This window comes from Pinus tabuliformis, chromosome Q (genome assembly GCF_031772625.1).
Source record: "Pinus tabuliformis cultivar Carrire ecotype Pingquan chromosome Q, CPIR1, whole genome shotgun sequence".
In the NCBI taxonomy this organism is placed as follows: Eukaryota; Viridiplantae; Streptophyta; class Pinopsida; order Pinales; family Pinaceae; genus Pinus; species Pinus tabuliformis.
Genome location: NC_142296.1, coordinates 414,957,857 through 415,246,214, shown reverse-complemented (window position 1 = coordinate 415,246,214; position 288,358 = coordinate 414,957,857). Strand labels below are relative to the sequence as shown.

At 39.0% G+C, this 288,358-nt stretch overlaps 1 protein-coding gene and 1 pseudogene across 2 annotated transcripts; one reads left to right on the top strand and one right to left on the bottom strand.

Annotated features, from left to right (window-relative positions):
• Nucleotides 1–48,390: 48,390 nt before the first annotated feature.
• Nucleotides 48,391–280,772, top strand: LOC149219956 (phosphatidylinositol-glycan biosynthesis class X-like protein). Of its 2 annotated transcripts, none has more exons than XM_089384582.1 (6): nucleotides 48,391–48,578; nucleotides 176,612–176,863; nucleotides 177,143–177,643; nucleotides 211,694–212,066; nucleotides 278,926–279,098; nucleotides 279,933–280,772. In XM_089384582.1, the coding sequence occupies exons 1-6, from the start codon at nucleotides 48,501–48,503 to the stop codon at nucleotides 280,236–280,238; spliced, it is 1,683 nt and encodes a 560-aa protein (XP_089240708.1). In that variant the 5' UTR covers nucleotides 48,391–48,500; the 3' UTR covers nucleotides 280,239–280,772. The 2 variants fall into 2 exon arrangements, with proteins under 2 accessions (XP_089240708.1, XP_089240709.1); XM_089384583.1 differs by lacking the exon at nucleotides 48,391–48,578 and adding an exon at nucleotides 82,642–84,031.
• LOC149219957 (uncharacterized) lies at nucleotides 171,818–172,930 on the bottom strand (annotated as a pseudogene).
• Nucleotides 280,773–288,358: the final 7,586 nt, after the last annotated feature.

Sequence of the window (288,358 nt, the reverse complement as noted above, 5' to 3'; positions counted from 1 at the left end):
GGAGAATCCACTCTATTTCATTTGGAGGATTAATATTTTAACGTTTTGTGGCTCAAAAATCTACTTGCCAATTTTTCTACAAGGCTCCAAGCAAATTTTTCCTCCTAGAGCTTGGCCACAAAGGTTTTAAGGTCATAGTTCTTCGTTTTGACTAAAAAATCCACTAACACTTGTGTTGCAAAAAAATACGAGCATCTTTGAGAGGGTTTTGAACCCATTTTTTGGGCCACCAAAAGTTTTTTTTTTCAAAGGGAAATTTATTGTAAAATTTTTGGCTTTTTTATTTTCAAAATTTTGTTGGTGTCTTGGTTTCCATCCGCTAGGGTTGGGGTTTAAATTTGTGTTCTAAAAAATTATTTTGAGACCCTCTGTGTAAGAATGCAGGCATTTAGGCTTCTACTAGCTCTCTTGAAGGTTCCGATCTACTCTTTTGAGGTCTCCCAATTCTTCAAATAAAATTTTAAAGAAGCACAAAGGTTTGAGAGACTTTTTTCACTTCATAAAATTTTACAAGGATGTGAACTTTAATTTTTTTGTATTGATTCTCCAATTCATATCTTGACTTGGGTTTGATTTGCAGGCTCATAGATAAGTTTTGTGGCTCAGATTAAAGTTAGCCACATGCTTATTAGGACTATTAATTTTATCTTTGATCTTTTACGCTAACCCTCCTTGGTTTTGTAAGGGATCTAGACCGCTTTTGCCATATCAATTTTTTGAAGAAATTGTCATTTGTTCTCTGGTTTATATGTAGCGTTTTGAGCATTGTTGCATAAATTTGAAGGGTTTTATTTCACTAGGGCCGCAAACTTGAGGCCTAGGTTTTCCTTGCATAAATTATTAACTGACTTATGATGTTTTCTGTTATGGTTTTGCGAATTTTTGTAAGGGTTTATTAATCCTTTAGGCATAGAGTTATTGTGTTAATCCTTGTCTCTTTTACAGGGTTGAAAGTACCTCCTTAGACAACCTTTTCCATTCTGGATTTGGGCTTGAAGTCTGGTCCTCTTGCCTGGCCATTTGCATAATTGTAAAGGCTATAAGCCTTGGAAACTAATTGAAATCTCGTTGAAATTTAATTAACATTTAACTCAAGACTAAATGATAATTTTGGGATCTAGCCATGAGGATTTTAGGGTTGTTTCTCCTATGTCCTTGATTGGTTTTAGGGTTGTTTCTCCTATGTCCTTGATTAGTTTTCAGTGTTGTAATCTCATTATCTTACAGGGATAAACTCCTAACACTTGTGTGCAGGACCTTCTGCCACTGGATTTCAAGCCTCTCTTATAGCAAAGACCTTACATACTTATCACATGTTTTATTGAAAGGAAATTGGAGTTTTAGTCATCTTATTTGGAAGAGTCTCCTCCAAGTTATCACCTTGCTATTATTTGTTGGAGGACCAAAACCTTTGAAGACTAAGATGTGAATCTATCTCAAGTTAGTTTGTTTATTTCATAAGGAACCCATTGGTTTAGTAAGGCTATCACCTTATGTAGCAAGGTTGCTTGAAGAAAAACCCTCCTCCTTTATCTAGGCCGCATCTTCCATTGTAATATCACTAATAAAATCAACTCTTCTTATTGGAGAGCTTGGAACCTTGTTCCTTGGTATCCTCCTTCTCCTTATTTAAAAGGGAGACATTTGTTTTCTTGATAACTTAGATTTAACTATTTGCATTACATCTTAATAACATCTAATAGCTTGCATTTTCTAGTTTGTTATTTGGCTTAATTGCATTTAAATACTTAATGTCTTATCTCATTTGCATTTTATGATCTAAGGAATCTTTCTAATCATTGTTAAAAATCTCATCTACCATCTAATAAGTATGAAATTTTACTTGTTTTCATTGTCTAAATAAGTAAAGAACGAGAATACATCTGGAGGCATATTGGGATCTTGTTCTAATGCTCTGATCTAATTGTCTTTTTTGTTTCATTGAGCTATTATTGTTTCATTGATCATTGTACAACCTAATCATTTCTCTAAGTGATCACTAATGTATTGTGAATTAGCTATCTATCTTATTGAAGCATCTTGGTTAAATTGTATCTCATTGAAGCAATATAATTGAGTCTGGCGTTTTCATCATCATTCTAGAGTTAGTTTTTCATTCTTTAAATTTACCTCCAAGCATAATTTTGGTTGATCAAGAGATAGGGCCACCTTCTTCACACCAATTTGAGAGGTTTGACCCTTTCTTAATGGTTAAAACAAGTGACCCTGCAGTTCTTATGTGGGCAATCCCTTGTAAGAACGAAGGCACTTGGGTCGTTAGAACTCCAGGGTAGGTATCGTTAATGAGGCCTTAGCCTCCTTCCCCTGGACTTATTTTTACAACCTTGTGTAATTGTTGAATTTAGGCTTCTGTGATCCATATCAAGTTTTATGAGAAGATTCTACGGCGTAAATCAAATTGGGATGCTTTTGTCGACGCGTTTCGAACCAACTTGTCTTGACAATGAACCACACTCGTTGGTTCGAAACGCGTCGACAAAAGCATCCCAATGTGATTTATGCTGAAGAATCTTCTCATAAACCTTGTGTAATACTTGTTTCAAAATAATTGAGGAGAGGGTTTCACCTAGAGTAGGCATATAACTAAAATAAAACAAGATTTTGCATTTCACCTAGTTTAGGTTTGCATTTCATTTCTCTAACTTTATTTTGTGGCATATTGATAATTGTGGGCATTTCATTTTCCTTGCAGTATTACATTGTAATCCTTGTACTTATTGTAGGTTTTAACCCCGTACAGAAATTACCTGTATATGAATTCTAAAACACAGAAAATAAACAATGCAAGAGCATAACACATAAAACACATATACACTGAGATTTTCCCCTGGATCCCAAAACTGGGACTACCAGCTTGATTTTTCATTATTTTCCTTTCAATGTTATATTACATATTTATACATGCTGAAGCATCCAATACCATGGACCAAAAACCATTGCGTCCAATACCATGGACCGAAAACCATCGCATCCAAAAAACATGTGCGGAAATCATCCACAAAACCATAAGTGGGTCCGCCCAACCTAACATAGGGTCCAAAACCAAAATTTTACCCCTCAAACCCCCTGTGACCTCCCCTCCTCCTAACCCTCGGTTAACTACATGGGCTAGCCGTGGAAAGAATATAACACAACCCAACATTCTCCCACTTGTTGTTTTCTTTCCACAAGGGGCCACAAGAGAGCTTAGTCATTTATCTAGCCCTGCAACACCCATTGTTTCTCTACACCAAGAGAACTTCTCAGAGCTCACAGATTTTGTCAATGCATCTGCAATATTCTTCAAAGTGTCCACCTTTACTAGCAACACCTTTTTTTCTTCTATCATATCCCTCACAAAGTGATACTGAACATCAATGTGCTTTGTCTTTGAATGATATGCAGGGTTCTTTGCCAAGAAAATTGCACTTTGGCTATCACAGTCTATCCTTATAGCTCCCTGTACTAACCCCATACTTGAACACAATCTCTGCAACCAAACTACTGCCTTGCTTGCATGGGTGGCTGCCATGTATTATGCCTTTGTAGTTGATTGTGCCACTACAGATTGTTTCTTACTAATCCAACTGACTGCACCTCCAAATAGGTTAAACACATACCCACTTGTAGATCTTCTCTAATCCAGATCTCCAGCCCAGTCTGCATCAACAAAGCAACGAATATCCAACATTCTGTCCAATTTTGGTCTTCCTTGGTAGCACAAACCATAATCACTAGTGCCACGCAAATACCTAAAAACCGGCTTCACTATTATCCAATGCTCCTTTCCTAGTTTTGACATAAACCTACTCAATACTCCCACTGCATGTGCAATGTCTGGTCTAGTACAAACCATTGCATACATCAGGCTACCAACTGCACTTGCATACAGAACACGGGACATGTCCTCTTCCTATTCTTGTGCCTTGGGACACTATTTAGCAGATAACCTCACACCTACAGGAATAGGAACCTTCACCGATTTACTATCCTGCATATTAAACCTCTACAATATTGTCTCGACATACTTCCTCTAGTTTAACCAGAGCTTCCTCTTTGCCTGGTCTCTTTTAATTTCCATGCCCAAAATATAGTTTGCAACACCAAGATCTTTCATGTCGAATTTGGAGGACAATTGGGTCTTCAAATCCTGGATAATTTTTTGTCATTTCCAACCAGCAACGTATCATCCACATACAAGACCAGATAAATAACATGGTCACCAATTAATTTAAAATACACAGTGATCTGCTTTGCTTCTAGTGAAGCCAAGTCCCTGTATAAATGTATCAAATTTATGATACCACATCCTTGGTGTCTGTTTTAACCCATAAAGAGAATTCTTTAACTTGCATACCAGTTCCTTCTTACCCTTCACCGCAAAGCCTTCAGGTTGCTTCATGTATATTTTCTCTTCCAGATCCCCATGAAGAAATGTTGTCTTCACATCCATCTGTTCTACCTCAAAATCAAAAGCAGCAGCAACAGATAAAAGTAATCTAATAGAAGTTACCTTGGCAACAGGAGAAAAAATATCACCAAAATCAATTCCTGGCACCTGGGAATAACCTTTTGCTACCAACCGAGCTTTGTATTTCTCCACCTTTCGTTCTGCATTTGTCTTCTTCTTGAACACCCATTTGCTACCAATGGGTTTCCTTCCAGCCGACAACTCCACCAGATCCCAAGCCTCATTTTTGTGCAAAGATGTCATTTCATCAACCATGGCCTCTTTCCAGAGTTTGCCATCCTCTGAATCTACTACTTCCTTCACAGTTCTGGGATCATCATCATTAATAGATAAAGAAAAATTTGAACAGAAAGTAGATGGACTATACCTTTCTGTCTACCTTCTTTCTCGAACTGATCTTCTCATAGCCGGAGTTTGTGGCTCTTCTTCTTCTGATTCCTCCACTGTTATGGAGTCTGATTCTTCCTCCTTTAGCTCAAACTCTATCTTCTCAGGTTCCTTTGGTTGGACTTCATGTTTAATAACATCTTTCACCTCTCTGAACACCACATCTCGGCTGTACACAACCTTCCTTGTTACTGGGTTCCAAAGCTTATAACCCTTTAAACCATCCTTATACCCAATAAAGATGCACCTTTTAGATTTAATATCCAACTTGGTTTGCTTCTCCTTTGGAACATGTACATATGCATCACATCCAAATACCCTTAGATGTGAAAGAGAGGGTTTCTTACCAGTCCATACCTCTTGTGGAGTCTTATCCTCCAACGTCGATGAAGGTGACCTGTTGACCAGGTAACATGTAGTATCCACCGCCTCTACCCAGAATTCTTGTCCTAACCTGGCACCACTGAGCATGCTTCTTGCCCTTTCCATCAATGTCTTGTTCATTCTTTCTACAACTCCATTTTGCTGAGGTGTATATGGAGTAGTCTTCTGCCGTGATATACCACACTTCTTACGGAATTCTTCAAATTCCTTACTGCAAAACTCTCCAGCATTATCTGTCTTCAGCACCTTTATCTTCTTCTTTGTCTGATTTTCCACGAAAGCCTTAAATTCTTTAAACATGTCAAAGACTTCAGATTTCTTCTTAAGGAAATATATCCATGTATTCCTTGAGAAGTCATCTATAAATGATACATAGTACACAGACTTACCCAGTGATGGAACCTTCACAGGTCCAAACACATCACTATGCACAAGTTCTAATATTTGTTTTTGTTGGGTGTGGAGCCTGATTATCTTCTGTATTCAAAGGTTTCAGCCAGATATATACCCCAGGAAGACTGTACACCCCTCCACACTGGGGGGGTGCGGGGGGGACTTGTCCCCCCTGCGGGGGTAAATCCCCCCCGGCTTGGGGTCCGAGGGCTAGCAGTCCCCCGGCGGGGGTTCGGGGGCAGCGCCCCTAAAACTAAAAATAGATGTAAAATTGCCTTGTAAAAGTCTAGTAATTTCTAGTCAATCTGGGCCGTTCATTAGGCAGATGATCTGACGGTAGAATTTATGTTTAATTTAGGATTTTTTGCCCTAGAAGGCAACCCCTCACTATATATGAGGGAATTGTATTGCATCTATGTGTATCTATATTATGAGTGAGGAAGAGAGAGGAGATTGAGAGCGAAGAGGGTGTTACAACGGATCTGTTGTAGGTTGTATCTCTTCAGTTTGCTGGATAATATAATAAAAGAAGGACTGGCTGTTTCTCCGTGGATGTAGCCCAAACTGGGTGAACCACGTATATCTATGTCTCTCTTGTTTTATGCATTTTATGTGTTTATATTTCTGCAATATTTTATGTGTTTCATTGCTCCGTAATATATAATTTTTCTAACAACTGGTATCACAGCAGAAGGTCTATTTGGCTGATAAAATAGCAAGAGAGAAGGGTTCCTGGTTCGAGTGGGAGCAATGGCGGAAATGGTAGGTTTAGGGTCGAAAAATTCAACGGCCAACACTGCCAGCTCTGGAAGATGCAGATGGAGGATTATCTATATCAGAGATATCTGTACCTACCATTGAGCGGAAAGACAAAGAAGCCGACGAGTATGACAAACACAGAATGGGATATTCTCGACATAAAGGCACTTGGAACAATACGGCTGTGCCTAGCGGCGTCGATAGCGTTTAATATTTCAAAGGAAAAGACAACACAGGGTTTAATGTCGGCATTGGCCAAACTATATGAAAAAACCTCGGCCTCAAATAAGGTATTTCTTATGAAGCGTTTATTTAATATGAATATGTCAGAAGGTGGATCTGTTGCAATCATTTAAATGATTTTAATACAGTTACAAGTCAATTAAGTTCTATAGGGTTAAATTTTGATGATGAAGTTAGGGCTCTATTATTTCTGTGCTCATTGCCACAAAGTTGGAATGACTTAGTTATGGCCGTTAGTAACTCTATCTCTGGATCTAGTACTTTAAATTTTGATGATGTTGTCGGTGCAATCCTTAGCGAGGAAATGTGATGGAAAAGCTCTGGTGAGACATTAGGTAATGCTTTGACAGCAAAGACTAGGGGAAGAAAAATGGAAAGAGGAAAGAGCTCTGGATATCGCAGTAAGTCAAGAAAAGGCAGATCCAAGTCCAGATCGGGATAGTGTGCTGGAAATGCGGGAAGAAAGGACACCTGAAGAAAGACTGCAAGTCTCAGAAGGGAAAAGAAGGAGACTAGCAAGAAAACAATCATGAAGCGAATGTAACAGGTGGTGTGTTGCAAGATGCTTTGATTCTTTCATCAGAAAATAATATTGATGCCTGGGTGGTAGATTCAGGGGCCCTATTCCATGCCACACCTGATAGGAAACATTTACATGACTATGTTCAAGGAGATTTTGGACAAGTCCATTTGGGTGATGATAAACCCTGTAAAATCGTTGGAATGGGTACAGTTTTCATAAAACAGCAAAATGGAAATCAGTGGCTATTATAGGAGGTAAGGCATGTTCCAGATCTGAAGAAAAATCTAATTTCAACAGGGTAGTTGGGAGGTGAAAGTTGCATAACTACTTTCACAGATAAAACCTGGAAGGTCACCAAAGGAGCCCTGGTAATAGCAAAAGGCAAAAAGATTGGTACATTGTATTTATGCAATGGTATTTCTAATTTTGTTAATGCTTTAACCTATACAGGAGAAGATACAGCATTGTGGCATCATAGGCTCAGGCACATGAGTGAGAAGGGGATGCAAATTCTTCACTCAAGAAATTTGTTGCCAGGTTTGAAGCATGTTGATTTAAAATTATGTGAAAATTGTGTTTATGGAAAACATAAGAGAGTCGGATTCCTTAAAGTTGGGAAAGAAAAGAAGAGCGAAAAATTAGAGCTTGTGCATACAAATGTATGGGGACCTGCTCAGGTATCATCTCTTGGTGACTCTTGTTATTATGTTACTTTTATTGATGATGCAACTAGGAAAACCTGGATTTATTATATTCGAAATAAATCTGATGTATTTGATATTTTCAAGAAATGGAAAGCTTTGGTTGAAAATGAGACAGGGAAAAGGTTGAAGTGTCTCAGATCAGATAATGGAGGTGAATATTGCTGCAAAGAGTTTGATAGGTACTGTTCAGAGAAGGGAATTCGTAGAGAGAAAACAGTTCCAGGAACACCACAAGAAAATGATGTGTCAGAAAGGATGAACAGGACAATCATGGAGCGTGCAAGGTGCATGAGATTGCATGTAGGATTGCTTTTACAATTTTGAGCAGATGTTGTAAACAGAGGGCCTTCAAGTTCCTTGGATCGTGGTATTCCAGAGGAGGCATGGACAGGTAAAAAGGTAAACTACTCATTTTTAAAGACTTTTGGTTGTGAAGCCTTTGTCCACATTAATAAAGAAAATAAAACAAAGCTTGAGGCAAAATCAAAGAAATGTACCTTTATTGGATATGGTGTTAATGATTTTGGTTATCGCTTATATGGTTATGAAAATCACAAAATCATTGGGAGCAGAGATGTAATATTCAATGAAAAGGTTTTGTATAAGAATCAATTGCAGGAAAAGAAACAAGAAAAAGAAAACAGAGAATACACAGTGCTTGACGATATCACAGGAAAAGTGATGGTGCCTGAAAATCATAATGATCAACAGCCAGAACAACAACCACAACAGCAACAAGCACTTCAAACACCTGAAAGTGGTGTTAGAAGATCTACTAGGATAAGTAGACCCCCTGAACGATACTCTCCTTCATTATATTATGTATTGTTGACTGATTCTGGTGAACCGGAATGTTATGAAGAAGCAGTGCAGGGAGAAACCAGGAAGAAGTGGGAGCAAGCCATGAAAGAAGAGATGGACTCCTTAGCACATAACCAGACTTGGGACTTAGTCAGGTTGCCTGCAGGTAAAACAACATTGCAGAATAAATGGGTTTACAAGCTGAAGGAAGAAGATGGATGAAAACAGAGGTACAAAGCTAGACTTGTGGTGAAAGGGTTTGCACAGAAGAAAGGTATTGATTTTGATGAAATATTTTCTCCTGTTGTTAAAATGACTTCAATCAGAACTATTTTAAGTCTAGTGGCAGTTGAAGATTTGCATCTTGAGCAGTTAGATGTAAAGACAGCCTTTCTCCATGGGGATTTGGAGGAAGAGATATATATGCAGCAGCCACAAGGATATGAGGTAAAAGGGAAGGAGAAACTAGTGTGCAGGTTGAATAAGAGCTTGTATGGCTTAAAATAGGCTCCAAGGCAGCGGTATCTAAAATTTGACAGGTTTATGTCTGAACAAGGTTATACTAGATGTCACTCTGATCATTGTGTTTATCTCAAAAGGCAAAATGATGGCAACTATATTATATTGTTATTGTATGTAGATGATATGCTTGTTGTAGGTTCTAACATGCAGGAACTAAATGTGCTCAAAAGAAAATTGGCAAACTCATTTGCAATGAAGGAATTGGGTGCTGCAAAACAAATCCTTGGTATGAGAATAACTAGAGATAGGAAGAATCACAAATTAACATTGTCTCAAAGTGAGTACATAGAAAAGGTGTTGAAAAGGTTTAATATGCAGAATGCAAAACCAGTTGGTATACCTTTGGCTAGCCATTTCAAATTAAGTAAGGAGGTGTGTCCCAAGACTCAGGAAGAAATGGCTCGTATGTCTAAAGTTCCACATGCATCAGCAGTTGGAAGCTTAATGTATGCAATGGTTTGCACAAGGCCTGATATTGCACATGCAGTGGGAGTTGTAAGCAGGTACATGAACAATCCAAGAAAAGAACATTGGATGGCAATGAAGTGGATTCTCAGGTATTTGAGAGGTACCACAAATCAAGCATTATGCTTTGGTGGTTCAAACATTTCTTTACAGGGATATGTTGATGCAGATATGGCAGGTGACGGAGATAACAGGAGGAGCATTACAGGATATGTATTTACTGTAGGTGGAACAGCTATCAGTTGGGTTTCAAAAATCCAAAGTGTTGTTGCACTTTCAACAACAGAAGCAGAGTATGTTGTTGCTACAGAGGCTAGTAAAGAAATGATTTGGTTGCAAAGGATTCTGGATGAATTGGGTAAGAAGCAAGAGTTGGGCAGGTTATACAATGACAGCCAAAGTGCCATAGATCTTGTAAAGAACTCTGCATTTCATTCCAAGACTAAACATATACAGCTCAAGTACCATTTCATACGGTCAGCATTGAAAGATGGACAGTTGAAGCTAGAAAAGATACACACTAGCCAGAATCCTGCAGATATGCTAACAAAAGTTGTAACCAGGGAGAAACTGAGAATCTGCTCAGTTTCAATTGGTCTTCAAGTATGATGAAGAAGATGAGAAACAGCTAGGTCCAAAGTGGAGTCATTGTCTAGCAAATGAAGCAGCGGTGGAGTTGCTATAATCAGTCTCCAAGTGGGAGATTGTTGGGTTTGGAGCCTGATTATCTTCTGTATTCAAAGGTTTCAGTCGGATGTATACCCGAGGAAGACTGTACACCCCTCCACGCGGGGGGGTGAGGGGGGGACTTGTCCCCCCCACGGGGGTCCGGGGGCCAGCAATTCCCCGACGGGGGTTCGGGGGCAACGCCACCGAAGCTAAAAATAGATGTAAAATTGCCTTGTAAAAGTATAGTAATTTCTAGTCAATCTGGGCCGTTCATTAGGCAGATGATCTGACGGTAGAAGTTATGTTTGATTTAGGGTTTTTTGCCCTAGAAGGCAACCCCTCACTATATATGAGGGAATTGTATTGCATCTATGTGTATATTCTGAGTGAGGAAAAGAGAGGAGATTGAGAGTGAAGAGGGTGTTACAACAAATCTGTTGTAGGTTGTATCTCTTCAGTTTGCTGGATAATATAATAAAAGAAGGACTGGCTGTTTCTCCGTGGATGTAGCCCAAACTGGGTGAACCACGTATATCTGTGTCTCTCTTGTTTTATGTGTTTTCTGTGTTTATATTTCTGCAATATTTTATGTGTTCCATTGCTCCGTAATATATAATTTTTCTAATAGTTTCGCCCTCTTACCACCAGAGGGGAAACTCACCCGATTTTGCTTCCCATATACACAATTTTCACAGAAATCAAAATCCAGAGAGCTATTACTCATACCTTCTACCATACCTTTACAGTGAAGTATTCGAAGGCCCTTCTCTCCAATATGTCCAAGCCTTTGATGCCACAACATGGTCTTCTCTCCAGAGACCTCTACATTTTCTGCTCCACTTTCAGCAACCACAGAATTGTTGCACCCATCAATAACAGTGCTACCTTGCAGCTTGTACAGAGTTCCAATTCGAACTCCCCGCATCAATACCAGTGCTCCCCAAACCATCTTGCAGGTATCCTTCTCGAACACTATTTTTACACCTGCATCATCTAGCTTGCTTACAGAAATCAGATTTCTGGCCAATGTAGGAATATGCAAAACACCTAGAAGTGTTCTAACCCTTCCACCTTGTAACTTCAACTTTACTTTTCCGCTACCAATGATTCTAGTCTTCCTCTCATCCCCTAAGAAGACATCACCACCATCGTATTTCTCATACTAGCAGAACCACTCTCTATGGGGAATGAAGTGAAAGGATGCACCTGAGTCAATCAACCATTTCTCATGATCTACATGTGTACTTGAAGAAGCCAAGTACACATCCCCACCTTCATCTGAGGTGGTTTTCGCCTCTGCAGAAGGAGTATCATCATATCCCTTTCCTTTATCAGGAGCTTTAGATTTATAGCCCCTTTTGTAGTGCCCTTCCTTTCCGCATTTCCAGCACACGACCTTTATAGGTTTTCCTGGAGATTTAGATCTCCCACTCGAAGACTTATTTTTGTTTCTGTTCTGGGACCGTCCTCGTACAGACAAGGCATCACCATTCTGGCTCTCCATATTTTTCCGTCTCATCTCCTCCGTCAGCAAGGATGAGACTATTTCATCAAACTACAAGGCAGTTGCATTGCTACCTATTGCAATAACTAGACTATCCCACGAATCTGGTAGAGAACACAACAAATTGATGCACTTATATTCATCTGAAATTTTAATATCAACATATGCTAATTGACTTACCACAGTATTAAATGCGTTCAAATGCTCTGTCACCAAGTCTCCATCTTTCATCCTTAGGTTATATAGCTTTTTCCGCAGGAATAGTTTATTCACCAGAGACTTAGATTGGTACAAAGTCCCTAATTTTTCCCACAAAGCCTTCGTCATAGCTTCCCCTGATACATTCAGCAATACTGAATCTAAGACACATAATCGTATTGTGCTCTTTGCCTTCCGATCCAACTTCTTCCATTCTTCATCAAGCACTCCCGTTGGTTTAGTTCCCGGATCTACCGTGATCCACTGATCTTTATCCACCAACAAATCCTCCATCTTGAGTTTCCACAACTCAAAACTCTAACCATTAAATTTCTTGATCTCTATCTTTCCACTGCTCACCATCTTCTTTCACCAACAGAATCGATCTCGCAAATCTCCCACTGAACAGGGTCTACCACAGGCCCGAGCGAAACCCCTCAACAACAAAGGCATCCCCTTGAAGCCAAAATAGCTCTGATACCAAATGTAGGTTTTAACCCCGTACAGAAATTACCTGCATACGAATTCTAAAACACAGAAAATAAACAATGTGAGAGCATAACACATAAAACACATATACATAGAGATTTTCCCCTGGATCCCAAAACCGGGACTACCAGCTTGATTTTTCATTATTTTCCTTTCAATGTTATAATACATATTTCTACATGCCGAAGCATCCAATACCATGGACTGAAAATGATCGCGTCCAATACCATGGACCGAAAACCATCGCGTCCAAAAAACATGTGCGAAAATCATGCACAAAACCATAGGTGGGTCCGCCCAACCTAACATAGGGTCCAAAACCAAAATTTTAAGTGGGGTTACGGGTACCCCTCAAACCCCCTATGACTTCCCCCCCTCCTAACCCTCAATTAACTACGTGGGCTAGCCGTGGAAAGAATATAACACAACCCAACACTTATCTTTGATTATCTTGCTCATTGTGTATCTACGTTGTCATATTTTACTTGAGCATTTACTTTGAAGTACAAGTTTCTTTCATTTTTGCAAGCTATATCTTCTGCTCATCTTTTAATATTGTGTCATTTCTTGTACTAACACTTGTCTTGCAACAATATTTATCTTGTGACTTGAAATATTATTCTATCTTGCAAGTGTTGAATCTCTATTAAGTATTGTTATAAGGCACTTGTTTATCATTATTAATTTAGTCATTGTCTTTGCTCTTTTAATAATCAAACTTGATAAATAACCTTTAATCAAGTTACCTAGATAAATAATTGCCTTGCCCTTAGTCTTCTAGAACTTGTTGTTTCTAGTAAGTTTTCCTTTCTTCATCATCCTCAGGGACTCCCCCCCTTAGCTTGCCTAGTAGAGAGCTAGAACAGAGTGAGTAGGGAATAGGTGACAACCCCTACTTTGAGGGTTTCTCCATAAAGATTATATCTTGTGGGGTTAGAAACTTTTCCCGCACTTAGGTGTACATATTAGGAGACAACATTGTGGAACATCCATATATCAGAAGAACCATATCTTTCAAAGATTGATTCATAAATTGCTTAGTTGAATAGAACAATCAAGAAGGTGCAAAATGAAATAATAAGATTAAGAAGAGGAAATGAGTAGAGGCCTCAACCTCAATAGAATGTTGGAGGACCAACACATGGTTTCAAAGAAAAAATTAATCAAGTTTAGAATGTTAATGTACCTCCAAGGGAACATAGGCCTCGAAGATTTCAAAATGTGCTCTGGTAATGGAAGAAGAAGAAGGCATAGATTCACCTCAAATTATTACATATGATAATTTAACCACCTAAGAATCCATAGAAATTGTAGATGTCCAACTATTCTCATTAGAAGAAGAGCTTATACAAGAAAGGCAAGAGTTCATTGAACTAGAGAATATTATTCAAACAAGAGCTCAATTGAGTAAAACAAAAGTGAAGAGTCCAACTCAACACAACAATACAAGAAATCAAGGAGAAAACTTAACACAAAGAAATACATAACAAGAGAAATCTCAAGCTATCCGAATTCAAGGCTAATAATTCATTCAATCCAACTAAAATGTCTCATGACATCATGGATGACTTGCACAAACTCCATATCACTATACCATTTTCTTAGGTGATAAAGATTCTTCAACGAATAGAGAATCTTCTCAAAGCTCTTACAAATGAGGATCCATACAGTATAAGAGTAGAGGTAGTTGTTATATATCATCTGTTAAAGAATCCTGCCCCTCCTGTCAAGAATCAAGGTAAAGTGTCTCATTTTTATATATCATTGGAAACTTTAGAGTTTATATTGTATAATTGTTTGGTATATAATGGCACAATTATTAATGCCATGCCACTCTACATTATGAAAGCAATATGTTTAGATTGCACTAAGTATTACAAGACTAAATAAAGTATTTGTAAATTTGATTCAAGAAGAGTACCACCTTATGGTGAAATTAAATATTTATGTGCTTCCATAAGTTCGACAACAAATATTACAATTATCTTCACCATGATAGTGGTGGACCTGCTTGTTATGGACTAGCCTTAGGAAGAGAATGGAGTTTTCCTCCAGGAGGATGCAAGATGAATGATGGAATTTGTATGATGCTTCCAAATAAAGATGGTCGCATGACAATGATACCAAGAGAATTGAGGAATCTAGTCTTTTTCAAGAAAATGGAAATTTATGGGACAATTAGTTATAACGATAATGGTCATGGCAATTATGCCATATTAAATTATGTAAATATTGTAGATAAGGGTAGTGTAAATGTATCTCAAAGTAAATGGAATGTGTTCTTTGATGGGGCTTCTTCAAATATGGGATCAAGAGTTGGTGTAATATTTAAAAGCCCAGATGGAGAGTGGTTTCCATATTCTTTTCATTTATAGTTTACATGTGCAAATAACGCAGCAGAATATGAGGCATCAGTTCAAGGTTTGCTTCTTTCACATCAAAAAGGGATCAAAAACATTATTGTTTTTGGAAACTCAGAACTAATAGTCAATCAAGTCAACAAGAAATACAATATCAAGAAAAACAAATTGAAAGCTTACGGAGAGAGAATTTGGGAGTTCCTATAAAATTTCAATTCCTTCGAAATATTTTTTGTTCCAAGGGAATGGAATAAAAGAAATGATTCTTTAGCAATAGCGGCTTCTATATTCAACTTTGGATCAACTAATAATTCATATCAAGTTGAGACCTTGTTTCTCCCATACAATCCTGATAAACAAGAAAATTGGCAAGTTTTTGATAATGAAGAACATATCATAGAATTTCTTGTTTAGAAAGACAACGAGAATGAGGAAATGTCTGGAAAAGTTGAAGTAACAATGTCGATTGAATCAATGTTTAATTGGAATCTCAAATGAAAATGTTCCAGTTATCATAAAATTATCTATTAAGGAAATTCAAGAAGTCAAAAAGGTTAATATTGGAAATATTGAAGCATCAAAATGGTTGAATATCAAAACAACATGTTCTCAACATGAAATTGATCAATACATCACCTTGTTCAAAAGATTCCAAAAAAAAATTGCATGGAAATACCAGGATCTAAAAGAACACAATAAGAAGATCATCTAACATGTCATTCCTTTGAAGGAAGGAGCATAACTAGTTAGACAAAAGTCATGGATTATCAATCCTAAATTGTGTTGATTTTTCATGATCTTCTAGTCAGATAATTACTTTCCAATGATTTCTTAATTAATCCTTCTTGTGTCACATTCATCATTAAGCAATTATACATAGAAAACCTCAACAATAAAATAATAATGACAATAAGATCATGAAGAGACATCCAAACATAAGAGATATAATTTTTTACCTTGAGAAAACACTAACTAGAGAAAAACCCAATAATATTTTCTTAGGATAACTATTCAATCCATCAAAAGTACTATCTGATTTTCCCAATAAAAAATTTCCAGATTGACCAAAAATCCAATAAGTCAAACCTAGTCAAACATATCACTTGTTCGACCCCTGCAACTCCTCTGAAGTTTGGTCAATCTGGTCAACAGGGCCAAAATTCAACCTCCTACAACTGCCTTAGAAATTTAATCAACCTGGTCAACATGGCCAAATTTCAGCCTCCTGTAACTCCTCTGAAATTCGGTCAACCTGGTAAAAAGGGCTAAATTTTGGCCTTCTTCAATTGCCTAAAAAACCCTTAGAGTCAACTAGGGTCAAACTACCCAGAAACAAGTTTGGTCCACTGCCTAGAATGTTGCTTAAATAGAACATAAATAGTCTTGGTCAATGCAAGTCAAACTTGTATCTTCTTCTCCTCTCTCTCATTTGCACATGTCAACAAAGAACATATGGTTTTGGTGAGATCTGAATTTTTTCTAGTGGAGGAAGTTGAGTGACTCATGTATAGTGATCTAAGGTGCCCCAAGGGGCACGTCCTTAGTGTTGGGATGACTTAAACAATTGGATACAACCTTACATTTTAGAGGCAAAAATTAAATTTCAATTTTTTCTTTTTCATTTTTCTTTACGATTGACTTGTAGTGAAAAATATCAACCACAACTACCAAAATTCAATAAATTGAAACCTTTGGTCAAATTGGAAATTAAAAAGATGGAAAAGGCTCGAATCATTTTTCAATTAGGCATTCTCAATTGATTGTAAATCTAGTTGTTGTTATAAAGAAAAATGGTGAAATAAGGTTGTGTATTGACTTCCATGATATCAATAAAGCTTCAGTCGAAGACAATTGTCCTCTTCCAGATATGGAGAAAATAGTGCAAACTGGAGTAGCAGTGATATCAATGTTAGATGGATTCTCTGGATATATTCAGATATTGGTGGTAGAGGAGGATAGACATAATATTGCATTTACCAGTCCATGGGGAACCTATGCTTATGCTCTAATTCCATTTGGACTCAAAATGATGGGGCAACATTTCAAAGAGCCATGGATTACATGTTCAAAGAAATGATTGGTAAAGTCGTCACTAATTGATGGCTTAATTGTGTATTTCAAGTTTAGAACATCTTACTGGGCTCACCTACAATAAGTTTTTGAAAGGTGCATCTAGTGCGAAGTATCCCTTAAGCCTAAGAAATGTGTATTTGTGGTGTTAGAGGGAAGATTTCTTGGTCATATAGTGAGCCAAAAGGGAAATTATATAGACCCAAAAAAGTCAAAGCAATAAGTGAATTAAAGCCTCCAACTACAAGAATTATGTAAATTAATTGGAGGGGTTGAAGTAGTAGACATTGAGTCTTGTAATAAAGAATGTCAAGATGATCTTCTAGAAACGTCTAATTGATATAAGGATGTTGTAGTTACTTGAGATTAGGACAATAAAGAAAGATGAGGCCCCAAGATGAAATCAAACTCTTATGTATTGATATCCATAATCTTATTCAAAATTAATCATGATGGAGTATTGTTAAGATGTCTCCCTTAGATAAAAACCTTGGAGGTTATTAGAGAAATGCATGAAGGTGTATGTGGAGGGAATTTATTCTATTGTAAAAAATCATAAAATTCTTAGAGATGGATTTTATGGGCTTGCAATTTTTAGAGACATGCATACTTACGTAAGGAAGTGTCTTTCGTGTCGAAATTTCTCAAGATAACAAAGGAAGACTCATATGTTTCAAAAGACTATTTCTATATGTGCGCCTTTTACTTAATGTGGATTGGATGTTATTGGTCCAATTAATCCTATATCATGTGTTGGACATGCTTATATCATAACATCAACATATTGCTTTATTAAATGGCTAGAAGTGGTAACTTTGAAGCAAGAGAAAATTGAACATCTTATGCAATTCCTACAAGAAAGAATTTTTGCAAGATTTGGTGTTCCCAATAAATTTATCATAGACAATGGATCTACAACCATTGGATCCAAATTTATAGAATTTTGTGGAAGATATAGGATACTTATAGGACTATCTTCTAATTATTATCCACAAGGTAATGGCCTTGTTGAACCAACAAAGAATACTTTGGTTAAAGTCTTAAAGAAAATAGTGGCAGAGAATTAGAAAAATTGGCATAAGAAGTTATTGAATGCTTTATGGGCTTGCAAAGTCACTCCAAAAGTAAGCACTGACAAAACACAATTTATTCTAGTTTATGGGAAGGATGCAAGGTTATTTATACATTCAGAAATTAATGCACTCACTATAGCGGAAAAAAACACAAAATGAAGACAAAAACACACCTATGCAAATTAAAATTCATTGAGTAATTCAACTAGAAGAACAAAGAGAACAAGATTTTAAAAGGATTCAAAGGAGACACTATGTCATAACCAAAAGTTTCAATAAGTGAGTGACTTTTTTCAAGAGGCCAATTAGCATTATTATGGAATAAAACTAAAAAGAAGCCTTCAATGCTCAAGAAGTTCGATGCTTTATGGATTGGACCATATATCGTAGGGAAAATCAATGGTTGCAATTGATATATTTTGAAAGGAATGGATGATCATGTATTGAGCTTGCTTGTTAATAGGAAACATCTAAAGCATTTGTATTCCTAGAAAACCATGAATACCTCTCTATATATAAGTGCATAACCTTGTACTTATCCAAGTTGTATCTTGTTTCGTCCACTTGTATAGTTTGACTCCATAGCATATGGAAAAGGCAATTTGTTGAGTTATGGTGTTCTTAGCAAACCATAGGGGGTTATTATCCCACAGGAGGAGTCGAATGTTAATTTATTTGGGTACTTCTATTTGTTTTCCAGCCTGCAAAATTTTCCTTTACTTGGTTATTTTTCAAGAGAAATATGCGGACACACTTTTCACTCTGCACATCTCCACACTCCACATCAAGCTTTTGGAATTCCCAACACTTAGCCATTTTTCTCTATGTGTAGATAAATCCATCCATTATTTCCCTACACATCCATCCTCCATACACACCGTGTCCCACTCATTGTTCCTTCTGCACAACCATATCTCTATACGTACATCCTCTTGTGAAAATACATTTGCGCATAATGTGACATAACTTACGTCTTTTCTTATATCCCACACTTAGTGAAAATATTAGTCGTTTTCTCCTTTCAAGGCTAAATATCAGTCCAATCATCAAGGTGGATATAGGTTCTTGATATTATATTACATTAACCATAGTCATATCTACCTTGATATTGTTTTACGTGAATTTTCTACTTGTCATGTCTTATCCTTGCATTATGCGGATTACTTAACTCACTTCCTTGACATTGTAATATGTGGATTACCTTCTATGACACCGCTTTAAGATTGGTCGAAAGTTATTAATTTCCACTATTACTCTCACATGGCCCAATGAAGGTGGTACGTGAATAGGCTATACTCTATTAAAAATTACCATAACTCAAGGATCTAATGACTAAGACTTCCACTAAGGCATTATTGATTGTCATACATATCCAATATACATTAATCCAATGAGAAATATGTCAACTAGAGGAAGGAAGGAGGAAATTTTTGGAGACAACCAACTCACTAGCCAGACAAGAGTAGAGTTTCCATTGGTTTGTTGTGTATTAATGATACTTAAGTTTGGCCCCATAGGAGAGATAGAGAAATAACATTTGGAATACAAGGTTGGAAAATGCCGCATGCATTTTGGAAGTCTTTGACTTCAAGGAAATAGTGCAGCGATGTGAAAGGAAGTTTGATTCAAACACTATAACTATTTGACTTAATTCATAAAAGAATCCAGTATTTCTCACTCCCTAAGCCTTTATTAGAATTTTGAAGTTTCCTGAGCCAAATAGGAGGCTCAAGCTTGTTGAAGTTGATTCTTTCCTACACTCGCACGATGATGAAATGAATATTTTGCAAGAATTTATATTCCCTTATGCACCCATCCCATCTAATCTTACTTCTCTAGATATATTTATTTCTGTCAAGCCATATAGATATTTCTTATGGTTGTTTTCCCATGTTATGGGGTGTGAATCAATTGAAATTCTACACAAGTTAAAACTATATATATTTTATTTTTCCTTTCAAAATAGACACTCTTTTTTATTTGAGGGAAGTGATCTCCAACAAGATTTCATATTAGTTGGTAAATTTCCCTAAGACCCACAAATTATATATGACAACCCACTTGATAATGGTAATAGTTTCATGTAATATCCTCCACTGACTGCCTTGTAAAACAATATGAACCCAAATATGGAACCAACTCAACTCTGGTATCCTATTATGTGGAAACATAAGGCCCCACTACATTTTTATTAGGTTCAAGGTAATTTTGTTTGTGAATTTAATCATATATTAATAAGGGAAGAGCCATAGGTGATGTATGATGAATTAGAGCTTCTAAAATGAAGAGGGCAGTACGAGGAGTAAGAGGACAATACCCTCAACGAAATATATGGGTTTTAAGGCAAATCCTTATTTCTCTCAAAGTTTGTCTTGGATAGATACTTTATTGAGAGAAAATTGAAAAGGCAATTCATTACCTTATCTTTTACTATGGGAGAAATTATTGTGACGAATTTTGACAATTTCACAAAATTTACTAAATTATTAAAACCTTTTAATTTGAATGGAGTTAAATCCATACAAGGTTTTGACCTTGATGGTATGTTTTCCAATCATTTGCCAATTTGTTTGCAAGGATTTCAAAAGTGTAACAACCTTGGTTAAAAATCCATGTAAAAATATATAATACCACAGTCATGGGACACATATTCCAAGCTGAATGGTGGGAAAAACATCTTGGTGGGCGTTCATTTTGGTTATTATGGCTAAAGGAAAATGGTAAAGGCAATGGCAAAGGCTTTGGAAAGGCATGAGGCATCTTTTGGCATTTTATTTGTGAAAATAATGGAAATTAGGAGAAAAGGAAGGTGAAAGGTCACAAGTTGCATGTGAGGAGGAAAATGAAGGAAAATAATGGAAAATGAAGAAAATAGAGGCCTCATTAATAAAAGGGCTTATGAGGATTAGTGGGTAAGCTTGGCCAGTTCAGTTTTGGAGCTCTCTCTATTCTCTCTCTCTCTCATACTCTTGGACACAAAGTTTTCTTGGAGCACTCTTGGAGGAGTTTGGCATATTTGGATTTTTGGAGCAAGAAGGCAATGGAAGGGAAGGAAAGCAAAAGAGGACATCGGGATCAATAACTACATCAGGTTTTGCTTGCAGATAACGAGTTGCATGTATGTTTTCCTCACTAATTTCGGCATGCATGGCACATGCATGTGGTTTCTTATTCATGATATGTCTTTAGCATGGAGGATTGTCTGCATTGACAGTGGAATTGCCTAGCCTTTCCATTTCCTGGATAGCCATGGTGTTGAGGGTTCATTTCTTTGTGTTTTTTGTTGGCTCTCATGTTTCATTTAGCTTGGATTAAGTTACCAGTTCCTGGAAGCCCTGGTTGGACAAACACTCTAGAAGCCCTATAATAGCTTGGGTTGAGTTACTAGTATTGGAATCCTTAGTTGGACAAATGCTCTATAAGCCCTTGGTGGGTTGAATTACTAGTCCTGGAAGCCCTGGTTGGACAAATTCTTTGGAAGCCCAACGAAAACTGTAGGTTAAGTTACTATTCTTGGAAGCCTTGGTTGGAACAAATGCTCTGGAGCCCTGGAAGTCTTGGGTAGAGGCCAATCTGATGATGGTTTTGTGATGTCTGACGGTGATGTGGAATCATTGTTTGATGGGTTGAGGTGGCTTGGCCTCTGGAAGCCCTGGATGGTTTTGATTGATGTGTTTTATGATATCCCACATTCATGCTTGGAATATGGCACGGGGGTGATTGGATGAAGAGAGATCTGCCTCAGCCAATCTACGGTCAGGTGGAACGTGGTAGTCCCATACCAGGTTGGCTTTTACATCATTAAGATGAAGTTATTTCTCCTTGTTATTTCATGAGTATTATAGTGGTTTATATATGGATTCTATGGCTAATGTATCCTTGATATTTTTGTTGTTAGTATGCTAGTTATAAGCATGTATTATGACAGTGATGATTTATGGATCTCATCATGTTTTAACTTGTAAATGAATGGACAATGTATCTATGACCTAATGGATGAAACTGCAGCTAATGTGTTGAGGCATCAATGCTTCTTAGCTATTCTCAGATGAGTATGAGAACCCTATGCTCAGATCTGTGGTTCACACATGTAGATTACATATTTGTGATATGTTTGATGAAATGCTTATCATGGCTAGTAGGGATCCAGTCAAGGGCTTGTTCAAGTAATTTCACTTGTGTCATCATTCCCTGATTGTCTTTCAGTTCTGAAGGTTTCATTCAATTCTGGGCAGTGACTTAGGCTCTGGGCCTGAAAAAGTGGCTCAAATCCCAGGGACATTGGCATAACACTGAGCAAAATAGTCCTAGGATGCTAGCATGCCTTGTCATGAGAGCGTCCAGAGCCTCCTAAATGTTGTCAGGCCCATATCATGGGAGTGTCCAGGGGTTAAGTGGTCTAAAATCTCAGTGGGACCCAGGGGCTAGTTACCAGAAAGGTTGGGATGGTTCTTATGAGTCTTGTCCCTGATGTTGAAGGTCTGTATGGTGTGTTTCCGCCAGTTCCACTTCCTTCACCTGACTTAGAAGGTCGAATCATATCATAGTAACTTCTCGTCACATGTTTACCCCATTTGGCCGATTACTTGGGTAGATTTGGGAGGAGGGTGTTACAAAATTTTATCAGAACGAGTTCCACTCTCTTTGGGTCATATCTGATACCACAGAGTGGTATCAGAGCATGGTTCACCCCTCATACTGTATGGGTGGTGTGTTGGTCATGCATTCATGTCGGTTGCATATGTGTTTCTTATGCTTGTAGTCCATGTGCTTGTTGCATTTGCATTGTGTTGATCATAATTGTAGTGATGTCACCATGTGAAGGTTGATGGTGTTGTCGTGGGATGTGCCATCATGAGTGTATGGTTGTATATGCATGTCATTGTCCATATGTTATTATGCATGCACTGTCATGGTTATAGTTATGCATGCATAGTAGGTCAAACATGCATTGTAAGGTCATTGTATGCATTTTAGGTCATCATGATGTTGTTGGTTGTTATGATGCTGATGTGTTGGCTGAGATAGAGCAGGAGATGTAGATCACCAAAGCAAGATTGCAAACCATCAAAGTGAAGTTGCAACATTGGACCTCGAGGCAAGAGAATGTTGTCATACAAGTTTGTATGTTGAGCATGCAGGTATGTAGGTTAAGGATTGTTATAGGCACTATGGTTATGTGTATGCCTTTTGTTATATTCATGTTATGGTTGCATACATGATAGATGCTAGTTGATTAGTGTAGTCGTATGCTCATGTATTGGATAATCATGAAGGATATTAACATGTGGTGGTATGCATTGCTCTTGTTGTTATAGGTTAGATAATTTGATGATTTATGTTGTATGTTGTTGATGAGCATGATATATAACTTATTGTTGTTATATGCTAGTGACTTGATGATTAGGGTTATTACATTAAGATCTTGATGTTATATGTATGATACTAAGTTAGATTGGTCTATGCAAATGGTTAGGGTTATTATGAGTTAATATGATATGATATTATGTCGTACTAATCTACATTGATCGTACATATGTGATTGCTATGCATAAATGGCAAATGTTTACGAGTTTATGATGTGAACATGTTAGCTAGTGATTATTATGGATATCATGATATTATTTGTGTTTGAGCTTATGTGTTGTGAAATTATATCGTGCTAACTAGATTGATTTTGTAGACAAGATAGTCTCCCCTGAGATATATTAAGGTATGAGCTTGCTTATGTCGTCTACTTGGTGCTTGATTGTTTGATTATGTCGTTTAGTTAATTAATTTAACATGGTATGTTTACAAGTTGGTTGGATGTTTGATGAATTGCATAATAAAAGTATGTGTTCAAACGATCTTGTTTTAAGATGATTGTACTAACACATATGTGTTGAGATAGCTGACATGTACTTGAGTGCAATAGGTGACAATTGTAGTATTATGTCTAATGACTATGAGTACACTATAAATTATGACATTATTGCCGGTATTGGTAAGGGGTGATTTCAAATTGATAGATATGATTGTCTTGATATTTGGAACATGTGTTTGACATGTGTAAACAATGCAGGAAACATGCTTGGTATTAGCATGACAAGGTAATAGTTGATGTGTTTATATAACTAACAGTTGGGTGATGTGACAATGCATAGTAACACTCAATTGTAGCAAGGAAAAGGTCAAAGAAAGGAATTGGGCAAGAATTCTTTTGGCTATGTTTGGAAACCCTAATTCCAAATGAATGAGTGCTTTGCATACAAGAAGTCTTCTTAACCTTAATCTTGTCTGACATTATGTGGATATGTGCTAGATTCATGAACTTGTATTTGACAGGTATATTAGCTAGTCTCTAGTTACAAGTGGATTTGTCAAGGGAATTGGAGTCCCTTGAGAGATGGCATGGATGTGTTCAGTTGCAAGAAACGTGCTTGGCACAACAAGGTAAGGTAACCAATGTATTGTTATGTTTATTTAAGCACTGACAATTATGTGTTGATGGCAATATGATGCAAGGGATTGCATGGAAAAGAAATTGCCATGGAATCTTGAAGAAGGCTCAGGTTGAGCTTTCCCTTGGAAGCATTGGGAACCATGGGGATTGAATCATGGTGTCTGTTGTTAGTCTTGTGATTTTGGTATTTTGGTGATTTGTTTTTCCTGCTTGCGGTTTTGTTTTTGTCTTGTGCATGGTGATGCCAATTTGTGTGTGGTGTCATATTGTTGTTGGTTTTCCATGATTTTCTTCTTGTTTGCTTCTTGATATTGCCTTTATTGTTTTGAGAGTCTTGGGAATCGGTTGACAAAAGGAGGAATTTAATGGAGCTCGGGGAGAGCTATGTGGTACCCGACAAGTAAGGTAAGACCTGGATGAAGCTCAGTGCATGTATAAGGGAAGTTGAAGGCAAGAGTATGAAAGCCAGTTGAACTGGTTCGGTCCATTGGTGTAAATGGATGGTGGCAGAACAATCATGAGGAAGTTAACAGGAAAGTTAAATGGTTGTGAGGCATCTGATTCATTGGCTATGTTGGGAACAATTGTTCTCAATGTTGTGCATGTTATGCATGGATAAAAGGAGTTTTATTAACCTTGACCTTATGGTATCTGGTATTTATGTTGTGATCATGATTGTGTTGATTGTTACACAGTAATTTGTCACCATTTGTCACCGTCCCTGTTACCCCTCTCCCGCACTTTGGAGGACTCATTCCGGGACCTGTGAGAAGTTACATAACTTGAAAACACTTGCATTATGTTCCCCTAAGTATGGACTTCATATGCTCTGAAGACATCTCCTGCAGAATATCCTTAAAAATTTCCCTTTTTCCATTAGCGCGGATCCACAGTGTATTACCCGCGCCAATGGGGGAAATCCTCCAAAGAGGGCGCGCCAGTTGGTGCTCTGTCTCAGATCTATACCCGTGCCAACCGAGTTTGGGAAAGATTTTTAACAAACGCACGCGCGAAAGTTTTTTCCTTTCGACTCATGAAGCTTTTTAAGGATAATGCCAATCTCATGGATGTCGAGATTCATCGTATCTCCCTTTCCTCTATCCATAATAGCTTTTTGAGGATAAACCCAATCCCATGGATGTCCTGATTCATCGTATCTCCCTCTCCTCCATCTATAAAAGCTTGTTCCATTGCCTTTGACAAGCTAGTTCGAGCATAGGGAGAATTATACTTTCAGAAGCCTAAGAGATTGTTGTAAGAGTCTTCTTTGCATTCATAATCAAAGAGAGAGAGGCTTGTTCCCAATCCCGACAAGCTTTGCAAGGCATATGTAGCTGATCACCCAGCCAAAGGAGGATTTGACGTCAGAACTATGGTTGTATTCTTCTTTGTTGTTTATCAATAATAGATGACTATCATTATGGTTCCACTCTTGTTGTTCATTGTAATGATGTTTGAGTTATATCTTTTCTGACCGATATATAATTGCATCTATTGGATTTTATGCTTGTATTTGTGTCGTTCTTTGCATGTGCAGGTGTCCATTCACGGAGATCGTGAGGATCGTGACCGGCCGGAGAAAAGGAACGGGAGTGTCGACTCTTCTACAACACTAGCGTTGGAATCCAAGTAGGTTCTCATCATTTACCTTTAATTTGTAATTAGGAACCTACATGTTAGCATTGTTTGATTGTTGCTAGACCCATTCTGGGCTAGTGGGGATCGCCTCTGTCCGCAGAGGGGATTTACCTCTCCAACATTGATGTTTATACATGTATATATGAATGTGTGTCATGTCTGACAGGGTCATCATGGATCATGATTATTTTATGCTAATGTTTATATATATATGTATCTATGTATCTATGTCACTGTTTGACAGGGTTGCCCGGGATCATTCTTATGGAGGAATGATTTCTTATGTAGGTGAATGACATGAAGAGGTTCCTTGTTTATGAGGAATCAAGTGGGAAGAGTAGTCCTTACAAATCTATGAGGTCAGTATCATGTGGATATGAATTGATATTATGTTATTATAGTATGTCTATGTTATGGGCAGACTATACCGAGGGATACGTCAATGAAATGAAAGCAGTGTGGTTTGCGGCATGCTGGTACAAGCATGGATAAGACACTGGAAGCAAGGTTGCTTGGTAGAGACAATGTGGAACCACTGTTGTGCATATGTTGTATATATTGTACATGTTGCATCTGTGATGTTGTACACATGTAGTGTTGTGAATATATAGTGTGTGTGCATGTTGTTTATGCAATGCTATGTACAGGGTGGTACAAATAGTGTTGTGTGAATATTGCATATGCAATGTTGGGTAGAAATGGTGATATATACATTATGGAAATGCAATGCTATTTACATATTATATTGTGCACATGATGGATATGCGATGTTGTGTGTGTTGGAAATACTGAGAGGGGGGTGAATCAATATTTCTTTTCAATTGTTACTTTTACCAGTTAGATCACTTATATGTAGAACACAAAATGAACAATAGAAATAAATGCTTTTATTAATATAATATTTACAATGAATCAAGTACAATGTAGGTAGGGCTCCAACCCTTGAGGAAGACACCAGGGCTCCAAACTGGGATGTGCCAAGCACTTACTTGGACTTTAGTGAGGCTCTGACCTCTAGGGCTTCGAACATATCTTATCCAAGGCACCAACCTTGAGTTTAGGAGCACCAACTTCAAGGACACCAATCCTATAGCTTCATTTTGTCAAGATATGTTTGGTTTCACGGCTCCCAAATTCTTCTTCACGAGCCCTGTCAATCTTCAGTTATCCCTTCACTTAGTCGTCACATCACATCATCAATGACAACCTTGTCATATAGAAAGTGTCACCATTGTTCTTCATAATACCCAATCAATCTCTTCAACTTACCTCATCATGACATCAACATTGCATTATGATCTTCAATACAACACTTCAATGTGTCTTCAATGAACTGCACCAAGTTCTGCACCAGCTCTAATAATAGTTTTGCACCTTCTTCAAATCTGGTCCAAGGTTAGTCCCAAAGATTACTTCAAGTTACCTCCAAAGGTTTGCACCAAAGTTTGCACCATGACTTCTGCACTGCACCAATATTTCAACACCAGATTATCTCAAGACTACTGGATCACTGCTGCACCAAGACTTCAGCACTAGATTGTGACAATTCTTCTTTACAAATGTCCTTGCACCACACTGCACCAGACCACTATTCAAACTATTCCAATACTTCACTTTACCAATCTACCTTATTCTGCACCATCACCCTTCTTCATAAACACTTTACTGTAGCATCAAAATTCTTGCACCATGTTAACTGTATTAAGATGTTCACACCATACTGCACCAACTGTCCAAAGAAGATCACACTGCACTAGGACTTTTCCCTACTCCACACACCAAATCAACTGTTGCACTAAGACTGTCACAGGTCCAAAGTTCTCTCTAGTACTTCAAGGGATATCTTGTCACTGATCTGGGGTTAATTCATCACAGATTGAACCATAGAAGCCTGCCACAGCACCAAGGGAATTTTGACACCAAACAAGGTTTGTCACAACACCAAGAGAGTGGTCTGTCACACCACAAAAAAATAACTCTGCCACAGCTTGATAGGAGCTTTCACACAATCCGAGCTTGAAAGAAGCTTCCCAAAAGACTGCCTTTCCTAAGGTTCGAGCCTTCCACAGTAAGCCTTCACCGATCAATACAATACCCACAATTATGGGCTCCACCGAGATCACAATGCCCACTGTTATGTTTTTCAGGCACAATATCATGAGGTTACTTCATTAGATCATCATCTCCACTCAATCACTGAACTGTACAATGTCTTCACTGCATTGTCTACAATGTAAGAGATGCACAATACTTTTGTCTACATGTAGGTAGAGGCACTGCTGCTCAGACCACCATACGAACTTTCTCCCAAGATAATACCTCTGTCTACAGTCAAGTATATAACAGACTTATAAATACATCGCAATAAAAAAGGTTAAGACTTCAATTCACAATAGATGTACCAGTCCGAGGGTTAATTACTTAGCTTGCAGTTAAGTTTGGGGACCCTTTCCGCAGCTTGGAGATGAGGACTGGAATAGTCCGCAAAACAATCTTCAACCACCCTAAAACAGTCTGCAATCCACCATAAAAACAATGTGCAATTCACCATAAAACATTCTGCAATCTATGCTTTAAGGTGGTTGGTTATGTTCTTTAGTTCACGAGATGTGAACTATATGTTTCTTATTTTCTCCATTAAATCACTTAATCCAAAAATGACACTGTATCCTATATATATATATATACCTTTTTGTGTGTGAACAATGAAGAGATGTGTCTCCTGGCTAAGCCGACATGAGTTTGACTATGTAAGCTCAACTCATTCGTAGATTCATGACTCAAATCTGTAAAATCTCGTTCTCTCTCGTTATTTGGAATTTCGGGACACATAATAGCTTATTAGAAAGATAAAATTATGCTCTTTAAGATTGTCCAGGTCTTATTACAAGATTCTTCTTCTAATATGGAGAAAAATAGTATTTAAAGTCACTGATCATTTATTTGTGCAGAAACGGAGGCAGGGCAGAGTGTTGGGCTCCTTCATCATTTGGTTTCTTCAACATAGGGTCACCATCATCATGTCCTTGATGTCCTTGCCTTCTTCATTACCATGTCCCAATCTTCTTCATCACCATCTTCATGTCCTTGCCTTCTTCATTACCATGTCCCAACCTTCTTCATCACCATCTTCATGTCCTTGCCTTCTTCAATATATTGACATCAATGACAACTAGATTAACAATCTCCCCCTTTGTCATTGGATGGCAATATTTTTCTTTCCTCCCCCTTTGACATCAATGGAAAAGGAGTGCACAAGGGCTTCCCCTATCAAGCTGATTCTTTTAGTCACATATAGTAGATCTTCATGGGTATGTTACTCTCCCTGTCATGGTGCTCTTCTTTTTAGCAATGTGGTCCATGATAGATGTGCTTAAATTCCTTCATGGGATGAACCAATTCCCCCTGTCTGCACGACCTCATCTAGCTCATGAAAGACTACATGCTTAGTGATCAAGTGGAAGAGATCTTCAATAGTAGTTCATGGATGAATAAGGGATCATGTTCTTCAATGGAAATTCTCTCGAGAGACGATCTATCAAAGGATGATTGTCCATGTGACTTATCAAGGATTTCATAGGGCCCATTCACAGATACTTTTGTAAGAATGCTTAATCATCATAAGATCCCCCTAATTGTATGCATGGTCTTCCTTTTCGCAGAGTCTCCCCATCAACTACTTGGAATATTAAGGATGAATTTATCAAGTCAACGACATGTGTTGTTGGCTAGAGCGTTCAAGGGACTTTCAGATTTAATTTGTTTCCTTCTCCATACTTGTATAACTTTCTTCTCTGGCATGGTTCTTCCTTGTTTAGGGGCCCAAGTCAAGTTACAATCACGCGACATATGTCCAATTTTATGACACTTGAAGCACTCTATGTTGTTCATTAATAAAAATTCATGACTTCTTCTTGCGAAATTTCTTCTCGGAGATTGACGGGGACCATTATATTTATCTTTGTGATATGCCCTACAATCTTTTGCCATGTGCCTAAAGTTTGTACAAGAATAGAAATAACCAAGAAATATACTTTGGTACCTGGGAGAAGAAGGTTTCCTTGATGTACTTCTGAAGTCTTTTTGCCTTGGGATCCTTTGATGATAACCATTGCTTCTTGCATCCTTGACACCATCTGCATTTCTTCTCGGAGGAGGGTTTCTTCCATAGTTGTCTTTGTAGAATTTCCTGCAAATTCTCTACAAATCTACCTCTGAGATCTATGTAGAAAATCTGATTGTAGATTAACTCGATAATGCAATATACCAAAGTAAAATACTATAATCTACTTCTACTATCAAACTTGTGAAGGCTTAAAGATCGAGCTGAATCAGAGCTAAACACATATAACCAGAAGAAGAATCAATACACATGAAACACTGAAAATACTCAGGGAAAAGCCTCAGCTAAAAACCCCACTATCTGTATTATCATACAAGGTGGAAATACATCAAGATTACACAAAGCTTTAGCTCTCACAGCTAGCCAGCTCTCATTACAATCCTCCTGGATGCTCACAGGCAAACAAGGCTTCTCACAAACCTTCTCCTCTGCCCTCCAAGCCTCCTATTTCCTCGCCTTGTTTCTCCTGGGTGATCCTACTATTACCAAGTGGAAGATTGATCACTCAGACTGATCCTACACCCTGTCAGAACTGCGTAATCTTCAAGGAACCTTTTTTTTTTACTGTATGCTTGTGTTTCGTTTATAGGAAAACACATGCAACTGATAGTACAATGTCCTTGTCTTTAATCTCAACTGGGTATTTCTCAGAATAGACATGCATGAGTTACTGATGAGAGAATCTTCAGTTATCTGGAGTACACTAGTTAGATGCATGCATGCATTAACGGACTGAACTCACAATTAGTTCCTCAAACTGTTTGGAACTAATTTAACTGGAAATAACTCAGTTAACTGAGCTAACTAATTACAACTCAAATACAACTCATCCTTATCTCCTTAATCAAGGGATAATCTCCTTAATTTAAGGGATAACTCTTGCATGACTGCAGAAAGACTTCTAACTTGAATTTTTCCAACTAATTAATCCATAATGAATTAATTAATTATTTCCAAGCACCTGGTGAGACTAAATTCGAATTTTAATTCAAGGACAAATTAAAATTGGAATATTCTATTTTTGGCATTTCTATTTTTAGCATTTCTTGTTGCTTTTTTCAACACTCCCTCTCAACAAGAAAGGAATTCAACTTGATCCTGATCCTGAACCTTTGGAATGTTCTGCATGCAACACTTCTCTCTAGTGTTGTTGCTCCAACAACTTCAGAAACAAAAAAACATCCAACCTGAATCAGTATGATGCATCTATCATCAAAGTCTCTGACTGCTATTGCCTCTGTCAACTAAAAACTTTACGCTTCAACTGACTCTGCCTTTCTACACTATTCAATCCTTCTCTTCACTCTTCAGTATCTGACTACTCTAGCCTCTGTCACTTTGATATCTGACTGCATCAATCCCATTGATTCCTCCCGCTACTATGTACTTTGGGCTCCCGTAGCAAGGTACGATCCATGAGATAAAACCTCTCAATGGACCCTGCCCAATTTCAACCTTCTTGAGACTATCACTTCACATCGCCCCACCTCACACCTGGAGGTATGGCTGCATGTGATCCCTCTGCCCACTTCTCCAATTGTGGCTCCTCCACAATTGTCTGAGACTTCTTCTGGGATTGCATGTTGAGAGGTAATTTACTCTCCCTCTCAACCACCAAGTCTCTAACATTTGCCTTGCTCCTCAAGGCTTTGCATGCATCTTGAACCTCAAGAGCATACATGTTCTTAACTCGTGAACCGATCTGTTTCACCTATCTCGTGGTGATGTGTCTAAGGAAAACCTTTCCCTTACTAAAGACAACATCGTAGCCTTTGTCCTCCAACATCACGACCGATACCAAGTTCTTCTTCAGTCCAGGCACATACTTCACATCTGTCAAGGTGATAGGAGCTCCATGCTCCCTCTGAAAAGCAACCGTGCCCACTCCTGAAACACTATACCTTTCATCGTCACCCATCTCTATGCGCATCTTGAGGTCTTTCTCCTCCAAGGCACTGAATAAACTTTTATCATTGGTCATGTGGAATGAGGCTCCACTGTCAAGATACCAAACACAACCTATCATCGATGACAACGTGCATGCGATGAGGGTAAAGTCCATTTCGAACTGAGAGGCTAATGCCTCACCTTTTGATCCTTCCAAGGATCCCTTCTTGGACTTCTTCGATGGGCAATTAGTCGCATAATGTCCCATATCAATTGAAGTATGATATGAATTCGATTTTCACCTGCAACCCCGAACTTCAAACTTTGAATTCTCTTCTCCGTATACTGTTCACAGTTCTGATAAACCTGGCTCTTATACCATTTAGAATTTCCTGCAAATTCTCTACAAATCTACCGTTGAGATCTATGTAGAAAATTTGACTGTAGATTAACTCAATAATGCAATATACCAAAGCAAAATACTATAATCTACTTCTACTATCAAACTTGCAGAGGCTTAAAGATCGAGCTGAACACATATAACCAAAAGAAGAATCAATACACATGAAACACTGAAAATACTCAGGGGAAAGCCTCAGCTAAAAACCCCACTATCTATATTATCATACAAGGTGGAAATACATCAAGATTACACAATGCTTTACCTCTCACAACTAGCCAGCTCTCACTACAATCCTCCTGGATGCTCACAGGCAAACAAGGCTTCTCACAAACCTTCTCCTCTGCCCTCCAAGCCTCCTATTTCCTCGCGCTGTTTCTCCTGGGTGATCCTACTGTTACCAAGTGGAAGACTTATCACTCACACTGATGCTACACACTGTCAGAACTGCACAATCCTCAAGGAACTTTTTTTTACTGCATGCTTGTGTTTCCTTTATAGGAAAACACATGCAACTGATAGTAAAATGTCCCTGTCTTTAATCTCAACTGGGTCTTTCTCATAATAGACATGCATGAGTTACTGATGAGAGAATCTTCAGTTATCTGGAGTACACTAGTTGGATGCATGCATACATTAACTGACTGAACTCACTATTAGTTCCTCAAACTGTTTGGAACTAATTTAATTGGACATAACTCAGTTAACTGAGCTAACTAATTACAACTCAAATACAACTCATCCTTATCTCCTTAATTAAGGGATAATCTCCTTAATTTAAGGGATAACTCTTGCATGACTGCAGAAAGACTTCTAACTTGAATTTCTCCAACTAATTAATCCATAATGAATTAATTAATTATTTCCAAGCAATTGGTGAGACTAAATTCAAATTTTAATTCTCAATTTTAATTCAATGACAAATTAAAATTGGAATATTCTATTTTTGGCATTTCTATTTTAGCATTTCTTGTTTCTATTTTCAACAGTCTTGACTCTTCTCCTTGCCTTTGTTGGAACTCAGAGCATTAACGTTTCTTTCAGGCTTCCTCACATCCTTGTTGTTTGAATCACTAGGGTTTCCATCATTCTTGCTTGAGGATTCACCTGCATAGCCAAGTCCTGATTTATCGAGGGGAGACATTTGATGACTTAGGATGTCATCTAGTTTGAGAACTTTTCAAGTTCTTATTCAACAAGTCAACTTCCTTTTTAAGAAAGACAATTTATTCCTTCATTTTCTTGTGTTCTTCATCCTCTTTGATAAAATGATCTCCATTTATTCCTTCATCTTGGTTACCACACAATTGGGCCTTAAGAGAAGTGATTTATGATTTTAACTTGGTGATGTCATCATCATTTTCTTCTAGTTGACATATCATGGTGTTTCTCTCCTTTTCTGCTTCATCAACTTGCCCTTCTATGAATGTCAAAGCTTTTATCACCTTCTCAGCTCCTTGTGCTTGTTTCCTTGCTTCTTCTATTTGAGATCTAAGGGAGGAGAACTCTTCCTTGTATTTACCAATCTCTACTTCAAGTTCGTTCAAGCTTTTGTGCCTTTGTTCAAGGTGGATTGACAAGGTATCTTCACATTTCTTTGCCTTATCCAATTGATTTTTCATGGATATGACTTCTTCATGATGCTTTCTCTTGTTTTGACGAAATTATTCCTTAATCTTGGTGAGCTCCTCATCTCTTTCTTGTACTTGAAGCTTGACAAGGTCAAATTCCTTCCTTGTCTTGTCCTAGTCACCGACTTGCACTTTCTTCTTAAGTTCCTCAGTTTCTTTTTTCAAATTGTTAATCTCTTCCATGGCAGCCATAAGTTTAGTGAGGAGATCTTCTTCAAAATCTTTTTCATTCTCTTCATCTTCTAGGTCTTCTTTAGCCTTGATGTCATCACTCTTATCTTCATCTTCCTTTATGGGCTCTGGATTTCCTTCTTGTTTTCCATCATTTTCTTGACTAGAGATCATTGTCAACGCTCCTTTTGAGTGAAGATCATGAAGTTTATCCCATATGCCTTTTGCTGACGAACATTTTTCAAAATTGGCCTTCATAGAATCAGGTAGCCCATTCAAGATTTCTTTCACTGCTCTTGTATTATGTTCCTTGGATTCTCCATCCATCATGCTATCAACAATCACTGATTTCCAGATTTCAATGCCTTGAGTTTTTAAGAAATTCCTCATTCTTGCCTCCCATATATCAAAGTTTCCATTGAACAATGGAGCCTTCACAAAAATTGATCGTCTTCAATTTCAATGGTTGAGGGAGACACATCTTTAGGAGGATTGGAGACTTTCTTCCTTGGATTCAACAATTGTGTTCTAATGATCAACCTTCAAGCTGTTAGGCCTTAAGTGAAGGTATTGGCTCTGATACCAATTGTTGGAAATATTGAGAGGGGGGTGAATCAATATTTCTTTTCAATTGTTACTTTTACCAGTTAGATCACTTATATTTAGAACACAAAAGAACAATAGAAATAAATGCTTTTATTAATATAATATTTACAATGAATCAAGTACAATATAGGTACGGGTCCAATCCTTGATGAAGACACCCATGCTCCAACCTGGGATGTGCCAAGCACCTACTTGGACTTTAGTGAGGCTTCGACCTTTAAGGATTCGACCCTATCTTATCCAAGGCACCAACCTTGAGTTTAGGAGCACAAATTCCAAGGACACCAATCCTATAGCTTCACTTTCTCAAGATATGCTTGGTTTCATGGCTCCCAAAGTCTTATTCAATGAGCCCTGCTAATCTTCATTTATCCCTTCACTTAATAGTCACATCACATCATCAATGACAACCTTGTCATACAGAAAGTGTCACCTTTGTTCTTCATAATACCCAATCAATCTCTTCAAGTTACCTCATCATGACATCAACACTGCATTATGATCTTCAATACAAAACTTCAATGTGTCTTCAATGAACTACACCAAGTTCTGCACCAGCTCTAATAATACTTCTGCACCTTCTTCAAATTTGGTCCAAGGTTAGTCTCAAAGATTACTTCAAGTTACCTCCAAAGGTCTGCACCAAAGTTTGCACCATGACTTGTGCACTGCACCAATATTTCAACACCAGATTATCTCAAGACTACTGGACCACTACTGCACCAAGACTTCAACACTAGATTATGACAATTCTTCTTTACAAATGTCCTTAAACCACACTGCACCAGACCACTATTCAAACTGTTCCAATAATTCACTTTACCAATCTGCCTTATTCTGCACCATCACCCTTCCTCATAAACACTTTACTATAGCATTGAAATTCTTGCACCGTGTTAAATGTATTACGATGTTCACACCATACTGCACCAACTGTCCAAAGAAGATCACACTGCACCAGGACTTTTCCCTACTCCACACACCAAATCAACTGCTGCACTAAGACTGTCACAGGTTCGAAGTTCTCTCAAGTATTTCAAGGGATATCTTGTCACTGATATGGGTTTTATTCATCACAGATTGAACCATAGAAACCTGCCACGACACTAAGGGAATTTTGACACCAAGCTTGGTTTTTCACAGCACCAAGAGAGTGGTCTATCACACCACAACAAAAAAAAAAAAAAAAAAAAAAAAAAAACAAAAACAAAAACAAAAACTTTGCCACAGCTTGATAGGAGCTTTCACACAATCCGAGCTTGAAAGAAGCTTCCCAATAGACTACCTTTCCTAAGGTTCGAGCCTTCCACAGTAAGCCTTCACCAATCAATATAATACCCACAATTCTGGGCTCCATCGAGATCACAACACCCATTGTTATGTTTTTCAGGCATAATATCATTAGGTTACTTCATTAGATCATCATCTCAACTCAAGCACTGAACTGTACAATGTCTTCACCGCACTGTCTGCACTGTAAGAGAGGCACAATACTTCTGTCTACAAGTAGGGAGAGACACCACTTCTCAGACCACCATACAAACTCTGTCCCAAGATAATAACTCTGTCCACAGTCAAGTATATAGCAGACTTATAGATACACCGGAACAAAAAAGGTTAAGACTTCAGTGCACAACAGATGTACCTGTCTAAGGGTTAATTACTTTGCCCGCAATACAATCTGCAATTCACCATAAAATAGTTTACAATCTGTGCTTTAAGGTGGCTGGTTCTATTCTTTAGTTCACGAGATGTGAACTATATGTTTCTTATTTTATCCACTAAATCACTTAATCCAAAAACGACACCATATTATGTATATATATACCTTTTTGTGCATGAACAATGAAGAGATGTGTCTCCTAGTTGAGCCAACATGAGTTTGACTAGGTAAGGTCGGCTCACTAGCAGATTCGTGACTCAAATTTGTAAAATCTCATTCTCTCTTGTTATTTGGAATTTCGGGACACATAATAGCTCATTAGAAAGATAAAATTATGCTCTTTAAGATGGTCTAGGTCTTATGATGGGATTCTTCTTCTAATATGGAGAAAAATATTTTTTAAAGCGGCTGATCATTTATTAGCGCAGAAACGGAGGCAGAGCAAAGTGTTGGGCTCCTTCATCGTTTGGTTTCTTCAACATAGGGTAACCATCGTCATGTCCTTGATGTCATTTCCTTATTCATTACCGTGTCCCAACCTTCTTCATCACCATCTTCATGTCCTTTCCTTCTTCAATATATTGACATCAATGACAACTAGATTAACAATGTGCATATGGTGTTGTACGCATGTTGGATATGCAGTGTTGTGTACATATGATGATATGTACATGTTGTATATGCAGTGTTATGCACATATGGTGTTGTGTGCATGTTGTACAAGTGGTGCTATGTACATATGGTGTTGTGTGCATGATTGTACAAGTGGTGTCGTGTATGCAAGTGGTGCTATGTACATGTCGTGCATATGATGCTCTGTACATGTGGTGTGGTGTACATGTCATGCATGTGATATTATGCACACATTGTGCAGGTGGTGCTTTTTACATGTGGTATTGTGTACACGTTGTACATATGGTGCTGTGTGCAGGTGGTGTTGTGCACATGTCGTGCATATGGTGTTGTGTACATGTGGTGTCGTATATATGTTGTGCATGTGGTGCTGTGTACACGTTGTACAGGTGGTACGATGTACATGTGGCGTTGTGTACATGTTGTGTAGGTGGTGCCTTGTACATGTGATGTTGTGTACACATTGTGCAAGTGGTGCTTTGTACAGATGGTACTATGTACATGTTGTACATATGGTACTAGTGTACATGTGGTATTGTGTGCATGTCATACATGTTGTGTTACAACATGTTGTACTATGTATGTGGATTGTGTAGTCGTGGTATTTGTGACAAGTGTATTCTTTGTGTTGTACTATGTGTACGCATGTGTATTGTGTTGTACATCGGGTATAGGTGTATGTATTGTATGGTGGTGTACATCGGGTGTAGGTGTATGTATTGTGGTGTGTTGTACACTGGGTGTAGTTGTGTGTGTTGTATGTCAAGTGTGGGTGCATGTATTTCATGGTGTCGTATGTCATGTTTGGTTGTATGTGTGTGATGCACACTATGTGTATGTGCACATGCTTGAGGAGAAGGCACTGGGTGTTTGTTGGGTGTGACAACTGATCCAGTGTGTGTACAGAAAGAATGAAGGCAGAAGTAAGGATTGATGAAGGATAAGTATTAATATTTTATTTCAGTTTTATTATGCATGTGATCTATGAATATGGTCTATGATGATTACATGTGATCTATGATTCTAGTTTATAATGGTTACATGTGACTTATGATGTTGATCTATGATGGTTGTGTTTTGAGCTAACCGTATGTGATATGTTTATTCATGATAATTTGGTCAAAGATGTTAGTTTGACTTGTTGTGACAAGAAACAAACAAAATTTCAACTGTACCTTATTGACGGGCCACCAATGAGGTATGATTTGAAGTTATTTAAATTTATTTTGAATCTAATGGAATTTATGTGCTTGGTACAGGAAAGCATGAAATGCCCGGTTGGGTGGTCAAAACTGACAACAAGCATTAGTAGCAACAACAAAAGGAATTGGAATAGGTAGCAGTATGCTGGTAAAATATTCAAGAGTAGGGCCATTGTGGGACACTGGTACCCAATAGTGTCCATTGATTTCCATGAGCATGCTATGACTGGTATGATGGTTTGAGGCAGGGATATGCCTTGGTTTCTAGACCTTCCAATGCGAGGAAGCCTTGCCAAGGGATGGAATACCCAGGATGGGGGTGCCAGCGGAACTTGGAAGGTGTGTGACTACACGGAAGGGGGTGACTGGATTGCCCAAGGGACTGTGTAACAGAGAAGGGAAGGTCGAGGATGGATTTGTTTTGGTCATTAGCATTGCCAGATGGAATTAGATGCACATTGGGAGTGTGCCCTAGAACAATGAGCCGGTAACTGTTCACTGAGAGGACAAGTGGCACAGGATTGTAGCACTGGACATTGGATGCAACTTTGACTTTAACAGTGGATTCCAGACTTCTTGGGAAGGAGGTGAATCTTGGTATTACTTTGAGGGCAGAGGTGTGAGCCTTTGGATTCCCGTGTTGCGGATGCAGGCATCGTATCATTTTATTTGTTGGTTGAGAAAATGTGTATATGTGTGTATTATTGTAAATAGTGTATCGAGTTGGATTTATAAAGATCCATAGACAATCTGATTATTTGCTGGGTGAAGCAAATGTTTATGTGTGTATATGTGGTTATTATTGTAAATACCATAATGAGCTATGTTATAAAGCTTTAGTAAATGATATGTTTGTCATGTTTTAAGCAAATGGTCATTGTAAATACTTCAATGAGCTCTGTTATAAAGATCCATGGGTAGTATGTTTTGTTTTCAACAGTCTTGTTGGTTATAGGTGTCAATGAACACCGAGGACGATGTTCCACTAATGGAAGGGTTCTATAATAGCCCTGGTTAATAATCCTTGTAAAAATATATAAGATCACGGTCATGGGACACATATTCCAAGTTGAATGGTGGGAAAAACACCCTGGTGGGTGTTCATTTCGGTTATTATGGCTAAAGGAAAATGGCAAAGACTTTGGAAAGGCATGAGGCATTTATTGGCATTTTATTTATGAAAATAATGGAAATTAGGAGAAAAGGAAGGTGAAAGGTCATAGGTTGCATGTGAGGAGGAAAATGAAGAAAATAGAGGCCTTGTGAATAAAAAGGCTTACGAGGATCAATGGGTAAGCTTGGTCAGTTCAGTTTTGGAGCTCTCTCTATATTCTCTTTCTCTCTCTCATACTCTTGGACACTTAGAGTTTTCTTGGAGCACTCTTAGAGGAGTGTGGCATATTTAGAGTTTTGGAGCAAGAAGGCAATGGAAGAGCAGGAAAGCGCAAGAGGACATCGTTATCAACAACTACAATGGGTTTTTCTTGCAGGTACCGAGTTGCATGTATGTTTTCCTCACTAGTTTTGGCATGCATTTGGTTTCTTGGTCATGATTTGTCATTGGCATGGAGGATTGACTGGATTGACAATGGAATTGCCTAACCTTGCCATTTCCTAGATAACCATGGTGTTGTGGGTTCATTTCTTTGTGTTTTTGGTTAGTTCTCATGTTTCCTTTAGCTTGGGTTAAGTTACTAGTTCCTGAAAGCCCTATTTGGACAAATGCTCTGGAAGCCCTTGGTGGGTTGAGTTACTAGTCCTAGAAGCCCTAGTTGGAAAAACGCTCTGGAAGCCCAGCAACAACTGTGGGTTGAGTTACTAGTCCTGGAAGCCTTAGTTGGAACAAACACTCTGGAGCCCTAGAAGGCTTGGGTAGAGACCAACATGATGATGGTTTTTTAATGTCCGATCGCGAAGTGTAATCACTATTTGATGGGTTGAGGTGGATTGGCCTATGGAAGCCCTGAATGGTTTTTGATTGATGTGTTTTATGAAATCCCACATTCATGCTTGAAATATGGCACGAGGGTGATTGGATGAAGAGAGATTTGGCTTAGCTAATCTATGGTCGAGTGGAATGTGGTAGTCCCATACCGAGTTGGCTTTTGCATCATTAAGATGAGGTTATTTCTCCTTGTTATTTCATGAGTACTATATTGGTTTATATGTGGATTCTATAGCTAATGTATCATTGATATTTTTGTTGTTAGTATGTTGGTTATAAGCATGTATTGTGACAGGGATGATGTATGTATCTCATCATGATTTTACTTGTAAACGAATGGACAATGTATCTATGACCTAATGGATGAAACTGTAGCTAATGTGTTGAGGCATCAATGCTTCTTAACGATTCTCAGATGAGTATGAGACCCCTATGGTCAGATCTGTTGTTTACACCTATAGATTACTTATTTGTGACATGTTTGACAAAATGCCTATCATGGTTAGTAGGGGTCCAGTCAAGGGTTTTTTCAGGTAATTGCACTTGTGTCATCCTTCCCTGATTATCTTTCTGTTCTGAAGGTTTCATTCAGTTTTGGGCAGTGACCTGGGCTTTGGGCCTGAAAAAGTGGCTCAAATCCTAGGGATGTTGGCACAACACTGAGAAAAATAGTCCCTGGACGCTAGCATGCCTTATCATGAGAGCATCCAGAGCCTCCTGGATGCTTTCAGGCCCATATCATGGGAGCGTTCGAGGGTTAAGTGGTCTAAAATATCAGTGGGAACTAGGGGCTGGTTACTAGAAAGGTTGGGATGGTTCTTAGGAGTCTTGTTGCTGATGTTGAAGGTCTGTATGGTGTGTTTCTGTCGGTTCCACTTCCTTCACGTGACTTAAGAGGTCGAATCATATCATAGTAACTTCTTGTCACATGTTTAGCCCGGTTGGCCGGTTACTTAGGTAGATGTTGGAGGAGGGTGTTACAAGAAGAAAGCAGATAAAACCAATTCTCTAAAATACCTACCCTAGGCCACGTTACTATTGAAATAAGCACTAACACTAAAGGAAAAACAAAGAAAAAAGGAAAAAGGACCACCAATTCCCATCTTATGTCAACCATCCCAAATTGGTCAAAGCTCCTCTTATACACATAAGAAAAAGGAAACATTTATGATAAGAGGGGATAGTAATGGCCATCATTTTAGTGATGGTGATGGGGAGGAGCCACCCCTTGTGTTTCTCTTGACAGGTCACATGTAGTCTTATTGTCTAAAAGTAAGAGTTCAAGTAAAAATGGGTTGCAAAATGTAGAAGGACCCACAAATATGGAGGTGGACATCACTATAGTCCTAGAATGGTTAATAATTATAATAGTTGAAGCTCAAAGGATTGTTGACGAGTTGCGTACTGAAGAGCCTACTTCATTTGAAGAGAAATCCTTGATCATGAAAGACACCCTACCAAGAAGCTGCAATTCAAAAAGGTGAAATAAAGAAGAAAAAGGTAGTGAGTTGAATAAAAATTGAAATCGATGTTTCAAGAGTTGGACCTTTTGGACTCCTAAAACTACATTAGACCACAGGGGACACTCTTACTCATTCTATAACAAAGTAAGAAGCTGAAAATTTGAGGTTGAAGAGAAGAATACAAGAGATTGAAGAAGCTCTTAATTTGACACCCCTATTCATGACTCCACTATCCATTCAAGCACCAGAAGTGATAGAAACACCCAACACACCCCAATGAATCAATAAAGCAACACAATTATTAATTGGAATCATGTCATATGCTGCTATGAATATAAATAAGAAACTTGAAGTTGTAGAGGAAGCATGGGAATTTTCTTTGCAATTGGGAAATTTATCCCACAAACTTAAATATTTTTTTCGAGTGCCTATGGAGGGACCTAGAAAATGATCAATAGTCTCTTGAAAATTATTTAAATATATATGTGAATAAAATCAATTCTCTTAGTGAACTTCAAATACATCAACAAGATTTTCCAACCCCAAAAAGAATTAAATAAATCAAAGTAGGATGGTCTGCTAGGTTTAAAATGCTTGAAGAGGCCCTTGTTGAAGGTATGATCATTTATTACCATAAAAACATTTGTTTTTTTAAAGCCATTAAAGTTGTTGAAGACCTTAAAGGCTCATGAATGATTAGGGACTTGATGACGATCCCTAAGGATGTTTTAAAAGAAACACTGAAACACAAATATAATTCCATTGGAGGCTGACTTCGACAACCTATCTAAATTGTCTCTCATGGGTAGAGAATAGGGTTTACATCATATGCTAAATAAAGGGAAAGAGTGTGGCCATCAAGGTTATGGAGAACACAAATAAAACTAGTGCAATTTGGTCACAATGAAACACAAATAGGGATCACCATTGAGCACTTAAGCATGAAATTGAGCAAAGGTCGAGCGTTGGGATTCAAAAGACTTACTAATAGACTCATCAAGGCAGTGCAAAGGTCAAATGTTAGTGTTCCCATCTAACAGATGCACATAAAGGCAGGGTAATGCTAGAGATACTTGACGAACATAGACCAAAGTACAAGGGCAATTACAACTGAGCATGACAAATGTATGGTTTGTACACAAGTAGAAAACCTAATGCCTAAGTTCGAGATTTGATACCATATCATGCCAGGAATGAATAACTCCAGGGATTGTGATTTTATTGACATGTAATCAAATTTATACAAGAGGGTGATTCCTCATTTCATTTTCCAAGGGTCCCTTCATCTCCCTTTCTCCTATATTATTTACAATTTTATTCACATGACAAAAATCCCCAAGTATTATGTCCAATGGTTTGACATTCCTTTTCTAATAAGTGCCTATGGCACTTGGTGACTACCATGAGATATGCCACAAGTGGTACTAGATAGAAACTACGATCACTATGGATTTTAACATCCAATATAATAACTTTCTTTTTTTCAATAAGATGTTTTTTTAATATGATGACAGTGAGCATCCGATACTTTTCAAAAAGTGAGATGTTGCTTACAATATGCAACCACTTGACTCAATTTAATGACACATAGACAATTCAACAATTCCCTTTCAAGTAACACACCAACAACTTCTTGTGAGGAATTAGACCCTGATGAGAGAGATGCCCCACTTTCACTGACTTGACTCGTGCCAATGCCTTGGTATCCCAAATTTTTAATAATAATTTCTTTATTTGCAACATAACATTGTTTTCATTTCATCTCTTTAAGCAACTCAAACATATAAATGAACTTTTTAAAATAAGACCTAGTTTATTATACAACTACGTTTAAAAAAACATGTATAACTTTACTATGGTTCATGGGACTTTACCATAACTTGTTTAAATGATTTTGATAGATGGAGACAACTTTGAATTTCCTTTTATTTATTTATTTTCAAATGAAACAAATATCATTTATATTACAAAAACTAGTTACATGGCCAAGACCAGTTACATTCTTTTGCAAGTTTATAGACTTCAATGTTCCAGTAGATCCAAAGCATAGTTTTATTGCCTATGTGGGCTTTTTGGACTACAATTCTACATTGATACCGTTCATAAATTCTACAAAATACCCCAAAAAACAGTGCATATTTGCAATGCATATATTAAAAACCATATAAATTTTAAAAAATCTCGAGGAGCCCATCTTTTGTAGCAACTACCATGTTCTCTTATGTCCCATGAGGTACGAGTTCCCTTGGCGCCTTTGCTTTAGAAAAATATCGAATTTGTGTGTATGTTCTTGCTTCCCTTACCTTCAGCTTGCTATCAGGTTCATCATCTAGAGAAGCTTCCATCCCATTGACTTGGAGCTTCGACATTAACAACTTCACTTCTAATATTACCAATTCCTTGTCCATCTTGGACTGTAGCCAGTCACAACATTTTTCCATTAACTGAAACGTTGCCTCCTTTTCCTTCTCCCTAATTCCACTCTTCTATTGGTGTTTTAACTTATCCACATGACTACCTTGAAAAAGTTATCCAAAGACTGGTGCAATCTCTTCTGACAATTTTCCTCAGCTTGCTCCTTAAAAGCTGCCTGATCTTCCCTCTCCATGCTCATCTTGCCTGTCCATAGGAACAAACTCAGAGCCAATGATTATGGTGAGGCACTCACAAAAGTCGCATTCATAAATACTAGCAAGACATGAGGCTGTCAAGGGTGACACTCAAGAGGAGAGTTAATGCCCAATTATTCCCAAATCTAGATCCCACTGAACAAACTATATTTTCCATGGAGTTTAAACCTCAAACTATACTACAGAACATTGCATTTAAGGCCCAAGGGCTTAACTATATTAATAGGATCGTTGACAAGTTAAACTACTTCACATCCCATTTATTCCACTTATTTTTCCCTTGCGAACTGTTTGCTCAACACAATCTCGAGTACATGGAGGGATGGTTTTTTTACATGCTGCCTCCATGCACTATTAGATAACTACACCATTCTCCATTAATGATATGCACGAGGCCAACATCCCCACCTTTGACGAGACCCTCCAAAATAATGATTCACTTGTGTTTCAAGGTATTGTGGCCAGGTTTGCCTTCATATTCAATTGTGGTTACCTATGGAAACCTCATGGAACAAGATAGGGAATCCTAAACTTTTGATTTAGTTCTAATGTTCCTTGCCCCAACCTTACCCCTTGATTAACAAGTTTATTCGCGTCCCCATTCAGATGTCTATATATGTGAAAGAAGACAACCTCCTTAAAAAATTTCATCTACGAAACAATCCTACTCAATATTGTAGAATTAGGAATTCCACTTTCAGATCCTACTTTGAAAACGTGCCTTATGCCTATCGTTGAATCTCCTAACACCATTAGTTTCTTTATGCCTTTATTGATGGCAAGATCCAATCCCTTCCATAAATCCAAATATTCATCCTGGTTATTGGTTGCAATGCCCAACCCCCTGGCATAATTAGTGTTATTTTGTCCTTCGGGGGAGAAGATCACCCCTCACACTCTTACCTCCCCTTACAACTTTGAATATATGATCAAATATCTTAATCTAGTATTTTGACAAGGATCTAGCTATATGGATAAAAAGTTTTGAGTTCCACACATGTTGTACCATGTTAACTCTATTTAAATAGATGAAAGACTAATAACGTGATACCTTATCAAACATCCTAAACTCACATTTTGGTTAAAAGTTCTTAGAGGTCTCAAGACATTCAAAGGTCTTGTTTTTCTACCTACAATTTGTTGAAATAATGTATTGTATAAGACAAGTGTATAATGGAAGAAATAACGTAATCACGATGTAGTGCAATAGAAATTGCAATCTATCGTGGGATATTTATCAATTCGTTTACTACTTATTGATTATTAATATCAACATAACATTAAATTCAATATATACTAAAATATACATTGTTGAGTCTAAAGTGTTTTTTTCTTCTTATTTTTTTCCTTTTTTCCTCTCTTTTTTTTTTAAAGAGAAATCTTCTTCTTGACTACTAATAAACACTAATTATAAGATAAATTCTTCTTTTGGGTGATTGGTATGTACTATGCGGTGCAATGTTAAATGTAATATATGTTGAAATATACACCATTGGATTGGATATTGCAACGTTAAATGCAAAGAATGTTGGAATACGTTGTTGGGTTTGAACATACATAATGATTGCAAATAATAAGAATTCTCTAATGTTAATGCTTAACATGAGAGGAATTTTTCTTGGCGATCAATATGCACTACACAATATGACATTAAATGCAATATAGGTTGAGATATACACCATTGGGTTTGAGCATCTCAAATCCAATTATGTATATCTAAGCATATATCGTCTTTAATGTCTCATTGCTAATGCAAATTGATTGCCGATAACAAGAATTTTAATAGGTGCCATACACTACAACATCAAATGTAACATTTCTTGGGATATACACCATTGGATTCTATATAAATGTAGTCTAGATGTGTTATGAATTGGTCCTTTTCTAGCTACTCAAAATACTAAGAAGGGAAATGAGCATTTTTGTTCTATTTGGAAAGAATAATTTTAGATTGATGGAATTGAAGATATCAAATGTTAACATTGCACAATTTAGTTGTAGCAGGGGTATTTGAGGACATTAATTCCATTTTTGCACTGGAAAGATCAATTTTATCCATCTAAGATTGTAGTTCGACAAAGGTTACATAGACAAATTATAATTAAGGTAAACCAAAAAATAGGAAAAAAACATAATGTGTTTAGCTTTCTTCTTTGATATATCCTAATGTCTATCAAACCCAACATACCTATAAATATCCCATTCAAATCCATTAATACATATCCTAACATTTTTCAAATGCAATAATGCATATTCTATAATATATGACATTTAAGATTGCTTCTCAATCCAACAATATATATTATAGCATTTATTATATCTAACATTGCATCTCCCCAATGCTGCATATCCCAACATATATTGCATTTAATGTTGCTTCTCAAATCCAACTTTGTATATTTGAACATATATTGCATTTAATGTTACACTGAGCACAACATACTAGTGTTAGACAAGAATAACTTCTTTAATGCTAAATGCTTATTGATAACTAAAAAAAATGATTTATTTTAATGAAAAGAAAAAGGCTAAAGGTTGTAGGAATTCATATTGTTTTTTTGGGTTTCAATAAAATCTTTTCTAAAATTGCAATTTTAAATTGATGAGATTGTTGTTTTCAAATGCAAAAATGGATTTAACCCTTAAATGCCCCTATTACAATCAAATTGTGGAATATTAACTTTTGATATATGTTATTCCATTAATTTTAAGAGTTTAGTCTACAAATTTCTATATCCCCTCTTATTCTTGTTTTGAGTAGTTAGAAAAGAACTATTTCATTATGTGTTCATAAAGACTCAATTGCATAGTGGTACCCATTACAAATCTATCTAACCATTATTATTTTTTTGTAACCAGACATGTCAACAATTTGGTAGGTTTCGTACTTACGTGATACACGGTCAATTCCCACCGCCACCACTATACCTCTAGGCGCCTACATATGCCCTTTCCACAAATGTAGGAAATGGAGGGATTTAACATCGAACCTCCTGGCACATAACACTTCATTTTCGCGATCATGACGAATTAAGTTGCCCAAGAACTTACAATCCCATCTAACATAATTATAATTATGAGGTATCTATCTCAACTCATAATAGATGTAGGCTTGTAGAATTTTTATTCTTTTTTAAATGGACAATGAGATTGAATGCTAAAAGAATATGCTTCGTTTAAAATAACATGGACAATTACAATTTCAACCCTCCCTCTCCTCTTGCCTGTTACAAGAATTTTAACAATTTTTTTTTTTTTTTTGAAAAATTCGTCCCTTCATTTCCATGTTTTTGCCACATAGTTAATGGGCGCGTTCTCATTCCTTGAAAATATTAAACACTGAAATAAATTATGTTTAACGTGAACCATCAATAATTTACCTAATTTACCTCATATGAAATTTAATAGTTTTAATTAAAAAATGTACAAAATAAAATAAAATAAAAATGATAAGCAAATTTAAAATCAAAATATGAATAAAACCATGTACAAAATAAAATAAAAATTATAAACAAATTTAAAATCAAAATACAAATAAGTTTATGGTTGTTATCAAATTTAAGATCACATTGGCAATAATAGTTGCAGGATGGATGACATCCTAATACAAATAAATATCACTGAAAAATAATAAACATATATTAAGACACAACTAAAACTTCAATATTTGTGAAAATGTTAGAAAGCGAACAAAAGATGTGTTCATTGGAAGCTTAGTTTATGTAATCTAATTCATTTATTAATATAATTATACTAATCATAATATTTAAACAAAACATGAAAATAAAACATACCCAAAAAAACACCATCACAAGAAATCAAACTCTATATATCTATATAAATTGATTTTTGTTTTTAAATAAATCCCCTCCAAAATTCCACGGGGAAAAAGTTAAACAATAAAAACACAACTGGAAAAAGTTAAAAAGCAGAAAACATAACCTCAAACGTATATGAATTCGTTCTGGAATTTAAACTAAATGATTCGGAGGCTTCTTTCGAGTGAACTTGAGCCATACGTGAGCAGGGTGCAGGAGGAACTTTTACGATGATCCGCGTGACTTGCCTGCTTCTGTTCTCACTCATTCGAATAGAGTGCTTTCATTTACATACTCCTCTCGAGCCTGTGAGTATTCTTTTCAGCCCTTAGAACTCAAAATTCATATTGAGGAAAATTTTGCTAAATATTTTCCGTTTTACAATTCTGGTTGTATTCACCTCAAAGAATTCAAACTGAGTTCTTAAACAACGCATCGATTGCAACTTTTGGGGATGGATTTAGTCCATCTTTTCCAGCAGCTGCTATTCAGCTTATGGAAAATAGATGATCTGTTCAATTTGTGTTGTTGGATGAGCATACATTGCATCCGGTTTAGGGTATTTTCAAATGCTTTTTATCTGATGGTTTCTGTAAATAAGATTATGTATGTCTAAACCCTTGTAAAATAAAGGAGGCATTAAGGACTTTCTGTACAACTTTGAGGATTAATCCAACCATGTTTCTTTCCTGATTTGAGTGTGGCATTGATTGCAGATTTTATTTATTTCTCTTTTTGTTGGAAGAGAAAAATATTAAATCTATGTCAATGGCTGTTCGAGAAACGCCAGGACTCTAGAGGAGCCTTAGGACTTGGACATACCAAATGTCAAAGAGGGTTGTGGTCCAGTGGTTAAAAAGCTGAGTACTGACAGTGCTCAGAACTGGTAGACATGTTGCTGCGGTAACAGATTATCAGAATTAATTACTAAAGTTGAGACTGGGTGGGGGTTCTGGTGACCTGCGCCATAGCTTAGGGTAACCTTAGCTACTTGTATGGGAATTATACACATAATTTACATGTACAATCTCATGTACTTAGCAATCAATCAAAATTCCACGTCACAAAACAAGCATCACACAAAATCAACCAAGTGCAACCATAATTATGTCACACCGATGCAACAAACTCAATCAGCGTTCAATGTGACAAAACAAACATAATTGTCAAATTTCCAATTTATGGTAAGCAGATCTGTACCCCTATAAACCCTAGGCAACAGAAAATTACTGAACTAACAAAACAGTTGGAAGGAACGCTCCATCTACAAACACAGAGAGAGCAAATATTGCGTCACGAATCACATGTCTGTTTATTAACTCAGAAAACATAAATTACAACAGCCAAAAACTCAACTGTCAAACTCACTCAAATCTCTGAAGGCATAACTGAATGAATAACAGTCTACTCACGCTGCCTTATTTTATAGATTAAGGAAGGCAAGGGATATACAGAACTAGCCCATCTCTGCGATTGCCTAGGCTTAGAACACACGTAACCCCTAATTCAAATATTCCTTGAACAGTGTGTTCAAGTCTACCCAAGCAGATTTCCAGGAACAGAGTGCTCCGTTCTATTTATGGAAAAGTCTTCAACCCATGGGCCTTAGCTAAATCTTAGCTAAATCTGGAACATTTCTTAAGGCTGGCGCCTTTTCCTAAATCTAGAAAAGTCCCCAAGGTTGGTGCCTTTTTTTTTAAATTTGGAAAAGCTAAAATACGTACCTTCTAATTAAAGCAAAGGTTAAATCTGGAACATTTTAATAACAATGTAATATCCCAGGGAAATTTTTGCCATAGGGTTCCTTAAGTAACTAGGGTTTCAACAAAATTCCTTTTTCTTGTTCAGAAATGATATAAATAGTACATTCAGTAATACACATGAATAACAATATAATCTTCAGTAAGTAGCATTGCTCTCTTGACAACACCATAAATCATTTAATACAATGCTATAATTCAACCATTCAACAAATTCAACAGTTTCAGTATAGTTCCAAATTTAACAGTTTCTATTATAGTCCAAATTCAACAGAGCTTGATTAAAAAGCAACTGTTCTCTAACCAAGACCTGAGCTGTTCTAGACTAATCTGCAGGCTTTGAAAAATCCCTTGTGAGTTCTGACCAGAAGTAATACCTGAATATCCTTCGGTGGGATCTGTGGGAGAGGGTGGTCTAACTCTGTTTCAGGATCTGTCTCTGACTTTCCTCAGGAAACTCCTCCAAATTCTGTTTCCGGGCCACTGGATCATCTCAGGGAATTCCTTGTCTTCTATAGACTTAAATCAATCCTCTGAATAGCCACTGGGAGAGCTCGTTTCCTGCTTGAATGATATCTGTCTATGTTCAGAAGGTCTTGGATTGTTCCAGGGAGAATATCGCTGTTCTGTCCAGGACAACTTTGCATAACCTCAATCTCAGAGCCCTGTTCTACCTCAGGAGTTTGGTCAAGAATTTGCCTCAGTGTGGGAGCCGACCTGGACCTCAGGAAGGCTGAAGTGCCTCAGGGCTGCTCAATGTGTATAGCGAAATACCCTCTGCAATTCTGCCCAGAAGACTTTGCTTGATACAGAGAAGAAACTCCAAAAATGATCCTAAACAGTTCCACAAAAATGCTTGACCTTCCAACCAACTTTGATGCCTCTCTGCTAGGTAGTTTTCCTGCTTTTCCAGAACAGAACAAAAGAAGAAAAAAGGGGGAATTTACTAAGTAGGGTGGAGTCTTTCACCACTGAAATTAGTAGGAAAAAAGGGGTCTTGAAATCCTCAGAGCCACAGATCAGAAAAACAGATGTATTTGATCCAATGTTCGATGATGCCAATTTGATTTCCATTTTCTTCTATTTATAGATTTCTCCATGGGGTCCCAAATGTGAGGGGTTGTGAGTGCGCCCCCAATTTTGGGTGTTTTTGCCCCAGCCAACCCAACTTTTGCACAACGTTAACCCAACATTGGAAAAATTGGGTTTTACCCTTTTATCAAGACTATAGGCTATGGGGTCGGATGTTGAAAATGTAGCAAGTTAAGGTCTTTTGGCTTGTGCCTTAGCCAGTGAAGACCGCAAATTTGTCTTTCTCTTAGCATGAGTGTGAGCTCATGAGATAGACTTCAGTTACGGTGAGTTTATTTCCAGTTTACTGGAATGATCATCAAGATTGCATGCATAGAGTTGGAGCTTCAATTACATGGAGTCTTCTTCAGTTTGACTACAGAACAAGGTGGCAGTTACAAGTTCAGTTAGAACAAGTTAGTCTTTAGTGTTGATTGGAGAGAGAACGAGTTAAGACTCCAAGTGTTGATTGGAGAGAGGACGAGTAGAACTCTCAGTTAACTCACAATCAGAACTCGAACTTCTAAATTGATCTTGGTCTTCTTACACGCTCAAATTTTATCTATAGAGGACAATGAAGGTCCATAATTCACGAGTTTGTGACATCATTCTTTGTGTGTGTGTGCACAGAATTGAGGAGCTTGTGCGCTAAGATTTAGGAGCACAAGTGTGGTAAGAAATAGGGCCTCTAGTGCGCTAAGAAATAGGGCTCAAGTGCATTAGGAAATAGGAGGCCTAGTGCGCTAGGAAATAGGGGCTTGATGTGCGCAAGGATATAGGTGAAGTGCACAAGGATTGTGGAGCACAGGATCAAGGATTCTTAGGGCAAGTCAAGGCTATTTAGCAAGAGAACAAGTGTGTTCTCATAGACAGATTGCTAGCTGCAGAAAGTAGCGTGAATGTAATAGATCCAATTGCTCAAGAACAATCAATAAAATACCACAACAAAGAAAGCAGGTTCTCTCTTTTCGGTTTCCTGGGTAAACAAGTGTGTCAATTTGTGTGAATGTGTTTCTATCTCTCAATTATTTTGTGCTGCTTATAGATTGTTAAGAAACTTTGTACCTTGGTGAAAGTAAATTTGGTTTCAGTTTTCAGTTGCCTTGTTTTCAGTAATTCATCTAAGTAGTTGCAGAGTTTCAAGGAAATTTAACATGGTATCAGAGTAGAGTTCAACATAAAGACCAACACCAAATTGATTAGTCAGTGAAGAGCACAATTCGGTTTGAAGTCTCGTGCTAGAGTTTTTGAAGGGCAGTTTTTGGATAGCAGGATGTTGTTCTAAGGACTAAGGGAAGATCATTGTTTAGAGGGAGCCTCTAACTTCTACTCATGGAGGGAGCGGATCTCAGTGGTGTTGGAAGATAATGGGGTGCTAGAATTTGCGAAGAATCAAATAGTTCCACCTCAAGATGCCCAATAGTTGATCTAGCATAACAAGAATGACACCAAGGCCAGGAGGATCATTCTTGAGGGGGTCAAAGACCATATTGTCCCTCATCTCCATGGGAAGAAGACAACATACGAGATGTGGAAAGTCATCTTGGATCTGTATCAGGGTTCCAGTGATGTCAGGAAGCTTGCTTTGAAGGACAAGCTAAGAAATATCCGGATGAGCAAAGGAGAGCCCATCATTATGTATCTTTCCAAGTTCACCCAGGTTCGAGATGAGCTAGCTAGAGTGGGTGATACTGTAGCAAACAATGACCTTGTGAGTCTTGCGCTTCTGGGACTTCATAAGTCTTGGGAGAATTTCCAGGATGCAATCAGTGGCAGAGAGAATCTTCCCAATTGGGAAAGGCTATGGTCAGACTACGTCCAAGAAGAAATCCAAAGAGGGATGAGAGCTGGAAGATCAACAAAGATAGAGGACAGGGATAAATTTTCCCTAATAGGCAAAGGCAACAAAGCCGAGGAAGGTGTGAGTCCAGTCAGAAGGGCGAGAAGAAGAAGGAAGGTCTAAGCAAGATCAAATGCTTCCTTTGCCACGAGTTCGGGCACTATGCCACTAAGTGCACTAACCAAAAGAAGGGGTCTAGTAAGGGTCATGTGGCTGCGTCAGTTAAGGGATGCGTTTTCTTCTTAGTTCGAAAAGTATTTTTCATTGATAGCTTGCATGACAAGCTTAGTAGTCAGCAACGCATGTTACATTGATTTTGGAGCATCCTTCCACATGGCCGGGAACAAGGAGTATTTCAGCTAGCTGAAGTAGAAGGACATGCAGTTTCACATTGAGATAGGAGATGATGGCAAGTACCTAACCAAGGGAGTTGGTACTATCAGTTTTGAGAGGGAGTTTGGTAGCTCTCTCCATCTCTAGGATGTCCTCTATGTTCTAGCCTCCAGGCCTTAAGAAGAACCTTGTTTCAGTGGCTACCCTAGAGGACAAGGGTTATGATGTCATCTTCAGCAGAGGTAAGGCTTACCTCAAGCACTTAGATTTTGGATGCAGAATCTCTATAGGTTGCAGGTTGAGACATGAACAACCTTGCATAGTAAGGCAGGAAGTGCGCAGAGCAGATACGCAAGGGAACTTTGGCACAAATGCATGGGGCATTTACATCATGGGGTGTTGAAGATCCTTCAGCAAATAGCCACAGGACTACCACAATGCACATTTGACCAACATGATGTGTGCGAGGGGTGCACACTTGGTGTATGCCAAGTCATCTTTTAAGGGCAGAGACAACAAAGCCAAAGGGATTTTGGAGTTGGTACATTCAGACGTTTGTGGGCCATTTATGTCACTTTCATAGATGACTATTCTTGGAAAACATGGATCTTCTTTATGAAGAAGAAGGAGGAGGTCTTTTCCAAGTTCATGGAGTTTAAGGCATTGGTAGAAAACCTAATCGGGAAGAAGATCAAAGCATTGAAGAGTGATAATGGTGGGGAATATGTCTCCAATGCTTTTAGGGACGCGTGCGCCAAGGAGGGCATTAGGAGAGAGTTGACAACACTCAATAGCCTTTAGTAGAATGGAGTGGCTGAGAGGAAGAACCGTAGTATAGTTGGAGCGGCCAAGGCCATGTTACATGATCAGGGGTTGCCTATGTTCTTGTGGGCAGAGGCACGCAACACTGCAGTATTTCTGCAAAATACGAGTCCACACAGGGTGCTTGGACGAGTTACACCAGAGGAGGCTTTCATAGGCAAGAAGCTTGATGTTTCTCACTTCTGCATCTTTGGCACAAAAGTTTACTGCCATGTGGCTAAAGACAACAGGAAGAAGCTAGAGCCCACAACTAAAAGGGAATTTTCATGGGTTACAGTCATACATCTCTAGTGTACAGGGTGTATATACCATCACTCAAGAAGACAATTATCAAGCTGGATGTGAGGATTGAGGAGGACAGAGCTCTGAGGGATTCCTTGGAGCGAGAGCAAGTTGGAGTACATGAGGAGGAGCTCCCAAGCAGGAACCTCAACCAAGATCACATATTGAGTCTCAGCCAGGTGGCAAGAGGGCCTCACAACAAGATTACCAGGAGTCATTGTAGGATGAGGGGGAGAGGCCAGGACGAGTGGAGGCAACCACTTAGTTAGTGACTCCTTGCACAGGGAGGAAGAGACCTAAGTGGGTCAAGAGGTTGATATAGGAGGCCCAGGAGCAAGTTGAGACTCCTAGCTCTATGTTCAGGCAGAGCAAGTAGCCACAAAGGTACACTGGATATATGGCATTGATGACTGAGTTGTTGGACATAGAGCCTTCTTGTTATGAGGAGGCAACCTCTCAGTAGGTTTGGTGGGATGCCATGGTGGAGGAATATTCCTCCATCATGAAGAACGATGTCTAGGAGATTGTGCCACGACCAGAGGGCAAATCAGTAGTAGGCTCACGCTAGGTGTACAAGGTGAAGCATGGAGCAGATGGGAGTGTGGAGAAGTACAAGGCCAAGTTTGTGGCCAAGGGCTTCTCACAGGTTGAGGGCATCGACTATGATGAGATGTTTGCCCTAGTGGCTCATTATTCATCCATCAAGATGATTCTGGCACTTGTAGCTCAGATGGGGTGGAAGATCCACCAGATGGATGTGAAGACAACATTCCTCAATGGAGTGGTTGAGGAAGAGATTTATATGGAGCAGCTAGAGGGGTTTGAGACTTTCAGCAAAGACACTCATGTCTGTTTGCTGAAGAGAGCTCTTTATGGGCTCAAACAGGCTTTGAGAGCATGGTACACTCACATTGATAACTACCTTCGAGGATTAGGCTTCACTAAGAGTGAGGTGGATGCCAACTTGTACTACATCATGGTTGGAGGGCTTCTGCTCATTCTAGTGCTCTATGTTGACGATCTTATATTGACTGGAGCAGACAACTTGATCCAGGATTGCAAGGCAGATCTTGCAAGAGAGTTTGAGATGAAGGATGGGCTTATGCACTATTTCCTTGGGCTAGAGGTATGGCAGGGTGATGGGGAAATCTTCTTGGGGCAGGGGAAGTACACTATAGAGATCCTCAGGAGGTTTCATATGCAGGATTGCAGGCCCATGACCACGCCTCTAGTCACAAACTGGAGGAAGGTGGATGCTAGTAGAGGCCACATTATACAAGCAATTCATCATGTCGTTGATATACTTAGTTAACACACAACTTGACATATGTTTTGCAGTGAACCAATTGAGCCAGTTCATTATGGAGTTGACCAGAGTTCACTGGGTATGCGAAGCATGTTGTGAGGTATCTTAGAGGCACGACAAATAATGGATTATGGTACAAACAGGTTGATGGAGTGAGGCTTGAGGGCTTCATAGATGCAGATTGGGTAGGGAGCTCCATAGATCGAAATAGTACTTCAGGTTGCGTCTTCAACATTGGGTCAACAATTGTTCCCTGGTTGAACAGATCAGTTGCACTCAGTTTAGCAGAGGCTGAGTACATGGTTGCCAGTTTGGTAGTGTGTGAAGCTATCTGGATGAGGAAGTTGCTTGTAGGATTTTTTAAGCAGGGGATGGAGCCCACTGTGATACATTGTGAGAATCATAGTTGCATTAAGCTCTCTGAGAATCTAGTGTTTCATGATCGCTCCAAGCATATCGAGATCAGGTATCATCATCTCAAGGACTGTATACAAAAAGGGATAGTGAAGCTACCGTACATTCCAACAGAGAAGCAAACAACATATATCTTGACTAAGGCATTGGAAAGAGGCAATTTTGTCTATTTTAGAGATAAGTTGGGAATTGTACAAAATCCCTACCTCGCTAAGAGGGAGTGTTGAAAATGTGGCGAGTGAAGGTCTTTTGTCTTGTGCCTTAGCCAACGAAGACCAAGAATTTGTCTTCCTCTCAGCATGAGTGCGAGCTCATGAGATAGACTTCAATTACGGTGAGTTTATTTCCAGTTTATTGGAATGGTCATCAAGATTGCATGCGTAGAGTTGGAGATTTAGTTACGTGGAGTTTTCTTCAGTTTGACTACGGAACGAGGTGGCAGTTACAAGTTCAATTAGAACAAGTTAGTCTTCAGTGTTGATTGGAGAGAGAACGAGTTAAGACTCCAAATGTTGGTTGGAGAGAGGATGTGTAGAACTCTCAATTAACTCACAATTAGAACTCAAACTTCTAAATTGAACTAGGCCTTCTTGCATGCTCAAATTTTATCTATAAAGAGGAGGACAAAGGCACATAATTCATGAGTTTGTGAGATCATTCTTTGTGTGTGTGTGTAGAATTGAGGAGCTTGTGCGCTAAGATTTAGGAGCACAAGTGTGCTAAGAAATAGGGCCTCTAGTGTGCTAAGTGTTAGCCCTGAGGTGCAGTGCTGACTTTTTGAAGGTCAACGGGAAAATTCGGTTTGCTTTGCTGTTCGTAAAAGGGGACCCACATGGGCCATTTCCTACTCCTTACTTTAATCCGCTCCCACTTTACCCTTTCTCTTCCCTAACTTAACCTTCGCGCCCCAACAAATTCCTCTTTGGGCTTAGCTCCAAGCGCAATAGCCAAAATCCCCATAAAACCTCACCCATATGCCTTACGCGCCTATAGCACATTTCCCAAAGACATCTCGTACCTTCACCGCATCTTCATCGTTGATCTTTCCCTGCCAATCCAACAGTCCATGTCCCATCCGATACACCAACTTGTCCGACACTCCTTCGCCTTTATCACCCCCGCCAGATCTAACGGTCAGCGCCCATATCGCGCGAACAACAAGGGCGAAAAGTACATCGGGCGGTTTTTCTCTCCCCTCCGCTGCTACGTGTCGTCCACTGAATGGCATCGGGCGAGCTTTGACACTTACCATTTACTGCTCGATGCCCGCCCGATAAAAACCATTACCACTCAAATTAAACCACCTCGCACATTACCGTCCGCCACCTCCGCCGCCCGATAACCGTCTGATCCGCCTGCCTGAAGATCCAACGGCCCATACATATTCCGCTCACGTCATGACCACTAGCCTCCAAAAACGATCTCCGCCGCACATCTCCCTTGATCCGATGGCCACCATGCACGATCACTCACCATTGTTCATCTGCCCATGCACTCCATACCCCACGTCCTGTCTACTACACGAAGAAGAAGATGGCCGACTCTGTTAGTCTGGCGACAGTCTGACCATGAAACCGAATTAAAAGAAGAGCATGGCCGGGGGAGAAAAGGACACAACACGACTCAGCAACCGAATTAAATAGTTATGGAACTCCACCGCCATGATTAATCCGACCGCCTGGAGGACAGCACAGTACCAGAACTGATCAGGTTTTCGTAGTGGAGAAAGCAACTCCGTTCAAAGACGCTATCAGACAGTTAATGGTAGTTGGTGGTCAATTAAGACCCTCCTTCCCGAAACAGCTAAGAGCCATTGTAATGATAGATTATAAATAGCCAGAAGAAAGATGTAATTAGGGTTGGCAATTGTTTTTCAGTTCAACTTTTGGAGACTGTAGATATTCTGTAACTTGCAGCGTCTCATCTTCATTTTCAGCAATGCAAGCTTCTTTTGCTGTTAATTGCTCAATGCCCATTTCTCCTCTGTTCTAAGCTTGTGCTTGAAGTGTTGTATTCATGATTTCTTCTACGTCTAATACTAGATAACTGTCATCTTATCTCTGGATTAGACAATTGAATGTATCGGTGCATAGGTCACCAGGTTTCTTCTGTATCTAATGCAAGATAACTGTCATCTTATCTTTGCATTGATAGATTTGATTTGCAAGTTTCTTTACTAGTTGCAGCTGGCCATCATACATTTTGTATGCATATGCTGGTGTGGTTAGTATTTTTCGTCTATTCATCTAATTCCCAAATTGTTGAGCATTGGTGGTCTAAAGCATTGTAGTCTGAGGGTGTTCATGCATGTCTAGAGTGAAAACAGAGTAGAAGTGGTTATCTGGCTTGAACCAAACGATCACCCATCCCAATAAGTTCCTAGAACCATATCGAAGATTATATGTTACCAGGCATCTCTGAGTTACAACCTAGGAGAGTTTCTTGGAGCCCTAACATAATTGGCGCCGCTGCCGGGGAGAGGAGATTGAAGCTTAGCTTCCCTGGGAGACGACACGGATCCAACTTTGATGATAGATAAAGTCTGGACACATTTTTGGTTGTAATCATCTATCTGGCGACTCTACCAGAGGCCGAAACTCTTGGCGACTTCACATCACAGCTCTGGCTCAGTTTGTGAGGCACACTCGGAGGAATCCTCAGAAATCACCAGTTGACCCAGTACTTGACCTTGAGAAAATTATCAAGGAAAGAAAGACATCACAAAAGGGAACATCAAGATCAGGTAAACCTAAACAATCTTATGCATCTCTGCAAGAAAGGCTTGTAACAGAGCACATACATATTGAGAATATAGCCTCTAGTACGAGCAGTGAAGAGAAATTTTCAGAGATTCATAGAGCTCCTTATTCTTTAGGTCCTCCTTTGGATTTCATCCTAAAGGAAACCTCGCCTGCTGTCCATCATATTCCTTTAACCTTGTCAGTCATTTCTCAAATCCCTACCTTTCAGACTGCTAGCACTCTTTCATCTACCCCAGTCATGGCAGGCCCACAAGCACCCACCAAAATGGAAAGAATCATAGCTGCTAGGTATGGGCCCTTGGTATTGCCTACTCCTTGCCTACTCCTTTGAATGCCATGCCTGTAGGAGAATATCAGAAGTACATGCCTAAGTTCACTGGGACAAAAGGAGTCACAGCAGAGGAATATCTTGAGTCATTCTATAGCTATGCTGATAACCTAGATATTGGTGAAGATGATGTATGGATGAGAGTATTCGTCCAAAGCCTAGATGGAGAGGCTAGAAAATGGTTAAGAGAATTAACCCCTAGGTCTATAACAGACATTGAGGCCTTAGATGATGTGTTCCTAAAGCATTGGGGGATAAAAAAAGATCTGCTCTATTATCATACTGAGTTTGGCAACCTAAAAAGGGAAAATGGGGAGTCATTGTCCGATTTCAACAAAAGGTTCAACCACATGTATAGCAAGATACTAGCTGAAGTGAAACCTACTCCCACTTCTGCCAAGCTCACCTATGCCAATGCTTTTGATTCTGACTTCTGCCTGCTATTGAGAGAAAGAAGATGTGCTTCTCTGGCTGAGATGCAGGATGCAGCCTTGGAGGTAGAATCTAACATCATGGCTGCAAAGAAACTCAAAGGACATGCTGATCGAAGAAGACAGAGGGGTGAATCTTCTTCATCTTCAGACCCCAAGATAGACAAAATGACCAAGATGATAGAGTCATTGGCCTCTGAAATCTCCAAGCTGAAGGTTGAGCAGCATTCGGGGAAAGGAAGGGGTCCTAATACATTTGCTCCTAGAAACCTAAATCCATATAGGAGAGCAAATGAACAATTGCAGATCATGCAAAGGGGAAAAGAGGCCAGTGAAGAACAGAAGGTGAAGACTCCTTTCCAGAACGCAGTCATGGAGGAGGAGAAGTTCGATGAGGAGGATGAGATCCACTGCATGGAAGACGAAGGCAATGCTTCCTTTTTGACATTAGTTGCCTATGAGGAGTCATTACTCAAGGACCAGCCCAACCAAGGATGGGACAGAGAAGTTGTTCTGCAAATTGAAGATCAACATATAACCTGAGGTCAAGGATGAGTAGTGGCAAAGAAAGCCCTGTCCAAAGAGCTGCTATCCCCACAGAGCAGCAGATTAGCAAGCAAAAGCGACCAACAGCTGATCCCAACATCCTCAAAGCACCAGCTCAAGAGGTAAGAGGTCCTGACAAGTCCCCTTCCCCTTTCAGTTTTGAATCAGAAGTTTAGAAGTTGAAAATATCTGTACCTCTGATAGAACTGGTAAAGAATGAGGCCTTTAAAAAACCCATCCTTGATGCCCTTGAGCTCAAAGCCACATAAGCATCAAATGACTTTGTCAATTTGCAAGATGACAAGCCTGCAGTTGTCCTTAGCCCAATCACTGAACCTACTGATGACAGTTCCCCATCATTTTATGTATCCTTGACCATTCATGACAAAATCCTTTACAATTGCCTACTGGACACAGGCGCCAGTCATAACGTAATGCCCAAGGCTGTCATGGATGAGTTAGGCCTTGATATCACCAGAACTTATCATGACTTTTTCTCTTTCGATTCCAGAAAAGTGAAATGTCTAGGGTTGATCAAAGACTTGGCCATCACCTCATCTCAGCTGCCCATGAAGAGCATGATGATGGATATTGTTGTAGCTGATGTGCTCCCTAAGTTTGGCATGCTACTTTCCAGAGGATGGATTAAGAGGTTGGGTGGGACATTGCAAAATGACCTGTTCTATGCCACTGTCCCGGTTTTTGGGGGAGAAAACAGAAGGTTGTACAGGGAAGCCCAGCTGGCATATATCATCAGTGACGAAAAGAATCCCGCTAATCATCCCATTTATGCTGTGGACACTGATTTTGGAGCATGTATTCTCCAAATTGAAGAATCCCAGCTAGCCTCAGTGCAGCTCAAGAAACTAGTATGCCAGGTCAGGGAGAAGGAAGGGCCATAGAGTTGGGATATGTTCTTTGATGGAGCTTGCTCTAGGGAAGCTGCAGGAGCAGATGTAGTGATGGTATCCCCAACACAGGAATGCATACATCTGTCTTTCAAGCTGACTTTTCAGGTAACCAACAATATAGCAGAATATGAGGCTTTGATATTGGGCTTAAATGCTGCTAAAGAAATGGGAATCAAAGACATAAGGGTGTTTGGAGATGCCGATCTCATTATTCAACAAGTAAACAAAACGTTCCAAGCAAAGCACCCCAGGCTGAAAGCATACAAAGATGAGGTATGGAGGCTCAAAGATTCTTTTAGTAGCTTTTGTATCTCGTATATTCCTAGAGTCAAAAATCAACTTGCTGATTCCCTCGCTGTGTCTGCTAGCATGTTCATCCCTCCCATGCCCCCTAAATTGGCTTATGAAGTTCAGGTAAAATACAGACCATCTCTGCCCGATAATGTCAAATACTGGAAAGTTTTTGAGGATGATGATGAAGTCAATAGGTTTTTGCAAGTCATTGATGAATTCTCTGAAATGCAAATTGATCAAGAGAATGAAGCCATGGAGGAATGTCACCAGTCTCAGCTAAGAAACAAAATTGGCCAAGACAACATTGTACAATTGCCTAGTAACCATATACCTAAAGGGTTGGTGCCTTTAGAGAAGCTGTTTGACCATAATGATGTACCCTATAAGACTGCCCAAAAAGAAAATAAGTCTGCAGTCCATAGGCATAACATAGGGAGCCCAGATCATCCAAAGTATATAAATCTGTCCACCCACTTGTCTACTGCCCAAAGTTTTGAATATTGCACCCTAATGAAGCAATTTGCCAATGTCTTTGCCTGGGAATACAATGACCTTAAGACTTATGACAAAAACATCATTCAACATAAGATCCCACTGGAGAAAGACACCATCCCTTTCAAGCAGAAGCTGAGACCCATAAACCCTCTGCTACTTCCTTTGATTGAAAAGGAAATTAAGAAATTGTTGGTTGCCAAGATCATAGTTCCCCTGAGGTATTCGAAGTGGGTAGCCAACTTGGTAGTTGTGAGGAAGAAAAGTGGGGAAATCACGCTGTGTGTTGACTTCAGGAACCTGAACAAATGCTCTAAGAAAGACAACTATCCCCTGCCTAAGATGGAACATTTGCTGCAAAAGGTTTCAGGGGCTAGAAGGCAAACTTTTAAGGCACATTGTTTCTACTACAGGCGTCAGGATCGACCCAGAAAGAGTCAAAGCAATACAGACATTGTCTATTCCAAGGTCAAAGGAGGACATTCAATCCTTTTTGGGTAAGAGTCATGTCTTTCTTGGATCGGTTTTCAGGGTATAACCAAGTTGCTGTACATCCAGAGGACTAAGAAAAGACTGCCTTCACCACTTCTTGGGGCACTTTTATGTACTCCAAGATGCCTTTTGGATTGATGAATGCTGGGGCCACCTTTCAGAGGGCCATGGATATAGCTTTTGTGGGAGAAAATGACAAGTTTGTTTTGATTTGCCTTGACGATATAACAGTTTACTCCAACAGTCATTAGGATCACTTGCAGCATCTGAAGAAGGTGTTTTTGAAGTGCAGAAAGTTTGGGATTTCAGTAAATCCCAAGAAGTCACAGTTTGCTCTGGATGAAGGCAAACTTTTAGGGCACATTGTTTCTACTACAGGCGTCAGGATCGACCCAGAAAGAGTCAAAGCAATACAGACATTGTCTATTCCAAGGTCAAAGAAGGACATTCAATCCTTTTTGGGTAAGATAAACTTTGTAAGGAGGTTTATTCCCAATTTTGCAGAATTAGTGAAACATATCACCTCCATGCTGAAAAGGGATCAGAGATTAAATGGACCGATGCAGCAAGAAAATCTTTTGAAGCCATCAAAAGAGCTATTATGGAAGCTCCCACTCTGATTAGCCCGGACTATAACAAGGAGTTCCATATCTTCTCTTTTGCTTCCTGTGACACCCTTGCAACAGTCTTGTTGCAGAAGGATGATGAAGGTACAAAGCACCCAGTGGCCTTTTTCAGCAAAACTTTAAGGGATGCTGAATTAAGATATGACATTATTGAAAAACAGGCTTATGCTCTTATTAAGTCTTTAAAGGCATTCCGAATCTACATTTTGCACTCCAAGGTGATTGCCTATGTACCCTCTACCTCAGTAAAGGATGTCCTAACACAACCAGATGTTGATGGAAGAAGGGCTAAATGGATTGCAAAGCTCATTGAGTTCAACATAGAATTGAAGCCCACCAAGCTTGTTAAAGGCCAGGGTCTTGCTTGGCTGACGACTGAAGAAAATTGCATAGTGCTGGACATAAATTGCATGGGTGCAGATTCAGAAGTCGAACAAGCAGAGGAGGCAACAAAAGAACGAAGGCAGAACCAGTCTTTGGCTGAAAATCTGGCTTCTTGTGAATGGTATTCTAGAATAGCTCACTTCCTGCTGAAGCTAGAAATCCCTCTAGGGCTTAGCTCAAGTCAAGCCAGAACCATCAAGCTCAGAGCAACCAAGTTTTGTATTATTAAGAACTTGCTTTATTGGAGGGACCCATCTGGAATCCTCTTGAGATGTCTAGACAAAGAGCAATCTGTGGAAGTCATGCACCAATTCCATTCTAGCATCTGTGGAGGACATCATTATTGGAAAACCACAACCCACAAGATCTTGAGAGCTGGATATTATTGGCCCACTCTATTCTCTGATGTGTTTTCATTTGTGAAATCTTGTGACAAGTGCCAGAGGTTTGCAGGAAGGCAACAGCTGAAATCTTTGCCCCTGAAGCCAATACATACCAGTGGCCCTTTCCAGCAGTGGGGTTTGGATTTCATAGGGGAGATTAATCCACATTCTAGTGGCCAGCATAGATGGATTTTAGTAGCCATTGATTATTTTACCAAATGGATTGAGGCCATCCCCACTAAGAAAGTTGATCACCAGGTTGTCATGAAATTTTTGACAGAAAACATTTTCACCAGGTTTGGTTGCCCAAACAAATTGGTTACAGACAATGCAGCAGCTTTCAGGGCGAAGGAATTGGTGGACATGTGTGACTCAGTGGGCATTAAACTAGTGCATTCCACCTCATATTATCCTCAGGGTAATGGCCTAGCAGAATCATCCAATAAAAGCCTAGTAAGGATAATCAAAACGCTGCTGGAGGACAACAAGTAGAGTTGGGATTCCAAACTACAGTTTGCATTGTGGGCTGACAGGGTCACCACCAAGAAGTCCACAGGGAACTCTCCATTCAAGCTGGTATATGGCACTGAGGCTGTTTTCCCAATCCAATTGATCCTCCCTGTAGCCAAATTCTTGTAAGAAGAGCAGAACAAGGAAAGTGACATGGCAAGGAGGATGAGTGACTTGGCTGAAGTTCATCAGGCCAGAGATCAACTGATTGAGAGGTCTGCAATACATCAAAGAAAAATCAAGGAAGCTTTTGACAGAAAGGCAAAGATGGACAATCTTCAGGTTAGTGACTGGGTCCTCAAATGGGATGCACTGAAGGAAAAGAAAGGCAATCATGGTAAATTTGATGCTCTATGGATAGGGCCATTTGTCATTTCTCAGGTCCAAGGAAACAATACTTTCATGCTGCAAAGTTTGGAAGGAGAAACTGTTTTTGATGGCCCAGTCAATGGGCAGTTTTTGAAAGTTTATTTTGTTTAAGGCTTTTAGGCCTTAGTATTGTAAATATGTTATTTTTCAAAGTTTTAGTGTAGGCTTAGTAGACTCCATGCCCAATGGAATACTAGGTAATATTTCAGATCTTGTTTTTCATGTAAAAGGCAGTGGTCTATGGTTCTTGAAACCTCATAGGGAGGCTTTCATCCCCAGAAGGAGCCAGTGTTAGCTGTGAGGTGCAGTGCTGACTTTTTGAAGGTCAACGGGAAAATTCGGTCTGCTTTGCTGTTCGTAAAAGGGGACCTACACGGGCCATTTCCTACTCCTTACCTTAATTTGCTCCCACTTTACCCTTTCTCTTCCCTAACTTAACCTTCGTGCCTTGACAAATTCCTCTTTGGCCTTAGCCCCAAGCGTAATAGCCAAAATCCCCATAAAATCTCACCCATATGCCTTACGCGCCTATAGCACATTTCTCGAAGACATCTCGTACCTTCACCGCATCTTCACCGTTGATCTTTCCCCACCAATCCAACGGTCCATGTCCCATCCGATACACCAACTTGTCCGACACTCCTTCGCCGTTAGATCACCCCCGCCAGATCTAACGGTCAACGCCCATATCGCGCGGACAACAAGCGCGAAAAGTACCTGCCCGATGAAGGCGGTTTTTCTCTCCCCTCCACCGCTACGTGTCGTCCACTGAATGGCATCGGGTGAGCTTTGACACTTACCGTTTACCGCTCGATAAAAACCATTATCACTCAAACTAAACCACCCCGCACGTTACCGTCCGCGCATCTCCGCTGCCCGATAATCTTTCGATCCGCTTGCCTGAAGATCAACGGCTCAGACATATTCCGCTCACGTCATGACCGCTAGCCTCCAAAAACGATCTCCGCCGCACATCTCCCTTGATCTGACGGCCACAATGCACGATCACTCACCACCATTCATCTGCGCATGCACTCTATACCCCCCGTCCTGTCTGCTACACGAAGAAGAAGATGGCCGACTTTGTCAGTCTGGCGATAATCTGACCATGAAACTGAATTAAAAGAAGAGCATGGCCCGGGGAGAAAAGGACACAACACGACTCAACAACCAAATTAAACAGTCATGGAACTCCACCGCCATGATCAATCCGATCGCCTAGAGGATAGCACGGTACCAGAATTGATCAGGTTTTCGTAGTGGAGAAAGCAACTCCGTTCAAAGACGCTATCAGACAGTTAATGGTAGTTGGTGGTCAATTAAGACCTTCCATCCCTAAACGGCTAAGAGCCATTGTAATGATAGATTATAAATAGCCAGAAGAAAGATGTAATCAAGGTTGGCAATTGTGTTTCGGTTCAACTTTTGGAGACTGTAGATATTTTGTAACTTGCAGCGTCTCATCTTCATTTTCAGCAATGCAAGCTTCTTTTGCTGTTAATTGCTCAATGCCCATTTCTCCTATGTTCTAAGCTTGTGCCTGAAGTGTTGTATTCATGATTTCTTCTACGTCTAATACTAGATAACTGTCATCTTATCTCTGGATTAGACAATTGAATGTATCAGTGAGTAGGTCACTCAGGTTTCTTCTGTATCTAATGCAAGATAACTGTCATCTTATCTCTGCATTGATAGATTTGATTTGCAAGTTTCTTTACTAGTTGCAGCTGGCCATCATACATTCTGTATGCATCTGCTGGTGTGGTTAGTATTCTTCGTCTATTCACCAAATTCCCAAATGGTTGAGCATTAGTGGTCTAAAGCCTTGTAGTCTGAGGGTGTTCATGCATGTCTGGAGTGAAAACAGAGTAGAAGTGGTTATCTGGCTTCAACCAAACCATCACCCATCCCAATATGTTCCTAGAACCATATTGAAGATTATATGTTACTAGGCATCTCTGAGCTACAACCTAGGAGAGTTTCCTGGAGCCCTAACACTAAGAAATAGGGCTCAAGTGTGCTAGGAAATAGGAGGCCTAGTGTGCTAGGAAATAGGGGCCTGATGTGCGCAAGGATTGAGGGCAAGTGCACTAGGATTGTGGAGCACAGGATCAAGGATTCTCAAGTCAAGTCAAGGCTATTCAGCAAGAGAACAAGTGTGTTTTTAGAGACAGATTGCTAGTTGTAGAAAGTAACGTGAATGTAATAGATCCAATTGCTCAAGAACAATCAATAAAATACTATAACAAAGAATGCAAGTTTTACCTTTTGGGTTTCTTGGGTAAACAAGTGTGTCAATTTGTGTGAATGTGTTTTTATCTCTCGATTATTTTCTGCTGCTTATAGATTGTTCAGAAACTTTGTATCTTGGTAAAAGAAATTTTGGTTTCAGTTTTTAGTTTGCCTTGTTTTTAGTAATTAGTCCAAGTAGTTGCGGGGTTTCAAGGAAATTTAACATCAGATTAACTATTTTGTCCTCCTCAACCCATCAATTTGGAGAGGACATTATAGTTCCCCCTTCTCGAAATTGCTTGCCCTCAAGCAATTGTAAATTCGGGTGCTGTAAAATTCGTTCTCCTTCTCATGTGGCATCTTTTTTTGGTAGGTCTTTCCATATAATAAGATTCTTTGGAATTACTCTGCCCCTTAGTTTCTTTTCTCATACTGCCATGATTGCTTTTGGGATTAGCTCCAGTCGTGTCTCTTCATCTAAAGGGGTAGTTCGATAGAAGTAGTGACCTGTTGCCTAACAAGCTTCTTGAGACATGATACATGGAAGATGCTATGAATTTTGCTCTCCTTTGGTAGTTTAACTCATACGCGACTTCACCGACCTTTCAGAGAACTTTGTAAGGTCCATAAAATGTTGGCTTCAGATTTTCTGCACTGCTGTCCCTGAGTGTAGATTGCCTATATGGTTACAATCTCAAGGAACGAGTCTCTTACCTCAAAGCTGCATTCTTTTCGGTGCTAGTTTGCATACATCTTTTGCCAATTTTGGGCAACCTGCATGTTTTCTTTGAATATCCTGAGAATGTCCAGAGCCCAGACTTTCTTGTATCCAGTCTTTAGCTAATGGTGCCTTACTATCTCCAAAAACCATGTTGATAAAAGACGCTGCATCATAATCGTATAGTGCTCTGAAAGGTGTCATCCCAATAGACAAATGATAAGTGGTGTTGTAACAATGTTCCCCGAGGTACGACCATTTGATGCATGCTTTTTGTTGACTCGTCACGTAGTTACGTAAGTATCCCTCAATCCACTTATTCACGATCTAAGTCTGACCATCTGTTTGTGGGTGGTAGCTAGTGCTAGGGGCTAATTCTGTTCCCACTAGCCTGAAGATTTCTTGCCAAAATTCACCAATAGATCTGCTATCCCGATCACTGATCACATTTTTATGTAGTCCATGGAGTCTAAAGGCTTTTTTGAAGAACAACTTTGCTACTTGCTTGGTTGAGTAATCGGTTGGAATGGAAAAAAATTATGCAAGTTTAGTCAACTTGTCAACCACTATGTAGATGCAATCTTTTCCTTGTGCTTTGGGTAATCCTGTGGTGAAGTCTATCAAGATGCTCTCCCATTTTTGCTTTGGAATTGGTAGAGGTTGGAGCAAACCTGTGGGATGTGTGTGCTCAACCTTATTTTGTTGACATGTTACGCATTCCTTGATGTATTTTAGTACATCATCTTTGAGACCTTTCCATGAAAACCGCTCCTTGATCTGTCGATAAGTTTTGAAGAACCCTTGATGCCTTGCTAATGGTATGTCATGCATAGACTTCAAGATTTTCTCCTTGAGCGTGGATTCAGGGACCAAATATATCCTGTCTTTATAGAAAATAATATCATTGATTATATTGTACCTATCATCTTGAATGAGCCCATCCATCAGGGCACAGGTAAACTTGTTTTTGGAGTATTCCACTGTGAGGAGAGCCTTGCAGTCTTCTATGAGTTCTACGAGGGAACATGCTATAGTCTTCTGTGAGTTCTATGAGGGAACATGCTGCATCGACCACAACATTCTTTTTACTCTTTACATATTCAATATCAAAATCATAAGCTTGGACCTTACTTACCCACTTCTGTTGTCTCTTGTTTAGGTCTTTTTGCTCCAAGAAATGTCGTAAGTTGTTGTGGTTTATCTTGACTATGAAACTATTTCCTACCAAGTATTGTCTGAACTTTGCCAAGGCATGCATAATATCGAGCATCTCTTTGTCATATATGGAGTAAAGTCTCTTGGAATCCTGAAGCTTCCAGCTTTCAAATGCAATCAGATGTCCCTTCTGCATTAACACTGCTCCTATTTCTTCTCCTGATGCATCACCTTCTAATACAAAGGGTTGACTGAAATCAAGGAGCGCCAGTACTGGACATGAGCTCATTACTTCCTTGAGCTTATTAAATGTCTTGTATGATTCTTCCACCCACTTAAATGCTCCCTTCTTGGTCAAATTTGTCAAAGGTGTGCTTAGTTTCGAGAATCCTTTGACAAACGCGAATAATAGTTGCAAATTCTGAAAAATCCTCGTACCTTTGTCAAATTCTTGGGGGTAGGCCAATCCAATATTGCTTGAATCTTCTTTTGAGGTATCTGCACTCCTTGCTCACTGATTATATGTCCCAAGTAAAGAATTTCCGTCATCCCAAATTCGCATTTTGATGCCTTGGCATGGAGTGATTTTTCTTTCATTATGCCCAAACTTTCATCCAAATGTCCCAAGTGGTCTTCCCATGTTTCGCTATATATGAGGAGGTCGTAAAAAAATACTAGTAATAATTTTCTTAGCTGCTTGTTGAAGATGCTGTTCATACACGATTGGAATGTGGCAGGGGCATGGGTTAGCCCAAATGGCATGACCAGAAAGTCAAAGTGTCCATAGTGACATCGGAACATCGTTTTTGGCACATCTTGCTCTTGGTCCCGAATTTGATGATATCATGATCGGAGGTCAATCTTGGAGAAATATTCAGCTAATAATTCATTGATCCTGGGAATAGGGTACCTATTCTTGATGATCTTTTTGTTGAGTGCTCGGTAGTTAATACACACCCTCCACGTTCCATGCTTATTTTTAACCAGATCCACCGGAGAAGTGAAAGGACTTGAGCTGGGTTTGACGTGGGCCATAGCTAGCATTTCTTGGATTCCCTTCTCTATCTTGTCCTTAAATTTCTTTGGGTGTCGATATGGTGTGGTGATTATAGGTGGCCCTTTCTTCCAACTTTATAGTATGTTCAAATCCTCTTTTAGGAGGGGGAATATCATCAAATACCTGACCATTCTTGCTTAGTACTTGTTGAATGTTTGCTTTGTATCGTGCCCTACTATTGTTGGGTGTCTTTCGGCTTGTGATCTTGCACTTTACAGCGTATGCTACGTCCCCATTCCTAAATATGGCCTCCATTCTTCTGGCGGAAACGACTTGAGGGCTGCGATTAGACATGCCTCTCAATACTACTTTATTGCCATTGGGTGCTTTAAATTCCATATCCATTGCTTGGTAGTCCATAGTGAACTTTCGCAATGATTATAACCATTGAACTCCCAACACTACATTGATATCTACGAGATCGATTGCATAAAAATCACTAGTGAAAGTGCAATTACCAAGTGTTATGCTCAAACGCGGAGTTACTCGCGTGTAATCCAAGTTGTACCCATCTGCTACTATCACATCAAGATCTTCGAATTCTTGAGTGGGAAGTCGTCTCTTTTCTACTAATGCTGCATCAATGAAGTTGTGCACATCTCCTCCATCAACCAAAGCTGTGGTGCGTTGTCCCTTGATAACTCCCTTGATCCTGAAAGTGTAATTACCTAGGGGTTTCCTGATAGAGAAGCAATCTTAACTTGCGGTCGAGGTTTCTTCTCTTCGCGGGGCTTTTCCTCCTCCTTAGCCTCTTCACAGGTTTGTTCTTAATTTAGGCTGCTAGGCTCGTCATTTGGGGTGGGCTCTTCATTCTTGTTGTCAAAGACTACTTCAATGTAGTGGATTTTTTCTTTGCCTAAACATCGATGTCCTGTCTTCTACAGTTCTTTGCCTTAGTTCGGTTGAAAATGGTACCAAGAAGGCGTTTCCTAGGCATTTCTCCTTTTGGCCTAGGGAGACACATTAATCACCTTTTGTCTAGTGATATTATGAGTTTATTAATATCAAAGGGGCTAAAGTATTTTTTATGTGGAAATGTACTAGGTACTTTAAGTTATTAAAGTCACATGTGTCTAAAAGTGACTTTATGTGTAAAGTACTAAAGTACACTTTATATTATTAAAGTGACTTTTATATTCTAAAGTTACTTTATGAGGAAAAAGTGATCATGGTACTAAAACATTAAAAGGTACTAGGGAGGCTCATTAATAGAAAGGGGGACCACATTAAAAAGGGGCTCAAGAGGAAATGATCTCCACCCTTGATCTAATGAGTTGAGATTTATTCTTAGGGTTTTCGTCTTCTTGAGAAGACAAAAAGGAGGAAAAAGGAGAACTGAGCTCATTATTCTCAGGAGAGCTATTGAGGAGAGGAGCAAGGAGAAAGGAGGAGAGCTTGGAGAAAACATTCTATAACAGAGAGCAAGGATCTAGCTACAGTGGTTTGAATCTCAAGAAGGCCGAGATCAAGCCTGTGAGGGAGCTCGAATCTCAAGGTGGAAGTCCGAGAATTTAGTTGTTGTTTGTTCTGGGCTTACTTAAGGTCTGAAGTCAGTGAGTATCACCATTCTGGCAGTAGAAATAACTTCCATCACTCAACCACTTGAATCCCGAAATTTTTGGGTCTGTATAATGAAAATTTCGGGCCTCAAATTCTTGTGTTAAACTCAGCGAAATTTTCGGGCTGCTTTCTTGTGTTAAACTCAGCGAAATTTTCGGGCTGCTTTCTTGTGTCTATAGAACATAAATTTCGGGCCTGTTTACTATGAAATTCGGGCTTGGTCTGTGAGTGCTTAATTATCTTCATGGGTTTTCTATCAGTCAAGGATTCAGTGCATGATTTCTGAGTGGAGATGGCAGCATATGGGCAGCTTCTAAAACAATTGAATTTAACCCGAGTTACAGAGCCAAGGAGGACTTTTCAGTGGTGTAGTTTCCAGATCTTAAGGAGCTGATAAGAGGCTGTGTTTTTCATCGAGGGCATAGACTGTGGGTGCTTTAATTATCAGTCTAGGAACTCAGTGCCAAAGAACCTCTGAGAAGCAATATAAAAATCCTCCTAAAAGAATTGGTTTTCCCCCTGTGGGTTTTTCCAGTGTCAAGTTGATAAAAAATAAGTGTGTTAAACTTGCATGTGTATTTTCTATTTTATTAGTTGTAAAGTGAAATGTTAGAGTAGCTATTTGTTTTCATGTAAATGCTAATATGTTTTATGATGGGTTTGGGCATAAAACCTTGCAAAACATGAAAACTGGGCTGGGCTACATTCTCCTATAATTTTCTACATGGTATCAGAGCTAAAGAGAGTTCAGAATTGAGACCTTTGCATCAGCTGATACAAAGACCAACAAGCACAAATTTCTGCATATTCAGTGAACAACAGTCATTAAAACTTAGTCAGAGACCCAAAGTGTTGTTGGTTAAGAGGGAGGAGACTGCCTAGTATCATATGTGCTCCATTTTGTTGGTGTGAGGGTCATGGCAACAGGGTTGAGGGTAGAGGATAGATTGGCAGGGGCTGATAATTTTGGCCCTTGGAAGGAGAGAATGATGCTTTTACTAGAGGAAGTTGAAGTGTGGGACATTATAGAGGCTCCTGTGCAACCACCTACTGTTCCAGCTCAGTTAATGGACATCAACAAGAAAAATGGGAAGGCTAAGAGGATCCTTCTAGATGCCATTAAAGACCATTTATTCCCTCATGTGAATAGGATGTGGTTTGCTTATTAGATGTGGGAATCCTTGGTCACATTACGCCAAAGTTCCAACGAGAACACAGATGGTGTTGAGGCAAAAGCTAAGAAACACCAAGATGACCAAAACTGACAGTGTGACCTCATACCTCACCAGGATCTCACAAGTGAACGATGAGTTGGCTGTCGTGGGAGAGGCTATCACAGAGAACCAGTTGGTCAGGGTTGCATTAGATGGGTTCACAGAGAATGGGATGGATTCATACATGGTATTGTGGCCAAAGAGCACTTTCCAGATTGGAGGAGCATGTGGAACGATTTCATCTAGGAGGAGATTAGGATTGCTAAGGTGGGCAACAAGAGTGGTGGGGGAGGTGAGGAAGAGAATGTCGCCCTTGTAGCGAAGGGCAAGAAGAAGGCTAAGAACGGGTCTTCTAGTGGAGCAAAGAAGGAGAAGGGGAAGTAGAAGGCGAAAGAGAAGGACATGAGCAAAGTTAAATGCTTTGCTTATGGGAAGATGGGTCACTATCCTGTTCAGTGTCCAAACAAGAAGGGTAAGAAGAACCATGGAGTTGCAGCTTCAGCAGAGGTGGATGAGTTCACTTCCAGATTTGACACTGAGTTTGCCTTATCAGCGGAGGTGAATGAGTTTGCCTTTGTGGTGAGTTTAGCCACTCATGTTACATCTTCCCGTGCATGGTTTGTCGATAGTGAAGCATCCTGCCATATGACTGCAGTGGGAGATCACTTCACGAGTCTCTCAGAGGATGACATTGACTTGGAGATAACGTTAGAGTAGTAGGAGTGGGGATAGTCTCATTTCAGAGGGAGTCATTACCTCCTCTAAAAGTGACATATGTTCTTTATGTTCCAAGGCTGGAGAAGAACTTGATATTAATTTCCAACTTAGAGGACAAGGGGTATGAGGTATTGTTCCAAAACAGACAAGTGTTGATATATCCCAGGGGATCTAGTGTTGAGTATGCTAGACTTGTTGGAGTCTGGAGTGGGAGGCTATATAGCTTTATGTTTCAGCCTATTAGAGTCTTGGTGGCATAGACTTATAACAATGAGTTGTGTGAGCTAACACAAGAGGATGGCCCACTTGCACCATGGAGTTTTTAGGATGTTGAGGGAGATGGTTACAGGTTTACTAGAGTTCAACACTAATCATCATGATGTGTGCAGGGGGCGTGCTTTGGGAAAGTACACCAGGACACCTTTCCTGAGCAGTGACAACAGAGGTCGCAAGTATCCTTGACTTGGTACACTCTAATGTTTGTGGTCCTATGTCTCATGTATCACTGATTGGATGTGAGTACTATGTGACCTTCATTGATGACCACTCTAGGAAGACCTAGATTTTCTTTCTGAAGACCAAGGATGAGGTCTTCAAGAGGTTCCAAGAGTTTAAGGCTCTTGTGGAGAACCAAACAGGGAGGAAGATCAAGGTGTTGAGATTAGATAATGGGGGCGAGTATACCTCCATGGAGATGAAGGAGTTTTGTAGGAGTGCAGGCATCAAGAGGGAGTTTTTAGTGCCTTATAACCCCCAATAGAATGGGGTGGCAGAGAGGAAGAACAGGGCCATAGTGGGTGTAGCTAGAGCTATGTTGCATGATTAGAGATTACCTTTCTTCTTGTGGGCTGAGGCGTGTAACACTGTTGTATATTTGCAGAATAGGAGCCCACATAGAGTCTTGGGGAGCAAGACTCCTGAGGAGGTGTTTATTGGCAAGAAGCTGGAAGTTGGGCACATCAAGATCTTTGGGTGCCTTACATATTCACATGTCCCTAAGGAGAAGAGGACGAAGTTGGAACCCACTACAGAGAAGGGTATTCTTGTGGGTTATAGTGAGACTAGTAGGGCCTACCGCATATATATTCTTGCATGGAGGAAAGTTGTTCAAAGGCGGGATGTGAGATTTGAGGAGGAGAGGGTCTTTAGGAGGTCTCGGGAGGTTGATTAGGTAGAGAAGCAGGCTCCTCGGTAGGGGGCCACACCACAGGTTTTAGGGGCATCAGGGTGGTAGTAGGGTCTTAGACTCCAGTATCACCAAGTGTAGGATTGTTAGGTGCCGGATCTCAGAGTCGAGGATCTCCATTGATCATAGTAGAGGCTTCCTCGTCAGGAGGAGAGGCTCCAATTGATGATTTTCCCATACCACCACAGGAGGTCGCCAGTTAGCAGTTCTGGAGGGATGCCATGGTGGAGGAGTATGCTTCCATCATGAAGAATGATGTCTGGGAGGTAGTGCCATGACCCAATGGGAAGTCAATGGTGACTTCCAGGTGGCTCTACAAGATCAAACATGTCGCGGATGGTAGTGTGGAGAAGTCAAAGCTCGATTTGTGGCACGAAGATTCTCATAGGTAGAGGGAGTTGACTATGAGGATACCTTCGCACTAGTTACTCGTTACATATCCATTAGAGGAGTCATATCCATAACAATTGAGATGGGTTCAAGGATTCACCAAATGGATGTGAGGACTGCCCTTCTTCATTGGCCAGGGTAGGTATGCAGGTGATATCTTGAGGAGATTCCATATGGAGGGTTGCAGGCCTATGGCTACTCTTGTGATTACCAATTGGAAGAAGTTGCATGCTTCAGATTCCAAGTTGGTGAACCCCACATTGTATTGTTAGTGGATCAGTTCATTGATGTATCTGGTCAACACTAGACCAGATATTCGTTTCACAGTCAACACATTGAGTCAGATTATGATGGAGCCTAGGAGAGTGCACTGGGTGGTTGCGAAACATGTATTGAGGTACCTACATGGCACAATGGATTATGGTCTAGACTATGTTAGGTGTGATGGAGTTAGATTGATTGGTTGCACGGACTCAGATTAGCCCGACAGTGCTAGTGGCAGGAAGAGTAGTTCAGGGTGTTGTTTCTTGTTGGGCTTAGCAGTTGTGTCATGGTTCAGTAGGAAACAAAGGTTAGTGGCATTGAGTAGCGCAAAGGCAGAGTATATGGCAACTAGTTAGGTAGGTTGCGAGGCACTTTGGCTTCATAAGATGCTATTTGGTTTATTTGGTTAGAGGTTGAGACCAACTATGATATACTATGATAATCAAAGTTGTATCAAACTCTTTGAGAATCTCGTAATTCATGACTGATCAAAGCACATTAAGATCAGATACCACTTCATTAGAGACTGGGTTCATAGGGGAGCTATGATGCTTGAGTATATATCCACTGATGCAAGGGTAGAAGACATTCTCACCAAGTCATTGCCAAGGGGCAAGCATGTATTCTTTAGAGACACCTTCCTCGGTAAGAGGGAGTGTTGAAAATGGTACCAAGGAGGTGTTTCCTAGGCATTTTCTCCTTTTGCCCTAGGGAGACACATTAATCACCTTTTGTTGAGTGATATTATGAGTTTTTATTAATAGCAAAGGGGCTAAAGTACTTTTTATTTGGAGATGTACTAGGTACATTAAGTTATTAAAGTCACATTTGTCTAAAAGTGACTTTATGTGTAAAGTACTAAAGTACACTTTATATTATTAAAGTGACTTTTATATTCTAAAAGTTACTTTATCAGGAAAAAGTGACCATGGTACTAAAACAGTAAAAGGTACTAGGGAGGCTCATTAATAGAAAGGGGTACCACATTAAAAAGGGGGTCAAGAGGAAATGATCTCCACCCTTGATCTAATGAGTTGAGATTTAATCTTAGGGTTCTCATCTTATTGAGAAGACAAAAGGAGGAAAAAGGAGAACTGAGCTCATTATTCTTAAGAGAGCTATTTTGGAGAGGAGCAAGGAGAAAGAAGGAGAGCTTGGAGAAAACATTCTATAGCAGAGAGTGTTGAAGAATGTAACTAGTGTCGGTCTTCATAATTGTAATTGAGTCATGATGAAATATATTTGTCAAAAGAAATTTTTATTATTATTAAATTGACTTATTAAAGCATGGATTTCATGCTTGGGTCAATGGTCATATGTCAAGCCTCCATTGTAGGATTGTAGGATTTTTGTTCAAGTCAAAATCAAATTTACTATGTAAGAATCCCTTCTTGTGTTCATGGTGTCAAAGATAAAAATCTATTTCGGCATGTCAAAACCTCCTCCATTGAGTCACCTTGCAAGTCGGCCTCCAGATTGATCCTCTACAAGCTGGCTTCCATAAATTATTCATGTCGACTCATTTATAGTCAGAAACAACTATAAATACCCAAATGAACTTGACCCCATCTGAAGTAGAAAAGTTCATATATATTGTTCAGAGCAATTCAGATTATAGGACAAGTACAACAAAGTAAGGATGATTCACAGGGTCAAAGCATTGGGTAAATTGCAGGGCCAAAACACCAAGCTATTACAGGACCATTACAGGGACCAAATGCTTCTGATGTATTACAGGGGACCAAAGTTTTTATATACTACAAAGATCGAAGTTTTTCTTATATTTTACAGGGACCGAAGTTTTGTAGGAACCGAGTTTATCTGATGTATTACAGGGTTCAAAAATATACAGGAGACTGAAAATTGCAGAAAGAATGATGACTTAATTATGGAAGGTTGACTTGATGGAGTAAAGGAGATCATGTGTCTAGGTCATGAGTCTAGGTTGTCTCACTTTGATTTGAATCTACTGAAGGAAGAGTTCTTGACTGGGTTTTCCCCTACCTAGGGGTTTTGCCCTGGCTGTGTGCCTACATCTTGTGTCCTCTTCTGTTTATTGATTGGTATTAGTCTTGATGATAAGAACAAGATAATTTGGAAGAAGAACTAATAATTAAATGTCACAAGATAATGTCATAATAGGAAAAATCAGTGGAATACCCTAAGTTGCTGCCCTAATGGGTTTCTGAACATGGTATCAGAGCTAAGGTTATGTTAATTTTAGGTATGTTCTATGCTTAGAGCAATTTATTTCAATTTTACAGTTAGCTCAATATCTTTTCTAGATTAGCAATCACATCAGCATTAAAGTAAATTGCAGATAGAACATAAATATAGATTGCAGAAGACAAGCCAAGACAAGAGGACACAGGATGTGGCGTTAGCCAGGATCAAACCCCAATGTGGGGAGACCCTTGATCAATTCTTCTTATATGTTCTTCAATAGTTCAACAGAGAGAGAGAGAGAGATAGTACATTTACAACAGAAGTCAACACTTTGACTTATCTAAATAAGAGCATAGATCATCTCTAAGAAGATGATACATGAGGTAGCTGAACTTAGTTGAAGACATGCTTCTTCAGCGGATTCTCCAAGGTGACTCCATCACCTATCATTGTGCTGCACCTCACCGTGCTGCACCATGCTGCACCCATCATCACTCTGCTGTACCTCATTACCATGCTGCACACATCATACTGCTGCACCTTATGCTACTACTGTTGTCCCATGTGTCATTGTTGCACCATGTTGCCACAACTGTCCCATGTGCCATAGCTGCACCATGCTAGCCACTGCTGTCCCATGTGGCATACTGCTCTCCCACTGTTAGTGACATTGCCATTCCATGTTTGGCATATTTTTGTCGCATTTGCTATGCTCCAACAAGCACCATTGCCTTGCTGTCCCATTTGACATGTTGTACCTTGCTGCTGTCCTAGTGAGTTTGCAGCACTATGATTGCTGCTGTCCCATTGTTAGTCATGGGTACTCCTACGATTGCTTGCTATCCCATTGTCCTACAACAACCCAACAATCATGCCCAAAACATACCTTGAACGTGGCTGCCTCCTCATGCTGCTGTTCTGGGCATATGGCCCCCTAACACTTCCATGTTGACCTGTTTAGGAGTAACTAGGCTTGTGGCCTGCCACAGACCTCAGCTGCACACACACCAAGCACCTAAGATGCATGCTACAACTCACTGTTCTGAGGTCTGTTTGGTTGCAACAAACTAGGCCTGGTTAGGGCACACAACAGTGCTTAACTAGCCTTCTTTTTGTACCCAAAAACACTCCAAAGAGATGCGACTATCCTTCTTTGAGGGGCCGAGGGTGGCTGCTTCAATTCTGGGCTACCCTAGCTCTTGTCTACCCTTCGGCCTGCCTGTAATTTACTGCGGCATCCTACATCAAGACTGTGTAGGGTTGCGACTGCCTTTCCATGGATCTGCACCCTTCCAAAGTGCCTTCAAATCTGTCCTATGGTTGTGGCTCTTCCAGCAAGGGAACTCGACCCCTTCTCCAACACTTCAGACCCCTGGAATAGACCCAAAACAATCCTCCATTTACATGCTGTCCCTGCCTCTTCTGCTGCGGTTACCACAGGGAATTATCCTCCTTCAACGAGCTCTCTTCCTCCACAAATAGATGCGTAGAGTTGTCATAAGCTAGGGCTTGCTAGGATTGCGGCTAGGGCTGCTAAGACTTCTATAGCTGCGTAGATCCTCCTTCTTAGGACTGCTTAGATCCTCCTTCTTAGGACTGCGTTAGGGCATCCTCCTTAGGATTGCGTTAGGGCTTGTAGAGGCTGCGTTTAGGGCTTCATACTAGGGCTCCTTTACCTTCTGCGTTTTAGGGCTTCCTCTCTTAGATTTCTCTTCCACTAAAACCCTGAACAAGTGGAGAGAAATCAAGAGTGAAGCGTGTGTGAAATGACTCTCAAGTCATCTCCTTTTATACTAAAACATTGAGCACATGTGGGGTTTATTTGGTTGCTAGCCAACTTTGACGAATTGTCTATTAACACAAATAAATTCATAACTCCATGAATACTTATCGAAATCGGATGATCTTTAGATCAATCCTACACCTCTCGATGAGAGGGATCCAATAAAAATATCAGTTGCCATAAATAAGATGACCCACATGGAGTTTGGTCCTAGTTGCCAATTTTAACAGGTTAGAAGGGTGAAAATTACCTCTTGTTGGTAGCTGTATTTGAAGTCCTCTTTGAAATCCCTATGAAGTCCAAGTTTACATCGTTGGATCTAAATTTAAGAAGTATGCAAAACAAGTGATACAAGTCCTTTCTTGAAGCCTGAGATCCGAAATTTGTATTGTCTTCATACAAGATACTTCTGCTTTGAAATCTGAAGGTTATTCCCAGTAATTATGTGGTGCAAGTTCATTCATAAGGTTTGACTAAAACATAAATGTGAGTCTCTACCTTGAGATATAATACAAGACTTAAGTTCTGGGGAAATCTGAGATGTATGATTTGATACAAATGAAGGTGTGACAATGAGAGATCTCGGACAGTAATTCAATTACTCTTGGTCTATGATGCAAGGTTCTTCTTCGTATGAATGTAAGTCATATGACTGTGATACAAGTCACCCTTATTATTCGAACTATGACAAGATCTTAAGTACGAATTATCTTCTCTGATGCAAGTAAGTACTAGTGATGCAAGAAAATAATGCAAGTTATGAAGTTACTCTATGGCCCAAGTTCATCCTTCAATATAATGTGAAGTGATACAAAAGAATGCGAGTCCTTGCCCTGTGCAATGATAAAAAGATAAGTTACAACACATAGTGACCTTGTCACAACTCTCTCTTTTGAGTTACCATATTATGACTGTAATGACAGGAATGACAATGGTCCAAAGTCAACCACATTTTGACAAAATAAAAATAAAATCTAAAGCAAGGTTGACAAATAATAATACACAAGGCATGACAAATTATGACAATATTGCAAAGTTCTGAAGAATTCGAGTTGTGTGATCTTCTGCAACATGCAAGTTGCCCCCCCCACCCCCCCTCTCTATATATATGTACCTTTGTAACTTGTTCCATGAACACAATATATTGGACAGTGGGACAACAAATAATTCAAGACAATGTTGATGACTTGACAACATTTGATAGTGAGAGGTCAAAGATCTCCCTTCTTCACCTAATGAATGACATCATTCAAAAGAACTGAGATAAAGTAATGATATATACTTCAGACTGAAGATTGAAGACTGATGGTAAGTCAAAAGGACCTAATCTCTAAGGTAAAGTTTATATAAGGTACTTATAATCTTCTTTCTTATAAGGTTTGACTCAACTTGATTAGGGTTTTGAAATATCATTCTTAGATTTGTAACCTTTTGTTGATAAATGTTAAAATTCTTGTAACCCCTAGTTTGTTTAGAATCCCTAATATTTGGTCTATAGGAAGTCGAGGATGAATGGAAATCCCCTCTAAAGATTCCATGAATTCTCTAGTTTGTTATCTTGCTCTTGTACTTGTATACCTTTTGTGGTACTTGTCTAGCAAATATTGCATGTACATAAAGAAATGTTGAATTTATGCAAGAGGGACCTCTTCAATGGAAAGCCCTACAAGGTTTGTAAAAGAAGCAAGGTATGTAAAAAGTTCTTCATTGAAAATATGATCATTTCAAATTTCTTTGCTTGATATTGCTAACTCTCTTATGGCTATGTTTTTGAATCATTAAGATTCTTATTAAGGTAATTAATCTCTTGATTAAATCTAACCTCATCATATTATCTATTTTGTTTATGAATCCCGAACCTTAGGGTTCACTGTAAAACCCTAACCTAAGGGTATGTCAATGAAACCCTAGTTTACTTAGGGTTGTTGATGAAATTTAGAAAACCTATTCATTTTATGGTTTTGGTATTGTTATGATAGAAACCCTAGTCCTTTAGGGTTTGCGGTTAGTTATGTATTGAAACCCTAGAACTTAAGGGTTTGGTAAATTAGGGTTTATAAGCAAGACCCTTGTATTAGCTAAAACAAGGTCCTAGGATCGAAACCCTAGTCTAAATGAAATTGTTGTATATCTAACTTTGATATATTGAATTTACCTAGTAGAATTGTTATATGATTAAATTGGTGATATCTAAGGCTTTGTGTCTCAAATATGGAATCTAGGGTTTGCAATACATCATAGTAGAGTTTGTCACATATCTTTGAAAGTAATATTGTGGCCCTATGTAGTCTAGGGTTTGTGACAAAACCCTAGCAAGAAGTTAAGTATGAGTCTCTTGTTGATTATGAACCTAACTAAGTTTCAGTATTTGATGCTTCCATTTTAGTAGCATGATTTTGATATAGTTAACTTCATGCTTCTGTATATGTATTTTGGTTGTACTTGCTATTAAAATTTTGCAGGTACATAATCTTCAAGATGTTGAAGATGTTCGTAAATGAAGATGATTTGATAATATTGGGAAGCATGATGAAGAAGTTATATAAATGATGATGATCAAGATGACCTTGATGCCATAAGAATGAATGAAGCCTTGAAAGGATGAAGTTTCTTGGATGTTATGAAGTTGTTGATCTCCCTAAGTTGAGAGGGAGCTTGGATAAAAGAAAGTGTATATCTCCCCAATTAAGAGGGAGGGCATATTATGTCAGTGAATTCCTTAAAGTAAGAATTGATAAATGTTTGTGAAGTTGCAAACAAAAGACTTGAGGAAATCTGAAGATGTATTTGGTGCTGCTGAAGAAATGAAAGAAGAAGAAAGCTTCCGACAAATTGTATATGGATAACTTGATGATAGTAGCATCAGAGGACCCCGAAGGTTTGTGTTTACTTATATTTGAAAGTTTATTATTGATTGGGGTTGTGTTTGTATAGGTAAATCTCTCCATAAAAAGGTTGAACACTCTAGAAGCATGCTTGGACAAATGGATATATCTAGTTTGATAGGGAGAGTTGAAGCATCTAATGGTGGATGCTTGGGAGGACATCTGGCCAACCTATGTGTTGATGTCTAGATCCTAAAGAGGGAGGGTGGCGTTGGTCATGGAGCTCCGACCTTGGATACACACCTAGATCCTTGGGTTGATGGTTAGCAAGTAAGCCTGATGGTACCTAGAGTGGCTGAAAGCTTGAGTCCGTTTTAGTCCCTCTCGATAGATTACCTTGTTCAGGTATCTAGTCCACAACATTGTGTGTGCTAGAACTCTTCATAGTTCATTTCATTTTGAGATCTTCCATGTATGTAATTATGAATACCTCCCTAGTTAAGAGGGAGTGTTGAAGAATATCACTGGTGTCGGTCTTCATAATTGTACTTGAATCATGATGTAATATATTTATCAAAATAATTTATTATTATTATTAAATTGACTTATTAAAGCATGGATTTCATGCTTGGATCAATGGTCATATGTCAAGTCTCCATTGTAGGCTTCTAGGATTTTTGTTTAAGTCAAAGTCAAATTTACTATGTAAGAATCCCTTCTTGGGTTCATGGTGTCAAAGATAAAAATGTATTTTGTCATGTCAAAACCTCCTCCATCAAGTCACCTTGCAAGTCGTCCTCCAGATTGATCCTCTACAAGTCGGCTTCCATAAAATTATTCATGTCATCTCGTTTATAGTCAGAAACAACTATAAATACCCAGATGAATTTGACCCCATCTGAAGCAGAAAAGTTAAGATATATTTTTCAGAGCAGTTCGGGTTACAGGACAGCGAAGTAAGGATGATTCACAGGGTTGAAGCATTGGGTAAATCGCAGGTCGAAACACCAAGCTATTACAGGACCAAGGCATGACACCATTACAGGGACCGAATTCTTCTGATTTATAATTTTATTACAGGGGACCAAAGTTTTTATATACTATAGAGATCAAAGTTTTTCTTATATATTACAGGGACCGAAGTTCTATAGGAACCGAGTTTATCTGATGTATTACAAGGACTGAAAATATATAGGAGACTGAAAATTGTAGAAAGAATGATGACTTAATTATGGAAGGTTCACTTGATGGAGTAAAGGAGATCATGTTTCTAGGTCTTGAGTCTAGGTTGTCTCACTTAGATTTTAATCTACTGAAGGAAGAGTTCTTGACTGGGTTTTCCCCTACCTAGGGGTTTTGCCCTGGCTGTGTGCCTATGTATTGTGTCCTCTTCTATTTATTGATTGGCATTAGTCTTGATGATAAGAACAAGATAATTTGGAAGAAGAACTAATAATTAAATGTCACAAGATAATGTCATAATAGGAGAAATCAATGAAAACTCTAAGTTGCTGCCCTAATGGATTTCTCAAAAGAGAGCAAGGATCTAGCTACAGTGGTTCAATCTCAAGAAGGCCGAGATCAAGTCTGTGAGGGGGCTTGAATCTCAAGGTGGAAGTCTGCGAATTTAGTTGCTGTTTGTTCTGGGCTTACTTCAGGTTTGAAGTCAGTGAGTATCACCATTCTGGCAGCAGAACTACCTTCCATCACTCAGCCACTTGAATCCCGAAATTTTCAGCTCTGTAGAGAGGAAATTTCGGGCCCAAATCCTTGTGTTAAACTCAGTGAAATTTTCAGGCTAGAGCAACCAAATTTTTGGGCTGCTTTCTTGTGTCTACTGAGCATACATTTCGGGCCTAGTCTGTGAGTGCTCAACTATCTTCATGGGTCTGCTATCAGTCAGGGATTCAGTGCATGATTACTGAGTGGAGATGGCAGCATATGGGAAGCTTCTAAACAGTTGAATCTAACCTGAGTTACAGAGTTGAGGAGCACTTTTCGGAGGTGTGGTTTCCAGATCTTAAGGAGCTGATAAGAGGCCGTGTTTTTCACTGAGGGTGTAGACTGTGGGTGCTCTATTTATCAGTTCAAGAACTCAGTGCGTAAGGAACTTCTGAGATACAGCTTAAAGGGAAGAGGTAAGTAAAATCTCTTGGTGTATTTTTGTTGTAATTTTTTTTTATCTAAGAAGCAATATAAAAATCCTCCTAGAAGAACTGGTTTTCCCCTTATGGGTTTTCTAGGGTCAAGTTGACCAAAAATAAGCGTGTTAAACTTGCATGTGTGCTTGTGTATTTTCTCTTTTATCAGCTGTAAAGTGAAATGGTAGAGTAGCTATTTGTTTTCATGTAAATGCTAATCCGATATAAAATATCAGTCATATGTTTTATGATGGGTTTGGGCATTAAACCTTGCAAAACATGAAAACTGGGTTGGGCTACATTTTCCTATAATTTTCTACATTTGCTTTGGGTTTCATCTTCCAATTTGTCCCTTTTGGGCCAGTCATTTTGAAAGGGTTTCTTCTCCTTATCTTTCTGAGGGATGAAAGGCTTGGATGGGGCCTTAGATTTGGTTGCTGCATTTCCCATATCTTGAGTCTTGTTGATGGCATCCTGAAGGGTTGCGGGGTTGAATGCCTTAACCCAACCTTGTAGGGGTTCAGATAAGGCCTTCGTGACAAGCATGACTAATCTTTCTTCAGATATGTCTGTCACGATGACTCTGCTTCATTCGAATTCTGCAATGAACTCTTCTGGTGATCCCATTTATTTGATTTGTGCCAGCTCTCTGAAGTGTATGTCAGGGTTTTTTCAATCGAATCGATCTATCAACCTCTGCATAAAATCTACATAAGAGTTGATATTTGCATGCCGCAACGTAACCAGTCCATGATACCACCAATCATGTGCTTCTCCTTCTAGATGTAGTGTGGCAAATTGGATAGCGTCTGTTTCTAACATTGGATTGAGCCTGAAGTAGGTGTCCAATTTTTGCACCCAAGCTCTTGTCGAACATTTAGATGATCCATCAAAAGAAGGGAGAGATAGTTTACTTACCTTGCACATTAGATTAGAATTAGGCTGCCCCTTGGGTCTATTTCTATATTTGATTTTGCTGTATTCATGAAAAGATATGGCTGCCTGTGTATGTTCTTCTAGTGTTGCATACTCCCGAAAGTATTCGTCAAAGAGTCCATTCTGCTCTGCTACTCCCTGGGTCGCTATTGTTTGACTGTCTAAAAATTGAGGAAGTAAGGGTTTGTAACTCCTCCCACTAGTTGTCTTGTTGCTTGTTTGAGTAACAACATTGGAAGAGCCAGTATTATGGCTGCTATTTACTTCAGCACCAACCTTGTTACCAACATGCAATCCATTGTTACCTAGATTGTTTATGGCTTGGACAATTCCTGTGCCATCTGCTGCTGTCCTTGCATTAACATGTTGTTCATTTGCTGCTGTCCCTGGAGTATTGCATTCAATAGGATACCAGGGTCCCGTTCTCCTTACCTTGCTCTATCTCCCATGGTTGGATGAACGGTGTTCCTCTTCCTTGTTACTGTGACGTTGCTTGTATCTTCGGGAAACATACAAGGCTCATGCACTCACAAGTTGGCAGGATGCTTGCTCTGATACCACTGTATTATTCTAGGGAAATTTTTGCCCTATGGTTCCTTAAGAAACTAGGGTTTTCAACAAAATTCCTTTTTCTTGTTCAGAAATGATACAAATAGTTCCTTCAGTATTACACACATGAATAACAATGTAATGTAAATAGCATTGTTCTCTTAACAACACCATAAATCATTCAATAGAATGCTATAATTCAACCATTCAACAAATTCAACAATTTTAGCATGCTTCTAAATTTAATAGTTTCCAGTATAGTCCAAATTCAACAGAGCTTGATTAATAAGAAACTGTACTCTAACCAAGACCTGAATTGTTCTAGACTAATCTGCAGACTTTGAAAAATCCCTTGGGAGTTCTGACCAAAATTAATACCCGAATATCCTCAGGATGGATTTGTGTGAGAGGGTGGTTGAACTTTGTTTCAGGATTTGTCTCCGACTTTCCTCAGGAAACTCCTCCAAATTTTGTTTTAGGGCCACTAGGTCATTTCAAGGAATTTTGGGTCTGCTACAGACTTAAATGAGTTCTTTGAATAGCCAATGGGATGTGAAAATTTCAAGTATGAAATCCTATTGCAACAACTGGAATAAATTTTTCTAATTGTTAATTAATTTAACAATTTATTTGCTATGACATATATCGAATAAATCACATTGCAACCTTCACAAATAAAACTCTGGAAAATAATAGCGTTGGAAACTGAGAAATGCTAGCATACACACATAAAATTTGACACAATTATTTTTGAACAAAAGTCCCCGGAAAAACCCAACTTGGGAAAACCAATGTAGCAATTGAGGGTTTTATATTATTAAGCAATAGTGAATTTATTTAAGTACAATCTGGATGCCGAATACTGGCTATCCTGCAGAGAAAATACTGGTGAAAATATCTTGAGGGAAATTACCCTCACTCTGAGCAATCCTGACACTTGACTGCCACTGAAAATCAAGCAATCCACCTAGCCCTGCACAACTTCTGCATCACCCTGGCGCAGTCTGCTACACGCTCAACCCACACTCGCTCTGCTCGGAACAACTGGAAATCAAGCCAACCTACTTGCTAATGACTGGGAAAATGCTTCTCTGACCCTCTGGAACCTCTACCCGGCCTCTGGAACTGAAAACGTCTTCTTCCTTCAGCAAATTGAACTGCCCTCTGAAGCTTTTGTGCTGCCTCTGCGCAGCTTCCTGGAGAAATTTTGGCCTCTTTGCAAATGCACTCACCGGATCTGGAAATCTTCCTCCGGCTTCACTGTCCCTGCCCCTCTCTGTCTCTGCTTCCTTTTGGCTCAGACTCTTCCGATTGCTGCCTCCGAAAAATCGAATTGCCCAAGGAGCATGTTCTCCATCTACCCATCGTCTTCTTTTTATAATCTTCTGTTGGACCTCCAACGACCAAGATTAAAACTTAATCAAGTGCCCATATTATTTCCTAGTCAATCCGTGTGAGTTTCTAGATGATTCACACCTTATCTCAATTAATTTTGATTAATTAACTAGACTTCCTTAGTTTAGACTTAGGAAATATTAAAAAATTGGTTAATAATCTAATTGAGACACTTCTAGGTGGAATTTCTTGAAACTATTCTTGGGTTATGGAAAGATCATGTGTTTTAGCCTCTCCACAAAGTTTTGAGACTAGAACACCTCCGATGCTACAAAAACTAACAAGGGAGAGCTCGTTTCCTGCTTGAATGATATTTATCTATGCTTAGAAGGTCCCAAATTGTTCCAGGGAGAATATTGCTGTTATGTCTATGAAAATTTGCATAACCTCAATCTTAGAACCCTGTTGTACCTTAAGAGTTTGGTAAAAAATTTGCTTCAGTGTGGGAGTTGAGTTGGGCCTCAGGAAGGCCAAAGTGCCTAAAGGACGCTCACTGTGTATACCGAAATACCCTCTGCAATTCTTTCTAGAAAACTTTGCTTGATATAGAGAAGAAACACCGAAAATAATCTTGAACAATCCCATGAAAATGCTTGACCTTCCAACCAACTTTGATGCCCTTTTGCTAGGCAGTTTTCCTGCTTTTCCATAGTAGAACATAAGAAGAAAAAAAGGGGAATTTACTAGCTAGGGTGGAATCTTTCAACACCAAAATTAGTAGGAAAAAGGGGTTCTTAAAACCCTCAAAGCCACAACTCAGGAAAACAAATGTATTTGATCCAATGTTTGATGATGCCAATTTGATTTCCATTCTCTTCTATTTATAGATTTCTCCATGGGCTCCCAAATGCAAGGGGTTGTGAGTGCACCCCTAATTTTGGGTGTTTTTTCCCCAACTGACCTAATTTTTGCACAATGTTGCCCCAACATTGGAAAAATTAGGTTTTACACCATTATGAAGACGGGTCAAATAGGCTATTTCGTCCTCCTCAGCACATCAATTTGGAGAGGACATTACAGGTAATGAAATGCTTGAACTGGAAATCACTAAGACTGGCGCATGCATGTGCCCACTATTACTCTCCATGTAACTGCACCATTGCACTTTCTCAACACTGATGCATCCTCAATCATTGTGCATCTCTCTGTTGAACATGTGAACCGAGGTACCTCTGCTATAGAACCAGTAGAATCTACAACAACAACTAAAACTAACACTCCCTCTTGGCAAGGGAAATGTTCTTCACTAAGCCAAGTCTCTATCTCAATATCTCGAACTACAAAAATCTTCAAGGTGCACTTCCCTTGCTCAAGGAAAAGTTCGTTGGCAACTGCATACACATAATCATTATTGATTCCATAGTCATGGCAACCAACCATACCTACTCTTTAGCGACTTCCTTACACCTAGAATGTTTTGTCATACAAATAAGAGTTATTAATGCATCATGAGTTGGAAATTTTTTAGAAGGATTACTCATTGAAGATGTAGCTTTAGGCGCTTCCACTTGTTCTTGTGCTTCCTGCAATGATTGGATAAACCATCTTGCTTCTTGCTTGAACTAGATGGTACTGAAGTCTCTGTTCCTTCCACGAAACCTTGCCTATGTGAATCTGATTTCCCCCTTTCTGCAAATCAACCTTGGGGAGATCAAAGATTTTCTCCCTTTCCAACCTTTGTTGGAGACTCCCCAGACTTAGAGGACCAACCCTCCTCATCAAACTTAACATGTTGATATGCTAATGTCTTCTGCTATACAAGAATATAGACGTGGTAGGCCTTGGATGTCTCATTGTAACCAAAAAATATATTCTTGATGCTCGAGGCTTCAAATCAAGTTCTCTTTTTGTTAGACACGCGAATATAAATAGGACAATCAAATACATGAACTTGTGATACTTGAGGCTTTCTCACTAGTAAAGGCTTCTTCTAGAGTCTTGTCCTTATTTATTTTGAGTAATAGAAGTGAAGAGTAAATTGGAGGGTTTGAAATTTCTGTTGTGTAATTGATTTTCTTCTTGTGCTTTTCTTGCATTTTTATCGTTAAAATACCTGTGTATTTTTCATTCAACAATTCAGAAAATTAATTTACTGGGTTAAATAACATATGGATATAAAATATTGTTGGGAATGTACATCAAATATGGTATTAGAGAAATTAACATGGTATCAAAGCAATAAACTATGAAGGAGTGGAAGATCCATTTGTCACAAGTTTACAACAGAATAATTTATAGCAATACTATTTTTCTAGGTTGAGTATTTGATTTAGAGGTTGAAAGGATGGCTGCAACTAGAATAAGATTTGAAGACTAGTTGGAGGGTGCATTCAACTATAGTCTCTAGAAGGAGAGGAGAACATTAGTGCTTATGGAGAATGGCATTTGGGAGTTTGCAGATTAGAAACTCGTCCCTCTTATTGATTCTACACAACTGGCCATCCATAACCAAAAATATGTGAAAGCCAGGAGGATCATTTTGGATGAGGTGAAGGATCATGTGATCCCTCATTTATGAGGAAAGAAGGCAGTCGGGGAGATGTGGGAGGCTTTGATGAAACTATACCAGATCGATAACCAAAATAGGAAGATGGTGCTGAAGGACAAGCTCAGGGGCGCCATGGTGGTCATATTAGATATAGTAGCATCTTATCTTATCAGGATCTCACAATGTTGTGATGAGTTGGCTGTAGTTGTGTAGGCGATGTCAAATCAAGAATTGGTGACGACAACTCTCTTGGCTTCACTAATCCATGGGCTCCCTTCGTCAAAGGTATTGTGGGACAAGATAAACTTATGGAATAGGAGAGATTTTGGGATGACTTCATCCTAAAAGAGATTCCAAAGGAATCTTTGCATGGTGGCCAACAAAAGGGTGACTATGAGAACCTTTCCCTTGCCAGCCAAGCAAGGAAGGGCAAGGGGAAGGCCAAGAAGAATTTAGGAGTAGAGATTGCCTCAGAGGCTAGAAAGAAGAAAGATATGAGCAAAGTGAAATGCTTTGATTGTCACAAATTTAGCCATTATGTGGGTGAATGTCTGAACAAAAAGAAGGGCAAGGAAGACAGGTTGCAACATTAATAGACACATAGGTTGTTAGTTTGTTTGCCACCAAGTTTGAGAAGGAGTTCTCATCGATGTCTTGTCTTTTTGGGACCATAGCCAAGGCTGCATGGTTTGTGGAGAATGGTGCTTCTCGTCATATAACGGGATCACAAGAGTTGTTCACCAGTATTTTAGAGGGTGACTTAGAGCTACATGTGGAGCTTGGTAACAATGCTAGGTGTGCAATAGAGGGGGTTGGGAATATTCAATTTCAGCTAGAGTCAGGAGATCCTTTGGAGGTGATGGATGTGTTATATGTTCAAGGGTTGAGCAAGAACTTACGCGTAGTCTCGACCATGGAGGACAAGTGGTATGAGGTTCGGGATGGACAAGTACCCTATCATGCTAATAGCTTTTAGTCCAAGCTTAGGATGAGTAATTGTTGTTGAAAATTGTAACTAGGTTCGCTCTTCATAATTTTTCAATGTACTTGTATTATTTCATGTAAAGATCAAAAAGAAGAAAATAATTATTTATTATTATTTTTCAAGCATGGGTTTCATGCTCAAAGTCAAAATTATTATTTAGGTCAAGCATGTTCTTCATGCTTCTAGGGTTTGTCAAGTCAAAAGATAGTGTCATGAGCCAAATCAATGTACTTGAGTCAAAGTCCTATTTCAACTCCTTGAAAAAGATGTGTTGTCGCGCAGATTGGCACGACAACGCTCGGACCGGGGGCTGTCACTCTGATCCCCGATCCCTCCGTTTAAGCCCGTCTCCCGCGGCTAAGGGGGGTAGACCCTGCGAGATAGTGAAGACCAACTGCCAAACAGTTGGGTGGGAGACACGATACACGATATGATAAGCACTAGATGGATTTAGAGATTTAATAGACCAGTGCCTTGTGGAGTTAATGTTTAAATGATTACTTTTTAAATGATAAAGAAACATGGACCATGAACAGCAACCATCTATCATCAGCTAAATCATGTAACCAGAACGATATCCAGCAACTGAAAACTTCGAAAAGATAAATGCTTTAAACCACCACGAATCATAAACCATTAACCAGATATCAATTTCGCATCTCGGCTTGAAAATTTAGATCTCAGCATGAAAAATATGACAATTTCCGAAAAACAACTGAATCTGGCAAAAAATAATTTTCCGCAAAATTTTTCAAATTTTTTTTATTTTTTATTTTTTTTTTAAATCTTTTTTCAATTTTTATTTTTCAATATTATGGAAATTAAAAATAAATCTAAAAAAAAAAAAAAAATTTAAAAATTTAAAACTAATCTAAAGTCTAACTAATATCTAAATTAAAATATAACATTAAATCAAAAATTTAAAATCTAAATCTAAATTCTAGACAACTCTAACCTAAACCTTTTTATTTTCATTTTTTATATTTAAAAAAAAAAAATCAAAAAAGGAAAAATCTAAAACTAAGTTCATTAAAAATAAAACTAAAAATATATTTTTTGATTTTTGATTTTTTATATTATAAAAATCCTAAAATGTAAAACTATACTCCAACTAAAAAAAATAAAAATAAAGAATATCTAAAAAAAAACTAACTTATGCCAATCGTATTTTTTATAGAAATTATTAAATCTAAACTAATAAAACTAAACTAAAATGAAACGCTAACCAAAACATTTTAATTCTTTTTCGATTTTTTATGAATTTGCATTTTAAAAGAAATGAAACTAAAAATGAAATACGAATTACAATCTAGGAAAATTAAAAAAAAGAACTAAACTCAACACTATAACTAAACCCTAAGGCTACGTGACCACCAAAAATGAAGCGTATCACTGACTGCGGCCACAAGTTGTGATCCTGGACAGTTCTGAATGGCAATCGGTGGCAACAGAAACGAAAATGCATTACCTGGTCCGAATGCTTTGTCAACAGTGTTCAGAAATCGAACCAGCGAATGTCCTAGTCGATGGCAATGCTGTAGCGGCGGTGAATGGAACCCGTTTTAAAAAAGAAATCGACCCGATGAGAATGAGACCCCGAGCTAATGGCTGGACAGTGCATATATGGTCGATTTGTCTGCGGATACCCTGAAGCCGAATCACGTGAAAGGAGAGAAACGAATCCCTTTTTTTTTTGAAAGTTTCTGGACGCATGCTACGGATTGCCACATGCATATGATCAAAAAAGGAACGCCGAGACAAGATCAACCCTCAGCAACGTGACCAAGAGAATCAAAAAACGCTGGGAAGTGAAAACGCATTTTCCCTGGCTTGATGTGGGTATAAACGTGGATGAATGTTGAAGCCGCTGGTGTGATTTTGTCTTCAGGAATAAGAAATCTTCATTCTGTCACTGGGCTTGAGATATCTGATATCAGATGTCGGAAAATTTTATTGACAGTTTTCGTAGCTTTAGTTTGCTGACTAGATGTGTTCTCCTTCATCCAGCTGATGTATGAAATGATGCCCATCACAGTTTTAGCATATTTTTAACAGCCTCGGATCAGAAGTGCCTAAGCCATGCAAAACCCAAAATGAACCTGAACAAAATTTTGGAACCCTAAAACAGAAAAACTGATTAATGTACAAACTTGGCCCCTCAACAGCCAGATTTAGCCATAAATACAGAAATTATTTAGAATATCATGTAATCTTGAACTTCACTGTGAACAGAAAGAAAAACTCTCAATGTAAAACAGAAAAGAAACTTCGAATGATTAACCCAGGGAACAATCAGCTGGGCTCTGCACAGAAAGTGCTTGCGGGAGTTGGCTGGTTCAGCCGAGAACTTCCCCAAACGCCCACAAATTTCCTTCAAAAAATGTTTTCCTGCACATCTCAAGCAACCATCAGCAAAGAGAGAGAGAAAGCTGCTAGATCTCAGGAAATAATGGAGATACCTGCCATTATTTCAGAAACCCTAGCAGCCCTCAAACCCTAGCACGTGAGCAAGATACCTGTACTCACAATGCTCTGAAAAACCAGCTATTTTAACTGCTAAAACTGAAATATGCAGAAAAGCAAAAATCTCACAGCAATTCCAGAGAGTAACACCAGCCAGTTTGAACCCCAAAGTCTTTTTATTAATCAGAAAATCAGATTACAAGAGAGCTTTCAGTACAGACTCACAGATCAGATCATCTAAAATGACCACCTAAGACCCTATATAAAGGAAATGATCCCAACGGCTAGTTCTAATGATCCATGCAGAAATGATCTCGACCGTTGATGAGGATCAAGACATCTCTTGATCTCATCCGTCGATTTATTTACTTAAAAAATTATTATTTTATTAGTTAGGGTTTTTTGCTTGATTTTTAATTTTTTATTATTTTTCATTATTTTATTATTTTTATTCATTTTTTAATTCATTTTAAAATGGATCATCGAACTAAACCTTCGGAAACATCACCTAGGACCTAGGACTTAGGACTCATGAGGGGATTTAAAACATTTCTCGACCCTCAGAACACATTACATCATGACTTTTACAAAATTACATCTTAAGGGACAAACCCATTTAATACAGACCCTCACAAAACACCCAGCTCTGCGACACAACGATAATCTAGCAGATCAACACACTAGGATTCTCCTAAAGTTCTAATGACAAAATCAATCCCGGCTTTGGGGTCAGGTTTGAAGGAAAACTCTGCCGATCCGTGGATCGGTGAGACAAAAAACCTTCCGGGACGTAGATTATCATCAGAAAGTTAGGTCCACCTAGGCAAATTACATACATGACTTCATGTCTGCTAAGATTATTTACAGCTAATACATGCAGACTGGGTTTACAATCAGAAAGATCAAACTGCTGATGATGGCAGGATGGCACGGACATGCTGATCAGGTGCTGCTTCTTTTTGTCAAGAAAAGACAGGGTGCACTGCATGGGTAGTTGACCAGTAGGGGTCAACAAGATGTAAAAGAATTTTTATTTGAGTCAAAGTAGTCAAATTGTCCTCCACAAACCCAAGTCGGCCCTCCTAGACAAGTCGACCCAGAGACACCTATTTGACCTCCTTGAAGGGTATAAATACAATGCAATTCGACTTCATTTGGAGCATCAACACAGATTTTGATTTTTGTGCCAAGGAGAGAAAGAAACGAGTGAAAAAGTCAAGAGAAAGAGAAGAAGTCCAAGGAGAGAGAGAGTGAGAGTCGAAAGAGAGAATTTTCTGTCACACATGCAAATTTTGTCCTAGTTTCTGCCACACGTGTAAAGGTATAGGTCTGTTGCACAGGCCGAGAATTTCAGGAAAAGTTGCAGGTTCGAAAATCATAGTTTGACCAAATTTGTTGATCGTTGACCATCGTTGACTTTATTGAATTTGATTTGGATAGAGAAGGTTGGAAAGAGGGTTGACTTGGGGCATGTGGAAGGACTTTGTCTTGGTGTTTAGGTCTTGGAATTCTCAGTTTGATCTTTCCATTAGAAGAGAAGATTTTATGGGTTTTCCCCTTGGAGGGGTTTTGCCTTGGCTTGTAACCTCTCTTATGTGTGAAAATTCCTCAATCGGAATTCCTACTGCAACAAATTGATGTTACTTTTCCTACTTGTTAATTCATATAAGTTATTTACTGTGTGCTACGGTAAATATCGAAGTAAATACTACTGCAACCTTCACTTAATTAAATTCTATGCGGAAACAAGAGATTGAGCAAGAAAGAAAATACAACACAATAACACCGTTATTTTTGGACAAATGTCCCTGGAAAAACCCAATGCGGGAAAACCAGTGCAACAACTCTGAGGGTTTATTATTATTAAGTAGTAGCAAATTTTGAATACATCTTTGAATACCTCAAGGGTTATTCAGTTACAAAGAGAGAAATATTGGCAGAAAGATTTGTGAGATTACCTCACACAATCACTGAGAAAAATCTTGACTGATCTGGTCACTAGATGAGGTGCCTCTGGCAGGCCCTGCGCTGCCTCTGCGCAGTCCTCACGCAGTCCCTGCATCAACTCCTCTAGGCAATGTGTCACCTAGCCAACTGATTGATTCGCTGCTCGGAGTCACTGCTCTCAGCCTCCCGGTCTCACACCCTGGCTCCCGACTTCTGAAACTTTCTCTGTTGCAAAATTTCAGTCTCTCTCTCACCCTCTGTGCTGCCTTTGCGTTGCCCTGCGTCAGCCTCTGCGTGAGAGCTACTAGATCACTCTTTGCCTCTCTCTGCTGATGATTCTCCGGTTGAGAAAATCTCTCTCTATGGATGCTATCCCTGCCCCTCAACCGCAAGAAATCTACTCGATCAGAATTTCCTCGTGAGAACTTCTCACTTCAGAAATTTGATCTCTTGATCTTGCGGTGTGTTTTCCAAATGGCCCTCGAGCTTCCTTAAATAATCTTCTCGTTGACATTCAACGACTCAGATTAAAAGCTAATCAATGGCTAAGATCATTTTAGCTTGATCCTCGCCTTCTTCTAGAAGTTACACCCACAATTAGATTAAATACCCATTAATATTTTTAATTTATTAAGTTTGGACTTAGCGGCCCATTAAAAAATATTAATTATTTTAATAAAATCGTTTCTGGGTGGAATTTCCCAAAACAGTTTCTAGGTTCTTTGGAATACATGTGCCCAAGCCTCCTTGCAAAATTTGGGGCCTAGAGCACATCTGATGCTACCCCAAATCAACACTCCCTCTTACCGAGGAATGTGCTCTAGCACTATACGCTGCTGCGTACTTCTCTGACTCTGAACCATTGTCCTTTGCACTGCTGATGTCTGACATGCTGTCCACCAATACTGCTGCTGACACTGTCACTATCAACACTGCATTCGTACTACAACTCCCTCTCAAGTGCTGCATCTGTGATGCTGCTAGTACTGCCACTGCCAACTGCCACTGCACTGCAAACTGTTGCTGCTACTCTATCAGCAACGACAAAACATCCAAAATTACTGAACTAACTATGTTCAGTATGATACTATGTGAATGCTAGAACTTGACTACTGCTAGTCTCTGCACCGACCCTCTGAATCTACTACGCTGCTGCTGACCTCTGCTTTGTGTCATCTGCACTGCTGCCAACTCTGCTCTGCACTGCTCAGTCTCTGGCGCTCCTAGCCACTGCAACTGTCTCTCCAACACTCCTCGACACCATTTGACACTAGTCCATCCTGCTACTTCTGATCTGGGCTCCCGTAACAAGGAAATGATCCTAGAGGTGGACTTCTCAAGGATCCTACCCATCTGTAGATCTTTCGAATTACAGCTCCAAATCAGCCCACCTCCCTCCTGGAGGTATCTCAGCTGTCATGGCGAACTCCTCTTCTTCGATCTTCGTGGGCGCAAACTTCAGATTGTGTTTCTCATCTTTGTCCTTCTTCTTGAGTGGAAACTGTGTAGCGTAGTGACCCATCTCACCACACCTGAAACAATTGATCTTCGTGACGTCCTTCTTACGTCTCCGCTGCTCCTGTTGTCCCTTCGACGCAAGGGTTGCATTATCCTCCTCCTCCTTGGGCTTCGACCCATTGCTGTTGCTTCCGTCAAGTTTAACCTTGACTAAGTCTCTCCTCAACTCCTCTTGTTTTAGAGCTGCCCACATCTCATCCCAATTTGGCAATGCTGCTTTGCCCAAGATACTCTGGACAAAGACTTGCCACTTATCTGAGATAGAATTGAGGGCCAGTCTAACCAACTTTGAATCTTGAGGTGTATGCCCACAGCAGACAATTCATCACTGGTCTCCTTGAGCTTCGTGAGGAATGGATCCACACGCCCTCCCTTTTGCATTTGAGCAGATCTCAACTTCTGCTCCAAGTACATCTTCCGGTGCTTGGAAGATCCCTGATATAACGTGGCCAAGGCATCCCACATCTCCTTAGCAGTCCCTCTTCTAGCAACGTGACACACCACATGATCCTTGACTCCATCCAGGATCATCCTCTTGGCCTTCGCCATCTCAACTCGGTATTTCTGCAGTGGATCTGGATCTGCAGGGACAACCACCACGCTGTCGACGTATGTCTTGAGGGCATGCTCATCTAGAAGGAATGACATCCTTGCCTTCCAGATGACATAGTTGGATGCTTCGTCCAACCTATCCTGATCCCTCAAACCATTGGTTGCCATTTCTACCACAAATAGAAAGTCGAATGACCTCCTCTCTCCTTTGTGCTGCTATTGTGCTAACCTACGCACTCCCTGCTGGAGCTAGTAAAACTGTTGCCCCTTGCTATTGCTCAACTCTAGAGAATTCGAATTCCTTGGCTAAGAATTCTCTGAGGAAGAAATTCCCAGAACCATGCTTCTCCTCTTTCTTTTGACAATCTTCTGCCCAACAAACTGCTTGTAGAAAAATCTGCGCCCCACCAGCTCTACTCGCGCTAAGGCTTTTGCTCTGCTCTCTCTGCCCCTGCAAAAATTTGAACTGGGAGTCCTCTCCGTCGACTCACTCGGAGAGAGACTACCTTGAAATTTCAGCCCTCTGGCTAAGGACTGCTCAAACCTTTTGGGGTTTCGAACTGTTGCCTCCTGCAGCTTTTTGATCTCCCTCTTCTGCTCAACGTTGGGTTCTTTGGCACTGCTCTGCTTGTTCCACCTGCACCTCTGATACCATGTGAAAATTCCTCAACTGGAATTCCTATTGCAACAAACTGATGTTACTTCTCCTACCTGTTAATTCATATAAGTTATTTATTGTGTGCTACGGTAAATATCGAAGTAAATACTACTGCAACCTTCACTTAATTAAATTATATGCAGAAACAAGAGATTGAGCAAAAAATAAAATACAACACAATAACACCGTTGTTTTTGGACAAATATCCCCAAAAAAACCCAATGCGGGAAAATCGGTGCAACAACTCTGAGGGTTTATTATTATTAAGTAGTAAGAAATTTTTAATACATCTTTGAATACCTCAAGAGTTATTCAGTTACAGAGAGAGAAACACTGGCAGAAAGATTTGTGAGATTACCTCACATAGTCACTGAGAAAAATCTCGACTGATCCAGTCACTAGATGAGGTGCCTCTAGAAGGCCCTATGCTGCCTCTGAGCAATCCTCACGTAGTCCTTCCGACAAGCCCTCTAGGCACTGCATCACCCAACCCACTGATCGATTTGCTGCCCGGAGTCATTGCTCTCAGCCTCCCAGTCTCACACCTCGGGGCTCGGCTTCTGAAATGGGCCCTGTTGCAAAATTCCGGACTCTCTCTCACCCTCTGCGTTGCCTCTGCGTGGCCTTGCGTCAGCCTCTGTGTGAGAGCTACTAGATCACTCTCTGCCTCTCTCTGCTGATGATTCTCTGATTGAGAAAATCTCTCTCTCTTCGGATGCTATCCCTGCCCCTCAACTGCAAGAAATCTACTCGATCAGAATTTCCTCCTGAGAACTTCTCACTTCAGAAATTCGATCTCTCGATCTCTCGGTGTGTTTTCCAATTGACCACCAAGCTTCCTTAATCTTCTCGTTGACATTTAGCAGCGCAAATTAAAAGCTAATCAATGGCTAAGATCATTTTAGCTTGATCCTCGTCTTCTTCTAGAAGTTACACCCACAATTAGATTAATACCCATTAATATTTTTAATTTCCTAAGTTTGGACACAGGGGCCCATTAAAAAATATTATTTATTTGAATAAAATCGTTTCTGGCTGGAATTTCCCAAAACGCTTTCTAGGTTCTTTGGAATACATGTGCTCAAGCCTCCCTGCAAAATGTGAGGCCTAGAGCACATCCGATGCTACCCCAAATCAACATTGCGTATTTGAGATCTTCATAGTTTATGGTTTTGGTAATTGTTTGATGATCAAAACATAATTAAAGTAATAAGAAGCCAACACGTAATCACAAACAATTATCAAGTAAAGAAAAATCAATCCTAATTGCTGCCCTAAGGATTTGTCGACATGGTTTCAGAGCTAAGCTGAGGAGAAGGCAACTTGAAGATCACTCTTGTTGGCATAAGTAGAAGACATCACTTAAAGAGCATCAATCCCAGGAACATCCTCTACACTTTTGGAAGCAACATCTTTCATCTTTGTAGCAGCGTGAAGCCACCAATGTACAAGTCATCCTTGAAGTTATCATTCTAGACATCTTTGAAGTCTCTTCGAAGGTCTTGGGAGCATCAAGTTATTCAAAGACATCAACATTAAGAAGGACACTCATTTGACAAGTACTATAACATTCTCTATGTGTCAATATTCAAATCAAATGACTTCATTTTGCAAAGAAGGCAACAAGCTAGATGGGTCATCAAATTTTCTAGTATGGAAGAGAAGAATAGACTTAATACTTGTAGAGAATGAAGTCATGGACTATGTTCTTGGAAAAGTTAAAGAACCAGAGAAAGAAAAGACTCAAGAATGGGCCAAATATGCTAAAGGAGAAGTTAGGGCTCAAAGGATTCTCATTGAATCCATCAAGGATCATCTTATTCCATTCATTGGAGATTTGGGAACATCTAAAGCAATTTATGACAAGTATAGTAAAATTATACTTAGTCAACACTCCATGTTAGAAAATATCTTTAAGGAATCAACTAGACAAGACAAGGGTATCAAAAGATGAAGACTTGGTTTCATATCTTATGAAGGTTTCACAATTGAGGGATCAACTATAGGGACTTGGAGAAGTTATTTCAGATTTAGAATTGACTACTTGTATACTCAATGCTTTACCCCCAGAATGGAGCAGTTTTGTGTCAAGCATATACTCTAGGAAGGACACTCCAAGTTTCGATGAGTTATGGTCCTTATGTGTGTTAGAAGAAACAAGATTGAAGGTGAAAGATGGCATTGAACCCAATGAAAAATCTCAAGCCTTCATTGCTAGATCGAAGAAGAAGAATGGAAAGTTTGGAAGGTTTGAACCTCGTCAAAGGAACAATAGAAGTAACAACAATCAACCATGTGGAAGACAAGATATGTCCAAAGTACAATGCTTTGGATGCAATGAATATGGTCACTTTAAAAGAGATTGTCCTAAAGATCCTCGAAATAAGAATAACAATAAGAGGAAAGAAAGGAGTGAAGTTCATATCATCGAAGATAATGAAGAATCGGAAGAGAAGTCGAAAAATGAAGATCCTAAAGTTCTTACCATTAAAGATCTCCACTCTATTAACAACATGTTTTTCTTTTAGTAGAAGAAGGCATTCAAAATAGCTTGTACAATTACTTTTATAGAAAAGTTATGGCATCAAGAAGAATCATATATATAGCATTGGAAAATATAGAGTCTACATAGTCATTTACATCTCATTGGAAGCAGTCATCTAAGCAAAGCAAGGATAGAAGGATTTGTACCATTTAGCTACTCCACAATACATACACTTTACAAGTATATGCAACTACTACTTGGCATCATAGAAGCAGTCATTTAGTAGGAAGGGATCACCAGGATCCATTGTTAGCAGAAGGTTCTTCATCACATGAAAGAAATATTGTGACATAGCAAAAGCATATTCTACCTAGAAGAAAGAAAGCATCATAAAAGTTTGTAGATAGTTGAGTTGCAGCATGAAGGCATGATTTAATCATCTCTCATCTTAAGAAAGGAGTCTCATCATAAACATTCTTCAAGGAAAAATATAGAAGCAGTTCATTCAGAAGGAAGTCGTCTAGATGGGTATATAAAGAAAGAGGTATGCATATCTCTAGAAAAGAAAGCTCTTCATTAGAAGGTAGATTCATGTCTTCAATAAAAGATTTTGTAGGATGAGTTGGACGCAAAAGTTTACTTGGAAATATGAACACGGTATACCTTGATTAAAGACTGGATGGGACAAGAACTCTTTCATATGGTCATTTGACACACAGAAGCTTGACAAATGAAGCATGATCGAATATCCAATGTAGTCTCTTAAAGAACTTAAGATAAGAATGGAAGTTTCAAAGGGAGCCATGAAGTTTTTGTTGAATACGACATTGAAGCATTTAGAAAACACATTAACTAAGCAGCAACATGAAGAACTCTAGTACTTATGAAGTCATGACGTGCAAAGGAATGTTGACATCAGAGGGAGCTAGAAGCAATTTCGATATCTTGAAGGCCCTCATGATTTGGTAATTCTAATATTGATGATTTTGTTTGAATGTATGACTAGGCTGGAAGGATAAAAATCAAGTAAGCATGAGAGCAAAATTAATACAGGAGAGATGATATGACATCTCAAATAATACAAGGCAGAACTCTCGAAGTTTTTGATATAACATGATGCAGTTATGAGTCGAGAACCTTGTCACAAAGATGGATTGAGGAAGAAGTTTTGCTACATAACATCTTGGAAGGTCGAAGCTCAAGGACGATATAATGATGCAAGAAGAAGTAGCACTATAACTACTACTTGAAATTCTCCATGGTAGAACATGCAACTGGTGAACGAAACAAATAAAGTTTACGGTTGAAGCCTCCTTGTTTAAGAAGGACACCCCATTCTCCTTGTGTCATGCACTAGACTAGGACTAACAACTGTAAGTCTTAGTGAAGGCACTAGTAAGGAGAATGGAGGATTGGATAAGCATCTATAACTGACACTCTTTGAGGATCCAACAGGGTATCCAAGATAAGAGTGGTCGAAGAGGACCAATATTTTTTGAGCATTAAAAATTCAAGATAAGAATAGTCCGAAGCACATACCTGCTGAACATCTGGATGGGGTATATTCCTTGTGAGACAATGATGATGATGTCTATAGCCATTGCCTCCCCAACATTGTGCTCTAATCTAATGGAGAGATAGAGCTTGTTAGTCAAGGCCTTGCTATGTTGACAATGTTGGTCATGATGTTGAAGATGGCTTATCAATCCGACTCTTCTTATGAGAATATTTCAATTTGAGAGTTTCCTTGTACCTTGTTATGTAATTATGAATACCTCCCTAGTTAAGAGGGAGTGTTGAAAATTGTAACTAGGTTCGTTCTTCATAATTTTTCATTGTACTTATATTATTTCTTGTAAAGATAAAAAAGAGGAAAAATAATTATTTATTATTATTTTTCAAGCATGGGTTTCATGCTCAAAGTCAAAATTGTTATTTAGGTCAAGCATGTTCTTCATGCTTCTAGGGTTTTTCAAGTCAAAAGAAATAGTGTCATGAGTCAAATCAATATACTTGAGTCAAAGTCCTATTTGGACTTGAAAAAGATTTAAAAGAATTTTTATTTAGTCAAAATAGCCAAATTGTCTTCCACAAACCCAAGTCAGCCCTCCTGGACAAGTTGGCCCAGAAGGACACCTATTCGACCTCCTGGAAGGGTATAAATACAGTGCAATTCGATTTCATTTGGAGCATCAACACAAACTTTGATTTCTGTGCTAACGAGAGAAAGAAAAAGAGCAAAAAAAGTCAAGAGAAAGAGAAGAAGTCCAAGGAGAGAGAGCAAGAGTCAAAAGAGAATTTTCTATCACACGTGCGAATTTTGCCCTAGTTTCTGCCACATGTGCGAAGGTATAGGTCTGTTGCAAGGGCCGAGAATTTCAGGAAGAGTTGCAGGTCCGAAAATCATAGTTTGACTAGATTTGTCGACCATTGACTTTATTGAATTTGACTAAGATAGAGAAGGTTGGAAAGAGAGTTGGCTTGGGGCTTGTGGAAGGACTTTGTCTTGGTGTTTGGGTCTTGGAATTCTCACTTTGATCTATTCTATAAGAAGAGGAAATTTTCTTCTCTTGTTTTCATTGTCTTTTTGAGATCTTCGTAGTTTATGGTTTTGGTAATTGTGATGATTAGAACATAATAAAAGTAATAAGAAGCCAACACATAATGACAAGAAATTATCAAGTAAAGAGAAATCAACCCTAATTGCTGCCCTGAGGATTTCTCAACAATTGGGAGCAGGGAGGGGAACTTGTACATGCCTTGGTTCATGACAGTGACAGTTTGTGCGAGTTATGGCACAGGAGGATGGATCACTTGCACCACAAAGCTTTATCGATATTGGGGGAGATTGTCACCGGTCTTTTGGAGTTCAATGTAGAGCAACAGAGTGTGTGCAAGGGATGTGCACATGGCAATCATGCCAAGACTACCTTTCCTAGCATTGATAGAAGGTCCAAGGGAATATTGGATCTAGTGCATTCAGATGTTTGTGGTCCTATGTCAGTAGCATCTTTGAGTGGTTGCAGCTACTCTGTGATGTTCACTAATGATTTCTCTGGGAGGACGTGGATCTACTTCATGAAGGTCAAGGATGAGGTCTTTAGTTGTATTCGAGAGTTTAAAGCTCTCATGGTGAACCAAAGAGGGAGGAAGGTCAGAGTACTGAGGCCAAACGATGGGGGTGAGTATACCTCTAATAACTTCAATTTTTTTGCAAGGAGACACAAATGAAGGAGCTGATGGTACCTTACAACCCATAGTAGAATGGGGTTGCAGAGAGGAAGAACAGGGCCATCACTAGAGCTGCCAAGGCAATGATCCATGATCAGGATCTACCCATGTTTCTTTGGGTAGAGGCATGCAACATGATAATGTATATTCATAACAAGAGTTCTCATAACTTCATAAGGTCTTGGAGGACAAGACTCCTAAGGAAACATTCATAAGGGTGAAACCAGAGGTTGGCCATTTTTGCATCTTTGGGTGTCTAGTATATGTGCATGTACCTTTAGAGAAGAGGATGAAGTTAGAGTCCTCAACACAAAAGGGCATCTTTGTGGGGTATAACGAGACTAAAAAGGCGTATAGGGTGTACATTCCATCATAGGGGAAGATTGTGGTGAGCAGGGATGTCATATTTGAGGAGAGCTGAGTCTTTAGGAAGTCATGCGAACCCCTTCCAACAGTGGCAAAGATTAAGGAGTGAGAGGCTTTGAAGATTGAGAAGAGACTAGCACCAACAAAAACAAAGTCTTAGTCTTCAGATTAAGAGGATAGTTGGAGGTTCCTTCTAGTTTTTTTAGGAGGAGGCCGAGATGGCTAGAGAAGACTTTGAGAGATGCTCAGTAGCACATGGAATCTCCTAGGAGTAATTTTAGGGAGAGCAGACCATTGGGACAATTTCCTAGTTACATGGCACTCATGAATGACATGAACATCATTGATTTCGAGCCTACCAGTTATGAGGAGGCAACATGCCAATAGGTTTGTAGGGATGCCATGGTCGAAGAGTATGCTTCCATCATGAAGAATGATGTGTGGGACATTGTACTGAGGCTAGAGGGGAAATTAGTGGTAAACTCTAGATGGATATTTAAGATCAAACATGCTGTGGATGGTAGTATTGAAAGTACAAGGCGAGGTTCCTGGCAAGAGGGTTCTCTTAAAAGGAGGGAGTGGAGTATGAGGAGGCATTGGTTCTAGTCGCTAGGCATGCTTCTATAAGGGCTATTATATCTATTATTTCAAAGATGAGGTGGAGGATACATTAGATGGATGTGAAGACAACCTTCCTCAATGGAGTAATTGAGGAGGAGGTGCACATAGAGTAGCTTTAGGGACTTGAGGTACAGGGAAAATTTTAAGGATGAAAAATTATCACAATGTGTAGAAACCTTGGTGATTCTTATTAGTCCCTAATATGCAAATTGTAAATTTTTGGTCTTATTTTTCTAAAAATAATCAAATTTCTAATAATTATATGTAGTCTCAATAAAATTTTGGCGATTTTAAGGTAAAATAATTTTGTCTTATAAAATTTGGGTTAATATCTTTTAGAAAAATGGAAATTGGCGAATCCTTTTTGGGAAAACCATGGAAAATTAACTCATCTGCAAAATTTGGACCTAAAAATTTTCCTTGTTGAGGTGCATGGGAGAGATTTTCATGCATGTAGGTTGAAGAAAGCACTATACGGACTTAAGCCGAAACTAAGAGCATGGTACTTGAGGATTGACGGGTATTTGCTAGACATGGGCTTCACCAAGAGTGACGCGGACCCTTGTTGGAAAATGTAACTAGTTTCGGTCTTCATAATTGTTATTTGACTCATGTCACAATGTAATTTGTATGTGTCTATCAAAAGAGGAAAGAAAATAATTTTTTGTAAAGCATGGGTTTCATGCTCAAGTCATTTTGTCATTAGGTCAAGCATCCATTGAATGCTCCTAGGGTTTGTCATGAGTCAAGTATCCTTGTCAAATTTTAAAAGTCCCATTTGGGCACTTGTGTCAAAGAAAGAAAATATATTTTATGTTTGGAAGTGTCGAGGAGGCTCCCAAGACTAAGTCGGCCAATCTAACATAAGTTGGCCTAGAGAGAGCTTATGGAACCTATTAAAAGGCTATAAAAGGAAAGACTTTGACTTGATTTCAGAGCCAAGAAAGTACACACATCTCATCTTTTGATTTGCGGTTAGAAAAGGATGCGAAGGTCTGATCTAGGCTAGAAGAGCCTAGCGAAGGAGAAGGAAAAGCCCTTGAAGGATTCAAATCTCTGAAATCTACCTCTTACAATTCTCAAGTGCGAAAACCCTAGATTTTCTAGGGTTACCTCAGGTCCGAAATTGTAGGAAGAGATTGCAGACCTTACTTGTAAGGTTCAAGGGCTAGACGAGCTTCCTTTTGGATAGATTTTGCTTTGTCGCTCCTTGTAGATTTTGTCATCCATTGCAGAAGGAAAATTCGCTGGTTGACTTGGTTCTTGGTGATAGCTCTACGCTTTCGTTTTAGTCTTGGAAGTCTCCTTTGAATTGATTCTATAAGAAGAGAAGTTCTTTATGGGTTTTCCCCTTGGAGGGGTTTTGCCTTAGGCTTGGAGCTTGTGAAAATTTCTAAACTGGAATCCCTACAGCAACAACTGATGATATTTCTCCTACTTGTTAGATTTACATGAACAAGTTATTTGCAGTTTCCCATGACAAATATTGAAATACATACACTACAGCTTTCACTTAATTAATTTATATGCGGAAACAAGAGACTGAGCAAGAAAGAAAATACAACACAATAGACACCGTTATTTTTCGACAATTGTCCCCGGAAAAACCCAATGCAGGAAAATCGGTGCAGCAGATCTAAGGGTTTTATTATTATGCAGGAGAAGATCTGAGTACAAATCTTGGATGCTCAACTAGCAATTCGATACAGAGAGAAACTGGACAAAATGAATGGTGAAATGATCTCACCCTATCACTGGGAGAATTTGAGTCTGATCACACTGAAATGGAGCCTCTACGTACCCTCTGCACAGAACTGCGTTACTCCTACACAGTTCCTGCGTTACCCCTGTTGGGTATCACGCCGCTCCTTCTCTGGACCCTCTGCTGGCTGGAAAATCTGAATCTCTGCCTCCCGGTCTCACACCTTGGCTACTGAAACTCAATTTCCTTAGCAAGAATTCGATCTCCCTCTAAGGCTTGTGCTACCACTGCGTTTGCTCCGCGTGGGCCAGCGTTTGCCTCTCTCTAGACGTCGTTCTGCCCTCTTTTTGCCTCGTACTTTCTGGCCTAGGAAAACTTCCTTCTTTCGGATACTCATTGCTCCTCTCTGCAAGAAATCTCCTTGATCATAATTTCCTCCTAAGAACTTCTCACTTCAGAAATTCGATCTCTTGATCTCTTGGTGTGTTTTCCAAATGACCCTCAAGCTTGCTTAAATAATCTTCTCGTTGACATTCAACGACCCAAATTAAAAGCTAATCAATGGCTAAAGATCATTTTAGCTTGATCCCCGTCTTCTTCTAGAAGTTACACCCACAATTAGATTAATACCCATTAATATTTTGAATTTCCTAAGTTTAGACTGAGGGGCCCATTAAAAAATATATATTTTTTAATTAAACTGTCTCTGGGTGGAATTTCCCAAAACGATTTCTGGGTTCTTTGGAATACATGTGCCCAAGCCTCCCTGCAAAATTTGAGGCCTATAGCACATCCGATGCTACCCCAAATCAACACTTCCTCTTAGCGAGGAATGTGCTCTAGCAATATACGCTGCTGCATATTGCTCTAACTCTGAAGCATCGTCCTCTGCGTTGCTGATGTCTGACATGTTGTCCACCAACTACTATGTTGGTGCTGCAACTGTACTGCTGCTGACACCGCCACTATCAACACTGCATCTGTACTATGGCTCCCTATTAAGTGTTGCATCTGTGCTGCTACTAGCACTGTCACTGCCAACTGCCACTGCACTGCAAACTGTTGTTGCTACTCTATCAACAACGGAAAAACATCCAAAATTATTGAAATAACTGTGTTCAATATGATACCACGTGAATGCTGGAGCTTGACTGCTGCTAATCTCTGCGCTAACCCTCTGAATATATTGCGTTGTTGTTGACCTGTGCTCTGTGCCATCTGCACTGCTGTCAACTCTGCTATGCACTGTTCAGTCTCTAGCGCTCCTAGCCACTGCAACTGTCTCCCCGACACTCCTCGGCACCATTCGACACTAGTCCATCCTGCTACCACGAAACTGGGCTCCTGTAGCAAGGTATTGATCCAAGAGGTGGACTCCTCAAGGATCCTGCCCATTTGTAGCTTTTTCGAACTACAACTCCAAATCATCCCACCTCGCTCCTGGAGGTATCTCGGCTGTCATGGCGAACTCCTCGTCTTCGATCTTCGGGGCATAACCTTCGGATCGTGTTTCTCATCCTTGTCCTTCTTCTTGAGAGGACACTGAGTAACGTAGTGACCCATCTCACCACACCTGAAACACTTGATCTTCGAGACGTCTTTCTTACGTCTCCGCTGCTCTTGCTCTCCCTTCGATGCAAGGGCTGCATTATCTTCCTCCTCCTTGGGCTTCGACCCACTGCTGCTGCTTCCGTCAAGTTTAACCTTGACTAAGTCTCCTCTCAACTCCTCTTGTTTTAGAGCTGCCCACATCTTATCCCAATTTGGCAATGCTGCTTTGCCCAGGATACTCTGGACAAAAGCTTGCCACTCATCTGAGATAGAATTGAGGGCTAGTCTAACCAACTTTGAATCCTCAGGTGTATGCTCCACAGCAGACAACTCATCACGGGTTTCCTTTAGCTTTGTGAGGAATGGATCCACACGCTCCCCCTTCTGCATCTGAGCAGATCTCAGCTTCTGCTCCAAGTACATCTTCCGCTGCTCGAAAGATCCCTGATATAACGTGGCCAAGGCATCCCACATCTCCTTAGCAATCCCTTTGCTAGTGACATGACACACTATGTGATCCTTTACTCCATCAAGGATCATCCTCTTGGCCTTTGCCATTTCTGATTTGTACTTCTTCGATGGATCTGCATCCGCAGTGACAACCACCATGCTGTCAACGTATGTCTCGAGGGCATGCTCATCTAGAAGGAATGACATTCTAGCCTTTCAGATGATGTAGTTGGATGCTCCATCCAACCTATCCTGATCCCTCAAGCCACTGGTTGCTATTTCTGTAAAAAAAGAAAGTTGAATGACCTCATCTCTCCTTTGTGTTGTTGTTGGGCTAGCCTACGCACTCCCTGCTGGAGCTCGTAAAACTGTTGCCTCTTGTTGTTGCTCAGCTCTAGAGAATTCAAATTCCTTGGGTAGGAATTCTATGAGGAAGAAATTCTCTCAGATGTGCTTCTTGTCTTTCTTCTGACGATTTTCTACCCAAAAAACTGCCTACAGAAAAATCTGTGTCCCACCAGTTCTCTTCATGCTGAGGCGTCAACGCTGCTTCCTCTGCGTCGACAAAAAATCGATCTAGAAGCTCTTCTCTCCCTTGACTCTCTCGGAGAGAGACTGCCTCGAAATTTCAGCCCTCCAGCTAAGAACTGCACAAACCCTCTGGGGTTTCGAACTGCTGCCTCTTGCAGCTTTTTCAAACTCCCTCTTCTGCTCAACGTTGGATCTACCGGCTCTGCTCTTCTTGCTTCACCTGCAACTCTGATGCCATGTGAAAATTCCTAAACCGGAATCCCTATTGCAGCAACTGATGATATTTCTCCTACTTTTTAGATTTACATGAACAAGTTATTTGTAGTTTCCTACGGCAAATATTGAAATACATAAACTGCAACCTTCACTTAATTAATTTATATGTAGAAACAAGAGATTGAGCAAGAAATAAAATACAACACAATAGACACTGTTATTTTGGGACAATTGTCCCCGGAAAAACCCAATGCAGGAAAACCTGTGCAACAAATCTGAGGGTTTTATTATTATGTAAGAGAAGATTTGAGTACAATTCTTAGATGCTCAACTAGCAATCCGATACAGAGAGAAATGAGACAAAATGAATGGTGCAATGATCTCACCCTATCACTGGGAGAATCTGAGTCTGATCACGCTGAACTGGAGCCCTTGCGCAGAATTGCGTTACTCCTACGCAGTTCTTGCGTCACCCCTATTGGTTATCACATTGCTCCTTCCCTGGACCCTCTGCTGGCTGGAAAATCTGAATCTTTGCCTCCCGGTCTCACCCTCGGCTCTCGACTACTGAAACTCGATTTCCTCAACATGAATTCAATCTCCCTCTAAGGCTTGTGCTGCCACTACGTTAGCTTTGCGTGGGCCATCGTCTGCCTCTCTTTGGTCGTCGATTTGCCCTCTCTTTGCCTCGTACTCTCCTGCCTAGGAAAACTTCCTTCTTTTGGATACTCACTGCCCCTCTTTACAAGAAATCTCCTCGATTAGAATTTCCTCTTGAGAACTTCTCACTTCAAAAATTCGATCTCCTGATCTCTCGGTGTGTTTTCCAAATGACCCTCAAGCTTCCTTAAATAATCTTCTTGTTGATATTCAATGACCCAGATTAAAAGCTAATCAATGGCTAAGATCATTTTAGCTTGATCCTCGTCTTCTTCTAGAAGTTACACCCACAATTAGATTAATATCAAGAGTCTAGGTAGCTGGAAGATCACTAGACGGATTTTGCATTGCTCCAAAAAGCCAAAAAGAATAGACTGTCTACATATATCTTAAAGGTCGAAATGACTACAAGTGAAGCCAATCAAGAGAAGGTCATGACAAACCTCTGAAATTGGGTCAAAGTTCTGTTCAATACTATACATGAGACCAAGGAGTGGCTGGAAACGTTCACCTCAGCAAGTGACCTTATCATTTTGGGAGATTCGAGAAGCAAGTTAATAAGCCTATAATAGGCTGAGGATCCTGAAAGGAAAGCTGAGACTTGAAGGAAATCCGAGACTTCTCCTGTGTCCTAGAAGCAACCTTTGAGCCGACAAAGAAGTCTCCTTAAAGAAAAGAAAGGACCACAATTTTTTGGAGGGTATTTTAGGCCTGTTTGTGAGGTCTTTTCAATGGTTGTCAAAGCCCTAACCAAAGGGCGGAAGTCACCATATAAACTTTAGAAATACTGAGATCTGTAAAACTTAATCTAAGGCCGCAAGGTTTTGTTATCCTGATAAGATAGTTCGAGACCTATAACCTCATTTCTTGAGGAAATCCAAGGCTAAAAGTAGCCCTACAGTCCAATGAAGTGAGGCACCTTGTAGAAGATATAAGACTGTAGGATGAAGAGGCATTTTAAGCCTAACATCGAGGTTTTTGTAGTGACTATAGTAAGCCCTAACTAGAGGGCTAGAGTTGTAGAGTGAAAGCATAAGATTAATTCCAGAACTATCATCAAGGACATCACAGTAAGAAAGGATTGTTGTATCCCATACAAAGCCTGCTTGAAGCAAGGGGCTATAATAAAAGTCTAGCTTGAGGATCTGTAGCTACATCTACAAATATCCCAAAATAAAAGTACTTCTACATCTATGAGATCAAATTTTATCCTTGGGAAGCAAATGAAGTCATCTAGAGACCAATTCTTTGCAAGGAAGGATAAGGTGAGGTTGCAGCGAGGTATGTATAATTGTTTTTATACTTATCTCGCTGAAGTTGAATAAAGGGTCTGCATAATGTAATGACATGGAATGCATTAGGGTTCCAGGGTTTGTAGACTTCACCTTTTTGAAAGTTTTTGGTATCTAGGGATTGTAAACCCTAGATGGGACTTGGATTAGAAAAACCCTAGTTAAGTGAAAAATCCTAACCCTAATTGGTTTGTTCCCTCATAGAAGCCCTAGCTCTTGATATCTAGGGTTTGCAAGAAGAATCTAGGGTATATGGTAAACCCTAGCGAGGGTTGAATTGGATAAACCCTAGGATATGACATCAAAACCCTAGGGATGATGTTTCCAAAGGAAAGATCAAGGAATTTAGGGTTTGCATTTAAGAACCCTAGGAGTATACCCTCTGAGAAAACCATGGAAACCTTAGATCATCAGAAATGACATCATGCTCTTGTCCTTTTGCATTTTGCTTGGTTGTACTTGTTGATGAAAATTGCAGGTACATAAAGGAAGAAAGATAAGAAGGATAAAAGAATAAATCAAAGCAACACTAGTGCTTGTTGAGTACTTGAAAATGATAAGCATGATGGAAGGAGGGAACTGTAAGGACCTTGAAGGAATTGATGCTAACAAGTTCAAAGGAGTAAGCATGCATCATTGTATTTTCTAGAAGAATCTTGATTAAGTATGGCATCATAGATAGAAGCATGTGATAGTAGCATATTTAGAGTCTACTTGATTGAATTGCTTTGTAAGAATCATCTAGTTTTTCAAGAATGAGAAGTTTGGGACCATTTTGCATAATGTTCATCCATACATTGTCTAACATTATGTTAGAGGTAGTCATTTTGCTAAGGTGGATTCTCAAGATCCTATAAGAACCATCATTTTGGGAGGTTTTATTATGACAAGGATTAATATATATTCCATATTGTATGGAAACAATACTCTTAAAAGGATGAAGGAATGCAGTTGGTCAAGTTGTAGGCTCATTGTGGAATACATATAGTTAGATGATTGTGTGAAAGATTAAGAATACATGTTTAAAGAAATTTTTGGGTAGGATTCATATAATTCTATAAAAGTTGGTCATAAATTATGCATGGTGAATCTTTCATTTCGTTGTATGATGCCTAAGAAGATGAATTTGACTTATTCTAGAATGGATAGAGTATTAAGACTTTATCGCTAGAATATATATATATATATATATAATCAACATCTAGTATAATCTCCGGAAGAATAATGGTAACATGGTAATCAAGTTCTATCCTTGGGCACTCTGATGCATGAAGGAAGATTCTAGTGGAGATGGAGCATATTGATGTTGACGCTTTGTTGAGAAGGTCGTCTTGATGAGGTAAGTCTAATATTAATAATTGTTGTTGGTTATCTGGTTAACATATTGTTTTGCTACTTGGAAAGATATTGCAGGAATATATCAAGAATGTTGAGGCAAGCTCAACATCTGATACCTGGCAATTATGAAGTCAAGATGATTGAAAGGTAACAGTGAAAGAAGATAACTTGAAGGTCCAAGTTCGTACTGTAAAGGAGATCACTTTCATGAGGAAGCTATGATCAGCCTAAAGTTTGAAAAGGCTCAATATAATGCCTTCATTGATGATGACAAGATGAAAGTGACGTGCAAGATTGATGTCTTGAACCTTGGCACAAGATTGAAGGAAGAAGATGGCTCCATGATACCAAAGAATGAAGTAGGCTCGGTACGATGAGATGCGGAGGGAAGAGGGAACCATGCAACTATGAACAATTGGTAGCAGATAATCTTTGAAGACAAGCTAGAGAGCTTGTGGTTATGACTTTCCAATTAGAAAGAAAACTAGGAATCCCCTCTAGATTTGAGAGGGAGTAAAGGAGTCTCCTTGAATAGGACCAAGGATCTATTCCCCAATGAAAAGGAATAGGGATATCCTCTCTAGTTGAGAGGGTGTGATGTTGGACATCACATGTGAATTCTCTTCTTCATGTGTCATGCACTTGACCAGGACTTACAATCGTAAGTCTAAGTGAAGGCTTTGAAAAGAGAATGGTGGCGGATTGGATAAGCATCTGTGGTTTCCTTGAGGATATAACATCCAAGAAAGGAAAGTGACTGACACACTTTGAGGAAAGGACATGTGTTTAAGATAAGAGTGGTTGAAGAGGACCGATATTCTTGAGGATTCATGATTGGAAATCCAAGATAAGAATAGTCCTACAAGGACATACCTTGTGAACATTCGGATGGGGTATATGCCTTGTAGAGGTAGTATGGTATCACACGGAAAGCCTCCATGCATGCTGCTCTTAAATGAAGGTGAGCTTGTCCAATCAGACCTCGAAGACAATGGTGGTTAAAATGTTGATGCTTACAAAAGGCTTATCAATTTGACTCTTCTTATGAGAACTTTTCAAAGGATGTACTGTCCTTGAACTACTTGGACAATTATGAATACCTCCCTAGTTAAGAGGGAGTGTTGGAAAATGCAACTAGTTTCGGTCTTCATAATTGTCATTTGACTCACGTCATGATGTAATTTCTATGTATCTATCAAAAGAGGAAAGAAAATGATTTTTTGTAAAGGATGGGTTTAACGCTCAAGTCATTTTGTCATTAGGTCAAGCATCCATTAAATGCTCCTAGGATTTGCCAGCCCAACATAAGTCGGCCTAGAGAGGGCTTATGGAGCCTCTTGAAAAGCTGTAAAGAGGCAGGACCTCAACTTCATTTCAGGGACAAGAAAGTACACACATCTCATCGTTTGATCTGCGGTTAGCAAAGGATGCGAAGAGGCTAGAAGAGCCCAACGAAGGAGAAAGAAAAGCCCTTGAAGGATTCAGATCTCTGAAATCTACCTCATAAAATTCTCATGTGCGAAAACCCTAGGGTTTCTAGGGTTACCTCAGGTCCGAAATTGGAGGAAGAGATTGCAGACCTTACTTGTAAGATCGAAGGGCTAGACGAGCCTCCTTTTGGATGGATTTTGCTTTGTCGCTCCTTGTAGATTTTGTCATGCATTGCAGAAGGAAACTTGGCTGGTTGACTTGGTTCTTGTTGATAGCCCTATGCTTTGGTTTTAGTCTTGGAAGTCTCCTTTGAATTGATTCTATAAGAAGAGAAGTTCTTTATGGGTTTTCCCCTTGGAGGGGTTTTGCCCTGGCTTGGAGCCTATATCTTGTGTTCATCTTTGTATGGTTGTGATCTTCATTGTTTTGGCATTTATTTGATCATAAGAACATAGGTACAAACACAAATAACAATCACATAAGGAGAAGTAAAAATAAAAGATGCCCTAATGCTGCCCTAATCGATTTTCCAACAATCCCAACTTGTATTACACACTTATTGGTGATGATCCACTCATCTTCTTGGTACTTTAGATTGATGATCTATTTATCATGGGGTTAGAGAAGCTCATAGAGATGTACAAGTGAGATCTAGATACAAAGTTCGAGATGAAGGACATTGGCATGATGCATTCCTTTTGGGATTGGAGGTGTGGTAGCCAAAGTCAGCGAGTTCAGCGAATTTAATCCTTCGAGTTTGAAATTCGCCGAATCTCAAAGCAATTCGAACATATTCGTTTTTTTTTCGTTGAACTTCAAGCCGAACACGAACCTGTGACGAATTTGAAAAAAATTCGATAAAATTCGCCAGAAATTCGATGGAGTTCGATTTAGGAGTTTTTTGGTTCGGTGTTTTCCAGGGTTTATAATTAAAAAAAATTAAAATTGGTAAAAAGTGAGGCGGGCACGAAACTCTCACTCTCACATACGACCATCGACTCTCGTTGCTACTTCCTGCACACTCATCCCTTGACCCTTAATGCTCACTCGATCCCTCACGTGTCCATACTCTCACTCTCGGCTCTCGAGTCTCCATCCTTTTATTTTATATGCTGGTGACTGTTCAATGTTAGCAATAGTCACTGTCGGCTCTCGAGTCTCCATCCTGTTGCCACAGGTTGGGTTTTATTTTATATGTCGGTGACTGTTCAATGTTAGCAATAGTCGGTGTTAATGAGAGTGGACATAAATAGAAGAGAGCACGTGAGAATTTTCATTGTCATTAGTGTTTCATGTTAATAATTCTCAACATAAACACTCCATTAAAATTTCACAAATCCAATAATGGTAATTGACAAGACTGGTGGATGTGGACATTTCTAGGATTTGTCATCTATGTGTTAATTTATGGAACATAAATGTGGCTCACGTTATGATGAATGATCTCTCATAATTTTTTTGCAATATTCCTCACAAATTTAAAGAGCATTGTAATTTGTGACAAGCATATGGTGTATGGTTAAAAACTTAAATGCAGCACTGATACACCAAGTATGAGCACTGGAATTTGATGTCATCTTCACTAAACATATATTGATGTATCAACCCTGTAGGTTGTAACAATGGTTTATGTATGTCACATGTGTTTTTTTGCCTGCTTAAAATTGAATATTATATATATATATATATTTGTTTTTTCAAATTTCTATATGTCGAATTTTATGCCAAAATTTATTGGCAAAATTTTAGGTGTAGAACTTTATTCGAATTTCAAGGTCGTTGAACTCGAACACGAATACGAACGCGATGAATTAGGTGGTAGCAGACATGGAAGATTTTTTTGGGACAGGAAAAATATGCAGTTGATATCTTTAGGAGATTCATGACGGTGGATTGCAGTCCTATGTCTACACCCATGATCACCTCTAAAGAAGCTAAATGATTTAGAGTTAGAGTTAGTGGATCCCACTTTGTACAGACTACTAATTGGTTCCTTGATGTATTTGGTCAACACTATGCTAAATTTATGCTTTGCTATGAGTACCTTGTGCCAATTTATGGTGGAGTTGAGGAGGGTGCATTGGGTTGCAGCGAAGCATGTGCTCAGGTACTTGCATGATACAATGGAGTATGGGATGATATATGTTAGGAGTGTTGGAGTGTTGTTGTAGCGCTACACAGACTCAGATTGGGTTGGGAGTGTAGTGGATAGGAGGAGCACCTCTGGGTGTTTCTTTAGCTTGGGATCAACATTGATTTCTTGGTTTAGTAGGAAGTAGGCTTCCATGGTGTTGTTGCCTAAAATGTACACGTTAATGTGGGCAAAATCCCAATCCCACCAGGTGTAATCTTAGAGGCGCAATGCTTAGAGTAGGGGTTATCACCTATTCCCTACTCACTTTGTTAAAGCTCTCTCCTAAGTAAGCTAAGGGGGGTAGTCTCTAAAGATGATTATGAAAAGGAAACTTGTTGGAACAACAAGTTCTAGGAGACTAAGGGCAAGACAACTACCTCTTTAGGCAATCTGGATTTAGATTGATTTAGCAAGCGAAATTATTAGTGAGCAATGTATATGTCAATAAGATAGATTTTTAAAGTAGATCAATATAGCAATGATAAAACTAACAGATATAGACCAGTGCCTTGATAACAATTCTCAAATGTAAATACTTGCACAAGATGATATTCCAAGTTACAAGAAAGACAATGTTGCAAGACAAGTGTTAGTATGAGAAATCAAGAGATTGAAAGTAACTAGAATATGAGCAATAAGCTTTCGAATATAACTTGCCAAAAAATGCAAGTTTGAACTTAAACTAAGAGAGATGCTCAACACTGATATGACACTTCATGATACAACAAGCATGAGATTGACAAGTTCAAGAATGTAAAGGTAATTCTTGCAAGTAAAATAATTAACCCATAATTCTAGGTACAATAACCAGATGCGTGATGAATGAAGTGCAAGACTAAACTAGGTGTGATGCAATGGTCTTGGTTAATTTTTATTAAAATGCCTAGTCTAGAGGAAGGCCTTCTTCTCAATTGTTTTGTAGCCTGTCTTAAACAAGGTTGTGAAGAAGGTCCAAGGAAGAAGGATAAGGCCTTATTAACGATAACTCCTTTTCTTCTAATGACCCAAGTGCCTCTGTTCCTACAAAGGATTGCCCACAAGAGCACTGCAAGGTCACTTGTTTTAACCGTTGAGTAAGGTTCAAGTAGGTTCAAGCTTCTCAAATTGAATAGTGGAGAAGGTGGTCCTAACTTTCTATACAACCAAGCATATGCTTGGAGGTAGGTTTTAAGGATGCAAATCTAATTCTAAAATGCAAGATGCAATGCTTCAAAGAGCTACAATGATTTCAATATGCTTCCAAGGTAGATAGATGCCAATGTGCTTATAACTAAGACATAGATATGTGTTTTGAGCACAAGGTTATTAACTTATGACAGTGATTAGTGGAGCAAGAATAGTTTCCCAATGAAACAAAACAAGAATGACGAATAGGATTGGATGAATTAACAACAACCCAAAATTCCCTTTAGATATGTTTATTAGTAGATATTTCCACTTAAATTAGACAATAAATTAAGTGAAAATTGTTGCAATATGTAACTAGGTTCGGTCTTCATAAGATATGAAATGTAATATTGGTTCTTGTATATTGTAAAATGAAAGAAAATTATGATTGTTATTTTTTGTAGCATGCGTTTCATGCCCAAGGTCATTTTATTTAAAGGTCAAGCATCCATTGAGTGCTTCTAGGGTTTGTCCTAGGGTCAAGAAGTCAATAAAGTCATTGTCATATGAAGAAGACCCCATTGGGCATATTGTAACATGTCAAAAGAATTATTTTTGTATTTAAAAGTGTCGAAATAACCTCCAAGACCAAGTCGGCTTGGCAACTGAGAAGTCGGCCTCATTAGGGCATGTCGTCCTCCTTGGACACTCACTTCTCATCATCTAAGCAAAGGAGAAGCAGAAGAAGGCTAGCAAAGAAGGAAGAAGGACGAAGGACAAAGGTTTGGGTTATTTCTCTCTCTCTCTCTCACGTGCGAAGAAGGAAGGCTAGGGTTTTGATGCTGCAAGGTCGAAGTTGAGGAAATTGCAGAAAGAAGGTCGAAGAAAGGACTATTAGGTCACCTACAAGCCCTAGAAGGAGAAGCAACCCAAGTGAAGGTCAAAGGAAGCTTTGGAAGCCCTAGAATTGCTCACACGTGTGGAAGCAGTAACTATTGCAGGGGCCAAAAATTTCAGACTTGCAGTAGAGGCCGAAATTCTGTAGCTGGGGGTTGAAGTTGTGTAGTTGGAAGAGATTTGACTGGGTTTGACTTGGATAGAAGGATCACATCATCAAGAAGGTATGGATGCAAGTAGAATGGAATAATTAAAAATGCAAAATGCAATTGTTAATGTCTATATCTAAGTTAGAGAGAGTTAGTAAGTTAGTGATTTCTCCCTTTTAAATAAGGAGAAAAGGATGCCTTGGAATAAGGTTCCAAGCTCCCTCATAAAGAAAGATTGTTTTTGTTATTATAGTTTACAATGGAAGATGCCCTCTAAACAAAGGAGAAGGGCTCTTCCTTAAGGAGCTTCACAACAAGAGATAATAACTTTACAAAACAAAAGGTCTCCTCAAGAAGAAAAATGGATTCACTTCAGATTTTAGATCAAAATGATTGCAGTGAAAAGACTCAAAATTCCTCCAAGGATCAGACTTCAAATGGTTTGGTCTCCCAACAAGATGATGACAGTGAAAAGGCTCTCGGCCTAGAGGAAAAGAGGTTTAACTTCTTCGATCCAATGGCTTACAAGTATGGCGATTTTTGCTACAAAGGATGCTTGATACCTCAATGATGGATACCCCTGCGAAACAAAGATTAGATCTTTGAAAATACCTTTACAGCAGGGATCAAAAACCCTCATGGCTAGAGGAGAAACTAGCCCAAAAAACCTTCACAGTCAGCTGCCAATAATTAGTTAGATATGAATTAAAATTTAGTCAAATGTTAAGGGGACTTTTGATTATGCCAACAATCAAGTGATTTCAAGTTCTAGAAGCCTCGATAAAATTATGCAAACACTCAAGCCACTTCCAAGTCCTAAAGGCCTTTTGTTCTAGGTGAAAAAGACAAGCTTCTAGGCTCACAACTAGAGAGAAATAGGTTTTCTAAAGGAGCTTTCTCGACCTTCCCAAGTCTGCGGCCTAGACAAAAAATAGGCTCAAAAGCCCTTGCGGATGAGCTAAAAAATTTACAAAGTAAATCGGGATTCCTCAATAAAGTTTATCTCCACAAATTGATGAAAAATCACCTCCAAATAATTTGTTTTGACATCAAATGCCTTCAAATTTTTTTTAAAACCCTGAATTAAATATCATGTATATAGAGTGAGGGTTTTGGAGGCTTATAAGGCCTGCGAGCCTCTTAAAATGATGTTTCTAGAGCTTTCAAAAACAAATCAAATTAGAGAAAAATATGTGAATATTATTTGCCACAATTTCTTTCAAAATTTTTCGATCCAAAAGCAAAGGGAAGCCTTCCATGTTTGTGGCCAAGAAAGGTTGGTAAGATGCAACCTCTTTAAAATTGTGCAAAAAAGACTAATAATGAGGCCGAGAATGGAATGAGGGTATAGCCCTAAAAAATCCGTCTTCCTTTGCTCAGAACCCAGATCTATTCATGAATCTGAAAATTAGAAAAGATCCAAAAGTTTGATCCAGATTTGCAAACAAAAATAAATAAAACCACAAAAAATATATATTCACAAAAATTAATCTAGAATATATACAATGCTTAGATTTATTTGCAAGGAACAACTATTTACATCTGTACAAAGAGAAGTTATAAATAGTAGATCATTTCATTAATGTGCCCTTTATAATAAGAGAGAGAAATTTAATTAAAATTTTGGAGCAAGTGGCCATAAACCCCCTTTTATAACATTTGAATGATAAGTCTTCGAAAGACCCACTATGGGTTCTCAGTGATTATGTGCCAAGTAGATGGATGATTCAAACAGGAACGTCCCCAAATGCTTGACTTGAGTACTTAGTTGATTCAGGCAAGAATTTCCCCAAGTCCTCGATATTTGATCAGAAAAATTTTCTACACAACTTCGAAATATTTTGTTAGATTCATAGGGATTGGATGGCACAAAGAGGAGCTCTAGTGGTTCAAACAAGAACCCACCAGATCTACCCAATCAACTATGATTCCCCAATCCAAATAGAGGTAGCAAACAAGCAACCAATAAATCCAGATGGCTAATGAATACTACAAATTTTAAAACAATAGTAGAAATTAAAAGCACATTTCAGAAAATATTACCATAACAAGCTGAGAAAAACACCATAACTTTACCCCAAAGACTTTTTGTATTATTTCTCAACAAAAAAATTACAGGATCCAACAAAGCTTCTTAGCCAAGAGCTTCATTACATGATGATACAATGAGGAGCATATGCTTCCTTATATAGAAAAATGAGAGATCTAGATCCTCTTCCAAGTGGAAAACGGCTAGGTCCAAAGAAGTGCACAAATTTGACTTCATCCCGGAGAATAACTAGTTGATGCTTGATCCATGCCAACATTTAATCCCATCCCTTGATCTGGAAGAAGAAATTCGAATTTGTTGAAGAAGGCTTTGATCCCGGTCCAAAAAATATTATTTTCAAAATATTCTCCTTGAAAAATCCCCCTTAAATTAACCACCGGGTCCAATTCTTAAAAAATCAATTTTTTCCTTTGATAGAGGGCCTCAAAAAATATTTTCCAATTTCTTTCCTCAAAATTCCCTCATTCAATTTGACCACTTGGACTAGAAAATTGATTTCCCTTAAAAAATCGATTTTTTCTCTTGGAAATAATTCTTCTTGTGGACCACCGAATTATTTCTGGACCAATTTTCCTCGGGAATGAGTCTTTCAAATTTAATCTTCCTTGGAAATGGCCATCTTCTCAATAATTCGATTTTTTCCACTTGGAGAGAATATTATTTTCTCTCATTTATTTTTTCTAACCATTTTCCTGCGAATTATTTAGCCATTTTTTGTCGGAAAAAGAAAATAGAAATACTTTAAGGGGATAAACATAATTTCAACATTCAAAAATTTGTCTAGCTAGAGAGTTGAGGTGTAGAGGTTCTAACTATACTCCCTTCAACTTCTATAGACATTACATTTTTCAATTTACATCAAAATAATTACTAAAAACTTGACCAGTGGGAAATTTTAATAATTAAACTCAAACACTTAACCAAATTTTGCGAGACTCCAGACATGATCTAGCATGATAATTTACATTGACTCTATAAACTAGGACTCACCTATGACTTCACCATCGAGCCCCACTCAGCTTTGGGGGTATGTTTGGGAGAAAAACTCTGTCGATTACTAGGGTTTATAATACACGAATAGTTGGTGGAGGGTAAAAAACTCCCTAGAGTGAAACTCTTTGCTGAAAATCTTAAACTTACCTAGGTGTGGTACATGGCTTTATAAACATACTAGAATCATTTTTACAATGGCCACATAGGGCTACAAAATTTGGATTATAATATAAGACCAAAAGTTGAAGGATGATGATGAAATCTTCAAAACTCTAACTGCTCTTGAAAAAATTTGGAGTGTTCTCTGCTGTAGGATAGTTGACCCTTGTGTGGTCAACATCTGGCTCTACATGGGGACACATTGCTTCATTGAAGGAATGCGAGAATCTATAATCTGCACCCAAGAAAAACAAGTTATATTAGGTAGTTATCCATTCAAATATAAGCCAGAAATCATCATATAATATCAAGTGTTGGAATATAAATTCTATTCTAATACACTGAAAAGAGAAACTATTCTAATGACATGTAAGTACTGAAATGAAATGTAATTTACTAACTGAAACAACAAAGAGTAGGGTTAGAAATACAATACAGAGGATGCCCAGTAGCATCATATGTCATCTTTGTAGAACAACTTGAGCATTTGGCTATTTGCTGTTAAGTCAAGTGGTTCACCATCCAATGTGCTCAAGCGGAATGAATTCGGTATGGCAATTGCTTTGATGATATAATGTCCCAGTCACAAGCTGTCGAATTTTCCATGACTTCCCAGCTTCTCATTCTTGCGATCCCAAAGAAGCACCATGTCCCCAACTTGAAAAGGTCTAACACAAGAAGATTTATCAAATTTTTTCTTAACATTAGGTTGATTTTTGCAAATATTATCAAAAGCTTTCCTACGAGTTTCATCCAACTCCACCATCTGGTCAATTCGATGTTGGACAACATCTTTTTCATTAGTGAAATGTTGAAGGAGTTGTTAAGTTGACAATCTAAGGTGCACAGGGAAAGTTACATCCAAGCCATAGACTAATTCAAATGGACTCTTTTCGGTAGCCTTCTTCTTGGTAATCCTATTTACCCACAACGCATACTTGATTTTTCTATCCCAAGTCCTCTTGTTGTCTCCCACTATCTTTTTAATATTGGTTATAAGATTCTTATTACTAGATTCAACAAGACCATTACCTTGAGGATTGTAGTTAGATGAATGAGACAAAAAATGCCATACTTAAAACAAAAAGATGAAAACTCTAAAGAACTAAAAGCCTTGGCATTATCAGAGGTAATCTTAGCTGGGATGCCAAATCGAGTAATGATTTGATTTTCAATAAAGTCCATAACAACCTTTTCAGTGGCATTCTTCGCAGGAATGACTTCAATCCATTTAGTAAAATAATCAGTAGCAGTTAAGATCCATGAGTAGCCATTGTAAGAATTTTCGTGAAATTTCCCAATGAAATCCAGACCCCAATGCTGATAAGGAGCTTCAATAACAACAAGTTGTAAAGGCTGGGAAACTAACTTTTGCTTCCTAGTGAACAGTTGACAAGCTTGACAACTTCTAACGAATCTACGCACATTAGAAAAGATCGAAGGCCAATAATAACCAGCTCTAAGGATTTTATGGGCAGTAGTCTTTGCAGTGTAATGACCACCACAAAATCTTGAATGAAACTCTAAAATAAGCTTCTTAGATTCAACTTCGTCAACACACCTAAATATTATTCCTTCAGGATGTAGAAATTCTGCTCTCTACACATCTTGTAGAGAAACTGTAGATTAAACTGATTATGCAATGTACTAAAACAAAATACTTAATTTACTTCTACAATCAAACTTGTGGAAGCTTAATCAATTTTGAGCAAGATCAATCGGAACACATATAACAGAGAAGAAGAAATCATACACATGAAACACAGAAGAATACCCTGGGGAAGGCCTCAGCGAAAAACCCCGCTATCTGTATTATCATACAAGTGGAAATATCTCAGGATTACACAAAGCTTTAGCTCACAAGCTATCCAGCTCTCAGTGCAATCCCTCACTGCTGCTCATATACAAAATAGACAACACATATGCCTTCCTTCAGTCCTCCAAGCCTCCTATTTCCTTGCGCAGTTTCTCCTGGGTCCTCAAGTTGCCAACTGTGTGTAATAATCCCTCACAGAGTTGCGGGGGAGCGCCCCCCCCCTCAAACCCGCTCCCGAATCGCGCTCCGGGCGGGAGCGGCTCCGAAGCGGCTCGGGAGCGCGCTTCCGAAATCGCTCCCGATTAAAAAAATTTCGCTCCCTGCCAATTTTGGGAGCGTTGTTGGGAGCGTCACTCCTGTCGCTCCCAGAGCGAAATTAAAAGCCCGGGAGCGATCGCTCCCGACCGCTCCTGACCTTTAAAAAATCGCTCCGGGAGCGAATCGGGCTGCGCCGGGAGCGTTCCGGCGGAAAAAAAATCCGTGGACGCCAAAAAATTATCAATTTAAAAAAAAAATTTGTTTTAAAAGCCCAATGGGCCAAAAAAATTTCATCATCACTTGAATGAGTTGAGAAGAGTTGGAGAGCAAGAGCAAAGGAGCGAGGAGAAGCGAGGAGCAAGTGCCGAGGAGCAAGGAGCAAGTCTACAAAGAGGTAAGTAACTTAGTAATATAGTTAGTTTAGTTAGTTTAATTAAGTTAGGTAGTAATATAGTTAGTTTAATTTAATTTATTTAGTTTATTAACCTTATTTAGTTTAAAAATCATGAATCTAAATTAAATTTATTAATCTAAATAAATTAAATTAATTTGCAAATTCAAAAGCCTACAAATATCAAACACCATGGACTTGGCTATATTTCTTGGCATTTTCCTCTTCTTGGTCCCTTTTATGGTTATTATGGTGCTGGAGAGTAGGAAACGGAGGGGCCAAACTGAAGAGGGGGATGAAGAAGCTGGAGAAAGTCGAATTGATGAAAACCCCGGTGAGGAGGAGCTGAAGGAGGGTGAACTTGACCCTCAAAAAACTAAACAAGACCAAACCCCATTGTGGAAATGTGTTAACAGGGCTGAAACAGGGAGAGGGGGTGGAACCACTAAATTTCATTGCCCCCATTGCGACAATGATTACACAGGTTCATACACCCGTGTTAGAAGACACTTCTGCGGGAAAAGGCCATGGGATGGAGACAAACAAATAGGAATCAAAACTTGTACAGCGGTGTCAACAGCGGATAGAGCCAAATACATAAGGGAAGAGGAGGAAGCCCAATACAAATCAAAAAAATCAAGGGGTTTCTTTGAACCAAGCTCACAATCACAAAGAACTGCTTCAGCATCCTCCCAAGGCAGTGGATATGGAGGCACAGGGTCATCAGCTTTAAGGTGTAGAACCATATCAGATTTCCTTGATGAGGGGTGTAGGAATGATGTGGATTCAAAGGTTTACAGGTTTCTCTATGCATGTGGGATACCATTCAATGTTCTTCGCTCACCTTATTGGCACGAAATGGTTTTTGCCATAAATGATGCCCCTAAAGGATACAAGAGCCCTGGGTATGACAAGGCAAGAACCGTTGGCCTTGATCATGAAAAAGCAAAAATATCACATTCTTTGAATAGAATGACAAGTTCTTGGACTGACCATAGGGTGTCCATTGTATCTGATGGATGGACAAATGTAAAAAGCAAGCCATTGATAAGTGTTCTTGCTGTGTCTGTTAGTGGTCCCATCTTTCTAACTGCACATGATTACTCAGACAAGTTCAGGACCGCCATCAACATTGCAGAAGCATTACTTGAAACAATTGACCATATTGGGCCATACAATGTCATCCAAGTCATCACTGATAATGCTCCTAATTGTAAGGCAGCGGGAGCAATTATTGAGGATAAATACCCCAACATATTTTGGTCTGCATGTTTGGTTCACACATTGAACCTTCTGATGCATGATGTTGTCAAAAACAAAAATGCACAATACCAATGGATTGGTGATTTGTACAAGAAAGGCAAACAAATGATAAAATTTATTACAAATCATAGCAATACCCATGGCCTTTTCTGCAGTCACTCGAGATTGGAGTTGTTGAAGATTGCGAAGACCAGATTTGGTAGCTATTACCTCACCTTCAGGCGTCTTTTGAAGGTAAGAGAGTCATTGGCTAGCATGGTATCAAGTCCACATTGGTAGGTATTAAAGGAAAGGGCTACAAATGCAGCTGACAGGCAAGGTTTTGAACTGGTGGAGGAGGCTGCTCTTGATGGTCAGTTTTGGACAAGTGTGAGGCAAGTATTGGATTTCACCAAGCCCATTTATCACATGATTCGGTTTGCAGATACAGACAAACCAGTGATTGGCGAGGTGTATGAGCAGATGGATACCATGTTTGGGCAAATAAAAGATATTGTTCATAACAGAGATCCCGACTTGTACAATCTGATTCACGATTGTGTGTGTGAACGGTGGAATAGACTTAATCTTCCACTACATTGCTTGGCGTATATCCTTGCGCCAAAATACTACTCTACATCTTGGTTGGGCCAACCTGCACCAGGGGGTGGGATTAGGACCAAACCCTATTTAGATGCAGAGGTAACTAGAGGATATTTGGAAGCATTAGAAAAGTTGATACCCGACAGGGAGGAATGTGCAGCTGTGCGCCTTGAAATAGGCAAATACTTCAGTGTTACTGGTTTTGTATGGTAACTTCCATGCAATGGACGACAGAGATAGATTTGATACTCTCACATGGTGGGAAACATATGGCGGCCAGGGACTTTTGCCAAAATTGGCAAAAAAAGTTCTTTCACAGGTTGTAAATACTTCTTCTACAGAGAGGTGTTGGAGCACCTACAACTACATACATAATGTGAAAAGAAACAGACTCAATGAAAACCGAGCAGAAAGCTTGGTTTATGTGCACTACAACTTGAGGTTGTTGAGTCATTACTGTGATCGGTCTTATGAGGATCCCACATATAAAATTTGGGACAATCACCCAGAGGATGACAATTTGGAGGATGGCATTGTACATCTTGAAGAACTGGAAGAGGAACTTGTAAGGGATGAAGATGAAGCAGCTGTAGCAGCCATGCCACCTCCAGCTCCACCATCCAGTAGCAGTGCTCGAGGTCTGAGTCTTGTTCCTTTGCTGTTGCCACCTCCATCTACACCCTCATGTGGAGGTTCTAGTTCTGGTCGTCGGTCTGTGCGGGAGACTCCTAGAAGACCACCACGACCTGCTTATACTCATGGAGACTCTCATGGCAAGGGCCACATGTAGATTTACAGTTTACTTGTCTTTTTTAGTTTCTATTAGACTTTAGTTTTCATAACTGTTGAGTTTTGAGTCCTTGACTCTTGACTCTTGACTCTTTCATATCATAATGATATTTTTTGTAAACAATATATCACTGTGACAATGAAAATTTGAAGTTTGAAGTTGGGCCTTGGCAATTATAACTCATTGGTAATGATTGTGAATTATGAATATGATGCTTCGTGAAAGACTAAAGTTGTTTCATTTCATTTCATTATTCATGTTTCATTTTATAAATTTATAACATTTCATATCATGTTAACAGTTAGAAGTTAGGACTTAGAAATATCTAAGATATTTCTTCTTGTAATGGTTAAACTTAGCTTACAAGTACAACTTTGGTGATCAATGATGATAAATGTTATTGAACTTTCAATTTTGAAAGTTTGAAGTTGAAACTTTAAGATTGAATTTGATGAATCATGATTCACGAGACTCAATATGTTGCAGTTGTAATATGTATTTTACTAACTTGTGGACATGGTTGATGAACTTGATGACGATTATAATTTCTAGATGATTGATGTGATATGGTTCAATGATCAATCTATGTTTTTTTATGCCTAATTCATCATTCTACATGTTTTTGTTGACATATATGTATCAGAAATTAAAAAATAAAAAATATATATATATATATTTTTAAAAAATCGCTCCTAGATTCGCTCCCAAACCGGGAGCTTCTGAAAATGGTCGCTCCCGTTCCCGGCTCCCGCTCCGCTCCTGCTCCCGGCTCCCACTCCGCTCCCAAGCAACATTGATCCCTCACACACTGCTCAGACCTTTGAAATAACTGCACAATCCTGGAGGAGATAATTCCTTCTGCACGGATGAGTTTCCTTTATAGGAAAATTCCTCCAACTGATAGTACACTGTCCCTTCCTTTAATCTCAATTGGGTCTTTCTTTGAACTGACATGCATGAGTTATTTATGAGAGAATATTCAGTTATCTGGAGAACACTAGTTGCATGCATGCATGCATTAACTGACTGAACTCACAATTAGTTCCTCCAATTGTTTGGAACTAATTTAACTGGACTTAACTCAGTTAACTGAGCTAACTAATTACAGCTCAAATACAACTCATCCTTTTCTCCTTAATTAAAGGATAACTTCCTCAATCAAAGGGATAACTGTTGCATGTCTTCACATAGACTTCATGTTTGATTTTCTCCAACTAATTAACGCAAGATGAATTAATCAATGAAGATTTTCGGAAAAAATCACATTGCCAATATTTGGTCGACGTGTTTTGAACCAGCCAGTGTGGTTCATCTTCAGGACAAGATGAAGAGACAGATCTTAGAGGAAGGTTAAATACGAAGATAGGTCATCCTAACGGCGAGAGGAAAACGATTAAATTTGACCAAGGAGGGAAATTAATATATTTAAACAATTTTTTATCTATTATTATATTTTTTTTTTAATAACCAAACGGCTATATTTGACTAGGGTAGGGAATTCTAATTTGTATAATTATTTATTTACTTGATTAACTAATTTATTTATGCATTATTTTATTGTTATTGAATAATTGTTTATTTGGTAATGAATTGGAAAAATAAGGATTAAAAATAATAACTAAATAATAAAATAAAAATAACTAAATCAATAAATGAATAAAAGGAACAAAAGAATAAATATAAAGAGTGTTAAAAAAAAATTATTAACAAGGGAATAAAAATAAAAGAGAAGGTTTTCATTAAAAAATAATAATCAAACTATTTAATTAAGTAATTAATTAATCAATTATTTAATTTTAACAATGGAATAAAAATAAAAGAGAATGTTAAAAAATAACTAAATCAATAAATGAAAAAAAAAAGAAAAAAAGGAATATAATTAAAGGTGTAAAAAATAAAATAAATAAATAAATTATTAACAAGGGAAAGAAATAGAAGAGAAGGTGTTATATATATATAAATTTGTGAAGATGATAAATATTATTATTATTAATAAAAATCGGTAATAGTAATAGCAATAAATAAACGAATACTAATAATAAGTGCATAAATAGAATGGAAATTAATCAGTAAATAAACAAAGAGGCTAATACTCTCTAATAATCAAAGGATAAATAAGGGGGACTAGAACAAGAAAAAGACTTATACAAAGATGAATTAATTAATTATTTTTCAAACAGTTGCTGAGATCAAATTCGAATTTTAATTCTCAATTTTAATTCAGAGACTAATTAAATAGGAATCTATCCCGAAATGCTATTTTTAACATTTCTACTTTTTTCTATTTCCAACAGAGTTGGAGTATATCTTGAAATGCTATTTTTAGCATTTCTTGTCACTATTTTTAACACTCCCTCTCAACAAGAAAGGCATTCAACTCGAACCCGATTCTAAATCTTTGGAATGTTCTGCATGCAACACTTCTCTCAAGTGTTGTTGCTCCAGCAACTCTAGAAACACAAAAAAATATCCAACCTGAATCAGAATGATGCCTCTATCATCAAAGTCTCTGACTGCTATTGCCTCTGTCGACTGAAAACTTTGCACCTCTGTGCTCTTCAGTATCTGACTGCTCTAGCCTCTGTCACTTTGATCTCTGACTGCATCAATCACATTGATTCCTCCTGCTGCATCCGTGCTGTTGCTGGTTCTATCTCCCAGCACTGCTTCTGCACTGCACCTCCTCTCATCATGTTGCATTGTGCTGCCCACTGCTGCACTGCAACTCAATTACTGAGAAGTAAGTAACTGATCTCTCAACTGACCTCCTTGTTGGGCTAGAAACGCTCTCTGATGCTCCATCCGCATCTGTCTCTACCCACTTAGTCAGTCTTGCTACTCCTCGTCGGCGCTCCCGTAGCAAGGTCTAATCAAAGAGGTTGGGTACCTCAAGGATCCTACCCCTATTTCAGCCTTCTTGGGACTATCACTTCACATCGCCCCACCTCACACCTGGAGGTATGGATGCATGTGATCCCTCTGCCCACTTGGATCGAAATTTCCCCCTACTAGAGGTCTCTGCATGAGTGGATGCCTCCACTTGGTCTCTGCTCGGCTTCTCCAGTTGTCGCTGCTCCACAACTTTCTGAAGCTGCTTCACCAATTGTGGCTCCTCCACAATTGTCTGAGACTTCTTCTGGCGTTGCATGTTGAGAGGTAATGTACTCTCCCTCTCAACCACCAAGTCTCCAACATTTGCCTTGCTCCTCAAGGCTTTGCATGCATCTTGAACCTTAAGAGCATACAGGGTCTTGACTCGTGAACCGATCTGCTTCACCTGTCTCGTGGTGATGTGTCTAAGGAAAACCTTTCCCTTACTGAAGACTGCATCATAGCTTTTGTCCTCCAACATAGCGATCGATACCAAGTTCTTCTTCAGTCTTGGCAAATACTTCACATCTGTCAAGGTGATGCGAGCTCCATGCTCCCTCTGAAAAGCAACCGTACCTTCACTTGAAACATGGTACTTTCCATCATCGCCCATCTCTATGCGCATCTGGAGGTCCTTCTCCTCCAATGTACTGAATAAACTCTTATCGCTGGTTATGTGGAATGAGGCTCCATTGTCAAGAAACCAACCACAACCCATCATCGATGAAACCATGCATGCGATGAGGGTAAAATCCAATTCGAACCGAGAGGCCAATGCCTCACCTTCAGATCCTTCCGAGGATCCCTTCTTGGATTTCTTTAGTGGACAATTAGTTTCATAATGGCCCACCTCATGACAATTAAAGCATCTCACTTTAGATTTGTCAATCTTCTTCCCTCCATGAGAAGAACTCGATTTAGGATGAGAATCCTTCTCCTTCCCTTTCCTTGCCTTACTTGCTAAGGCTAGATTTTCTTCATCCTCCTTGGATGAAGAACCATCTCTGGTGCTTCTCCTGATCTCCTCCTGCATCAGATCTGACCACAGTCGTTCCCAATCTGGCAGTTTCTCTCTTCCATTCATTGAGTCCTGGTAGCTATGCCAGCTCTTAGGAAGACCGAGGAGAGCAAGACTCACCATATCATCATCGGCTGTCGTGATTCCTACACTTCCAAGCTCATCTCTACAGGTGGTGAGCTTGTTCAGATATGTAGAGATCGTGTCGCCCTTTTCACACTTGATTTTCTGAAGCTTGTCCTTCAGCGCCAGCTTCCTTTGGTCACTGCTGTTCTGATATAGATCCTTCAATGTCTTCCACATTGAAAACAAAGTCTCCTTCCCATGGAGACTCGAGACAATATGGTCTCGAACTCCCTCCAGAAGAATCCTCCTCGCTCTCGCCACACATTTCTTCCATTCCGCCAATTCTTGGGCATTAGCTGCTGCTGGCTTGGGGACTTCTTGATCAATGAAGTCCTTCAAACCATTGTCCTCTAATACCGCTTCCATGCGATCCTTCCAGGCTATGTAATTCGAGCTGCCATCCAGGGCATACTCGAGTCTCAAGCCATTGAACGCCATTGGTGAACTTTGAGATGTGATAAGAAATCGATTTTGTACCTACAATCAAGAACTTCAAAACTTCAAACTTCTCCCTTCTTTGTATACTGTTCTCCGCTTTGATCACCTTTGCTCTGATACCATGTAGAACTTCTGCAAATTCTCTACAAATCTACCTCTGAGATCTATGTAGAAAATCTGACTGTAGATTAACTCGATAATGCAATATACCAAAGCAAAATACTTAATCCACTTCTACAATCAAACTTGCGGAAGCTTAATCAATTTTGAGCAAGATCAATCGGAACACATATAACAGAGAAGAAGAAATCATACGCATGAAACATAGAAGAATACTCTGGGGAAAGCCTCAGCTAAAAACTTTGCTATCTGTATTATCATACAAGTGGAAATATCTCAGGGTTACACAAAGCTTTAGCTCACAAGCTATCCAGCTCTTAGTACAATCCCTCATTGCTGCTCATAGACAGAATAGACAACACATATGCCTTCCTTCAGTCCTCCAAGCCTCCTATTTCCTTGCGCAGTTTTTCCTGGGTCCTCAAGTTGCCACCTGTGTGTAATAATCCCTCACACACTGCTCAGACCTTTGAAATAATTGTGCGATCTTGAAGGAGATAATTCCTTCTGCATGGATGAGTTTCCTTTATAGGAAAATTCCTCCAACTGATAGTACACTGTCCATTCTTTTAATCTCAACTGGGTCTTTCTTTGAACTGACATGCATGAGTTATTTATGAGATAATATTCAGTTATCTGGAGAACACTAGTTGCATGCATGCATGCATTAACTGACTGAACTCACAATTAGTTCCTCCAATTGTTTGGAACTAATTTAACTGGACTTAACTCAGTTAAACTGAGCTAACTAATTACAACTCAAATACAACTCATCCTTATCTCCTTAATTAAGGGATGACTTCCTCAATCAAAGGGATAACTGTTGCATGTCTTCACATAGACTTCAGGTTTGATTTTCTCCAACTAATTAACTCAAGATGAATTAATTAATTATTTATCAAACAGCTGCTGAGACCAAATTCGAATTTTAATTCTCAATTTTAATTCAGGGACTAATTAAAATTGGAATCTTTATTTTTTGCTATTTCCAACAGAGTTGGAGTATATCCTGAAATGCTATTTATAGCATTTTTTGTTGCTATTTTCAACACAGGATTCCTCCATCCAATGCCATCCTTCATGATGCAATACTTAGTTTCTTTTAACCTTAGATCTCTTCTCTTATGAGCAACTAAATGGTTAGGACATGTAAGATTTTGCAAATAATAAATAATTTCCTTGTACTATTCAAGTTCTCTTGACTTCTGAAGCTCAGATGAAGTTGAACATCATTTTGACAAATTAGGCCTAAAGCCTTCTCATTACCCTCGGTCAACAGTTGAGCCAATCCTTGACCATGAACAAGCTTAATGGGTCTAATTTCTAAGCCATACTTGTGAATTTTTGTGGCCCACCTAGCTTGACTCCCTAGGCAATCAGTTTGAGTTAATATATCTTTAATAGTTGAATGTGGAACAAAATCTAGAACTATAGAATATTCCACCTATATCTTGAAATGGTTAAGAGACTTGACTAAGGCATATGCTTGTTTATCCATGGTACTATAATTTAACTCAGAATTTTGAAGCGATCTACTCATAAACACAATCGGCTGCTCATGACCTTCCTTATCTTTTTGAAGCAAAACGCCCACTATAGTATCTTTTGAAGCAAAAGAAAAAATCATGAACTCCTTTGAATAATCCAGGCTAACTAAAACAAGAGCTTTGACGATAGAATCCTTGGTTCCATGAAAAACCTTTTTTCCTTCATCTTTCCATATAAATTTGTCCTCCTTCAAAAGACTTTGAATAGGTTTAACAATTTCTGCATAATTTGGAATAAATATCCTACGAAATTTGATCTTTCCTAGGAATTATTGAAGGGATTTATTATTATGAGGCGAGGGAATCTAATGAATGGCCTCAACTCTCTCAGGGTTAATCTTGATCCCATCCTTAGAAATGATGTGACCAAGCAACTTACCTTCAATTACTCCAAATACAGACTTAGCAGGGTTCAAGGATATTCCAAATTCTCTACACCTGTTAAAAATCTGCCTGAGATGATCTATATGACTAATACCATCCTTTGAAAATACCATAAGATCATCTTGATATATCTCAACGATTTTACCAATCAAACCCTTGAAGGCATAATCCATAACCCTTTGAAAATTTGCTCTAGCATTGGTCAACCCAAAAGGCATTCTAATATTCAAATGTTCCCCATGGTGTGGTGAAAGTTGTCTTGTGACGATCCTCTTTCTTCACCCAGACTTGATTGTAACTAGAGAAACCATCTAACAATGACATCATGCTTGACCCTGTTTTTCTTTGCAACATAGTCTCCATGTTAGGCAAAGGATAAATATCTTTCTTGCAGGCTAAGTTAAGGTTCCTAAAATCAACAGAAAGTCTGATAGATCCCTTTTTCTTCCTAACAATCACCAAATTTGAACACCATGATGAATGTCGTGTTTGCGCAATTATTCCAGCTGAGAGCATCTTCTGAAGCTCCTTTTGGACCAAGGGGGCCAACTTAAGATTAATTTGCCTAAGTTTTTTACAAAATTGTTTAGCATTTTCATCTTGTAATGGGATCGTATGTTGCATAACATCTTCCCTATAACCTTTGAGATCATCATAAGAAAATGCAAAACATTTCTATATTCATGAAGTAAATTAACCAACTTTTTCCTTTCTTCCTCGCTAGTACCTTTACCAATCTTTACAATCTTGGGATCCTCAGAGGTACCAATATTTACTTCAATGAATTCCCTTGGATCGATTTCCTTTTCTTCTTTCCTCTTTGTGACATTGTGCCTATCAAAGAGTCGCTCCAAAGCTACCCGACTCTTAGGAGTAGTATTTCATCACCTTTATTATAACCACACTCCTCCGAAAAGTTAAAGTTAAACTCCTCGAATTCTTCCATCTTATTTAAAAATCGAATCACTTGACTATCATCTTTAAATACCTGTCAATGCTCAACATGATTGGAAACTGAAGGGCTAAAGATAACTTCCATCTTGACTTTGTCCTTTATCAACTCATTAGATAGTTGCAAAGTGGATGCTGTAACTGCAAGCTCATCAACATGGCTATTCCTCTCTCTAGGGACAATCTCAAGATTAAGAGCATCAAAAAGTTCCATAATGTCCCAAACATCATTTCGATATCTTTTAAGTCTTTCGTTTTTACATGTGAATTTATTTTTGACTTGCATAATGTTATGCTCTTGACCTGCGAGAAATTCTAGAATACCAAATATGCGAAGAAATACAACCCAGAACACAGAATAAAATGAGAAAAACAACAAGTATTTTATTATTTAAAGATAAAAGCAATGTTCACTTGCCTCTTCGAGGGGGCAACCTCCAGTAGAGCAGAGCTCGATTACAAAATAAGACTCGATGATCTTTCCCTTCTAACTACGACTATTTATCTCTAAATGACCTTCAACAATCTAACGACTAGTGGTCCTTTGCATAACAAGGGTTAACCACTTTATTTATTAATTATGGCTATTGCAACTAACTGTGGTCCCTTTCTTAAATGCGGGTCAACCACTTACAATTATTAATACGGGCTTTATTGACTCCTTAACTAACTATGACTATGACTTGACCCTATTGGGTTTATTACATAAATAAAGGGGTTAGGGTTGGACCCTAACATGCCCTCCCCCATCAAAAGCAGCCTTGTCCTCAAGGCTGAAGCTGCGGAAATTGCTGAAGAATAGTGGTTGGTTCCCAGGTCGCATCTTCTGGAGAGGTGTCTTTCCACTTGACGAGGACGTCCTTGATTGTTTGGCTGTGCAAATGTCGTTCTCGAGTATCGAGGAACTGCTCAGGTTGGAGCCGAGTGAACCTTCATCCAATTCAGGTACACTATTTGAATTCTGCAAATGTTCCCCACCACTTTATTGAGGCATGATACATGGAAGACTGGATGGATTTTTGAAGTTGGTGGCAAAGCCAGCTTGTAGGTTACTGCTCCAATGCGCTGAAGTATTTGATAAGGTCCGTAGAATTTTGGAGCTAATTTCTAGCAACCCTTTTCTTTGAGCGATGTTTGCTTATATGGTTGCAGCCGTAGGAATACCTGATCCCCTTCTTGAAATGTGCGCTCTGAACGATGTTGGTCTGTCTGTTGCTTCATTCGATTTTGAGCTTGATGGAGATTATCTTTGAGACGAGCTAGCATGGCTGCACGGTTCTGTAGGAGTTGATCAACTGCTTGCACCTTAGAGCATCCATGGATATAAGAAATAGGTGAAGGTGGGAGTTGGCCATACACTGCTTCATATGGAGTCATCTTGGTGGCTTCATGATAGTTAGTATTATACCATCATTCAGCGAAAGGTAGCCACTGTACCCATTGAAGCTGCTTTTCTAAAGTGAAGCACCTTAGGTATGTCTCCAAACATTTGTTGACTGCTTTAGTTTTACCATCTGTTTGGGGATGATAGGAAATACTTAGTTGGAGTTGGGGGCCTTGTAGCTTGAAAAGTTCTTGCCAAAAGTTACTGGTGAAAGTCGGGTCACGATTAGACACAATGGAAGTGGGCATGCCATGCAGTGTGAGGATCGGTTCCATGAAAGCTTGAGCCACCAAAGTGGGGGTAAATGGGTCGGGTAGAGCGCAAAAATGAGCATATTTAGAAAGTCTGTCGACAACCACCATGATGACTGATTTGTTGCCTGACTTCAGGAGACCAATAATGAAATCCATAGAAACATCCATCCATCCAAACGGAGGCATGAATTGGCAATGGTTGTAAGGTCCCTGGTAACTTGACTGTTTCTCCTTTGTAGCATTGACACACATCACATTCAGCTACAAAAGTAAGAATGTCAATTTCATGCCCGTCCAAAAGAAAGAACGATGAGTGCGAGCATAAGTCTTCTGAATGCCTGCATGGCCTGCAGTGGGAGATGAGTGCGACTCTGCCAAAATGCGCGTTTTGAGGGTGGATGTCGGTGATATAACTACTCGATCCTTGTAGCGAAGAATCTCATCCTTCCAAGAGTAGCCAACTGAGGAATTAGGATATGCGCTCAAGTTATTAATGAGTTGGGAGAGAGGGGTGTGAAAACCATTCCTTGTGGGCTTCTTCAATCCAATCTTGTATGGGAAGAGAGATGGATAGCAGGGTGCTTTCATCCTCAAATTGGCGTGATAAAGCATCTGCTACTACTATGTCACGCCCTTTCTTGTAAATTGTCTCATAATCATATCCCAACATTTTGGCTAGCCACTTATTTTGCTGTGGTGAGGATAGACGTTGCTCCAAAAAATATTAGAGGCTTTGATGGTCTGTGCAGATTTGTAAATGCCGCCCCAATAAGTATGGTCGCGAGGTATCTACTGCATGTAAGATGGCCATCATCTCTTTCTCATAGGTAGATTGTCCCAGATATTTCCCACTCAGTTGTTCGCTGGTGAAAGCCATGGGTCGACCTTCCTGCATTAAGACAACACCAATAGCAGTACCTGAAGCATCACATTCAATCACAAAAGATTTGGTGAAGTCGAGTAGTGTCAATACTGGAGTGGAACACATGGCTTGTTTGAGAGCCATAAACACATGTTGTGTTGCATCAGTCCAGAGGCTTGAATTTTTCTTGAGAAGGTTTGTGAGGGGTCTAGCAATGCGACCATAATTGCGGACAAATTTGCGATAGTAGCCGGTGAGACCCAAGAATCCCCTCAAACTCTTCAAGGTTTTTGGTTGGGGCCAATCTTGCATTGCCTGTATCTTTTTGGGATCAACCCTGACACCTTCACGACCCACAATGTGTCCCAAATACTCGACTTCTTCCACGCCAAAAGAGCACTTGGACAATTTGACAAATAATTTGTGATTCCAGAGTAGTTGCAAGATCAGGTCTACATGCTGAAGATGTTTTTCCCAAGTTAGGCTGTAGATGAGAATGTCATCAAAGAAAACGAGGACAAATTTTCGGAGATATGGTTTCAGCAGGTGATTCATGAGGCTTTGAAAAGTGGATGGGGCATTACAGAGACCAAATGGCATGACCAAGAATTCATAATGGCCTTCATGAGTTCGGAAAGCAGTCTTGGGAATGTCTACTTCTTTCATGCATATTTGGTGATAGCCAGAGCGAAGATCTAGCTTAGTAAAGAATTGAGCACCATGTAGTTCATCAAGCAGATCATCAACAATCGGGATAGGGAATTTGTCTTTGACAGTGAGCTTGTTGAGGGCCCGAAAGTTTGGACACATGCGCCATTCCCCATCTTTCTTGAGTACCATGACCACTGGTGATGAATAAGGACTGATGCTAGGACGAATAACACCGACTTCAAGGAGTTCCTTGATGATCTTGCAAATAAGATAATGGGTGATCTTCAGAGAGTCGAGGGAACTATGGTCACAAAGAAGTGTCAGGTGCTACAAATCACAATATACATAAGGGTCCAAACCAATAATACTCGACCCAATCTTTTAGGGTACTAACTAAGGAGGATCAACCGTACCCTTAGCTGTACTACTCGACTACCCTATCGTACGCGCGAGTAATCTTCCTGAGTGCTGTCCTCAGTGTACTGTAGTAGCAAGACAACGGACGGTTTATCTAAAGCGAGGTTTCAGGTGAGCCTAGGGGGCTTCCGATATACCTAGAGGGTACGTGGAAGGCAGTCCATGCGCGGTTCTTTCTAATGTGCTACTACTCGAAGGGGTACCCACAGGGGTTACAAGGGAGTCCAACAAGCGTGTCCACCTCTTGTATTTCCTGCATGCATGCCTCTCCAAATTGGCAGGTTTATGCACTCAATGATAGATCCCGTGGTTTAAAGACGTCGAAACACGTCTTTAGCCTAAAAAAAATTCTGCCAAAAATGGAGGTACCATCGGCCCTGGAAAGTGCTCTGATACCACTTGTTATGCTCTTGACTTGTGAGAAATTCCAGAATACCAAATATGTGAAGAAATACAACCCAGAACACAGAGTAAAATGAGAGAAACAACAAGTATTTTATTATTTAGAGATAAATGCAATGTTCACTTGCCTCTTCGAGGAGGCAACCTTTAGTAGAGCAAAGCTTGATTACAAAATAAGATTCGATGATCTTTCCCTTCTAACTACGACTATTTATAGCTAAATGACCTTCAACAACCTAACGACTAGTGGTCCTTTGCATAACAAGGGTTAACCACTTTATTTATTAATTATGGCCCATTGCAATTAACTGTAGTCCCTTTCTTAAATGCGGGTCAACCACTTACAATTATTAATACGGGCTTTATTGACTCCTTAACTATGACTATGACTCGACCCTATTGGGTTTATTACATAAATAAAGGGGTTAGGGTTGGACCCTAACACATAATGACTAGATCAAAATCTCCCTTGATGCTAAGCAATTTAACATTTAAATCCTTTGCCAACTCAAGACCCAACAAAAGGGTTTCATACCCAGCCACATTGTTGGTTGTTGGAAACTCCAATCTATAGGCTAATTTGAAAATATGACCAAAGGGAGATTTAAGGACCATACTAACACCCTTACCATGCCTGGAAGATGCACCATCGAAATACATATACCATACTTTACTCTTTAAATCATCAACCTCTCTATCAACCTTTACATCTAAGGGAACTATGGAGTTGTACAAAATGTCATAATTCCTAAGGTTAGGTTGTTCCGTTATAATCTCATTATGGGGGCTCTTGGGGTCCTCAATGTGGAATTTTCTTTCAGGCTCTCTATTAAGTCTAACAAATCCACTACCTCTAGGAGAAGGAATTGTAACATATGACCAATTCATCTGAATACTCCCTCCTAGATCAGAGGCCCATTTTCTAGATAACAACATACCCCAAGCATCTGGTACATCAACTACAACAATGTCCATCACAATCATTATATCAGGGTAAACCGACAAATGCACTTGCAAATCCTTAATTAACCCATGAACTTCAATCTTCTTGGAATCCATGGCACATATGTTGTAGTATGGTCTAGAGATTCTCAAATTGAGCTGCTCCATGACCCTCTTAGTCATAACACAAGCTGAAGCACCAAAGTCCAACATGCAATTATATAATTGAAAACCATTAACAAGTAAAGTAATGAAGAATGGTTGATGATCTTTATTATCTGGATCCATACTTTGCAAATACACAGGAGCATCCTGATAGACAACTTTAGGAGCCTTTTCACGATAAGCATGAACATGAGGAGCTTCAATTGCCTTCAATAACTTAGCTTTCTGAGAGGGAATCTTTAATATCTCAGTGACAAGAACCCGAATTTTTGCATTATTTAACCATCCTCCCAAATGAATATTTAATCCAATGTTAGAACTCAAACGAGGGTTAGAACTTTGAGGGGTAATTTGATTTTCACTCTATTCCTTATTCTTTCGCTGATAGGTTAATTTTATCTTTTGCAATCTCCAAGACTTGCTCAGGAGAAGGCTTTTCACCAAATAGCTCAAGCATCATACCCTTTTCTTCACTAAATGTATTGACACTATAAGAAGATTGAAGATTTTTCACATCATGACTATTTTCCTTAACTTCAGTCCAATCCTCTATGGACAAGTAATACTCATCACCAACAATATTTATCTGATTACTTGTCCCTACCATTCCACTATCTCCTATTCTCTTAACCACAGGGTAGGTAACCTTGTCATGAAGGGCATCACAAGCTCTACAATGAGGTGGAGCTTCATCCACAAGATTGGTAGATTCAGGTGGATTTAGCGGTCTTTGATCATTGGATGGACCTCTCTTCTGCCATGTATTATTACCTCAATTATTATTCCTAGGTTGGAAATTTTGTGCTTGTGATCTTTCCATTTGGACCAACCTAGCTTGCATGGCACTCATTTCCTTTGCATGATCAAGTTTCATATCTTTAATCAATTGTGTCAACTCTTTAATAGGATCCTTATCAACTTCCTTAAATTCTTTTCCTTTTATTTCACTTTTATGATAACCCCTAGAAAAACCTGGAATTTCAAAATTACCAACTGCTCTCCTACATTTCTCCATTTCTTTAGCCAAGTTTTGAGAAACTCTCACATCATTAGGATTAACGCGCCACAACTCATAAGAAGGATCAGTCAGAAAAGCATTGATATAATATACCAATTGAGACTGTGCAACAGGCTATTAATCTTGAGGCAAATCCCTTAACATATCATTAAACCTTTTATTAAATTCTTCAACTATCTCATTTTCATTCTTCTTAATAGTGCTAATGGCACTAAGCAAGTACATCTCTTGTTTCTTATCTCCATATCTATCTTTGATGACATTAATATTTGCTTGCAAAGAATCAAATGAATTATTAGGAAAATCATGGAACCAATACGTAGCATCTTCTTCCAATGAAAGGACGAAGAGCCTCATCTTTACATCTTCATGATTATAATTAGCAAGAGAGCACCACTTATTCACACAAAGATGAAATTTCTTGATGTGGTCGTTGGCATCGATCACATTATTGCCTTGGAAAGAAGGCAACTTATCGATGGCTTTCTTCGGAATATCACGAGGATAGCCTTGAATGTTAGTAAAATTACAAGGGGCAAAGAAGTTATTCATGATGACTTGTTCAACAGGATTAGGGAAAAGCAAATGGAGAACAAAGAGAGCTTCCTATCCGAGATAAACAAGAAGTTTACCAGAAGTGAGCTTGTTTAATAGAACTCTGAAGGACTTTTCAGGATTTAGAATAGGATTAACTAGGCTACTTGGATGCCTTCTTGTATATGCTCTTGTAAAAGGTGGAATAAGTGGAGTCACCACTCGAACATAAATCTAACTCAAGACATCCAAGATGCTACAACCAAAAGTTAGTAAAGGAAACCGGAGATAAGAAACTTATCCCGATGAAGGAAATGTCGAGAAACCAAGCACAAAAAGACTTATCCCGACAAAGTTAATTTTACACTGCTTTATGCTATTTCAATTACTTTAGCCCAATTCACTGTTGACAAATCTAGGGGCAACTATTTAGGTGATTTCTCTTACTTTGATAACTGCTTGTGATGTATTTTTACTTAACTTGATTAACTTATTCTTTCACTTGATTATAATTAGTGTTCTTATCATCAAACAACGACCAAACAATAAAGAATAATGAGACAAGAGGACACAAGATATAGGCGATCAGCTAGGGCCAAAACCTCTCCGCTTGAGAGGAAAACACACAAGAACTCTTCTTTTCTTGTAGAACTTCAAATGATGAATTCCAAGACCTACAACCTTTGACCAAGATCCCTCCAAGACCTATAACCTTTGACCAAGACCCCTCCAAGACCAAGTCAAACCTCTCATGTATGAGCTCCTCTTCCACAAATTCAATGATAATCAAACTAGCCTTCCAACAACTGCTTGCTTCCTCTTTGTTAAAATTGGCAACTAGGGCCAAACTCCATGGGGGTTACCTCATTTATGGCAGCTGTTATTTTTCCTAGATTTCTCTTGTCGAGAGGTGTAGGAATCTGTTACTTGGGAGCGGGAGCGGGAGCGAAAACGGGAGCGGGAGCGACCATTTTCAAAAGCTCCCGGTTTGGGAGCGAATCCCGGAGCGATTTTTTAAAAATATATATATATTTTTATATTTTTTAATTTTTGATACATATATGTCAACAAAAACATGTAGAATGATGAATTAGATATAAAAAACATAAAAAAGCATAGATTGAACCATATAACAACAATCATCTAGAAGTTATAATCTTCATCAACCACGTCCGCAAGTTAGTAACATAGTAACATACAACATATTGAGTCTCATGATTCATCAATCTTAAAGTTTAAAGCTTTCAAAATTCAATATATAACATTTATCATCATTGATCACCAAAGTTGTACTTTTAAGCTAAGTGTAACCATTACAACAAATAATATCTAACATGAAATGAAATGTTATAAATGAAATGAAATGAAACAACTTTCAACTTTCATGGAGCATCATATTCATAATTCATTACTAATGAGTTATAATTGCCAACTTCAAACTTAAATTGTCATATATTGTTTAAAAAAATATCAGAATAAATATGAAAGAGTCAATAGTTATAAAAGCTACTAGAAACTAGAAAAGAGAAGTAAATCTATTATCTATTTCTTATGCTTGGACCTCTTGCCACCACGAGAAATGTCTAATTTTTTAGTCTTGTTGCAAAATCAGGATCTTTATCATTAATATCACCCTCCAAGCATTAATATCCAGAGGTATCTTTGTCATTACCTTTGTATCTGTATAGGGATCTTTGTCATTAATATCACCCTCTAAGCATTAACATAAGATAGAAAAAGCAAAGCATGTCAAGTCAAGATTTTGTTTGAGTGATGCGTACATTTTTAGAAGGGTCATGATAGAGGAGTTCGACAACCAATGTCACTAACATCAAGGTACATAGAGGGATTGGTATTCTTGATTAAATACGAGTTCCATACCCTAATACATGACAAAATTCAATGGAAACATTGCAATCCCCCAATCTTGAAATCCTGAAAAACTGATAAGTCTGCTGGATTTTGAATGAAATTTAAAATTCTACTTTCTCCATATGAAATCCAATGAGGACGAAACCACTCTCAAACATCCTGAGTCATTTCATGGTAATGTTAAAAATTTAAGTAAAAGGATGAAAATGAAAATTAAAGAAAATGTCACTTTTACTTTAAGAATTTAACATTACCATGAATAGCATATCAATACTATGGCCTAGACTTGATCATTAAGCTGCCCCACTCAAAAACTACTTGTTTCTTTCAAAAAAAATTGCATTTCGAACATTACTACAAAAAAAAATGCAAAAAAGGCAAAACGCTCCCGAAAAGGCAGGGAGCGAAATTTTTTTTAGGGAGCGCGCTCCTGACCCGCTCCCGAGTCGCTCCCGCCCGGAGCGCGGATTGGGAGCGGGAGCGGGGGGGGGGGGGGGCGCTCCCCCGCAACTATGCTTGATCTAAAGATCATCCGATTCCGACAAGTATTTATGGCGATATGAATTTATTTGTGATTACTTGACAAATTGTCAAGGTCGACCAACAACTAAATGCTGATTTGGGGTAGCATCAGATGTGCTCTAGCCACGAAATTTGGTGGAAAGGTTGGGGCACATGAGATCTCGAATACCCAGAAAGGGTTTGGGCAGATTCTAAACAGTTTAGGAGATATTAAAATAATTAATATTTTTAATGGAGTCCCTAAGTCTAAACTTAAGGAAATTAAAATATTATTGTGGATTAATATAAAACTGTGTTAGAATGGTCCAAAAGACATGGATCAAGCCAGATCTAATCTTAGCCGTCGATTAGGGACTTAATCTCGACCGTTGATATGTCAACGAGAAAAGTATAAGAGGAGGCTTGAGGGTCACTTGGAGAACACACTAGATGATCAGTCATTCTATTCTCTAGAGCGGGGTTTGCTAAGAGAGATAGAGTCAATGATTAGAGAGTAGCTGAGGGGCATTGACTACAGGGAGACAGAGAGGCAGATATAGTGCCGGGAGAGCAGCAGAGCAGCCAGAGAGAGTGACGCAGGAGCAGCCAGTGCTCACGCAAGGCCACACAGAGGTAGCTAAGTGTTGCGCAGAGCACCAGATAGGCCAACGTAGCTGACGCAGAGGGTCAGAGAGCTGATGCAGGGCCAACACTGGGCTAGGAGAGGCTGACGCAGTCCAGATTGGGCAGACGCTGGGATTTCTGGGGCAGATTGGTGCTGAGTAGATGTCGGAAGGATTATCCGGGGTTTCAGCTAGTAGATTTGTCAGAAACAGAGAGGTATTACTGCCAAGGAAATTCTTTGTTGGGTAGGCCAGTTTCGGCACCCAGATTGTACTTTGATATTGCTTAATAAGAAAACCCTCAGATCGCTGCACCGATTTTCCCACATTAGGTATTTCCGGGGACATTAGTCCAAAAGTAATGGTGTCATATGGTGTGTGTGTTTCTATTTCTTTTAGTTGCTGATTTGTAATATGTTGAGCGTGTACTAGTGTTTATTTTCAGTATTTACATTGTAAATAACTTGTTAAGGAAAATAACAAGTAGGTAGGAATAAATAAGATAAAGTGCATGGAGGGTTTCTAACTAAGTAAACTTAGAAACTTCAACATGGTATCAGAGAGTGATTGCAGATCACAGGAGGACTAAAAGACATCAGCTGAGTGGAGCAGTAGCAGCAGAAAACAGTTGCCCCGAGGTGACAAAAGCTGTTTCTAGCAACGCAAAAGCCAAGGAGTGTGACGCAGAGCCAACCAGGGCCACGCAGAGGAAGTCGGGAGCTCTGCAAAGCCTCAGAGAGGCCAGCGTTGCTGACGCAGGGCCAACGTGAAGCAGAGAGGCACTGACACAGTCCACAGATAGACAGTTGCTGGGGTCTAGAAGGCTGCAGGAATATTGCAAGTGGAGCTGGTGAGGTACTGTAGTCAGAACAGTACCTGAAAAAGCAGGGCCAGAGGAGTTGTTATCGAGGGTTTCTAGTCGAGGAATCTGGATCAGCAGTGCAGCTGCACAAGACGATCAGAGTTGCATCTCGACAAGCGGCAGAAGGATTTCCAGGAGGGAAATCATGACTCAGAGGGAGTCCAGAAGAGAATTTCCAGACGGGAAGTAGAGACTCAGAGGAGTTGAACAAAAAATTCCAGGAGGGAAGTAGAGGAGCATCATGGCACTACACGGGGTAAGAGACCAGGATACACTGGACGGAGCATCGAACTTCGCAGTCTGGAAAGCCAAAATCTTATCCATGCTTGATAGGAATCATGTCAAGAACTTCGCCTTGAAGGTAATAGCTGTCCTAGTCGACCCCAGTGATAATGACAGGTATGAGGAGGCGATGGCGAGGGCCAAGAGCATTATCCTTGACAGGGTCAAGGATCATGTAGTACCACATATAACCAAGAAGGAAACGACATTTGAGATGTGGGAGGCTCTCAAGAAGCTGTACCAACATACTTCTGTGCAGAGAAGAATGCTGTTTGAGAATCAGATGAGGTCGTATTAGATGAAGAAGGGACAATTGATTGACACCTTCCTCAGAGGACTGAATGAGATCTGAGACAAGTTGATTACTATAGGGGTGACATTGGATTAGGAGCTAATGGTGAGGACAACCCTGAACGCTGTCTCAGAAGACTGGGAAGTATTTGTCCAAAGTACATTGGGCAGAGGGACACTTCCACCTTGGGACTAGATGTGGGCAGCTCTTTCCCAGGAAGAGATCAGACGGCAGTTGAAGATGGGTAGCAGCAGTAAGGGGATCAAAGTCAAGCAGGAGGAGGAAGATGTGGCCGTAGCATCTGAGGGAAATCAGGAAAAGCGGAAGAAGAAAGATCTCTCCAAGATCAAGTGTTTCCATTGTGGGGAGCTGGGTCATTATGCAACCCAGTGTCCAAGGAAGAAGAGTAAGGGAGAGTCTTCCGAGACTAAGGTAGCGCCAACACGGGCAGAGAAGGAAGTTTTGATAAACGTTGGCTGTGCCATGAGTGCACACACGCCACTTGAGCGAAAGTGGGGAGACATCGAGATGTAGTTAGGTGAACTACAGGCGATGAGGGGTAGGATCCTCGAGGTACCTAGCCTCTTGGATTAAACCTTTGCTACAGGGGACACGACAAGGATTAGCAGGATTGATTAATGTGGGTAGAGACGGATGCGGATGGAGCGACAGAGAGAGCTACAATGCAGGTGTCCCGACACAGCGCGATGCTAGCAAGCTGCAGCAGTGCGAGAGCCACAGGAGTTTTGCACCAGTGCAAGATGGCACAGAGAGGTGTGCAACGGTGCAAGATGCAGGGAGTTGTTGCAGCAGTGCTGATCTGAAAATGGGGCACTTAGGCTTCTTGCCTAACTTGCAAGAACCTCTCCCACTTCCAAAGCTTATTTATTCCCAAGTCTTTATGATTAATCAATGCGAAATTAAATATGTGCTTGAACAAAAAGTGTATGCTGGTGTTGTTTATTAAAACTGTTTATGCGCTATAATTTAATGTGCTCAAACTGATATATAAGTACATATAACAGTAAATAAAGCAACAGAGACCATGCAGCAATAAAACACACACAGAACAACGATATTAATTAGGAGTTCACCCACAATTCTTGGGCTACGTCTTCGTGAGCTCTAGTCAACTCAACTAGGCTCTCTGGGATTATGGTATAAGTCATTTTTACAAGCTTTTGGCTCAACTCCTACTGTTCTACACAGAAATAGTGGGTTCAGACACCATGTCATTCCCTGGCTTTTGGAGCTCTGGCTCTTGGCTCTTGGTTCTGGATTTTGGCTCTGACTCTGGCTCTTCGGCTTTGGCTCTGGCTCTGGCTCTTCAGCTCTGGCTTCTTTGGCTCTCTGTTAGTTACATCCCTCTGGCTTTCCACTTGAACTCCAAGTGACTCTCTCGGCTGCATGCGCTTCAGCTTTCGCTTTCTGCGCTGCTTGTTTGGTTGCTGCCTCTTGTGCTGCTCTTTTACGCCTTAGCTTCCTGCTTTGGCTTCGCTTTCAACTTATGCTCAGTTTCAACAACAACTCCAACAACAACCCCAATTCCTGCCAACCCCTTGCGATTCAGCTCTCAGGCTTTCTTTAAGGCATTTTTGGCTTTTTGGCTTCCTCAGCCATTCACCTGCCAACCGTGATCATGAGGAATCATTCCTCTTCCCGGCTCTGCCTCTTCATGCTTCAAAACGCATCCCTGTTGTAGAAACGCCCCCTGCAGCGTGGCACAAGGAATGATGGCTGTTTTCCCATGGAAAATGAACCGACGGCCTCCTTTCAAGCGAAAATCCACGAAATACTGCGTTTCGGGCTTGAAATGGAAATACACAGGAAAAGCACTATCGGGCGCGAAATCCAGACGTGAAAGTCCATGGAATCGCCCCTAAAATCCCTATCGGGTCCGCCTTCCATCGCATATCGCAATCGCTTCGGCAGCATGGCCAATGGCCAAAAATCCATTAAACGGGAAATACAAAGGAAAATCTGAATTCCCGGATTTGAAACTTTATGAAATCGGGCTTTTAAACCCCATCGGGTCCGGTCCTGATCATAATCTCAAGTTGCAACGACCCAAGGGCTTCCCCTTTGGGTGTGCCGATCCGCCGATATTGCAATCGCACTATCACATCGGCCCGGGGCCTTTGCCTTATGGGTGCATATGCCTTCCTCCGGAGTCCGACCTGATCTGCCGATCCGATCGTCGGAGATCACTGATTGGGGGTCCCTTCTGCTCGACCTTAAGTCCTTCTCTTGGCCTTATGCAATGTGATTTCTTCAAATAGCCTTTTAGGCCATTTTTTAAAGGATCTTTGCCTCTTTTCCCGAAGAACAAAGGGGAACTTCTTTTTGTGATAACTTCTCCATCTGAAGTCCGTTTTCTCTCATTCAAGTTGCGTTGGATTCAGAATGAAGAGATCTCTGCAATGAGACTATTTCCGAGAGCAGCCTGCGACTTTCATTTTCCTCTGATTTACAAAGGATTTGTGCCATTTGGCACCTTTTACGTCTTATATGAAGTCTTTTAGACTTAGAGGTTTATCCAGGATCCATTTTTGGATCACGCCTTCCCATTAAAGAACTTTTGGTCTCCAAAAGACTGATACATTGATTTGAACAGTAAATGAGAGTGATTCACCTTCTTCTTTCAGCCTCCCTCTACACTTGCCTTGCATAGTGCCTCTGAACCAAAGTTTCTGACCACTTCCCTTCTTGGATGGGTTGGTCTTCTTGGGAAGAACTGTCTTCCTCCTTGCCTTTTTATAGAACTTTTGCTGAAATGGTCATAGAAGGTGGTTTGAACTTCTTTGCCTTGATCATTGATCCAAAGTGGTTCAAACAAATGTGAAGTACATCTGCTCCACTAAAACTTTCATTTGTACCTGTTTGACAAGCTGTCAACAACAATTGTTAACAACAACAGAAATACAGATAGAAATTGGATGGCCTAAACTCATGCTTCAACAAAAGAAACATATTTCACATCTTGTGAACACCTCCATGTCTTCATCTGCATACAAATGATGGATTAGATAACAAGCCCACAAAACATGCCTTTGAACAAATAACCCTTCAAGTCAAGCACGTAGAAAAAGACCATTAGGACTCTTTTTCAAAAGATGAAACACTTCATCATTATCTCCATTTGGAGACCAAGTTAACTTCTCCCAAGTCAACATGGCATCACATGCATGCCAAAGCAATCAACCTTGCAAGTTAATTACACATACATGTTCAAAAACAAGGAAATCATCAACATCCCTGTGTTCATGCATCTCATGCTCATGCATGCATTTCATCCTTCAACTTTCACTTAAGCACGCTGTACTTTCAAAGCTGAAATGAAAGATAATGTAGATGCATCAATAGACATGCAATCTTAATCGGATAAGAACTCTAACCGTTCCTTACCAATCCCTTTCAAAGGTACTACCTTTGTCTGCACATCAGCATCATCATGTGAATCATCTTGAGACACATCATTCATGGAATCTTCACTTCCCTTTCTGCGATCTTCTCTTTCCACTTTCTTCAGTTTTTGTGGAAGCATTGCTGGATTCAGAGTCCAACATTTTGCAGCAAGATGTCCTTGCTTATGGCAGTAAGTGCACTGCATGTGCATCCTCTTGATAGCATGATTTGCCTTGTCCAATGGACCTTTGGCTTCTTGCTTCTTTTCCTTCAAAAGTTTCCTGTATGTGGCCATTCTCTTCCAACATCTAGAAACATTATGGTTATCCAAACCACAAAAGGAACATGCAATTCTTTTCCCATATCTATGTGGAAATTTATCATGCTTTGCACAATCAAAAGGAAAATGTTTAGAACTAGATTTATACCTTTCTCTTTCACCTTTATTGCCTTCATGAGGAGGTGAAGCAAATGAAGAAGTGGCTCCCTTTGGAACACCATCAATCTCTTCAAGGCTGTTAGAGTCTCCCCAACTCTCTGGTTCAAGTGTGTGCTTCTGAACACGTGCAATGCAACTCCCTCTTGGAGCTGTTTCAATGGCCTTCATGGCAGCTTTGGAACTTTCTCCATGAGCTTGTCCATAGCCAAGACCGAAATACTTAGGCCTTTCCTCAATCATTATTGGCTCAACAATACTTTGTGCATGTCTATCCAAGCCTTTTCCTTCATAGCCCATCTTGGACATTAGCTTGGAACCTATGCCTCTAGTGTGTTTTTCAAAAGAACCAATAGAAGCCTCCTTAGAGGAATTTGAAGACAAACTGGAATGGTTTACCTCTTCTTCAAGCTGATACTTGACCAAGGCTTCTTGGGCAACAAAGAGTTGTGTCTCCAACTCATGCATCATTTTCAGGTTCATATTTGCAATATGAAGTTGCCTCTTAATTTCCTGCAATTTGTCAGAAAGCAACTGCTTCTCCTCCTTCATGGAATTCAACTGCTCCCTAAGTTTGCTGCTCTTCCTTCCATCCTCATACATTTCTCTCACCATATCCATCATGGTGGACAATTCTTGGTTCATGTCTTCATCAAAGAATCTTGTGAAGAAAGCAGAATTTGAGGACTCACTTGTAGAATTTGTCATTATACTAATGAACAAAAGAACTTCAAACAAGATTAATAAAGAGCTTATTTTAGCAACCACAAACCTCTCGTGCTTTAAGGACTGCCTTGAGGTCCTTGGGATAGAAGAATGCCTTCAGCCCTTCTTCCTATTTGTCCTTCCTGGACTGAGCTATCAATAACTTTCCTTTCACCTCTGCAAACTCAAACAATAATCAGTTTGCAAACCAAGCATACAATCAGTCTCTTGTTGTTTACACACCTTTTAGAAAAGTAGTGTTTGCTTTGTCAATCAAGCATTCTGATAATACCTTCTTTGAAGGTGGGGTTAACCAAACTTAAGCTCTGATACCACCTGATCTGAAAATGGGGCACTTAGGCTTCTTGCCTAACTTGCAAGAACCTCTCCCACTTCCAAAGCTTATTTATTCCCAAGTCTTTATGATTAACCAGTGCGGAATTAAATATGTGCTTGAACAAAAGGTGTATGCTGGTGTTGTTTATTAAAACTGTTTCTGTGGTGTAATTTAATGTGCTCAAACTGATATATAAATACATATAACAGTATATAAAGCAGCAGAGACCATGCAGCAATAAAACACACACAGAACAATAATATTAATTAGGAGTTCACCCACAACTCTTAGGCTACGTCTTCGTGAGCTCTAGTCAACTCAACTAGGCTCTCTGGGATTATGGTATAAGTCCTTTTTACAAGCTCTTGGCTCAACTCCTACTGTTTTACACAGAAACAATGGGTTCAGACACCATGTCATTCCCTGGCTCTTGAAGCTCTGGCTCTTGGCTCTGGCTCTTGGCTCTAGGTTTTGGCTCTTGGCTCTGACTCTGGCTCTTCGGCTTTGGCTCTGGCTCTTCGGCTCTGGCTTCTTTGGCTCTTTGTCAGTTACAGCCCTCTGGCTTTCCACTTGAATTCTAAGTGACTCACTCGGCTGCGTGCACTTCAGCTTTCGCTTTCTGCGCTACTTGTTTGGCTGCTGCCTTTTTGCGCTTCTCTCTTACGCCTTAGCTTCCTGCTTTGGCTTCGCTTTGAACTTATGCTCAGTTTCAGCAACAACTCCAACAACAACCCCAACTCCTGCCAACCCCTTGCGATTAAGCTCTCAGGCTTTCTTTAAGGCATTTCTAGCTTTTCAACTTCCTCAGCGGTTCCCCTGTCAACCGTGATCATGAGGAATCATTCCTCTTCTCGGCTCTGCCTCTTCGCGCTTCAAAACGCATCCCTGTTGCAGAAACGCCCGCCTGCAACGTGGCACAGGGAATGATGGCTGTTTTCCCATGGAAAATGAACCGACGACCTCTTTTCAAGTGAAAATCCACCAAATACTACGTTTCAGGCTTGAAATGGAAATACACAGGAAAAGCATTATCGGGCGCGAAATCCGGACGTGAAAGTCCATGGAATCACCCCTAAAATCCCTATCGGGTTCACCTTCCATCGCATATCGCAATCGCTTCAGCGACATGGCCAATGGCCAAAAAATCCCTTAAATGGGAAATGCAAAGGAAAATCCGAATTCCCGGATTTGAAACTTTATGAAATCGAGCTTTTAAACCCCATCGGGTCCGGTCCTGATCGCAATCGCAAGTCGCAACAGCTTGGGGGCTTCCCCTTTGGGTGTGCCGATCCATCGATATCGCAATCGCACTATCGCATCAGCCCGGGACCTTTGCCTTATGGGTGCATATGCCTGCCTCCGACCCGATTTGCCGATCCAATCCGATCATCGGAGATCACTGATCGAGGGTCCCTTCCGCCCGACCTTAAGTCCTCCTCTTGGCCTTATGCGATGTGATTTCTTCAAATAGCCTTTTAGGCCATTTTTAAAGGATCTTTGCCTCTTTTCCCGAGAACAAGGGGGAACTTCTTTTTGTGATAACTTCTCCATCTGAAGTCTATTTTCGCCCATTCAAGTTGCGTTGGATTCAGAATGAGGAGATCTTTGCAATGAGACTATTTTCGAGAGCAACCCGCGACTTTCATTTTCCTCTGATTTACAAAGGATTTGTGCCATTTGACACCTTTTACCTCTTATATGAAGTCTTTTAGACTTAGAGGTTTATCCAGGATCCATTTTTGGATCAAGTGCAGAGGTCAGAGAGGAAACACTTGTCAGCGGCAGAGGGAGCTTCAACATCAGTAGTTGTCTCTAGCCCAAGAGGGAGGTCAGATTGGGAGATCAGTTACTTACTTCTCAGTGACTGAGTTGCAGTCCAACAGTGGGCAACACAATACAACATGATGAGAGGAGGTGCAGTGCGGATGCAGTGCTGGGAGAAAAGGACCAACAACAGCATGGATGTAGAGGGAGCTATCGTACAGATACAACAGTGGCAGTGGCAGAACCATGGGCTACAGTACAGGATACAACAGTGCAGAGGGTGTTGGGCAGGAAGGCTTAGCATCAGCGCATCTACTGATGCCTGGTAATCAGAGTAATACTCAGTGAGGAGTATTGCTAGAGCACAATCCTTGCTAAGAGGGAGTGTTGATTTGGGGTAGCATCGGATGTGCTCTAGCCATGAAATTTGGTGGAGAGGTTGGGGCACATGAGATCTCCAATATCCAGAAAGGGTTTGGGCAAATTCTAAACAGTCTAGGAGATATTAAAACAATTAATATTTTTAATGGAGTCCCTAAGTCTAAACTTAGGGAAATTAAAATATTAATGTGGATTAATATAAAACTGTGTTAGAATGGTCCAAAAGACATGGATCAAGCTAGATCTAATCTTACCGTCGATTAGGGACTTAATCTCGGCCGTTGATATGTCAACGAGAAAAGTATAAGAGGAGACTTGTGGGTCACTTGGAGAACACACTAGATGATCAGTCATTCTATTCTCTAGAGCGAGGTTTGTTAAGAGAGATAGAGTTAGTGATCAGAGAGCAGCTGAGGGGCATTGAGTATAGAGAAACAGAGAAGCAGAGATAGTGCCGGGAGAGCAGTAGAGCAGCCAAAGAGAGTGATGCAGGAGCAGCCAGTGCTCACGCAGGGCCACACAGAGGCAGCTAAGTGTTGCGCAGAGAACCAGATAGGTTAGTGTAGTTGACGCAGGGCCAGTGCTGAGCTAGGAGAGGCTGACGCAGTCCAGATTGGGCAGACGTTGGGGTTTCTGGGGCAGATTGGTGTTGAGTAGCTGCCGGAAGGATTATCCGAGGTTTCAGTGAGTAGATTTGTCAAAAACAAAGAGGTATTACTGCCAAGGAAATTCTCTGTTGGGTAGGCCAGTTTCGGCACCCAGACTGTACTCTGATATTGCTTAATAAGAAAACCCTCAGATAGTTGCACAAGTTTTCCCACATTAGGTTTTTCCAAGGACATTAGTCCAAAAATAATGGTGTCATATGGTGTGGTTGTTGCTGTTTCTTTAAGTTGCTGATCTGTAATATGTTGAGCATGCACTAGTGTTTATTTTCACTATTTACATTGTAAATAACTTGTTAAGGAAAATAACAAGTAGGTAGGAATAAATCAGATAAAGTGCATGAAGGGTTTCTAACTAATTGAACTTAGAAACTTCAACACTAAATGTGTGGCACAAATAATATAAATACAAGTGAGGTTGATTCACCGGGAGAGTAGTAGAGCAGCCAAAGAGAGTGATGCAGGAGCAGCCAGTGCTCACGCAGGGCCACACAGAGGCAGCTAAGTGTTGCGCAGAGAACCAGATAGGTTAGCGTAGTTGACGCAGAGGGTTAGAGAGTTGACGCAGGGCCAGTGCTGAGCTAGGAGAGGCTGATGCAGTCCAGATTGGGCAGACGTTGGGGTTTCTGGGGCAGATTGGTGTTGAGTAGCTGCCGGAAGGATTAACCGAGGTTTCAGTGAGTAGATTTGTCAAAAACAAAGAGGTATTACTGCCAAGGAAATTCTCTGTTGGGTAGGCCAGTTTCGGCACCCAGACTGTACTCTGATATTGCTTAATAAGAAAACCCTCAGATAGTTGCACAAGTTTTCCCACATTAGGTTTTTCCGAGGACATTAGTCCAAAAATAATGGTGTCATATGGTGTGGTTGTTTCTGTTTCTTTAAGTTGCTGATCTGTAATATGTTGAGCATGCACTAGTGTTTATTTTCACTATTTACATTGTAAATAACTTGTTAAGGAAAATAACAAGTAGGTAGGAATAAATTAGATAAAGTGCATGAAGGGTTTCTAACTAAGTGAACTTAGAAACTTCAACACTAAATGTGTGGCACAAATCATATAAAAACAAGTGAGGTTGATTCATTTCAACTCATCTCATCATCTCTCATTCTTCTCTCTCTCCTTGTATGATTGGGTATACACAAGGAAGAGGATCTCTCACTTGTGGGAAGCAAGACGACGCAGGCTAAAAGAGGACGTAGAAATTGTTGACTGCATTGACCGAGGCAGCAAAATGCATCTTTGACCTACGTTGACCAAGCATTGACTCATCAAGGGTGCGGTTTTGGTGTGGCTGCCTCTCCTAGGCAGGCCACAGATTTTGGCGCAAAACCTGAGGCAATCTGACTGCTAGTTTGACCAGCGTTGACTGCCCTAGTTTTGGGCAGCAGGTTGACTTTAGTCAACAACAGTTTGACTGTGTTTTTGGGGTTGTTCAAGCGTTGTTTCTTCAGGCTGTTCGAGGGCTAGTTGACTGGAAATTGACCAAGCATATTGGAGGTCAATTTCAACTTGTTTGACCAAGTTTGACTTTGCTAATCTAGGGTTTGCTGCTGCTGATATAAACTTACAAAATAATGATTTTGTACTATTTCTCTTTGCTAAACTATTGAAGATAAAAGAAGATTTGATCAAAGGGATTCCTCGCATTGGGGTTTGTGCCTGGCTAGCTGCGACATCTTGTGTCTCTTGTCTTGGCTTGTTTTCTGTTGATCATTTAATGTTCTATCTGTACTTTACTTAATGTATATGTGATTGCTAATCTGTGGCTAATAAGAAGAAAAGAAGTAAACTGCTATAAGCATAGAATATACCCTAATTTAACATGGTATCAGAGCTGAGGTGAAGACAAAGCCCAAGCAAGAGAAAGAGCAAGAGCAATCACCGAAGAGAAGGTTAGCAAGGCTATCCTAAAAACTTCATGGGGTCCTCAGCACTCTTCCTCGCCGAAGACAAGCTCTGTGAGAAGTTTGATTATCACGGATGGAAGATGTCTCTCGATCTGACTTTAGAAGATCAGGAAGTCTTGGACCATGTGAGAGGCAATATTGTTGCGCCTCCATCAAATGCATCTGTTGCTGCCAAAAGCAAGTGGTCCAAGGGAGAAGTCAAAGCAAGGAAGATCATCCAGGACTCTATCAACAAGCGCCTGGTGGCCTATGTTTCCAAGCTGACAACCTCCAAGGAAATCTACGATAGACTGGTGAGTTTATTTAAAGTTAATGATGCAATTCAAGTTTTGTTCCTTAGAAATAAGCTGAAGGAAATTAAGAAGGGCAAAGATGAGAGTATGCAAGCATATTTCTAAAGGATCGCCGAGATCAAGAATGATCTCCTATCTATTGGGGAAGTAGTTCCTGACAGGGAAATGACTATCACAACTCTTGGAGGACTGCCACTTGAATGGTATATATTCAGGACTACTCTTCTCAACAATAATGTCATCCCAGGATTTGAGGAATTGATGGCTAGATGTATTCAAGAAGAGACAAGGATGGAAGAGCAAGAAATGTTCGCACTTAAAGGCCATCCCTCTGCCTTTTCTTCTCATGCTAAAAGAAGAAACAATTCTAGGGCTAAATCCAAAGGAAAGGCTGGACCAAAGGGTGGAAGAAAAGGTCGATGTTACAATTGCAACAAAATGGGCCACTATGCGAGGGAGTGCCCTGATAAAAGGGACTCACACCATGATGATGACCAAAATCACTCTCAAGGCAATCAAAGTAATGGCAGACCCAATGGCAGAGGCAAAAGAAATGCCAGAAATCAAGGAAGAGGACAACCCTTCAAGAAGGCAAGAAACTCCAAGTATGAATCCAATGTTGTTAACAATAAGCACGATGAATATTGTCTAACAGCGACCCTCTTTACCACTGCTCCCCTGGATTCAATGGGAAATTGGCTTATTGATAGTGGTGCCTCAAGGCACTTCACTGGTTACAAAGAAGCTCTCTCCAATTTGATAGAAAAGGAGACCAACCTGGAAATTGTTCTTGGGGACAACGCAAAATATCCCGTGAAAGGCGTAGGGAATGTCACTCTTCAATTGAATCAGGGTAATACAATTCATTTGCAAGAAGTCCTATATGTACTTGATCTCAAAAAGAACTTGGTGTCCGTTTCGGCAATGGAGGACAAAGGCTACAAGGTAACCTTCATTGATGGCAAGGTATGTGTATGGAAAAAGAATTTTAAGGAAGCTTTCACTCTTGGGTTTCGAGTTGATTCATTATATCAGGTCAGAGGAAGTCCGCTGGGTGTCATGTCTTGTGACACATCACTTCAGTCTGAACTATGGCATCAAAGGTTTGCTCACCTTCATTATAAAGCTCTACCCAATGCAAGACAAATGGTGACAGGGATGCCCGAGTTCCGAGTAGAGCAAGAAGGTGTATGTCCTGGATGTGCCGAAGGAAAGCTCAAAAGGGGACCATTCCCCTCAAGCCAAAGCAAGACCTCCGATATATTGCAGTTGGTTCACTCAGACATATCTGGTATGATGCTTGTGAACTCTTTGGGAGGATATTTATATTACCTCACTTTTATAGATGATTATTCTCGCAAGACTTGGATATACTTCTTGAAAAAGAAGGATGAAGTGTTCACTTGGTTTTTTCACTTCAAAGCCTTGATCGAGAATCAAACCGAAAAGAAGATCAAGATCTTAAGGACTTGTAATGGGACTGAGTATGAATCCAATGAGTTCCATGACTTCTGCAAAGAGGCTGGCATTAAGAGGGAGACTACAACACCATATACTCTTGAGCAGAATGGTGTGGCGGAAAGGAAGAATCGTACGATTGTGGAAGCTGTTCATGCTATGCTTCACGATTAAAGACTTCTAAAGTTTCTATGGGCTGAAGCTGCGAATACCGCCGTATATGTGCAAAACCGATGCCCTCATCAAGCATTGGGTTCCAAGACTCCCGAAGAAATGTTCACTGGTAAGAAACCTGATGTATCTCATTTTAGAATTTTTGGAAGTTCGGTATATTTTCATGTGCCAAAGGAGAAGAGAAACAAATTGAGTGCATCTAGAAAGAAAGGAATCTTCGTGGGCTATAACGAAAACATTAAGGGTTATAGAATCTATGTGGCTGGTCAAAGGGAAATTGAGATTAGCCATGATGTCACCTTTGACGAAGATATGGCTCTTAGCAAAGTTGACAATTTTCCTACTCAAAGGGGATCTAAAGAAGCTGACACCAGGGAACCCAAGGAAAAGGAAGATGAGACGATGCCCGATGTGGAAGAACCTATGGATCCTATTGATCCCCCTCTGCAAGACCCTTCCTCTTCTAGGAAGAGGCCTTCATGGCTTAGGGGGACACTTGATGATGCTGAAGGGCACATTGCACCCAGGGGAACCTTTCGGGAAAGTAAGAAGCTGACCAGGTATCAGGGATACTTGACCATCACGAGCACAATCATCCAAAATGAGCCTTCGTCATTCGCAGAAGCTGTTAAGCATCAAGTATGGAAGGATGCTATGACTGAGGAATATGAGTCCATCATGAAAAATGATGTCTAGGATGTGGTCCCCAGATCCCAAGACAAAGTAGTTGTCACTTCGAAATGGCTTTACAAGATAAAGCATGCAGTTGATGGAAGTGCGGAAAAGTATAAGGCTCGTTTTGTCGCTCGTGGCTTCTCTCAGAAGGAAGGTATAGACTATGACGAGATATTTGCACCTATGCTCGATATACCACCATCCGCTCGATCATAGCCCTTGCTACTTTGCAAGGATGGAACCTACATCAGATGGATGTCAAGATTGCGTTCTTGCATGGTTCGATCAAAGAGGAGGTCTATGTGGAGCAACCCGAAGGATTTGAGATTCATGATTGAGAATCTCATGTGTGCAGGTTGAAGAAGGCCCTCTATGGGCTGAAGCAAGCAACCCGAGCGTGGTATGAGAGGATCAGTAGCTACTTGATGAAGTTGGGATTCACTAGGAGTGAAGCCGACCCTAACCTTTACTTTAAGGTTGAAGATGACAATCCTCTCATACTGGTGCTGTACGTTGACGACCTCTTTCTAATAGGTGCGGACCCTCTCATTCACAAATGTAAGAGGGAGTTGGCTTTTGAATTTGAGAAGAAGGACCTAGGACTGATGCACTATTTCCTAGGACTAGAAGCCTGACAGAAGCCAGGGGAGATTTTCCTATCTCAAGGAAAATATGTGGTGAAGATATTGGAGAGATTCGGTATGGTGGATTGCAAGCCCGTGACTACCCGATGGAGCTTGATTTCAAGAAGTTAAGCGGTAGTGCTATCGGACCCGTTTTACGAAATGCTATCGAGTATTGTCAACTCATCGGAGCATTGATGTTCTTGGTGAACTCTCGTCTGGATATATGTTTTGCAGTCAACACGTTGAGTCAACATATGGTTGAGCCTCACCACTCACATTGGATTGGTGCCAAGAATCTGTTGAGATATCTTTGTGGCACAATCACTCATGGTTTGAGATACACTGCCGGAGATGTGAGACTACATGGATATACCGATGTTGATTAGGCAGGCGGTGTGGTGGGCCGAAAGAGCACTTCTTGGTGTTGTTTCTCTTTGGGATCTTCCTCGATATCCTGGATGAGCAGGAAGCAGAAGTCAGTGGCTTTGAGAACTGCCGAGGCAGAGTATATTGCTGCTAGTATGGCCTCTTGGGAGGTGGTCTGGTTGCGAAATCTCTTCAGTACGCTGTTTGGATTGACATTGGATACCACCGTGATCTTGTGTGACAACCAGAGCGGGTTTCGTTTATCAGAGAATCCCGTATTTCATGATCGCTCCAAGCAAATCGATATTAGGTACCACTGTATTCGGGATATGGTGCAACGGGGAGCAATAAGGCTCCAACATATCGGTACAGATGGACAGGTTGCTGACATTTTGACGAAGCCCCTGGGAAAGGTCAAATTCTGGACTTTCCGAGAATGCCTTGGTGTTGTTCAGAGACCCTCTTATGAGGGTTGAGTATGATGTATTGAGCTTTGGGAGCTCTAGGGGGGTGTGGGGGACTTCTTGGAGCGACATGCGACCACAGGGCGACTCACCATCCCTTGGTGGTGCACTATGTACAGGGTGAAAGGTTCAACCTTCCCCTATGACAACCCGTGGTGACTGTAGGATAGGATGATTAGTTCTCTTGTGGGCTAGGATGATTAGTTCTCCTGTGGGCCAGGATGATTAGTTCTCCTGTGGCGATTGTTGGACAGGATGATTCGTTCTCCTGTGGATAGGATGATTAGTTCTCCTGTTGAGGCATCCTACCCATGCAGTCTGGGACTCATGGGAAGTACCTCTCATCTGATCAATGAGTAGGGAAATAGGGTTAGGGACCATTAGTAGTACTATCGATGGATGCATCGTTGTATCTACCATACTCCGTATGCTAGGATGACCTCCATTGATCTGGGATCAACGAGAGTGGTATGACACACTCTGACACTGACTTCGGATCAGTGGAGGATGGTATGATACATCCTCGATCATTTCTTCTTCTTCATAGTTCGACCAGAGCAGTGCAGGGCAGTGCATTTGATGGCTGGGATAGTAGCGACGGTCAGATGGATTGCAGATGGAGTTCTCCCTAGTTGAGAGGGAGTGTTAAAATTGGCAACTAGGGCCAAACTCCATGTGGGTCACCTCATTTATGGCAATTGATATTTTTCCTAGATTCCTCTTGTCGAGAGGTGTAGGATTGATCTAAAGATCATCCGATTCCGACAAGTATTTATGGAGATATGAATTTATTTGTAATTACTTGACAAATTGTCAAGGTCGGCCAACAACTAAATGTGTGGCACAAATCATATAAATACAAGTGAGGTTGATTCATTTCAACTCATCTCATCATCTCTCATTCTTCTCTCTCTCCTTGTATGATTGGGTATACACAAGGAAGAGGATCTCTCACACGTGGGAAGCAAGAAGACGCACGCTGAAAGAGGACGCAGGAAAGAGGATGCAAAAATTGTTGACTGATTTTGACTAAGGCAGTAGAAGGCATCTTTGACCTGCATTGACCAAGCGTTGACTCATTAAGGGTGCAATTTTGGTGTGGTTGCCTCTCCTAGGCAAGGCACGGAAACTGAGGCAATCTGACCTCTGGTTTGACTAGTGTTGACTGACCTAGTTTTGCGCAGCAGGTTGACTTCAGTGAATAGCAGTTTGACTGTGTTTTTGGGGTTGTTCAAGGGTTGTTTCTTCAGGCTGTTCGAGGGCTATTTGACCGGAAATCGACCAAGCATATTGGAGGTCAATTTCAACTCGTTTGACCAAGTTTAACTTCGTTGATCTAGGGTTTGCTGGTGCTGATATAAAATACAGAATTCTGATTTTGTACTATTTCTCTCTGCTGAACTGTTGAAGATAAAGGAAGATTTAATCAAAGGGTTTCCCCGTATTAGGGTTTATCCCTGGCTAGCTACCACATCTTGTGTCTCTTGTCTTGGCTTGTTTTCTGTTGATTGTTTAATGTTCAATCTGCACTTTACTTAATGTATATGTGATTGCTAATCTGTGGCTAATAAGAAGAAAAGAAGTAAACTGCTCTAAGCATAGAACATACCCTAATTTAACACTCTTCGACCTCAATTTTAGACCCACACTTTTGATTGTGATTCTCGGCCCTATGCGGCAACCCTAGATTGCACGTGTGACAAGAATATGGAGAAAATGGTCTCTTTTCTCCTTCGCTTGGGAAGGAGTTCCTTCTTCAATAATTCAACTTGTATACTAGAGTGAAATTACCCCAAAACTGGACTTCATGTAGGGACTGTAATTCGGCCTTGCTACCGCTGTACGGATGCCCTAATTTTCTCTTTGGACGTGTGAAAACTTCAGCCCAAAGACAATAAAAAACCTAGATTATTTCTTCCTTTAATCTTCTTCTTCTTTGCTGGATTTCAGTCTTCTTATTTTCTCTTGAACAATCTTGTGTGAGCTACTTGGATCCCTTCAAAAGTGGTTGACTAGCCTCATATGTATAGGCTTCCTGTCCTAGCTTATATGCCGACTTGTCACTGTCTCTAGGCCGACTTGACACTTGGAAAGGCCGACTTGTCTTGAAGCATTATGACAAGGTCTTAGAGGGTCTTTGACTCTATTTTGACTCAAATAAAATTTTCTTTACAATATGTAACATGCCCAAAAGGGTCTTTCATACACGACAATGACTCAATTGACTTGTAGACTCAATGACAAGCCCTGGAAGCACTCAATAGGTGCTTGAACTATAAATCAAAGAACCTTGAGCATGAAACCCATGCCTCAGGAATAACAATAATAATTTTATTTCTCTTTACATCAAATACCTAAAATCATGATTACATATGTCATTATGAACACCGAACCTAGTTACATATTTCATCACTCCCTCTTAACAAGGGAGGTATTCATAATCCATACAAGGTACTTGTACATTCCCAAACTAAAGAATTCTCATAAGAAGAGTCGGATTGGTAAGTCATTTCATAAGCTACTTCCTTTGCTTATGCTAGAGCATCTCATCATACCAACTAGCATTGTCACATAGCAAGGTGTTGACTAACACAAGGTGGAATGATTAGCGAGACGCTTCTTCCAATTAGAGGTGAACCTTCTAATGAGTATTTCAACGGAGGATCTTGATTATCCTCATCCTGCAAATGCTCCTTCCTGATGATGATATATGATGAATTCTTTCTATCTTCTATCATGCTAGATGACTTTCTTCCAATCCATATACACTACTTATGCTTTCAATGAGGTTACCATGAGCTACTTCGTTTCTATGATGACTGCTACAAACATGTAGGCTTCTACTTCAACTATTATTTCAAGCTTCTATAATGATGTCATGAGCTCTTGCTTCAATCGTATGCTTCTAATATGATGCATCCTATCATCCTTACAATGCTTCTCATCTTGACTGCAATTTTTAACCATAGTAGAGGTCTTTTCACCTCCTACTTTTCCTTGCTATGTATCTAAAGACCTTAATAGTGAAGATCTATCCCTTCCTTCTTGGATTTCTTCTCATCAGGTTCTTCTACTTCTTCGGCGATATGGGTTTCAATTCTTTCTTTTCTTTTCTTGTTATCCTTCTTGGGTTTAGGACAATTTCTCTTGAAATTCCCATATTCCTGAGAACCATAGCATTGGATCTTTGACATATCGATCTTCTTCTTTTTCTGAGGGGCAAACTTCCCAAATTTTCCTTTTCTCCTAGACATGGCAACAAATGCTTGTGCTTGTTCATCTAATCCTACATTACTTTTTGTCGTTAACCTGGTTTCTTCAATCTTTCATAATGACCAGAGTTCACTGAATGGGGTGGCTTTCTTCTTTCTATAGATGCTTAATACAAAGTTGCCCCATTCATCAGGTAGTGCATTGAGCACAACGGTGGTCATTTCTTTGTCAGGCATTATTTCCCCCAACTCTTCTAGTTGGTTTCTTATTTGTGACCCCCTCATAAGATATGAGGCTATCCCTTCTTCCCTTGATACCTTCATCTTATATAACTCGTTTCTCAAAGATATCAGTGATCACTTCTCCTACATTGCTTACGGAGAACAATTCTACCAGCGTATCATAGATTTCTTTGAATCTTCCAACTTTGCCACATAAGGGATGAGGGAATTCTTGATAGATTCTATAAGGATTCTTTGAGCCCTTATCTCCCCCTTCATGTATTTCGCTAGAGCTTGAGCTTCTTCTTTTGGTGGTTTAGTAATTGAACCCTTAACATGTCCAATGGCTTCATTTTCTATGAGGACCAAATCTGTCCTCTTCTTCCATGCAAGGAAACTTGATGACCCAACCAACTTGGTGCTCTCCTTGCAAATTGAAGTCATTTTGATAGTAGATTCAGATATAGATACTTGTCAAGTGAAGATGCTCCTTGATGATGATATCTTCAACTTGATGCCTTTCTTGACTTCGATGATAGTTGATGATGATGACAATATTTCTTCTTCTAGATATGTCCTTCAAATATGCTTGAGATGAGATTCTTGCTTCAATGAGAGGGAGATCACCTTGATGTATTTGATGATGATGGCAATGCTTCTCCTTGCTTCCTTGGGATGTAGAAGTGTATAATATGGAAACTTCAATATGCTTCTAATGTATAGTCCTTCTTGAAAATAAAGTCTTTGAGGTCTTCTTCTCTTTTAGTTGTGATGATCCTTGTGATGTGATGAATGATCCTCCTTGATGCTCCTTAGATTGCTTGGCCCTTATGTATCCTTTCTTGATGGTTCGATGTCCTCTTTGATGTCTTGACCTTTCTTGATATTCCTTTTGATGGTCCTTCTATAAGCTGCCTTTCCTTGTCTTGTCACCTTAGCTTTGATACCATGTTGAGAAATCTATGGGTAGTAGTTTAGGTGATTTCTCTTACTTTGATAACTACTTGTGATGTATTTTTACTTAACTTGATTAGCTTCTTCATTCACTTGATTATAATTAGTGTTAGATATCATTTTTGGGATTCAACTGCGTTAAGTAAGTCATTCAGTATGACCATTTCCATGAGAGGTAGTCGTAAAGTGACTAATATCTCATGATTTTTGAATAGTTCACTTAGCACTCATTGCATCGGGTGATGCTCACAGGGGTGAAGAAGTGGGATTGAAACTAGTGAAATGTGGAGAACGAATCACATAGCATCAATCATCACTTCCGGGGCTTGCACCCGGTAACCAGGACTTCCCAGGAGGTCACCCATCCCAGAACTCCTCTGGCTCAAGCGCGCTTAACTGTGGAGTTTTTCCCCACAATCAAGCCCACTTAGCTTGCTACCCCATTTGCAAAACCTTAGCAAGTATTGTGCCTCATGAACCATTCAGGTAGAGATCCCTTGACTCTTTTTGAATTAGTGTTTTTATCATCAAACAACTACCAAACAATAAAGAACAATGAGACAAGAGTACATAAGATATAGGCAATCAGCTAGGGCCAAAACCTCTCCACTTGAGAGGAAAAACCACAAGAACTTTTCTCTTCTTATGGAATTTCAAATGACGAATTCCAAGACCTATAAACTTTAACCAAGACCCCTCCAAGACCAAGTCAAACCTCTCACAAATGAGCTCCTATTCTACAAAGTCAATGATAGTCAAGCTAGCCTTCCAACATCTGCTTGCTTACTCTTTGACCTCAATTTTAGACCTACACTTTTGACTGTAATTCTCGGCCCTCCTACAACAACCCTAGCCCGCATGTGTGATAGGAATATGGAGAAAATGGTCTCTTTTCTCCTTTGCTTGGGCAAGAATTCCTTCTTTAGTAATTTAGCTTGTATACTAGAGTGAAATTACCCCAAAACTCGACTTCATGTAGGGACTGTAATTTGACCTTGCTGCCGCTGCATGGATGCCCTAATTTTCTCTTCGCACATGTGAAACCTTCAACCCGAAGACAGTCAAAAACTTAGATTCTTTCTTCCTTTAATCTTCTTCTTCTTCACTAGATTTCACTCTTCTTATTTTTTCTTGATCAAACTTGTGTGGGCTACTTGGATCCCTTCAAAAGTGGTCGACTAGCCTCATATATATAGGCTTCCTGTCCTAGCTTATAAGCCGAATTGTCAATGTCTCTAGGCCGATTTGACACTTGGAAAGACTGAATTGTCTTGGAGCCTTATGGCAAAGTCTTGGAGGGTCTTTGACTCTATTTTGACTCAAATAAATTTCTCTTTACAGTATGTAACATGCCCAAAAGGGTCTTTCATACATGACGATGACTCAATTGACTTGTAGACTCAATGACAAGCCCTAGAAGCACTCAATTGGTGCTTGACCTATAAATCAAATAACCTTGAGCACGAAACCCATGCCTCAAGAATAATAATAATAATTTTATTTCTCTTTACATCAAATAATAATTTTATTGCTCTTTACATCAAATACATAAAATCATGATTGCATATGTCATTATGAAGACCGAACCTAGTTACATATTTCAACATTCATTTCTTCAATTAGCAATCTTTTCAACAATAATTAATTCCTCCAATACTTAATAGTAGTTGAAGATAGAACAATGAATTCAATGACAATAGGAGACAATCAAAGGATCAACAAGAGACACCAATTTGGTCAAAGACCAGGGAAAAACCCCACAAGGGGGAAAACCCTTTGAAATTCTACTTTTATTAGATTGTCTTCAAATGTTCAGCAGAGAGTACAAGGAGCTCAAATCCATAAACAACAATCAAAGTCAAAATTTTGACTTGTCCAACAAATCAATCAAACAGTATCCAAAATATGAGCCATTAGTCAAATCTTGTCAAAGTCAATGGTAGTAGTAGAAAGTGGTCAACGGTCAACTATCCTCTAAATGAACATGGTCAACAGTCAAAGAATGCGCCCTGCTTAGCTGGTCAAAGTGCCACAAAAACAGTCCCAAAATTCTCTTTCAATCTTGGTCAAAATCAAAGTCAAAGGTAGTCGAAACCTTAGTTACTAGTCTGATGTCAACCACAATCAAAGTGCCAATAATTTTTCGATTTTTGTGCCAAGAAATAGCCCTCCAAAACAATCCAAAAACGCAAGTCAAAATAGGTCAAATCATGCCCAATCTCCAAAAGTCAAAATTGGTCAAAGTGTCGGTCAAAACAAATTTTGTCCTCCTACAATTTTCTCCTTCCTCTTGCTCGCACGTGTGAAGAGATTCTTGCAATTTTCATATGTATCGAACCCAAGAAGAGAAGATGAGATGATGTGAAGATGATATGAAGATGATGTCTCAAATGAGGCTCCTTGACTTGTATTTATAGGTGTTGGAGGAGGGGCAATTTGTCTTCTAGGCTGACTTGAGCAAATGTGTCATTGTAGTCTTGACTTCAAAAGTACATTTTCCCTTATCGAAATTCAGTGCTTCAAAGGTCAATTTTGGTCCTTTCAGAAAGAGGAATCTAGTCCAATGATTGGAATTTGTCACTAAGCTGCGAAATTAACACTCCCTTTGAACTAGAGAGGAATTCCAACTACATCATGTGATCATTGCAAGTATCAAATCATGTCTCATCTCTACTCGACTTTATCCATTGAATCATTCCCAAATCTAAAGGAGAAGAATCATAGGGGAGCTTCAACTACCACCCTTTGTACTGAGCAATAGGCGAGATACAACTTATCAAGCAAGGATCACAACCATCCCATTATGCAATCAATGGGCGAGATACCACTTGCTATAAGAGGTAAGGATCACATCCATCCTATTGCCTACCAATCTTCCCAACACTGACCTTCAAGGCTCATGTGGTTGAACACTTGCATCATAATCCGAGCTTGGGTGAGGTACCTGAGTTACCAAAGGTAAGGATCACACAACCCCAAGCCTCCTCAACTCGTTGGCCAGATGGGGAGAGACAATCCCAACAAGCTTGACTTGTGTGTATGATGCCAACTGGGGTATACTCTGCTAGACCAAGATAGGGGTAGATACTTGACTTGTCATAACGGACAAGGATCAAGCACACCCTATGGGTGACAATATGGGAGATACTCGAGCTACTACAAGAGTAGAGATCACGCACACCTATTATCCAGAGATCCCTCAACCCCAGGAGCCCTCAATGCTCCATTTTCACCTTGAGAGCTCAACCAAGGGGGAAGAGCTATGCTCTGTGTTCTCGATTAACGAAGCCCCTTATCCGGAGGGGTCACATCCATCAGTCCAAGCTGCTATTTGAAGACCATGAACTTCCCTTTCGACAAAGCCTTGGTGAGAATACTTGCTATCTGCTCATCTGTCGATATATGATGGAGTCTAATGGCTCCTCTTTGCACCTTGTCTCGAATGTAATGGTACTTGACCTCTATATGCTTGGACTTGTCATACAATATGTGATTTTCTGCCAATCGAATCCCACTCTTGTTGTCACAATATATCACAGTAGTCTCCAAGACCTCCTCAAACAAATCTCCAAAGAGCTTCCTCAACCAAACTGCCTCACAACTAGCCATGCTAGCGACAATATACTATGCCTCGGCGGTACTCAAAACTACAAACTTATGTTTCCTGCTCATCCAAGCTATCATGGCGGATCCAAGGCTGAAACAACATCCTGAAGTTCTCTTCCTGTCAACAGTGTTTCCTGCCCAATCAACATCGGTATATCCATGAAGTATCACGTCTTTGGCAGTGTATCTCAAACCAAGGGTAATTGTCCCATGCAAATATCTCAGAATGTGTTTGTCAGCAACCTAATGTGCATGGAGAGGCTCGGTCATGAATTGACTCAGGGTGTTTGTTGCATAGCATATGTCTAGATGGGTGTTCACCAAGAACATCAGAGCCCCAATCAATTGTCTATAATCGGATGGATTCACCAAATTAGGTCGTGAAACTTCTCCACATAGCTTCTTGAAATTCATTTCCATCGGTGTGGCCAGGGACTTAGATTTTGTCATTCCAAATCTCTCCAACAACTTTACGACATATTTTCCTTGTGAAAAGAAAATCTCACCAGGCCTTTGCCACACCTAAAGGCCTAGGTAGTAGTGCATGAGTCCAAGGCCCTTGATCTTTAATTCAGAGGCTTGTTTCCTCTTACACTCAATCATTAGGGGCTCACTACTTGTCAAGAATAGATCATCAACATATAGAACTAAAATCAAAGGCATACCTTGGACCACCTTGAAGTAGAGGGTGGGATCAACACTGCTTCTTGTGAATCCAAGCTTCACCAGGTAAACATCTTTGCGGGTGTACCATGCTCGAGGGGTTTGCTTCAAGCCATACAATGCCTTCTTCAACCTGCAAACATGTGTCTTTCGGTCCTTTACATCAAATCCTTATGGCTGCTCAACATAAACTTCTTCTTGTAACATTCCATGAAGGAATGTCGTCTTCACATCCATTTGATGAAGGGTCCATCCTTGATTTGCAGCAAGGGAAACTATTGAACCGATGGTGGTATATCGGGCCATAGGAGCAATGATATCATCATAATCTTCTCCCTCTTTTTGAGAGAATCCTCTTGCCACAACCCTCGCCTTACATTTGTCAATGCTTCCATTGGCTCCATGCTTGACCTTGAATAGCCATTTTGAAGTCACCATTGATTTTCCTTCCGAACTTAGCACAACATCTCATACGTCATTTTATATAGTGGATTCATATTCTTCGGCCATAGCATCCTTCCAGACTTGTTCTTTCACAACTTCTTCAAAGGAGTGAGGCTTAGCATGAATCATATTGCTTAATGCTACAACATATCCTTGATACCTGCATGACTTTTTGCTTTCTCTAAAAGTCCCTCTGGCGGGAATGTGTCTCTTGACATCTTGTAATGTGTCACGAAGCCAAAGTGGATTCTTCTTGGTAAGGGGATCACATGGAGGAGGATCCAAGGGGTCCATGGGCTCCATAGGATCATCAACTATGTCTCTTTTGGATTATGGTACGTAAGAACCTTCTAGAATATCCATGTCATCACTTTCCTTCTCAGGAGGAGGAGGCGGAGGAAGGTCCCTTGCTCTTCCAAGGGCAACATCTTCATCGAATGTTACATCCCTGCTAATTTCAACCTTCCTTTGACCAAAAATATATATTCTAAATGCTTTGGAATCTTCACAATACCCTACAAACATACCTTTTTTTCCAATGGCTTCCAACTTGTTTTTTTCCAATGGCTTCCAACTTGTTTCTTTTGTCTTTCGGCACATGGAAATATACGAGGCAACCAAATATCCATAGATGATCAATATCGGGTTTGACACTTGTGAATACTTCTCTGGGAGTCTTGTTGTCCAATGCTTGATGAGGAACCTTGTTTTGAACATATACCGTTGTATTCGTTCGTTCACCCCAAAGGAACTTCAACAACTTTTGATCATGGAGCATGGCCCAAGCAGCTTCCACAATAGACCTATTCTTTCTCTTAACCACTCCATTTTTTTCGGGATTATAGGGCACAATAGTCTCTTTCTTGATACCTTCCTTCTTTCAAAAATCTATGAATTCATTTGAAATGTACTCTCCATTGTTGTCAAACTTGAAGACCTTAATTTTCTTCCCTGTTTGATTTTCGATCAAAGCCTTGAAGTCCTTGAACATATCAAAGGCCTCATCCTTATGCTTCAAGTAATATATCCATGTCTTCCTTGAGAAATCATTGATGAAGGTTATGTAGTAGAGATGGCCACCAAGAGAATGTATAGGCATTGGTCCACATATGTCAGAATGAATGAGTTGGAGGATGTCATTAGTCTTATTCTTGCTAGAGGGGAATGGTCCCCTTGTCTTCTTTCCACTGGCACATCTTGGACATACTCCATCATGTTGAGCTTGAACATTAGGGATCCCAGAGACCAACTTTTTCAACTTCGGAAGAGCTTCATAATGTAGATGAGCCAATCTTCGGTGCCACAGTTCGCTTTGATGATTAGTATCATGGATCATTACTAGAATGGGTCTTCCAGTGACTCTATAGAGTCCATCAAATCTAGACTCCATTGTGAAAGCATCTCTCAGAGGGGATCCCATAGGCCAAGTAAGTACTTTTCCATTGATGAAGACAACCCTCATTCCTTTGTCCTCCAAGGCAGATATAGATACTAAATTCTTCTTCAACCCCGACACATACATCACATCAAAGGGCAAAATAGATTCCCTAGAGTCTAAATGAGTTTCTCACCTTTCTCAAATAATTCCTAGTAATTAACCAATTTTCCTAAGTTAGACTTAGGAAAAATTTAAATGATGGTCAAATAATTTTAATTAATTGAGATATCTCTTGGTGGAATTTCCAAAAACGATTTTTGGGTTTTGGAATTCTCTTGTCTTTTAGGCTCTCCACAAAGTTTGAGACTAGAACACCATCTGATGCTACAAAAACTAACAGAAATCTCATAATTTAAGAAGTCCCTTAAGGACTCATGTGGAGCAACTATGATATGCTATACCAAAGAAGGGGTAGATAGAAAAATTTATGTTACCTTAAAATGGAGCTCGAAATGATAACAATAGAATATGTCTCAAATTAAGAGGGAGTTGGCCATTGAATGTGATCTTGAACTAATGAAGCTTGATGAAATCTTATTTGTAAAAGTTTGATGATGATAGGTAGCTGATTGGTTCTTAATGAACTTGGTCTGAATATTTTCTTTGCAGTGAATACATTAAATTAGATGAAGCCAAAGTATGATCATTGGATACTCTTGTAGTACTGGTAATTATCATTTGAAGTATGTGGCAGGCAATGAGCTTAGGCTGCTGGGATACTCTGACTCTGATTCGACTGAAAGTGTTATCGATTGAAAGAGTACATTTGGTGTATGTTTTTGATTGGGCTTAGAAATGGTTTCTTGGATGAGTAGGAAACAGTGTTTTGGGGCAATTAGTACTACTAAAGCTAAATATATGGCAGCTTGCGCAGTTTGTTGTGAAGTAGTTTGGCTTCGGGAAATTGTTTACCTGAATGTTCGAGCAGGTGCTGTAATTGACCATGATATTTTGTGACAGTGAAAGCTGCATGGTAGGTTGAAGCACATTGGTATCAAGTGCCACTACACTTGTGACATGGTGCAGAAGGGAGCATAAAAGCTTCAGTACATCTCCACTAATGAGTAGACAACTGATGTCTTGACTACACCTCTTTCTAGAGGGAGATTTGTGTTTTTTAGTGATAAGTTGGGACTTGTGGAGCATGCCTCTTTGGCTAAGAGGGAGTAGTGACTTTGCTTGCATCATGATATTCTTCCTGTGCACTTGACCAAAATTAGGGATATCATCCCTGTGTCAAGTTGACAAGAATTAGGAAGAACGGTTTGAGACATGATATTCTTCCTGTGTCACCTGACCAGAATTAGGGATATCATCCTTGTGTCAAGTTGACCAAAATTAGGAAGAATTGTTTGAGAGATGATATTCTTCCTGTGTTACTTGACTAGAATTAAGGATATCATCCCTGTATCAAGTTGACTAGAATTAAGAAGTATGGTTTGGGAGATGATATTCTTCCTGTGTCACTTGACCAGAATTAGGGATATCATCCTTGTGTCAAGTTGACCAGAATGAGGAAGAATGGTCTGAGAGATGATATTCTTCCTGTGTCACCTGACCAGAATTAGGGATATTATCCCTGTGTCAAGTTGACCAAAATTAGGAAGAATGAGTCACTTGAACAGAATTAGGGATATTATCCTAGTGCCAATTTGATCAAAATTAGGAAGAATGGTTTCATGGACAAAGATTATTCCCGTGTCCTGTGTTGGGACCAGAATTAGGGATGTTATCCTTGTGTCAAGCACATTGACCATAATTAGGAAGAATTGTCCGGTGGGCAGACATTTTCCTGTGTCATGAACTGTGACCAGAATTAGCGAGATTATCCCTGTTTCAAGTACATTGACAAAAATTAGGAAGAATGGTATGGTAAACTGACATTCTCTCTCTGTCAGATTTGTGACTAGAATCAAGGATTTATCCTTGTGTCAAGTACTTTGACCAAATTAGAGAAAATAGTCCGAAACAGGCTATTTAGTTGGAGCCTCCCAACATCTTGCTTGGATCATTGTCTAAAGAGAGTGTGTTTTGGCATCCAGGCCTGGGTTGAGGCCATTTGGAGTTTCACCTAGACTATGTGCACTAGTCATGTGATTGTGAACAAGGACTAGTCTGGATACCATGAGGTTAAGGCGCTGATCGGATCATGGTGACTAGTTGATATTAATGTTGTACCAGAGGTATTGAGTGGATGCCATGATTATTATAGGTCAAGAGGATTGACGTAGATGATTGTGATGTTGGTAATGTTGATATTGATTTGATAATGATGCGAATCTAATCTTTCCTTGGAAAACTTTTCAATTAGTTGACACATTTTTAGACATTATGAATACCTCCCTAGCTAAGAGGGACTGTTGAAGAATGTAGCCATGGTCGGTCTTCATAATCCTTGATGTATTTATAATACTATGTAGAAACACGAAAGAAAATTAAATTTTTAATTAGAAAAAAGAAAATTAAAAGAAAGGAAATCAACAAATTCCTATCTAAGAGGAAGTGGTGAAGAATGTAGCTATGGTTGGTCTTCATAATCCTTGATGTATTTATAATACTATGTAAAAACACGAAAGAAAATTAATTTTTTATTTAGAAGAAAGCAAATTAAAAGAAAGGAAGTCAACAAATTCACCTAAAATTAAAATCCTTGAAAACATCTCATACTCACGTAAATAACATATTTACCATTAGTTACTGCCCACAATAGTTTAAGCAAGTATTGGCATCAATGTTATTGGAACTGAACCGGTCATCAAACCGAAAAGCCTTGTGGACCGGGAATCGGTCGGAATCGGAAAAAAAACTGGTTTACCAAAAACACATAAAATATTCATATTTTAAAGAAAAAACAGGTATATTCATGTACATCCATATGAATCCAAACCAGTTTTATACACAAATATGCAAAATTTATCATTTATATAGCAAGTAATAGTGCATATAACCAAAATAGCACTTAGTGCAAAACATCGTTGAACCAAAAATGTTACCAACATCAAGAAGCAAGGACTAAAAGGTCTTTGTAGTCCAAAATAACATGTTAGATCATAGTATTACATTACAACCTACAATACTACAAGCTACAGCGATAGCAAATCAATGATCAAATCATCAATCATCATCATCCTCCTCATTCTCATCTGAAGAATGAGTAGCATCCAAGTCTGCAATGGGATTATGGCTTGATTCCCCTGGCCTTGAAGCTGCTATTGGTGCTTCTGATATATCTGCCTCTGCATCCTGTGGAGGTGGGTCCAAGTCCAACCAAGAAAGGTCTTCATTGTCAAATGCCAGTGCTTGACTCTCCACAACCCATTCTGATGTTGGATCAATGTCACCCAATACAATGTTGATTGTTTCAGGGGTTTTATTCAACAATTGATTGCGCCTCAACTTAAGGTTGTATTGAACAAAAGCCATGTCATTCAACAACTTTTGCTCCAAACGGTTCCTCTTCTTAGTGTGTATACGCTCAAACACACTCCAATTCTGCTCACACCCTGAAGCACTACATGTCTGGCTCAAAATTCTAATTGCAAATTGTTACAATTGAGAGCATCCACTACCAAATTGTTGCCACCAATAGGCTGCAAAAAGAGTGGAAAGAAAAAAAGTATTAACAAATGAATTTGAAAGTGGAAAGTTGAAACTTAGACTCAACAATTGCAAAATTCAAATTGAAATCCAATGAGTAAAATGTAAATTATTAATATAATAATTTGCAAATTTTAACAGTTTTTACCTGGGGGACTCTTTGCTCTATTTGTTATAGCTATAGAAATTCCAAAGGTACCAAGACTCTCTAAAATTCAAGAGCTTGTTATGAATTCGATTGAGTCTTGAAATCTAGGACCATGCACTCAATGCATTTATACAATTCCCTTAAAACCTCCCCATCAACCTCAAAATTTGTAATGTAATGGTACCTTCAAAATTCATAAAACATAAACATATTCATCAAGTCAACAAAACTAAAAGCTAAAAGCTAAAAATTAAAACTTATAAGCAATGAGAATTGAAATCCAAAATTACATACCTTGGATTTAAGTAGTAGCCGACTGCATGTAAAGGTCTATGGAGTTGTTTGTTCCATCTTTCATCAATGATTCTCCATAGAGGAATGTACTTTTGTCTTTTATCCCCATATGTTGCCTTTATTTGTTCCTTGGTTTGATCCACGGCCTCATAAACAATGCACGTATCAAATTTATCACTATCCACCATCTACAAAACTCTGACAAGAGGCTCACTAAATAGCACAATCTTTTTTGCTTTTGACCAAAATCTTTTGTCATATACTTGGTCAACCATCTGTTTCCCTTCTGCATTTTTGCTCCACTGAGATGAATTCCATTAATCACATGAAAACATCTTCCTCAAGTTTTCTTTTTGTTGAACAAGGGATTGCAATTAAAGGAAATTGGTTGCAAATCGTGTGATGGCTGATCAAACAAGCTCTTTACCCGCTGTGTGCTTTGTCATAAGGTTCAAAACCCATGTGTGGTTGTAGATGTACTTGGTTATGGATTTTGCATCTTCCACACACTTCTTCACCCACTCAATTTTGCCAATATCCTCAAGCATGAGGTCTAAACAATAGGCTGCACATGGAGACCACCAAATGGTGGGGTGTTTTTCCTCCAACATCTTTCTCGCTGCAACATAGTTATAGGCATTATCTGTGATAACTTGTACAACATTTTCAGTGTCTACTTCCATAACTACTTCATCCAAAAGAAGAAATGGCAATTGTGCATCCTTCCCCTGATCAGAGGCATCAACAGATTTGAGAAACATAGTACCTTTTGGACAATCAATTAAGAAATTTAGTATGGTGCGAGATCTACAATCAGTCCATCCATCAAACATAATTGTGCATTCTGTTTTGGTCCATGATTGCTTGAACTCTGTAAGGTACTCTTCTATTCTTTGGACTTCATTTTGTAAAAGTGGCCCCCTGATATCATGAAAGCTAGGGCCTTTGAAGCCTGCTCCACAGGAAGCTATAGCATCCATCATGAGCTGATAATATGCAGAATTAGTAGCATTAAAAGGCATGTTTGCATCATACCACCATCTAGCAATGCATTCATATGTAGTCTCCTCTATTTTATTCCATTTAGCATCAAGGGTTGGTTGAGAACCAGGGGTGGTGCGGGGTACAAAGAAGGAGTTAATCCCTTTACGGGCTACTGTCCTCTTCAAGTTTAAACCACTTGAACTAACCTCTCCAACTTTAGCAGGGAAACTAGAGGAATCTTCAAAACTGAACACATATTCTTCAAAATCAGGGTCACTAAACATAGCATCATCCTTCTGACTTTTGGCTATATCTTTTTTAAGTATTGTTTTTCGCCTTCTCTTCATTGTAGGCTTAATTAAACTTTGCATCTCTGCTTTGAGATCATCAAAAACATTTTGACGACGTTTCACTTGCCCTCTCCAATGTGCTAGATGTTCTTTGATTCTATAGATCTTCTCACCCTTAACTTGTTTCCCACAATAGTTGCAGACTTTTACCTTGTTCATTTAAATGACAGTGAATCCAAACTGGATCATTCTTGTTTTCGGGGGCCATGGTGAAGAAAAGAAAAGAAAAGAATTTTATGAAATTTTTTTTTAAAGAAAAATAAAAGAGTAGAAACAATGAAATACTTGGAGAAGATCTGTAAATTTTGAGAAGAGAAGAAGCCCCAACCAATATGAAAATAAACTCTCCAATTAGCTTCAAAATCCCCCTCAGAAATTTGCCAAAGAAATCTCTCAAAGTAACCCTGCAAATTACAATAATTTTTTAGAAAAAAATAGAAGAAAATAACAGCCACAATTTGTTTTCAAACAAAAACTTACAAATATGAAATTCTGAAATAGAACATTAATGGTTGGAAAAAACATCTTGAATTTCCCTCTTAATTTGTTAAAGAAAATCAGCTCCAAAATCAGCTCTGGAGAAGCCCCTACAAATTTGCATAAAAGCACAAGGGTTTTTAATTTTTATGAGAAAAAAATAGTTGTTTTTTGGAGAAAATAGAACAAAAAAAGGGCAGAAATTTCCTTGATTTACCCTCTAAATATTTTAGAGAAAATCAGCTTTAAAATCAGTGATGTAGCAGCCCCCCCCCCCCCAAAAAAAAAAAAAAAGGCTTCCACCAACTGCAAAAACCATTGAAGAAAACCCAAAGATCTCTGGGAAAAAATAAATCTTTGAAGTAGCTCAAAAATCTTCCAACCCAACAACTTTCCAAGACTCCAATCAACTCTTCAAATCTGCAAAAAATCTCCCTCAGAACAACCTTGCAAAAAACTCTCCAAATTCTCCTCACCGAACTCAGCTCAAGAACTGCAAGAGACTCGAATGAATAGTGAGTAAAATAGAGGGTGTGGGGGTGTTTAAATAGCTTTAGAGGGGGGAGCGGGTAGATTAGGTTTAAAAAATAAAGAAACCAATAAATAAAATAATAAAAAATTGATTTTTTTAACTCCCTGGCCATGCGGCCGTGGGACCTGCGGACCGGCAAAACCAGTGACTGAACCGGTTTGGACCGGTTCGGTACCGAACCGGTCATTTCCGGTTTGGACCGGTTTTTCCTTCAAACAGGCCGGTTTTACCAGAACCAGTTCGATTCCGATAACACTGATTTGCATTGAAGACGTGATAGGAACAAGATGTCAATAAATATACTTACCAGGAGTTACTGCCCTCCATTGTTTACGTGTTCTTCAACTCTTTAACAAATATGAGTAAAAATGTAAATGTGCAAACCTTACTAGAATTTAATTTACAAAGAGGTGATCTAATTTACAAAGAGACATGTCTCTTGTATATCTTGAGTATAAAATACACTTGAAACTTTTCATTTCAAATATTCACTTATCACTCGCTAATTTATTTTACACACAAATTTTGATCTCTACTTTCCTTTCATGGTTATTGGTTGAATTTCTGAAGTGTGATTCATTGCTTGATGAAGATAAAAGAAATATAATATATATTCATAAGTAATTACAATTTACCATAGTTCAGAAATAGTGTTTGTATCCATTGCACTCTTTTTTTCAACATATACCCTTCTGCCTTTTGGTTTATCTTGATGTAAATATATTTATATGAATATAAGTATTTTACCCCCAAAAAAACCCCCCTTTTCTTTTTTTATTAGATTTCATATGATTGATTAGAAAAACAATAGTTTCACTAACACTAAAAGGTTGCTTTTCTGTTGCGTCATATGTTTCGTTTCACTTCAAATAATTAATATTTCTATAGACATTAACAATGCGAATCTTCAGCACCAATACGAACAGTTTATTAAAACAATTGTCAATAGCCTTGATTTCATTTAGTCCAGATTTAGCAATGATGTGAAAATGTGTAGCTTAGATATTTCCTATATATAGATTCCAGTTAAAACATTTTAAAATCACACAGATGGCATGGAAGAAGAATGATATCAAAATATTTAACTTTTCATTTTTTTTCGCTAAACGGTTTATTAAAACAAATGTCAATGGCTTTGATTTCCATTTAGGCTAGCTTTAGCAATGATGTGAAATTGACAAAGTGTGGAGCTTAGATATTTCCTTATATAGATTCCAGTTAAAACATTTTAAAATTACACAAATGGCATGGAAGAAGAATGTTATCAAAATATTTAACTTTTCATTTTATTCACTATTATTCAGTTTACATATTTCTCCTATATATTATGCTTAAGCAGGTTGGCATCTTTTTATGGTACTTTAAGTCCTAATTCGTTGTGCTGCCTTCATGGAATTCTCTTTTCTCTTATTCGTGTTTGGATTGGATGACAGCTTTGTGAAGGCGTATACTTTGTGAAGTTTAATTAATATTTCTTGGCAGGCATCAATGAAGTTATGTCACTTTTTCCCTCTTAATTTCTGCAGGTAGTGAAAAACAATGTAGAAGTGTCTGATGAACTGGAGATAGGAGGCACTGATCTCGAACACATTGGGAAAGTGAGCGTGAGAAAGGAGGAGCTTTGCATGCTAAGGCAGGATCCTGAAATTGAAAACTCTGATTTACGGTACTGCATCAATCTACAAGCTGAACCGAATATAAATGCAAGAGGATCATTTGAGCAATTTCTGGAGTATTTTAAGTGGTTGAAACTGGATGTAGTTAACTCAGTCATTCCTGTAAGTTTCTGTTTATGGTTTTAAGTTTCAGGATTTTAATTTTTGAAAAGAGACTTTCAGTTGATGCTTTGTTTCCAAATATTTCAAATTGTTAAACACAGTCAGCAATATTAGACAGTAGACGTTTCTGATGACAATTGTTTTGTTCCAAGTTAGACAATTACGAAAGATATATATTGGGCTTTTATTTTTTCTATATTTTCTGGTTACATGTTTTGAGTTGCTTTAGACCCTTCAAATCTTTGCAAAACTAAAGTTCGCAAGTTGTGTATATGACAGGGAGATAGTGTGGGACCTCTAGGAGTTCAACTAACTTTTGGCCTTAGTAGCAAACATTTTCCTAAAGGAAGCAAACATGAAGTTCTGGAAAAGCAGCTGGCTAATGTTACTGTTATAAAGATGCTTCTAAAAGATATTTTTGGGTCTATTAAGGGGGACTGCAAAAGTGGCCCACGAAAATATACGACTATTCTGTTGGATACAGTGTTGGCCAGTTCAAAAGAAAGTGATGCTTTACATCAGCTGTTTTCACGGCCCCTATTTGACAGTTTCACAGGTTTTCCTATCACAGCTTTATCAGCTCAATTTGACAATTTAGAGGGATTCTGGCATGGGCTTCTGTTTTCTGGTCCTGAAAAGTCACAATTTTGCCAGTTTTCTCCTTTGGATTCACAGGATTCTGAAGATACAGATCAGTTCTATGACAAAGGAACTGTTTTTCCACAGATGCTTATCAAGAAGTTAGGACTTTGGCATCAGCATCCTCCAATTAAATCAATGGTCACATCTCTCTCCCTCTTTTGTGCTTTCTCTACCTTACTTTTACATAAGTAATAGTCTGAATGAAACAGATTTATTGGTTTCTTTACAGGCATAGATGTGATTATAAAGTATCCCATTCTCGAACTTTGTTTAGATACTAGAATGGTTAGAGAGCATACATCTTGGTGATTATCTTATGTTAACATATCTCAAGTTACTTCCTTGGAAACTGATGTTAGCAATAGCTTCAGTTTTCACTTCCTTTGGTAGTTAACTGCTTCTTAAACAACGTAGAAACTTCTAAACATCTTCAAAGTTGTCACTTTCATTTTCTAATACTGAACAGATAATTGGTTTTCAACTGTGAAAAAGCAAACTTTTAATGAAGGCTTATTTTTCTTATCTAGTTTTAATATGTGGAAGGTCAGTATTTATTTTTTTTGTAATATTCCTAATTGGAAGATGACCCAAAATACCACTGGGTTTTATGAATATAACTGTGTTTTCTAGTGAGTGCTGTTGTCAAACAGTTTGTGAATAGGCTGCTGAAGGTGTCTTTCTTGTCCTGTCACATTAGTATTGATGAACAGTGTCAAACAAAGACTTGGGTAAACAACCCAATCCAGAAATAATAATCATATGGGTACCGATGTGATACTACAGCCATCTAAAATCATTGAATTCTCTGAAATATAAACCTTGAAATATATATGTTCCAATGTGCAATTCATACACAGCAATAATTTGAAAATTCCTAAACTGGAATCCTATTGCAGCAATTGGAATTTATTTTTCTAATTAATAATTATTTTAACAATTTATCTGCTACAACAAATATCAAATAAATCACATTGCAACCTTCACAAATAAAATACTATGGAAATAATAGTGCTGGAAATTGAGAAAATATTAGCACACACATAAAAATATGACACTTATTTTTGGACAAATGTCCTTGGAAAATTCCAATGCAGGAAAAATGGTGCAGTAGATGAGGGTTTTATTTTATTATGTAGCAGTGAAATCTGAGTACAATCTATGGATGCCCAACTGACAATCCAAACCACAAGAAAATCTGGGCAAAATAATCTAAGGGAATTACCCTTCCTCCACAATCAATCCCGACACAACTTCTCTTCAGAAATCCATCGTCCTGGACCCTCTGCGCTAGCCTCTGCGCATACCCTATGACGTCTAGTCTCAGAACTGTCTCTGATGAATTCGTTCTGCCTATCTCTGTTGAGTAAATCGCTTCTCCGACACTCCAAACCCTCTACCCGACCTTTGGAACTGCAAATGAATTTCTCTCCAGCAAAATTGAATTGCTTCTGAAGCAACTGCGCAGTCCTCTGTGCTGCTTCACTGGGAATAACTCGGTCCCTTGCTGCTGCCTCTCCGGATCTGGAAAACTTCCTCCGGATCACTGTCCCTGTCCTTGCCCCTCACTGACCCTGCTTCGATCTCTGGCTCTCTGACAACTGTTGCTTCTCTTTGGAAATCGATTTGCCAAGAAAATCGAACTACAGAAGTGTCTTCTCCAAGTGCCCATCGACTTCCTCTTATAATCCACTGTTGGAGCACCAACGACCAAGATTAAAACTTAATCAATGGCTAGGATCATCTTGGAGTCTATCCGTGTGAGTTTCTAGATGATTCTCACCTTATCTCAATTAATATTGATTAATTAACCATATTATCTAAGTTTAGACTTGGGAAATATTAAAAAAACGGCTAATAATCCAATTGAGACACTTCTAGGTGCAATTTCCAGAAACGATTTCTGAATTTTGGAGTTCTCATGTATTGTAGCCTCTCCACCAAATTTCGTGGCTAGAGCACATCCAATGCTACAAAAACTAACACATAAGACATGAATGCAAGGCAGGGTATAGAGGAACCTGGTTGTTTAATTATAGCAGACATATAACCATCTCAGCCCTCAAATACAAGTAATTTTTGCTACAGCAGAGATACTACAGAAGTCTTATGCCTTCGTGTTGTCATTTTCTGCTCCTTGGAAACACAAAATTTGGCTTGATGGTGAGATGAACTCGACCCTCAGGTAGTGGGAATTAGGCCTCCTCCAAACTGATATAAGATCACTGTATTGTGCCAATAATTCGCTGCTCCTACTGTGGCATTAATGTTAGACTTGGATCTGTGTGTAGGTGTCCCTCCTTAGGGTGATTTGGCTGCCTTCTAATGCATTCAGCCTCCTTAATTCTTGAGCCAAACTCAGCCCCAATATGCAGAAGGAAATCGACCCTCTCTTGCCACCAAAATTCTGGAAATGCTTACGAGTCATAGCCATTCGGCCTCCTTAAGTACTTGAGAACCCAGCTCCAAGAATCACAAATAGTCTGAGACTGAGCTGTTCTTGGTACATAAATTTGGAATTAACCCTTGATGTTTTTGGCTGAGCGAGTGGCACTATGAAATCCAACTTGGCCTTGGTGGTTTTCCTGGAAAATGAGATCTTGGGAAAATGATATGACTTCAAATTTGACCCCTTTGATGAAATCAATTTGGCCTTTGCAAAGGAAAGGCAATTCAACCCTCAGAGAAGGCTATGTGAGCAATATGATTTGGCCTTTCAACTCTTGAGAATGGTAGAACGTGGCCCTTCAGAAATAATGGCAATCCACCTCCTGCAAATAACCAAAGTGTCAGAGAATTCCTGCCAACAATTTGATTAGATCTTCAAACAAACTTCTTAAAATCAATCCAATGGAAGACCTGAAGTGATCTTCCCAAATAGCCAAATAGGGTGGCACTTGAAGTCCACTGAAATTAGCTTTGAGTTTCACTTGAAACTCGCTTGAGCTTCTTTTCTATGTCAAGAGATAGATAGGAATAGAATGATTTGCAATTGAGTTCCCCTTCCTTTTATAATTTTTCATGGATCCTCCCTCTAGCTTTTAGATCCTCCTTTTTTCTATTATTTTATTGGTGGGGCCCAATTTCCACTAGGAGATTTTTTGCTGCCATTTTGAATAAATAATAATTTTCCTCCTTTCTCAATAAAATATTATTTTGCCACCATTCTCCAATAAAATAATAATTTTCCTCCATTCTCCAATAAAATATTAGTTTCCACCATTCTCCATTAAAATAATAATTTCTACTTTTCTCCCTCAAAATAATATTTTTCTCCTTTTTATTTAATATCACCAAAAATTGGCAAAACTCCCTAGTGAATTTTGCACTCACAAAAATTGGGAACATTACATTTTTACATAATCATAGCTAACGTCTCCAAACTAATGTAGGTCCTGAGGTCCCATTGTGTTAATCTCAGTCCAGCCAAGGTTATTCCTTTGAGAAGACAAAATTGAGAATGGAAATTATTGACACATAATCTTCCAAAAGTCACCAATGAGTCCTTGAACTTTTTTGGACTTATGCGACTGTAGTAATCTCTCACAGAGATCAAGTGGTCCATTTCTTCATAGAATGTCTTCGAGTGTCCCTGACAAGTGATATTGTATGTGAGAAATGCAAGCTGCTTATTTAAGTCTAAAATTGAATGGCTGAAGCTAAAGTTTGGTTGGGCATGTATTCTCAGCTTTTAGGCTGTTGGTTTTTGTTTTTTTTAAATGCACCTTATATTCCCTTAATGCACAACAGAAAAGACATTGTACAATCTTATATTTCTTTCCAAAGGGATTTCCCATTCTTATACAGTCAAGAAGGGCAAGCATATCTTCCCTGGCCCCAATTTCAAGTGAATCATTATCTTTCCTAAATATTCCTATTCTAGCAGCAAGCTGTATTCCTGAGTTGGATTTAAAGTTAGCCACTTCCCTGAGGTTCTCCACTGAGAAATGGTCAACAACATCGATGCCATAAGAAGTAGATGTTCAGTAAGCTTATAATATCCATATGGTTTCTCCTTCCTGTCTACCAATACATTTATCCGTGATGATAACTTAAACTTCCTTCCATATGATGGGCAATGAACCCTAGAAGGTTTGGGCTACCATGTAGTCCCACACTAGGTGACATACGACTGCTCTTTTCTGGCAAGTAACACATCTTCCATTTGTGTAGCCCATATGATGGGGTCTTCTTAATTGCTAAGCAATTATTGAGTCAGCCCTCCACAAAGGGATATGAATGAATGATGCACTTTTCAGATGTGTTGAGATCTCCTAAACACATTTGGCTTGATTTTCTTGAATTGCCCATTTTCTGTTTAGTTTATCTGCCGTACAGAAGTTTGATTGAATCCTGTCATTAAGCTCTTTGTTTCTATGATTGAAAAGGGTTTTCCATAAGATCTTTCCAGTCCTTCCAAATGGGTCCTTGCATACATAGTCTTATTTTAGAAAAACATGGTATGATGTATAGTTTTGCAAAGTGTTGTAAAAGCTTCTGTCTGCTGTGTCTCTGCACGACATCCGCCTTTTCGAGCCCTTGACCCACAAATTCCCCCATCTATGGAAACCCTTCTTTGCCTGTCTTTTTCCTGAAGAGGGAGATTAACTGAATTTATCCCAATGACCATTCCGAGGCACCTCAAAGTCCTGTTGGAGTTCCTTTGAGATTAACTGTGAAGACTGTCAAATCTTTTTCAGCAATACTGATCATGGGATTTTGAAGCCTTCTGTTTTTCCAATAATGTCACAAATGCCAAAATAACTCTTTATGCTGATAACATGTGTAGCCATCTAGTTATGCTGTCAAATGAGAACCTGGGTGCATTTCACTAGAGAACTCTATTGAGAGAGTACAGACATCCTAGGCAACTGATGGAAGAACCCTTTTTCCACCTTGTTAGGACCATTCTAAATTTACTCACTTTTGCTTATTTGCTTCATGACTATCACTCACACACACACACACTCCAGCAACTTCATTCTCTCATATGGTTTGGAGGGTGGGACACATAGTTCCATAAATATATATATACGAGTCATAGTCATGGTATATAAATATATATGTCCCACCCTCCAACCCATAGGAGAGAATGGAGTTGCTGGTATATATTATACATATTTTATAACAAATGGGATTTGAACATGAATGAGGAGGATAACATCTCCTCTCGACCACCGTAGATAGATCCAATTGACAACCATGACCATGATATTATATTTCCTTGTGAATCATGACCTTTTGGGAATGCTTGCAGTGTTTGGCCAAAGATCATACTGATTTCAGTGCTCAAAATCAGAAGTGAAAGTAGCAGATAATTTTGAAGGCTTTTTTACTGGTGACAAAGCCACAATTCACGTCGTTTCCTTCTGAGAAATTACTGATCATTAATGCTGTCAGCATGTTGTAGACGCAACCAGATTGGTCCATGTTTAAATTGTGTGTTGTTTTTTAACTTGTCATCTAGTGCCATCCCATAATATGCTAACAGTTTCTTTTGATGCAGTTTTGATTTTTGTGAATTATTTCTAGTCATTAAGGGTTCTAATACCCTGCGGAGTTGATTTGATTGTGTTGATATGTCGATTGTTCAAGTGTTCGGTCAGCTAGTTGACCATAGGCTAGTGGATGTAAGTCAATTAAGTTGGTTATGGTAAATATATGTAGTAAACTTTGACAGATATAAGAGAGAATAGACCCTTAAACTTGAGAATTAAACCTTTATCTTTAAAACATATCAAACATTCACACCATAAAGAACATGAGAATGCGGAGAACCCTTAAATATGGTAACACCATCAAATACTCCTTATGGAAGGAATCACTCCACAAGCCATGTTTTGCTACAAAACAATATATCCAACATATATCCAATACAATGATACTCATGTATTTATACATTATCATGAGTATTCTTAGTGATTTATGCCAACTACCCTTTATTATTATATTATTTCCTATTAGCTACTTAGTTGGCCTATTTCATGATTATTACATTGGTTTTATTGCTTGCATCTCAACTTGAGTTGATATGATATATAATTGCTTAAAAGATTGAGATGACAAGGAAAGTGTTATTTGATAAGGAAATGTAAGAATGGTGGAATTGGAAGATTGACAATTACCTCATGCAAAAAAGAGCTACCTATCATTGATGCAAAGCAGAATGAGATTCTTTATTGAAATTTGAGACACATGGGAAATTTCTAGAGGCAATGTGTACAAATATATAAATTGATAATGGTCGATCACCATACATCCATTCTATAGAAAAACTGCATAAGCATTTCTGTTAAAATTGGCAACTAGGGCCAAACTCCATGTGGGTCATCTTATTTATGGCAGTTGATATTTTTCTTGGATTCCTCTCGTCAAGAGGTGTAGGATTGATCTGAAGATCATCCGATTCCGACAAGTATTCATGGTGATATGAATTTATTTGTGTTATGGGATAATTTGTCATGATCGGTCAGCAACCAAATTGCCCCCACTTATCCTCCACGTTTTAGTATAAATAGAAGAGGACTTTAAGTAATTTGTCACACACACTCTTGTGATCTCTCTTCATTCTGTTTTGGGTTTGATGAAGATGAGATCTAGAGGGGGTGCCCTAGGTGATATGTTGCCCTAATAGGAGATGCCCTAGAAGTTGTGATGGAGAGGGCTCTACGCTATCATGAAGAAGGCTCTACGCTGCCTTAATGAAGAAGCCTAATGCAACCATGGAAGAAGCCTTAATGTTATCATGAAGAAACACCTACATTGGCATGGAAATAAAGCCCTAATGTTGAAGCCTCCTAAACGCATTCATGGAACAAGGGTGCTAATGCTGTCTTGCCCTAAACGAAGAGAGACCTAAGCTTTGTCCTAGAAGAATCATGGTTGTGGATCAATAAAGGCCTAATGCAGTGATGAAGGAGGACAGCCCTAACGCAGAGCAAAGAGAGGTCTACACGCTAGGAAGTTCTGTGTAGCACTTTAAATGTTGGCCTTATTCCGCGGTAAAAGAAGGGCTCTATGCTGTCCTAACCGCAGCCCTTCTAAGAGATATAATCGCAGTCATTGAGGATTCTAAGCAGCAAGAGATGGATTCATGTATGCTGGAAAGACGAGGTCTCAAATAGCTCTAGACGTAGTCAAAAGGAAGTGTGTCCAAGAGTGCCCTAGCCACAGTCATAGCCTAATCTGACATGACAGGGACAACATTAAAAGGAAGGTCTGGAAGCCGCAGTAAGGAGGCCTAAAGAGGCCCCAATCTCAGACGTGAAGATGCCCTCATCAGTTGTCACATCTAGACTGTTGTTCTAAGCTTGGATGAGGTTCAGTTGGGAGCAACTGTCATTAGATTAGAGGGCTAAGCAGCTAACTATAGCCTAGCTGCTCTGCTAGGCTGAAAGCCATAGCAAGCAGCTAAGGCTGGTATGCATTTGCAGCAAGAGCATAAGTATTACAGCAGCATGATGTATTGCAGTATGCAGCATATGTGACAGTGAGGATGGGTGCAACATGGTGCAGTATAGTGCAACACAATGGATGTAGTATGGTGCAACACAATGGTACATCATGGTGATGATGGGCATGGATGTATAGGAACAACACGATGCATTGCAACAGCTTGTTGATGATGGGTACAACATGATGATGAGGTACTGCTTAGTGTCAGGTGCAGCATGATGATGAGGTGCAGCGCAATGATGGGTGCAACATGGGGATGGGGTCACCTTGGAGGATCAGTTGAAGCAATATGCCTTCACCTGATTTCAGATCAGCTACCTCATTATGTTATCTTCATGGTGAAGATCTCTGCTCTTATCTTGTCAAGTCAAAGTGTTGACTTCTGATGTATATGTACTATCTCTCTCTCTATTGAACTATTGAAGAATATTAAGAAGAATTGATCAAGGGTTTCCCTTCATTGGGGTTTGTCCTTGGCTGGCGCCACATCTTGTGTCCTCTTGTGTTGGCTTGTCTTCTGCGATTTATGTTTATGTTTTATTTGCATTTTACTATCATGCTAAATGTGATTGCTAATCTGGAATTGATATTGAGCTAATATAGAAAATTGAAGTAAATTTACTATCAACATAGAACATACCTAAAATTAGCATTCCTTATTGTGAATTTCAGTAAGTCAAATTTGAGTGAGTGGCTTAATCAACTTTTGGTGATTTTTGTATCTATCAAGTGATTCAAACATTGTGTTCAACTTCTTTCGACAACATAGAAAGAGACTTTTATATCGAATTTCATGAGCATTTTTATGTCAAGGTTGTCTAGTCCACAATAAGGAACTCGCTGAAATTTGATAGGGTTGAGGTGGTTGCATTGACCAAAAATGAGATGACAGTATATCAAACTCAAGCACAATGATGCATCCACTTTTGTGGTTAGGTTGAAAGAGGTAACCTCTTATACATGTTAAGGTGCCAAGTACTTGGTGGCCGAGAAGAAACAGTTTATATAATTAATGAAGGATTCCTATAATAATCATCTCATGATTTAATTGATACTCTGTAACGTGATAAGATCTTGGACATATATAATTCTGTTGACCACTTGTATAAGTCACTATGAGACAAAATACACTTAGTGAGAAAATTGACGTTAATAATGGTCTTCCCTGTTGAGAAATCCAGGGCATAGCTATAAGATGGTTTTTCTTCTTTAGATAATTGCTTGTCAATGCTTTTTACTTCTTAGATTAGAATCTTCTTTTACTTATGTTATTATAGTGTTTTTCTTCATCAAACAACTACCAATGCATAAACCATAAAGAGACAAGAGACATAGAATATAGGCTATCATCTAGGGCCAAAACCTCTCCTACTTGAGAGGACAATCCGAACAAATTCTTCTTCTTATAAAGACTTCAATTGACAAATACCAAGACCAAGACCCTTGACCTATTTGCCACTCCAAGACCAAGACACAAAGCTTCCTTGATGAGATCCTTCTTGCCTTAGTCAATAATAGTCAAACTTTTGTTCTTTCCTCTTTCTCGGCTACTCTTCAACATCAGATTCCTTCTGCTTTAGATCTGCACCTTATTTTAGCCTCCTTAGAAACCCTAGTTGCAGAGCATGTGGTGATCTAACCCCTTAATCTCCTTTGCTTGGGTAGAACGGCTTTCTTCGTCTACTCGACTTGATGTATTGGCTTGTATACTCCTAGATTCGGCTTTTAGCACAACAAGACATAATTCGACCTTTTTTGCAGCAATAACAATCCTTTTCTTCGCACATGTGAGTCGAGATCAACCATAAAACTGTCCCAAACACTCCTAAAGACTTCACTCTTCTTCCTTCTCTCTTCACTGATGATAAGGCTTCTTCCTAAGTGATCTTCGCACTTCTTGATTTCAAGACGAACTTGCTTCACTGAAATTTTGCCTTCCAAATTGAGGCCGAGCTACCTATTTATAGTTGTTTTCCCATGTATATAAGCCGACATGAGTTGAGTGTGAGCTTACATGTCTTTTTGAGATATTTCATTATTCTTCTTGAAGTCGACTTGTCGGAGGTGTCTTTGCTTGGTCATGGAGGGCCTTCTCATTTATTTAATGATTTATATAAAAATGTAACATACCCAAGAAAGGTCCTTCATAAATGACATTGACTCAATTTGACTTTTATGACTAGATGATAGAACCTAAAGGTTCACAATGGGAACCTTAACTAAAATTCCTTGATCATGAAACCCATGATTCAAGTACTTACAACAATAATTTTATTTTCTTCTTTCCATCAATTACATAAAATCACAATTACATATGTCGTTATGAAGACCGAACCTAGTTACACTTTTCAACACTCCCTCTTAACTATGGATGTATTCATAATGGTACTTGGTAATTCTCAATCTGAAGAATTCTCATAAGAAGAGTCGGATTGGTAACCCATATGTTTAGCATCATATCAACCAGCATTGTCACATAGCAAGGCCTTGAATACCAACTCTATCTCTCCACAAGATCTGAGCTCAACGCTGGCAAGACCAATGATATATAGACACCTTCATCATTGTCTCTCTCGGAACATACCCCACCCAGGTTCTCAGGGTGTGTTCCACCATGACTATTCTTATCTTGGATTCCTAGTCCTTAAAGAATATCAGTGCTCTACGACTACTCTTATCTTGGATGCCCTAACTCATCCTCAAAGAGCATCGGATGCCAGATGTTTACCCAATCCTCTATTCTGTCTTCCCAAGTGAAGACAAGAGTGATGTGTCTATCTTTCCCTCTTAATTAGGGAGGACATACCTATTCCAATGAAGGAATGTACCTAAGCTCCCTCCTGGCTTAGGAATTTTGTTTGCAAGTTTCTTCCAAGTAAGAAACTTGTTTCCAAGCTCCCTCTTAATTAGGAACCTACAATAGCGCCTCAGTTGGAGATGATGGGATAACCAGCTGCTTGAAGAACTCCTCCTCACGATGTCATGAATTTCTTTTCGTTATTTAGGAGTCTTCATGTTTGGGACTTCTTCATAGGGCACAAACCATCCATCACTTTCATCCATGAGTCAGTCATGTCATCATCGGAAAGTGATCCATTAGTCCATATTTGGCCTTCCTTCATGCCATGCTGCCTTCTTCCATGCCATGTTTCCTGAAGGAACTTCCTTCCTGCTACATGGTCGACAGTGGTGGAAGACATCCATAACTCTTCCCTAGGTAGTCCTTTATAAGCCCATCCAGATATTTGTTCAAAAATAAAGGAATGAACATTAAATCAAAATTACCTTTGTGATGGTCTTTTATCATGACATCTTCTAGTTTGAATCAACATCTTGCATACATATTGACACATCTCCCAAAGATATATATTGTCAAGGGTTTCTTTCTTTTTCAAACTATTAATTTTTGGTATGTTCTATGCTAGAGCAATTTATTTAATTTCTTTTCCATATTAGCAATCACATCAGCATAAAGTAAACTGCAAATAGAACATAAATATAAATCACAGAAGACAAGACAAGACAAGAGGACACAAGATGTGGTGCGAGCCAGGGACAAACCCCACAATGTGTGGGGAAACCCTTTGATCAAATCTTCTTTTATCTTCAAAGTTCAGCAGAGAAAGAGAGAGAGAGAGATAGTACATTTACAACAAAAGTCAACACTTTGACTTGTCTAGATCTGAGCATAGATCATCTCCTATAACGATGAGATCAGTTGAAGACATTCTGCTTCAACTGATACCTATCATCGTGCTGCATCTGGTCCTCTAGTTGCACCACCATGCTGCACTAATCATGATTATCATCATGCTGCCCATGTCCATGATCTTATCCATCATAATGCTGCTCAAACTAATGTGCATCATCATCATGCTGCTGCCCTTGCTAATGTATCATTGTACTGCCCATGCACATGATCTCATAGTGCTGCTCACCATGCTGCTGCCACTGCCTTCTCGTTGCTTCATCATGCTGCAACAATTTGCTTCTGTTGATATCAGCCTTAGCTGCTTGCTATGGCTTGCAGCCTAGCAAAGCAGCTAGGCTATAGTTCCATGCAGTCCCATCTTAAACAATCCTTCTATTTTCATGTTGTCCCCTACAGCAATACTTGAGACCTTGTTATCAGTGACCGGAACCTTCTTGTGATCAGGGCAGATAGAGGCTTCATCAAACAGTGTATAGATGAGATTATATCTTCTTCTTGACAGCAGTTAGAGCTCTATTTATAACTTCATTATATAGCATATAGAGGCAACGTATGTCTTATTTAGGACTGCGTATGAACAATAGCTCTTAGTACTTTTTCATAACAGCGTTACTATGTCATTCTGGACCTGCGTATGTATGTGTATATATATATATATATATATATATATATATGTCTTTATACACAATGTATTATTGTCTTATTGACCAATGAATTCATGTAGCTGTTCATTCTCTTCATTGTTGCGTATATAATATGCATTCTGGACCAGCGTATATATCCATGATGACTGCGTTCCATAATCTATATGACTTGTATATATCAACGTTCCATCCATCATAAATATAACTACGTCCATAATGAATATGACTCGTATGTCTCTGTGTTCCATTCATCATCAATATAACTTCATCCTGTAATGAATATGACCCGTATATCTCTGCGTTCCATTCATCTAATGAATATGACCTGTATATCTCTGCGTTCCATTTATCATCAATATAACTGTGTCCTGTAATGAATATGACCCGTATATCTCTGCGTTCCATTCATCTAATGAATATGACCTGTATATCTCTGCATTCATTACAGCGTTAGGTTTCCACTGCGGATACTGCGACTACCCTGCGTGGTATATTATATTGTCATGACTGCATGTAGAGTAGGGTTTCCAGCGTACAAGTTCTCATCGTATAAGTGTTGTGCATTGTATAAATTGTGTTCCACGTATCTCATCTATTATGAACTGCACATATTGATAGGGCTATCCACGTAGGTTTTCTTTGTTGCATATCACTGTCTCCATATTATATGACTGCGTTCCATTGATATGACTACGCTCCTTTTATTTATGTCATGCTTGACTGCTTCATTACGTTGGCTTCATAACTGAGTATAGATTAATAACTTTAGGGTTTGATTGTGTATAGAACCTCCTTGTCTTCACAGCGTATAAATGTCTTCCTTGATTTGTGGTTGAGTGTCTCCATTTCCAGCGTGTAAATTAGGGCATCATCTTAGGGCATTCTTCATTAGTGTCACTCCTTCTCCAAAAACCCAAGACGTGGAAAGGAGAACACATGAACAATGTGTGTGAAATGACTTCAAGTCCTAGCCAATTTATACTAAAATGTAAGTGATGAATAGGCGTGGCTATTGGGCTTCTGAGCCTACTCAAGTTGTTGGTCGACTTGATAATAATTTCATAATCGAAATAAATTCATATCTCCATAAATACTTATCGGAATTGGATTATCTTTAGATCAATCCTACACCTCTCGACGAGAGGGATCCAATAAAAATATCAGCTGCCATAAATAAGCTAACCCACATGGAGTTTGGCCCTAGTTGCCAATTTAACACAAACTTCATCAGAGTCTACATATCTTTCATGGAGATATCCTAGTCAAATCTCTTGGTCTTTGGATGTTGATTTCCTTTTCCATGGTTGCATATCCCATGATCTCTTCCTTGCTTTCTTCACACATTTCATTCCCAGGAATTGCCAATTAGAATTCCTCCAATTGTTGTCAACCACCTCATATCACATATGAGGACATATTATGCCGATTTCATCCAGACAATGTGTGACTCATGCCTTCCTGCATCCTTTCAGAGGAGGAGATCCTTTTCTTTTGATCATGCTCTCAAGATGGAGCAATTATCCATGTTACGTGCAACCATATGACATGACTTTACAATATCAAATACAAGCATACATACCTCATTTTTCTTTATGTCATCCAGACTTCCTTCAACAGCTTCCTTGATTGAAAAAAGCTTCAATCCCTTGATTTGCTTCACCTCTTATGTCATCATACCATCATCCCATGAATTCCACAAGTTTGGAATTCTTGATGAAACACTTGCTTCCCCTCTTGATCGGTGAACCTTTCGATGAAGATTCCATCAGAGAATCTTGAGGATCTAGAGTATCCCCATCTAGCAGATGTTTCCTTTTGACTGATGTATGATGAACTTTGTCCTGGATGACTTTTTCCTTTCCATAAGTGCCACTTATGTTTCCAATGAGGTTCCCAAGAGCTATATCCTTCATAGTTGACTGTCATAGATTTCAATTTCAACCATCTTTCATGCTTCTCTATGATGATGTCACAAGCTCTTGCTTTCAATGCTTCTATGATGCCATGATGCATCCCATCATTTTTCTTAGTGAATCATGATAACCATATCTTATAATAGAAGACTTATGAACAAGAACTTTGAAAAGAACTTAGGTGAGGAAGACTATCTCAGTCATAGTAGAGATCTCTTACGTCCTCTTTCTTGGACTTCTTTTCAACTTCCTCCACTTCCTCAGTGATATGGGCTTCTCCTCTTCCTCGTTTGTTATTGTCCTTCTTGATCTTAGGACCATCTCTTTTGTAATGCCTATATTCTTAACGTCCATGGCATTGAATATTAGTCATGTACCTTTTCTTTTTCCGAGAACCAAACTTCCCAAATTTTCCCTTTCTTCTTGTCATTGTAGCATAAGATTGATTTTGCTCACCTGCTCCTACATCAGATTTGGCCTTTAGTCTAGATTCTTCAATCTTGCACAGTGACCATAGATACTGGAATGGAGTAGCTTCTTTCTTCCCATAAATACTTGAAGTAAAGTTACCCCATTCCTTCGGTAGTGCATTTAGTACAACTGTATTCATTTCTCTATCAGACATGACTTCTCCCAGGTCTTGAAGTTGATCCCTGATTTCAGATATCCTCATAAAGTATGAGGCTATTCCATCTTCCCTTGACATCTTTAGCTTGTAGAGTTCTTGCCTTAATAAGATGACTTCTCCAATAGTGCTTACGGATTACAACTCTACTAGTTTGTCATAGATTTCTTTGGAAGTTTCGAGTTTTGATACATATGGGATGAGGGGATCCTTGATGGATTCTATGAGAATCCTTTGAGCCCTAACTTCCCCTTTTATATACTTTGCAAGTGCTTGAGCATCTTCCTTTGTTGGTTTGTTGATAAATCCTTTGACATGTTCCATAACCTCATTTTCAATGAGATTCAGATCTGCCATTTTCTTCCATGCAAAGATAGTTTGAAGCCCTAACCAATTTGTTGCTTTCCTTGCAAAAAGACATTTTGACAGATTCAGATGTGGACATAAATATACTTACTTGATAGGATACTCCTTTTCTTTGTTGCTTCCTTGATGTTGATGATGATATAGAAAATAGAAAACTTCTCCTTGATGAAGATAGTTTGCTTCAATAATGATCCTTGGTCCCACAGAGAGGGAGATCCCTTTGGATCCTTTGATGGTGGAGTCTTTGTGGATGAAGATCAATGATGACTTATTAACTATGTTGCCAGGAAATGTGGGTTCGGGGACGGGGACGGGGATGTCATTTTTTGAAACAGGGTGCGTGGGTTCGTTGGGGGTATATTATAATTTATATATGTAATATATAAATATTATATTTTATAAATTATAATATATATGTATTTGTATATTTTTCAATTTTAAACAAGAAAACTAAAATATTTATGATTTAAACTTTAAATATTTAAACATGCACATCATTGAACATTCAACATTCACAATGAAATTTCAAAATTTCTAGTTTGATATCAAGTGCAAATTGGAGTTTTCATATTAATAAGAATCACGATATATGTCCATTGTCATACTACATCCAAAATTTGCCTTAAGCATCTCCAAACAAAAACTAGGAAATTTCAAAATACTAAAATAAAAATAGCTAATAGTGAACAATGGCTTCCTTAAGCCATGTCATCAACATCACTTAGATCTCCAGTTAGCATCCTCTCCAGGTAGGAATCACTGTCATCTTGAGGCTCCTGCTCATCCATAGCAACTGGAGGTAGCTCAATAAGGCCATTTGGTTGTATCTCCTCATCCACACACATAGCATCATCTGTGTATTGGTCCCATCTCTTGAAAGGACCCTCCTTGTACCTAGGGTCTTTTCGAGATATGAGACAAAGTGTGCTATGAATGTACACTAAGTTCTTTGCCTTCTTTGAGCCCAACCTATTTCTCTTTACTGAATGGATAAAGGCATAAGTACTCCAATTCCTCTCGCAAGATGAAGAACTAGCTACTTGGAATATTAGGGGAAGCCCATTAAATTAATTAAAAATTTAAAAAGAAAGGCTAAAATGAATCCCAAAGAACTCCAATGAACCTGATTTTGTGGTTCCAAGTACCCATCATCAAGGTTCTCCGTACTCGTCAAGACAAAAGAACCCAAATTTTTTTAACGGAGAACCTGGTTCTTCATAGAAGAACCAGGTTCTTATGGGTTTTTCTCAGAAGCATCCGTACCCGAATCTAGTACTTGGGGACGAGAACCTAGGACGGGTTCGAGAACCCGTGCAACATAGCTTCTTGATGATGTCTTCAATGGTAGGGATCTTGCTCCAACGAGAGAGAGATCGCCTTAAAATCTTGATGACAACATTCTTGGTCTTGCTTGATGTATAAGTCCTTTAACTTGAGTAGGGTCTTTGAGGTCTCTGGAGATGACTTGAGCATTCCAAGACCAATGTGGAAAAAGTCGGGATTAAATCCCCAAAACGCGATTTTTTTGGCTAGCCAATTAAATCAACCGATTTTTTGCCGATTTTCTCCCAATTGAAAAAATCGGGACTTTTTCCAAAAAATCGTGAATGAGGTAGTTTCTTTAACGATTTTTTAATTTTTTTTTGAAAAATTCAGGTTTTTATTGAAAAAGTCCGGATTTTTTAAAAAATGAATATTTTTGTATTTTTTAATTTTGTCGACTTTTTCAAAAAACTCCTGACTTTAACGACTTTTTCAACTTTTGGACCCTTGTCGATTTAATCCCGACTTCGACCTTTTCCACATTGTCTAAGACTTCTTGTTGGTGTAGACTTTATTTGATCTAGGGTTTTGATACTTCCTTTCTAGATCTTAACTTCGGGATGATCTTCTAGATTTGCTTTGATGCCTTCCTTGAGATTTGATCCTTGAGTGTCCCTTGATAAGATGTCCTTCCTTGACTTAGTCACCTTACCTTCGATACCATGTTGATAAATCTAGGGCATAGCTATAAGATGATTTCTCTTCTTTAGATAACTGCATGTGAATGTTTTTTACTTCTTAGATTAGAATCTTCTTTTACTTCTATTATTATAGTGTTCTTCTTCATCAAACATCTACCAATGCATAAACCATAAAGAGACAAGAGACACAGAATATAGGCTATCAGCAAGGGCCAAAACCTCTCCTACTTGAGAGGAAATCCCGAACAAATTCTTCTTCTTATAGAGACTTCAATTGACGAATACCAAGACCAAGACCCTCAACCTATTTGCCACTCCAAGACCAAGACACAAAGCATCCTTGATGAGATCCTTCTTGCCTTAGTCAATAATAGTCAAACTTTTGTTTCTTCCTCTTTCTCAGCTACTCTTCAACTTCAGCTTCCTTCTACTTCAGACATGCACCTTATTTCAACGTCCTTAGAAACCCTAGTTGCAGCACATGTGATGATCTAACCCCTTAATCTCCTTCGCTTGGGTAGAAAGACCTTCTTCAACTCGACTTGATGTATTTGCTTGTATACTCCTAGATTTGGCTTCCAGCACAACAAGACATATTCGGCCTTTTCTATAGCAATAACAGTCCTTTTCTTCGCACATGTCAGTGGATATCAAACCTAAAAAGGTGCCAAACACTCCTAAATACTTCACTCTTCTTCCTTCTCTCTTCGCTGATGATAAGGCTCCTTCCTAAGTGATCTTCATTCTTCTTGATTTCAGACTGAACTTGCTTCACCGAAATTCTGCCTTCTAAATTGAGGTCAGTCTACCTATTTATAGTTGTTTGTCCATGTATATAAGCCAACATGAGTTGAGTGTGAGCCGACATGTCTTTTTGAGAGATTTCATTATTCTTCTTGAAGTCGACTTATAGGATGTGTCTTTGCTTGGTCTTGGAGGGCCTTCTCATTTATTTACTGACTTATATAAAAATGTAACATACCCAAGAAGGGTCCTTCATACATGACATTGACTCAATTTGACTTTTATGAGTAGATGACAGAATCTAAAGGTTCACAATGGGAACCTTAACTAAAATAAAATTCCTTGATCATTAAATCCATGATTCAAGTACTTACAAAAATAATTTTATTTTCCTCTTTCGATCAATTACATAAAATCACAATTACATATGTCATTACGAAGACTGAACCTAGTTACACTTTTCAACATTCCCTTTGTTTTTATTAAATTTGACCGGAAATGTAATGAATAAAACATTGCTTGATATTTTCCATAATGGACATTGGACACTTCTTGAACTTACAATTGTGAGAGTGTGTGAGGTAGGTATATGGTGGAACACCTAGGATTTTCTAATCCAATGACATTATTTTCCAAGGAAAACCTCACGGGGAAACCCTTGAGCACTTCCCCGCATTTCATGAATGGTATATAGTGTAAATTCATCAACATTGATGAATAGTATATAGTGTAAACTTGTCAACATTGATTACAATGTCTAATCTAGTAGGGACTTTGAGTGAGGCATGCAACAAAGGTGGCCAACTCCAAGAATTGACCGTAAGACCTCTTCCATGAAGCTCAAAGCATTTAACCCATTGAACTACCCTATCAGGCTATCTGACCACATTTTTGGCAACAAAACCTAAATATTGTAAGACTAGCAATGAACACCACCAATTTTAACTTATTTTACTATATTAATGATGGTGAATTATGCAAAATTGTATGAAATGGATAGAAAATATAAAGAAATGAAAAGAAGCAATTTCCTCAAATGAAATATAATTTTAGAAAAGAGCAACCAAAGAATTTCAATTAAGGTAAAAATAACCACAAAATGAATATAAAGAAAAATAAAGATGAACTAACAATGAATCAAGATTCATTACACCTAGAATGAGGATTGATGGATAGTCTTAAGATGTATGAAGTTGGCATTGTAGCTTCCAACCAAGTATCCATGATAACTTGATCTACAACTATGACATTCCTCCAAGGGTTTTTGTTGAAGAATCTAGGGCTAATGTAGTTAATGAGATTCTTCTTGCATGATAACTATTTGTCAGGTATTTTAACTTTACTTCTTAGCACAGTCTTCACTTGTTATTATTATTAGAGTGTGTCTTCTTAGTTCATCAAATAGCTACCAAAACAAAGAGACAAGAACACACAATGTTGACTTTCTGCCAGGGCCAAAACCTCTCCCTCTTGGAGAGGAAAACCCGCACAAAATAGTTCTTATAGAGATTTCAATTGACAAATACCAAGACCATGACCCTTGACCTACTAGGCCAGTCCAAGACCAAGACATCAATCCTCTTCTTGCTGTTGAGATCATCATTCATGCTTCCTTCATTGAGATATTCATGAGAGCATGACTGCTGCACCATATCTCCTTCTTTGCTTAGTTCATTACTGCTCACTGAGATCATCATCATGTAGATGAGGTTTCCATAATGTGACTGCTGCACCAAAGTCTTCATTATAATCTTTCATGACTATGACGACACCTTGATGTATGTTGAGATCCTTTCTCTATGTTGAGACTGTGATCATCCTTGTTACCAGGACTATGACTGCATTGAGAACTTCATCGAGTATATGACTGTGTTCTTTTCACTGAGATCATCCTTGTCATTGTCATGTTGTGCATACATCACTGTAATACTTATGCCGAGAGTGTGTACTCCTATAATATTCATCCGAGAACCATAGACCCTTTCTCCAACCAAAATACTGTAATAATGTCTCCATCTGAGATTCCTGTAACACTTAACCTAGATTTCAGAGAGGAATGCGAAGATGTGACTGTGAAACTGCGAGGGTACAGGCTCCTTTATATAGGTGTTTGTCCCTGTATTTGAGCCAACATGTCCACTGAACCGATGTGTCACCTTTTATAAGCTGACTTGACAGTTATATATATTTTGAGGCCAACATGACTGTTCTCTTCATCGTTTAGCTTGCTGCCTTCTTCAAGAGGATTGTGCTTGTCTTGGAGGGCTGATCTGGACTCTAGGTTGACTCATATACATTACATAAATGCTCAAGAAGAGCTCTTCATGACTTTGACTCTTTAATAATAAATCCTAAGGCTCTCAATGGGAGCCATCTATAAAATAAACCTCTTGCTCATGAAACCCATGCAGCAAGGCATAATGATAAATTCATTTTCTTAAAAATCATAATTACAATGTCATGAAGACCAAACATAGTTACACTTTCTTCAACAGTTTTGACTTAGGGCCACTATACATGTGTTGGATGACCAAAAAGAATACACTAACTGGAATGTTGGTCAATTTGATAATATTACAGCTTGTTGATTTTCATTGTGATAATCATCTTCTAACTAATCTGTCTTGCAGATTGTGTTCTTCTGACGATCATTTGTCCGATAGACTTAGGCATTGGTCATTTTTAAATCATTTAATCTTTGGAGGAACACCCCTTGAGGGTAGCATGTACGAACTGAAAGTGACAACAAAATTTGTTGAGGTGACAATGATTAGTTTTCTATTGTTACACTTGAATTATCTAGGTGGTTCTGTGGTAGATCACATATGATAATTTTGAGTGCTAACACTTCCTCTTATCTCGATATGGCTAATGTTCCTTACCTATGCCTAGGAGAAAGTGAAATTAACATCATTCAAATTGGATTCCTTTTCTAAGAAGGTTGTGAGTAGAGGGTATGTATTGCACCAAAGATGCCAAGGAGTCGCACTTAGCCCCCGTTTCTGATCATGTCTGCTAGCACATCCATGAGCACATGCAAAAATAGGAATTTGTCATTGGAGAGACTTGAGCCCTTGTTCTACTAGAGATTGTAGAGATGAAATAATGGAGGCCATTTCCACTTGCTTTCCCCTCCTATCACAACTCCACCTTCTCTGAGCACACCTCGAACCATTATCCTTTTTGATGAGGGAGACCTTGACATCTTTTCATCCCACCTCTCTTGGATGCTCTCTTGAGTACCAGTCGCATTCCTAGAATTTACCTTGGCTAAGTATGCTTGTCTCTTTTCCACCATTTGGGAAGTAGCCCTTAAGTTATACCCCCACTCCACCTAGTCCATCACCCCTCCCCCAATACCTGACACCTACTCTATGAGTCAATGGTATGATGAGGATTGTAAGCACTCCACAACTTAATTCGACACCACTTTTAAGACTTCCTATCACTGCTTCATCTGTCATAAGAAAAACATCTTTATCTCACGCAAAGGAGACATGAATTGAGCACTTTCCTTGTCCATTCTCCAAACAAATTCCTGTATATAATCTTCCACTACCACTCCCATTGGTCCTCCCCCCACCAACCTAACTGTAATATTCCTACTTGGGATTTCCTCCAAATTGGCACGGTGTTCCCTAAATTTTGTGGTTTCGCTCAGTGAGAGTTTTTGTCAAACACTTCATAGACATACTGCTGTAGGTGCTTTCTTCACGACTTAATTCAAACACTACACACAGAGACTAATACATGCCATGAAAAAGCTTCATACAAATATATAGGATGGTAATTCTTCTTTGGGCAACTCTATAATTCATTTATCATGAACATACATAGAGAATGGAAAATAATAAGGAACCTGGTGTATTTCCTTCAGCCAGATAGCTCTCAAAATATCAGTTCACCCAAAATGAATGCAACAGTAAATATATATCAGACTTCATAAATCAGTTCCAATGGTGGTTTCAGTGGTACAATTTGTCAAGTAGTTGATGGCACATGGCTGTAACTGCATTTTTGGTGTAGTTTATTCCATACAATGCATGAAATTAAATGGACACTCAGAAAAATACTATAAGCCATTGAGATATCAGCAGCATATGTAATTTAGATAACACTTTAACACTGGTACAAACTTATGACATGGATAAGTAAGAACTGAAGCTTCAGTTTGTGCACCATTACTGTGACTGGTAGATGCAAATGAGAACAAGGAACCTGAGTACATCTCAGCCAGAGAATGGTCTCCTTCAGCACTGTAAGCACAATTTCAGCAAGGTATTCAACCCACTTCTTATTGAGAAATCCAGGGCAGAGGAACAGTTAGGGTTTCTTAAAATATTTCTCATTAAACTTGACATTTTCCTGTGATGTTAGATTAGTGCTTCTTCATTATTATATTGTTCAGATTATCATCAAGATAAATGCCATCAAGAAGATCACAATGCACACAAAAGAACACCGGAGATAGGCTCCAAGCCAAGGGAAAACCCAAAAACTCTTCCTTATAGAATCAGTTCAATGAAGACTTCCAAGACCTTGACCCAAGACCAACCACCCAAAAGATAAGCCAGCCAACCCTCCAAAGAGACCTCTGCAAAACCAACTTGAGGAAATCAGCATAACTCGCACGTGTGAGTTGTAGAGAATATCAACCTCAGAAATTTCGTCCCTCCCTGACTTCATTGCTCTTTTCCTGCAATTTTGCTTCTCTATCTTCGCTAGGATCAGATCAGAAGATGATGTGAGATGTCTTTTAAATGAGGACAAGCTCTTCTTTATATAGGCTTCTTGAGGGCGGATTAGGCCTCTTCTAGGCTGACATGAAAGGGTTGGCCGACTTATCTTTTGGTGGCTTCTAGATTTAACTTTATACATAAAATATATATTCTTCTTTTGATACTTGAGCCACACAAGGGCTATTGCATCATGACTTGACTCTTTTGACTTTGCACAAGACCCTAGCTTGACCTAGGACAATAAACCAATGGGCAAGAAACCCATTTACAATAAATAATTTTCTTTTACAAAATAAACATTTTCCTCTTCTCTTTCTTTTGACAAGTACAAAATACAATTATGAAGACCGACACTAGTTACATTTTTGTCAACACTCCCTTTTAACTAGGGAGGTGTTCATAATTTGACCATAGGTACAAGGACAATGCTTCCATTGAAGAGTTCAAATAAGAAGAGTCGGATTGGTAGGCCATCTCATAAGCTATCTTTTTAGCTTTAATCAGTGCATCTCATCATATCGACCAACATTGTCATATAGCAAGGCCTTGACTAACAACTCTATGTCTCAATAGATCATCGCACAATGCTGGGAGGCTTTACGTGGGACACCACACTACCTATAAAGGCACATACCCCATCCAGATGTTCACATGGTATGTCCTTCTAGGACTATTCTTAACTTGGATTCTCAATCCTCAAAGAATATCAGTCCTCTTCGACCACTCTTGTCTTGGATACCCTGTCAAATCCTCAAAGAGTGTCGGTCACGAGACTACTACCTATCTTGGATTTACAATCTTCAAGGAGTGTCGGTCTCAGATGCTTACCCAATCCTCTGGACACCATTCTCTCCTCATGTCCTTCACTAAGACTTACGACTGCTAGTCCTGGTCTAGTGCATAACACATCAAGCAGAGAACCATATCTGTCACTCCTTAACTAAGGAGGAGCTCCCTCTCATCTAGGGAGAAGTGTCCATCATCAGCTATTATGATCTCCAAGATCATGACGGTGGCTCTCAGGGCTCTATCATCATCACACATGTGAGCTTTAACCTTTTTGAACATCACAGAGCCCTTGCTCATAAACAACTTTATTCAATAAGACAGGGTACACCATCACTTTCCATATTATCAATCTTCATCTGACTTAATTACCAAGTCACCAATCTTAGGGTCCTTCCTTTCTTCATGATGTACCTACACTACTTATTGACAAGTACAACCCAGTGATAGCAAAAGCATGATGTTAACCTAACAATCTAGGGTTTTCATGGAATTTTAGAGGATAGACTTCCAAGGTTTACAAATGCCAATCCTAGATTTAGGGACTTAATGCCATATACAACTCATCATCCTCATCCATTCATACTTGTCATATGCCCTAGATTGCACACAAACCCTAGAGACCAAGGGTTAGGGTTTCTATGAGGGAATCAAGCGAATCAAAGTTAGGGTTTCCATATGGCTAGGGTTTTCATGTACTATCTAGGGTTTAAAATCCTAGACATCAATAATTTCAATAAAGACTACAAACTCTAGAACCATATATAAGCAGCTAACCCTAAAACATATATATGTTGAACCCTTAACCAAATGACCATATTGTACATACTAGGGTTGCAGGCGAGTGCCCCCCCCCTCACGCCCCGCTCCCAATTCGCGCTCCGAGTGGGAGCAACTCGGGAGCGCGCTCTCGGCAAAAAAAAACGCTCCCTAGTTTTTCCAGAGTGTTTTAGGGAGCAGTCAAGAGCGCTCACTCCTTGATCGCTCCCGTATGCTCCGAGTGTGTTTTTTTAGAGGGGGAGGGGAGTGATCGCTCTCGAACGCTCCCCCTTTGAAAAAACGCTCTCGGCCTACGGAAAAAAAGGTTGCGCAGTTGAGAGGGAGCGCGACGGAAAGGAGAGAGGAAAGAGAGGGAAAAATATAAATAGACCCTTTCCCCTCCCATTATTCACTTTATCCATTGAGAGCAAGAGGAGCAAGAGAGAGTTTGAAGCTTGGAGAGAGGAGCTTAAAGAGCTTGCAAGGGGAGATTGGAGCTTGGGATTGAAGGCCAAAAAGGTAGGATCTATGCTCTAATCTAGCATTTTTTTTTTATGTTCATTTCTAAATAAATAAATAATTTCTCTATTTCCCATTCCCATTCCTCCTTTTTTTTTGCAAATTCAAAACTTCAAATTTCAAAGATCATGGTTATATGGCTTGCCATTTTCTTCTTCTTGGTTCCTTTTTTGGTTATTATGGTGTTAGAGAGTAGGAGGGTTGATCATGAAGAAGTGGGTTATAGTGGATTTGATGAAAACCCTGGAGAAGAGTACCTTGGTGAGGAGGAAGAGAGTGAACATGATTTAGCCCAAAAAACTAAACAAGACCAAACCCCATTGTGGAAATATGTTTCTAGGCCTGAAGCAGGGAAAGGGGGTGGAACCACTAAATTTGATTGCCCCCATTGCAACAAAACTTACACAGGTTCATACACTCGTGCCAGAAGGCACCTCTGTGGGAAAAGGCCATGGGATGAAGATAAAGCAATAGGAATCAAAACTTGTGCAAGTGTGTCAACAACAAATAGAGCCAAATACATAAGGGAAGAGGAGGAAGCCCAATACAAATCTAAAAAATCAAAGGGTTTCTTTGAACCAAGCTCACAATCACATCAACATGCACAAAGAACTCCTTCAACATCCTCCCATGGCAATGGATATGGAGGCACAGGGTCACCAAACATCTCTTTAAGGTGTAGAACCATATCAGATTTCCTTGATGAAGGGTGTAGGAATGATGTGGATTCAAAAGTTTACCGGTTTCTTTATGCATGTGGGATACCATTCAATGTTCTTCGCTCACCTTATTGGCATGAAATGGTTTCTTCCATAAATGATGCCCCTAAAAGATACAAGAGCCCTAGGTATGACAAGGCTAGAACTGTTGGACTTGATCATGAAAAAGAAAAATATCGCATTCTTTGAGTAGAATGACAAATTCTTGGACGGAGCATGGGGTGTCCATTGTATCTGATGGATGGACAAATGTAAAAGGCAAGCCATTGATAAGTGTTCTTGTTGTGTCTGTTAGTGGTGCCATCTTTCTTTCAGCTTATGATTACTCAAAGAAGTTCAAGGCCGACATCAACATTGCAAAACCATTACTTGAAACAATTGAACGTATTGGGCCATGCAATGTCATCCAAGTCATCACTGATAATGTTGCTAATTGTAAGGCATCGAGAGCAATTATTGAGGATAAATACCCCAACATATTTTGGTTTGGGTGTTGAGTTCATACAATGAACTTTTTGATGCATGATATTATTAAGAACAAAAATCAACAATACAAATGGATTGGTGATTTGTACAAGAGAGGCAAACAAATGATAAAATTTATTACAAATCATAGCAATACCCATGGGCTTTTCCGTAGTCACTCAAGATTGGAGTTGTTGAAGATTGTGAAGACTAGATTTGCTAGCTATTACCTCACCTTCATGCGCCTTTTGAAGGTAAGAGAGTCATTGGCTAGCATGGTATAAAGTCCACACTGCCAAGTATTAAAGGAAAGGGCTACAAATGGAGCTAACAAGCAAGGTTTTGAACAAGTGGAGGAGACCGCTCTTGATGGTCAATTTTGGGCACGTGTGAGGCAAGTATTGGAATTCACCAAGCCCATTTATCACATGATTCGTTTTGCAGATACAGATAAAACAGTGATTGGGGAGGTGTATGAGCAGATGGATACCATGTTGGGGCAAATAAAAGATATTGTTCAGAAAGATGATCCCAACTTGTGTACACTGATTCACAATTGTGTTTACATGGTGAAATAAACTTAATGTTCCACTACATGCCTGGGCGTATATCCTTATGCCAAAATACTACTCTCCATCTTGGTTGGACCAACCTGCACCTAGGGGTGGGGTTAGGGTCAAACCCCATACAGATCCAGAGGTACCTATAGGATATATGCAAGCATCAGACAAGTTGGTACTTGACAAGGAGGAGTGTGCTAATCTGCGTCTTGAATTAGGCAGATACTTCAGTTGTGCTGGTTTGTTTGGTTCTTTGCATGCAATGGAAGATAGAGACAGATTTGATGCTCTCACATGGCAGGAGAGATATGGCAGCATGGGACTTTTGCCAAAATTGGCAAAAGTAGTTCTCTCATAGGTTGTAAATACTTCTTCTGCAGAGAGGTGTTGGAGCACCTACAACTTCACACATAATGTGAGAAGAAACATACTCAATGAAAAACGGGTAGAAATCTTGGTTTATGTGGACTACAACTTGAGGTTGTGAAGTCATTATTGTGATCGGGCTTATGAGGATCCAACATATAAAATTTGGGACAACCACCCAGAGGACGATAATTTGGAGGATGGCACTATACATCTTAAAGAACTAGAAGCAGAACTTATGAGAGATGAAGATGAATTAACGACCATGCCACCCCCACCGTCCAGTAGAAGTGCTCGAGTTCCAAGTCTTGTTCCTTTGTTGTCACTGCCTCCATGTACATCCACACGTGGAGGGCATTTGCCTTTTGGTTCTGGTCATGGGACTATGCGGGAGGAGACTCCTAGAAGACCACCATGACCTGCTCAGAAATTAGACATTATTCATGGCGGCAAGAGGAAGTCGTATATGATATATTTACTTGTCTTTTGTAGTTTCTAACAGTTTTAACTTTTAATAACTGTTGACTCTTTCATATTTATTATGATATTTTTTGTAAACAATATATGACAATTTAAGTTTGAAGTTTGAAGTTGGCAATTATAACTCATTGGTAATGAATTATGAATATGATGCTTCATGAAAGTTGAAAGTTGTTTCATTTGATGTTAGATATTCTTTGTTGTAATGGTTACACTTAGCTTACAAGTACAACTTTGGTGATTAATTATGATAAATGTTATATATTGAAATTTGAAAGCTTGAAACTTTAAGATTGATAAATCATGAGACTCAATATGTTGTATGTTGCTAACTTGTGGACATGGTTGATGAAGATTATAACTTCTAGATGATTGTTGTTATATGGTTCATGTTGAAGAAAATGTAACTAGGTTCGGTTTTCATTATGACTTGTAATTATAATATTATGAAGAAAATTATTATTCCTTGCATCATGGGTTTCATGAGCAAGATGAGATTACCATAGGTCAAAGACTTCTTTTTGATGTCTTTACGTTTCATCATAAGTATTATAATAGTCATAAGATCAAAGGTTTACACTCCAAGAACAAGCATCACTATCCTCATGCAAATCTGCTCTACAAAAATGTTATAATCTCCTTGATGATATGTCGGCCTAAATTCAAGGCACTCATGTCGGCTCAAGGTGCTATCGTTGACCCATATATATAATGTGTGATGTGAAGTCTAAAGGAACAAGTTTCAGATCATCTATTACAGTGAACGAAGGTCGTATATACTATAAATACACATGGATATCTTAGTAAAGTGATCAAGGGTAATATTATAACTCTCGAAAGTTTGCGGATCAGTGCACGTTATGGTCAATGAAGAACAGAACGCATACACCATGGAGGATTTCAGAAGTCTGTAATATATATACACATGCAGTATCTCTAGAATCTCAGAAATCTGGAATATATGTCAAAGGTCTCTCTGAAATTGATATGATTACTCTTGGAAGGTATTAAAGGGTTGTATATATATAAACATACAGTGACTGCTCTTCGTAGTATCCTGTGTATATATATGTATAGACAGTTCTCAGTGATGACATATAAAGTGACTATACTCTCGGAAGGCGACAGTTCTCGGTGATGACATATAAAGTGACTATACTCTCGGAAGGCGATAGTTCTCGGTGTGACATATAAAGTGACTATACTCTTGGAAGGCTACAGTTCTCGATGGTAGCACATGTACTATGACTGCAGCTCTCGGTGGTAGATTCAGTTCTAGATGGTGGCACATCTGAACAGTATCATAACTCAACGAGGAGTATGCAATTTTGTCTCAATATAAACATCATAAATAAAGGATTGTGGCAGCCGAGAAAGGGAGGAATCGAAGACAGTAATTGGAAAACATGGACACAGGGAAAAGCAAGGACATAGGGAGAAGAAGAGCAGGAAACTAAGCAGAGCAGAGGATAGAGATAATTGTCTTTGAGGGAACTTGGTGTCTATCTTGTCAAGGGTCTTGGTATTCATCATCTAAACATCTATAAGAAGAGATTGAAGGGTTTTCCTCTCAAGAGAAGAGAGGTTTTGGCCCTAGCAGAGAGCCAACATCTTGTGTTCTTGTTTTATGTTTTTGGTAGCAGTTTGATGAAGTACACACATATGCACTAATAATAAGAAGAAGAAGAATAAGCTAATAAGGAAAAGTAAAAATACTCCACAAATTGTTATCAAAGTAATGAAGAATCACACCAGACACATTTGCCCTAGATTCTTCAACAGTTCAATCTATGTTTTTTATGTTTTTTATATCTAATTCATCATTCTACATGCTTTTGTTGACATATATGCATCAACATATACAAAATATAAAAAAAATAAATATATATATATATATATATATTATATAAAAACGCTTCCGAAATTGTTCCCAAACCGGGAGCTTCTAAAAATGTCGCTCCTGCTCCCAAGTAACCTTGATATTGATCACAGTTGATCCAGCATTTTGGATGCTTTTTAGTTGCAAATGTTGCAGTTGCAGCAGCAACAGATGAGAAAGAGTTGCAGTGTAGATGTAGTGTTGGCAGCAATGTCAGCAACAGCATAGATGTAGTGTTGGCAGCAGTGTCAGCAACAACATAGATGCAACGTATATCAGAGTTGCGCAGTGGTTGATGGGTAGTACGGCCAGATATCAACAACATGAAAGGAGATGATGCAGAGACAGGGTGTTGCTATAGGGTGTGTAGTAGCACCAGAACACATTCCTTGCTAAGAGGGAGTGTTAGTTTTTGTAGCATCGGATGTGTTCTAGCCTTGAAATTTTGTATAAAGGCTAGAATATATGAGATCTCCAAAACCCAGAAATCGTTTCTGGAAATTCCGCATAGAAATGACTTGATTAGATTATTATCAAACTTTTAAATATTTCCAAAGTCTAAACTTAGGGAATATGGTTAATTAATCAATATTAATTAATTCAAGGCAAAAATCATCTAGAAACTCGCACAAATCGATCCAGAGATGATCCTAGCCATTGATTAAGTTTTAATCTTGTGCTCCAACAAAGGATTATAAGAGGAGGTCGATGTGGTGATGGAGAAGACACTTGAGAGGTTCGATTTCTAAGCAGGTCGATTTCCAGAGTAGCAGCAATCAGTTGCCAAAGAGAGAGATAGAGATCGAAGCAGTGTGAGAGGGGTAGGGACAGTTGTCCAGAGGAAATATTTCCAGATCTGGAGAGGCAGCAACAAGAGAGTTGTGTTGTCCCAGAGAGGCAACACAGTGGCTCTGTGCAATAGCTTTAGCAAGGCAGATCGATTTGCTGGTGAGAAAAATCGGTCTTAGTTCTAGAGGTCAGGCAGAAGTTCCAGAAGGTCGGAGAGACGATTTCCTCAGCAGCTGGAGGCAGAACGACTTCATCAGAGGTTGGTTAGAGGCTTGACATCCAGCAGGCTGCGCAAAATAGCATAGAGGCTAACGAAGATGGTTAGAGGGCTGAATTTTATGAAGGCAAGTCGTGCTAGAGATTTCCTGTGGGAGAAGGGAAATTCCCTTCAGTATTTAACCGAGATTTTCTTGCTGTGGATTTCCAGTTTCAAACATCCAAATTTTACTCAGATTTTTCACTGCTGCATAATATTAAAACCCTCATCTGCTGCACCAGTTTTCCCAAGTTGGGTTTTTTCTGGGGACTTTTGTCCAAAAATAATTGTGTTATTTTTTATGTATGTGTGCTAGCATTTCTTCCAGTGTTTATTCTTCCGCAATTTTATTTGTGTAGATTGTAGTGTGATTTATTCAATATTTGTTGTAGCAAACAACAAATAAATTGTTAAATTAAATTAACAATTAAGATAATCATTTGCAGTTGCTGCAATAGGATTCCAGTTTGGAATTTTCACACTATGGAGGCTAGGCCTAGAAAGAGAAGGAGGGGTGAAAGAAATAAGCTTTGAAAGTGATCACTTATGGAGGATTAGTGCCTTGTCCTTTGGGAGAGATGGAGTCAAGGAGAATTTATTGTTTGGAAATGGTTCACCCTATCAAGGAGGCCTTCAAGCAACTTCACATGGCATTAGAGCATGAGAGCAGTGGTTTCAAGAACTTTATACTTTATAATTGATGACTTATCGAGATGTATTTAACACAAATTATCTCTAGGAACATTCACTCATTCATACATGGCCCGTGACATGATGCAATGCTATAAAAGATCACAATTTCTACCAATTCGTATAGAAAAGCAGTGAATTTCAGACTTGTGTAGCAAAAATCCCAGGAACATTCATGTGACAAATGTAAATAACAAGAGTAAGCATGAAAAGAGAACTTACATGTACAAAAGAGTATACTCAATCATCATACTATGCCAATAATGAAGCTCCAAGACAAGAGAAAGATATCAAAACATCAAAATTTATCCATAACATCCAAACTCATCCTCCAAAAGGTATAGTGAAAATCTCACAAGAAATAATAATGCAATCCAAGTGATGATGGATGAAAGAGAATGCCTCTCTTCTATATATACAATCCTCTAAGCGATTTAAATGGCCTAATTTGGACTAATAATGCCCCTAAAATGAAATAATGTGCATAATAACAATACTTTTGGTGACAAGCCCACCAAATAGCTCAATAATACAAGGATAAACCTCTCAAGAGGATCAAATGATCAATAATATGAGTCGTTGGGCCTTTGAGGAGACCTAATGAAGTGTAAGGGGTGCCATGATGTAGAATTGGACTCCAAACATAGTGGACAAGGGGCTAGCCCCTTGTTTTCCAAGCAAGAACCTGTGGTGTTCCGAAGTGGGTGTGGGGGCACAAGGACATCCTCATGGATCTCCAAGTGGATCGAAAATGCCTGTAGACCATCTGTAAGGGCTAGGATGGTGACATGAGCCCTCCTTTTGCAGTGAAAGACATCCTTTGGACCCTAGAATGTTTGCCAACTATATGGTGCATGTGTGGAGTCCGCTGGGCATGGTGAACCAGGTGCATCATCCTCATCCACAAGGTGGAACACAAGCAGTCAATGAGTGGTGTTGGGGATCCATGAAGTACTCTCTATTATGGTGGAGGCCCATGGCTATCAACGCTCACCCTACAAGTGCCAATAAGACCCCGTATAGGAGATCAATCCCCAAATGGAGGCCCACTTGCAATCCTACAGAAGATCTCTTACAAGTCATGGAACCAATGGGGTGCTTCATGGTGGCATGCCCTTCCATAGTGGGCTCTAGCATGTACAAATGTCTCCAAGCTCAATAGGGGGGTTAATCAAGGACGCTATCAGGTGGTTTCAACCTTTAAAGGGGGGACATGTTCATGGTACATCCCTCAAGTGGTAGGTGGCAAGTGATATAGTAATGGAACAGAGTGGGAATCAGGGGAATCATCAAGACCACATGTCATGGTGCAAGGGTAGCTATAATGAGGGAAGCCCATACCTGGGTATATGAGTGTAGGAGGGAGCAAATTGTGGTACATGAGTTATCCCGACTTTTGTTTTTCCACCCTTCTTCATATGCCTTTTGCCTTTGATTGATTTTTCTTCATAACTGCATGGGGCTCCATGGGATGAGAGTATGATGTGTAATATATAGAAGTGGATATCCTTTTAAGGTCGAGCAATTCATCACCCACTAGGGGTTGGGACAATCATGGATTCCTTAATGATGGAGGGGGCTCATCTAGGGCCCATAGGAACCAGGGTGATGGCCATGGATAAGGGGTAGAGCTCATGTTTGGCTTTTGCCCATGTGCTAAATTTGTATGTCTTGGCCATCTTTTGAATTTTGTGGTACATTTCCTGTTGAGAGTGACCAAATTATGTGTTTTCTTTTCTTTTTAGTTGCATCAACCTCCAGGGCATTGTTCCAGGTTTGACCCAAGGTGTGGACAAGGGGAGGGAGAGGCTAACCCTATGTGGACCCAGATGGAAAAGGAGATGAATGGGGCTAAAATGAGTCGAAGGGGGGGGGTGTATATGGTATCAGGAAGCGGGACCATGCAACCAATTTTGGGATTTCCCAAGTAGTGCCAACCCTAAAGCTAGTGGCCAGTAAAGGAGATCCCATGGGACTAGGATACAAGGTTAACCATAGAATCAAACAATGGAGACAAGAATAAAGACCTAGCCCACTCTTTCTGTCGAATCCCCCTAGTAATCCATGCCCAAAATTGCCCATGACAAGTAAGGAAATTTACTCAACTATACCAATGAAAAGCCATACCTTCGAGGTCGAGAGGCCCACCTTCAAACATACAATCATAACAAGTGGGTGGGGGACCACATGGCTGGCTCAGGTGGTGGAGATAATGGCACATCGATCTCTCTGGTGGCTGCAAAGGGCTGCTGGCTGCCGGTTGAGGACCATCTAGGAGAAAAAATTTCTCCTATATACACTACCCACAGGTGGTGGGTAACAAGAACCACTCTCAAACATCTTGAAACAATTAATGATATTGTTAAAAATTTAAGTGAAAGGACTAAGTATTTAACATTACCATTAATTACATAGCATTAGTAGGGCCTTAGGGTTGAATATTAGGTATCTCCAATCATAAATTGTTTTTTTAAGGCAAAATTCAGGGGAGACATCCAAATGTTCCCTTTAGAGGGGAAATGCCTAGAAGCCCCCCTTTTTGAGGGGAAACACCCACAAGCACCCCTTTTGGGGAAACCCATCCCCCACGAAAAGTTGTACCCTGCATTTCCACAAGTTTTCCCAAAACAGGACATAGGGAAATGTTTCCCAAGGGGTCACCCCCATCTCGAGAGCACGGGAAATATGGTGAGTGCACTCCTCACGCTATAGGGGAGATCTCCCTGTGGAACATTGACTTTTAGTAACTTTCATTACCTTAGTGTTAGAGCTTTTCTCATGCTATATTTAATGGATTGTTTTTCCAAACTTTGAATTGGACTAATATGTAGGGGTAATTGTACTGTTTGAAGCATTACAAAGAGACTATAAGTCTGCATTATTCATGTTCAAGAAATGCTTTTCAACCATTAAAAATGGTCTATCTAGCTTTAGAGGAGTGGCAAACAAACAAAAAGTTTGCTAACTAGGACTGATTGGACAAAGAATTCTTACAGAATGTATAGGGGGTATCCCATGCCTGTTTCCTCTATTGTATTTCAATCTTCAGAGATTTACCATTTGAGAAACATTTACTGTTTTGTGTCATGGCATGCGCAATGGTGTAAAACTGAATTTGTCTTGGAGCTCTTGGTTCAAAGTTAATGTGTATGCACACTCTGAACCTTTTCTGGAAATCAATCATAGAGAATGCTTAGCAACTTGCAGGCCTCGTATGTGGGCTCTGGAGAATATGCTTAGTGTTGGAGCATGTATCTCATACTCTAGGTCTGCTAACTTCTAGTTATTAATATAGTCGGAAGTATGCTATTTTTTAGTTTTTCTTTTCCCATAGAAAATCTTGTGCAGAAACCCAAGGGATGCTTCCCCATATTCACAGGTGGCATCCCTTGTAAATCTGTCAATTTAGATTAGTGTGCCTTGCCCAGGGAGATTTGAATTGGGCACCTGCTGGCACAGAACTATTCAAATGCCAAGTAACACTAGTGACAAATGGTTGAGCTAATCCCTTGGGCTAATGCTAATTTTGAGTTGGATGCACTTCTACATAAATATATTTATGCAGTTGTGTTCACTTGCTTGCTCTTATCTAACCTTTCCTTATATATATATATATAATTGTGTTTATTTGCTTGTTCTTATCTAACCTTTCCTTTCATGTTACATCATAGTATCATACTTTAAATTCAAACATATGTTTCACTTCTATTGGATAAATGTTTATATATCATCCTAATATATAAATCTGAATGCATTTACAGATCAAACAGTCTAGTTTGTTGTTAAATCATGAGGAAACGTCAGGTCTCCTTATCTCCTACTGTGAAATAGGTTCCCAGAAATCACATTCAAAAAATGCATATATGTTTGAATCAGCTATGTCAGGATCTCCTTCCAAGCTGCACCAAGACTGTGGTAAACAGCATATTTCAGAGTTAGAAGTGATTGAACTCCAGCGTATGCTAATTGGCAGTGGTGCCCATCGCCAGCTGAGCTCATCCATGAAATTTAAATACCAGCAGAATTATTCCAGTGAATTAAATCATCGATTTTGTGAAATAGTGATGATGGAGAGACTTCCATCTGGTGTATTTGCAGATCCTTTCGAGTTGCAACACCTTGTTCATCGTGGTGGTAAGTATCTAAATTGCAAGGCTAATGTTCCAGTGCATGTCTATGTCTAAGAGTAGTTTGTAGTCCCCAAAACTTGACTCTCTTGAGGGATGGAATAGCGGTTAAACACACTTAATGCAACTCATATTGTTTGTTTTTTTGTAATTTTCCTGAATGATATTAGTATGATATATAGTGTTAAACGAATTGAACATGAGTAAGTTGATTGATGAATATATTAAACCAACCAGTAAGACGGATCTCTGGATCTGCAATTGTACCTTTTTGAACAAGTTTAAGTTTGACCTTAATACATACCACATATAGAGAAATTAACGTTCCAAAGTTGCTTTGTCAACATCACAAACATGGGTGTTTTTCTACACAAAAAAGTAATCTGATATGTCAGCATCACAAACATGGGTGTTTTTCTACACAAAAAATAATCTCCTAGATTCAGTGGTAGCATTTGCTTCCTTTTATATTAATTTCTTCCACATGCATCCATCCTTTACAGATGTAGCTGACATCCAATAATATAGTTATGCGAGAACACCAAGGTGGATTTACTCATCCTTTTAACTGCCTGGTAATTTTACATGATGCGCTTCAAAGTGATCATCCCTTTTATTCATGATAGGTAATCATTTACTAGAAGATGGACTAAGGTAGCCTTAGGTACCTCTAAAATGAGAATTTGCTTATAGCACCACGATGTATATTAGCATACGATTGCACCCATGCCATGAATTTCTTCACTTATCTCAGAAACCTTTTTGTTAATGCTACAACTTCAAGTCCAGCAACATACACATTTTTGTGAGTGGGCAATTAAGGTTTTATTTTAGCCCAAACTATTTTTGCTGGGTTCATCCACACCTTTTATACAAGCTTAATGTATAAAATACCAAGTTGCCCAGCTTACAATCTATTTTATTCTTGTTTGCTAGCAACACAAGTACTGTAGTTAGTTCTTATAATATACATCCTCTAAATTTGTGCTTATTTCATACACGGTCTCATTAATTTGAACCTAAAGTTTTAGATTTTGTCTTTATATTGGGTTTCATAGCCTTTTGCCTTTCAGATACAATTTAATAGCATATAGTAAACATGTGAGCACATGTTAAGTAGACCTGAAAATAGAAACAATGTGTAATACCCCAGTTTTTACCCCTAGGTTCTGAATGTATATCTTCTTCTTCTTCTCCTTTTTTATTTTATTTATTTATTATTTATTTCTATATCTATCTGAAGAATTGGTAGACCTGCCACTTGTCACCAAAGAGACCTAGGATTGAGTTAGCTGGACTGCCACTCTACTCTTGAGCCTAGTGCGACCGCCCACAAGCCTCTCTAGACAAATAAACTGAGTTTCGAACCTGGGCGAGGCCCCTTATATTGGTTGGCAAACGCCTTCCAATACGAGATGTCAACTGTTTGGCCTAGCCCAATGGTTGCATTTGATTTGGGGATAAAGGGATGATAGGGACGAGCTTTCAAGATGACTAGAGTGCACCCCCAAAATTTTCAAGGGACAACAATAATATATATGTGTGTGTGTGTAGAGAGAGAGAGAGATATTATTAATTTATTAGTTGATAATTATGTGATCATACATAATAGCTATAGAAAACAAATAAAAATAATATTGCCTTTTTGTATTTAGAAAATTCAAAATAATCATATGGAGGCTCAATTTATTAATCAAGGGTTATATATTAACATGAGGGAAATTAGGGTTTCTGGCAAGATGCTTTGCAGGGTTTCTACTTGTGTTGTTCAAAGCTCTGGATTTGTGTTGCTTAGCATGAGCCCTTCACTACCCCTTTCAGCGTGGAATGGGTGCAGAGTTTTCTTTAGTTTATGTTTAGATGATCAACTGTGGCTTAGGAGTTTTCTTGCAATGGCTTAGCTTCTGTCTCCATTTTCAATCTCGCCTCTCTATGTTTTATTATGCCAATGGTGTGGAGAGGGTTCGGGTTCATCTTGGGTATGTTCAGAGGTGTGGAGTTTCACAAACAACCGTTTTGTTGGTCGATGGCATCTTGGGGGGGGTTTCATACAGCGGTTTTCTTTTTACCTCCTCCTTTCTTTGGTCGTTTTTTGATTCTCTCATCTGATGGCATAGATGTTGAGAAATCTAGGGGCAACTGGATTAGGTGATTTCTCTTTGATAACTGCTTGTGATGTATTTAACTTGATTAACTTCTTATTTCACTTGATTATAATTAGTGTTGTATCATCAAACAATAAAGAACAATGAGACAAGAGGACACAAGACATAGGCTATCAGCCAAGGCCAAAACCTCTCCTCCTGAGAGGAAAACCCACAAGAACTCCTCTTCTTATAGAACTTCAAATGACGAATTCCAAGACCTATTACCTTTGACCAAGACCCCTCCAAGCCCAAGTCAAATTTTTCCTTTGAAGAACTTTCTTCTAGAGTCAACCCGAGTCAAACCTGCTTCACTTCTGCTACAACTCTCTTCTTCGACCTCAACTTCGGACCTGCAATTTATGACTGCAATTTCGGCTATGGGAGAATACAGTGATTTTACCCTTCTCTCTTCTTTGCTTGGACAGTGGCTTCTTCTTTAGCAACTCGGCTTGCAAGATGGCTTATCTTTCACTTGTTTTCGACCTCCTTTAGTGACTGCAATATTTTTGTCTTGTCGCAGCAAATGATACTCAGACTTCTTCGCACGTGTGAGGAATTTCGGCCCTAAAACAATGTTTTAAAATTCAAATTTTCCTTCCTTGAAGTCTTCCTTTTCTTCGTTGGATTTAGGTCACTTCTTCCTTTTATTGAGCTTCTTGTTGATTGATGAATGTCCTTTGAATGAGGCCGAGTACCCTTATTTATAGGCTTCTTCGAGTGCCCTAATAGGCTGACTTCCCTCTTTAGGTAGGCTGACTTGTTGTAGCACTATGACAGGGTCTTTGACTCTAATTTGACACATAATTATTCTTTACAATATGTAACATGCCCAAAAGGGTCTTCCATACATGGCAATGACTCTTATGACTTGTTGACTCAAGGACAAGCCCTAGAAGCACTCAATGGATGCTTGACCTATAAATCAAATAACCTTGAGCATGAAACCAATGCCTCAAGAATGACAATAATAAATTTATTTTTCTTTTTACATTAAATACATAAAATCATGATTACATATGTCATTATGAAGACCGAACCTAGTTACGTATTTCAACACTCCCTCTTAACTAGGGAGGTATTCATAATCTATACAAGGTACTTGGACATTCTCAAACTGAAGAATTTTCATTAGAAGTGTTGGATTGGTAAGCCATCTCATAAATCTTATCAGCTTATTCCAGAGCATCTCATCGTACCAACTAGCGTTGTCACATAGCAAGGCCTTGACTAACAACTCTCTCTCCACAAGATCAAAGCACAATGCTAGCGAGACTAATGACTAATAGACACCATCATCATTGTCTCTCAAGGCACATACCCCACCCAGGTGTTCACAGGGTATGTCCTTTTAGGACAATTCCTATCTTGGAATGACACATCCTCAAGGAATTTCCTCTTCGACTACTCTTTCCTATTGGATGCCCTACCACATCCTCAAAGAGTATCGGAATCAATCTTAGATGCCTACCCAATCCTCCATTCTTTCTTCGTAACATGAAGACAAGAATGATGTGTCTATCTCTCCCTCTCAACTAGGGAAGATATACTCATTCCTATAAAAGGAATATACCCAAGCTCCCTCTTACCTAGGGACTTGTCCAAGCTCCCTCTTAACTAGGGACTTGTTACCAACAACAACTATTTGCTTTTTGGTGGAGATCATGGTACTATCAACCACTTGTATGGCTCCTCCTTTTGATGTCATGAACTTTATTTTCTTCATTATGGAGCCTTCATCTTCTAGATTTTCTTTGTAGGGCCATCACTTTCCTTCAACGAACTATAGGGTTGAACCAATAGTCATGTCATCCTTCTTTGCATCAAAAATTGATCTTCCAATCCACATCTATCTTTTCTTCACATAGCTACTTCTTCCAAGTCATGTTTCTTTCAAGATCTTCATCCATTCCCATGAGTATTAGTTGTAGGTGACATCTACAACTCTCTTTTGGTAGCCCTGTTTCAACCCAACCAAATGTTGTTCAAAAAATAAAAAATGAACATCAAATCAAAGTTACCTTTTATGATGGCCTTTCATCATGACATTTGCTTCTTGCAACATCAACATCCTGCACATTCATAAACACATCTCCAAGACTTTCAATGTCAAGGGTCTCCTTCCTTTACAGACTTTATCAAAGTCTTCATATCTTCTCTATGGAGATGTCATAGCTAATTCTTCTAGTTATCGGATGTTGATCACTTATCTTATTTATAGTTGCATTTTTCATGAATTCTTCTTCCTTTCTTCACATATTGTTTCCCAGGAACTTCTATACATAGTTCCTTCATCTTGTCAACCACCTCATATTCCATATGAGGACATATTATGTTGATTTCATCTTATCAATATGTGAACGAGTTCAAGGCATATTATCTTCATGCCTTTATGCATCTTCTTAAAGGAAGAGATCCTTCTTCTTCGATCATGCTCATGAGATAGAGCATTCACTCATTCTAATTGCAACCACATGATGACATGACTTTATTTATCTATTTCCAAATATATACATACCTCTTCCTTCATATGGTCATCTAGACTTCCTTTGGCAACTTCCTTTCCTTTGAAGACTAAAGTACTTCAACCAACTTGACATGTTGCACATCTTCGTCATCATACCTTACATGTAGATCTATTAAAATTTGGCAGCTCGGGGATGAATTTCTCCTAGAAGAAATCATATCTTTCAATTCAATTTGAACCATCTATAATAAAATTTCATTTCTAATAATTCTAATATGACTTTCAAAAAATAGTAAGTCGCATCTCAATTTTGAAGTGACTTTCCAAAAATAGAAAGTCATGTTTAAATGATCTTGACATATGGAATCCACTTTAAAATCAAATCAATCATGATTATACAAATCAAGAATTAATAATTTTATCCTTACTAATATTATTATTATTATTATTATTATATTTATAAAATAGTCTAAAGACATTCACCTTTAATGGATTAATAAAAAGAAATTCTCTCATGAAATAAGTAAATTAAATTGAGAATCTCTTACTCGGAAAAATTAACCTCTCTCTTGGACTAAAATAGTAACCTCACATTTAAAAGAATGTAACTCTCTCTCACTAATTCAATGTATGGCAAAAGTGTAACTGTTCGTCATTAAATGCACTTGTAACTCCCTCATTCAATTCGATTTGTAACTCTCTCTCTCCCTAATTCTAATTGTAACTCCTCAAGACATGTGTACCTCTCTTTGTATTCTTGGGATGAGTTATATTTCTCCTCAAGTAACTACTCCCTCATGGAATTCAATTCTCCTATTATTGCCTCAAGGCATGAATTTATTTTGTAACTCCTCTCCTTTCTTATCTTTTTAAGCAAGAGCAAGTGAGAGTTGAGAGTAACATGTTCATTGTGAAGAAGAAGAGCTAGTGTTGAGTGTGTGCAAGAGAAGTGTGAGAGCAAGTGAAAAGTAAGAGCAAGGGAAGAGTTGGATCAAGTGTGAAGGACAAGATCTGATCAAGAAAAGGAGGAGATCTTCAAGCAAAGAGCAAGAGTACTTCAGCTACAAGTTGATCATACATTGGTGACTTTATTCATTCTCATTCTCTCTCTATATATATACTCTTCTGAACAATTGAAGAAATGTAATAGAAGAAGACTCATTTGGGTTTTCCCTTTGTGGGTTTTGCCCTAGTCATTGGACCTAACTCTCAATGTCTCATATTTGTGCTTGGCTAACTTCATATGATCCTTAAGTTCATGTTATATCTACAATTGCTGATATGAAAAGTTGTGAAGAAGAAATATGCATTTTAAGTAATAATAACATCATAAAACATTCAATTTTCTGCAAAGAACATTTAACTTTTTGCAAAGTACATTCAGTTTTCTGCAAAGTACATTCAACTTTCTGCTAAGTACATTCAGTTCCATTCAGTTTTCTGCATAGAACTTTCAAGTAAGAGAAATACATCAGAAACAGTTATCAAAGTAAGATAAATCACATAACCTAGTTGCCCCTAGATTTCTCAACATGGTATCAGAGCTAAGGTGACAAGACAAGGAAAGGCAGCTAAAAGGACACTCAAAGGCCGAAGCACTAGAAGGATTATCAAAAGGAGTATCAAGAAAGATCAAAATTGACATCGTACCATCAAGAAGACATTCACAAGGACCGAGTACAAGAAAAGAAGACCTCAAAACCCTAGCTTATCAAAAGAGGGGTTTCTCACTTGAAGCATTGTTGGGAAGCTCGCACATCATCATCAAATATTATCTCAAGGACCCTACCTAGAAAAACTACACTTTGAAGCATCTCGAAGTCTCTACATTCAAGGGAAGCAAGAAGAGGTGTTGTCATCATCATCAAGGAATCAAGGTGATCTCCCTCTCTTTGAAGGATGTTGAAATTTGATGACTAAAAAATTCCCTACAATCCAAACCCGGTTTTAATTTCACGTATCACTCCCATTCAGTTAAATGCTCTTTCCCATAAATATACATTCAACATATAGAATTCTGGAAATGAAATTTTCGGATTAAAACACATGGGACTGTCAAACATGCTAAAAATAAATATGGACATAAACAGACCAACAACACACATAAAAATACACACAATATTTTTGGTCAACTTAGACCCGGGCAAAACCCCTTCAATCTTCTCCAGGGAAAACCTGTTAGAGAGCTCTTCAAATTTATTTATCTTTCAACTTCAGGAAAAATACATTTGTAGACAAAACAAAACAGCAAACTACAACTTATCTCTTCAGTGAAAAATTCCTTGAAAATCGTGCCCACTTTGCCTCTATTTCCATGCCCACTTGAAGCTAAAAATATGTATTGTATGGATACGAACTATACTATATAGATTTAAAAAAAAAAACAAAAACTTCTCTCAAAAGGCGTGCAACTCACAGCATTAAATGTTGTTCATATTGTACCCAATGTTTTACGAAACGGCCGAACCGAAACGGAAACGGCCGTTTCAATGCCCAGTTTATTGACCCGGCCCATGACCCGGTTCGGCTGACCGAGTCATAGCTGACTCGGTCAACCCGGCCGGGTCCCGTATTGACTCGGCCGAGTCATAGAAAGGACGGCTGGGCAGCGTTTTTAATAAAAAAAAATCAATTTTTTGCTGATTTTTGGTAAAGTTAGTTAGGGTTTGTGGATTCTAAAGGGTTATTGTGATTTGTTTAATGCTTTTGGGGTCCATTTCCCCCTCCCAAACTCTATTTAAGACAGCCAAATGCTCTCATTTCACTCACAGCAGTCTTATGCATTTGAGTGAGAGTCTTCTTTGAGAGTTAGTGAGCAGTTCTTGAGCTTGTTTTGGAGCAGCAGTGAGGAGTCTTGGAGGAGCATTGTAGCTGGAGTGAGGAGCTTCTTGGGCAGCCATTTGGAGCAGCATTGAGGAGCTGATTTTTGGAGCAAGCTTGAGGAGGCAGTTTGTGCCTGGAGGTATTTTTTTCCACCCTTACAAATCTGTTTTTGCTTAGTAAATTTTAGTTGCATATCAAGAAAGCTTAGAGAGTGTTTTTTGTCAAATAAATGAACATTGAATCAATTTTATTTTTTTTTCATTTTCAGATTGTTTTCCTAGTCAAAAAATGGCACCTAGAGCAAAAGATCCTGCTTGGGCATATGTTGAAATGGTTGATAATCAGATGTGTTGCAAGTTTTGCCATAGGAAAATTAAGGAAGGTCCTGGGGGGATTAATAGGCTGAAACAACACTTGGCAGGGATTAAAGGCAATATTACTGCATGTCAATCTGATCAAATTGGGGAGATTAGAAAGAATTTGTTGGAAAGCTTTGAAAAATTTAAAGAAGAAAAGACTAGGCAAAAAGAGATACAGGCTGAAATTGGGAGGAAGAGGGAGATACAAAGAATGATGGCTGCCAACCCCCACTATGAGTTTGAGGGTTCTTCCTCTATCCCTCAAACTGATGCATCAAACCCTTTCCGTTATGTTCCTCCCTCTTTTGCTTCTGTTCAAGATAAGGGAAAGGGTAGAATGAAGGGTGATGGGACTATCAAAAGTTTTTTCACTCACTCAGGCTCCTCTCCATCAGATGCACATGGTCCTGAAGTTAGTATTAGTAAAGGTCTTGCTCAGCCCACTTTAGATGACCATTGGAAGAAAGAATTGAGGAAGACTGCTTGTGACTACATAGCTAGATGGTGGTATGATGCTGATATCCCCTTTAATGCTGCTCGTTCACCATATTATGAGCCTATGTTTGAGGCCATACATGCTGCTGGAAAAGGCTTCAAAGGCCCTACTATGCAAGAGCTAAGGGGGTTTCGTTTGCAGAAAGAAATTCAATCAATTAATGAGTATTTGCAAGATTTCAAGGAATCATGGGCAAGAACAGGGTGTACCATCATGTCAGATGGATGGACTGATCAAAGAAACCGTACCATCATAAACTTTCTTGCCTTCTGCCCACAGGGAACCATGTTTTTAAAATCAGTTGATGCATCTGATAAGGTAAAAGATGGCCACTTGTTGTTTCAGCTATTGGATGAGGTTATTGAGGGTGTGGGGGTGGCTAATGTTGTTCAAATCATCACAGACAATGCCTCTAACTATGTTCTTGCTGGTAGACTGTTAGAGGAAAAACACAAGACCATCTTTTGGACCCCATGCGCTGCACATTGCATAGACCTCATGCTTGAGGATATTGGAAAATTAGATTGGGTCAGAAACACTGTAGATAATGCCAAAAGCATAACAAAATTTATCTACAATCATACACTGGTTTTGAGTCTCATGAGGAAACACACTGGAGGCAAGGATATCATTAGGCCTGCCATCACTAGATTTGCTACACATTTTTTGACATTGCAATCTATGCTTTCCCAACATAGAAACTTGCAAAAGATGTTTTCCAGTGATGAATGGAATCAAAGCAGTTGGTCTAACAAACCAGAAGGCAGAGAATTGAAAAGGAAAGTCCATGATGAAACTTTTTGGAGAAAGGCAGCAGAGATTGTGAAGCTTGCTGAGCCACTAGTTAAGGTGTTGCGGTTGGTGGATGGGGAAAGGTTGGCTATGGGCTTCATTTATGAGGCTATGGATCAAGCAAAGGAGCAAATAAAGACATCATACAAGGATAGAGTGGCAAAGTATGGGCCCATTTGGGCAATCATTGATGAAAGATGGAACAATCAACTCCATCGCCCTATACATGCAGCTGGGTATTTTTTGAACCCACAGTATCATTATAAAGCTAAGGAGTCAGGAGCTTTGAGGGGGGAGGTCAGAGATGGACTGGTTGATTGCATTGAGCGCATGGTCCCATCGGAGTCTGATCAGCTGCTGATACATCAGCAGGTCACATCCTTCAGCAATGCAACAGGTACCTTTGGGAAGAACCTAGCAAAGATTGCAAGAGAAGCAGATGAGCCAGGTAAACAAAAATTTCAATTTTCAATTTCTTAATGGTTTTACTTTTTTTATTAAAGTTTGTTAAATCATTTATAATTTGAAAGTTAGATATAATTTGTAATTTTGTTGAGCTTCAGCCTTCATCTAACTCATAATTCATTACACTCCTATGTTTTTTGCAGCACAATGGTGGGAGGCCTTTGGTGGCCAGTGCCCTGAATTGCAAAGGTTTGCAATTCGTATTTTGAGTCAAACTTGCAATGCATCTGGGTGTGAGCGCAATTGGTCTGTCTTTGAGAGGATTCACACAAAGAAGAGAAACCGTTTGGAGCAAAAACGGTTGAATGATCTAGTTTTTGTCCAATACAACCTTCGGCTCAGACGGAACCAATTGCTGAACAAAAGACCTGATTCAGATCCCATTGTGTTGGAAGACATTGATCCAACATCAGATTGGGTAGTGGAGAGTCGTCTACCAGAGTTTGATCCTGATGAGGATCTTGATGAAATTGATGTTGGAGATCCACTGCAGCGTGTTCAGTTGAATGCAGATCCCAATCCACCAGCCTCAGTCTAACAGCCAGCTAGTAGGACTCCAGTTGTAGGTGCTTCCTCTGCTCAGCCACGACAGAAGCGCAGCCGCATTTGTACTCTATCTCAGCTTGCATCTGCTGCACAGCCTAGTGGTACTGGCACCACTTCTACAGTTGCAGTTGGAGACGATGATGATGAGGAGGAGCCATGGGGCCCCTTGTCTGACTCTGATGATGATGATCCAGAGATTGGTCGAGATGATCTTGGCTCCTCTGGCAGTAGCTACTAGCCTCCTTGGTTATTTGTATTTTGTTTTGACTCTTGAGTCTTTGATCATGTATGACAGACTACAGTTGACTATGTATTTACTATTGCCATTGGGTACACCGTACCATTTTGATATAATGGATTGGTTCATGAGCCTACTTTGATCATATGTTGTCTTCCATGTATATTATAATGTTGTGTGTTTGGAAACTTGAATGAAAATCTTTAAAATTATGTTTAAAATATTTAAAATTATGTTTTTTTATAAAAAAAATAAATATTTAATGTATTTTTTACAACGACCGAGTCATTGAAATCGAGCCGGCCGAGTCATTACCGAGTCCGAGTCCGAGTCCGAGTCGATCCTCGGCCGAGTCCGAGTTGTAAAACATTGATTGTACCTTTTGTTGTCTTCTATGCCTTGATTTTTGTGCCCAACTTTGCCCAGAATCACTCCTTCAGCTTGCTGCAACAAATTTCTCCTTCAGAACTTTTCTCCAACTCTCAATCTCCTTTCTCCAATCTGCTCATGAAGAATGAATGCAGTGTCTCTTTTCTTTTCCCCAATGTCTCTTTTCTTTTCCCCCTTTTGTTTCCCTAAATGACTTTTGGGCAACCCTAATGGCTCAGATTCATTTAGATCAAGGGATGAGAATAAATGTGCATTTAACTCTCACTTTCTATGTCTTAACCCACCCATTAAATAAAGTACCCACATTGTACTTTATTTCTAAAGTCACTTTTCACTTTATAATTTAACATCGGCTTTACCACTTATAAAGTCACTTTCACTTTATAAAGTCACACTTAGGAAAAGAATTATTTTGGACACTTTTCCCTAGCCAGAGACTAACCCATGAGAAACCACTTGTCTAAGGTACATTAAAAATCATCACTCCCTCTTACCGATGAAGTGTTTCTCACCACACCCATCTTGTCCCTGAAATGGACATGCTTGGCTCTTGGCAAGGACTTCATGAGAACATCGGCCACCTGCTCATCTGTCGATATATACTCCAACTTCATTGCCCCCTTCTGAACATAGTCCCTGATGAAATGATATATGATGTCAATGTGTTTTGACTTGCCATGAAACACTGGATTCTCTGTGAGTTTAATGCAACTTTGATTATCACAGTGAATAACTGTCGGTCTCAACTCTTGATCAAATAGGCCATACAACAACTTGCGAAGCCAAATGGCCTCACAACTAGCTTGGCTAGCAGCCATATGCTCAGCCTCGGAAGAGCTCAAAGCAACCGACTTTTGCTTTCGACTGAACCACGACACAACTGCCAAACCCAATCCGAAGCAACACCCTGAAGTGCTTTTCTTGTCAGAAGCACACCCTGCCCAATCTGAATTTGTGTAACCTCCCAACCTCATTCCATCTCCCCGCCTATAGTCTAGACCATAATCAACAGTCCCCTGCACATAGCGAAGAAACTGCTTTGCAGGGGATAAGTACACAACTCTCTGAAAGTCTATACTATTTTAGCTCAACTACTGCTACCCAATGCACCCTCCTTGGCTCAACCATGAACTGGCTAAGTGTGTTCACTGCAAAGCATATATTTGGCCTAGTGTTGACCAGATACATCAAGGACCCAATATGTTGCCTAAACAATGTGGGATCCACCAAACTAGAATCTGTAGCATGAAGCTTCTTCCAATTGATGATCATAGGTGTAGACATGGGTCTATAGTCTCCCATGTGAAATCTGCTCAACACATCCATAGCATACTGCCCCTGCCCCAGAAATATATGCCCCTCCTCCTGCCACACCTCAAGCCCCAAAAAGTAATGCATCGACCCAATGTCCTTCATCTTGAACTCCATAGCAAAATCCTCCTTGCAACCACTAATCAGTCTCTCTGCCCCAGTAATGAACAAGTCATCAACATACAACACAAGAATGAGCGGATCATCCCCTACAACAATGTAGTATAGGTTTGGATCTGCATCTCTTCGTGAAACCCATCTGCTACAAGTAAGTATCAATCCTCGAATATCAAGCTCTCGAAGCTTTCTTAAGTCCGTAGAGTGCTCGCCTCAACCGGCATACATGGGTCTCCCACCCAAGTACCCCAAAGCCCTGTGGCTGCTCAACATACACCTCCTCCTCTATAACTCCATTCAAAAATGCCGTCTTCACATCCATCTGATGGATCTGCCAACCCATTTTTGCAGTAATAGAAATAAGGGACCGGATAGAAGTGTACCGAGCTACGGGAGTGAAGGTCTCATTATAGTCAACTCCCTTTATCTGTGAGAACTCTCTAGCCACAAACCTCGCCTTGAACTTCACAATGTTGCCATTCGCAGCATGCTTGATCTTGTAGAGCCACTTGGAAGTCACAATTGACTTGCCCTCAGGCCTAGGCACCACTTCCCAGACATTGTTCTTAATGATAGAGGCATACTCCTCCACCATAGTCTCTCTGCACACCTCCTAGCTGGCTGCATCCTCATAGCTAGTAAGCTCAGAGTCAACAATGCTGGCACCCTTGGCTACATAATTGCAAAACCACTAAGGTGGCACACTCTCCCTATTCACCCTCTTCGGAGGACCAACGGACTTCGCTTCCTTCAAGGTGTCTTGAAGCCACTTGGGCCTCCTCTTCCCTTAAGAAGCTTCCCCATAGGGTACCTCGTCCTTTGCCCCCTAGTCTTGTGAACTTGAAGGTCTGCCAACTGACCCTGGTGTGCTTGTACCAGCACCTGTCCTCGAAGAACCTGTACCGACACCTATGCCTATGTCAGCTGAAGTGCCATGTGAACTTTGTACCAATGGACTCCCTAAAGAAGTGCTTGGTGAACTCGCTACTGGTGCCTTAGATGTCACTAACACTGAAGTACTTCTTGTACTAGTCGATCCAAAACCCTGAGGTCCTGCTCCCTGTACTTGACCTCCCTGCTGAGGAGAAGTCTGTGACTCTCTCTCATCATACTCCTGTGATCTCCAATGGGCCCTCTCCTCCTCAAACTTCACATCCCTCCTAATCACCACTCTCCGTTTAGAAGGAATGATGATCTGATAGGCCTTCGAAGTCTCTTTGTAACCCATAAAGATACCCTTCTTTGCCATGGTTTCCAGCTGTCCTTTACTCCTTGGGATATAAGAATATGTGAGACATCCAAAGATACGAAGATGTCCCAAATGAGGCTTCTCTCCAATGAAAGCCTCCTCCGGAGTCATATTCCCCCATACTTTGTGAGGACTCCTATTTTGAATATAAATAGCAATATTGCAGGCCTCAACGCACAAAAACAAAGCCAACCCCTGATCATGAATCATCGCTCTAGCAGCCCCACCAATAGCTCTGTTCTTCCTTTTAGACACCCCATTCTTTTGGGGGTTGTAAGGAATCGTGAACTCTCTCCTAATGCCCTCTTGTGCATAGAAGTCAGAAAACCCACCATCGGTGTACTCACCACCATTATCTAACCTCAAGACCCGAATCTTCCTACCTATCTACTTTTCCACAAGAGATTTGAACTCTTTAAAGCGATTGAAGACCTCACCCTTGGTCTTCAGGAAATATATCCAAGTCCTCCTAGAGTAGTCATCAATGAATATAACATAATACTCATAACCACCCAAAGACACATGAGACAGACGACCATTAACATCAGTATGAATCAAGTCTAGTATACTTGTAGATTTGTTGTCACTCGCTGGGAATGATAACTTGGTGTACTTGCCCAAAGCACACCCTCTGCAGACCTCATAATGCTTGGCACTAAAATCAGGAACTCCAGTAGTGATCTCCCTCAGTACTCTCAACACTCCATGATGCATATGCGCCATCCTCCGGTGCCATAACTCGCACAAGTCTCTATTGCTGGTGGTACTAGTGTGAGTGCTACTAGATGTGCTACTCACCAATGATCCTGCCGACTTAAAATTGAACTTGTATTGTTTCCCAGAGCGGACTCCAATCACTTTGGCCGAAGTGATGGAAACTCCCCTAAGATGCATCAATACCTACCCTTCTGAGAAAGTGATGTCAAACCCCTTCACCTCCATAGCAGACACTGAAATCAAGTTCTCCTTCATCCCCAGAACATACAAAACATCCATGACCTTCAAAGGAGGCAAAGTCTCCCTCTCAAAGGTCACAGTCCCCACACCAACAACTCTCACAGTGCAGTCATCTCCTAGTACAATCTCAATATCAAGTGCCCTCTATGCAAGCTTTGAAAAGAACTCTCGTGCACTTGTCATATGGCCGGAAGCCCCGCTATCTATGTACCACACATCAGATAATGTACTCCTACTAAATGTAGAAGTAATAAATGCAAATTCCTTGTCAAACTGTGAAGCAAACTGCTCCACCTCTGTTGAAGCTGCAGTATCCTTCTTCCCCTTGTTCCTCCTCTCAGGACACATAGCAGCATAGTGTCCCATCTTCTGCATGCCCAATATTTGACTTTGGACATATCCGTATCTTTCTTCTTCTTCTTCTCCTTTCCCTTAACCCCATCTGATGAGGCCCCTTTCTTGGCCTTCCCTTTTTCTTCCCCCTGGCTGTCAAGGCTACATCCTCCTCATCTGCTATCTTCACCCCACCACTGTCAATCTTCCGTATCTCATGCTACACACAATCATCCCACAATCTGTCCCAATTGGAAAGATTCTCCCTAGAGGTAGCAACATCTCCAAAGACCTCCCAAGACTTAGGAAGTCCCGCTACAGCTATCCTGACTAACTCTGTGGGTGCAACTGCCTCACCAATAGCAGTCAAATCATCACGTACCAGTTTGACCCTGCCAAGATAATGAACTACACTTTCAGCCTTTGTCATCATGATGTTCTGAGTACCATCTTCCTGCTCTCATTGGTACTCTGATAGAGAGTGGTTAGAGCTGTCCACATTTGATATGCATATGTGTTTCCTCTCACCTGAGGAACCACGTGATCCTTCAGACTATCCATCAAAATCCTTTTTGCCTTTGCATTATTTTTTGTGAATTCAGCAAGTTCATCTGCAGCGGTAAGAGGTACAACCATTTGCCGCATTATGTCCCAAAATGCTACCTCCTCAAACAGTCTTTGAATTTGGTCCTTCCAAATGACATAGTTGGATATCCCATCCAGTCTGTCCTCTATCCTTAAAAACATGGCCATGACTGCTGTCAAAAATTTACAAAACCAAGAAAATTGAGAAATGAACTTTCCAGCACACTTTATTGTCCCAAAAGTTCAGTGTGTGTGAAATTTCACCTTACTATCCCAAAATATCAGTTTGTTGTCCAAACCACTGTTTGTTATTTCAAACTATTCTCTGTTGTTCAAACTGCAATTTCCCGTTTGTAGCTCTTATACCATGTTGAAATTTGATAACTAAAAAGTTTCCTGCAATCCCAACCTGGTTTTAATTTCATCTTATCACTCCCATTCAGTTAAATGCCCTTTCCCATAAACATACATTTTACATATAGAATTCTGGAAATGAAAATTTCAGATTAAAACACATAGGATTGTCAACACATGCTGAAAATAAATATGGACATAAACAGACTAGCAACACACATAAAAATACACAAATTTTTGGTCAACTTAGACCCAGGCAAAACCCCTTCAATCTTCTTCGGGCAAACCCTGTTAGAGAGCTCTTCAAATTTATTTATCTTTCAAGTTCAGGAAAAATACATTTGCAGAAAAAACAAAACAGCGACATACAACTTATCTCTTCAGCGCAAAACTCCTTGAAAATCGTGCCCACTTTGCCTCGATTTCCATGCCCACTTGAAGTTGAAAATATGTATTGTACATATACGAATTGTACTATACGAACTGTATGGATTCCGTACAGCTTGTATGGATTTTCCAAAAAAAATTCAAAAACTTCTCTCGAACGGCGTGCAACTCACGGCATTAAATGATGTTCATATTGTACCTTTTGTTGTCTTCTATGCCTTGATTTTCGTGCCCATCTTTGCCTAGAATTCACTCCAACTTGCTGCAACAAATTTCTCCTTCAAAACTTTTCTCCAGCGCTAAATCTCCTTTCTCCAATCTGCTCATGAAGAATGAATGCAGTCTCTCTTTTATTTCCCCCTTTTGTTTCCCTAAATGACTTTTGGGCAACCCTAAGATCTAATGGCTCAAATTCATTTAGATCAAGGGATGAGAATAAATGTGCATTTAATTCTCACTTTCTATTTTTTAACTCACCCATTAAATAAAGTACCCACATTGTACTTTATGTCTAAAGTCACTTCTCACTTTATAATTTAACATTGACTTTACGACTTATAAAGTCACTTTCACTTTATAAAGTCACACTTGTGAAAATAATTATTTTGGACACTTTTCCCTAGGTAGAGACTAACCCATGGGAAACCACTTGTCCAAGGTACATTAAAAATCAACAAAGGAAGACATCTTCATCAAGAAGACATCTATTATCAACATCATCATCAAAATCAAGAAGGCATCAAGTTGAAGATATTGTCATCAAGCAACATCTTCACTTAACAAGTAAGAACCTTTATATTTATGATTGAATCTGCTATCAAAATGACTTCATTTTGCAGGGAAAGCAACAAATTGGTTGGGTCATCAAACTTTCTTGCATGGAAGAAGAGGACAAATTTGATCATCATAGAAAATGAAGTCGTTGAACATGTTAAGAGATCAATTACTAAGCCTCCAAAGGAAGAAGCTCAAGCTCTAGCAATGTATATGAAAGGGGAAGTAAGGGCTCAAAGGATTCTCACTGAAATCATCAAGGATCCCATCATACCCTATGTATGAAAGTTGGAGATATCAAAAGAAATACACGATAAATTAGTAATTGTTCTCCGTAAATATTGTTGGAGAAGTGATATCATTAAGACAAGAACTCTACAAGATGAAGATATCAAAGGGAGATGGAATAGCCTCATATTTTATGAGGGTATTAAAAATAAGCTACCAACTACAAGAGTTGGGAGAAATAATGTTTGATAAAGAAATGACCACAATAGCGCTCAATGCACTACACGAGGACTGGGGCAACTTTACATCAAGCATCTATGGAAAGAAAGAAGCTACCCCATTCAATGAACTTTGGTAATTGCATAAAATTGAAGGCACCAAGCTGAAGGCAAAAAGCGATGTGGGATCAAATGAGCAAGCACAAGTATTTGCTACCATGCCTAAGAAGAAAGGAAAATTTGCAAGGTTTGGTCCTCAGAAAAAGAACAAGAAGGACAACAACTAAAGAGGAAGGGAAGAAGCCCATATCACCAAAAAAGTGGAAGAAGTTGAAAAGAAGAAGTTAAAGAAAGAGGAAGTAAAAGATCTCTACTATGATTGAGATAATCTCCTCTAGTGAGTTTTTTTAGTTTTTGTAAAATATAGCTATCATGGTAGGAAACATTAAAAGCATGATAGGATACATCATTTTAGGAGATGACATCATAATAGTATACGATTGAACCAAGAGCTCATAAGAAGCTTGAAAGATAGCTGAAGTAGAAGTCTACAACAATCACCGAAGGAGCTCTTGGTAGCCTCATTGAAAGCATAAGTAATGCTTATGGGTAGTAGAAGATCATCTAGCATAGAGTTCATCATACATCATTATCATTAGGAAGGAGCATTTGCAAGATGAGGATAATCAAAATTCTATGATGGAATCTTCATTAGAAGGTTCACCTCTCTTGGAAGAAGCAAGTGTCTTGCTGAGAACTCCACCTTGTATGGGATTCATTGTTTAGAAGGATGGTGGCGTGCAGTATGTCGAGATGGTTGAAGTACTCTCAATCAAGAAAAGGAAGTTGTTGAAGGAAGCCTAGATGACCAAATAAAGAAAGAGGTATGTATGCATGTAGTTAATTGAGTCATATGGTTGCATGGGTAAATGCTCTATCTCATGAGCATGATCAAGGAAAAGGGATCTCCTCCTCTGGAAAGATGCATGAAGACATGGTTCACATATTGACTAGATGAAATCAACATAATATGTCCTCATATGGAATATGAGGTGGTTGACAATCAAGATGAAGGAGCTATGGATAAAAGCTCTTGGGAAGCAATATGTGAATGCAGAAAGAAGAGATCATAAAAGATGCAACTACGGTCACGTAAGAAAAGGCAATCAACATCTGATGACTAGAAGAATTGATCATGACATCTCCATAGAGAAGAAAGACGATGATGAGGTTTGCAAAGAAAGGAGACCCTTGACATACGAAGTTTTGGAGATGTGTTTACAAATGTGCAGAATGTTGCAGGCAAGCTAGATGTCAAGATGAAAGGCCATCACAAAAGGTAACTATGATTTGATTTTCATTTTATATTTTTTATTTTGAACAATGTCTGGGTGGATTGATAAGGGCTATCAAAAGAGGGTTGTAGATGTCACCTACAACTAGCACTCATGTGGTTGGATGAAAGATCCTAAGGGAAGCATGACTTGGAAGAGGTAGCAGTATGAAGAAAAGCCAGATGTGGAACAGAAGATCACTTTTCGATGAAGAGAAGGATGACATGACTAATGTAGCTCGTGAAGGAAAGTGATGGATGGCCGATGCCCTACTAAGAAGTCCCAAAAGATGAAGGCTTCATAATGTTAAAGATGAATTTCATGACATCAAAAGGAGCCCCACAAGCTATTGATAGTCCCATGATCTCCACGTAGAGCAGAAAGTTGTTGGAAGCAAGTCCCTGGTTAAGAGGGAGCTTGGACAAGTCCCTAGATAAGAGGGAGTTTGGATACATTCCTTTTATAGAAATGGGTACATTCCTTCATATGAATGGGTATATCCTCCCAAGTTGAGAGGGAGAGATAAACACATCATTCTTGTCTTCACTTTGGAAGAAAGAATGGAGGATTGGGTAAGCATCTGACATCTAATACTCTTTGAGGATGAGATAGGGCATCCAAGATAAGAGTATTGTAAAGGATCGATATTCTTTGAGGATTGGGAATCCAAGATAAGAATAGTCCTGGAAGGACATACTTTATGAACACCCAGGTGGGCTATGTGCCTTAAGAGACAATAATGATGGTGTCTATAAGTCATTGATCTCACCAGCATTTTGCTCCGATCTTGTGGAGATATAGAGGTGTTAGTCAAGGCCTTGCTATGTGACAATGTTGAATGATATGATGGTAAACAGATGGGTTATCAATCTGACTCTTCTTATGGGAATTCTTCAGTTTGAGAATGTCCAAGTACCTTGTATGGATTATGAATACCTCCCTAGTTAAGGGGGAGTGTTGAAATATGTAACTAGGTTTAGTGTTCATAATGACATATGTAATCGTGATTTTATGTATTTAATGAAAAGAGAAAAATAAATTTATTATTGTTATTCTTGAGGCATGGGTAATCATGCTCAAGGGAGATTTATTTTTAGGTCAAGCACCCATTGAGTGCTTCTAGGGCTTGTCATTGAGTCTAGAAGTCAATTGAGTCATTGTCATGTATGAAAGACCTTTTTGGGCATATTGTAAAGACCTCGTCATGGTGCAAATATCAAGTCGGCCTAAAGATAACAATTCATACCTCTCAAAAGCCTATATATAAGAAGGAACTTGACCTCATTTGAACACACTCTCAAGAAAGTTCGATCTTCTAAGATAAAAGCTGGAAAAAGGACAAAAAGGAAGAAGAAGAGCAAGATTGAACTTTTGGGCCTCTCTCTCTCTCTCTCTCTCTCTCTTGTGTTAGGGTTTCTACAGTTTCAAGGCAAGACGAAATTCTGAAATTGGTTCTAAGTCAAAGTTGTGATGTTGCAAGGTCGACGTTGTGAAGCTGCTTCTAGGTCGAAGTTGTGAAGTCGCTTCCAGGTCGAAGTTGTGAAGCTACTTCTAGGTTGAAGCTGTGAAGTTGCAAGGTCGAAGCTATGAAGCTGCAAGGTCGAAGTTGTGAAGCTGCTTCTAGGTTGAAGCTGCGAACCTACTTCTAGGTCAACGTTGTGAAGTTGCTTCTAGGTCGAAGTTTTGAAGCTGCATCAAGGTCGACGCTGTGAATCTACTAGGTCAAATTGCAGAAATTGTTGTTAGGGGTCGAAGTTGCTGGAAGGTCGAAGTTTGTTGTTGGAAGATGTGCAAATCAAGAAGAAAGGTTGACATGGTCTTGGAGGGTCTTGGTTAAGAGTCATATGTCTTGGAATTCGTCAATTGAAGATTCTATAAGAAGAGAAGAATTCTTGGGGGTTTTCCTCTCAACAAGAGAGGTTTTGGCCCTAGTTGATCACCTATATCTTGTGTCCCTTTGTCTCGCTGTTTTTTATGGTTTGGTGGTTGATTGATGAAAAGAACACGATAATAATTAAGGTGAAAAATAATCTAATCAAGATAAGGAAAAATACATCACGAGTAGTTATCAAAGTAAGAGAAATCACATAATCTAGTTGCCCCTAGATTTCTCAACAAACAATTGGTGAACATGCACCCGAAAAAGAAATGGTGTTGATTGCACTTGGAACTTTTCTCCTGTTTGGGAGACTTTTATCACCACCATCAACAATATCAACATTATTCCCACATTTGATGAGCTCTTGGGAAAGAGTATCCAAGAGGAGGCAAAAATGATCTGTAGAGGGAGAATTTCACATCATGAAGAAGGAGAATTGTTATTACTTAAACTAGCAGGGGTCTGGGGAGGGGATCCTATGGAGCAACTACTAGGTCAAGGGCAACAATGGAGCAATAGCCCATTGTCACCTCAACTAAGGCTCTTTGCTCTTTACGAACTTTCACCGATGGGAGGAGACTTGATATGAGAGGAATCACAATAATGGTTATGTCAATTGTATGGCTTGCTTTCTTTGGAAGCAAGGTGATGGGCTCTCTAGGAAGGGCCAAGAAGATCCTTAGGGCTAGGTTTTCAGAGTATGGTTTGTCAAGATGGTACCTAGACCTAGAGGTCTTTATGGAGACTTGGCTTTCATGTGATCTTTGTGAAATTGGAATCAACAAGTTGCGGGACCACAGAAGGCCAAGTGGACCCGAAATTAGGTCAAGGATATGGAGTTGATTAACCAAGGATGTACTCTACGTAATTGGGAAAGGGAAGAGGATCAAAGAAAGAATATCGTTTTGATAATTTAATGCTATGATCCTAATGAGGTTACTAGCCAATGGGAAACTAAGGGCAAGAATCGATCTTCGAGCTAGGGCTTGAAATATCTCAAGATCCCACTATCGTAATTTTGTGAAATTTGGAGGGCTTCTAGAGGACACACCAGCACAGTTGTGGGCAAGAGATCGAATTCTTTTGATGGCTAAATCGTGAGAAAAGTGATGCCCTAGGTGACCTATGGAGGCTAGGCCTAGAAAAAGAGGGGGAGGTGAGAAAAATAAGCTTTAAAAGTGATCACCTATAGAGGATTAGTGCCTTGTCCTTTGGGAGAGATGGAGTCAAGGGGAATTTATTATTTGTGAAGAATTCAACTAATCAAGGAGGCCTTAAAACAACTCCGCATGGCATTAGGGCATGAGAGCAACTGCTTCAAGGACTTTATACTTCAATTTGCAATAATTGATGACTTATCGAGATGTATTTATCACAAATTATCTCTAGGAACATTCACCCATTCATACATGGCCCATGACATGATGCAACGCTATAAAATATCACAATTTCCACTATTTCGTATAGAAAAGTAGTAAATTTCGGACTTGTATAACAAAAAACCCAGCAACATTGATGTTACAAAGTAAATAACAAGAATTAGCATGAAAAGAGCACTTACATGTACAAAAGAGTATATCCAATCATCAAATGATGCCAATAATGAAGCTCCAAGACAAGAGAGAGATATCCAAACATCAAAATTCATCCATAAATCCAAACTCGTCCTCCAAAAGGGATAGTGAAAATCTACAAGAGCAAATAACGTAATCCAAGTGACGATCAATGAGAGAGAATGCCTCTCTTTTATTTATACAATCCTCTAAGGGATTCAAATGGCCCAATTTGGACTAACAATGCCCCTAAAATAAAATAATGTGCATAATAACAATACTTTTGGTGACAAACCCACCAAATAGCTCAATAATGTAAAGGTAAGCCTCTCAAGAGGGCAGAATGATCAACATAGTGAGTCGTTGGGCCTTTAAGGAGGCCTAATGAAGTCCAAGGGGTGTCGTGACAAAGAACTAGACTCCAAACATAATAAACAACGGGTTGGCCCCTTGTTTTCCAAGCAAGAACCTGTGGTGCTCCCAAGTGCGTGTAGGGGCACAAAGACATCCTTATGGGTCTCCAAGTGGATCGATAATGCCTGTAGACCATATGTAAGGGCTAGGATGATGACATAAGCCCTCCCTCTATAGCGGAGACATCCTCTAGATCCCGATACATCTGCCAAGTGTATGGTACGTGGAGTCGGTTGGGCATGGTGAACCAAGTGCATCATCCTCATCCAATAAGTGGAACATGATCAATCAACGAGTGGTGTTGGGGATCCATGAAGTACACTCTGCTATGGTGGAGTCTCATGGCTCTCCACGCTCACCCTACAAGTGCCAATGTTGCCCTTTGGAGGGCTAAAACCCCGTCTAGGGAGACCAAGTCCCAAATGGAGACCCACCTGCAATCCTACATAAGATCCAATGCGTCCCCTTGCTTTCTAATACAACAAATCATTAGAATAATCAGTAAAAGCGTTTACAAGTCATGGAATCAATGGGGCACTTCATGGTGGCATGCCCTTCCCTAGTGGGCTTTGGCATGTACGAGTGTCTCCAAGCTCAATGAGGGGTTAATCAGGGACCCTATTAGGTGGTTTCAACCTTTAAAGGGGGTTACATGTCCATGGTACATCCCTCAAGTGGTAGGTGGCAAATGATATAATAATGGAACGAAGTAGTGATTAGGGGAAACATCCAAACCACATGTCATGGCACAAGGTTAGCTATAATAGGGGAATCCCACACCTGGGTATATGAGTGTACCAGGGAGCAAATCATGGTACATGAGTTACCCTGGCCTTTTTCTTTCCACCCTTCCTCATATGCCTTTTTCCTTTGATTGATTTATCCTCATAATTGTTCGAGGCTCCAGGGGATGAGAACATGATGTGTAATATATAGCAGTGGATACCCCCTTAAGGTGGGGCAATTCATCGCCCACCAGGGGTTGGGACAATCATGGGTTCCTTAATGATGGAGGGGGCTCATCTAAGGCCCATAGGAACTAGGGTGATGGCCATGGATAAGGGGTAGAGCTCATGTTTGGCTTTTGCCCATGTGCTAAATTTGTATGTCTCGGCCATATTTTGCATTTTGTGGTACATTTCCTATTGAGAGTGGCCAAATTATGCTTTTTCTTTTCTTTTAGTTACGTCAACCTCCGGGGCATCATTCCAGGCCCGACCCAAGGTGTGGACAAGGGGAAGGGGAGGCTAATCCTCTGTGGACCCAAATGGGGAAAATGATGAATGGAGTTAAAATGAGTGGAAGGGGGGTGATGTATATGGAGTTGGGAAGCGGGACCACGCAACCAAAATCGGGATTTCCCATGTAGTGCCAACCCTAAAGCTAATGGCCAGTAAAGGAGATCCCATGGGACTAGGATACAAGGGTAACCACAAAATTGGGCAATGGAGACAAGAATGCATACCTAACCCACTCTTTCTGTCGAATACCCCCACCAATCCATGCCCAAAAGTGACCATGAAAAGTAAACAAAATTACTCAACCAGACCAATGAAAAGCCATACCTTTGGGGTTCGGAGGCCCACCTTCAAACATACATTCATAATAGATGAGCAAGGGACCACATGGCTGGCTTAGGTGGCGGAGAAATGGCACATTGAGCTATCTTGGGGTTGCAAGGGGTTGATGGTCGTTGGCTGAGGACCATCTAGGAGAAAAAAATAAATTATCTTATAGATGTTACCCACAGGTGGTGGGTAACATTTGGCTCTAACTGTGACATGAGCTCTCAAAACGGTGTGCAAAGCTACTTGGACGGGAGGTCATGAGAACACCAACAATCTCTTGGTACCACAAACCTGTTACCTGCACATATCAAGGACCAAGCACACGGGGCAACATGTTTATGTGGTGTCTTATAATCACCCATGCTTAGTATTAGGCCATATAAATCAACAAGAAAGAAAAATCATTTTTAATGCAAGTTTAATCTAAATGCAGCTAATCTACCTTGATAATATCAGATGATATTAGTTCTAATGCGAAAATCAACATGCAATGCATCTAACCCTAACATGAATATAGTAAGGCTAATACTAAATGTAATCATAAAGCCAGTGCAACCAACATATTATCATATCAATATACATATGCCTGCCAATATGAGTACTGATATAGAAAATCCCAAAGTGAATGCGAACACAATCACATGGAGGATGAGGCGGGTGGGAGGTGGGAAAATATGATCTCCATTCGAGGTAAAAGGAAGCCCTAGGAGAAGGAAAATAAGTCAATCTAGAAGTGCAGGGCTTTCCCTCTAAGTACACAATGGTGGAATGAATGATCACTCTCAAGAACTCCATATCACAATCATTGTTTATAATATTATGCTTTGTAGGTGCCACAAGGTCATGATGGGAGGAGAAAGGAGACTTGAAACACGGAAGGGGACAACATATTGGTTGCTCAATGGAGTGATTATATCCACAATCCTGAGGGTAAGAGAGGGAAGGAGGGATGCATCTAGTGGATGGTTCTTCCTCAACATCATACCTAGGAAGGTAAAGGGGCCCATGGTCACTGGAGATCATATGAAAAGGGGTGAGGGAATCACTTGAGGAAGACTCAAGAGGAAAAGGCAAAGGGGAGGGTGAAGTATTATATTCAACGGGTTCTTCTTCCCCAAAATCATAATCTAAAGGCTCAAGTGATTTGAATATAGAATCATAAGGAGGATAGGTAGGAGCCTTATCGATTTCCTCATTATTAGTATCAAAGATTGGGTCTCCCCTAAAAGGAGAATCGATTACTTCCAACTGCCCCTCTTCATGCAAGGGAAAATAATAATTCTCCTTTCCAAGGGTATCGATGGATATGTCATCATAAATAATGCCCGAGAGAAAGGGAAAACCAATCTGAGCCTCATCCTCCTTGTCGGTGTCATAAATGGGAGCATAATCAAATTGAGGACCAACAATTTCCCATTTCTCCTTTTCAATGTGGAAGTAATCTCCAATGTCATCTTCCAAGGGGATAATGGGATCACCTTCCTCAAGGTTCTCAAAAGGAGAGTCATCGAGAGTAATATCTTTGAGAAAGGTAAGTTTAGTCTCAACTTCACCTTCCATAGACTCATCCTTCCCAATAGGTGTATTCTCAAAATCATCCTTTTCATCATGTGGACCCAAGGAGGACTCATCTTTTTGCTCATTATTTAGGTTCCCAAGGTCCTCTCCAACTTCTTCAGATTGATTCCACTCTTCCATATATTCCTCACTTTGATGATGATCCTTCATACTTGAACTTTCTTCAATGCCATCTTGATCATCCAATTGATTACCTTTTGTGGGGCTTTGCGACTGATTATAATATTTTTTATTGATTAGGTCAGTCAGAATATTAAAAGCGCAAGTTAGGCCAGCAAGGTCAAGGAGACGACTAGGATCCTTCTCATAGGCACACCTCATGACATAGAGTTGCTTTTGTGTTGACCCATGAAACCTGAGCATGAATTCCTTATCCATATCCTCCAACAAATCTTGATAAAATTCAACATATTTATCCACATCCTTTTGTAGTTCTTGAAGGTCTTGGTCATTGAGTTTTGCAAATGTAGGACCAAGATTAATCTCTCTTTTACAATAGTCCATTTTTCATGATTTTGCATATTAGGATTAAAATGGAGTCGCCAGGGTGAATTGAAGTGCCTTGATAGATGCTTGCTTCACCCTACAAGCATTAACTTTGAAGTTCAATGAAGAACTAAGGCTTCATTCTTCCAATGGAGTCCCCAATAATGATATGTCAATATGTCGTATAAGGAACAAAACGCACATCTCATGTCCCTGACAACGACGCCAAAATGTTACTGCTTAAACTAGAAGTAAGGGTGAGGAGGTGATCCTATGGAGCAACTACTAGGTCAAGGGAAACAATGGAGCAATAGCCCACTGACACCTCAGCTAAGGTTCCCTGCTCTTTAAGGACTTTCACCAATGGGAGGATACTTGGTATGAGAGGAATCACGATAATAGATATGTCAATAAAATGATGAAAGGTGATTCCCAAGGCCTATTCACAAGAAAGACTCAATTGTATGGTTTGCTTGCTTTGGAAGCAAGGTGATGGGCTCTCTAGGAAGGACCAAGAAGATCCTTAGGGCTAGGTTCTGAGAGTATGATTTGTCAAGATGGTTCCTAGACCTAGAGCTCTTTATGGAGACTTGGCTTTAGTGTGATCTTTGTGAAATTGAAATCAGCAAGTTGCGAGACCACAGAAGGCCAAGCGGACCCGAAATTAGGTCAAGGATATGGAGTTGATCGACCAAGGATGTACTTGAATTAATTGGGGAAGGGAAGAGGATCAAAGAAAGAATTTTCTTTTGATAATTTAATGTTGTGATCCTAATGAGGTTAATAGCCAACGGGAAACCAAGGGCAAGAATCGATCTTCGAGCTAGGGCTTGAAATATCTCAAGATCCCACTGTCAGAATTTTGTGAAATTTGGAGGGCTTCTAGAGGACACACCAGCGCAATTGTGGGCAAGAGATCTAATTTTTCGATGGCTAAATTGTGAGAAAAGTGATGCCCTAGGCGACCTTTGGAGGCTAGGCCTAGAAAAAGAGGGGAAGGTGAGAAAAATAAGCTTTGAAAGTGATCACCTATAGAGGATTAGTGCCTTGTCCTTTGGGAGAGATGGAGTCACGGAGAATTTATTATTTGGGAAGAATTCACCCAATCAAGGAGGCCTTAAAACAACTCTGCATGGCATTAGAGCATGAGAGAAGTTGCTTCAAGGACTTTATACTTTGATTTGCAATAATTGATGACTTATCAAGATGTATTTATCACAAATTATCTCTAGGAACATTCACCCATTCATACATGGCCCATGACATGATGCAATGCTATAAAAGATCACAATTTCCACTAATTCGTATAGAAAAGCAGTGAATTTCAGACTTGTATAGCGAAAAATCCCAGCAACATTTATGTGACAAAGTAAATAACAATAATAAGCATGAAAATAGCACTTACATGTACAAAAGAGTATATCCAATCATCAAATTATGCCAATAATGAAGCTCCAAGACAAGAGAGAGATATCCAAACATCAAAATTCATCCATAACATCCAAACTCGTCCTCCAAAAGGGATAGTGAAAATATCACAAGAGCAAATAACCCAATCCAAGTGATGATCAATGAGAGAGAATGCCTCTCTTCTATTTATACAATCCTCTAAGGGATTCAAATGGCCTAATTTGGACTAATAATGCCCCTAAAATAAAATAATGTGCATAATAACAATACTTTTGGTGACAAGCCCACCAAATAGCTCAATAATGTAAAGATAAGTCTCAAGATGGCAGAATGATCAACATAGTGAGTTGTTGGACCTTTGAGGAGGCCTAAAGAAGGCCAAGGGGTGCCATGACGAAGAAATGGACTCCAAACATAATAAACAAGAGGTTGGCCCTTTGTTTTCCAAGAAAGAACCTGTGGTGCTCCCAAGTGGGTGTGGGGGCACAAAGACATCTTCATGGATCTCCAAGTGGATAGATAATGCCTGTAAACCATCTGTAAGGGCTAGGATGATGACATAAGCCCTCCCTCTTCAACGGGAGACATCCTTTGGATCCTGGAACATCTGCCAACTGTATGGTACATATGTGGAGTCGGTTGGGCATGGTGAACTAGTTGCATCAACGTCATCCAATAGGTGGAACATGAGCAATCAACGAGTGTTGTTGGGGATCCATGAAGTACACTCTGCTATGGTGGAGTGCCATGGCTCTCCAAACTCACCCTACAAGTGCCAATGTGGCTCTCTGGAGGGCTAGGACCCTGTATAGGGAGACCAAGCCCCAAATGGAGACCCACCTGCAATCTTGCATAAGATCCAATGCATACCCTTACCTTCAAATCCTACACAAGAGACATTAGCTAGTGAGGCATATCATCCAATTCTTGACTTCATTATTTCAAAGCTAGAGTTAGATGACTTGCTAGAAAATCTCATGAAATTCTATGACAAGGGTCTCTCATGGAAGCATAAACTCTATTTGGAGGGAAAGTATAGATGTATTTGCAGTTTGGACACCCATGTCAACAAAATAATATGAATCACCCAAGGCATGCTTGTAGAAGATTTAGATGTCCTCTGAGAATGAACATACAAGAAACTACAATTTAGTGAACTTTGAAGACTAGATTAGATAAGAGAGGAAACCAAGAACACTATCCTTAATTTGGTAGAATCTGAGGTTATGGACATAAAAGAGAATGGCCAGGAAAATATATAGGTGTATAATGAAGTTTGAGATTACATAATGGAATGCAAGGAAAAAGGCCAAAATAGAGAGAAAATGTTAGAAAAATGGGATGTGGTGGTTAAGCCCATTAGATAGCATGGATAAAGCCTTTTGAGATGAGGCTTGAAGAAGTTCATGAAATAAAAAAAATGTCATGGAAGAGAAAACCATGGCATAACAAGCTAAAACAACTTGAATGGAAAAAAGAAGATGCAATGAAGTTCTAGTGATCTTGATGATGGAGATAGTGATCCAAATAAAAGAGAGAAGTTGTATGGACATGTAAAGGGTGGGGGAAGAAAGAAAAAGAAGAAATTGGATAGGATTGGACAAAAAAGATAAGGTCATGAAGGTAAAGGGAAGGGAAATCGTATAGAGTTGTCATTGGAAAAGTAGAAGGAAAATTCTAAAGGAACATCAATGGAAGAACAAAACCCCTTAAGGCATAAACCCAATTCCCTTCCAAAGACATGTAGAAAGAGAACCCCAAAAAACTTCTAGCTTTTGGGGCTGCTTTGAAATTATTACACCATGCTTTAGGGTGATTCACGTGATGTGGGGTGCATGGTGTGTTGACTACTCTTAGTTGTACGATGATGGACATACTCATTGGAGATAGTTCATGATGGATTGCTATGTGGTTTGGTGACATTCTTCATGAGGCATTCACATGGATGGCTTGGAGGGCTTGGTTGCTTCCTTTAGGTGAATCACTGATTTGGAAGAGTACTGATCATCTAGGCGAAGGGCACTAAGCCCTAGGTTGCATGGGGACACTTGATTTCTTGCATGAAATTTCTTACCATTGCATTAGTAGAAAAGACCAAAATGCACTCATAAGTTTATGACACTAACTTAGTAAGTGGATGTCATATTGTGTTGATGAAGAACGTAGTGATATGTGCAAGAAACAAGAATATACAATGCAATACAACAGCCCATGTTACTATGTCTCATCATCTAGCTGTTAAAGTCGTCCTATGTTCTCTTGAATGCTTGGCATACATTCTCCCTTGCTTTTGTTGCCAAATCAAATGTGGTTCAACACTTATCTCTACTGAAACACTGTGCTTGCGTGCCTAAAACACTATCAAAATTTAATGGTGAATTTTATCAAATGTTTGTTGCCCTAGCATTTTTTTTCAAAGCCCATTGTTGCAAAATTCAAGTACAAACATGAATCATGTGACTCTACCTTTAAGGTGTCAAAAATCCCATGGGAATAGAAGCTTAGTCTGCAATTTGACACTCGTTGTTCTCCATTGTTACTCCTAATGTCACTGGGAAAAAAAATTTAGAATAAAATGCTTCATTTTCTATTAATGAGTATATTAGAGATTACATTGATTCTATACAAAAAAGAAGTTTGTACCAACAACGACCACAAGGAAAGAGTTGATAATTGTTATTCCTTTCATCATATCAAAAGAGTGCCACGCAGGGTCAAGAAGTAAAGTTGTTGTTAAAGCAACACAAGTTAACATACCAGAGATCTTTTAGCAAGATAAATTAACCAACTAGACAAAACAGAGTGACATATCATGCAGTTTCTAGGATAGTCCCCATGTCAAGAGGAGGGTCTTGTTCTCAAGATTTGGCCATAGTTAGGTATCTATGAAACTATGGAACATTAAGAGCTTGAGGAAATGACCAATTTTTGTGTTGTGCTTGGCTTGTTGGCAAATTTGCTTAGGAAACCATTGCAATAACTATTTAGTAGCCTCTTCTTGTTATGAACCTTGCACCATAAAAATGATAAGAAACTAATAGTTACAATCTTCTTCGAGGGGGAAACCTCCTTTTACGCTGAATACAATGTACAAGACAATATTTGATTATCCTAAGACTAGGTGGTATTCTTAGTATATATATATATATATATATATAGGAGACAAAGGGTACAATTATAATAAAATGGAACCATGAGAGGTTTTAGCCTATATAACAATACAAAAGTAATCCCTCAATATCTAGGGCTTAATAATGGGTTTTAGGTTTAACATGGTGCCTATATAGGGCTTAACATGCCCCTCCCCTTCAAAGAAATGTTGTCCTCAACACTTGACTCTAAGTGGACGTTTTTGCATGAACAACTTGTTGAAAAGTGTAATTAGGTTTGGTCTTCATAATGACATGTAATTGTAATGATGTAATAAAAATAAAATTATTTTTGTAAGCCTTGCTTCATGGGTTTCATGAGCAAGTGATTTTATTTTAGATGGCTCCCATTGAGAGCCTTAGGATTTGTCATTAAGAATTAATGTCATGTATGAAGGGCTCTTCTTGAGCATATGTAAAATGTATATGAGTCTATGTCTATGTCTAAATAGCCCTCCAATGACAAGCACAATCCTCCTCTTCATGTCGGGTTCAAGTAAGAATAAGATATTCATGTCGGCTTACCTCAAATAGACATACCTATTCGGATGAACATGTTGGCTTGTTTATGGAGGACCAACTACTATATATACCCAGCTAGGATCTTCGCATAAGTACAGTACAGAACTCGACAATCTCTGAGATTTTCGATGAGAATACAGTGTTCGGATCTCTATATTCGAGGATGTTTTCGGGTGTCATATCACAGTGTACAATTTGGATGAATAAGGAAAAAGACAGAGTTATAAGTATGGAAAAACACAGTCCAGAACTTCGCATTTCAGTGATTGGGAACATCAAAGTGGCTCGGATCTCCTCTGATTCAGACTACTATTAAAAGGCTACAGTTTTGTGATGGTAAAGGGAATTGGATCCCCCTAAGGTTCAGATTATAGTGACAATAAGTATGTAACAAGTTTTGATGCCTAGTTAAGAATGCGAAGAAAGGACAGTGATAGTCCTTAATGGATCAACAGAATTTCGGATGTCAGAAGAAGTTCTCGGTGCTAGGAAGAAGTCTCAGTATTCTTCAGGATTTGGTGCTATTGTGGAAGAAGTTCGCATCATGACAGTGAACTCAATAACTACAGTGATATCATGTAATGCAAAGAAGAAGAAACCGAGAAAGAGTAATCGAAGAGAAGGAAGAGGACTTATTTCTTGGTCTTGGAGTGGCTATTAGGTCTAGGGTCTTGGTCTTGGTATTCGTCAATTGGAATCTCTATAAGAAGAATTTGTGCGGGTTTTCCTCTCAAAGAGTGAGAGGTTTTGGCCCCGGCTCATGCCTACATGATGTGTCTCTTGCCTATTTATGTTCATGCATTGGTTACTGTTTGATGAAGAAGAACACTAATAATCTAACGTGAAGAAGATACTAATCTAAAGAAGTAAAAAGCATTCACAAGCAGTCACTAATGAAAGAGAAATCCCCTAATGCTAATGCCCTAGATTTCTCAACACAACTCATCTTCCCATGTGGCTTGTTCCACTATTAGGTTATTCCATTTGATGAGGTACCTAGTAATTGCTTGATTTCTCAGCTACCTAGTCCTTGTTTCTAAGATTGTTTTTGGTTCTATTAATATTTTTCCTTCTTCATTAAGCTCTGGTAGAATAGTTTGGACAAGGATCTGGTCATCAATTACTCTCTTCAAGCAAGAAACATGGAAGATTGGATGTACATGTGAAGATGGAGGAAACTCCAATATGTAAGTCATACTTTCAATCCTTTGCAACACCTTATAGGGCCCATAATACCTTGATGCTAATTTATTGTCCTCCTTTTGTTACGGGAGGGACACATGTTTATATGGTTGCAGTCTCACCAATTCCCAATCCCCCACTTCAAATTTCCCTTCATTACGATGTTGATCTATTTGTTGTTTCATCTTATTTTGTGCCATAACCAAGTTGTCATTCATTAGTTTAAGAACCTCTTAGTGTTGTATGTGGTCCTCTATTACTTAAGCCTTTATCATCCCTTTCAAGGGTGATGTGATGGATGGAGGATGATATCCATAAAGTGCCATAAATGGTGACATTTTTTATGAGATATGGAAAGATGTGTTGTACCACAATTCTACCAAGGGTAGCCATTTGACCCATCATGTCTATTTAATAGATGCAAAGCAACATAGATATCCTTATAAACATTTATTCACAAGTTCAGCATTCCCATTAGATTGAAAACGGTAAGATGAATTGTGAACCAATTGAACACCCGAACAAGAAAATAAGTCAATTCAAAAATTTATAGTGAAAATTGCATCTCTATCACTTACAATAATCTTTGGTATTATGTTGTTTTTTGTAGCTTGGGTAAGTACTTATGCATGGACCTTGTGTCTAGGCGTGTAGAAGTTGCCCACATTCTCCTTAGAGCACTTGCTCTAGTGTGAGTAAGTTGTTGATGTAACTTAACCTAAGTCTAACTTAGGAAAAGCACATATTAATATGTTGGCTTATTGAGCTAACAGAAGCTTAGGAGAAGTAAAGTATTTACTTTAGTAAGTTTTACTCTTAGTTGTTGATCTCAAATGAGGCAATATCTAATCTCAGTTGTCAATCACATTGAGATTAGTGTTAGAGTTAGGGTTTTGGCTCAATGCAAAGTTATAAAAGCAAGGCTTGGGAGAGGGAGAAAGACACATAATAGCAATGCAAGACTGAGAGAGGCATCTCAATGATCGGTGTGCTAGGTTCGAGGGAGTGCAGAAAGGCTAAAGTTCTAGATTTTGCAAGAGAGATCAAAAATCGATCTAGGGCAGATCTATTGGATCATATCCAGGTTATTGTATTCTATGTTTTCTCAAGTGGGCCATTGTCCCAAGACGAGAGCCCACATATGTTTGGATTTGTTAATAAAAAACTTGTTGGGCAGAAATCTGTTTATTATTGTGATTGAGATCGTAATATTTATTTCTGCTAAATATTTTATGAGGAACCTGGCTATGTGTTTATTCAGTGAGTTTGCTACTAGGAATTAAATATTGGGTGTTAAGTTCGCAAACAAATTAACATATTCCATGTAGCTTTTGGACTATTTCCATGAATGCTTCTGCCAATGTACTTGCTTTAAAAGGATGAGAAAGAGAGTAAAAATGGGCGAACTTTGTCATTTGATCTACCACTACCGTAATAACACTCTTTCCTTTAGATTTGGGTAAACTTGTAGTAAAATCCATTAAAACTTCTTCCAAACGTTGGCTTGGTATGGCTAATGGTTGAAGGAGCCCTGGGTTCTTGATTGTCTCTCCCTTATTTTGTTGGCACCACACATTCCGCCACAAACATTTGCACATCTACTCTAAGATCTTCAAAAGAAAAAAGTCTTTCTTGATCCTATGGTATGTCTTCAAGAACCCTAAATTCCCTCTTACATGAGAAGTGTGTAATTCTAAAAGGACCTTCAGCTTGAGTTGAGAATTCTTACATAAGCGATCTTGATACCATAACAAATCATTTTTCGACATAAATTTTTCTATAGCATTGGGGTCCTCCTATAGTTGTTGAATGATCTTGCATATCTTCTCATCTTGCTCCCATTATATTCTTGCTTCTTCCATCGAGTCAGATTGTGGAATGGAAATAACACATAATAAACCATTTGTGTCTTCCTCTTTGCTTGAGAGTGCATTTGCCACAATATTTTGTTTTCTCTTTTTGTAGATAATTACAAGGTCATTACCCTACATCTTTGTAACCCATTTTTGTTGCTCTTCTAAAAATAGTCTTTGCTCCAAGAAGTACTTCAGACTATCATGATCTACTTTTACCTTGAAGTGTCTTCTTATTAGGTATGGTGCCATTTCTTAACTGCATGTAGGATGGCCAACATTTCTTTTTCATAGATGGGTTTGAGTAAGTTCTTTCCTTTAAATTCGCTACTTTCAAAGGCAAGGCCTTCTTTCTTGCATCAAAACTGCACCAATGCCATGGCCTAAAGCATCACACTCCACAATGAAGATTTTTGTGAAGTTAGGTGTCGCCAAAACGAGAGTTGTACATATCCTCTTTAAGTTCTTCAAAAGTTTTTTTGCTTCTTTAGTCCAAGAAAATGCTTCCTTCTTCAATAATTTTGTTAGAGGTGTTGATTTGGGGTAGCATCGGATGTGCCCTAGCCACGAAATTTGGTGGAGAGGTTGGGGCACATGAGATCTCGAATACCCAGAAAGGGTTTGGGCAGATTCTAAATAGTTCGGCAGATATTAAAATAATTAATATTTTTAACGGAGTCCCTAAGTCTAAACTTAGGGAAATTAAAATATTAATGTGAATTAATATGAAACTGTGTTAGAATGGTCCAAAAGACATGGATCAAGCCAGATCTAATCTTAGTCTTTGATTAGGGACTTAATCTCGGTCGTTGATATGTCAACAAGAAAAGTATAAGAGGAGGCTTGAGGGTCACTTGGAGAGTACACCAAAGTGATAAATCATTCTATTCTCTAGAGCAGGTTTTGCTAAGAGAGATAAAATCAGTGATCAGAGTTGCAGCTGAGGGGCATTGATTACAGAGAGGCAGAGATAGTGTCAGGAGAGCAACGCAGGAGCCAGAGGGAGTGACGTAGTAGCAGCCAGGGCTCACGCTGGGCCACGCAGAGGCAGTCGGGAGCTGTGCAGTCTTCAGAGAGGCCAGCGTTGCTGACGCAGAGGGCCAGAAGGTTGCTGCAAACCCATTCAAGGTGATGCAAGGCCAGCGGTGGGCAAAGAGAGGCTGACACAATCCAGAAAGGCAGACGCTGGGGTTTTTGGGGCAGATTAGAGTTGAGGCTCTGCCGGAAGATGTTTCCGGGGTTTCAGCCAGATATTTGTCTCAAACTGAGAGGTATTACTGCCAAGGAAATGCTCTGTTGGGTAAGCTGGATTTGGCACCTAGATTGTACTCTGATACTGCTTAATAAGAAAACCCTCAAATAGCTGCACCAGTTTTCCCACATTGGGTTTTTCTGGGGACATTGGTCCAAAAATAACGGTGTCATTCGGTATGATTGTTTTTGTTTCCTTCAGTTGTTGATCTGTAATATGTTGAGCATGCATTAGCGTTTATTTTCAGTATTTACATTGTAAATAACTTGTTAAGTAACGGAACAAGTAGGTAGGAATAAATCAGATAAAGTGCATGGAGGGTTTCTAACTGGTAGACTTAGAAACTTCAACATGGTATCAGAGCATGGTTGCAGATCACAGGATAACTGAGGACATCAGCCGAGCGAAGCAATAGTAGCAGAAAACAGTTGTCCCGAGTGACAGAAGTTGTTTCTAACAGAGCAGCAACAAGGGAAGGGTGATGCAGTGCCTGTGTCATCAAGGGTGAGCCAGGAAGAGGCAACGCATAGGCTAAGAGAGGCAAAGGGAGACTCACACAGATGCTAGGAGAGCTGACGCAGTTGGCTGAGTCCGGGTTGCTGGTGCCGAGATTTCGCAGAGCCTAGGAGCTCTCACCTTCAGGGTGCTGGGGTTTAGAAGGCTGTGGGAATGTTGCAGAGTGGAGCTGATGAGGTATTGTAGTCAGAACAGTACCTGACAGGGAAAGGCCAAGAGGAGGGAGTTGCTACCAAGGGTTTCTAGCCGAGAAACCCAAATCAGTGGTGCGGTTGCACAGATGATCAAAGTCGCGGGCATCTCGACATCGGCAATAGGATTTCTAGGAGGGAAATCGAGACTCAGAGGGAGTCAGATCGAGAACTTCCAGGAGGGAAGTAGAAGAGCATCATGGCACTACACGGAGTAAGAGACCAGGACAGGCTAGACGGAGCATCAAACTTCGCAGTCTGGAAGGCCAGAATCTTATCCGTACTTGACAGAAATCGTGTCAAGAACTTCGCCTTGAAGATTATAGCTATCCCAGTCAACCCAAATGATAATGACAAGTACGAGGAGGCAATGGCGAGGGCCAAGAGCATCATCCTTGACGGGGTCAAGGACCATGTAGTACCACACATTGCCGAGAAGGAAATGACATATGAGATGTGGGAGGCCCTTAAGAAATTGTACCAACATACTTTTGTGCAGAGAAGAATGTTACTAGAAAATTAGTCGAGGTCATATCAGATGAAGAAGGGAGAACTGATTGACACCTTCCTCGGAGGACTGAATGAGATCCGAGATCAGTTGACTGCTATAGAAGCCATGTCGGATCAGGAATTGATGGTGAGGACAGCCCTGAATGCTGTCTCAGAAGACTGGGAGGTATTTGTCCAGAGTATACTGGGCAGAGGGACACTTCCAACTTGGGATGAGATGTGGGCGACTCTTCGCCAAGAAGAGATCAGATGGCAATCAAAGGCAGGAAGCAGCAGTAAGGGGATCAAAGTCAAGCAGGAGGAGGAAGATGTTGCCCTAGCATCTGAGGGAAAGCAGGAAAAGTGGAAGAAGAAGGATCTCTCCAAGATCAAGTGCTTCCACTGTGGGGAGCTAGGTCATTATGCAACCCAATGTTCAAGGAAGAAGAGTAAGGGAGAGTCTTCCGAGACTAAGGTAGCACCAGCAAGGGCAGAGAAGGAAATATTGACAGACGATGATTGTGCCATGAGTGCACATGCGCCACTTGAGAAGAAGTGGGGAGACATCGAGTTGTAGTCAGGTGGACTACAGGCGATGAGGGGCAGGATCCTCGAGGTACCCAGCCTCTTGGATTAGACCTTGCTACGGGAGCCTTGAAGAGGAGTAGCAGGACTGGCTGATGTGGGTAGAGATGGATGTGGATGGAGCAACAGAGAGAGCTACAGTGCATGAATCCCCAGACAGCGCAAGGCTAGCAGGCTGCAGCAGTGCAAGAGGCACGGGAGTGTTGCACCAGTGTAAGATGGCACAGAGAGGGGTGCAACAGTGCGAGATGCAGGGAGTTGTTTCAGCAGCGTAGAGGTCAGAGAGGGAGCACTTGTCAGCGGCAGAGGGAGCTTCAGCATCAGGAGGGTCTCTAGTCCAACAAAGAGGTCAGAGTTGGGAGATCAGTTACTTACTTTTCAATAACTAAGTCACAGTGCAGCAGTGGGTAGCACGATGCAGCATGATGAGAGGAGTTGCAATGTGGATGCAAGTGTTGGTAGAAAGGACTAGTAGCAGCATGGATGCAAAGGGAGTTGTCGTACAGATGCAGCAGTGGCAGTGGCAAAACCATGGGCAGCAGTGCAGAGGATGGTGGGCAGCAGGCCTAGCATCAGCACAGGGACCGATGCTGAATGATCAGAGTAATAATCAATGAGGAGTATTGCTAGAGCACAGTCTTCGCTAAGAGGAAGTGTTGATTTGGGGTAGCATCAGATGTGCTCTAGCCACGAAATTTGGTGGAGAGGTTGGGGCACATGAGATCCCCAACACCCAGAAAGGGTTTGGGCATATTCTACGCAGTTCAGGAGATATTAAAATAATTAATATTTTTAATGGAGTCCCTAAGTCTAAACTTAGGAAAATTAAAATATTAATGTGAATTAATATGAAACTATGTTACAATGGTCCAAAAGACATGGATCAAGCCAGATCTAATCTTAGCCGTTGATTAGGGACTTAATTTCAGTGGTTGATATGTCAACGAGAAAAGTATAAGAGGAGGCTTGAGGGTGACTTGGAGAGTACACCATAGTGATCAGTCATTCTATTCTCTAGAGCGGGATTTGCTAAGAGAGATAGAATCAGTGATCGGAGTTGCAGCTGAGGGGCATTGAGTACAAAGAGACAAAGAGGCAGAGATAGTGTCAGGAGAGCAGTGCAGGAACCAGAGAGAGTGACGTAGTAGCAGCCAGGGCTCACGCAAGGCCACGCAGAGGTAGCCGGGAGCTGCACAGTGCTTCAGAGAGACCAGCGTTGCTGACGCAGAGGGCCAGAAGGCTGACATAAGGCCAGCGTTGGGCAGAGAGAGGCTGACGTTGGGGTTTCTGGGGCAGATTGGAGCTGAGGAGCTGCCGGAAGGTGTTTCCGGGGCTTTAGCCAAGATATTTGTCTCAAACTGAGAGGTATTACTGCCAAGGAAATTCTCTGTTGGGTAAGCCAAATTTGGCACCCAGATTGTATTCTAATATTGCTTAATAAGAAAACCCTCAGATAGCTGCACCAGTTTTCCCACATTAGGTTTTTCTGGGACATTGGTCCAAAAATAACGGTGTCATTTGGTGTGATTGTTTCTGTTTCCTTCAGTTGTTGATCTGTAATATGTTGAGCATGCACTAGTGTTTATTTTCAGTAATTACATTGTAAATAACTTGTTATGTAACGGAACAAGTAGGTAGGAATAAATCAAATAAAGTGCATGGAGGGTTTCTAACTGGTAGACTTAAAAACTTAAACAAGAGGTGCCACTATTTGACCATAATTCTTGAAAAATTTGTGGTATTATTTTGTCAATCTTAAGAATCCTCTGAGTTCCTTCAAGGTATTGGGGATTGGCCATTCCCTCATAGCTTTGATTTTGTTAGGATCTACCTTGACACCCTCATTTGATACAATATGACCCAAATATTTCACTTCTTGAACCCCAAAGGCACACTTGGAAGGCTTTGCATAAAGTTGTTGTTTCCAATAGTGTTAAGACCCCATCAACATGTTGTACATGCAGTTCCCAATGTACACTTGGAAGGCTTTGCATAAACTTGTTGTTTTTCCAATAGTGTTAAGACCCTTTCAACATGTTGTACATGCACTTCCCAAGGTTTGTTGTAGATTAGTATGTCATCAAAAAATATCAACACAAATTTTCTAAGGGTTTGAAAATAGAATTCATCAAGCTTTGAAACATTGAAGGTGCATTTGTAAGTCCAAATGACATAACAAAAAACTCATAATGACCCTCATGTGTTCTAAAGGTTGTTTTGGGAATGTCATCTTGCCTCATTTTGATTTGGTGATACCCAAAATGAAGATCCAACTTAGTAAATAAAATTGCTCTATGCAATTGATTTAATAATTCATCAATTATAGGAATAGAAAACTTATCTTTGATTGTCATTTCATTGAGTTGTCTATAATCTGGAAATGTATGCCATGAACCATCCTTTTTGGTAACCATCACCACTAGTGAAGAGAAAGCGCTCTCGCTTAGGTTGAATGATGCTTGCCTCTAACATTTCTTGAATGATACGCTCAATCTCACTCTTTTGTGCATGTGAATACCTCAACGGCCTAATGTTAGGTGGTCGTACCTACCAGATGTACCTAACAGAGATAGGAAGAAGAAAATCAAACTTGGACAAGGCATTAGTCAAATTTTCAAGTCTAGAAGTCATACGGGGCAATTTTTCCCCTCCTCTTTTCTTCTCTCTTCTGCTCTTTTCTTTCTCTATGCAATTTTCGTACCCCATGGGGTATCTGTAAAATATTGTCACTAGCATGATGAACATATGTAAAAGACTTAGCTTCTTGGGACCTAGTTACTAAGGAAGTCGCTCCAGAGTGTTTTATTTTACCTAATTATTTTTGTTTTTTAGCAATAATTAATTAATTGAATTTGTTCACTCACATCCTCCAAAGATGGAGTGTGTCTTAATAACTAGGCCTTGAGGATGTTTTCTAATTCTAGGTTCAATGAATTTTACCATGCTGTGCATTATCTTGAGTCTCGCAGAATTGCATTATGTTTTTATACAATTTTTAATAATTACCAATGTTCCACCAAGACTCCGGTGCGGGGAGACGCACAGGGGGGACGTGTGGGAGTACCCTCAAATTTTAGGGAAATTTCGGGGGTGCGGGGAGACGTCGAGGTAGGTATATATATATAATTCAAGTTCACATTCATTGTTCACTGTTCAATAATAAAAGCATAAAAATATTAAATAGACAATTGAATCATTGATCCATCCTCATCATTCATTTTGATACATACATCATTCATATGACATACGCAAGTCTCATTATTGAATTAATTATTATTCATACATACCATGAGATTTGAAAAACAAAAATAAAAATCAATAATAAAATATTCAAATACATTGATCGATATCATTTTTGGGGAGTCTAGGCTCCCACACTGAAGGGGGACGCCCAGAAGCACCCTTTTTGGGGAGTCTAGACTCCCACACTGGGGAAACGCACCCCCTTGCGTCTCCTCGAGACTCCCCAAAAAGGGTGCGTGGGGAAACGCACCCCCAAGAGACTCCCCGTCCCAGGTGCGAGGGGTGCATGCACCCAACCCTGGGGGACGCGTCCCCGTGGAACACTGATAATTACAAATTTCCCGTAGAACGGGAATTTTTAATTAAAATTCATGTAAAAAAATGGTACTAAGAAGTTTTATATGGCATGTAGGTACTCATTTTTCATGCTCAAAGTACCAAAATTACCTTAGTACCCACTTTTGGGTGGAAAATATTATTTTTTTCTCATGAAAAATCACTTGTACTCAAAAAAATGAGGAAAAAGACATAAAAATCCGGATATTAAATATCTAGAAACATGTCTCTAGTCAAACTAAGATTCAAAGTCAGTGGATGGTGAGTTGGCTCATGAATTAGGCCGAATTAATGTTAAATTTTTGTAGCTAAGGTCGGTTTTCAAGTCAAGAAAGTCAATGGAAATTAAAATATTATTTTTGGAGTTCGGGTCGGCCCCGCCATACGAATGGGTTTGACCCTTCATCAAAACCCTCCTTATTTGACCTTTATGTATTGATCATTTGACCTTTCACATTTGGCATCAATTAGGATAATCTGTTCATCTATTTTTTGTCCACATGTGCGAAGGAGAAAGAGGATAAATACCAATGAAGTTTGACTTACTTTGACTAGCGTTGACTATGGAGTTTTATGGGTTGTTTGACCTGCATTGACTAAATCTTTTACTGCTTTGTTTGACTGAGGCTTTTGACTGAAATTCTAGGATAGTTGACTGAAATTCTTGAGCCTGTTACGGGGGCCAAAATTTGGCTTGTTTACCAGAAATTGCAGAGGCCAAAATTCGGGTTGTTTAACCAGATTTGACTAGCTATCGCAGAAGACAAATTCTCTCTTTTGACCAAGTTTGACCTAGCTGATTTGATTGTTCAGGTTGACCAAGTTTGATTGGGATATTCAGATTGTACTTTTTTGTTGAATTGGAAAATTTCTCCCAAGAAAAGATTGTTGGGTTTTTCCCGAGGTTGGGTTTTCCGAGGGTAATTTTTTTGTCTCTTGTGCATGTTTATTTTATTGTGATCTCTATTGTTCTACTGCATTTTTGGTTGAAATTTTATGAAGTATAAGTATTTAATAATCTAAAGTAAGAATAATATCATTGGAAGTAATTATCCGTGGAAGAAAATTGTGCTGGTCTTTATTGCAGTTGTAAAATCAACATGGTATCAGAGCTTTGGTGAAGGAAGTGACATTGAGATCACAATTGAAGACACCTACTTTTGCAATCTAACCTTTGATTAGATCTTTGACCATGGGTTCATCCTCTAAGGCAGAGAATAAGTTGGAAGGTGCTACAAATTTTAGGTCTTGGAAGACAAGGATTGACCTCATTCTTGAAGAGAATGATGTTATGGATTATGTGAAAGGCAAAGTCACTGAACCACAAGATAATGAAGGAAAATCAAGATACACGAAGTTTGAAATCATAGCTAAGAGGATTCTTGTTGAATCCATCAAAGATCACTTTATTCCATATGTTTTAGGGTTGGAAACTTCCAAGTTGATGTATGATGCTCTAGTGGGATTGTATACCGTCAACAATATTGGTCAGAAAATGAGCTTAAAGAACCAACTTCGTGATGTTAAAATGGCTAGAGATGATACGGTGGCTGCCTACTTTATGAGGATCTAGCCAAATGGTATTTCAATCGCATAACCCCTCCTGTCATCTTGTCCCCACAAAATTTGCATATTAGATATGCCCAATTTGCCCCACCATCAGGTTCCCCATACTCCCAAAATGGGTCCAAGGGTTTTGGCATATTTGTAATGGATTAATTCAAACCTAGGGCACCAAAAAAACAAAAAATTGGCATTAAACCCCCATACACAAAAAGTAATAGCCACTTCATTTTAAAAAATATTTTTTTACTAATGGCAATAAGAGTGTGCATAAGAAAGTTAAAAAAAAAAAAAATGAAGCTTGTTGTCTAAATATGGAGAAAACCCTTGCATTGGCTCATGGGCATGAAAATCATAGCAAATTGAAAAAAACAAAGAAACAAAAGCAAGCATAACCCTAAATCTATGAAAAAAATCACTAACATAGGGTTTTTTAAGAACATACTTGTTAATGGAAGAAATGAAGTTTGTCTCACTGATCTTGAATCTTTGATCCACAAAATATTTTTGGTTGGTGATGATAATGGTTGTTTGATCCTCAATCCCTCCTTGAAAACCACCACAAAGCTCTTCCCCTTCCTTCTCCAAGACCAACAAAGCAAAATGACAAAAAAAATGGCACCAAAAACACTTTTGTAGCTAAGGCCCAGTGCACCCAACGATATTTTGCATCGTCACGCGAGATTTTAGCGAAAAAACAACGATATTTTCAAAAGAGAAAATATCTCAATATTTTCCTTGCAAGATATCGCCTACCGGAAAATATCACGATATTTCGCGAAATATCGTTGAGATTATCATCACTCCTTCAAACCATAGAGGGAGGGCTTTCTTCAGCCTACACACGAGTTTTTGGATTATGTAGTTCAAAGCCTTGTGGTTGCTCCACAAATACTTCTTTTTTAAGGAAGCCATGCAGAAAAACAATCTTCACATCCATTTGGTGAAGAGACCATCCTTGGCTAGCCGCTAGAGCTACAATAGATTAGATGATGGTGTAACAGGGAACAGGTGCAAAAATTTCGTCATTGCCTATTCCCTCTTTCTGAGAGAAACCTCGAGCCACAAATCTAGCTTTATATTTTTCAATACTACCATTAGCATCATGTTTAATTCTATAAAACCATTTAGAAGATACAATAGATTTACCTTTGGGTCTAAGGACCACTTCCCATACATCATTATGAATGATGGATTCATATTCTTCAGCCATTGCATCTTTCCATACTTGGGCCTTTACAACTTCTTCAAAAGTGCACAGTTCAGCTTGAATAATGTTGCTCATGGCTACAACATATCCTTGGAACGAGCAAGGTTTCTCGCTTTCTCCGAAAGTTCATCTGGGAGCAACATCTTTATCAGTGACTTGAAGAGTGTCACGAAGCCATAAAGGTCTCCTTTTAGAAGGAGGATCACATGGAGGAGGATCCAAAGGACCAATGGGCTCCATGGGTTCATCAGCGAGATCAGTTTTAGCTTCAGGATCTTCTGGTATTTCAAATACATCATCTTGACTATTAACATTATCAGGAGGAAGAGGAGTGTCTCTTGCTTTTCCAAGGGTTGTATCTTCATCAAATGTTACATCCCTGCTAAATTCTATATTTCTTTTACCAAGTACGTATATTTTGTAAGCTTTAGAATTCTCACAATAACCAACAAACATATCTTTCTTACTTGAAGTTTCTAGCTTGTTCCTTTTCTCTTTTGGGACATAGAAGTAGACAAGACAGCCAAAGATCCTCAAGTGCCCAGCTTCGGGTTTTTCGCCGGTGAAGACTTCTTCAAGAATCTTGTTGTTTAGGGCACGGTGAGGAGATCTATTTTGGACATAGACAATTGTGTTCGCAGCTTCTCCCCATAGAAACTTTGGCAATTTTTGATCATGCAACATAGCTTTGACTACTTCCATGATAGTTCTATTCTTTCTCTCGGCCACACCATTTTGTTCTGGGTTATATGGTACAGTGGTCTCTTTTCTGATTCCAGCTTCTTTGCAGAAGTCAATGAAATCACTGGAAGTGAACTCTCCTCCATTGTCAGATCTGAAGATTTTGATCTACTTTCCAGTTTGTTTTTCTACTAGAGCTTTGTAATCTTTGAACATGTTAAAAGCTTGACTTTTATTTTTCAGAAAATAAATCCATGTTTTGCGAGAAAAATCATCCACAAAGATAATATAATACAAGTAACCACCAAGAGAAGTTATAGGCATTGATCCACATAAATCAAAATGTACAAGATGCAATACCTAACTGGTTCTAATTTTGCTTGAAGGGAATGGTCCCTTCACTTGCTTTCCGCTCGCGCACCCTTGGAAAATGCCATTATGATTAGATTTGATTTCTGGCATTCCAAAAACCATCTTTCTCACATGAGGTAATGTTTTGTATTGCAAGTGAGCGAACCTTTAGTGCCAAAGTTCACTTTGATGATTGTTGTCATGAATTAGTGTATGAATAGGTTTTCCATTGATTTTGTATAGAGCTTCACATCTAGATCCCAGAGTGAGGGCATCTCTCATGTTGGATCTTGATGGCCAAGTTAGAACTTTACCATTTATGAAAGCAACTTTCATTCCTTTATATTCTAAAGCTAATATGGATACAAGATTCTTCTTCAAACCAGGGACATATAAAACTTCTTGAAGAGTCAAAGTTTCACCTTGATCCATATGGAAAGAAACAGAACTAGATCCCTTTATGGTATATGTAGAGTTATCTCCAAGAATGATCTTCAAATTTGTCTCCCTCTTAACCTGATTAGAGAGTACTTCTTTGTAACCAAAACAGTGCCTTGAAGCACCACTATCACCCACCTATCTATCACAAGAATCTGTAGGAGATGAACTAGAAAGAGCGGAAACAAGAAAGTACTTTGATTGAATCTCAGCTGCATTATTATCATACCTTTGGTTCCTTGAGGAACAATAGTTTCCTCTACGAACAAAAGGAGCTTTTCTTCTTCTTCTATAATCAGATTTGTTGTAATGATTGTTGCAGTTGGATTTTGATGCTCTTTTGTTTTCTGAACAGTCACGAGCATAGTGGCCATACCTGCGACAATTGTAGCAATGGACTTTTGATAAGTCTTTGGTCCATTGAGAGTTGTTGGGAGCAGGGTTTCTTGAATAGTGAATTCCTCTTCTTCTTGCCTTGTACAACAAAAACAATGGGTTCTCCCTTTGGAAATCATTCTAACATTTTCTTGACCACACTTTCCTAGAAGCTCATCAAATGTGGGAAACTTATCATTGTTGTTGATGGTAGTAATAAAAGTCTTCCAAGAAGGAAGACCTCCAAGCATAATCAACGTCAGTTCTTTTTCAGGAATAGCTTCGCCAGAAGTTGACAGTTGATCTTTGATTTTTGATATCATCATGAAGTATGTTTGAATGGTCTCTCCTCTATTCATTTTAATATCCTTGAGTTGATTCTTCAAAGCAAGAATTTGTCTCAAGTTGTTCACTTGATACATTCCAATCAACTTGTCATACATTTCCTTGGATTTCTTTAAGTTGGCAACAAAAATGATAAGGTGATCTCCAAGAGAGTCAAGGATAAATTTTTTAGCCTTGACTTCTCCTTTCTTGAATCTAGCTTTGATAGTAGCATTGGAGTTTTCAGATGGTTCTGCTATCTCTCCCTCAACATACTCAAGAACATCATGTTCCTCGAGGATAATATCCAATCTGGCCTTCCAAGGGAAGAAGTTTGAAGCATCAACCCGCTTCTCTTCATTCTTAAAATTGGAGTAAGACATCTTGATTTGCTCAAAATTTCAGCAGCAAATAGAGAGGAACAGCAAGAGATATATGCATAGAAAATAGGTTGCAAAAAGAGTTGCAAGTAGAGTGGATAGCAAGTAGAAAATGAGTTGTAAATGGAGTGGACAACAAGCAGAAAATGAACTGTAAATAGAGTGGACAGCAAGCAATTTTCTCGCAGAAAATGGGCTGGAGCAGCACTAGTCTTCTTGAGCTTGTCTTCACCAAAGCTCTGATACCATGTTAAAAATTAGATGTTTTGTGCTGTTACAATCACTTAAATCCAAAACTTCTTTATGTTGCAATATAAATTAAGTAATTGTAGATAAAACATAAACCATATGCACAATAGTAAACAGCCAAGAACTCAATGAGACACAAAAAAGTTAGGTCAATGACCAGGGCAAAACCCACAAGGGGAAAACCAAACCAGATTCTTCTTCTATTAGAAATCAATTGTTCAGCAAAGATACAAAGTACAATGAGAGAATAAAGAAGTTCACCCATATCTGAAGAAGATCTCTTATAGCAGTAGTTGATGCAGACACAGAATCACTTTGGCTCACCAAGGTCTGTTCTTGCTCTTCAAGACTTTCTCTCTCTCTCTCTCTCTCTCAAGTTGAATTCTCCGTTCACAAGCGCATGTAAGTGTGTCAAGTGAGGATGAGAGGCACAAATATATAGGAAGAGCAAGGAGGTCGAATTCATGAGGGAGTATCTCCTATGCCTTGAGGAGTTACTCATGCCAAAATTGGAAAGTAACTTGTGTCATAAAGGAGGTATGCTCTCCTTAGTAACTCATGCCATCTTGAGGGAGTATGCATGCCTTGATTAACTTACACCATAAAGAGAGAGAGGTATGCATGCCTTGAAGAGAGTGTAACGTATGCATTGAAGAGGTGTAAGAGGAATCCTATGACAAGTCATAAATGCGTGGAAGAGGTGCGTAAGAGCATTCAAGAGAGAGGAAGGAATTCTTTTAGGGAGAGAGAGTGACAAAGATATGAGTGCCATCAATGAGAGGGAGGGAGAGGGAGAGAGAGAGAGAGAGAGAGATGGAATGGATTGATTGGCAAGTAGGAGAGGTGACATGTATTTCTCTTTTAATAAGATTATTATAGGATCAAAAGGATAATATTAATAATATTTCCTAGGGGGCTTTGGATTGACGGTGAATGGGTGCACTGTTAAGGCACTCCTTGCGATAGGTCACTGGTTCAAATCCCTCGTGGGTGCTTACCTACCAAAAAAATATATATATATTGATGATTAAATTAAAATTAATTAATTAAGATTGATTAAGGGCAAGTTAAGTGATTTTCCATCATTTATATATGATTACAAATTAATGGAAGGTGATTTACTATTTTTGGAAAGTCATGGTTGCAAAGATAGACATGACTTTCTATTTTTAGAAATTCACTCTAGAAAGGTTGGAAATGAAATTTTATTCAAGGAAATCCGTCTCATAGCTACCAATTTTCAACAGAATGTCTCACTTTGAACTGATTCTATAAGAAGTGGAAACTTTTTCTGGATTTTCCCCTTGGAGGGGTTTTGCCCTGGCTTGGACCCTATATCTTGTGTTCCTTTTGTTCTTGTGATCTTCACGTACTTTATGGTTTTGGTAATTGCTTGATGAAGATGGTATAACAAAATAATTAAACACCAACAAATCTCACAAGTAATTATCAAGTTAAGAGGAATCAAATGTTAATCTGCAATACCCTTGATTTCTCAACATGGTATCAAAGCTAAGGTGAAGGAAGGAGGGTTGAATATCACATCATTGTTGGCTATCTTTTTTGAAGACACCTTTGAAGCAGTCATCTATTCTCTTTCTCCCTCTTCAATGGCAAGTTGTATGATGAAAGGTGTCAAGACTGTCTCATTGTCTCCATCAAAAGTTGCATCTTGAAGTTCATCTCCAAGCTATCTAAAAGGGTCGTGGATGGAAGTTTATTTTCTGCACTCACAGGAACAAGTGGAGCCTCCAAACATATGACAGGGGAATGTGGACAACTTCAAACTATATCAAAAGGAATCTCTTACCATTCAGTTGAACTTGGAAACAAGAAGAGCTATTCTGTCAAGGGAATTGGATCTACTTCCTTGGGGTTGGGAACTGATGGCAGTATTCATCTCAACAATATACTCTTTGTTCCAGGTTTGAAGAAAAACTTGCTTTTTATTTCTTGTTTAGAAGACAGAGGTGATAGGGTTGCTTTCGTAAGGGATCTAATATTGAAGATGCGAAGACTATTGGGATTCGTGAGGGGAGGTTGTATAGACTTCTTACTCTTCTTCATCAAGCTCTAGTGCATTTAGAGATAAGTCCTTGTGAGCTTTGACATAGAAGGTTTGGTCATCTTCATCATAAGATTTTGTCATGTCTGAATCATATGGTTAATGGCATCCTTTAACTAAAAGAAGGGCATGAAGGAGTCTATAAGGGATGTGTTATCAGGAAGAATATAAAGAAACCATTTGCAAGTAGTGACACCAAATCCTATGAAATTTTGGATCTTATTCATTCTGATGCTTGTGGACCCATGGCAGAAAAGTCTCTTGGTGTTCATCAATATTATGTGACTTTCATTGATGATTACTCTAGAAAGACACGGATATATCTTCTCAAGACTAAGGACGAAATGTTTGAAAAGTTTCGAGAATTCAAAACAGAAGTGGAAAATCTGATAGAAAGAAAGATAAAGATTCTAATATCTGATAATGGGGGAGAATACACTTTCAAAGATCTTGTGGCTCTTTGTAAGGAAGCAAGAATTAAGAGGGAGCTAATAGTTCTCTACAATCCTTAGCAAAATGGTGTGGCTGAAAGGAAGAATCGTTCTATCAAAGCCATGCTTCATGAGTAAGACCTACCAAATTTCTTATGGGGAGAAGTAGCAATGACAGTAGTATATATTCAAAATCGAAGTCCTCACAAAATTCTCGATGACAAGACTCTAGAATAAGCATTCTCAAGAAAGAAGCCCAATGTTGACCATCTTCGAATATTTGGATGCCTAGTATACATTCACATTCCAAAAGACAAAAGAAAGAAATTGGACCCTACTGGTATGAAAGGCATCTTTGTTGCCTATAGTACATCATCCAAAGCCTATAGAGTTTACATCAAAGAAGAGCGAAGAATTGAAGTAAGCAGAGATGTTATCTTTGACGAAAGTATTGCATATAAGAAATCCAAGGACATTCCTATTGATTTTGATGAAGAAGTACCAATCTTTGAAGAAATCTTGGAACATGACAATAATCAAGAACCTACAACAAATCATGAAGATGTTGAAGGACCAAGTGAACCCTTATAGCAGACCACTATTCCAGAGACTCGTAAGAGGCGTGCCTAGTTAAGAACAACTCTTCAAGAAGTTGAAGGACATGTAGCAGCAAGAAACCGAAAAGATATTTAGGATATGTAGCTTACATGACTAAGCTCATTGAAGCCGAACCATCTACTTATGAGGAAGCAACAAAACATCAAGAATGGAGAAAAGCTATGCAGGAATAATATCTATATATAATGAAAATGATGTCTAGGAAATTGTTCCTAGACCAAGTGACAAATCTATTGTCACTTCCAAATGGATATACAAAATTAAACATGCAGTTGATGGGAGCATTGACAAATACAAAGCAAGGTTCATGGCAAGAGGCTTCTCCCAAAAGGAAGGAGTCGATTATGAAGAAACCTTTGCTCCTACAACTAGATATATAACCATAAGATCATTAATCTCTTTGGCTGCCACTATGGGATGGAGCATTCACTAGATGGATGTTAAAACTGCTTTTCTAAATGGAATGATAGATGAGCAAGTCTACATTGAGTAGCCCCAGGGATGCAAAGTTCATAACAAGGAATCACATGTCTGCAAATTAAAGAAAACTCTATATGGTTTGAAGCAAGCCCCTAGAGCTTGGTACGCAAGAATGGATGCATATCTTCTAAGACTTGGCTTTGTCAAGAGTTCTGCAGATCCAAACCTCTACATCAAAGTGATCAAGAATGAACCTATGATTATATTATTATATGTGGATGACTTGTTGCAGGTGTAGAGCATCATATTTAATAATGCAAGAAGCAGTTGGTAGCCGAATTTGACATGAAGGATCTTGGGCTTATGCATTACTACTTGGGATTGGAGGTATGGCAGAAAACAGGTGAAATCTATCTTGGTCAAGGAAAATATGTGATCAAGATATTGCAAAAGTTTGGCATGATGGACAGCAAACCAATGACAACCTCGATGATTACCAATTTGAAGAAGCTAAGAATTTCATAATCAAGCCCTGTTGATCTTACATGTTACTGATAGTTAATTGGCTCCTTGATGTATCTTGTGAACACTCGGCCCGATATATGCTTTGCAATAAATGTTCTTAGTCAATTTCAGATGGAGCTAAGGCTTGATCATTGGATAGCAGCTAAACACATTTTGAGGTATCTTTGTGGAACGATGCATTGCTACCTAAGATATGCTGGTAAGGAAATACAGTTGATAGGCTATATAGATTCTAATTGGAAAGGTAATGAGACAAATGGAAGAAGCACTACTAGTGGATGTTTCACTTTGGGATCCTCTATGATCTCATGGATGAGCAGGAAACAAGATTCAATTGCATAAGTAGTGTTGAAGCAAAGTATATTGCAGCATGTGAAGCTAGAAGAGAAGTTGTTTGGCTGAGAAATTTGCTATCTGATTTGTTTGAAGGACCGTTGGACCCTACCATCATATGTTGTGATAACCAAAGCAGTATAAGATTGACTGAGGACTAAGTGTTTCATGCTAGAACAAAGTGTATCAACAATAAGTATCATTACATTCGAAGCTTGGTACGGGATGGAGTCGTGAAACTACACTACATCGCCATTGACAAACAAGTAGCTGACATTTTGACAAAGTTTCTTATGAATAAGAAGCTTGAGTACTTGAGAAACAAGCTTGGACTTGTTGACATCTCCTCTCTGATTGAGAGGGAGTGATATGGGACACTATATTCTCCATAAGTGTCATGCACTAGGGCAGGACTAACTGTCGTACATCTAGTGTATCACACTGGGAAGGAGAATGGAGGATTGATAAGCATTTGGGACTGGTACTCCTTGGCAATTGGGAATCCAAGAAAGGAAGTAGTTCCAGGGCCGAATATTCTTTGAGGAAGTGGTAGGCCATCTAAGATAAGAGTAGTCGAAGAGGACCCATATTCTTTGAGGATTGGGAATCCAAGATAAGAATAGTACTGGAAGGACATACCTTGTGAACATTTGGATGGGGTATGTGCCTTGAGAGGTTGGTGTCCATATGTATGCCTCCCAGCATTGAGCTCTAATCTTGTGGAGATTTAGAGTTTGTTAGTCAAGGACTCGCTATTCTTGAGGTCAACAATGTTGGTTGTGATGCTTGTTAGATGGCTTATCAATCCGACTCTTCTTATGAGAACTTTTCAATTTGAGAATTCATGTACCTTGTTGTGAAATTATGAATACCTCCCTAGTTAAGAGGGAGTGTTAGAAAATGTAACTAGGTTCGGTCTTCATAATTGTATTTGTACTTGTATCAATGTAAATTTTATGAAAAAGAAAAGAAAAGAGAAAAATAAAAAATTATTATTATTATTATTATTCTAGATAAGCATGTTCTTCATGCTTCTAGGGTTTCTTGAGTCAATAAGAATTTTTTTCATGAGTCAAAGTCCCTTTCGAGTATTTTGTAATCAAAAGAAAATACTATTTTTTAGTCTAGAAGAGTCTATTTGACCCCGAAGACCAAGTCAACCCTACCAAGAGAAGTCAACCTAAAGGAGGCCTAATTCGACCACATGGAAGGTTATAAAAGGAAGAGATTTCGATCTCATTTGGACACCTCTCACAAATTCGATCTCCAAGCAAGAGAAGCAAAATCAAGTGCAAAGGTCTCGAAGAAGAAGAGAAGGGCAAGCAAGAAGAAGATCGTTCTATTTTTGTCATCTTTCATTCACGCATTCGAAGTTCTAGGGCATCTTTACAAGTTGTAGGCCCGAAATTCTGTGAAGCTGGTTTGAAATTCTGAAGTTGGGCAAGTTTTGAAGTTGTTGACCTTGTGAACTTTGACTTGTTTGAGAAAGGATTCTTTGGAGGGCTAACTTGGTGCTTCAGGAGGTCTTGATATTGGTCTTTGGGTCTTGAATGTCTCACTTTGAACTGATTCTATAAGGAGAGGAAATTTTTTCTGGGTTTTCCCCTTGGAGGGGTTTTGCCTTGGCTTGGAGCCTATATCTTGTGTTCTTTTTGTTCTTGTGATCTTCATGTACTTTATGGTTTTGGTAATTGCTTGATGAAGAAGATATAACAAAATAATTAAATGCCAACAAATCTCACAAGTAATTATCAAGTTAAGAGTAATCAAACCCTAATCTGCAATACCCTTGATTTCTCAACATCAAGCCCCCGAAAGGAAGCTATAATATTCCTCTTTGTAAAAAAGTGATCATTACAACCATTGTAACTTTGAAAACTGCCATTTCCCTTTATTCACAAGGAATACCCATCACCATATAATCATTGTAATATTGAGGGAGCTAGGAGAGTCTCCTAGGCATCGCATCCCCCCTACCCAGCAGGGGCCTCTTCTGTTTGTTGTCTCATTTTCTTGGTGTGCTTTTATTTGGCTTAAAATTAACCTGGCACCACAAAATAGTTTGATTAGTTTGATTTCATTTCAATAGAATAGGTTTCAATTTTGTTTTAGATTAGACTTCATTTTTGCGAAAGTAACAAACCATCTCCCCTCCAAGTCCTGTTATGCTATCAGCCATTACAAGCGAAGCTTGATCCTTGCGCATGATCAGAGAGGACTTGTGTTATGAATAAAATATATAGAAAATAATGTAAACGATAATAATCATAAATAATGATAATTAATTAGTAATTAGTACTAAAGAGGCATGTCTAATGGACATGACCTTCTATGAAGAGGCACGTGCTTAGGTATATAAGCAGGCCTCATTTGTAACATTGATGATCATTCTTACTCATACAGTTTTAATATATATTCTTGTATCTCAATGGAGATCTACATATTCCAAGTCTTCTGGAGTATTTAACCTGAAGAACGAACTTTGTTCGCTTCAACTTGTTGGTTGGATTAGTCTAACTAGGGAAAACCTCTTAATCTTTATTGTAATTTTGGGGGAAAAGAAATTGTTGACTTGTGAAATCAGTAGAGTGAGCCTCCTCTTGTTGGATCTCCTTGTAGCTGTCGACTTGTGAAATCAAGGGAGTACTCATTGAAGTTAAGCTTCCTCCCATTGGATCTCCTTACGACCTTCTCAACCCCATTCACACAGGTTACATACCCAACTTTCCATTTTGCACTCACTTAACTAATAATTTCAGGTGAAATCAACTTGATAAAATTTACTAAGAGCATCTTCCAAAACATTTCTACAGTATACAACATTGGCCCACTGATTCATTTGCCAAATTTATTTTCAAGCAGCAAGCATTTACTTTTGGCATTGGTCTATTTTATTATTTAATTTCTACCATTATTTGCTTGTCTATCTTTCATATTGTATGTTGATGACTAATGTAATCTTGTGTAATCAAATAAACTCCTAGATAAATTTCTTGTTTACTATAGTTTAATCAGCCTTAGTTGTTTTAGGGACTACCCCCCTTGGCTTCGCTAGGAGTTAGCCTATATAGAGGAGTTGAGATTGAGTGATAGCAACTCGATTCGAGACTTGTCCCTAATGCCATAGTGGATTAAATATTTCTTCCACGTCACCCGTGTTGATTTCTCATGATCTTCCAATCCAATAATTACTTTCCAATGATTTCTTAAACAAATTCACTTATATCACATTCATCATTAAGTAATTATGCATAGAAAATGTCAAATGTAATGCAATAATGGCAGTAGGATCATAAAGAGAGAGCCAAGCACACAAAGAGACAAATTTTCACCTAGGAAACCCAAAATCTGGAGAAAACCTAGCAATCTTTTCTAGGAGAAATAGTTCAATTCAGCAAATGTACAACCTAATTTCTCCAAGTCAAACTAGGTCAAACATTCCACAAAAATCTACCTAGGTCAAACCTAGTCAAACAGGCCCAAAATTGGCCTACATGTTGCTACCCATAATTCGGTCAACCTTAGTCAACAAGGCCGATATTCAGCCTCCTACAGTTGTTGGACAACTCAGTCAAATTATCTTAGACAGTACTCGGTCAACTACCTAGAAATTTGGCCAACTCTGCCTAAGAATTTCGATCAACTCTACCTAGAAGATCTCGATCAAACATAGGTCAAACTGACCTCAAAAGAACTCAGTCAAAGTTGGTCAACATAGTCAAACTTCATTCTTCTTCTTTTCCTCTCTCCTTTGCACGTGTGAACAAAAGAATAGATGTTTTTGATGATCTGAATTGATACCACATTTGGAGGAGGTGGAATGTCAATCTATAGTGGTCAAATCAAGTGGGTTTTGACCAAGGGTCACACACATTCGTATGGTGTGGCCAACCTGTCTTTCTGGAGCCTACATGAACTCAAAAATAATAATTTTCTTTTTTTAATTTGGCTGACTTGAATACCAACCACCCAAAATCAACAACTCGAAGGTGTGGATTAGGCAGCAACAGGTGGTACACTTCCAAGTTTTAAATGAATAGCATGGTCATCATCTCGGGCAAGTGGAAGTTCCTTAGGCATCTCTCCAAATACCTTAGAATGATTGTTGATAACTTTTTGGAGATCCATTGGAGCGGAGGATATAGATGTTTGAACATCTAATGAGCACAATTGTGCAATTACACCTTGGTGTCCCTTTTTTAGCAATTTTTTCATGCTATTAGAGCTTATCACTTTTCTGGATTTTCCTTGGATACCTCTAAGCTCAATTTTCCTTATCTTCTGAGAAAAATCTTATGAAAAGATCTTGAAAATTAAGGGCCATTGTTTTTAATGATTCTAACCATTGGACCCCTAATACAACATCGGCACCATCCATTTGGATTGCAATCATTGGACTAACCAAAAAATACTCCCCCCTATTTAGGTTAATATTATGGCACTTCCCTGAACAATTTATAGTACCTCCATCTGCAATCATTACGTGAAATTATGGTGCTAGGTATACAACAATTAAGAAGTTTTGCCAATTTGTAATTGATGAAGTTATGGATACTACCTAAATTAATCAAATACTATATTACCTTTTGTTTTTGGATATATCCTTCTTATCTTGAGGGTTTGTGGAGTATTGATGTCACACAATGCATAACAAGAGATTGTTGGAGTAGTCTCTTCTAACTCTAGATCTTGTGAAGTTTTCACATCTTGATCGTCTTCATCTTCACAGTCTATGTAGAATAAATTCTTGTTACTACATTTATGCCCATTACTATTCTTCCTATCACAGTTGAAATATAGTCCCTTTGCTCTTCTTTCATTCATTTGTTGAGGAGTCAACCTTGTTGATTTAGGAGAGGGAATGTGATTTTCTCTGTAGTTATTAGTGATCAATTTTCTAGTGGCCATATTTTTACTTTCCACTTTCCTTGCTAAAATGAAACCATGCTCTAGAGATTTAGGTTCAAAGAAATGCAGGTGATACTTTCCTTTAAGGTTCCTATAAATAGGTCTAACAAATTATCCTTTGAAATATTCTTTACTCCGAGACTCAACTTTGGAATTGTTGAATGTGCTCTATAATTGGACCTTTTTGTCGAGGATTTACCAATTGAATGAAGAACGTATTGCTCTTAATATCCCCATAATGTGTTGTCAATTCCTCTGTAAAAATGGACCAAGATATAACATAATCCTTTTTCCTTTCACAAAGCCGTTGATACAGTACATGTCGGTCTTGTTCTAAAAACATGAATGCAATATTACTTTTTGTAAGGATGCCCCTTGGTGTAGATCAAAGTCACTTGCTCCATTTGAAATCTCCATGTTATAGGGTCATTACCATCAAACTTGCTCAGATCGATCTTTAGAATAGTAGTTTCTCAGTGTTGACTTGAAGCGCTGATGATGTGGAATCTTGGATTGAAAATTCATGATTATGGTTCTCTGATTTAATATTTGTGCTCTCCAATTGTGATAGCATACTCTCGAGTGAGATTGACTCTCAACATCATCTTTCTCCTTATGTTCATGGTTCCCTTGAATCTCCACTCCCTTTTAGGAAGCCTCTCCAAAAGAAGATTTTCCATGGCAATCATGGAATTTTGTATTTCTTATTTTCATTCATCTTCTTTTTCATTTTATTTTTTAAGTTTTTCTTGATAACTTAATAAATCCACCTTTCTTAATATACTACCTTATATTTCATTAAATTTCTTCTCTAATTGACATAACCCAAATTCTAAGTCTTCACTTTCTTCACTTTCTTCATGAGTCAAGGATGAGCCTTCAACAGATTTAATTGGTGTAGTAGCTTTCTTTGGAGGCATTTTAGAAAATAATAATAGCACTCTTTATCACAACTTTTAGTCACCAAAGAAAAAAGGGATTTTCTAATCAACAATTAGGTCACCTATAAGTTATGTACCTTAATTTGGAGAAAATATGAATGGCTGAATTGTTTCTTGATATATTTCTGAGATTTGAATGTTTTTGAATCTGAAACTTTGGTCTGTAATACTTTGATATGTCTTTTCTGCAATTCCATAGGTGTGACCATTCCATGTAAAAGTTATGGTAATTTTCCCAAACTTCCTTATTTTTGGCCTTTTCCCATGAGCAAGCTTGTATAGTGTGCCATGTGTCCAATTCTTCAAATATAATTCTGAAATTTGTACCTAAAGTACTTATGTATGTCTTCTAAAATCCCTGAAGATTTCAAAATCTGAAAAGTCTAAAAAAAACAGATATAGAAAAAAAAGCAAGTTGATATGTTTAAAACTTATTTCAAGATTATCCACAAACCCTAACTTCAACAGGGTAAAACTTCAAAATTATAGTGAACCAAATTTTGAAATTTGAACTAGTTGTTCCCTAAGATTTATCTTTAATATGGTCCAAGTTACACTGTCTGAAACATCCCAGAAAAAAATTATTGCAAAAATGATAAATTGAGTTATTTGAAACTAATTTTAGGAGCATTTAGGAACCTAGAATTCCTTAGAGCATATATTCAAAATTATAGTGAATCAATATTTCTAACTGAGATTTCGCCTCATTGTGATCCAAGTTTCACGCCCTGAAACCTCCCAGGAAAAAAGTTATAGCAAAAATGCTGAATTGGCCTATTTGAGACCGATTTTAGAGTATTCATGAACCCTAACTTCCTTGGTGCATATATCTGAAAATATAGCGAACCAAGATCCAAAATTTGAACCAAATATTACCTAAGATTTCTCCTCAATATTCTCTAAGTTTCATCATCTGAAACCTCCCAGTAAAAAGTTATAGCAAAAGCGCCACAAGGACTTGTTTGAAGTAGCAAAACCCTAGGATCATAAGCTTTGAAACTAGATGCTATGAACCTCGTGCCATAAAATGGATAAGAAACCAATAATTACAGCCCTCTTCGAGGGGGAAATCTCCTTTTCCAATGAATACAATGTACAAGACAATATTTGATGATCCTAAGACTAGTGTTAATTTGGGGTAACATCGGATGTGCTCTAGCCACGAAATTTGGTGGAGAGGTTGGGGCACATGAGATCTCCAATACCTAGAAAGGGTTTGGGCAGATTCTAAACAGATTAGGATATATTAAAATAATTAATATTTTTAATAGAGTCCCTAAGTCTAAACTTAGAGAAAATAAAATATTAGTGTATTAATATGAATTTGTATTAGAGTGGTCCAAAAGACATGAATCAAGCCAAATCTAATCTTAGTCGTTGCTTAGGGACTTAATCTCGGCCGTTGAGATGTCAACAGGGAAAGTATAAGAGGAGGCTTAAGGGTCACTTGGAGAATACACTAGATGATCAGTCATTCTATTCTCTAGAGCGGGGTTTGCTAAGAGAGATAGAATCAGTGATCAGGAGAGCAATTGAGGGACATTGAGTATAGAGAAACAGAGAAGGCAGAGAGTGTGTCGGGAGAGCAGCGCAGCAGCCAAGGAGAGTGACGCAGAGCTAGCAAGGGCTCATGCAGAGGCAGCCAAGTGCTGCGCAGAGCACCAGAGGGGCCAGCGCAGCTGATGCAGAGGTTCCTAGAGCTGACGCAGGCCTAGAAAGGTTGACGCAGGGCCAGCATGAGACAAAGAGGGGCTGATGCAGTCCAGATTGGGCAGACGCTAGGGTTGCAGGAGTAGTTTTGTGCTGAGGAGCTGCCGGAAAGATTTTCCGGGGTTTCACCCAGGAGATTTCTTTCAAACTGTGAGGTATAGCTGCTAAGGAAATTCTCTATTGGGTAGGCTAGTTTCGGCACCCAAATTGTACTCTAATATTGCTTAATAAGAAAACCCTTAGATCGTTGCACCGGTTTTCCCACATTGGGTTTTTTCGGGGACATTGGTCCAAAAATAATGGTGTCATGTGGTGTGTTTGTTCTTGTTTCTTTTAGTTGCTGATCTGTAATATGTTGAGCATGCACTGGTGGTTATTTTCAGTACTTACTTTGTAAATAACTTGTTAAAGAAAAATAACAAGTAGGTAGGAATAAATCAGAAAAAGTGCATGAAGGGTTTTTAAGCTAAGTAAACTTAGAAACTTCAACATGGTATCAAAGGGTGATTGCAGATCACAGGAGGACTAAAAGACATCAACCGAGCAGAGCAATAGCAGCAGAAAACAGTTGTCCCGAGGTGACAAAAGTTGTTTCTAGCAGAGCAAAAGCCAAGAAGTGTGATGCAGAGCCAGCCAGAGCCACGCAAAAGAATTCGGGAGTTACGCAGAGCCTCAGAGAGGCCAGCATTGCTGACGCAGGGCATCCCAAGGCCAACGCAAACCCATCTGGGATGACGCAGAGCCAACGTGAGGCATAGAGGGGTTGACGCAGTTCTTATAGAGGCAGTTGTTGGAGTCTAGAAGGCTGCAGAAATATTGCAGAGTGGAGGTGGTGAGGTACTGTAGTCAGAACAGTACCTGACAGAGCAGGGCCAGAGGAGTTGTTACCGAGGGTTTCTAGCCGAAGAACCTGGATCAGCAGTGCAGCTGCACAAGACGATCAGAGTAGGGGGCATCTCGACAAGCGGCAAAAGGATTTCCAGGAGGGAAATCAGGACTCAGAGGGAGTCCAGAAGAGAACTTCCAGATGGGAAGTAGAGACTCAGAGGAGTCGAACAGAGAACTTCCAGGAGGGAAGTAGAGAAGCGTCGTGGCACTACATGGGGTAAGAGACCAGGATAGACTGGACGGAGCATCAAACTTCGCAATCTAGAAGGCCAGAATCTTATCAGTGCTTGACAGGAATCATGTCAAGAACTTCGCCTTGAAGATGATAGCTATCCCAGTCGACCCAAATGATAATGACAAGTACGAAGAGGCGATGGCGAGGGCCAAGTGCATTATCCTTGACGGGGTCAAGGATCATGTGGTACCACATATAGCCGAGAAGGAAATGGCAGTTGAGATGTGGGAGGCTCTCAAGAACCTGTACCAGCATACTTCTGTGCAGAGAAGAATGCTGCTTGAGAACCAAATGAGATCGTATCAGATGAAGAAGGGTCAAACGATTAACTCCTTCCTCGAAGGACTGAATGAGATCCGAGATTAGTTGACTGCTATAGAAGCGACACTGGATTAGGAGCTTATGGTGAGGACAACCCTGAATGATGTCTCAGAAGAGTGGGAAGTGTTTGTCCAAAGTATCCTGGGCAGAGGGACTCTCCTACCTTGGGACGAGATGTGGGTAGCTCTTCGCCGGGAAGAGATCAGTGGGCAGTCGAAGACAAGTAGCAGTAGCAAAGGGATCAAAGTTCAGCATGAGGAGGAGGATGTGGCCCTAGCATCTAAGGGAAAGCAAGATCAAGTGCTTCCACTGTGGGGAGATGGGTCATTATGCGACCCAGTGCCCAAGGAAGAAGAGTAGGGGAGAGTCTTCCGAGACTAAGGCAGCACCAGCGTGAGCAGAGAATGAAGTTTTGACAGACGATGACTGTGCCATGAGTGCACATGCACCACTTGAGCAGAAGTGGGGAGACATCGAGCTGTAGTCAGGAGGACTACAGGCGATGAGGGGCGGGATCCTTGAGGTACCCAGCGTCTTGGATTAGACCTTGCTACGGGAACCCCGACGAGGAGTAGCAAGAGTGGCTGAGTGGGTAGAGATGAATGTGGATGGAGCGGCAGAGAGAGCTACAGTGCAGGAGTCCCGAGACCGCGCAGAGCTAGCACATTGCAGCAGTGCGAGAGGCACAAGAGTGTTGCACCAGTGCAGGAAGGCACAGAGAGGTGTGCAACCATGCGAGATGCAGGGAGTTGTTGCAGCAACGCAAAGGTCAGAGAGAGGGAGCACTTGTTAGCGACAGAGGGAGCTTCAGCATTAGTGGGTGTCTATAGCCCAACAAGGAGGTCAGTTGGGAGATCAGTTACTTACTTCTCAGTAACTGAGTTGCAGTGTAGCAATGGGCAGCACGATGCAACATGATGAGAGGAGGTGCAATGCAAATGTAGTGTTGGGAGAAAGGACCAGCAGCAGCATAGATGTAGAGGGAGTTGCAGTGCAGATGCGGTGCTAGGAGGGAGGACCAGCAGCAGCATGAATGCAAAGGGAGTTGTCTTACAGATGCAGCAGTGGCAGTGGCAGTGGCAGAACCATGGGCAGTAGTACAGGAGGCAACAGTGCAGAGAATGTTGGGCAAGAAGGCCTAGCATCTGCACAGGTACTGATGTCGAATGATCAGAGTACTACTCAGTGAGGAGTATTGCTAGAGCATAGTTTTCGCTAAGAGGGAATGTTGATTTGGGGTAGTATCAGATGTGCTTTAGCCACGAAATTTGTTGGAGATGTTGGGGCACATGAGATCTCCAATACCCAGAAAGGGTTTGGGCAGATTCTAAACAAATCAGGAGATATTAAAATAATTAATATTTTTAATGGGGTCCCTAAGTCTAAACTTAGGGAAAATAAAATATTAATGTGTATTAATATGAATCTGTGTTAGAGTGGTCCAAAAAACATGGATCAAGCCAGATCTAATCTTAGTCGTTGATTAGGGGCTTAATCTCGGCCGTTGAGATGTCAACAGGAAAATTATAAGAGGAGGCTTGAGGGTCACTTGGAGAATACACCAAATGATCAATCATTCTATTCTCTAGAGCGGGGTTTGCTAAAAGAGATAGAATCAGTGATTAGGAGAGCAGCTAAGGGGCATTGAGTACAAAGAAACAAAGAAGGCAGAGAGTGTGCCAGGAGAGCAGCGCAGCAGCGAAGGAGAGTGACGCAAAGCCAGCAAGGGCTCATGCAGAGGCAGCCAAGTGTTGCGCAGAGCACCAGAGGGGCCAGGGCAGCTGACATAGAGGCTCCCATAGCTGACGTAGGGCTAGCGTGAGACAGAGAGGGGCTGATGCAATCCAAATTGGGCAGACGCTGGGGTTGTAGGAGCAGTTTTGTGCTGAGGAGCTGCCAGAAGGATTTTCCAGGGTTTCAACTAGGAGATTTCTCTCAAACTATGAGGTATAGCTGCTAAGGAAATTCTTTGCTGGGTAGGCTAGTTTCGGCACCCAGATTGTACTCTAATATTGCTTAATAAGAAAACCCTCAAATAGCTGCACCAGTTTTCCCGCATTGGGTTTATCCGGGGACATTGGTCCAAAAATAATGTTGTCATGTGGTGTGTTTGTTCTTGTTTCTTTTAGTTGTTGATCTGTAATATGTTGAACATGCACTGGTGTTTATTTTCAGTACTTACTTTGTAAATAACTTGTTAAAGAAAAATAACAAGTAGGTAGGAATAAATCAGAAAAATTGCATGAAGGGTTTCTAGGTAAACTTAGAAACTTCAACAACTAGGTCTCCTTAATATATATATATATAGGAGATAGAGTACAATTATAATAAAATGGAACCATGAGAGGTTCTAACCTACATAACAATATAACAATAGAAATGTAATCACTCAATATCTAGGGCTTAATAATAGGTTTTAGGGTTAACCATGGGGTTTATATAGGGCTTAACACTTCTTGACTGCTTGGAAAGTTGCATCTGCATTATTATATTCATGAGTTTTTCTTTTCTTTTCTTTTTTATTTTTTTATTAGTTTTGATTTTGAAATAATGCTTCTTATATTAAAATACAAAATACATAGTACAAAATGACTCACTTCTATGTAAAGGACACAAAAATTGTATGTAGCAGTGTTGATAATATTGGTATCGGCAAAATATCGGCAAGCATAAAAATGCATAATATATTCATTTTTTTCAGATTTTTAAACATATAAAGCAATAACAACATGAAATAAACGCATTGGCACATAAATATGAAGAAAGCACTTATATATATGATGTCAAATAGAAATGATACATCAAAAGCGATACCAAATCTTGTTGATCCCTGATAATTGTCCAATCAAGGACTCAAATGTGGAGAACCAATACAAAATAAGTTAATAACGTCACATATATAAAATTATCTCATCATCATGAGTTATATGTAGAAAAACAAATAAAACTAGCAGCTATCTATCTGAAATCACTGCCCTCTCCCCCTTTTACGGGAAAACATGATGGGTTGTTTGCCAAGCCTGCCCCTAGTAGTAGAAGGCCCTGGCCCTGGCCTTGCACCTAATGTCAAATAATGAGTGCTAGGTATGGAGTTGTGCTCTGCTATATCTATAGCATATGGTGTTGATGTTGATGCTCCCACAGTGTCCTCCTCCTCCTCCTCTGACTCCTACTCCTCGTGTTGCTTCTCCTCTGAGTCCTCGTCCTCTTGTTGCCCTTGTTCTAATGGATCATCTGGCTCTAACCATGAAGATGACTCCTCTAAGATGGGCTCCTCAGACTCCACCCTCCACTAAGACAATACATCAATATTGTCTAAGGAAATGGCATCTAGATCCATTGGTGCTTCTATTTGCTTCACTCGAAGTTGGATATTGTAATGCACATACACTAAATCATTGAGGCGTGCGAACTCCAACCTGTAAGAGTGTAAAAAGAAATAATGAGTCTTGACTCTTGACATTTGAAGGTCATAAATTAAAAATTACAATAAGTGTAATTGCCCAACTGAAGGCTGGAGCTCAAAGTTATACATGTTGCACTTTTTTGCGTGAGTTGCGCTTACACCCTGAAGAGCTACATGTTTGACTCAAGAATCTTATGGCCAATTTCTACAAATTTGGTGCCCTTGCACCATAGCTTCGCCACCAAATATCTACAACAAAATAAAGAAATAAAAAATTCAAAAACTTAAAACATAATTAAACTTTCAAATAAAAGATACATAATTGAATTCTAAAAATCTAGAATTATAAGTAAGGAAATTCTAAATTGAAAATTCTAATTTCTAATGAGTGATGACTTGTCACTTATGTGGCATGAAGAGGGTCCTTTCCCTAATAGCATCATTAAAGCCAAATAGGTCAACACAATCCCGATAAAACTGTATTTCGCGATTGATTTTGTTATGAAGCTCAGGATCAGGTACCATCCTATGAATACAGGAATGGAGCCCTTCCATCACCTCGCCATCAAAATCAAAGCCACATTTGTATGAAAATGCAGGGTTGAGGAAGAGTGTTGCTGCATGAATGGGTCGATGAAACATCCCTGTCCACCGACTATCAATCACATCCCATAACATCATATGCCTATCAAGGCCAACAGAACCTTTGTCTGCATAGTAAGAACGAATGGCCTCCTTGGCCCTATCCATGGCCTCATACAAGTAAGCCATTACAGGCTTCTCCCCATCTACCAATCTCAGAACCTTTACTATAGGTTCACTAACTGAGCATGCTTCTTCTACTCCCTGCCAAAACGTGTCAGAGTACACCATTTTTGCAATGGCTCTCCTGTCCTGTCTCCTGTTGTATCTAGAATTACGCCACTCATCAGAATCAAACATTTTCTTCAACTCAAGCTGGCATCGAAGCAAAGACTGAAGAGTAATAAAGTTTGTGGCAAAACGTGTGATTGCAAGACGCCGCAACTCCTTGTTTCTAGTGAACCTCCTCATGAGGCTGAGAACAAAAGCATGGTTATAATTAAACTTGGGGACGCTCCTAGCAATATTAACCACCTCCTTGTTGAAGGAGAGTTTCCCCATATCCTCAAGCAGCAAATCGATATAATGTGTTGCACACAGAGTCCAGAATAATGTGTGATGCCTCTCCATAAGCATCTTGCCGGTAGACACATAATTAGCTGCATTGTCTGTTATGACTTGCACCACATTCTGCACACCAATCTCCCGAATGAACCCATCTAACAATTCATATATCGTTGTTGCATCTTTGATATGTGTTGATGCATCCACTAATTTAATAAACATGGTACTTTTAGGACAATGTACCAGGAAATTTAGAAGGATCCTACCCTTCCTATCTATCCAACCATCAAACATCACTGTCCAGAAACTTCCCATGTTTTTTTCAACTCCACCAATCTAGAGTTGATGTCTTGCTTTTATGCTTGAAGAATTGGCCCCCACAACACCTCATATGTAGCACTTTTGTACCCTGGGCCCACAACAGCAATAGCATCACACATTGGGTGCCAAAATGGATTGGTTTTGGTGATGCTGAGAGGTAAGTCGCTCCAGAAAAGACACCTCCCCATGACTCTATCTGCTTTTTGCTTCTCCTTTTTTTAACAATTGATTTTATGCGAGGTTGTGCTCCGTGCCCTGTTCGTGGAACAAAAAATGATGACTTCGCACTAGCAGTAGTAGGTGATGTTGTGGAGCCCCTCCCACTACCCTCAACATCAAAATCAGAAGAAGATATCCTGAAAGATCTACCTACACATTCAACCTTGTTTCTTTCTGCCTCTTCTTTCTGTCTTTTTCATCAATTGCTTCAAGAGCTTTTTGTATTAGCTTCGGACTAGAAACTGTACAAATCCCAACATCATGTCCAGAGAGTCTAGCTGGATGGTATTTCAATAACGTAAACCCTCCTATCATTTTGGTCCCACACAATTTGCATGATAGATATGCCCAATTTGTCCCACCAACAGGGTCCCCATACTCCCAAAATGGGTCCAAGGCTTTTGGCATATTTTTATTTTGTAGTGAGTTAGCTCAAACCTAGGGCACCAAAAAGAAATGGAATTAATAAGTAATAACCACCTCATTTTACAAAATAATTTTTTTGCTACATTATTTGCAATGTGAATGCCAATGAAAAATCATAAATGACAATAAGAGGGTGCATTTGAAAGTTAAAAGAAAAAATGGAGTTTGCTGTCCAAATATGGAGGAAACCCTTGCATTTGCTCATGGGCATGAAAATCATAGCAAATGGCCAAAAAAAAAGAGGCAAAATGTTCGTAGGCAAATAGGCAAGCAAGAATAACCCCAAATCTATCAAAAAAATCATTAACATAGGGGTTTATTAACACATACCTGTTAATGGAAGAAATGAAGATTGTCTCACTGTTCTTCAATCTTTGATCAACAAAATATTCGTTGTTGGTGGCGATAATGGCTATTCAACCCTCGAATCCTCCTTGACAGCAAGCACAATGCTCTCCCCTTCCTTCTCCAGCAATCAGAAAACAAGAATGAGGAAAAAAACGATTTTGGCCTTTTCTAGCCACAGCAGCGAATTTTTTCTCAAGCCCAATGATATTTTGGGTCGTAGCAAATATCGCGATATTTTCGGGGAGACAAAATATTGCAATATTTCCTTGGCGATATCTCGTCTCCCTGAAAATATTGCGATATTTGCGAATATCGGCGATATTGTCTTCACCGGTATGTAGGATTGCTATTATATTCATGAGGTTTATACTTGTATTTGAAAATTCACTTTCAACAATTGCCAAACCTCATTACTCAAGGTGAGATTGGCTTCTGAACGTTGAGGTACTTTTTCAGGAAATGTGTGTTATTGGCCTTTGCAGAGGCTGCCTTTGTGAGCCTGTTTACTTGCGTGTTTAGCTCTTTTGGTATCCAAGCTCTTGTTTTATTATTTTAGGCGTATGTTTGTTGTTCCCCATTTCATTCTGAAATCAAGTGTTAATTTGCAATCAAATTGAAATAGATTTAAATATTGGTTTATTATGCTAAAACTCTCCCAGTTGTGGTTGACATTTTTTCAAAGTTATCATGATTTAGGTGATCTACCTCCTGTGAATCAAACTACAAGATAAAATACCCCCCAGACAAGTTCCGGGACACTTTATAGTTAGAGTTGCATGACAGAATTAACAGTTTGTTGGTCTCTTTGCTGTTTTATGTGAGAGATTTAGAAAATTGTCTTGTTCATAACTTCATAATAGTATATTAGTCCATTTTCTTTCTTTGACTTCCCATTATAAGAATAGCTTGCCAGACCATAATCAGAATGTTCTAGACTAATTTATCTACCTCCTGTAAATCAACCCTCAATTATAAAATGCCTTCAGACAAGATCCAGGACAGTTTGCATTAGAAAGTATTTTCAGAGTTACAAGACGGAAATTGACAGTTTGTTTGGTCTCTGTGCTGTCATCTGTGAGAAAATCCTAGTGTCAATACTTTAGATAGGTTGTACAAGTCCATTTTCTTTCTTTTTCGTATCTTTGTAAGAATGATAAAATGGAATAATGTTTTGTGTATATTTTCATGTATCTAAGCTGTGGTTGCGTGCTTTCCAGATCATGATCAGAATGTTATTAGCTTACACGCATTTGTGTGATAGGACTGAGTGCAGCTTATGTATATGGAGATACAAACTTGGAATTGCCATCACAACATTCACATCAGTCAATTGTGGAAGTTCACGTGGCCATGAACGCTGATTCTGGACCTTTATCTGGAAATCATTTTATATTCGAACACACGGTTAACCTACCTCTGCATGCACGCTATCCGGTATGTTATCTTTAGGAGATTCGTAAGCATTTCCTATCTTATCTTTTCTCATTCTCTGTTTTTCCATAAAAACTATGGTTTATATTGGTCAGATTTTGATCAGATACTCTTGACAACATGTGTCCACCTTGAATCTTCCATAGGTTTAGAAGTAGGATTCATATCCTGTTAATGTTATGAAGATGCATTTAACCAATAAATGGGAAACAGTAAACTTGATGATTTATGCCTTTGAACACTGAAAAGCAGTAAAACCAGTGAAAACTTGACGATTTATGCCTTTGAACACCAAAAAACAGTAAAACCAATGCAATTGTCATTGCGTGGGATGACCTTGCCAATGACTTCAGAATGCTCCTAGAGGATATTTGGATGTTAAGATCACAACCTTGAACCATCAAATGTCATAACGCTATCTAGCCTCAGATGCACTATATTATACTGGTCCCTACATTTAGAGTATGGGATCCAATGTCACGAGAACCAAACTAGTCTCCGGATGGGTTCTAAAGGCATTATTACAACTATCATCTAGGCGTTCATCAATGGTGCTATTGCTCTGGTTGTCCTTTGTTTTCTCCATAATTGGATTCAATTATAAATGTAATGGCATTTGATCATTTAAGTTGTTTGTGTGAAGGATGGACATGTTTCAAGGATAAGCATCAGAACCATCATTGTGGAGTGTCTAGTGAGGACTGTTTGAAGGGTGAAGGAGTTCATGGATGGAAGCGAAAAAATATTAAAATGTTAATCATCAATTTCTTCGTGAAAATATATATATATATATATATGGGAATGAGCTTCAGTTCCTGACGTTTCTCTCTTTTGCAGCCTCTCGGGACAGAAGGTTACTCAGTTGTGAGTATTAGCATCCCACATATGTTCCTGCTCTGTGAGCATGAAACCCAGACAGGAAACGTCAAAAGTCAAACAAATGTAAAAACAGAAGGAAACAAGGTACTGTCATGGATTACATGGGATTCAGATGCTTCACATTCATCCGAAGTATTAAAATGGAGAATTCCGGCTGGAAATCAGCTGCATGTGGAATTTGTGTCAATATTCACTGGATTTTCAGCTTTAGTTTCCGTCGTGGCCATATTTGTAGCTTCTTTATATTCTTTGAAGTGTCATTGACTTGTGAAAGTACCAAACGAAGGAATGGTATGATTTTTTCCTTTTAAGGTGCTATGAATATCAAAGTCCTGCTCGTTTCTCAAGGAATTGAGCTTGCATGAATATCAGAACATAAAAGTGAATTCCAACCAACTGATTTACAAAGACAGATCACCACTGGGTTCATCTCTAGGTGGCGGAAATTTAATTCAGTACAAAGTGTTGAGAAAGTTTAGAAATCACTTTGTGAGGCAAAATGATGGGAAGCAGCTTTTATTGCCCCGTGAGAACATAGTTTTGCATGTCCAACTACTGAGGAGATTCCGCTCTCTAAATGATTGGATATTGACATGATTGGTGCATTTACAAATTGCCAGTTCTGTTAAGGGAAGCCATTGTTTTCAAATGAGTTTGAGGGCAGGAATGTTGATGCAATGTCACATTTGATGTTTAGTTGGCATTGGTTTCCTAATTGTTTAACCTATTTGATTTAAATATTTAGCATGGGTAGTAAATCGTTTTAATTCAGTTTTTTTCACCTGGAAATACGGAGAACCGAAATATATCTCAGTTATCCTGTGAATATTGAGTGGGCCAAAGTGGCACATTATTTACAATCAAATACAGTTTTGTTGTACTTCAAATCTACACAAAGAAGACTATTTTGAAACTTCTACGTCTTATGGTATTGTCTCCCTTTTGAAACTTCCTATTAGAGGCATTTGAATGAACAGATTCTCAGTTCCTACGACTCATGCAGTCTATCACAACAGACAAATAATCATATTATACACTAATATAACATGAGTGTTTTTTCTCCACTCTTGACAGATGAGCAATACTAAAGAGATCATAATTTTTGCTTGTTCCGTGCAACAACTTTAGCTCGTCTTTTAATATAAAAGTAGCCTTTGGCGAAGCGAGTGAAGCACAAAAATAATACCAAACACGTTATTATTTCAGAATGCTAATTCTTGTGGCGGCAGTTTTATGTAACTCTCTGTAAGTCACTAATATTAACTGGGCATTACATTGAATTTTGCAAGATGATGAGGACCCTTATATTTACTTATTATATTAGATTTCAAAACTTCATCAATTTCGTGGTTGTTAGCTTTCCAAGGATTGTTGAGGTTGCCATTATTATTATTTAGAATGAAATTGGAAATATTTAAATTTTATTATGTATTTCAAGTTCATCTCATAGCGTAAGAAATCTATAGTTTTACAAATGTTTGCACTAGATTTAGTATGCCTCATGAAAGGATTGCATTGAGGTCTAGTTTTGGCCACAACTAATTTAAATTATAGTTGGGTAAAAGCCAGCTTTTCGGAAATGGTGTATAGGCATGGGATTCAATTATATATAATGAGAACTTGATACCATAAAATCAGATAATTTTTTTCTACTTGATCATTTTTACAAGCTACAGCTTATAGAGATAAGAGCAATCCTCTCTTTAAGGCATGCAAAGTGAACTAATGGTTTTACAAGTCTTTCCATAAGTTTGTTTATTGGGAAGATGGTTGAGCAAGTTCCCTGGATAAGTGGGTCCACTATGAACAAAAATGTGAGTAGAAACTATATTGAAAGGGCAAGTCACCAACGCAAACCTCCTAGTATAGGTGCCTAATAAGCATGGAGTTACCATTAATTTTCAAATTTCATTCACATTTGTTACTGCATATAATAAAAAAAACCTGTAATCGTTACCACATATTTTTCTCTAAATCATAAAAGGTATAATGTGTTAAAATACTGATGGCATAGAGATTTCAAATGAATGCCCTACAAAAAATCAAAGAGTTTAACTAAGTTGAAAAAAGGCGTCAAGAAAAAAAGGCATGAGCTAATAATAATAAATAAATAAATTGAAAAATGCACGAGACAAAAATAAACAAGTACTACAGAGTAGCTAGTACCTACTACTTCATTTAAATAGAGCTAACTAAAATTGCATTTTGCAAAGATAAAGTGTGGGAGATATCATTTTGTATAAATATTTGTAATATTTTTATTAATAATATATTTATTTTTAAAATAATAAAATAAATTTTCATTCTTGGTAATTTATTATGGAGTGAGGTAGAGGAATTGCCAAAAGTAGTTAGAATCTGGGCAAAAAATTTCAAATATTCTCGTAGATGTAGTCTTTGAATTGTGTTTTTGATGGTGGAAATGGATTCAACACCATCAAAAACGTCTAGGACACCTAAAATAATGAATTTGACAACTTTTATTTGGATTTACAAAAATCCTTGTAGGATTTTTTCAAAATATGGCCAGAATTTCCTTAACTTTCAAGGCAAAAAAGCATAATTTTTAGGCTACCGCATTTATTATAATTGAAATTTAATTAAATGATTTTTATATAATTATGTTTTAAATTACTAAATCTTTTATATATGATTAATATATTTATTTTTAAAATTATAAAAATAATTTTTCAATTTCTATAATAAATTTAATTAAATTTTTTTGTATAATTATATTTTTAAATTAATAAATCTTTTATTTATGACTAAAGCACAAACATGCATTGGTAAGTGTGTAAATGGGAGGGTACAAATGAACATATGCATTTGAGAGCTCCAATGATAGAAAAAACTCAGCTAGCAATTGTAAATGTCACTCTTATTTTAAGAGGCTGGAGTAGCAATTGCAAATGCCACTCTTACTTGGTCCCAATGGAGTAGCAATTGTAAATGCCACTCTTACTTGGTCCCAACGGTGGTTTTCTTCACTGTTCTAGGTTATTGCTTTATGTCACTAATTTTTTTCCTGCACTAACTTCAAGTGGTATAATTGAACACTCTAGAGCATATACAACATGTAATTTTAATTTTTAATAAAATTACCATTTTTCCTTGGGAAAAAAGTGTGTAAAAACTAAATGTTACAATTCTAAAAAAATTATGAAAATATGTTTAAAAGTGTGTAAGCTATTAGATTTAAAAGACAAAATGTGTCTTTTCACTTACATATTTTGTAAAAGATATTTGAAAAACACTTTCCATTGTAAGATTTGAAATCCAAACATTTTGTAAAAAAATTCAAAATATACTCTAGGAAATTATAAACCTCATTATTTTGAGAAAATGTAACAAACCAAAAATAAGTTAAACAATAATACTAATGAAAAACACATTTATAAAATATATGTTGTATATTAATTTTCCATTATTCTAATTTTTATCTCTTTAGAATTTTATTTAAAAAATTAAAATAACATCGGTTTTGAAGCTACTATGGTTTAGTATTATTATGGTATAACACTAATCAAGAGTCATGCAAACAAATTAATCCATTTATGTGGAAGGCAATGCACAATAATACATTTTCAAATATGTAAAAAATTATGGTAGAACGTTAATCAACAATCATGCACAAAAACTAATCCACTTATGTGTTGGACATTGCACAAATATGCATTTTCAAATATGTAAGACTCTAGTATTATTATGGTAAAAATATAATATATCAAAAAGATAATTAACATGGTAAAAGGCTAATATCTAAAATATTAGATATTTTGCAACTCTAAAATTTTTAAAAAACATGTTTAATTTTTTTGTATATTACTAGACTTACAATAAGAAATACAAATTTAGTATGATACCAAATTCGAAGTAAAACTTATATATATTTGTTAAACTTACACTGCAAAATAAAAAAATCAATGTAATGCCAATGTTGAAATTTGTATTTCTTTCAATATTATTACTGTAAATATCTAATCAATGTTCATGAACAAAATCTAACATGTTTAAAACTTTTGTATCGTTAAGCTTAAATACAAAATTCTCCTCTTAGCTCTTTTGCATTTTGAAAAAATAAAAATAAATAAATAAAATAACTTTAGATTTTAAAATTTAAAAGACAAAAACTAATACTTTACTTGTAAAAGAAATAAAAATAAAAAAACACTTTCTAAGAAATAATAAATTTCACTATTTTAAAAAAATGTAGCAAACCATAGTCTATCAATTTGTTGAAATCTAGTTGAAAAGGCCAACTAAAATCTTATCTACATTGTGGCTGCTCTTTTATAAAAAATGTGTTGAAAACTATAATTTACATAAAAACTTGTTATTTACGTCAAAAAAATTAAAAAATACAGTTAGCTAAAAAACAAATTTGTTTATCTCGGATACAGACCAACCATAACACCAATCAAATATTAAGCTTTCACAGTTTCTAAATACATGCTTTGATTAAATTATTCCATGCTTACTGTGAAATTGAAAATAAAACTCATCGCCATATAAAATGAATAATTACTATTGACTAAAAGCAATGACAAGCAAGAAGAGACAGTCACCCTTTAGATACTTCATTTATTCCATCCAAAACTCTTTTTAAAACAAATTTACTCCCCATCCATTATTTAAATAACAACTTTTATGAGTAAGAACAACTAAATTTCTGCAATAGTTTTACAAAAATACCAACTATTAATGGGATTTGGGCAACACTATAGTGGTTGGGCACAAGTGTCTTTGTCACTGTTACTGCATGCGGGGGGATAGTCATCAGTGTGAAAAGCTTTAGCCAATGTTAGAGTTCAAGGAGGGCCTGCAAATAATAAGAAAATAATGATTAATTGAAATCTGTAATTTAACAATAATCAAAATAAATAAATAAACATTACAAAGATTGTCGACTTCAACTTCACAAGTTGTCATTTTCCAAATCTATAATATTTGAATGTCCGCAATAATGGCAATAGGTCTTTAAGATTTGAAGTAGAATGAAAAATGAGATGTGTATATATAAGACAATGGAGAAAATTACACTCAAATTTTGTTTAAATTTTATTAATTTCTTATTTTTAGAATTAGTTTTTACTAATTTAATTATTCATTGAAATGGAAATTTTATTGTATAGTTGTCGCTTCGAAAATTATAGAAAGGTGAAGGGAAAAAAAATAAAGTCGAATTAAAATTAAAAAAAAAACTTTGATTAAAGGAATTGATATTGAAAATAGAAAAGAAAAAAAAGGGCAAAGAAAAAGACAAAAATAAATAAATAAAATAAAAAATAATTTTTTTTAAATAATTTTTCCTCTTTAAATTTTGCCATAAAATATGGAGAAAAAACTATAATTCAGGGAAATGGAAATAATAGAAAAAAAATCAAAAAAATAATAATAACCAAGTCATTTTAAATTGAAAATATTGTGAAAAATAAAAATATAATTCATGAAAATAAAAATAATAGAAAAAAATAAAAATAAATAATCATAAAGTTAAATAAAATGGAAATAAAACTTAAAACAAAAAATTAGTAACTAATAGAAATAGAAGTTATTAAACAACCCATAATAAGACTTCAACCAATCATATTACAAATAAATAAATTTAAATAATAATAATAAAATAACAAAAAATGAATTCCTAATGTTAAACTATGGATAAGTGCCATAAATTTTTGGTCAAAGACAAACTAATACCCAATCAAAAGCAAAACTGAATGTGTTATACCATAATTGAATGTGTTATACCATGTGTGCTGCCCGTATAATAAATAAATAACAAAATGAATAAAAAATGCACATTTTGAAGGACTTATAAATGTTAGCCCATAGGGATGTGTTATACCATAACTGAATGTGTTATACCATGTGTTGCAGGTATAATAAATAAATTACAAAATGAATAAAAATTGCACATTTTGAAGTACTTATAAATGTTAACCCATAGGGATAAAATGAATAAAAATTGCACATTTTGAAGGACTTATAAATGTTAGCGCATAGGGATTTTCCTCAACCTGTGTTGGTCTCATGTTTTTCTAAAAGAATTGTGGTATTATATATCTTTAATGGATCTTCCAAATTTATATAGTATTATTGTAAAAAGAGCCAAAGGGGAACACCAAAATTATTATTAATCTTTTTCTAAAAGAATTGTGGTATTATATATCTTTAATGGATCTTCCAAACTTACAGAGTATTATTGTAAAAAGAGAAAAAGGGGAACACCAAAAATATTATTACAGAAAGAGCAAGAGGAAATTTGAGTTTAAGAAAAAAAAAATTAAAAAAAAAATATTATTACAAAAATAGCAAGGGAAAACTGAGTTTAAGGAAAAAAAGTTAAAAACAATGAAAACGAAACACTTTTTTTTACGAGGAAAGGCCTCATATTTTGAATCTAACTTCCCATATTTCAAGGATAACTTTGATATGTTTTTTAGGTAGTTATCTAATGGACCCATCCATTACCTATATAGGAAAGATAGGTAGTCATCTAATGGGCCATTACTTATATAGGATAGATAAAATTCAAAAATAGGATGGAAAGTTTTAGGTATTCAGAATTTAACATAAAGATAGCTTGTTCAAATTTGTTGGAAAAACACATATTTTGTTGGACATCGGTATCAAATATTAGTTAAAAGTATTTGGTTTTATGAAAACTGTTAATCCATTTTTCTTGGATTAGAATATAACTATAATTCTTTAACTAAAACTACAAAACCACTATGTACCACAAAACCACTTTTAACACAATTGTGTAACAAATCATTAAGAATAGACAAAATTGCCCAATAAAAATTCCAGGGAGTGTCACCTAAGGGATTTTTAATGCAAAGAATATAAGACATACCCAACAAGGAATGCAAATGATGTTAATGATTATAATATTATTACTTGTTAAAGAGAAAAAAATAGTTTGAGAATTGGCAATGTGAAGTATACTAATGTAAATAGAGATTCGAAGGATGATAGGATAAATTAAAACCAGCCTAAATCCATCTTAACTCCGGATCTATCAAGTGCCGACAGGGATCAAATCTCTCCAGGTTCAAACCTCTTTTTCGAGTGCAAAACTTGAGGAAAGGGTTGCACCTCAAAAGATTTGATCACTCTCGACACTTCATAGATCTGAAGTTCAAATGGATCTAGGTCGGTTTAAGTGATGTGCATCACTCTATTTTCCCCCATCACACACTCTCTCTCTCTCTCTCTCACCAATCCTCTCTCTCTCTCTCTCTCTCTGCCCACCAATCCTCTCTCTTCCCCATCACTCTATCTCTCCAACTATGTTACTATATCCCTCCCTCTCTTCTTCTCTCTCCCCCCTCCATCTTGTTTCTCCCTCTCCCTCTCTTACCCTTCTCTACCTCTCTCACTCCTCCCTCCCTCTCTCTTCATTTCTCCTCTCCCCTCTCCTTCAGTGTATCTCTGTCTCTCCCTCGTCACTCCCCCTACCTCTCCACCTCTATCACTCCATCTTTGTTCCTCTCTCCCATATATATCTAGAGTTAATATATATCACGATATATTTATATACATTATAATATGACAAATTTAATATTGTATTAATCCAAAGTTATTAAATTTAATAATACTCGTATTATAATATATTAATATTATTATTATTATTATTAATCCAAAGTTATTAAATTTAATCATACTAATATTATAACATATTAATATTATATTTAATAATAATATTATGGTTAGCAATGTTTTTTTTTGCATGGTATTAATAATAATTTGGCCCATAGGCTTCACCTAAATAAAACCTCTTTTTTGAGTGTTTCTAAATATAAAGTGGATTATGGAGTAAATATAAAAAGAGGTTTTATTTATTAACCATACATCTCGTTTATTTATATTTTTATTTATTTACCATCTCTTTTTTTAGTGTTTCTAAACATATTTATATTTTAAATTTATAGTGTTTATACATAATAATAATTAGATTGATTTGTAAATAGAGCTCACATTAGATTAAAAATGTTGAACATTACATGTTCAATGTTTACGTAAAATCTACCCCCTACTAGGGTGTAGAGCACATCTCGGCTCAATTCAACAATTAAAACAAAAAACAAAAATTAAAAATGCAAATAATGCTAATATATATGGATTTGCATCTTCATATTGATGGAGATGTTGATCAGCATACAGAAAATATTTCACAAGAAACAAATAGGAATTTGCACACAAAATAAATAAGGGAAAATAAATTATTCTATTTACACAAAATAAATAAGAGAATAAAAATTGCATATGTTGTACTCTACATTATTGAATGTAATGTGTCATATTAATGAATCTAGAGAGATGTGGACATGCACTGGAAAAAATGTATTCCTAGTCCTAGTTAATTGGCCATGCAACGTCTT

Excerpts from the sequence above, each read along its gene's own strand:
- LOC149219956 (XM_089384582.1), top strand. The coding sequence starts at position 48,501 with ATGATCCGCGTGACTTGCCTGCTTCTGTTCTCACTCATTCGAATAGAG. Across the intron at positions 177,644-211,693 it reads ATCCTCCAATTAAATCAATG|ATCAAACAGTCTAGTTTGTT; the intron begins GTCACATCTCTC and ends ATGCATTTACAG. Across the intron at positions 212,067-278,925 it reads ACACCTTGTTCATCGTGGTG|GACTGAGTGCAGCTTATGTA; the intron begins GTAAGTATCTAA and ends TTTGTGTGATAG.